This window comes from Spea bombifrons, chromosome 10 (genome assembly GCF_027358695.1).
Source record: "Spea bombifrons isolate aSpeBom1 chromosome 10, aSpeBom1.2.pri, whole genome shotgun sequence".
In the NCBI taxonomy this organism is placed as follows: domain Eukaryota; kingdom Metazoa; phylum Chordata; class Amphibia; order Anura; family Pelobatidae; genus Spea; species Spea bombifrons.
Genome location: NC_071096.1, coordinates 12,122,996 through 12,411,353, shown reverse-complemented (window position 1 = coordinate 12,411,353; position 288,358 = coordinate 12,122,996). Strand labels below are relative to the sequence as shown.

Genomic DNA, 288,358 nt, shown 5'->3' with positions numbered 1-288,358 from the left:
ATGGGACACAAGATATGGCTGAAAATATGAAAAAACTTAGACCGCGGACCTTAAGTTTTTGCCAAAAAATGAAAAATTTTAAAAACACTCAAAACCTTTAGGAAATTATTCCTTTTGCATCCAGCATAACATCCTAGTTAAAAGGAATGGTATTGGAGGACTGCTGCGGAAGCTACATGGAACACCAGATATGGCTGAAAATAGGGAAAAACTTAGACCGCGGACCTTAAGTTTTTGCCAAAAAATGAAAAATTTGAAAAACACTCAAAACCTTTAGGAAATTATTCCTTTAGCATCCAGCATAACATCCTAGTTAAAAGGAATGGTATTGGAGGCCTACTGTGGAAGCTACATGGGACACAAGATATGGCTGAAAATATGAAAAAACTTAGACCGCGGACCATAAGTTTTTGCCAAAAAATGAAAAATTTTAAAAACACTCAAAACCTTTAGGAAATTATTCCTTTAGCATCCAGCATAACATCCTAGTTAAAAGGAATGGTATTGGAGGCCTGCTGTGGAAGCTACATGGGACACTAGATATGGCTGAAAATGTGAAAAAACTTAGACCACAGACCTTAAGTTTTTGCCAAAAAATGAAAAATTTTAAAAACACTCAAAACCTTTAGGAAATTATTCATTTAGCATCCAGCATAACATCCTAGTTAAAAGGAATGGTATTGGAGGCCTGCTGTGGAAGCTACATGGGACACAAGATATGGCTGAAAATATGAAAAAACTTAGACCGCGGACCTTAAGTTTTTGCCAAAAAATGAAAAATTAAAAAAAAACTCAAAACCTTTAGGAAATTATTCCTTTAGCATCCAGCATAACATCCTAGTTAAAAGGAATGGTATTGGGGGCGTGCTGTGGAAGCTACATGGGACACCAGATATGGCTGAAAATGTGAAAAAACTCAGACCGCGGACCTTAAGTTTTTGCCAAAAAATGAAAAATTTTAAAAACACTCAAAACCTTTAGGAAATTATTCCTTTAGCATCCAGCATAACATCCTAGTTAAAAGGAATGGTATTGGAGGCCTGCTGTGGAAGCTACATGGGACACCAGATATGGCTGAAAATATGAAAAAACTTAGACCGCGGACCTTAAGTTTTTGCCAAAAAATGAAAATTTTTAAAAACACTCAAAACCTTTAGGAAATTATTCCTTTAGCATCCAGCATAACATCCTAGTTAAAAGGAATGGTATTGGAGGCTTCCTGTGGAAGCTACATGGGACACAAGATATGGCTGAAAATATGAAAAAACTTAGACCGCGGACCTTAAGTTTTTGCCAAAAAATGAAACATTTTAAAAACACTCAAAACCTTTAGGAAATTATTCCTTTAGCATCCAGCATAACATCCTAGTTAAAAGGAATGGTATTGGAGGCCTGCTGGGGAAGCTACATGGGACACCAGATATGGCTGAAAATATGAAAAAACTTAGACCGCGGACCTTAAGTTTTTGCCAAAAAATGAAAAATTTAAAAAACACTCAAAACCTTTAGGAAAGTATTCCTTTAGCATCCGGCATAACATCCTAGTTAAAAGGAATGGTATTGGAGGCCTGCTGCGGAAGCTACATGGGACACCAGATATGGCTGAAAATATGAAAAAACTTAGACCGCGGACCTTAAGTTTTTGCCAAAAAATGAAAAATTTAAAAAACACTCAAAACCTTTAGGAAATTATTCCTTTAGCATCCAGCATAACATCCTAGTTAAAAGGAATGGTATTGGAGGCTTGCTGCGGAAGCTACATGGGACACCAGATATGGCTGAAAATATGAAAAAACTTAGACCGCGGACCTTAAGTTTTTGCCAAAAAATGAAAAATTTTAAAAACACTCAAAACCTTTAGGAAATTATTCCTTTAGCATCCAGCATAACATCCTAGTTAAAAGGAATGGTATTGGAGGCCTGCTGTGGAAGCTACATGGGACACCAGATATGGCTGAAAATATGAAAAAACTTAGACCGTGGACCTTAAGTTTTTGCCAAAAAATGAAAATTTTTAAAAACACTCAAAACCTTTAGGAAATTATTCCTTTAGCATCCAGCATAACATCCTAGTTAAAAGGAATGGTATTGGGGGCGTGCTGTGGAAGCTACATGGGACACCAGATATGGCTGAAAATGTGAAAAAACTCAGACCGCGGACCTTAAGTTTTTGCTAAAAAATGAAAAATTTTAAAAACACTCAAAACCTTTAGGAAATTATTCCTTTAGCATCCAGCATAACATCCTAGTTAAAAGGAATGGTATTGGAGGCCTGCTGTGGAAGCTACATGGGACACCAGATATGGCTGAAAATATGAAAAAACTTAGACCGCGGACCTTAAGTTTTTGCCAAAAAATGAAAATTTTTAAAAACACTCAAAACCTTTAGGAATTTATTCCTTTAGCATCCAGCATAACATCCTAGTTAAAAGGAATGGTATTGGAGGCTTCCTGTGGAAGCTACATGGGACACAAGATATGGCTGAAAATATGAAAAAACTTAGACCGCGGACCTTAAGTTTTTGCCAAAAAATGAAACAATTTAAAAACACTCAAAACCTTTAGGAAATTATTCCTTTAGCATCCAGCATAACATCCTAGTTAAAAGGAATGGTATTGGAGGCCTGCTGGGGAAGCTACATGGGACACCAGATATGGCTGAAAATATGAAAAAACTTAGACCGCGGACCTTAAGTTTTTGCCAAAAAATGAAAAATTTAAAAAACACTCAAAACCTTTAGGAAAGTATTCCTTTAGCATTCAGCATAACATCCTAGTTAAAAGGAATGGTATTGGAGGCCTGCTGCGGAAGCTACATGGGACACCAGATATGGCTGAAAATATGAAAAAACTTAGACCGCGGACCTTAAGTTTTTGCCAAAAAATGAAAAATTTTAAAAACACTCAAAACCTTTAGGAAATTATTCCTTTAGCATCCAGCATAACATCCTAGTTAAAAGGAATGGTATTGGAGGCCTGCTGTGGAAGCTACATGGGACACCAGATATGGCTGAAAATATGAAAAAACTTAGACCGCGGACCTTAAGTTTTTGCCAAAAAATGAAACATTTTAAAAACACTCAAAACCTTTAGGAAATTATTCCTTTAGCATCCAGCATAACATCCTAGTTAAAAGGAATGGTATTGGAGGCCTGCTGGGGAAGCTACATGGGACACCAGATATGGCTGAAAATATGAAAAAACTTAGACCGCGGACCTTAAGTTTTTGCCAAAAAATGAAAAATTTAAAAAACACTCAAAACCTTTAGGAAAGTATTCCTTTAGCATCCAGCATAACATCCTAGTTAAAAGGAATGGTATTGGAGGCCTGCTGCGGAAGCTACATGGGACACCAGATATGGCTGAAAATATGAAAAAACTTAGACCGCGGACCTTAAGTTTTTGCCAAAAAATGAAAAATTTAAAAAACACTCAAAACCTTTAGGAAATTATTCCTTTAGCATCCAGCATAACATCCTAGTTAAAAGGAATGGTATTGGAGGCCTGCTGTGGAAGCTACATGGGACACCAGATATGGCTGAAAATATGAAAAAACTTAGACCGCGGACCTTAAGTTTTTGCCAAAAAATGAAAAATTTTAAAAACACTCAAAACCTTTAGGAAATTATTCCTTTAGCATCCGGCATAACATCCTAGTTAAGAGGAATGGTATTGGAGGCCTGCTGTGGAAGCTACATGGGACACCAGATATGGCTGAAAATATGAAAAAACTTAGACCGCGGACCTTAAGTTTTTGCCAAAAAATGAAAAATTTTAAAAACACTCAAAACCTTTAGGAAATTATTCCTTTAGCATCCGGCATAACATCCTAGTTAAGAGGAATGGTATTGGAGGCCTGCTGTGGAAGCTACATGGGACACCAGATATGGCTGAAAATATGAAAAAACTTAGACCGCGGACCATAAGTTTTTGCCAAAAAATGAAAATTTTTAAAAACACTCAAAACCTTTGGGAAATTATTCCTTTAGCATCCAGCATAACATCCTAGTTAAAAGGAATGGTATTGGAGGCCTGCTGTGGAAGCTACATGGGACACAAGATATGGCTGAAAATATGAAAAAACTTAGACCGCGGACCTTAAGTTTTTGCCAAAAAATGAAAAATTTTAAAAACACTCAAAACCTTTAGGAAATTATTCATTTAGCATCCAGCATAACATCCTAGTTAAAAGGAATGGTATTGGAGGCCTGCTGTGGAAGCTACATGGGACACAAGATATGGCTGAAAATATGAAAAAACTTAGACCGCGGACCATAAGTTTTTGCCAAAAAATGAAAAATTTTAAAAACACTCAAAACCTTTAGGAAAGTATTCCTTTAGCATCCGGCATAACATCCTAGTTAAAAGGAATGGTATTGGAGGCCTGCTGCGGAAGCTACATGGGACACCAGATATGGCTGAAAATATGAAAAAACTTAGACCGCGGACCTTAAGTTTTTGCCAAAAAATGAAAAATTTAAAAAACACTCAAAACCTTTAGGAAATTATTCCTTTAGCATCCAGCATAACATCCTAGTTAAAATGAATGGTATTGGAGGCCTGCTGTGGAAGCTACATGGGACACCAGATATGGCTGAAAATATGAAAAAACTTAGACCGCGGACCTTAAGTTTTTGCCAAAAAATGAAAATTTTTAAAAACACTCAAAACCTTTGGGAAATTATTCCTTTAGCATCCAGCATAACATCCTAGTTAAAAGGAATGGTATTGGAGGCCTGCTGTGGAAGCTACATGGGACACAAGATATGGCTGAAAATATGAAAAAACTTAGACCGCGGACCTTAAGTTTTTGCCAAAAAATGAAAAATTTAAAAAACACTCAAAACCTTTAGGAAAGTATTCCTTTAGCATCCAGCATAACATCCTAGTTAAAAGGAATGGTATTGGAGGCCTGCTGCGGAAGCTACATGGGACACCAGATATGGCTGAAAATATGAAAAAACTTAGACCGCGGACCTTAAGTTTTTGCCAAAAAATGAAAAATTTAAAAAACACTCAAAACCTTTAGGAAATTATTCCTTTAGCATCCAGCATAACATCCTAGTTAAAAGGAATGGTATTGGAGGCTTGCTGCGGAAACTACATGGGACACAAGATATGGCTGAAAATATGAAAAAACTTAGACCGCGGACCTTAAGTTTTTGCCAAAAAATGAAAAATTTTAAAAACACTCAAAACCTTTAGGAAATTATTCCTTTAGCATCCAGCATAACATCCTAGTTAAAAGGAATGGTATTGGAGGCCTGCTGCGGAAGCTACATGGGACACCAGATATGGCTGAAAATATGAAAAAACTTAGACCGCGGACCTTAAGTTTTTGCCAAAAAATGAAAATTTTTAAAAACACTCAAAACCTTTAGGAAATTATTCCTTTAGCATCCAGCATAACATCCTAGTTAAAAGGAATGGTATTGGAGGCCTGCTGTGGAAGCTACATGGGACACCAGATATGGCTGAAAATATGAAAAAACTTAGACCGCGGACCTTAAGTTTTTGCCAAAAAATGAAAATTTTTAAAAACACTCAAAACCTTTAGGAAAGTATTCCTTTAGCATCCAGCATAACATCCTAGTTAAAAGGAATGATATTGGAGGCCTGCTGCGGAAGCTACATGGGACACCAGATATGGCTGAAAATATGAAAAAACTTAGACCGCGGACCATAAGTTTTTGCCAAAAAATGAAAAATTTAAAAAACACTCAAAACCTTTAGGAAATTATTCCTTTAGCATCCAGCAAAACATCCTAGTTAAAAGGAATGGTATTGGAGGCCTGCTGTGGAAGCTACATGGGACACAAGATATGGCTGAAAATATGAAAAAACTTAGACCGCGGACCTTAAGTTTTTGCCAAAAAATGAAAAATTTTAAAAACACTCAAAACCTTTAGGAAATTATTCCTTTAGCATCCAGCATAACATCCTAGTTAAAAGGAATGGTATTGGAGGCCTGCTGGGGAAGCTACATGGGACACCAGATATGGCTGAAAATATGAAAAAACTTAGACCGCGGACCTTAAGTTTTTGCCAAAAAATGAAAAATTTTAAAAACACTCAAAACCTTTAGGAAATTATTCCTTTAGCATCCAGCATAACATCCTAGTTAAAAGGAATGGTATTGGAGGCCTGCTGTGGAAGCTACATGGGACACCAGATATGGCTGAAAATATGAAAAAACTTAGACCGCGGACCTTAAGTTTTTGCAAAAAATGAAGAATTTAAAAAACACTCAAAACCTTTAGGAAATTATTCCTTTAGCATCCAGCATAACATCCTAGTTAAAAGGAATGGTATTGGAGGCCTGCTGTGGAAGCTACATGGGACACAAGATATGGCTGAAAATATGAAAAAACTTAGACCGCGGACCTTAAGTTTTTGCCAAAAAATGAAAAATTTAAAAAACACTCAAAACCTTTAGGAAATGATTCCTTTAGCATCCAGCATAACATCCTAGTTAAAAGGAATGGTATTGGAGGCCTGCTGCGGAAGCTACATGGGACACCAGATATGGCTGAAAATATGAAAAAACTTAGACCGCGGACCTTAAGTTTTTGCCAAAAAATGAAAAATTTTAAAAACACTCAAAACCTTTAGGAAATTATTCCTTTAGCATCCAGCATAACATCCTAGTTAAAAGAAATGGTATTGGAGGCCTGCTGTGCAAGCTACATGGGACACCAGATATGGCTGAAAATATGAAAAAACTTAGACCGCGGACCTTAAGTTTTTGCCAAAAAATGAAAAATTTTAAAAACACTCAAAACCTTTAGGAAATTATTCCTTTAGCATCCAGCATAACATCCTAGTTAAAAGGAATGGTATTGGAGGCCTGCTGCGGAAGCTACATGGGACACCAGATATGGCTGAAAATATGAAAAAACTTAGACCGCGGACCTTAAGTTTTTGCCAAAAAATGAAAAATTTAAAAAAAACTCAAAACCTTTAGGAAATGATTCCTTTAGCATCCAGCATAACATCCTAGTTAAAAGGAATGGTATTGGAGGCCTGCTGCGGAAGCTACATGGGACACCAGATATGGCTGAAAATATGAAAAAACTTAGACCGCGGACCTTAAGTTTTTGCCAAAAAATGAAAAATTTTAATAACACTCAAAACCTTTAGGAAATTATTCCTTTAGCATCCAGCATAACATCCTAGTTAAAAGGAATGGTATTGGAGGCCTGCTGTGGAAGCTACATGGGACACCAGATATGGCTGAAAATATGAAAAAACTTAGACCGCGGACCTTAAGTTTTTGCCAAAAAATGAAAAATTTTAAAAACACTCAAAACCTTTAGGAAATTATTCCTTTAGCATCCAGCATAACATCCTAGTTAAAAGGAATGGTATTGGAGGCCTGCTGTGGAAGCTACATGGGACACCAGATATGGCTGAAAATATGAAAAAACTTAGACCGCGGACCTTAAGTTTTTGCCAAAAAATGAAAAATTTTAAAAACACTCAAAACCTTTAGGAAATTATTCCTTTAGCATCCAGCATAACATCCTAGTTAAAAGGAATGGTATTGGAGGCCTGCTGCGGAAGCTACATGGGACACCAGATATGGCTGAAAATAGGAAAAAACTTAGACCGCGGACCTTAAGTTTTTGCCAAAAAATGAAAAAATTGAAAAACACTCAAAACCTTTAGGAAATTATTCCTTTAGCATCCAGCATAACATCTTAGTTAAAAGGAATGGTATTGGAGGCCTGCTGTGGAAGCTACATGGGACACCAGATATGGCTGAAAATATGAAAAAACTTAGACCGCGGACCTTAAGTTTTTGCCAAAAAATGAAAAATTTTAAAAACACTCAAAACCTTTAGGAAATTATTCCTTTAGCATCCGGCATAACATCCTAGTTAAGAGGAATGGTATTGGAGGCCTGCTGTGGAAGCTACATGGGACACCAGATATGGCTGAAAATATGAAAAAACTTAGACCGCGGACCTTAAGTTTTTGCCAAAAAATGAAAAATTTTAAAAACACTGAAAACCTTTAGGAAAGTATTCCTTTAGCATCCAGCATAACATCCTAGTTAAAAGGAATGGTATTGGAGGCCTCCTGGGGAAGCTACATGGGACACCAGATATGGCTGAAAATATGAAAAAACCTAGACCGCGGACCATAAGTTTTTGCCAAAAAATGAAAAATGTAAAAAACACTCAAAACCTTTAGGAAATGATTCCTTTAGCATCCAGCATAATATCCTAGTTAAAAGGAATGGTATTGGAGGCCTGCTGCGGAAGCTACATGGGACACCAGATATGGCTGAAAATATGAAAAATCTTAGACCGCTGACCTTAAGTTTTTGCCAAAAAATGAAAAATTTTAAAAACACTCAAAACCTTTAGGAAATTATTCCTTTAGCATCCAGCATAACATCCTAGTTAAAAGGAATGGTATTGGAGGCCTGCTGTGGAAGCTACATGGGACACCAGATATGGCTGAAAATATGAAAAAACTTAGACCGCGGACCTTAAGTTTTTGCCAAAAAATGAAAATTTTTAAAAACACTCAAAACCTTTGGGAAATTATTCCTTTAGCATCCAGCATAACATCCTAGTTAAAAGGAATGGTATTGGAGGCCTGCTGTGGAAGCTACATGGGACACCAGATATGGCTGAAAATATGAAAAAACTTAGACCGCGGACCTTAAGTTTTTGCCAAAAAATGAAAAATTTTAAAAACACTCAAAACCTTTAGGAAATTATTCCTTTAGCATCCAGCATAACATCCTAGTTAAAAGGAATGGTATTGGAGGCCTGCTGTGGAAGCTACATGGGACACCAGATATGGCTGAAAATATGAAAAAACTTAGACCGCGGACCTTAAGTTTTTGCCAAAAAATGAAAAATTTTAAAAACACTCAAAACCTTTAGGAAATTATTCCTTTAGCATCCAGCATAACATCCTAGTTAAAAGGAATGGTATTGGAGGCCTGCTGTGGAAGCTACATGGGACACCAGATATGGCTGAAAATATGAAAAAACTTAGACCGCGGACCTTAAGTTTTTGCCAAAAAATGAAAATTTTTAAAAACACTCAAAACCTTTAGGAAAGTATTCCTTTAGCATCCAGCATAACATCCTAGTTAAAAGGAATGATATTGGAGGCCTGCTGCGGAAGCTACATGGGACACCAGATATGGCTGAAAATATGAAAAAACTTAGACCGCGGACCTTAAGTTTTTGCCAAAAAATGAAAAATTTAAAAAACACTCAAAACCTTTAGGAAATTATTCCTTTAGCATCCAGCAAAACATCCTAGTTAAAAGGAATGGTATTGGAGGCCTGCTGTGGAAGCTACATGGGACACAAGATATGGCTGAAAATATGAAAAAACTTAGACCGCGGACCTTAAGTTTTTGCCAAAAAATGAAAAATTTTAAAAACACTCAAAACCTTTAGGAAATTATTCCTTTAGCATCCAGCATAACATCCTAGTTAAAAGGAATGGTATTGGAGGCCTGCTGCGGAAGCTACATGGGACACCAGATATGGCTGAAAATATGAAAAAACTTAGACCGCGGACCTTAAGTTTTTGCCAAAAAATGAAAATTTTTAAAAACACTCAAAACCTTTAGGAAATTATTCCTTTAGCATCCAGCATAACATCCTAGTTAAAAGGAATGGTATTGGAGGCCTGCTGTGGAAGCTACATGGGACACAAGATATGGCTGAAAATATGAAAAAACTTAGACCGCGGACCTGAAGTTTTTGCCAAAAAATGAAAAATTTAAAAAACACTCAAAACCTTTAGGAAATTATTCCTTTAGCATCCAGCATAACATCCTAGTTAAAAGGAATGGTATTGGAGGCTTGCTGCGGAAGCTACATGGGACACCAGATATGGCTGAAAATATGAAAAAACTTAGACCGCGGACCTTAAGTTTTTGCCAAAAAATGAAAAATTTTAAAAACACTCAAAACCTTTAGGAAATTATTCCTTTAGCATCCAGCATAACATCCTAGTTAAAAGGAATGGTATTGGAGGCCTGCTGTGGAAGCTACATGGGACACCAGATATGGCTGAAAATATGAAAAAACTTAGACCGCGGACCTTAAGTTTTTGCCAAAAAATGAAAATTTTTAAAAACACTCAAAACCTTTGGGAAATTATTCCTTTAGCATCCAGCATAACATCCTAGTTAAAAGGAATGGTATTGGAGGCCTGCTGTGGAAGCTACATGGGACACCAGATATGGCTGAAAATATGAAAAAACTTAGACCGCGGACCTTAAGTTTTTGCCAAAAAATGAAAATTTTTAAAAACACTCAAAACCTTTGGGAAATTATTCCTTTAGCATCCAGCATAACATCCTAGTTAAAAGGAATGGTATTGGAGGCCTGCTGTGGAAGCTACATGGGACACAAGATATGGCTGAAAATATGAAAAAACTTATACCGCGGACCTTAAGTTTTTGCCAAAAAATGAAACATTTTAAAAACACTCAAAACCTTTAGGAAATTATTCCTTTAGCATCCAGCATAACATCCTAGTTAAAAGGAATGGTATTGGAGGCCTGCTGGGGAAGCTACATGGGACACCAGATATGGCTGAAAATATGAAAAAACTTAGACCGCGGACCTTAAGTTTTTGCCAAAAAATGAAAAATTTTAAAAACACTCAAAACCTTTAGGAAAGTATTCCTTTAGCATCCAGCATAACATCCTAGTTAAAAGGAATGGTATTGGAGGCCTGCTGCGGAAGCTACATGGGACACCAGATATGGCTGAAAATATGAAAAAACTTAGACCGCGGACCTTAAGTTTTTGCAAAAAATGAAAAATTTAAAAAACACTCAAAACCTTTAGGAAATTATTCCTTTAGCATCCAGCATAACATCCTAGTTAAAAGGAATGGTATTGGAGGCCTGCTGTGGAAGCTACATGGGACACAAGATATGGCTGAAAATATGAAAAAACTTAGACCGCGGACCTTAAGTTTTTGCCAAAAAATGAAAAATTTAAAAAACACTCAAAACCTTTAGGAAATGATTCCTTTAGCATCCAGCATAACATCCTAGTTAAAAGGAATGGTATTGGAGGCCTGCTGCGGAAGCTACATGGGACACCAGATATGGCTGAAAATATGAAAAAACTTAGACCGCGGACCTTAAGTTTTTGCCAAAAAATGAAAAATTTTAAAAACACTCAAAACCTTTAGGAAATTATTCCTTTAGCATCCAGCATAACATCCTAGTTAAAAGGAATGGTATTGGAGGCCTGCTGCGGAAGCTACATGGGACACCAGATATGGCTGAAGATATGAAAAAACTTAGACCGCGGACCTTAAGTTTTTGCCAAAAAATGAAAAATTTTAAAAACACTCAAAACCTTTAGGAAATTATTCCTTTAGCGTCCAGCATAACATCCTAGTTAAAAGAAATGGTATTGGAGGCCTGCTGTGCAAGCTACATGGGACACCAGATATGGCTGAAAATATGAAAAAACTTAGACCGCGGACCTTAAGTTTTTGCCAAAAAATGAAAAATGTAAAAAACACTCAAAACCTTTAGGAAATGATTCCTTTAGCATCCAGCATAACATCCTAGTTAAAAGGAATGGTATTGGAGGCCTGCTGCGGAAGCTACATGGGACACCAGATATGGCTGAAAATATGAAAAAACTTAGACCGCGGACCTTAAGTTTTTGCCAAAAAATGAAAAATTTAAAAAACACTCAAAACCTTTAGGAAATTATTCCTTTAGCATCCAGCATAACATCCTAGTTAAAAGGAATGGTATTGGAGGCCTGCTGCGGAAGCTACATGGGACACCAGATATGGCTGAAAATATGAAAAAACTTAGACCGCGGACCTTAAGTTTTTGCCAAAAAATGAAAAATTTTAAAAACACTCAAAACCTTTAGGAAATTATTCCTTTAGCATCCAGCATAACATCCTAGTTAAAAGGAATGGTATTGGAGGCCTGCTGTGGAAGCTACATGGGACACCAGATATGGCTGAAAATATGAAAAAACTTAGACCGCGGACCTTAAGTTTTTGCCAAAAAATGAAAAATTTTAAAAACACTCAAAACCTTTAGGAAATTATTCCTTTAGCATCCAGCATAACATCCTAGTTAAAAGGAATGGTATTGGAGGCCTGCTGCGGAAGCTACATGGGACACCAGATATGGCTGAAAATAGGAAAAAACTTAGACCGCGGACCTTAAGTTTTTGCCAAAAAATGAAAAAATTGAAAAACACTCAAAACCTTTAGGAAATTATTCCTTTAGCATCCAGCATAACATCTTAGTTAAAAGGAATGGTATTGGAGGCCTGCTGTGGAAGCTACATGGGACACCAGATATGGCTGAAAATATGAAAAAACTTAGACCGCGGACCTTAAGTTTTTGCCAAAAAATGAAAAATTTTAAAAACACTCAAAACGTTTAGGAAATTATTCCTTTAGCATCCAGCATAACATCCTAGTTAAAAGGAATGGTATTGGAGGCCTGCTGTGGAAGCTACATGGGACACCAGATATGGCTGAAAATATGAAAAAACTTAGACCGCGGACCTTAAGTTTTTGCGAAAAAATTAAAATTTTTAAAAACACTCAAAACCTTTAGGAAATTATTCCTTTAGCATCCAGCATAACATCCTAGTTAAAAGGAATGGTATTGGAGGCCTGCTGCGGAAGCTACATGGGACACCAGATATGGCGGAAAATATGAAAAAACTTAGACCGCGGACCTTAAGTTTTTGCCAAAAAATGAAAAATTTTAAAAACACTCAAAACCTTTAGGAAATTATTCCTTTAGCATCCAGCATAACATCCTAGTTAAAAGGAATGGTATTGGAGGACTGCTGCGGAAGCTACATGGAACACCAGATATGGCTGAAAATAGGGAAAAACTTAGACCGCGGACCTTAAGTTTTTGCCAAAAAATGAAAATTTTTAAAAACACTCAAAACCTTTAGGAAATTATTCCTTTAGCATCCAGCATAACATCCTAGTTAAAAGGAATGGTATTGGAGGCCTGCTGTGGAAGCTACATGGGACACCAGATATGGCTGAAAATATGAAAAAACTTAGACCGCAGACCTTAAGTTTTTGCCAAAAAATGAAAAATTTTAAAAACACTCAAAACCTTTAGGAAATTATTCATTTAGCATCCAGCATAACATCCTAGTTAAAAGGAATGGTATTGGAGGCCTGCTGTGGAAGCTACATGGGACACAAGATATGGCTGAAAATATGAAAAAACTTAGACCGCGGACCTTAAGTTTTTGCCAAAAAATGAAAAATTTAAAAAAAACTCAAAACCTTTAGGAAATTATTCCTTTAGCATCCAGCATAACATCCTTGTTAAAAGGAATAGTATTGGGGGCGTGCTGTGGAAGCTACATGGGACACCAGATATGGCTGAAAATGTGAAAAAACTCAGACCGCAGACCTTAAGTTTTTGGCAAAAAATGAGAAATTTAAAAAACACTCAAAACGTTTAGGAAATTATTCCTTTAGCATCCAGCATAACATCCTAGTTAAAAGGAATGGTATTGGAGGCCTGCTGTGGAAGCTACATGGGACACCAGATATGGCTGAAAATATGAAAAAACTTAGACCGCAGACCTTAAGTTTTTGGCAAAAAATGAGAAATTTAAAAAACACTCAAAACCTTTAGGAAATTATTCCTTTAGCATCCAGCATAACATCCTAGTTAAAAGGAATGGTATTGGAGGCCTGCTGTGGAAGCTACATGGGACACCAGATATGGCTGAAAATATGAAAAAACTTAGACCGCGGACCTTAAGTTTTTGCCAAAAAATGAAAATTTTTAAAAACACTCAAAACCTTTGGGAAATTATTCCTTTAGCATCCAGCATAACATCCTAGTTAAAAGGAATGGTATTGGAGGCCTCCTGGGGAAGCTACATGGGACACCAGATATGGCTGAAAATATGAAAAAACCTAGACCGCGGACCATAAGTTTTTGCCAAAAAATGAAAAATTTTAAAAACACTCAAAACCTTTAGGAAATTATTCCTTTAGCATCCAGCATAACATCCTAGTTAAAAGGAATGGTATTGGAGGCCTGCTGTGGAAGCTACATGGGACACCAGATATGGCTGAAAATATGAAAAAACTTAGACCGCGGACCTTAAGTTTTTGCCAAAAAATGAAAATTTTTAAAAACACTCAAAACCTTTGGGAAATTATTCCTTTAGCATCCAGCATAACATCCTAGTTAAAAGGAATGGTATTGGAGGCCTGCTGTGGAAGCTACATGGGACACCAGATATGGCTGAAAATATGAAAAAACTTAGACCGCGGACCTTAAGTTTTTGCCAAAAAATGAAAAATTTTAAAAACACTCAAAACCTTTAGGAAATTATTCCTTTAGCATCCAGCATAACATCCTAGTTAAAAGGAATGGTATTGGAGGCCTGCTGTGGAAGCTACATGGGACACCAGATATGGCTGAAAATATGAAAAAACTTAGACCGCGGACCTTAAGTTTTTGCCAAAAAATGAAAATTTTTAAAAACACTCAAAACCTTTAGGAAATTATTCCTTTAGCATCCAGCATAACATCCTAGTTAAAAGGAATGGTATTGGAGGCCTGCTGTGGAAGCTACATGGGACACAAGATATGGCTGAAAATATGAAAAAACTTAGACCGCGGACCTTAAGTTTTTGCCAAAAAATGAAAAATTTTAAAAACACTCAAAACCTTTAGGAAATTATTCCTTTAGCATCCAGCATAACATCCTAGTTAAAAGGAATGGTATTGGAGGCCTGCTGTGGAAGCTACATGGGACACCAGATATGGCTGAAAATATGAAAAAACTTAGACCGCGGACCTTAAGTTTTTGCCAAAAAATGAAAAATTTAAAAAACACTCAAAACCTTTAGGAAATGATTCCTTTAGCATCCAGCATAACATCCTATTTAAAAGGAATGGTATTGGAGGCCTGCTGCGGAAGCTACATGGGACACCAGATATGGCTGAAAATATGAAAAAACTTAGACCGCGGACCTTAAGTTTTTACCAAAAAATGAAAAATTTTAAAAACACTCAAAACCTTTAGGAAATTATTCCTTTAGCATCCAGCATAACATCCTAGTTAAAAGGAATGGTATTGGAGGCCTGCTGTGGAAGCTACATGGGACACCAGATATGGCTGAAAATATGAAAAAACTTAGACCGCGGACCTTAAGTTTTTGCCAAAAAATGAAAATTTTTAAAAACACTCAAAACCTTTAGGAAATTATTCCTTTAGCATCCAGCATAACATCCTAGTTAAAAGGAATGGTATTGGAGGCCTGCTGTGGAAGCTACATGGGACACAAGATATGGCTGAAAATATGAAAAAACTTAGACCGCGGACCTTAAGTTTTTGCCAAAAAATGAAAAATTTTAAAAACACTCAAAACGTTTAGGAAATTATTCCTTTAGCATCCAGCATAACATCCTAGTTAAAAGGAATGGTATTGGAGGCCTGCTGTGGAAGCTACATGGGACACCAGATATGGCTGAAAATATGAAAAAACTTAGACCGCGGACCTTAAGTTTTTGCGAAAAAATTAAAATTTTTAAAAACACTCAAAACCTTTAGGAAATTATTCCTTTAGCATCCAGCATAACATCCTAGTTAAAAGGAATGGTATTGGAGGCCTGCTGCGGAAGCTACATGGGACACCAGATATGGCGGAAAATATGAAAAAACTTAGACCGCGGACCTTAAGTTTTTGCCAAAAAATGAAAAATTTTAAAAACACTCAAAACCTTTAGGAAATTATTCATTTAGCATCCAGCATAACATCCTAGTTAAAAGGAATGGTATTGGAGGACTGCTGCGGAAGCTACATGGGACACAAGATATGGCTGAAAATATGAAAAAACTTAGACCGCGGACCTTAAGTTTTTGCCAAAAAATGAAAAATTTAAAAAAAACTCAAAACCTTTAGGAAATTATTCCTTTAGCATCCAGCATAACATCCTTGTTAAAAGGAATAGTATTGGGGGCGTGCTGTGGAAGCTACATGGGACACCAGATATGGCTGAAAATGTGAAAAAACTCAGTCCGCGGACCTTAAGTTTTTGGCAAAAAATGAGAAATTTAAAAAACACTCAAAACCTTTAGGAAATTATTCCTTTAGCATCCAGCATAACATCCTAGTTAAAAGGAATGGTATTGGAGGCCTGCTGTGGAAGCTACATGGGACACCAGATATGGCTGAAAATATGAAAAAACTTAGACCGCGGACCTTAAGTTTTTGCCAAAAAATGAAAATTTTTAAAAACACTCAAAACCTTTGGGAAATTATTCCTTTAGCATCCAGCATAACATCCTAGTTAAAAGGAATGGTATTGGAGGCCTGCTGTGGAAGCTACATGGGACACCAGATATGGCTGAAAATATGAAAAAACTTAGACCGCGGACCTTAAGTTTTTGCCAAAAAATGAAAAATTTAAAAAACACTCAAAACCTTTAGGAAATGATTCCTTTAGCATCCAGCATAACATCCTAGTTAAAAGGAATGGTATTGGAGGCCTGCTGCGGAAGCTACATGGGACACCAGATATGGCTGAAAATATGAAAAAACTTAGACCGCGGACCTTAAGTTTTTGCCAAAAAATTAAAATTTTTAAAAACACTCAAAACCTTTAGGAAATTATTCCTTTAGCATCCAGCATAACATCCTAGTTAAAAGGAATGGTATTGGAGGCCTGCTGTGGAAGCTACATGGGGCACAAGATATGGCTGAAAATATGAAAAAACTTAGACCGCGGACCTTAAGTTTTTGCCAAAAAATGAAAAATTTTAAAAACACTCAAAACCTTTAGGAAATTATTCCTTTAGCATCCAGCATAACATCCTAGTTAAAAGGAATGGTATTGGAGGCCTCCTGGGGAAGCTACATGGGACACCAGATATGGCTGAAAATATGAAAAAACCTAGACCGCGGACCATAAGTTTTTGCCAAAAAATGAAAAATGTAAAAAACACTCAAAACCTTTAGGAAATGATTCCTTTAGCATCCAGCATAACATCCTAGTTAAAAGGAATGGTATTGGAGGCCTGCTGTGGAAGCTACATGGGACACCAGATATGGCTGAAAATATGAAAAAACTTAGACCGCGGACCTTAAGTTTTTGCCAAAAAATGAAAAATTTTAAAAACACTCAAAACCTTTAGGAAATTATTCCTTTAGCATCCAGCATAACATCCTAGTTAAAAGGAATGGTATTGGAGGCCTGCTGTGGAAGCTACATGGGACACCAGATATGGCTGAAAATATGAAAAAACTTAGACCGCGGACCTTAAGTTTTTGCCAAAAAATGAAAATTTTTAAAAACACTCAAAACCTTTAGGAAATTATTCCTTTAGCATCCAGCATAACATCCTAGTTAAAAGGAATGGTATTGGAGGCCTGCTGTGGAAGCTACATGGGACACAAGATATGGCTGAAAATATGAAAAAACTTAGACCGCGGACCTTAAGTTTTTGCCAAAAAATGAAAAATTTTAAAAACACTCAAAACCTTTAGGAAATTATTCCTTTAGCATCCAGCATAACATCCTAGTTAAAAGGAATGGTATTGGAGGCCTCCTGGGGAAGCTACATGGGACACCAGATATGGCTGAAAATATGAAAAAACCTAGACCGCGGACCATAAGTTTTTGCCAAAAAATGAAAAATTTAAAAAACACTCAAAACCTTTAGGAAATGATTCCTTTAGCATCCAGCATAACATCCTAGTTAAAAGGAATGGTATTGGAGGCCTGCTGTGGAAGCTACATGGGACACCAGATATGGCTGAAAATATGAAAAAACTTAGACCGCGGACCTTAAGTTTTTGCCAAAAAATGAAAAATTTTAAAAACACTCAAAACCTTTAGGAAATTATTCCTTTAGCATCCAGCATAACATCCTAGTTAAAAGGAATGGTATTGGAGGCCTGCTGTGGAAGCTACATGGGACACCAGATATGGCTGAAAATATGAAAAAACTTAGACCGCGGACCTTAAGTTTTTGCCAAAAAATGAAAAATTTTAAAAACACTCAAAACCTTTAGGAAATTATTCCTTTAGCATCCAGCATAACATCCTAGTTAAAAGGAATGGTATTGGAGGCCTGCTGCGGAAGCTACATGGGACACCAGATATGGCTGAAAATAGGAAAAAACTTAGACCGCGGACCTTAAGTTTTTGCCAAAAAATGAAAAAATTGAAAAACACTCAAAACCTTTAGGAAATTATTCCTTTAGCATCCAGCATAACATCTTAGTTAAAAGGAATGGTATTGGAGGCCTGCTGTGGAAGCTACATGGGACACCAGATATGGCTGAAAATATGAAAAAACTTAGACCGCGGACCTTAAGTTTTTGCCAAAAAATGAAAAATTTTAAAAACACTCAAAACCTTTAGGAAATTATTCATTTAGCATCCAGCATAACATCCTAGTTAAAAGGAATGGTATTGGAGGACTACTGCGGAAGCTACATGGGACACAAGATATGGCTGAAAATATGAAAAAACTTAGACCGCGGACCTTAAGTTTTTGCCAAAAAATGAAAAATTTAAAAAAAACTCAAAACCTTTAGGAAATTATTCCTTTAGCATCCAGCATAACATCCTTGTTAAAAGGAATAGTATTGGGGGCGTGCTGTGGAAGCTACATGGGACACCAGATATGGCTGAAAATGTGAAAAAACTCAGTCCGCGGACCTTAAGTTTTTGGCAAAAAATGAGAAATTTAAAAAACACTCAAAACCTTTAGGAAATTATTCCTTTAGCATCCAGCATAACATCCTAGTTAAAAGGAATGGTATTGGAGGCCTGCTGTGGAAGCTACATGGGACACCAGATATGGCTGAAAATATGAAAAAACTTAGACCGCGGACCTTAAGTTTTTGCCAAAAAATGAAAAATTTAAAAAACACTCAAAACCTTTAGGAAATGATTCCTTTAGCATCCAGCATAACATCCTAGTTAAAAGGAATGGTATTGGAGGCCTGCTGCGGAAGCTACATGGGACACCAGATATGGCTGAAAATATGAAAAAACTTAGACCGCGGACCTTAAGTTTTTGCCAAAAAATTAAAATTTTTAAAAACACTCAAAACCTTTAGGAAATTATTCCTTTAGCATCCAGCATAACATCCTAGTTAAAAGGAATGGTATTGGAGGCCTGCTGTGGAAGCTACATGGGGCACAAGATATGGCTGAAAATATGAAAAAACTTAGACCGCGGACCTTAAGTTTTTGCCAAAAAATGAAAAATTTTAAAAACACTCAAAACCTTTAGGAAATTATTCCTTTAGCATCCAGCATAACATCCTAGTTAAAAGGAATGGTATTGGAGGCCTCCTGGGGAAGCTACATGGGACACCAGATATGGCTGAAAATATGAAACAACCTAGACCGCGGACCATAAGTTTTTGCCAAAAAATGAAAAATGTAAAAAACACTCAAAACCTTTAGGAAATGATTCCTTTAGCATCCAGCATAACATCCTAGTTAAAAGGAATGGTATTGGAGGCCTGCTGCGGAAGCTACATGGGACACCAGATATGGCTGAAAATATGAAAAAACTTAGACCGCAGACCTTAAGTTTTTGCCAAAAAATGAAAAATTTTAAAAACACTCAAAACCTTTAGGAAATTATTCCTTTAGCATCCAGCATAACATCCTAGTTAAAAGGAATGGTATTGGAGGCCTGCTGTGGAAGCTACATGGGACACCAGATATGGCTGAAAATATGAAAAAACTTAGACCGCGGACCTTAAGTTTTTGCCAAAAAATGAAAATTTTTAAAAACACTCAAAACCTTTGGGAAATTATTCCTTTAGCATCCAGCATAACATCCTAGTTAAAAGGAATGGTATTGGAGGCCTGCTGTGGAAGCTACATGGGACACCAGATATGGCTGAAAATATGAAAAAACTTAGACCGCGGACCTTAAGTTTTTGCCAAAAAATGAAAAATTTTAAAAACACTCAAAACCTTTAGGAAATTATTCCTTTAGCATCCAGCATAACATCCTAGTTAAAAGGAATGGTATTGGAGGCCTGCTGTGGAAGCTACATGGGACACCAGATATGGCTGAAAATATGAAAAAACTTAGACCGCGGACCTTAAGTTTTTGCCAAAAAATGAAAATTTTTAAAAACACTCAAAACCTTTAGGAAATTATTCCTTTAGCATCCAGCATAACATCCTAGTTAAAAGGAATGGTATTGGAGGCCTGCTGTGGAAGCTACATGGGACACAAGATATGGCTGAAAATATGAAAAAACTTAGACCGCGGACCTTAAGTTTTTGCCAAAAAATGAAAAATTTTAAAAACACTCAAAACCTTTAGGAAATTATTCCTTTAGCATCCAGCATAACATCCTAGTTAAAAGGAATGGTATTGGAGGCCTCCTGGGGAAGCTACATGGGACACCAGATATGGCTGAAAATATGAAAAAACCTAGACCGCGGACCATAAGTTTTTGCCAAAAAATGAAAAATTTAAAAAACACTCAAAACCTTTAGGAAATGATTCCTTTAGCATCCAGCATAACATCCTAGTTAAAAGGAATGGTATTGGAGGCCTGCTGTGGAAGCTACATGGGACACCAGATATGGCTGAAAATATGAAAAAACTTAGACCGCGGACCTTAAGTTTTTGCCAAAAAATGAAAAATTTTAAAAACACTCAAAACCTTTAGGAAATTATTCCTTTAGCATCCAGCATAACATCCTAGTTAAAAGGAATGGTATTGGAGGCCTGCTGTGGAAGCTACATGGGACACCAGATATGGCTGAAAATATGAAAAAACTTAGACCGCGGACCTTAAGTTTTTGCCAAAAAATGAAAATTTTTAAAAACACTCAAAACCTTTGGGAAATTATTCCTTTAGCATCCAGCATAACATCCTAGTTAAAAGGAATGGTATTGGAGGCCTGCTGTGGAAGCTACATGGGACACAAGATATGGCTGAAAATATGAAAAAACTTAGACCGCGGACCTTAAGTTTTTGCCAAAAAATGAAAAATTTTAAAAACACTCAAAACCTTTAGGAAATTATTCCTTTAGCATCCAGCATAACATCCTAGTTAAAAGGAATGGTATTGGAGGCCTGCTGTGGAAGCTACATGGGACACAAGATATGGCTGAAAATATGAAAAAACTTAGACCGCGGACCTTAAGTTTTTGCCAAAAAATGAAAAATTTTAAAAACACTCAAAACCTTTAGGAAATTATTCCTTTAGCATCCAGCATAACATCCTAGTTAAAAGGAATGGTATTGGAGGCCTGCTGCGGAAGCTACATGGGACACCAGATATGGCTGAAAATAGGAAAAAACTTAGACCGCGGACCTTAAGTTTTTGCCAAAAAATGAAAAAATTGAAAAACACTCAAAACCTTTAGGAAATTATTCCTTTAGCATCCAGCATAACATCTTAGTTAAAAGGAATGGTATTGGAGGCCTGCTGTGGAAGCTACATGGGACACCAGATATGGCTGAAAATATGAAAAAACTTAGACCGCGGACCTTAAGTTTTTGCCAAAAAATGAAAAATTTTAAAAACACTCAAAACCTTTAGGAAATTATTCATTTAGCATCCAGCATAACATCCTAGTTAAAAGGAATGGTATTGGAGGACTACTGCGGAAGCTACATGGGACACAAGATATGGCTGAAAATATGAAAAAACTTAGACCGCGGACCTTAAGTTTTTGCCAAAAAATGAAAAATTTAAAAAAAACTCAAAACCTTTAGGAAATTATTCCTTTAGCATCCAGCATAACATCCTTGTTAAAAGGAATAGTATTGGGGGCGTGCTGTGGAAGCTACATGGGACACCAGATATGGCTGAAAATGTGAAAAAACTCAGTCCGCGGACCTTAAGTTTTTGGCAAAAAATGAGAAATTTAAAAAACACTCAAAACCTTTAGGAAATTATTCCTTTAGCATCCAGCATAACATCCTAGTTAAAAGGAATGGTATTGGAGGCCTGCTGTGGAAGCTACATGGGACACCAGATATGGCTGAAAATATGAAAAAACTTAGACCGCGGACCTTAAGTTTTTGCCAAAAAATGAAAAATTTAAAAAACACTCAAAACCTTTAGGAAATGATTCCTTTAGCATCCAGCATAACATCCTAGTTAAAAGGAATGGTATTGGAGGCCTGCTGCGGAAGCTACATGGGACACCAGATATGGCTGAAAATATGAAAAAACTTAGACCGCGGACCTTAAGTTTTTGCCAAAAAATTAAAATTTTTAAAAACACTCAAAACCTTTAGGAAATTATTCCTTTAGCATCCAGCATAACATCCTAGTTAAAAGGAATGGTATTGGAGGCCTGCTGTGGAAGCTACATGGGGCACAAGATATGGCTGAAAATATGAAAAAACTTAGACCGCGGACCTTAAGTTTTTGCCAAAAAATGAAAAATTTTAAAAACACTCAAAACCTTTAGGAAATTATTCCTTTAGCATCCAGCATAACATCCTAGTTAAAAGGAATGGTATTGGAGGCCTCCTGGGGAAGCTACATGGGACACCAGATATGGCTGAAAATATGAAAAAACCTAGACCGCGGACCATAAGTTTTTGCCAAAAAATGAAAAATGTAAAAAACACTCAAAACCTTTAGGAAATGATTCCTTTAGCATCCAGCATAACATCCTAGTTAAAAGGAATGGTATTGGAGGCCTGCTGCGGAAGCTACATGGGACACCAGATATGGCTGAAAATATGAAAAAACTTAGACCGCAGACCTTAAGTTTTTGCCAAAAAATGAAAAATTTTAAAAACACTCAAAACCTTTAGGAAATTATTCCTTTAGCATCCAGCATAACATCCTAGTTAAAAGGAATGGTATTGGAGGCCTGCTGTGGAAGCTACATGGGACACCAGATATGGCTGAAAATATGAAAAAACTTAGACCGCGGACCTTAAGTTTTTGCCAAAAAATGAAAATTTTTAAAAACACTCAAAACCTTTGGGAAATTATTCCTTTAGCATCCAGCATAACATCCTAGTTAAAAGGAATGGTATTGGAGGCCTGCTGTGGAAGCTACATGGGACACCAGATATGGCTGAAAATATGAAAAAACTTAGACCGCGGACCTTAAGTTTTTGCCAAAAAATGAAAAATTTTAAAAACACTCAAAACCTTTAGGAAATTATTCCTTTAGCATCCAGCATAACATCCTAGTTAAAAGGAATGGTATTGGAGGCCTGCTGTGGAAGCTACATGGGACACCAGATATGGCTGAAAATATGAAAAAACTTAGACCGCGGACCTTAAGTTTTTGCCAAAAAATGAAAATTTTTAAAAACACTCAAAACCTTTAGGAAATTATTCCTTTAGCATCCAGCATAACATCCTAGTTAAAAGGAATGGTATTGGAGGCCTGCTGTGGAAGCTACATGGGACACAAGATATGGCTGAAAATATGAAAAAACTTAGACCGCGGACCTTAAGTTTTTGCCAAAAAATGAAAAATTTTAAAAACACTCAAAACCTTTAGGAAATTATTCCTTTAGCATCCAGCATAACATCCTAGTTAAAAGGAATGGTATTGGAGGCCTGCTGTGGAAGCTACATGGGACACCAGATATGGCTGAAAATATGAAAAAACTTAGACCGCGGACCTTAAGTTTTTGCCAAAAAATGAAAAATTTAAAAAACACTCAAAACCTTTAGGAAATGATTCCTTTAGCATCCAGCATAACATCCTATTTAAAAGGAATGGTATTGGAGGCCTGCTGCGGAAGCTACATGGGACACCAGATATGGCTGAAAATATGAAAAAACTTAGACCGCGGACCTTAAGTTTTTACCAAAAAATGAAAAATTTTAAAAACACTCAAAACCTTTAGGAAATTATTCCTTTAGCATCCAGCATAACATCCTAGTTAAAAGGAATGGTATTGGAGGCCTGCTGTGGAAGCTACATGGGACACCAGATATGGCTGAAAATATGAAAAAACTTAGACCGCGGACCTTAAGTTTTTGCCAAAAAATGAAAATTTTTAAAAACACTCAAAACCTTTAGGAAATTATTCCTTTAGCATCCAGCATAACATCCTAGTTAAAAGGAATGGTATTGGAGGCCTGCTGTGGAAGCTACATGGGACACAAGATATGGCTGAAAATATGAAAAAACTTAGACCGCGGACCTTAAGTTTTTGCCAAAAAATGAAAAATTTTAAAAACACTCAAAACGTTTAGGAAATTATTCCTTTAGCATCCAGCATAACATCCTAGTTAAATGGAATGGTATTGGAGGCCTGCTGCGGAAGCTACATGGGACACCAGATATGGCTGAAAATAGGAAAAAACTTAGACCGCGGACCTTAAGTTTTTGCCAAAAAAATGAAAAAATTGAAAAACACTCAAAACCTTTAGGAAATTATTCCTTTAGCATCCAGCATAACATCCTAGTTAAAAGGAATGGTATTGGAGGCCTGCTGCGGAAGCTACATGGGACACCAGATATGGCGGAAAATATGAAAAAACTTAGACCGCGGACCTTAAGTTTTTGCCAAAAAATGAAAAATTTAAAAAACACTCAAAACCTTTAGGAAATTATTCCTTTAGCATCCAGCATAACATCCTAGTTAAAATGAATGGTATTGGAGGCCTGCTGCGGAAGCTACATGGGACACCAGATATGGCTGAAGATATGAAAAAACTTAGACCGCGGACCTTAAGTTTTTGCCAAAAAATGAAAAATTTTAAAAACACTCAAAACCTTTAGGAAATTATTCCTTTAGCATCCAGCATAACATCCTAGTTAAAATGAATGGTATTGGAGGCCTGCTGCGGAAGCTACATGGGACACCAGATATGGCTGAAGATATGAAAAAACTTAGACCGCGGACCTTAAGTTTTTCCCAAAAAATGAAAAATTTTAAAAACACTCAAAACCTTTAGGAAATTATTCCTTTAGCATCCAGCATAACATCCTAGTTAAAAGGAATGGTATTGGAGGCCTGCTGTGGAAGCTACATGGGACACCAGATATGGCTGAAAATATGAAAAAACTTAGACCGCGGACCTTAAGTTTTTGCGAAAAAATTAAAATTTTTAAAAACACTCAAAACCTTTAGGAAATTATTCCTTTAGCATCCAGCATAACATCCTAGTTAAAAGGAATGGTATTGGAGGCCTGCTGCGGAAGCTACATGGGACACCAGATATGGCGGAAAATATGAAAAAACTTAGACCGCGGACCTTAAGTTTTTGCCAAAAAATGAAAAATTTTAAAAACACTCAAAACCTTTAGGAAATTATTCCTTTAGCATCCAGCATAACATCCTAGTTAAAAGGAATGGTATTGGAGGCCTGCTGCGGAAGCTACATGGGACACCAGATATGGCTGAAAATATGAAAAAACTTAGACCGCGGACCTTAAGTTTTTGCCAAAAAATGAAAATTTTTAAAAACACTCAAAACCTTTGGGAAATTATTCCTTTAGCATCCAGCATAACATCCTAGTTAAAAGGAATGGTATTGGAGGCCTGCTGTGGAAGCTACATGGGACACCAGATATGGCTGAAAATATGAAAAAACTTAGACCGCGGACCTTAAGTTTTTGCCAAAAAATGAAAAATTTTAAAAACACTCAAAACCTTTAGGAAATTATTCCTTTAGCATCCAGCATAACATCCTAGTTAAAAGGAATGGTATTGGAGGCCTGCTGTGGAAGCTACATGGGACACCAGATATGGCTGAAAATATGAAAAAACTTAGACCGCGGACCTTAAGTTTTTGCCAAAAAATGAAAATTTTTAAAAACACTCAAAACCTTTGGGAAATTATTCCTTTAGCATCCAGCATAACATCCTAGTTAAAAGGAATGGTATTGGAGGCCTGCTGTGGAAGCTACATGGGACACAAGATATGGCTGAAAATATGAAAAAACTTAGACCGCGGACCTTAAGTTTTTGCCAAAAAATGAAAAATTTTAAAAACACTCAAAACCTTTAGGAAATTATTCCTTTAGCATCCAGCATAACATCCTAGTTAAAAGGAATGGTATTGGAGGCCTGCTGGGGAAGCTACATGGGACACCAGATATGGCTGAAAATATGAAAAAACTTAGACCGCGGACCTTAAGTTTTTGCCAAAAAATGAAAAAATTTAAAAACACTCAAAACCTTTAGGAAATTATTCCTTTAGCATCCAGCATAACATCCTAGTTAAAAGGAATGGTATTGGAGGCCTGCTGTGGAAGCTACATGGGACACCAGATATGGCTGAAAATATGAAAAAACTTAGACCGCGGACCTTAAGTTTTTGCCAAAAAATGAAAAATTTAAAAAACACTCAAAACCTTTAGGAAATTATTCCTTTAGCATCCAGCATAACATCCTAGTTAAAAGGAATGGTATTGGAGGCCTGCTGCGGAAGCTACATGGGACACCAGATATGGCTGAAAATATGAAAAAACTTAGACCGCGGACCTTAAGTTTTTGCCAAAAAATGAAACATTTTAAAAACACTCAAAACCTTTAGGAAAGTATTCCTTTAGCATCCAGCATAACATCCTAGTTAAAAGGAATGGTATTGGAGGCCTGCTGTGGAAGCTACATGGGACACCAGATATGGCTGAAAATATGAAAAAACTTAGACCGCGGACCTTAAGTTTTTGCCAAAAAATGAAAAATTTAAAAAACACTCAAAACCTTTAGGAAATTATTCCTTTAGCATCCAGCATAACATCCTAGTTAAAAGGAATGGTATTGGAGGCCTGCTGCGGAAGCTACATGGGACACCAGATATGGCTGAAAATATGAAAAAACTTAGACCGCGGACCTTAAGTTTTTGCCAAAAAATGAAACATTTTAAAAACACTCAAAACCTTTAGGAAATTATTCCTTTAGCATCCAGCATAACATCCTAGTTAAAAGGAATGGTATTGGAGGCCTGCTGTGGAAGCTACATGGGACACCAGATATGGCTGAAAATATGAAAAAACTTAGACCGCGGACCTTAAGTTTTTGCCAAAAAATGAAAATTTTTAAAAACACTCAAAACCTTTAGGAAATTATTCCTTTAGCATCCAGCATAACATCCTAGTTAAAAGGAATGGTATTGGAGGCCTGCTGCGGAAGCTACATGGGACACCAGATATGGCGGAAAATATGAAAAAACTTAGACCGCGGACCTTAAGTTTTTGCCAAAAAATGAAAAATTTTAAAAACACTCAAAACCTTTAGGAAATTATTCCTTTAGCATCCAGCATAACATCCTAGTTAAAAGGAATGGTATTGGAGGCCTGCTGTGGAAGCTACATGGGACACAATATATGGCTGAAAATATGAAAAAAATTAGACCGCGGACCTTAAGTTTTTGCCAAAAAATGAAAAATTTTAAAAACACTCAAAACCTTTAGGAAATTATTCCTTTAGCATCCAGCATAACATCCTAGTTAAAAGGAATGGTATTGGGGGCGTGCTGTGGAAGCTACATGGGACACCAGATATGGCTGAAAATGTGAAAAAACTCAGACCGCGGACCTTAAGTTTTTGCCAAAAAATGAAAATTTTTAAAAACACTCAAAACCTTTAGGAAATTATTCCTTTAGCATCCAGCATAACATCCTAGTTAAAAGGAATGGTATTGGAGGCCTGCTGTGGAAGCTACATGGGACACCAGATATGGCTGAAAATATGAAAAAACTTAGACCGCGGACCTTAAGTTTTTGCCAAAAAATGAAAAATTTTAAAAACACTCAAAACGTTTAGGAAATTATTCCTTTAGCATCCAGCATAACATCCTAGTTAAAAGGAATGGTATTGGAGGACTGCTGCGGAAGCTACATGGAACACCAGATATGGCTGAAAATAGGGAAAAACTTAGACCGCGGACCTTAAGTTTTTGCCAAAAAATGAAAAATTTTAAAAACACTCAAAACCTTTAGGAAATTTTTCCTTTAGCATCCAGCATAACATCCTAGTTAAAAGGAATGGTATTGGAGGCCTGCTGTGGAAGCTACATGGGACACAAGATATGGCTGAAAATATGAAAAAACTTAGACCGCGGACCATAAGTTTTTGCCAAAAAATGAAAAATTTTAAAAACACTCAAAACCTTTAGGAAATTATTCCTTGAGCATCCAGCATAACATCCTAGTTAAAAGGAATGGTATTGGAGGCCTGCTGTGGAAGCTACATGGGACACAAGATATGGCTGAAAATATGAAAAAACTTAGACCGCGGACCTTAAGTTTTTGCCAAAAAATGAAAAATTTTAAAAACACTCAAAACCTTTAGGAAATTATTCCTTTAGCATCCAGCATAACATCCTAGTTAAAAGGAATGGTATTGGAGGCCTGCTGCGGAAGCTACATGGGACACCAGATATGGCTGAAAATATGAAAAAACTTAGACCGCGGACCTTAAGTTTTTGCCAAAAAATGAAAAATTTTAAAAACACTCAAAACCTTTAGGAAATTATTCCTTTAGCATCCAGCATAACATCCTAGTTAAAAGGAATGGTATTGGAGGCCTGCTGTGGAAGCTACATGGGACACCAGATATGGCTGAAAATATGAAAAAACTTAGACCGCGGACCTTAAGTTTTTGCCAAAAAATGAAAATTTTTAAAAACACTCAAAACCTTTAGGAAATTATTCCTTTAGCATCCAGCATAACATCCTAGTTAAAAGGAATGGTATTGGAGGCCTGCTGTGGAAGCTACATGGGACACCAGATATGGCTGAAAATATGAAAAAACTTAGACCGCGGACCTTAAGTTTTTGCCAAAAAATGAAAATTTTTAAAAACACTCAAAACCTTTAGGAAATTATTCCTTTAGCATCCAGCATAACATCCTAGTTAAAAGGAATGGTATTGGAGGCCTGCTGTGGAAGCTACATGGGACACAAGATATGGCTGAAAATATGAAAAAACTTAGACCGCGGACCTTAAGTTTTTGCCAAAAAATGAAAAATTTTAAAAACACTCAAAACGTTTAGGAAATTATTCCTTTAGCATCCAGCATAACATCCTAGTTAAATGGAATGGTATTGGAGGCCTGCTGCGGAAGCTACATGGGACACCAGATATGGCTGAAAATAGGAAAAAACTTAGACCGCGGACCTTAAGTTTTTGCCAAAAAATGAAAATTTTTAAAAACACTCAAAACCTTTAGGAAATTATTCCTTTAGCATCCAGCATAACATCCTAGTTAAAAGGAATGGTATTGGAGGCCTGCTGTGGAAGCTACATGGGACACCAGATATGGCTGAAAATATGAAAAAACTTAGACCGCGGACCTTAAGTTTTTGCCAAAAAATGAAAAATTTTAAAAACACTCAAAACGTTTAGGAAATTATTCCTTTAGCATCCAGCATAACATCCTAGTTAAAAGGAATGGTATTGGAGGACTGCTGCGGAAGCTACATGGAACACCAGATATGGCTGAAAATAGGGAAAAACTTAGACCGCGGACCTTAAGTTTTTGCCAAAAAATGAAAAATTTTAAAAACACTCAAAACCTTTAGGAAATTTTTCCTTTAGCATCCAGCATAACATCCTAGTTAAAAGGAATGGTATTGGAGGCCTGCTGTGGAAGCTACATGGGACACAAGATATGGCTGAAAATATGAAAAAACTTAGACCGCGGACCATAAGTTTTTGCCAAAAAATGAAAAATTTTAAAAACACTCAAAACCTTTAGGAAATTATTCCTTGAGCATCCAGCATAACATCCTAGTTAAAAGGAATGGTATTGGAGGCCTGCTGTGGAAGCTACATGGGACACAAGATATGGCTGAAAATATGAAAAAACTTAGACCGCGGACCTTAAGTTTTTGCCAAAAAATGAAAAATTTTAAAAACACTCAAAACCTTTAGGAAATTATTCCTTTAGCATCCAGCATAACATCCTAGTTAAAAGGAATGGTATTGGAGGCCTGCTGCGGAAGCTACATGGGACACCAGATATGGCTGAAAATATGAAAAAACTTAGACCGCGGACCTTAAGTTTTTGCCAAAAAATGAAAAATTTTAAAAACACTCAAAACCTTTAGGAAATTATTCCTTTAGCATCCAGCATAACATCCTAGTTAAAAGGAATGGTATTGGAGGCCTGCTGTGGAAGCTACATGGGACACCAGATATGGCTGAAAATATGAAAAAACTTAGACCGCGGACCTTAAGTTTTTGCCAAAAAATGAAAATTTTTAAAAACACTCAAAACCTTTAGGAAATTATTCCTTTAGCATCCAGCATAACATCCTAGTTAAAAGGAATGGTATTGGAGGCCTGCTGTGGAAGCTACATGGGACACCAGATATGGCTGAAAATATGAAAAAACTTAGACCGCGGACCTTAAGTTTTTGCCAAAAAATGAAAATTTTTAAAAACACTCAAAACCTTTAGGAAATTATTCCTTTAGCATCCAGCATAACATCCTAGTTAAAAGGAATGGTATTGGAGGCCTGCTGTGGAAGCTACATGGGACACAAGATATGGCTGAAAATATGAAAAAACTTAGACCGCGGACCTTAAGTTTTTGCCAAAAAATGAAAAATTTTAAAAACACTCAAAACGTTTAGGAAATTATTCCTTTAGCATCCAGCATAACATCCTAGTTAAATGGAATGGTATTGGAGGCCTGCTGCGGAAGCTACATGGGACACCAGATATGGCTGAAAATAGGAAAAAACTTAGACCGCGGACCTTAAGTTTTTGCGAAAAAATTAAAATTTTTAAAAACACTCAAAACCTTTAGGAAATTATTCCTTTAGCATCCAGCATAACATCCTAGTTAAAAGGAATGGTATTGGAGGCCTGCTGCGGAAGCTACATGGGACACCAGATATGGCGGAAAATATGAAAAAACTTAGACCGCGGACCTTAAGTTTTTGCCAAAAAATGAAAAATTTTAAAAACACTCAAAACCTTTAGGAAATTATTCCTTTAGCATCCAGCATAACATCCTAGTTAAAAGGAATGGTATTGGAGGCCTGCTGCGGAAGCTACATGGGACACCAGATATGGCTGAAAATATGAAAAAACTTAGACCGCGGACCTTAAGTTTTTGCCAAAAAATGAAAATTTTTAAAAACACTCAAAACCTTTGGGAAATTATTCCTTTAGCATCCAGCATAACATCCTAGTTAAAAGGAATGGTATTGGAGGCCTGCTGTGGAAGCTACATGGGACACCAGATATGGCTGAAAATATGAAAAAACTTAGACCGCGGACCTTAAGTTTTTGCCAAAAAATGAAAATTTTTAAAAACACTCAAAACCTTTGGGAAATTATTCCTTTAGCATCCAGCATAACATCCTAGTTAAAAGGAATGGTATTGGAGGCCTGCTGTGGAAGCTACATGGGACACCAGATATGGCTGAAAATATGAAAAAACTTAGACCGCGGACCTTAAGTTTTTGCCAAAAAATGAAAAATTTTAAAAACACTCAAAACGTTTAGGAAATTATTCCTTTAGCATCCAGCATAACATCCTAGTTAAATGGAATGGTATTGGAGGCCTGCTGCGGAAGCTACATGGGACACCAGATATGGCTGAAAATAGGAAAAAACTTAGACCGCGGACCTTAAGTTTTTGCCAAAAAAATGAAAAAATTGAAAAACACTCAAAACCTTTAGGAAATTATTCCTTTAGCATCCAGCATAACATCCTAGTTAAAAGGAATGGTATTGGAGGCCTGCTGCGGAAGCTACATGGGACACCAGATATGGCGGAAAATATGAAAAAACTTAGACCGCGGACCTTAAGTTTTTGCCAAAAAATGAAAAATTTAAAAAACACTCAAAACCGTTAGGAAATTATTCCTTTAGCATCCAGCATAACATCCTAGTTAAAATGAATGGTATTGGAGGCCTGCTGCGGAAGCTACATGGGACACCAGATATGGCTGAAAATAGGAAAAAACTTAGACCGCGGACCTTAAGTTTTTGCCAAAAAATGAAACATTTTAAAAACACTCAAAACCTTTAGGAAAGTATTCCTTTAGCATCCAGCATAACATCCTAGTTAAAAGGAATGGTATTGGAGGCCTGCTGCGGAAGCTACATGGGACACCAGATATGGCTGAAAATAGGAAAAAACTTAGACCGCGGACCTTAAGTTTTTGCCAAAAAATGAAAAATTTAAAAAACACTCAAAACCTTTAGGAAATTATTCCTTTAGCATCCAGCATAACATCCTAGTTAAAAGGAATGGTATTGGAGGCCTGCTGCGGAAGCTACATGGGACACCAGATATGGCTGAAAATATGAAAAAACTTAGACCGCGGACCTTAAGTTTTTGCCAAAAAATGAAACATTTTAAAAACACTCAAAACCTTTAGGAAAGTATTCCTTTAGCATCCAGCATAACATCCTAGTTAAAAGGAATGGTATTGGAGGCCTGCTGTGGAAGCTACATGGGACACCAGATATGGCTGAAAATATGAAAAAACTTAGACCGCGGACCTTAAGTTTTTGCCAAAAAATGAAAAATTTAAAAAACACTCAAAACCTTTAGGAAATTATTCCTTTAGCATCCAGCATAACATCCTAGTTAAAAGGAATGGTATTGGAGGCCTGCTGCGGAAGCTACATGGGACACCAGATATGGCTGAAAATATGAAAAAACTTAGACCGCGGACCTTAAGTTTTTGCCAAAAAATGAAACATTTTAAAAACACTCAAAACCTTTAGGAAATTATTCCTTTAGCATCCAGCATAACATCCTAGTTAAAAGGAATGGTATTGGAGGCCTGCTGTGGAAGCTACATGGGACACCAGATATGGCTGAAAATATGAAAAAACTTAGACCGCGGACCTTAAGTTTTTGCCAAAAAATGAAAAATTTTAAAAACACTCAAAACGTTTAGGAAATTATTCCTTTAGCATCCAGCATAACATCCTAGTTAAATGGAATGGTATTGGAGGCCTGCTGCGGAAGCTACATGGGACACCAGATATGGCTGAAAATAGGAAAAAACTTAGACCGCGGACCTTAAGTTTTTGCCAAAAAAATGAAAAAATTGAAAAACACTCAAAACCTTTAGGAAATTATTCCTTTAGCATCCAGCATAACATCCTAGTTAAAAGGAATGGTATTGGAGGCCTGCTGCGGAAACTACATGGGACACCAAATATGGCTGAAGATATGAAAAAACTTAGACCGCGGACCTTAAGTTTTTGCCAAAAAATGAAAATTTTTAAAAACACTCAAAACCTTTAGGAAATTATTCCTTTAGCATCCAGCATAACATCCTAGTTAAAAGGAATGGTATTGGAGGCCTGCTGCGGAAGCTACATGGGACACCAGATATGGCGGAAAATATGAAAAAACTTAGACCGCGGACCTTAAGTTTTTGCCAAAAAATGAAAAATTTTAAAAACACTCAAAACCTTTAGGAAATTATTCCTTTAGCATCCAGCATAACATCCTAGTTAAAAGGAATGGTATTGGAGGACTGCTGCGGAAGCTACATGGAACACCAGATATGGCTGAAAATAGGGAAAAACTTAGACCGCGGACCTTAAGTTTTTGCCAAAAAATGAAAAATTTTAAAAACACTCAAAACCTTTAGGAAATTATTCCTTTAGCATCCAGCATAACATCCTAGTTAAAAGGAATGGTATTGGAGGCCTGCTGCGGAAGCTACATGGGACACCAGATATGGCTGAAAATATGAAAAAACTTAGACCGCGGACCTTAAGTTTTTGCCAAAAAATGAAACATTTTAAAAACACTCAAAACCTTTAGGAAATTATTCCTTTAGCATCCAGCATAACATCCTAGTTAAAAGGAATGGTATTGGAGGCCTGCTGCGGAAGCTACATGGGACACCAGATATGGCTGAAAATATGAAAAAACTTAGACCGCGGACCTTAAGTTTTTGCCAAAAAATGAAAAATTTAAAAAACACTCAAAACCTTTAGGAAATTATTCCTTTAGCATCCAGCATAACATCCTAGTTAAAAGGAATGGTATTGGAGGCCTGCTGCGGAAGCTACATGGGACACAAGATATGGCTGAAAATATGAAAAAACTTAGACCGCGGACCTTAAGTTTTTGCCAAAAAATGAAAATTTTTAAAAACACTCAAAACCTTTAGGAAATTATTCCTTTAGCATCCAGCATAACATCCTAGTTAAAAGGAATGGTATTGGAGGCCTGCTGCGGAAGCTACATGGGACACAAGATATGGCTGAAAATATGAAAAAACTTAGACCGCGGACCTTAAGTTTTTGCCAAAAAATGAAAAATTTTAAAAACACTCAAAACCTTTAGGAAATTATTCCTTTAGCATCCAGCATAACATCCTAGTTAAAAGGAATGGTATTGGAGGACTGCTGCGGAAGCTACATGGAACACCAGATATGGCTGAAAATAGGGAAAAACTTAGACCGCGGACCTTAAGTTTTTGCCAAAAAATGAAAAATTTTAAAAACACTCAAAACCTTTAGGAAATTATTCCTTTAGCATCCAGCCTAACATCCTAGTTAAAAGGAATGGTATTGGAGGCCTGCTGTGGAAGCTACATGGGACACAAGATATGGCTGAAAATATGAAAAAACTTAGACCGCGGACCATAAGTTTTTGCCAAAAAATGAAAAATTTTAAAAACACTCAAAACCTTTAGGAAATTATTCCTTTAGCATCCAGCATAACATCCTAGTTAAAAGGAATGGTATTGGAGGCCTGCTGTGGAAGCTACATGGGACACCAGATATGGCTGAAAATATGAAAAAACTTAGACCGCAGACCTTAAGTTTTTGCCAAAAAATGAAAAATTTTAAAAACACTCAAAACCTTTAGGAAATTATTCATTTAGCATCCAGCATAACATCCTAGTTAAAAGGAATGGTATTGGAGGCCTGCTGTGGAAGCTACATGGGACACAAGATATGGCTGAAAATATGAAAAAACTTAGACCGCGGACCTTAAGTTTTTGCCAAAAAATGAAAAATTTAAAAAAAACTCAAAACCTTTAGGAAATTATTCCTTTAGCATCCAGCATAACATCCTAGTTAAAAGGAATGGTATTGGGGGCGTGCTGTGGAAGCTACATGGGACACCAGATATGGCTGAAAATGTGAAAAAACTCAGACCGCGGACCTTAAGTTTTTGCCAAAAAATGAAAAATTTTAAAAACACTCAAAACCTTTAGGAAATTATTCCTTGAGCATCCAGCATAACATCCTAGTTAAAAGGAATGGTATTGGAGGCCTGCTGTGGAAGCTACATGGGACACAAGATATGGCTGAAAATATGAAAAAACTTAGACCGCGGACCTTAAGTTTTTGCCAAAAAATGAAAAATTTTAAAAACACTCAAAACCTTTAGGAAATTATTCCTTTAGCATCCAGCATAACATCCTAGTTAAAAGGAATGGTATTGGAGGCCTGCTGTGGAAGCTACATGGGACACCAGATATGGCTGAAAATATGAAAAAACTTAGACCGCGGACCTTACGTTTTTGCCAAAAAATGAAAATTTTTAAAAACACTCAAAACCTTTAGGAAATTATTCCTTTAGCATCCAGCATAACATCCTAGTTAAAAGGAATGGTATTGGAGGCCTGCTGTGGAAGCTACATGGGACACAAGATATGGCTGAAAATATGAAAAAACTTAGACCGCGGACCTTAAGTTTTTGCCAAAAAATGAAACATTTTAAAAACACTCAAAACCTTTAGGAAATTATTCCTTTAGCATCCAGCATAACATCCTAGTTAAAAGGAATGGTATTGGAGGCCTGCTGCGGAAGCTACATGGGACACCAGATATGGCTGAAAATATGAAAAAACTTAGACCGCGGACCTTAAGTTTTTGCCAAAAAATGAAACATTTTAAAAACACTCAAAACCTTTAGGAAATTATTCCTTTAGCATCCAGCATAACATCCTAGTTAAAAGGAATGGTATTGGAGGCCTGCTGTGGAAGCTACATGGGACACCAGATATGGCTGAAAATATGAAAAAACTTAGACCGCGGACCTTAAGTTTTTGCCAAAAAATGAAAATTTTTAAAAACACTCAAAACCTTTAGGAAATTATTCCTTTAGCATCCAGCATAACATCCTAGTTAAAAGGAATGGTATTGGAGGCCTGCTGCGGAAGCTACATGGGACACCAGATATGGCGGAAAATATGAAAAAACTTAGACCGCGGACCTTAAGTTTTTGCCAAAAAATGAAAAATTTTAAAAACACTCAAAACCTTTAGGAAATTATTCCTTTAGCATCCAGCATAACATCCTAGTTAAAAGGAATGGTATTGGAGGCCTGCTGTGGAAGCTACATGGGACACAATATATGGCTGAAAATATGAAAAAACTTAGACCGCGGACCTTAAGTTTTTGCCAAAAAATGAAAAATTTTAAAAACACTCAAAACCTTTAGGAAATTATTCCTTTAGCATCCAGCATAACATCCTAGTTAAAAGGAATGGTATTGGAGGCCTGCTGTGGAAGCTACATGGGACACCAGATATGGCTGAAAATATGAAAAAACTTAGACCGCGGACCTTAAGTTTTTGCCAAAAAATGAAAAATTTTAAAAACACTCAAAACGTTTAGGAAATTATTCCTTTAGCATCCAGCATAACATCCTAGTTAAATGGAATGGTATTGGAGGCCTGCTGCGGAAGCTACATGGGACACCAGATATGGCTGAAAATAGGAAAAAACTTAGACCGCGGACCTTAAGTTTTTGCCGAAAAAATGAAAAAATTGAAAAACACTCAAAACCTTTAGGAAATTATTCCTTTAGCATCCAGCATAACATCCTAGTTAAAAGGAATGGTATTGGAGGCCTGCTGCGGAAACTACATGGGACACCAAACATGGCTGAAGATATGAAAAAACTTAGACCGCGGACCTTAAGTTTTTGCCAAAAAATGAAAAATTTTAAAAACACTCAAAACCTTTAGGAAATTATTCCTTTAGCATCCAACATAACATCCTAGTTAAAAGGAATGGTATTGGAGGCCTGCTGCGGAAGCTACATGGGACACCAGATATGGCTGAAAATATGAAAAAACTTAGACCGCGGACCTTAAGTTTTTGCCAAAAAATGAAAAATTTAAAAAACACTCAAAACCTTTAGGAAATTATTCCTTTAGCATCCAGCATAACATCCTAGTTAAAAGGAATGGTATTGGAGGCCTGCTGCGGAAGCTACATGGGACACCAGATATGGCTGAAAATATGAAAAAACTTAGACCGCGGACCTTAAGTTTTTGCCAAAAAATGAAACATTTTAAAAACACTCAAAACCTTTAGGAAAGTATTCCTTTAGCATCCAGCATAACATCCTAGTTAAAAGGAATGGTATTGGAGGCCTGCTGCGGAAGCTACATGGGACACAAGATATGGCTGAAAATATGAAAAAACTTAGACCGCGGACCTTAAGTTTTTGCCAAAAAATGAAAATTTTTAAAAACACTCAAAACCTTTAGGAAATTATTCCTTTAGCATCCAGCATAACATCCTAGTTAAAAGGAATGGTATTGGAGGCCTGCTGCGGAAGCTACATGGGACACCAGATATGGCGGAAAATATGAAAAAACTTAGACCGCGGACCTTAAGTTTTTGCCAAAAAATGAAAAATTTTAAAAACACTCAAAACCTTTAGGAAATTATTCCTTTAGCATCCAGCATAACATCCTAGTTAAAAGGAATGGTATTGGAGGACTGCTGCGGAAGCTACATGGAACACCAGATATGGCTGAAAATAGGGAAAAACTTAGACCGCGGACCTTAAGTTTTTGCCAAAAAATGAAAAATTTTAAAAACACTCAAAACCTTTAGGAAATTATTCCTTTAGCATCCAGCATAACATCCTAGTTAAAAGGAATGGTATTGGAGGCCTGCTGTGGAAGCTACATGGGACACAAGATATGGCTGAAAATATGAAAAAACTTAGACCGCGGACCATAAGTTTTTGCCAAAAAATGAAAAATTTTAAAAACACTCAAAACCTTTAGGAAATTATTCCTTTAGCATCCAGCATAACATCCTAGTTAAAAGGAATGGTATTGGAGGCCTGCTGTGGAAGCTACATGGGACACCAGATATGGCTGAAAATATGAAAAAACTTAGACCGCAGACCTTAAGTTTTTGCCAAAAAATGAAAAATTTTAAAAACACTCAAAACCTTTAGGAAATTATTCATTTAGCATCCAGCATAACATCCTAGTTAAAAGGAATGGTATTGGAGGCCTGCTGTGGAAGCTACATGGGACACAAGATATGGCTGAAAATATGAAAAAACTTAGACCGCGGACCTTAAGTTTTTGCCAAAAAATGAAAAATTTTAAAAACACTCAAAACCTTTAGGAAATTATTCCTTTAGCATCCAGCATAACATCCTAGTTAAAAGGAATGGTATTGGAGGCCTGCTGCGGAAGCTACATGGGACACCAGATATGGCTGAAAATATGAAAAAACTTAGACCGCGGACCTTAAGTTTTTGCCAAAAAATGAAAAATTTTAAAAACACTCAAAAACTTTAGGAAATTATTCCTTTAGCATCCAGCATAACATCCTAGTTAAAAGGAATGGTATTGGAGGCCTGCTGTGGAAGCTACATGGGACACCAGATATGGCTGAAAATATGAAAAAACTTAGACCGCGGACCTTACGTTTTTGCCAAAAAATGAAAATTTTTAAAAACACTCAAAACCTTTAGGAAATTATTCCTTTAGCATCCAGCATAACATCCTAGTTAAAAGGAATGGTATTGGAGGCCTGCTGTGGAAGCTACATGGGACACAAGATATGGCTGAAAATATGAAAAAACTTAGACCGCGGACCTTAAGTTTTTGCCAAAAAATGAAACATTTTAAAAACACTCAAAACCTTTAGGAAATTATTCCTTTAGCATCCAGCATAACATCCTAGTTAAAAGGAATGGTATTGGAGGCCTGCTGGGGAAGCTACATGGGACACCAGATATGGCTGAAAATATGAAAAAACTTAGACCGCGGACCTTAAGTTTTTGCCAAAAAATGAAACATTTTAAAAACACTCAAAACCTTTAGGAAATTATTCCTTTAGCATCCAGCATAACATCCTAGTTAAAAGGAATGGTATTGGAGGCCTGCTGCGGAAGCTACATGGGACACCAGATATGGCTGAAGATATGAAAAAACTTAGACCGCGGACCTTAAGTTTTTGCCAAAAATGAAAAATTTTAAAAACACTCAAAACCTTTAGGAAATTATTCCTTTAGCATCCAGCATAACATCCTAGTTAAAAGGAATGGTATTGGAGGCCTGCTGTGGAAGCTACATGGGACACCAGATATGGCTGAAAATATGAAAAAACTTAGACCGCGGACCTTAAGTTTTTGGCAAAAAATGAAAAATTTAAAAAACACTCAAAACCTTTAGGAAATTATTCCTTTAGCATCCAGCATAACATCCTAGTTAAAAGGAATGGTATTGGAGGCCTGCTGTGGAAGCTACATGGGACACCAGATATGGCTGAAAATATGAAAAAACTTAGACCGCGGACCTTAAGTTTTTGCCAAAAAATGAAAATTTTTAAAAACACTCAAAACCTTTGGGAAATTATTCCTTTAGCATCCAGCATAACATCCTAGTTAAAAGGAATGGTATTGGAGGCCTGCTGTGGAAGCTACATGGGACACCAGATATGGCTGAAAATATGAAAAAACTTAGACCACGGACCTTAAGTTTTTGCCAAAAAATGAAAAATTTAAAAAACACTCAAAACCTTTAGGAAATGATTCCTTTAGCATCCAGCATAACATCCTAGTTAAAAGGAATGGTATTGGAGGCCTGCTGCGGAAGCTACATGGGACACCAGATATGGCTGAAAATATGAAAAAACTTAGACCGCGGACCTTAAGTTTTTACCAAAAAATGAAAAATTTTAAAAACACTCAAAACCTTTAGGAAATTATTCCTTTAGCATCCAGCATAACATCCTAGTTAAAAGGAATGGTATTGGAGGCCTGCTGTGGAAGCTACATGGGACACCAGATATGGCTGAAAATATGAAAAAACTTAGACCGCGGACCTTAAGTTTTTGCCAAAAAATGAAAATTTTTAAAAACACTCAAAACCTTTAGGAAATTCTTCCTTTAGCATCCAGCATAACATCCTAGTTAAAAGGAATGGTATTGGAGGCCTGCTGTGGAAGCTACATGGGACACAAGATATGGCTGAAAATATGAAAAAACTTAGACCGCGGACCTTAAGTTTTTGCCAAAAAATGAAAAATTTTAAAAACACTCAAAACGTTTAGGAAATTATTCCTTTAGCATCCAGCATAACATCCTAGTTAAATGGAATGGTATTGGAGGCCTGCTGCGGAAGCTACATGGGACACCAGATATGGCTGAAAATAGGAAAAAACTTAGACCGCGGACCTTAAGTTTTTGCCAAAAAAATGAAAAAATTGAAAAACACTCAAAACCTTTAGGAAATTATTCCTTTAGCATCCAGCATAACATCCTAGTTAAAAGGAATGGTATTGGAGGCCTGCTGCGGAAGCTACATGGGACACCAGATATGGCGGAAAATATGAAAAAACTTAGACCGCAGACCTTAAGTTTTTGCCAAAAAATGAAAAATTTTAAAAACACTCAAAACCTTTAGGAAATTATTCATTTAGCATCCAGCATAACATCCTAGTTAAAAGGAATGGTATTGGAGGCCTGCTGTGGAAGCTACATGGGACACAAGATATGGCTGAAAATATGAAAAAACTTAGACCGCGGACCTTAAGTTTTTGCCAAAAAATGAAAAATTTAAAAAAAACTCAAAACCTTAAGGAAATTATTCCTTTAGCATCCAGCATAACATCCTAGTTAAAAGGAATGGTATTGGGGGCGTGCTGTGGAAGCTACATGGGACACCAGATATGGCTGAAAATGTGAAAAAACTCAGACCGCAGACCTTAAGTTTTTGCCAAAAAATGAAAATTTTTAAAAACACTCAAAACCTTTAGGAAAGTATTCCTATAGCATCCAGCATAACATCCTAGTTAAAAGGAATGGTATTGGAGGCCTGCTGCGGAAGCTACATGGGACACCAGATATGGCTGAAAATATGAAAAAACTTAGACCGCGGACCTTAAGTTTTTGCCAAAAAATGAAAAATTTAAAAAACACTCAAAACCTTTAGGAAATTATTCCTTTAGCATCCAGCATAACATCCTAGTTAAAAGGAATGGTATTGGAGGCCTGCTGTGGAAGCTACATGGGACACCAGATATGGCTGAAAATATGAAAAAACTTAGACCGCGGACCTTAAGTTTTTGCCAAAAAATGAAAAATTTTAAAAACACTCAAAACCTTTAGGAAATTATTCCTTTAGCATCCAGCATAACATCCTAGTTAAAAGGAATGGTATTGGAGGCCTGCTGCGGAAGCTACATGGGACACCAGATATGGCTGAAAATATGAAAAAACTTAGACAGCGGACCTTAAGTTTTTGCCAAAAAATGAAAAATTTAAAAAAAACTCAAAACCTTAAGGAAATTATTCCTTTAGCATCCAGCATAACATCCTAGTTAAAAGGAATGGTATTGGGGGCGTGCTGTGGAAGCTACATGGGACACCAGATATGGCTGAAAATGTGAAAAAACTCAGACCGCAGACCTTAAGTTTTTGCCAAAAAATGAAAATTTTTAAAAACACTCAAAACCTTTAGGAAAGTATTCCTATAGCATCCAGCATAACATCCTAGTTAAAAGGAATGGTATTGGAGGCCTGCTGTGGAAGCTACATGGGACACCAGATATGGCTGAAAATATGAAAAAACTTAGACCGCAGACCTTATGTTTTTGCCAAAAAATGAAAAATTTAAAAAACACTCAAAACCTTTAGGAAATTATTCCTTTAGCATCCAGCATAACATCCTAGTTAAAAGGAATGGTATTGGAGGCCTGCTGTGGAAGCTACATGGGACACCAGATATGGCTGAAAATATGAAAAAACTTAGACCGCGGACCTTAAGTTTTTGCCAAAAAATGAAAAATTTTAAAAACACTCAAAACCTTTAGGAAATTATTCCTTTAGCATCCAGCATAACATCCTAGTTAAAAGGAATGGTATTGGAGGCCTGCTGCGGAAGCTACATGGGACACCAGATATGGCTGAAAATATGAAAAAACTTAGACCGCGGACCTTAAGTTTTTGCCAAAAAATGAAAAATTTAAAAAACACTCAAAACCTTTAGGAAATTATTCCTTTAGCATCCAGCATAACATCCTAGTTAAAAGGAATGGTATTGGAGGCCTGCTGCGGAAGCTACATGGGACACCAGATATGGCTGAAAATATGAAAAAACTTAGACCGCGGACCTTAAGTTTTTGCCAAAAAATGAAAAATTTAAAAAACACTCAAAACCTTTACGAAATGATTCCTTTAGCATCCAGCATAACATCCTAGTTAAAAGGAATGGTATTGGAGGCCTGCTGCGGAAGCTACATGGGACACCAGATATGGCTGAAAATATGAAAAAACTTAGACCGCGGACCTTAAGTTTTTGCCAAAAAATGAAAAATTTTAAAAACACTCAAAACCTTTAGGAAATTATTCCTTTAGCATCCAGCATAACATCCTAGTTAAAAGGAATGGTATTGGAGGCCTGCTGCGGAAGCTACATGGGACACCAGATATGGCGGAAAATATGAAAAAACTTAGACCGCGGACCTTAAGTTTTTGCCAAAAAATGAAAAATTTAAAAAACACTCAAAACCTTTAGGAAATTATTCCTTTAGCATCCAGCATAACATCCTAGTTAAAAGGAATGGTATTGGAGGCCTGCTGCGGAAGCTACATGGGACACCAGATATGGCTGAAGATATGAAAAAACTTAGACCGCGGACCTTAAGTTTTTGCCAAAAAATGAAAAATTTTAAAAACACTCAAAACCTTTAGGAAATTATTCCTTTAGCATCCAGCATAACATCCTAGTTAAAAGGAATGGTATTGGAGGCCTGCTGTGGAAGCTACATGGGACACCAGATATGGCTGAAAATATGAAAAAACTTAGACCGCGGACCTTAAGTTTTTGCCAAAAAATGAAAATTTTTAAAAACACTCAAAACCTTTGGGAAATTATTCCTTTAGCATCCAGCATAACATCCTAGTTAAAAGGAATGGTATTGGAGGCCTGCTGTGGAAGCTACATGGGACACCAGATATGGCTGAAAATATGAAAAAACTTAGACCGCGGACCTTAAGTTTTTGCCAAAAAATGAAAAATTTTAAAAACACTCAAAACCTTTAGGAAATTATTCCTTTAGCATCCAGCATAACATCCTAGTTAAAAGGAATGGTATTGGAGGCCTGCTGTGGAAGCTACATGGGACACCAGATATGGCTGAAAATATGAAAAAACTTAGACCGCGGACCTTAAGTTTTTGCCAAAAAATGAAAATTTTTAAAAACACTCAAAACCTTTAGGAAATTATTCCTTTAGCATCCAGCATAACATCCTAGTTAAAAGGAATGGTATTGGAGGCCTGCTGTGGAAGCTACATGGGACACAAGATATGGCTGAAAATATGAAAAAACTTAGACCGCGGACCTTAAGTTTTTGCCAAAAAATGAAAATTTTTAAAAACACTCAAAACCTTTAGGAAATGATTCCTTTAGCATCCAGCATAACATCCTAGTTAAATGGAATGGTATTGGAGGCCTGCTGCGGAAGCTACATGGGACACCAGATATGGCTGAAAATAGGAAAAAACTTAGACCGCGGACCATAAGTTTTTGCCAAAAAAATGAAAAAATTGAAAAACACTCAAAACCTTTAGGAAATCCTTACGAAAAAATTACTGCAGTTTTTCTGAAGTAATACTGCAGTTTTTTGGACATGAAAAAACTGTAATACTGCACTTTTACTGCAGTATTACTGCACATTTACTGCAGTTTTACTGCATTTGTACTTCACTGTACTGCAGTTTTACTGCAGTTATTTTTGTACGGAAGTACAATTGCAATAAAGCTGCAGTACATTGAAGTACAATGCAGTATAATTGCAGTAAAAAAAAAAGCGCATTAAATACGCAGTAATAATGCAGTACAGTGAAGTACAAATGCAGTAAAACTGCAGTAAACATGCAGTAATACTGCAGTAAAAGTACAGTATTGCAGTTTTTTCATGTCCAAAAAACTGCAGAAAAACTGCAGTAATTTTTTTGTAAGGGAATTATTCCTTTAGCATCCAGCATAACATCCTAGTTAAAAGGAATGGTATTGGAGGCCTGCTGCGGAAGCTACATGGGACACCAGATATGGCGGAAAATATGAAAAAACTTAGACCGCGGACCTTAAGTTTTTGCCAAAAAATGAAAAATCTTAAAAACACTCAAAACCTTTAGGAAATTATTCCTTTAGCATCCAGCATAACATCCTAGTTAAAAGGAATGGTATTGGAGGACTGCTGCGGAAGCTACATGGAACACCAGATATGGCTGAAAATAGGGAAAAACTTAGACCGCGGACCTTAAGTTTTTGCCAAAAAATGAAAATTTTTAAAAACACTCAAAACCTTTAGGAAATTATTCCTTTAGCATCCAGCATAACATCCTAGTTAAAAGGAATGGTATTGGAGGCCTGCTGCGGAAGCTACATGGGACACCAGATATGGCTGAAAATATGAAAAAACTTAGACCGCGGACCTTAAGTTTTTGCCAAAAAATGAAAAATTTAAAAAACACTCAAAACCTTTAGGAAATTATTCCTTTAGCATCCAGCATAACATCCTAGTTAAAATGAATGGTATTGGAGGCCTGCTGCGGAAGCTACATGGGACACCAGATATGGCTGAAGATATGAAAAAACTTAGACCGCGGACCTTAAGTTTTTGCCAAAAAATGAAAAATTTTAAAAACACTCAAAACCTTTAGGAAATTATTCCTTTAGCATCCAGCATAACATCCTAGTTAAATGGAATGGTATTGGAGGCCTGCTGTGGAAGCTACATGGGACACCAGATATGGCTGAAAATAGGAAAAAACTTAGACCGCGGACCTTAAGTTTTTGCCAAAAAAATGAAAAAATTGAAAAACACTCAAAACCTTTAGGAAATTATTCCTTTAGCATCCAGCATAACATCCTAGTTAAAAGGAATGGTATTGGAGGCCTGCTGCGGAAGCTACATGGGACACCAGATATGGCGGAAAATATGAAAAAACTTAGACCGCGGACCTTAAGTTTCTGCCAAAAAATGAAAAATTTAAAAAACACTCAAAACCTTTAGGAAATTATTCCTTTAGCATCCAGCATAACATCCTAGTTAAAAGGAATGGTATTGGAGGCCTGCTGCGGAAGCTACATGGGACACCAGATATGGCGGAAAATATGAAAAAACTTAGACCGCGGACCTTAAGTTTTTGCCAAAAAATGAAAAATTTTAAAAACACTCAAAACCTTTAGGAAATTATTCCTTTAGCATCCAGCATAACATCCTAGTTAAAAGGAATGGTATTGGAGGCCTGCTGTGGAAGCTACATGGGACACAATATATGGCTGAAAATATGAAAAAACTTAGACCGCGGACCTTAAGTTTTTGCCAAAAAATGAAAAATTTTAAAAACACTCAAAACCTTTAGGAAATTATTCCTTTAGCATCCAGCATAACATCCTAGTTAAAAGGAATGGTATTGGAGGCCTGCTGTGGAAGCTACATGGGACACCAGATATGGCTGAAAATATGAAAAAACTTAGACCGCGGACCTTAAGTTTTTGCCAAAAAATGAAAAATTTTAAAAACACTCAAAACGTTTAGGAAATTATTCCTTTAGCATCCAGCATAACATCCTAGTTAAATGGAATGGTATTGGAGGCCTGCTGCGGAAGCTACATGGGACACCAGATATGGCTGAAAATAGGAAAAAACTTAGACCGCGGACCTTAAGTTTTTGCCAAAAAAATGAAAAAATTGAAAAACACTCAAAACCTTTAGGAAATTATTCCTTTAGCATCCAGCATAACATCCTAGTTAAAAGGAATGGTATTGGAGGCCTGCTGCGGAAGCTACATGGGACACCAGATATGGCTGAAAATATGAAAAAACTTAGACCGCGGACCTTAAGTTTTTGCCAAAAAATGAAAATTTTTAAAAACACTCAAAACCTTTAGGAAATTATTCCTTTAGCATCCAGCATAACATCCTAGTTAAAAGGAATGGTATTGGAGGCCTGCTGTGGAAGCTACATGGGACACAAGATATGGCTGAAAATATGAAAAAACTTAGACCGCGGACCTTAAGTTTTTGCCAAAAAATGAAACATTTTTAAAACACTCAAAACCTTTAGGAAAGTATTCCTTTAGCATCCAGCATAACATCCTAGTTAAAAGGAATGGTATTGGAGGCCTGCTGCGGAAGCTACATGGGACACCAGATATGGCTGAAAATATGAAAAAACTTAGACCGCGGACCTTAAGTTTTTGCCAAAAAATGAAAAATTTAAAAAACACTCAAAACCTTTAGGAAATTATTCCTTTAGCATCCAGCATAACATCCTAGTTAAAAGGAATGGTATTGGAGGCCTGCTGCGGAAGCTACATGGGACACCAGATATGGCTGAAAATATGAAAAAACTTAGACCGCGGACCTTAAGTTTTTGCCAAAAAATGAAAAATTTTAAAAACACTCAAAACCTTTAGGAAATTATTCCTTTAGCATCCAGCATAACATCCTAGTTAAAAGGAATGGTATTGGAGGCCTGCTGGAGAAGCTACATGGGACACCAGATATGGCTGAAAATATGAAAAAACTTAGACCGCGGACCTTAAGTTTTTGCCAAAAAATGAAAAATTTAAAAAACACTCAAAACCTTTAGGAAATGATTCCTTTAGCATCCAGCATAACATCCTAGTTAAAAGGAATGGTATTGGAGGCCTGCTGCGGAAGCTACATGGGACACCAGATATGGCTGAAAATATGAAAAAACTTAGACCGCGGACCTTAAGTTTTTGCCAAAAAATGAAAAATTTAAAAAACACTCAAAACCTTTAGGAAATTATTCCTTTAGCATCCAGCATAACATCCTAGTTAAAAGGAATGGTATTGGAGGCCTGCTGTGGAAGCTACATGGGACACCAGATATGGCTGAAAATATGAAAAAACTTAGACCGCGGACCTTAAGTTTTTGCCAAAAAATGAAAAATTTTAAAAACACTCAAAACCTTTAGGAAATTATTCCTTTAGCATCCAGCATAACATCCTAGTTAAAAGGAATGGTATTGGAGGCCTGCTGCGGAAGCTACAGGTGACACCAGATATGGCTGAAAATATGAAAAAACTTAGACCGCGGACCTTAAGTTTTTGCCAAAAAATGAAAAATTTTAAAAACACTCAAAACCTTTAGGAAATTATTCCTTTAGCATCCAGCATAACATCCTAGTTAAAAGGAATGGTATTGGAGGCCTGCTGTGGAAGCTACATGGGACACCAGATATGGCTGAAAATATGAAAAAACTTAGACCGCGGACCTTAAGTTTTTGCCAAAAAATGAACATTTTTAAAAACACTCAAAACCTTTAGGAAATTATTCCTTTAGCATCCAGCATAACATCCTAGTTAAAAGGAATGGTATTGGTGGCCTGCTGTGGAAGCTACATGGGACACAAGATATGGCTGAAAATATGAAAAAACTTAGACCGCGGACCTTAAGTTTTTGCCAAAAAATGAAACATTTTAAAAACACTCAAAACCTTTAGGAAAGTATTCCTTTAGCATCCAGCATAACATCCTAGTTAAAAGGAATGGTATTGGAGGCCTGCTGCGGAAGCTACATGGGACACCAGATATGGCTGAAAATATGAAAAAACTTAGACCGCGGACCTTAAGTTTTTGCCAAAAAATGAAAAATTTTAAAAACACTCAAAACCTTTAGGAAATTATTACAATTAAATGAATAAATACATAAATCTCTTAGCTGCATTTGGGAATCTTAGGGACAGGAAGAACCCCGGATCATCATAAACCAATAGTATATTCCAGTTATCATAGGTGGAATTACAGTCAACAAACCCAAACATTATTGCGTATATTCTTCCAGCCTCTTTAGCCAAACATCCCATTTCTTAGCTTTTATTTCAGACATAAAATAGGATCTATATAGCTGCCTTTCCATTTTAATCTGGTAGTTCAATTGAGAAATAATCATATTCCAAGGGGCTACATTAATTTGTTTCCATGAGCGGGCAATCATAATTTTCACAGATATAAAACAGTGAATAAAAAATTGTTTTTCATTATTACTACAATTAGGCCATTCTAAGTGTAATAAAGCCGTTACAGGAGATCGGACAATCACTTTTGCTGTTAAAGCAAAAATTAAATCGTATATATTGGACCATAGGTTTTTTACACCCGCGCAGTCCCACCAAATATGAAGAAAAGTCCCTCTTTCTGTTCCGCATCTCCAGCACATATCTGAACAATTGCTATACATTTTGTGCATTCTTGATGGTGTCAAATACCATCGGTTTAATATTTTAAATTGGGTTTCAGCCAGTGATAGCGAATGAATAGATTTCGTAACATCATATAAAGATCTATACCAATTGTCCTGATCTATTTTTATATCTAACTCCTGTTCCCATACATCAGTAGCATATGGAATATGATCAAGCATAACATAGTTAATTAAATCCAAACCCTTAGATAACACTTTATTGACATCCTTTCCTGTAAATATTTTCTTTAAACGAATTGACAGCTCTTGATTGGGTTTCCATAGATCTTTCAGCAAGAAATTTTTCATTCTCAGATATTTAAATATATCCGTACCGGATACGCCAAATTCTTGTGTTAGTTGAAAAAAAGGTTTAGGTCCCCCGGGGGTCAGCAATTGATCTAAAGTAAGTATACCCTTAGTTATCCATTCATCAAGATTTATATTTGGAATAAAAAGTTCCACAAATTTAAGTTTAGAAAAGGACGGTATCCCTTTAGTAGGATTTAATTTTTTCTTGATCGACTCCCAAATTGGAAGAATCTGTCCCAAAATTAAATTAGAGCTTTCTATTTTTAAGAGAGATTTTGAAGTTAGGGGATACCATACTATGTTATGTAAGTTATTAATACCATCTGTTCCCGTCTCAATTGCGAACCACCCTTCATTAATGGAATGCTCTAATTGTAATCTGTAAATATGAACCATTATGTTTGCTAGATATATATTTTTTACAATAGGAAAACCCAAACCTCCATACTTCGATTTACGTGCCATAACAGCCAATTTTATTCTTGGTTTCTTAGCTTTCCAGACAAAGCATTCAAAACTCGCTTGTAACATTCTTAACCACGAGTCCGGAACCCTTAATGGAATCATTGAGAACAGATAGGACCATTTTGGAACTATATAAGAATTTAGTATATTGATTCTACCCCACCAGGAGAATTCTTTATTTCTCCATTCTTTTAGCCAGATATTTGTTAATTTCAATAGTCGAATAAAATTGGTCTCAACTAATAATGGCATAGATTTTGTTATGTATATACCAAGATAAATAAAATCAGATTTAGCCCAAACGAAATCGAATTCTTTTTTAATCTGTTCAATTAAAGAGTTTTCTAAGTTAATATCTAATACTGTTGTTTTATTTGTATTTATTTTATAGTTCGAGACCTTACTGTATTCTTTAAATTCCACCACAAGATGTTTTAAGGAGACTCGGGGATTAGTGATGGAAATTAGTATGTCATCTGCATACAGGTTGATTTTTAACTCCGAGTGTCTAGTGGAAAAGCCTTGAATATCATAATTGTCTCTAATGCTAGTAGCCAAAGGTTCTACCGAAAATATATATAGCAATGGAGACAAGGGGCAACCTTGTCTTGTTCCATTTTTTAAAGCAAACCATTGGGAACAAATATTTGGTCCTACTGTCCTAGCAGAGGGATTGGAATAAAGAGCCATAATCGCCTTATGTATCCAGCCAAGAAGTCCATACTTAGATAAAACTTTACTCATAAATTCCCAGTTCACCCGGTCAAAGGCCTTCTCTGCGTCCACTGACATTATAATAATTGGAATTTTTTTCTTCTCTGTTTGATCTAAGATATTTATAATTCTTCTGATATAGTTACAGGATGATCGGCCCGGGATAAAGCCAACTTGGTCCGGATCAATAATAGATTTAAGGATAGATTTTAATCTATTAGCAAGAATAGAGGAATACAATTTCACATCAACATTGATAAGGGAAATTGGCCTGTAGCTGGCGGGATCTGTCGGGTTTTTCCCTTGCTTCAAAATAGGAAGAATATTAGCTCTTGACATTTCAATGGGGAGTTTACCATGATTAGCAATAGAGTTAAAAGTAAGAGTTAAAGGATCTAAAATTTGTAGACTGAATATTTTAAAGAATAGATTTGTAAAGCCGTCTGGCCCAGGGGTTTTATATTTGACTAATTTAGATATTACTTCTCTTAATTCCACTGGGGTTATATCTTCATTTAGAATAGCTCTCTGCTCTACAGATATCTGAGGGAGGTTTATTTTATCCAAGTAGTTATCAATTTCTTCTGGAGAAACTTTATTATTCAAGTTATAGAGTTTCTCATAATATTGGTTAAACTTTTCACCAATTGCTTCTGGTGTTGAGTAGATTTTATTGTCCAGTATTATCTTATGGACTCGATTGCTAGTTTTTAATTTCTTCAGTCTATTAGTCATCATTTTATCTACTCTATTACTACAGCAATAATATGTAGTTTTTAGTTTCTCCATATTAATAACCGTTCTTTCCATCAATTTATCATTGATACGAACTTGGATTTGTTTAATTTTTTCCGATTTATCTATAGTTGGGTTTTTTTTGTTTTCTAAAAGTTCCTGGTTATACAACAGATAAAGCTCCGCCAATGTTCTTCCTTGTTTTCTTATAATTGTATTTTTCAGCTTAATTAAATATCCTCTCATTACTGTTTTAAAGGCACACCAATTGTTTACAATTGAGGTATCATTGGGATTATTTTCCTTAAAAAATAAGTTAATTAGATCAGATAGATATTTCACATTGTCTTTATTAAGGAGAATTGAGTCGTCTAGTTTCCAGGTAGTCCGTACGTTCTTATTAATATTATTTTTAATAACCATAATAATAATGTTATGGTCTGACCAGGTGTTATTTCTAATCTCGATTTTTTGGATCCTATTTATAAGAGATGGAGAACATAATATATAATCAATACGAGAATAGGACAAATGAACATGAGAAAAATGCGTAAAGTCTCTTTCAAGTGGGTGGAAAACTCTCCAGGTGTCCATAAGTTCATGGTTATTTAAAGAATTATTAAAAGCTCTTGCTTGAGACTTTATCTTTTTTTCATTAGCTCTTTTTTTAGAAGTTTTTGTATCTAAATCACTATCTAGGACACAATTGAAATCTCCTGCTATAATACAACAACCGGTCTTAATATTATCTACCTGATCCAATATCTTATTCAAAAGGTGTACTGGGGAGATATTTGGTAAATATACGTTCACCAATGTAAACCACTCTTCATTTAGTTTGCAGACTACAATTAAGAATCTGCCTTCCGGATCATGAAATTCAAACTTAACTTCAATTTGGAGTGCTGCAGAAAACACTATTGCGACTCCTTTTTTTTTTTTTACTTCGTTTGAGGCATGAATCATAATCGGAAATTTCTTTCCTCCCCATTTAATTTTATCTATTCGTCTCCAATGAGTCTCCTGTAGAAAGCCTACATCTATATGCTCTTTACATAAAAAGTTATATACTATAGAGCGTTTATATGGCGAATTTAAACCTTGGGTGTTGACTGAACACACCTTGATCATTCAAAGATTCTTGGGGTCTCCTGTCTCAAATTCCCTATGCAGCCAAACATAGACCAATTAGCAAAAAAACAAAATAATGATATAAAGAACATAACACACACATAAATCCCCTTCATTCTCCATAATATCACAAAGTCTAAAAGCTGGGATATATAAACATACATATATTTTCTTAGCCTTCTGATAAGTAAGGCCAAAGAAAAACATAAAACAATACACATATCTCCAGAGACAATAGGCACACGGCCTATGTCCCCTCGAGTGAGAAATCTCCTAAAGGACATATCTCCTATGTCTAATTTAAGACATACGGTAGAGTAAGCGATACTCGCAGACTATTTAGTCTATTATCTGAGAACAGGAAGGCTTCCTTAATATTAAGTTATTTCAAATGACAAATTTTCTTCTTACTTTCCTCTTCCCTCTCTTCCTTCCTCCTGCCTCTCCCGTTCCTTTAAGTTTTTACATTATCATTATACATGCTATCATTTTGGCAAATAACAAAGAGAGAGAGAAAAAGAGAAGAAAAAAAAAAAAAAAAAAAAAAAAAAACCACATCAAAAACATAAATTAACTTAAGAATTAGGTATTCATTTCATTGTCAATCCAAGTCGGTACTAATAAATTACCTAAAGCTATTTCATTTCCAGTTTTACCATAAGGATTTAATTTCAAGTTCTACTATGAAGCAAGGTATAGTTACTCTCAACTAAAAAATAAAGTGCAAAATAATATAAGCATACTTTAGTTACTATCCTCTTAAGTGGATAAAGTGCAATAAGATTCTTTGTGCATAGTGATAAGGAGTTTAGTCCATAGTTATAATTTAGTAGTTACTCCCAAATTTATAATATCAAAGTAAAGTGTCAAAGTGCAAACCTATATACGATTTAATTCAGATTCCACTATGAGAGAGTAATTTAATTACCATCATCTTAATATGATGGATATAAAGCTCTTTATACAAAAAATTAAAATATATATTAAAATAGTATTATGTATTAGTAAATACTCCAAATTGTATCTTATAAACTAATTTAAAGTGCATGTGATATGAGCAAGCCTATAACTATTTCCGATTTTGCTATGGCGCATTAATTATTTGTTAACCTCTTAATAGAATACAATTATTTCTTTATGCCTACCGGTATAATCTCGTTATTTCCATTTTTTCTTTTTCTTTCTCCTCCCCCCCTTACTGTGGATATGGGCTGATTATAACTACAATCTCCGGAAGCATCTCATTATGAGTCAGTTATCTTTCTAAGAGTAGCTATAATTTCAATATTAATTATCTCTTACTACCCAAAATAATACTGAGTGGTTTACTCCGATTGAACACTGATTTCTATAATTTAAAGATCCACTTAGAAATACACACACACAACAAAAAAAAAAAACAAAAAAAACCAAAGACAAAAAAAAAAAAAAAAAAAACATAGATTAACTTTTGAGATTGAGTGTTCATTTCGTTATCAAGCCAAGTCAGTATTGTTAAATTACCTAAAGCTATTTCATTTTCAGTTTTACCCTAAAGGTTTATTTTCAAATTCTGCTATGAAGCAAGATATAGTTGCTCTCATCTAAAAAGTAAAGTGCAAAATGATATAAGCATACTTTAATTACTATCCTCTCAAGTAGATAAAATGCAATAAAATTATTTGTGCATAAGAATAAGGAGTTTAGTCCATAATTAAATTTTAATAATTTCTCCCAATTTTATAGTATAAGGGTAAAGTGTCAAAGTGCAAACCTATATACAATTTAATTCAGATTCCACTGTGAAAAAATATTTTAATTACCATCAACTTAATATGATGGGTGTAGAATTCATTATACAAAAGATTGAAATATATATTAAGATAGTATTGTGTATTAATAATTGCTCCAAATTTTATCTTATAAACTGATCTAAAGTGCGAGTGATATGAGCAAATCTATAACTATTACCGGTTTTGCTATAGCGCATTAATTATTTGTTGACCTCTTAATAGACTACAATTATTTTCTTTATGCATACAGATATAATCTCATTATTTCCATTTTTTCTTTTTCCTTCTCCTCCCCCCCTTACTATGGATATAGGCTGATTATAACTACAGTTTCCATAAGCATCTCATTATGAGTCAGTTATCTTTCTAAGAGTAGCTATAATTTCAATATTAATTATCTCTTACTGCCCAGAATAGTACTGAGTGGTTTACTCAGATTGAACACGGTTACTATAATTTAAAGATCCACTTAAAAATACACACACAAAAAAAAAAAAAAAAAAAAAAAAAAAAAATTAAGTAATGATTATTAAGCTTTAAAGTTTAGAGATTTGCACCATTCTTCCAATTTAAGCGGCAAGTCAAAAATTCTCATCTGGCCCTCCCACCAAACTCTCACACTAGAGTTATTAGTCCAGTTGTATTTGATGTTATTTTGCCGTAGGTCCTGCAGTGATGCTGCAAATCCTCTTCTCCAGCTTCTCGTTTGGTAAGACAAATCTTGAAAGATTAGAATATTATGATATGGGTCTTCTTTCAAATTGCTGAGTTTCTTAGCTCTCAATACTTGCTCTTTAAATACTACAGAATAGAAGACAACTATAACGTCTCGTGGAACCTTATCTGATAAACCATTCGGTCGTCTCAATCTATGGAATCTTTCCATTATCAGGTCAGGATTTTCTATAACCACTCTCAATATTTTATAAAAACCCAGCAAAAAAGATTTGAGTTGTTCTTGAGATACCGTCTCTGAAATATTGCGAAAACGCAGATTTGTTCTTCTTGCTCTATCCTCCATCTCTCTAATTTTTTGATCGATTATATCCACTCTTTGGGTGACACTTGTGATGGATTCCTTCAGGGCTGAATAATTTATGTCCAGGTTGGATAGTTTACATTCCATGGTTGCAATCTTATTGGTAAGCTCACTTAACTCATGTTTAATTTCTATTGAGCCTTTAGATATTTCTTTTTTTATTTCATCGAAGTGGGTGACCATAAAGTCTTGAGACACAGACGAAGACGGACTTAAACTGTTACGCTGTTGAAGATCTTGGAATTCATCCCACTGAGCTGTTACTGATAAATTTGGGTTTTTTTCCTTGGTTCTTTCTTGTGAGGGAGAAAAAAATTCTGCTACAGATCCAGGTTGTTTGTCTTTTCTTTCTTTTCTGTCTCTTTTAGGTTGTTCCTTAAGAGTGGTTTTTTTAGTTGCCATATTTATATTTTTAGTACACACACAAAAAAAAAAAAAAAAAAAAAGTCTCTTTTCGTTACTTGTAATGTAATTCTAATTTTTTCCTTTTCTTCTCCTTCCCTTTCCCCTTTCTTTTTTTTTTTTATTATTTGTTTGGCAGTGCTCCAATAAGCGATTAGGCGGTTTATGCCTCAGAAGGTACGTTTGCCACTTGTTTTTTTTTTTTCTTTTCTGTTTCTTTTTCTTTCTTCCTTTTCCTTCCTTTTCTTTTCCCTTTTCTCTCCTTTTCTTCCCTTTACTTTCTCTTTTCCCCCCTCACTTTATCCTCCAGTGCTGCAGCCACCTGTCGCCAAAATAGTGCAGCTGCCTGCCGCTATCTCCAAGGTTGGTGCCTGCTACTGGAGTCAATAGTGCGGCCGCCTGCCGCCAACGAATAATGCGGCCTCCTGTCGGCGATGGTACAGCAGCAATGCGGCCGTCTGCCGCCACTATGAATTAAAATATAGACTGTGTGGTCGCCTACCTCCTGGGACACCAGCACCACTACAGTCCTCGTATTACGGCCGCCTGCCGCCGGTAATAAAAACTGCCGCCTGTCACCAGAAATATCGCGGCCGCCTGCCGCTGGTAGTAACGCGGCCGTCTGCCGCCGGTAGTAACGCGGCAAGTTGCCGCTGATGGTAATGCGGCCGTCTGCCGTCTGCCTCCCGCCGCAAGTGATTTTGAGAATGCGGTCTCCTACCGCAGATAGTAGAGCCGCCTGCCTGCCGCCGGTGTTCGTGCGGCTATCTGCCGCTGATGACTACGTCTGCTTCTGCTGCCAGCCGCCGGAGTGTAGCTGCCGCCGGTTTGCTACTGCTGCCACCTTCCCAATCTCGTCTCTTGCGAGCTAACGCTCGCGTTCACCTGCCATGCTGCGAGTACGCTACTCCACCTCCTCCGACGTGCGTAATCACGTCATCACGTGACCCCCAAAATGAAACATTTTAAAAACACTCAAAACCTTTAGGAAATTAATCCTTTAGCATCCAGCATAACATCCTAGTTAAAAGGAATGGTATTGGAGGCCTGCTGCGGAAGCTACATGGGACACCAGATATGGCGGAAAATATGAAAAAACTTAGACCGCGGACCTTAAGTTTTTGCCAAAAAATGAAAAATTTTAAAAACACTCAAAACCTTTAGGAAATTATTCCTTTAGCATCCAGCATAACATCCTAGTTAAAAGGAATGGTATTGGAGGACTGCTGCGGAAGCTACATGGAACACCAGATATGGCTGAAAATAGGGAAAAACTTAGACCGCGGACCTTAAGTTTTTGCCAAAAAACGAAAAATTTAAAAAACACTCAAAACCTTTAGTAAATGATTCCTTTAGCATCCAGCATAACATCCTAGTTAAAAGGAATGGTATTGGAGGCCTGCTGCGGAAGCTACATGGGACACCAGATATGGCTGAAGATATGAAAAAACTTAGACCGCGGACCTTAAGTTTTTGCCAAAAATGAAAAATTTTAAAAACACTCAAAACCTTTAGGAAATTATTCCTTTAGCATCCAGCATAACATCCTAGTTAAAAGGAATGGTATTGGAGGCCTGCTGTGGAAGCTACATGGGACACCAGATATGGCTGAAAATATGAAAAAACTTAGACCGCGGACCTTAAGTTTTTGCCAAAAAATGAAAAATTTTAAAAACACTCAAAACCTTTAGGAAATTATTCCTTTAGCATCCAGCATAACATCCTACTTAAAAGGAATGGTATTGGAGGCCTGCTGCGGAAGCTACATGGGACACCAGATATGGCTGAAAATATGAAAAAACTTAGACCGCGGACCTTAAGTTTTTGCCAAAAAATGAAAAATTTTAAAACACTCAAAACCTTTAGGAAATTATTCCTTTAGCATCCAGCATAACATCCTAGTTAAAAGGAATGGTATTGGAGGCCTGCTGTGGAAGCTACATGGGACACAAGATATGGCTGAAAATATGAAAAAACTTAGACCGCGGACCTTAAGTTTTTGCCAAAAAATGAAAAATTTAAAAAAAACTCAAAACCTTTAGGAAATTATTCCTTTAGCATCCAGCATAACATCCTAGTTAAAAGGAATGGTATTGGGGGCGTGCTGTGGAAGCTACATGGGACACCAGATATGGCTGAAAATATGAAAAAACTTAGACCGCGGACCTTAAGTTTTTGCCAAAAAATGAAAAATTTAAAAAACACTCAAAACCTTTAGTAAATGATTCCTTTAGCATCCAGCATAACATCCTAGTTACAAGGAATGGTATTGGAGGCCTGCTGGGGAAGCTACATGGGACACCAGATATGGCTGAAAATATGAAAAAACTTAGACCGCGGATCTTAAGTTTTTGCCAAAAAATGAAAAATTTAAAAAACACTCAAAACCTTTAGGAAATTATTCCTTTAGCATCCAGCATAACATCCTAGTTAAAAGGAATGGTATTGGAGGCCTGCTGGGGAAGCTACATGGGACACCAGATATGGCTGAAAATATGAAAAAACTTAGACCGCGGATCTTAAGTTTTTGCCAAAAAATGAAAAATTTAAAAAACACTCAAAACCTTTAGGAAAGTATTCCTTTAGCATCCAGCATAACATCCTAGTTAAAAGGAATGGTATTGGAGGCCTGCTGCGGAAGCTACAAGGGACACCAGATATGGCTGAAAATATGAAAAAACTGAGACCGCGGACCTTAAGTTTTTGCCAAAAAATGAAAATTTTTAAAAACACTCAAAACCTTTAGGAAATTATTCCTTTAGCATCCAGCATAACATCCTAGTTAAAAGGAATGGTATCGGAGGCCTGCTGCGGAAGCTACATGGGACACCAGATATGGCTGAAAATATGAAAAAACTTAGACCGCGGACCTTAAGTTTTTGCCAAAAAATGAAAAATTTTAAAAACACTCAAAACCTTTAGGAAATTATTCCTTTAGCATCCAGCATAACATCCTAGTTAAAAGGAATGGTATTGGAGGCCTGCTGTGGAAGCTACATGGGACACCAGATATGGCTGAAAATATGAAAAAACTTAGACCGCGGACCTTAAGTTTTTGCCAAAAAATGAAAATTTTTAAAAACACTCAAAACCTTTAGGAAATTATTCCTTTAGCATCCAGCATAACATCCTAGTTAAAAGGAATGGTATTGGAGGCCTGCTGTGGAAGCTACATGGGACACAAGATATGGCTGAAAATATGAAAAAACTTAGACCGCGGACCTTAAGTTTTTGCCAAAAAATGAAACATTTTAAAAACACTCAAAACCTTTAGGAAATTATTCCTTTAGCATCCAGCATAACATCCTAGTTAAAAGGAATGGTATTGGAGGCCTGCTGGGGAAGCTACATGGGACACCAGATATGGCTGAAAATATGAAAAAACTTAGACTGCGGACCTTAAGTTTTTGCCAAAAAATGAAAAATGTAAAAAACACTCAAAACCTTTAGGAAATGATTCCTTTAGCATCCAGCATAACATCCTAGTTAAAAGGAATGGTATTGGAGGCCTGCTGCGGAAGCTACATGGGACACCAGATATGGCTGAAAATATGAAAAAACTGAGACCGCGGACCTTAAGTTTTTGCCAAAAAATGAAAATTTTTAAAAACACTCAAAACCTTTAGGAAATTATTCCTTTAGCATCCAGCATAACATCCTAGTTAAAAGGAATGGTATTGGAGGCCTGCTGGGGAAGCTACATGGGACACCAGATATGGCTGAAAATATGAAAAAACTTAGACTGCGGACCTTAAGTTTTTGCCAAAAAATGAAAAATTTTAAAAACACTCAAAACCTTTAGGAAATTATTCCTTTAGCATCCAGCATAACATCCTAGTTAAAAGGAATGGTATTGGAGGCCTGCTGTGGAAGCTACATGGGACACCAGATATGGCTGAAAATATGAAAAAACTTAGACCGCGGACCTTAAGTTTTTGCCAAAAAATGAAAATTTTTAAAAACACTCATAAGCTTTAGGAAATTATTCCTTTAGCATCCAGCATAACATCCTAGTTAAAAGGAATGGTATCGGAGGCCTGCTGCGGAAGCTACATGGGACACCAGATATGGCTGAAAATATGAAAAAACTTAGACCGCGGACCTTAAGTTTTTGCCAAAAAATGAAAAATTTTAAAAACACTCAAAACCTTTAGGAAATTATTCCTTTAGCATCCAGCATAACATCCTAGTTAAAAGGAATGGTATTGGAGGCCTGCTGTGGAAGCTACATGGGACACCAGATATGGCTGAAAATATGAAAAAACTTAGACCGCGGACCTTAAGTTTTTGCCAAAAAATGAAAATTTTTAAAAACACTCAAAACCTTTAGGAAATTATTCCTTTAGCATCCAGCATAACATCCTAGTTAAAAGGAATGGTATTGGAGGCCTGCTGTGGAAGCTACATGGGACACAAGATATGGCTGAAAATATGAAAAAACTTAGACCGCGGACCTTAAGTTTTTGCCAAAAAATGAAACATTTTAAAAACACTCAAAACCTTTAGGAAATTATTCCTTTAGCATCCAGCATAACATCCTAGTTAAAAGGAATGGTATTGGAGGCCTGCTGGGGAAGCTACATGGGACACCAGATATGGCTGAAAATATGAAAAAACTTAGACTGCGGACCTTAAGTTTTTGCCAAAAAATGAAAAATGTAAAAAACACTCAAAACCTTTAGGAAATGATTCCTTTAGCATCCAGCATAACATCCTAGTTAAAAGGAATGGTATTGGAGGCCTGCTGCGGAAGCTACATGGGACACCAGATATGGCTGAAAATATGAAAAAACTTAGACCGCGGACCTTAAGTTTTTGCCAAAAAATGAAAATTTTTAAAAACACTCAAAACCTTTAGGAAATTATTCCTTTAGCATCCAGCATAACATCCTAGTTAAAAGGAATGGTATTGGAGGCCTGCTGGGGAAGCTACATGGGACACCAGATATGGCTGAAAATATGAAAAAACTTAGACTGCGGACCTTAAGTTTTTGCCAAAAAATGAAAAATTTTAAAAACACTCAAAACCTTTAGGAAATTATTCCTTTAGCATCCAGCATAACATCCTAGTTAAAAGGAATGGTATTGGAGGCCTGCTGTGGAAGCTACATGGGACACCAGATATGGCTGAAAATATGAAAAAACTTAGACCGCGGACCTTAAGTTTTTGCCAAAAAATGAAAATTTTTAAAAACACTCAAAACCTTTAGGAAATTATTCCTTTAGCATCCAGCATAACATCCTAGTTAAAAGGAATGGTATCGGAGGCCTGCTGCGGAAGCTACATGGGACACCAGATATGGCTGAAAATATGAAAAAACTTAGACCGCGGACCTTAAGTTTTTGCCAAAAAATGAAAAATTTTAAAAACACTCAAAACCTTTAGGAAATTATTCCTTTAGCATCCAGCATAACATCCTAGTTAAAAGGAATGGTATTGGAGGCCTGCTGTGGAAGCTACATGGGACACCAGATATGGCTGAAAATATGAAAAAACTTAGACCGCGGACCTTAAGTTTTTGCCAAAAAATGAAAATTTTTAAAAACACTCAAAACCTTTAGGAAATTATTCCTTTAGCATCCAGCATAACATCCTAGTTAAAAGGAATGGTATTGGAGGCCTGCTGTGGAAGCTACATGGGACACAAGATATGGCTGAAAATATGAAAAAACTTAGACCGCGGACCTTAAGTTTTTGCCAAAAAATGAAACATTTTAAAAACACTCAAAACCTTTAGGAAATTATTCCTTTAGCATCCAGCATAACATCCTAGTTAAAAGGAATGGTATTGGAGGCCTGCTGGGGAAGCTACATGGGACACCAGATATGGCTGAAAATATGAAAAAACTTAGACTGCGGACCTTAAGTTTTTGCCAAAAAATGAAAAATGTAAAAAACACTCAAAACCTTTAGGAAATGATTCCTTTAGCATCCAGCATAACATCCTAGTTAAAAGGAATGGTATTGGAGGCCTGCTGCGGAAGCTACATGGGACACCAGATATGGCTGAAAATATGAAAAAACTTAGACCGCGGACCTTAAGTTTTTGCCAAAAAATGAAAATTTTTAAAAACACTCAAAACCTTTAGGAAATTATTCCTTTAGCATCCAGCATAACATCCTAGTTAAAAGGAATGGTATTGGAGGCCTGCTGGGGAAGCTACATGGGACACCAGATATGGCTGAAAATATGAAAAAACTTAGACTGCGGACCTTAAGTTTTTGCCAAAAAATGAAAAATTTTAAAAACACTCAAAACCTTTAGGAAATTATTCCTTTAGCATCCAGCATAACATCCTAGTTAAAAGGAATGGTATTGGAGGCCTGCTGTGGAAGCTACATGGGACACCAGATATGGCTGAAAATATGAAAAAACTTAGACCGCGGACCTTAAGTTTTTGCCAAAAAATGAAAATTTTTAAAAACACTCAAAACCTTTAGGAAATTATTCCTTTAGCATCCAGCATAACATCCTAGTTAAAAGGAATGGTATCGGAGGCCTGCTGCGGAAGCTACATGGGACACCAGATATGGCTGAAAATATGAAAAAACTTAGACCGCGGACCTTAAGTTTTTGCCAAAAAATGAAAAATTTTAAAAACACTCAAAACCTTTAGGAAATTATTCCTTTAGCATCCAGCATAACATCCTAGTTAAAAGGAATGGTATTGGAGGCCTGCTGTGGAAGCTACATGGGACACCAGATATGGCTGAAAATATGAAAAAACTTAGACCGCGGACCTTAAGTTTTTGCCAAAAAATGAAAATTTTTAAAAACACTCAAAACCTTTAGGAAATTATTCCTTTAGCATCCAGCATAACATCCTAGTTAAAAGGAATGGTATTGGAGGCCTGCTGTGGAAGCTACATGGGACACAAGATATGGCTGAAAATATGAAAAAACTTAGACCGCGGACCTTAAGTTTTTGACAAAAAATGAAACATTTTAAAAACACTCAAAACCTTTAGGAAATTATTCCTTTAGCATCCAGCATAACATCCTAGTTAAAAGGAATGGTATTGGAGGCCTGCTGGGGAAGCTACATGGGACACCAGATATGGCTGAAAATATGATAAAACTTAGACTGCGGACCTTAAGTTTTTGCCAAAAAATGAAAAATGTAAAAAACACTCAAAACCTTTAGGAAATGATTCCTTTAGCATCCAGCATAACATCCTAGTTAAAAGGAATGGTATTGGAGGCCTGCTGCGGAAGCTACATGGGACACCAGATATGGCTGAAAATATGAAAAAACTTAGACCGCAGACCTTAAGTTTTTGCCAAAAAATGAAAAATTTTAAAAACACTCAAAACCTTTAGGAAATGATTCCTTTAGCATCCAGCATAACATCCTAGTTAAAAGGAATGGTATTGGAGGCCTGCTGTGGAAGCTACATGGGACACCAGATATGGCTGAAAATATGAAAAAACTTAGACCGCGGACCTTAAGTTTTTGCCAAAAAATGAAAAAATTGAAAAACACTCAAAAACTTTAGGAAATTATTCCTTTAGCATCCAGCATAACATCCTAGTTAAAAGGAATGGTATTGGAGGCCTGCTGTGGAAGCTACATGGGACACCAGATATGGCTGAAAATAGGAAAAAACTTAGACCGCGGACCTTAAGTTTTTGCCAAAAAATGAAAAATTTTAAAAACACTCAAAACCTTTAGGAAATTATTCCTTTAGCATCCAGCATCACATCCTAGTTAAAAGGAATGGTATTGGAGGCCTGCTGCGGAAGCTACATGCGACACCAGATATGGCTGAAAATATGAAAAAACTTAGACCGCTGACCTTAAGTTTTTGCCAAAAAATGAAAAATTTTAAAAACACTCAAAAACTTTAGGAAATTATTCCTTTAGCATCCAGCATAACATCCTAGTTAAAAGGAATGGTATTGGAGGCCTGCTGTGGAAGCTACATGGGACACCAGATATGGCTGAAAATAGGAAAAAACTTAGACCGCGGACCTTAAGTTTTTGCCAAAAAATGAAAAAATTGAAAAACACTCAAAAACTTTAGGAAATTATTCCTTTAGCATCCAGCATAACATCCTAGTTAAAAGGAATGGTATTGGAGGCCTGCTGTGGAAGCTACATGGGACACCAGATATGGCTGAAAATATGAGAAAACTTAGATCGCGGACCTTAAGTTTTTGCCAAAAAATGAAAAATTTTAAAAACACTCAAAACCTTTAGGAAATTATTCCTTTAGCATCCAGCATAACATCCTAGTTAAAAGGAATGGTATTGGAGGCCTGCTGCGGAAGCTACATGGGACACCAGATATGGCTGAAAATATGAGAAAACTTAGATCGCGGACCTTAAGTTTTTGCCAAAAAATGAAAAATTTTAAAAACACTCAAAACCTTTAGGAAATTATTCCTTTAGCATCCAGCATAACATCCTAGTTAAAAGGAATGGTATTGGAGGCCTGCTCCGGAAGCTACATGGGACACCAGATATGGCTGAAAATATGAAAACACTTAGACCGCGGACCTTAAGTTTTTGCCAAAAAATTAAAAAATTTTAAAACACTCAAAACCTTTAGGAAATTATTCCTTTAGCATCCAGCATAACATCCTAGTTAAATGGAATGGTATTGGAGGCCTGCTGCAGAAGCTACATTGGACACCAGATATGGCTGACAATATGAAAAAACTTAGACCGCAGACCTTAAGTTTTTGCCAAAAAATGAAAAATTTTAAAAACACTCAAAACCTTTAGGAAATTATTCCTTTAGCATCCAGCATAACATCCTAGTTAAAAGGAATGGTATTGGAGGCCTGCTGCGGAAGCTACATGGGACACCTGATATGGCTGAAAATATGAAAAAACTTAGACCGCGGACCTTAAGTTTTTGCCAAAAAATGAAAAATTTTAAAAACAGTCAAAACCTTTAGGAAATTATTCCTTTAGCATCCAGCATAACATCCTACTTAAAAGGAATGGTATTGGAGGAATGCTGCGGAAGCTACATGGGACACCAGATATGGCTGAAAATATGAAAAAACTTAGACCGCAGACCTTAAGTTTTTGCCAAAAAATGAAAAATTTTAAAAACACTCAAAACCTTTAGGAAATTATTCCTTTAGCATCCAGCATAACATCCTAGTTAAAAGGAATGGTATTGGAGGCCTGCTGTGGAAGCTACATGGGACACCAGATATGGCTGAAAATATGAAAAAACTTAGACCGCGGACCTTAAGTTTTTGCCAAAAAATGAAAAATTTTAAAAACAGTCAAAACCTTTAGGAAATTATTCCTTTAGCATCCAGCATAACATCCTAGTTAAAAGGAATGGTATTGGAGGCCTGCTGTGGAAGCTACATGGGACACCAGATATGGCTGAAAATATGAAAAAACTTAGACCGCGGACCTTAAGTTTTTGCCAAAAAATGAAAAATTTTAAAAACACTCAAAACCTTTAGGAAATTATTCCTTTAGCATCCAGCATAACATCCTAGTTAAAAGGAATGGTATTGGAGGCCTGCTGTGGAAGCTACATGGGACACCAGATATGGCTGAAAATATGAAAAAACTTAGACCGCGGACCTTAAGTTTTTGCCAAAAAATGAAAAATTTTAAAAACACTCAAAACCTTTAGGAAATTATTCCTTTAGCATCCAGCATAACATCCTAGTTAAAAGGAATGGTATTGGAGGCCTGCTGCGGAAGCTACATGGGACACCAGATATGGCTGAAAATATGAAAAAACTTAGACCGCGGACCTTAAGTTTTTGCCAAAAAATGAAAAATTTTAAAAACAGTCAAAACCTTTAGGAAATTATTCCTTTAGCATCCAGCATAACATCCTACTTAAAAGGAATGGTATCGGAGGCCTGCTGCGGAAGCTACATGGGACACCAGATATGGCTGAAAATATGAAAAAACTTAGACCGCAGACCTTAAGTTTTTGCCAAAAAATGAAAAATTTTAAAAACACTCAAAACCTTTAGGAAATTATTCCTTTAGCATCCAGCATAACATCCTAGTTAAAAGGAATGGTATTGGAGGCCTGCTGTGGAAGCTACATGGGACACCAGATATGGCTGAAAATATGAAAAAACTGAGACCGCGGACCTTAAGTTTTTGCCAAAAATGAAAAATTTTAAAAACACTCAAAACCTTTAGGAAATTATTCCTTTAGCATCCAGCATAACATCCTAGTTAAAAGGAATGGTATTGGAGGCCTGCTGCGGAAGCTACATGGGACACCAGATATGGCTGAAAATATGAAAAAACTTAGACCGCGGACCTTAAGTTTTTGCCAAAAAATGAAAATATTAAAAACACTCAAAACCTTTAGGAAATTATTCCTTTAGCATCCAGCATAACATCCTAGTTAATAAGAATGGTATTGGAGGCGTGCTGTGGAAGCTACATGGGACACCAGATATGGGTGAAAATATGAAAAAACTTAGACCGCAGACCTTAAGTTTTTGCCAAAAAATTAAAAATTTTAAAAACAGTCAAAACCTTTAGGAAATTATTCCTTTAGCATCCAGCATAACATCCTACTTAAAAGGAATGGTATCGGAGGCCTGCTGCGGAAGCTACATGGGACACCAGATATGGCTGAAAATATGAAAAAACTTAGACCGCAGACCTTAAGTTTTTGCCAAAAAATAAAAAATTTTAAAAACAATCAAAACCTTTAGGAAATTATTCCTTTAGCATCCAGCATAACATCCTAGTTAAAAGGAATGGTATTGGAGGCCTGCTGCGGAAGCTACATGGGACACCAGATATGGCTGAAAATATGAAAAAACTTAGACCGCGGACCTTAAGTTTTTGCCAAAAAATGAAAAATTTTAAAAACACTCAAAACCTTTAGGAAATTATTCCTTTAGCATCCAGCATAACATCCTAGTTAATAAGAATGGTATTGGAGGCGTGCTGTGGAAGCTACATGGGACACCAGATATGGCTGAAAATATGAAAAAACTTAGACCGCGGACCTTAAGTTTTTGCCAAAAAATGAAAAATTTTTAAAACACTCAAAACCTTTAGGAAATTATTCCTTTAGCATCCAGCATAACATCCTAGTTAAAAGGAATGGTATTGGAGGCCTGCTGTGGAAGCTACATGGGACACCAGATATGGCTAAAAATATGAAAAAACTTAGACCGCGGACCTTAAGTTTTTGCCAAAAAATGAAAAATTTTAAAAACAGTCAAAACCTTTAGGAAATTATTCCTTTAGCATCCAGCATAACATCCTACTTAAAAGGAATGGTATCGGAGGCCTGCTGCGGAAGCTACATGGGACACCAGATATGGCTGAAAATATGAAAAAACTTAGACCGCAGACCTTAAGTTTTTGCCAAAAAATGAAAAAATTGAAAAACACTCAAAAACTTTAGGAAATTATTCCTTTAGCATCCAGCATAACATCCTAGTTAAAAGGAATGGTATTGGAGGCCTGCTGTGGAAGCTACATGGGACACCAGATATGGCTGAAAATAGGAAAAAACTTAGACCGCGGACCTTAAGTTTTTGCCAAAAAATGAAAAATTTTAAAAACACTCAAAACCTTTAGGAAATTATTCCTTTAGCATCCAGCATCACATCCTAGTTAAAAGGAATGGTATTGGAGGCCTGCTGCGGAAGCTACATGCGACACCAGATATGGCTGAAAATATGAAAAAACTTAGACCGCTGACCTTAAGTTTTTGCCAAAAAATGAAAAATTTTAAAAACACTCAAAAACTTTAGGAAATTATTCCTTTAGCATCCAGCATAACATCCTAGTTAAAAGGAATGGTATTGGAGGCCTGCTGTGGAAGCTACATGGGACACCAGATATGGCTGAAAATAGGAAAAAACTTAGACCGCGGACCTTAAGTTTTTGCCAAAAAATGAAAAAATTGAAAAACACTCAAAAACTTTAGGAAATTATTCCTTTAGCATCCAGCATAACATCCTAGTTAAAAGGAATGGTATTGGAGGCCTGCTGTGGAAGCTACATGGGACACCAGATATGGCTGAAAATATGAGAAAACTTAGATCGCGGACCTTAAGTTTTTGCCAAAAAATGAAAAATTTTAAAAACACTCAAAACCTTTAGGAAATTATTCCTTTAGCATCCAGCATAACATCCTAGTTAAAAGGAATGGTATTGGAGGCCTGCTGCGGAAGCTACATGGGACACCAGATATGGCTGAAAATATGAGAAAACTTAGATCGCGGACCTTAAGTTTTTGCCAAAAAATGAAAAATTTTAAAAACACTCAAAACCTTTAGGAAATTATTCCTTTAGCATCCAGCATAACATCCTAGTTAAAAGGAATGGTATTGGAGGCCTGCTCCGGAAGCTACATGGGACACCAGATATGGCTGAAAATATGAAAACACTTAGACCGCGGACCTTAAGTTTTTGCCAAAAAATTAAAAAATTTTAAAACACTCAAAACCTTTAGGAAATTATTCCTTTAGCATCCAGCATAACATCCTAGTTAAATGGAATGGTATTGGAGGCCTGCTGCAGAAGCTACATTGGACACCAGATATGGCTGACAATATGAAAAAACTTAGACCGCAGACCTTAAGTTTTTGCCAAAAAATGAAAAATTTTAAAAACACTCAAAACCTTTAGGAAATTATTCCTTTAGCATCCAGCATAACATCCTAGTTAAAAGGAATGGTATTGGAGGCCTGCTGCGGAAGCTACATGGGACACCTGATATGGCTGAAAATATGAAAAAACTTAGACCGCGGACCTTAAGTTTTTGCCAAAAAATGAAAAATTTTAAAAACAGTCAAAACCTTTAGGAAATTATTCCTTTAGCATCCAGCATAACATCCTACTTAAAAGGAATGGTATTGGAGGAATGCTGCGGAAGCTACATGGGACACCAGATATGGCTGAAAATATGAAAAAACTTAGACCGCAGACCTTAAGTTTTTGCCAAAAAATGAAAAATTTTAAAAACACTCAAAACCTTTAGGAAATTATTCCTTTAGCATCCAGCATAACATCCTAGTTAAAAGGAATGGTATTGGAGGCCTGCTGTGGAAGCTACATGGGACACCAGATATGGCTGAAAATATGAAAAAACTTAGACCGCGGACCTTAAGTTTTTGCCAAAAAATGAAAAATTTTAAAAACAGTCAAAACCTTTAGGAAATTATTCCTTTAGCATCCAGCATAACATCCTAGTTAAAAGGAATGGTATTGGAGGCCTGCTGTGGAAGCTACATGGGACACCAGATATGGCTGAAAATATGAAAAAACTTAGACCGCGGACCTTAAGTTTTTGCCAAAAAATGAAAAATTTTAAAAACACTCAAAACCTTTAGGAAATTATTCCTTTAGCATCCAGCATAACATCCTAGTTAAAAGGAATGGTATTGGAGGCCTGCTGTGGAAGCTACATGGGACACCAGATATGGCTGAAAATATGAAAAAACTTAGACCGCGGACCTTAAGTTTTTGCCAAAAAATGAAAAATTTTAAAAACACTCAAAACCTTTAGGAAATTATTCCTTTAGCATCCAGCATAACATCCTAGTTAAAAGGAATGGTATTGGAGGCCTGCTGCGGAAGCTACATGGGACACCAGATATGGCTGAAAATATGAAAAAACTTAGACCGCGGACCTTAAGTTTTTGCCAAAAAATGAAAAATTTTAAAAACAGTCAAAACCTTTAGGAAATTATTCCTTTAGCATCCAGCATAACATCCTACTTAAAAGGAATGGTATCGGAGGCCTGCTGCGGAAGCTACATGGGACACCAGATATGGCTGAAAATATGAAAAAACTTAGACCGCAGACCTTAAGTTTTTGCCAAAAAATGAAAAATTTTAAAAACACTCAAAACCTTTAGGAAATTATTCCTTTAGCATCCAGCATAACATCCTAGTTAAAAGGAATGGTATTGGAGGCCTGCTGTGGAAGCTACATGGGACACCAGATATGGCTGAAAATATGAAAAAACTGAGACCGCGGACCTTAAGTTTTTGCCAAAAATGAAAAATTTTAAAAACACTCAAAACCTTTAGGAAATTATTCCTTTAGCATCCAGCATAACATCCTAGTTAAAAGGAATGGTATTGGAGGCCTGCTGCGGAAGCTACATGGGACACCAGATATGGCTGAAAATATGAAAAAACTTAGACCGCGGACCTTAAGTTTTTGCCAAAAAATGAAAATATTAAAAACACTCAAAACCTTTAGGAAATTATTCCTTTAGCATCCAGCATAACATCCTAGTTAATAAGAATGGTATTGGAGGCGTGCTGTGGAAGCTACATGGGACACCAGATATGGGTGAAAATATGAAAAAACTTAGACCGCAGACCTTAAGTTTTTGCCAAAAAATTAAAAATTTTAAAAACAGTCAAAACCTTTAGGAAATTATTCCTTTAGCATCCAGCATAACATCCTACTTAAAAGGAATGGTATCGGAGGCCTGCTGCGGAAGCTACATGGGACACCAGATATGGCTGAAAATATGAAAAAACTTAGACCGCAGACCTTAAGTTTTTGCCAAAAAATAAAAAATTTTAAAAACAATCAAAACCTTTAGGAAATTATTCCTTTAGCATCCAGCATAACATCCTAGTTAAAAGGAATGGTATTGGAGGCCTGCTGCGGAAGCTACATGGGACACCAGATATGGCTGAAAATATGAAAAAACTTAGACCGCGGACCTTAAGTTTTTGCCAAAAAATGAAAAATTTTAAAAACACTCAAAACCTTTAGGAAATTATTCCTTTAGCATCCAGCATAACATCCTAGTTAATAAGAATGGTATTGGAGGCGTGCTGTGGAAGCTACATGGGACACCAGATATGGCTGAAAATATGAAAAAACTTAGACCGCGGACCTTAAGTTTTTGCCAAAAAATGAAAAATTTTTAAAACACTCAAAACCTTTAGGAAATTATTCCTTTAGCATCCAGCATAACATCCTAGTTAAAAGGAATGGTATTGGAGGCCTGCTGTGGAAGCTACATGGGACACCAGATATGGCTAAAAATATGAAAAAACTTAGACCGCGGACCTTAAGTTTTTGCCAAAAAATGAAAAATTTTAAAAACAGTCAAAACCTTTAGGAAATTATTCCTTTAGCATCCAGCATAACATCCTACTTAAAAGGAATGGTATCGGAGGCCTGCTGCGGAAGCTACATGGGACACCAGATATGGCTGAAAATATGAAAAAACTTAGACCGCAGACCTTAAGTTTTTGCCAAAAAATGAAAAAATTGAAAAACACTCAAAAACTTTAGGAAATTATTCCTTTAGCATCCAGCATAACATCCTAGTTAAAAGGAATGGTATTGGAGGCCTGCTGTGGAAGCTACATGGGACACCAGATATGGCTGAAAATAGGAAAAAACTTAGACCGCGGACCTTAAGTTTTTGCCAAAAAATGAAAAATTTTAAAAACACTCAAAACCTTTAGGAAATTATTCCTTTAGCATCCAGCATCACATCCTAGTTAAAAGGAATGGTATTGGAGGCCTGCTGCGGAAGCTACATGCGACACCAGATATGGCTGAAAATATGAAAAAACTTAGACCGCTGACCTTAAGTTTTTGCCAAAAAATGAAAAATTTTAAAAACACTCAAAAACTTTAGGAAATTATTCCTTTAGCATCCAGCATAACATCCTAGTTAAAAGGAATGGTATTGGAGGCCTGCTGTGGAAGCTACATGGGACACCAGATATGGCTGAAAATAGGAAAAAACTTAGACCGCGGACCTTAAGTTTTTGCCAAAAAATGAAAAAATTGAAAAACACTCAAAAACTTTAGGAAATTATTCCTTTAGCATCCAGCATAACATCCTAGTTAAAAGGAATGGTATTGGAGGCCTGCTGTGGAAGCTACATGGGACACCAGATATGGCTGAAAATATGAGAAAACTTAGATCGCGGACCTTAAGTTTTTGCCAAAAAATGAAAAATTTTAAAAACACTCAAAACCTTTAGGAAATTATTCCTTTAGCATCCAGCATAACATCCTAGTTAAAAGGAATGGTATTGGAGGCCTGCTGCGGAAGCTACATGGGACACCAGATATGGCTGAAAATATGAGAAAACTTAGATCGCGGACCTTAAGTTTTTGCCAAAAAATGAAAAATTTTAAAAACACTCAAAACCTTTAGGAAATTATTCCTTTAGCATCCAGCATAACATCCTAGTTAAAAGGAATGGTATTGGAGGCCTGCTCCGGAAGCTACATGGGACACCAGATATGGCTGAAAATATGAAAACACTTAGACCGCGGACCTTAAGTTTTTGCCAAAAAATTAAAAAATTTTAAAACACTCAAAACCTTTAGGAAATTATTCCTTTAGCATCCAGCATAACATCCTAGTTAAATGGAATGGTATTGGAGGCCTGCTGCAGAAGCTACATTGGACACCAGATATGGCTGACAATATGAAAAAACTTAGACCGCAGACCTTAAGTTTTTGCCAAAAAATGAAAAATTTTAAAAACACTCAAAACCTTTAGGAAATTATTCCTTTAGCATCCAGCATAACATCCTAGTTAAAAGGAATGGTATTGGAGGCCTGCTGCGGAAGCTACATGGGACACCTGATATGGCTGAAAATATGAAAAAACTTAGACCGCGGACCTTAAGTTTTTGCCAAAAAATGAAAAATTTTAAAAACAGTCAAAACCTTTAGGAAATTATTCCTTTAGCATCCAGCATAACATCCTAGTTAAAAGGAATGGTATTGGAGGCCTGCTGTGGAAGCTACATGGGACACCAGATATGGCTGAAAATATGAAAAAACTTAGACCGCGGACCTTAAGTTTTTGCCAAAAAATGAAAAATTTTAAAAACACTCAAAACCTTTAGGAAATTATTCCTTTAGCATCCAGCATAACATCCTAGTTAAAAGGAATGGTATTGGAGGCCTGCTGTGGAAGCTACATGGGACACCAGATATGGCTGAAAATATGAAAAAACTTAGACCGCGGACCTTAAGTTTTTGCCAAAAAATGAAAAATTTTAAAAACACTCAAAACCTTTAGGAAATTATTCCTTTAGCATCCAGCATAACATCCTAGTTAAAAGGAATGGTATTGGAGGCCTGCTGCGGAAGCTACATGGGACACCAGATATGGCTGAAAATATGAAAAAACTTAGACCGCGGACCTTAAGTTTTTGCCAAAAAATGAAAAATTTTAAAAACAGTCAAAACCTTTAGGAAATTATTCCTTTAGCATCCAGCATAACATCCTACTTAAAAGGAATGGTATCGGAGGCCTGCTGCGGAAGCTACATGGGACACCAGATATGGCTGAAAATATGAAAAAACTTAGACCGCAGACCTTAAGTTTTTGCCAAAAAATGAAAAATTTTAAAAACACTCAAAACCTTTAGGAAATTATTCCTTTAGCATCCAGCATAACATCCTAGTTAAAAGGAATGGTATTGGAGGCCTGCTGTGGAAGCTACATGGGACACCAGATATGGCTGAAAATATGAAAAAACTGAGACCGCGGACCTTAAGTTTTTGCCAAAAATGAAAAATTTTAAAAACACTCAAAACCTTTAGGAAATTATTCCTTTAGCATCCAGCATAACATCCTAGTTAAAAGGAATGGTATTGGAGGCCTGCTGCGGAAGCTACATGGGACACCAGATATGGCTGAAAATATGAAAAAACTTAGACCGCGGACCTTAAGTTTTTGCCAAAAAATGAAAATATTAAAAACACTCAAAACCTTTAGGAAATTATTCCTTTAGCATCCAGCATAACATCCTAGTTAATAAGAATGGTATTGGAGGCGTGCTGTGGAAGCTACATGGGACACCAGATATGGCTGAAAATATGAAAAAACTTAGACCGCGGACCTTAAGTTTTTGCCAAAAAATTAAAAATTTTAAAAACAGTCAAAACCTTTAGGAAATTATTCCTTTAGCATCCAGCATAACATCCTACTTAAAAGGAATGGTATCGGAGGCCTGCTGCGGAAGCTACATGGGACACCAGATATGGCTGAAAATATGAAAAAACTTAGACCGCAGACCTTAAGTTTTTGCCAAAAAATAAAAAATTTTAAAAACACTCAAAACCTTTAGGAAATTATTCCTTTAGCATCCAGCATAACATCCTAGTTAAAAGGAATGGTATTGGAGGCCTGCTGCGGAAGCTACATGGGACACCAGATATGGCTGAAAATATGAAAAAACTTAGACCGCGGACCTTAAGTTTTTGCCAAAAAATGAAAAATTTTAAAAACACTCAAAACCTTTAGGAAATTATTCCTTTAGCATCCAGCATAACATCCTAGTTAATAAGAATGGTATTGGAGGCGTGCTGTGGAAGCTACATGGGACACCAGATATGGCTGAAAATATGAAAAAACTTAGACCGCGGACCTTAAGTTTTTGCCAAAAAATGAAAAATTTTTAAAACACTCAAAACCTTTAGGAAATTATTCCTTTAGCATCCAGCATAACATCCTAGTTAAAAGGAATGGTATTGGAGGCCTGCTGCGGAAGCTACATGGGACACCAGATATGGCTAAAAATATGAAAAAACTTAGACCGCGGACCTTAAGTTTTTGCCAAAAAATGAAAAATTTTAAAAACAGTCAAAACCTTTAGGAAATTATTCCTTTAGCATCCAGCATAACATCCTACTTAAAAGGAATGGTATCGGAGGCCTGCTGCGGAAGCTACATGGGACACCAGATATGGCTGAAAATATGAAAAAACTTAGACCGCAGACCTTAAGTTTTTGCCAAAAAATGAAAAATTTTAAAAACACTCAAAACCTTTAGGAAATTATTCCTTTAGCATCCAGCATAACATCCTACTTAAAAGGAATGGTATCGGAGGCCTGCTGCGGAAGCTACATGGGACACCAGATATGGCTGAAAATATGAAAAAAGTTAGACCGCGGACCTTAAGTTTTTGCCAAAAAATGAAAAATTTTAAAAACAGTCAAAACCTTTAGGAAATTATTCCTTTAGCATCCAGCATAACATCCTAGTTAAAAGGAATGGTATTGGAGGCCTGCTGTGGAAGCTACATGGGACACCAGATATGGCTGAAAATATGAAAAAACTTAGACCGCGGACCTTAAGTTTTTGTCAAAAAATGAAAAAATTGAAAAACACTCAAAACCTTTAGGAAATTATTCCTTTAGCATCCAGCATAACATCCTAGTTAAAAGGAATGGTATTGGAGGCCTGCTGTGGAAGCTACATGGGACACCAGATATGGCTGAAAATATGAAAAAACTTAGACCGCAGACCTTAAGTTTTTGCGAAAAAATGAAAAATTTTAAAAACACTCAAAACCTTTAGGAAATTATTCCTTTAGCATCCAGCATAACATCCTAGTTAAAAGGAATGGTATTGGAGGCCTGCTGTGGAAGCTACATGGGACACCAGATATGGCTGAAAATATGAAAAAACTTAGACCGCAGACCTTAAGTTTTTGCCAAAAAATGAAAAATTTTAAAAACAGTCAAAAACTTTAGGAAATTATTCCTTTAGCATCCAGCATAACATCCTAGTTAAAAGGAATGGTATTGGAGGCCTGCTGTGGAAGCTACATGGGACACCAGATATGGCTGAAAATAGGAAAAAACTTAGACCGCGGACCTTAAGTTTTTGCCAAAAAATTAAAAAATTGAAAAACACTCAAAACCTTTAGGAAATTATTCCTTTAGCATCCAGCATAACATCCTAGTTAAAAGGAATGGTATTGGAGGCCTGCTGTGGAAGCTACATGGGACACCAGATATGGCTGAAAATATGAAAAAACTTAGACCGCGGACCTTAAGTTTTTGCCAAAAAATGAAAAAATTGAAAAACACTCAAAAACTTTAGGAAATTATTCCTTTAGCATCCAGCATAACATCCTAGTTAAAAGGAATGGTATTGGAGGCCTGCTGTGGAAGCTACATGGGACACCAGATATGGCTGAAAATATGAGAAAACTTAGACCGCGGACCTTAAGTTTTTGCCAAAAAATGAAAAATTTTAAAAACACTCAAAACCTTTAGGAAATTATTCCTTTAGCATCCAGCATAACATCCTAGTTAAAAGGAATGGTATTGGAGGCCTGCTGCGGAAGCTACATGGGACACCAGATATGGCTGAAAATATGAAAAAACTTAGACCGCGGACCTTATGTTTTTGCCAAAAAATGAAAATATTTAAAAACAGTCAAAACCTTTAGGAAATTATTCCTTTAGCATCCAGCATAACATCCTAGTTAAAAGGAATGGTATTGGAGGCCTGCTGTGGAAGCTACATGGGACACCAGATATGGCTGAAAATATGAAAAAACTTAGACCGCGGACCTTAAGTTTTTGCCAAAAAATGAAAAAATTGAAAAACACTCAAAACCTTTAGGAAATTATTCCTTTAGCATCCAGCATAACATCCTAGTTAAAAGGAATGGTATTGGAGGCCTGCTGTGGAAGCTAAATGGGACACCAGATATGGCTGAAAATATGAAAAAACTTAGACCGCAGACCTTAAGTTTTTGCCAAAAAATGAAAAATTTTAAAAACACTCAAAACCTTTAGGAAATTATTCCTTTAGCATCCAGCATAACATCCTAGTTAAAAGGAATGGTATTGGAGGCCTGCTGTGGAAGCTACATGGGACACCAGATATGGCTGAATATATGAAAAAACTTAGACCGCGGACCTTAAGTTTTTGCCAAAAAATGAAAAAATTTAAAAACACTCAAAACCTTTAGGAAATTATTCCTTTAGCATCCAGCATAACATCCTAGTTAAAAGGAATGGTATTGGAGGCCTGCTGTGGAAGCTACATGGGACACCAGATATGGCTGAAAATATGAGAAAACTTAGACCGCGGACCTTAAGTTTTTGCCAAAAAATGAAAAATTTTAAAAACACTCAAAACCTTTAGGAAATTATTCCTTTAGCATCCAGCATCACATCCTAGTTAAAAGGAATGGTATTGGAGGCCTGCTGCGGAAGCTACATGGGACACCAGATATGGCTGAAAATATGAAAAAACTTAGACCGCTGACCTTAAGTTTTTGCCAAAAAATGAAAAATTTTAAAAACACTCAAAAACTTTAGGAAATTATTCCTTTAGCATCCAGCATAACATCCTAGTTAAAAGGAATGGTATTGGAGGCCTGCTGTGGAAGCTACATGGGACACCAGATATGGCTGAAAATAGGAAAAAACTTAGACCGCGGACCTTAAGTTTTTGCCAAAAAATTAAAAAATTGAAAAACACTCAAAACCTTTAGGAAATTATTCCTTTAGCATCCAGCATAACATCCTAGTTAAAAGGAATGGTATTGGAGGCCTGCTGTGGAAGCTACATGGGACACCAGATATGGCTGAAAATATGAAAAAACTTAGACCGCGGACCTTAAGTTTTTGCCAAAAAATGAAAAAATTGAAAAACACTCAAAAACTTTAGGAAATTATTCCTTTAGCATCCAGCATAACATCCTAGTTAAAAGGAATGGTATTGGAGGCCTGCTGTGGAAGCTACATGGGACACCAGATATGGCTGAAAATATGAGAAAACTTAGACCGCGGACCTTAAGTTTTTGCCAAAAAATGAAAAATTTTAAAAACACTCAAAACCTTTAGGAAATTATTCCTTTAGCATCCAGCATAACATCCTAGTTAAAAGGAATGGTATTGGAGGCCTGCTGCGGAAGCTACATGGGACACCAGATATGGCTGAAAATAGGAAAAAACTTAGACCGCGGACCTTATGTTTTTGCCAAAAAATGAAAATATTTAAAAACAGTCAAAACCTTTAGGAAATTATTCCTTTAGCATCCAGCATAACATCCTAGTTAAAAGGAATGGTATTGGAGGCCTGCTGTGGAAGCTAAATGGGACACCAGATATGGCTGAAAATATGAAAAAACTTAGACCGCAGACCTTAAGTTTTTGCGAAAAAATGAAAAATTTTAAAAACACTCAAAACCTTTAGGAAATTATTCCTTTAGCATCCAGCATAACATCCTAGTTAAAAGGAATGGTATTGGAGGCCTGCTGTGGAAGCTACATGGGACACCAGATATGGCTGAATATATGAAAAAACTTAGACCGCGGACCTTAAGTTTTTGCCAAAAAATGAAAAAATTTAAAAACACTCAAAACCTTTAGGAAATTATTCCTTTAGCATCCAGCATAACATCCTAGTTAAAAGGAATGGTATTGGAGGCCTGCTGTGGAAGCTACATGGGACACCAGATATGGCTGAAAATATGAGAAAACTTAGACCGCGGACCTTATGTTTTTGCCAAAAAATGAAAATATTTAAAAACACTCAAAACCTTTAGGAAATTATTCCTTTAGCATCCAGCATAACATCCTAGTTAAAAGGAATGGTATTGGAGGCCTGCTGTGGAAGCTACATGGGACACCAGATATGGCTGAAAATAGGAAAAAACTTAGACCGCGGACCTTAAGTTTTTGCCAAAAAATGAAAAATTTTAAAAACACTCAAAACCTTTAGGAAATTATTCCTTTAGCATCCAGCATCACATCCTAGTTAAAAGGAATGGTATTGGAGGCCTGCTGCGGAAGCTACATGGGACACCAGATATGGCTGAAAATATGAAAAAACTTAGACTGCTGACCTTAAGTTTTTGCCAAAAAATGAAAAATTTTAAAAACACTCAAAAACTTTAGGAAATTATTCCTTTAGCATCCAGCATAACATCCTAGTTAAAAGGAATGGTATTGGAGGCCTGCTGTGGAAGCTACATGGGACACCAGATATGGCTGAAAATAGGAAAAAACTTAGACCGCGGACCTTAAGTTTTTGCCAAAAAATGAAAAAATTTAAAAACACTCAAAACCTTTAGGAAATTATTCCTTTAGCATCCAGCATAACATCCTAGTTAAAAGGAATGGTATTGGAGGCCTGCTGTGGAAGCTACATGGGACACCAGATATGGCTGAAAATATGAGAAAACTTAGACCGCGGACCTTATGTTTTTGCCAAAAAATGAAAATATTAAAAACACTCAAAACCTTTAGGAAATTATTCCTTTAGCATCCAGCATAACATCCTAGTTAAAAAGAATGGTATTGGAGGCGTGCTGTGGAAGCTACATGGGACACCAGATATGGCTGAAAATATGAAAAAACTTAGACCGCGGACCTTAAGTTTTTGCCAAAAAATGAAAAATGTTAAAAACACTCAAAACCTTTAGGAAATTATTCCTTTAGCATCCAGCATAACATCCTAGTTAAAAGGAATGGTATTGGAGGCCTGCTGCGGAAGCTACATGGGACACCTGATATGGCTGAAAATATGAAAAAACTTAGACCGCGGACCTTACGTTTTTGCCAAAAAATGAAAAATTTTAAAAACACTCAAAACCTTTAGGAAATTATTCCTTTAGCATCCAGCATAACATCCTACTTAAAAGGAATGGTATCGGAGGCCTGCTGCGGAAGCTACATGGGACACCAGATATGGCTGAAAATATGAAAAAACTTAGACCGCAGACCTTAAGTTTTTGCCAAAAAATAAAAATTTTTAAAAACACTCAAAACCTTTAGGAAATTATTCCTTTAGCATCCAGCATAACATCCTAGTTAAAAGGAATGGTATTGGAGGCCTGCTGTGAAAGCTACATGGGACACCAGATATGGCTGAAAATATGAAAAAACTGAGACCGCGGACCTTAAGTTTTTGCCAAAAAATGAAAAATTTTAAAAACACTCAAAACCTTTAGGAAATTATTCCTTTAGCATCCAGCATAACATCCTAGTTAAAAGGAATGGTATTGGAGGCCTGCTGCGGAAGCTACATGGGACACCAGATATGGCTGAAAATATGAAAAAACTTAGACCGCGGACCTTAAGTTTTTGCCAAAAAATGAAAAATTTTAAAAACACTCAAAACCTTTAGGAAATTATTCCTTTAGCATCCAGCATAACATCCTACTTAAAAGGAATGGTATCGGAGGCCTGCTGCGGAAGCTACATGGGACACCAGATATGGCTGAAAATATGAAAAAACTTAGACCGCGGACCTTAAGTTTTTGCCAAAAAATGAAACATTTTAAAAACACTCAAAACCTTTAGGAAATTATTCCTTTAGCATCCAGCATAACATCCTAGTTAAAAGGAATGGTATTGGAGGCCTGCTGTGGAAGCTACATGGGACACCAGATATGGCTGAAAATATGAGAAAACTTAGACCGCGGACCTTATGTTTTTGCCAAAAAATGAAAATATTTAAAAACACTCAAAACCTTTAGGAAATTATTCCTTTAGCATCCAGCATAACATCCTAGTTAAAAGGAATGGTATTGGAGGCCTGCTGTGGAAGCTACATGGGACACCAGATATGGCTGAAAATATGAAAAAACTTAGACCGCGGACCTTATGTTTTTGCCAAAAAATGAAAAATTTTAAAAACACTCAAAACCTTTAGGAAATTATTCCTTTAGCATCCAGCATAACATCCTAGTTAAAAGGAATGGTATTGGAGGCCTGCTGTGGAAGCTACATGGGACACCAGATATGGCTGAAAATATGAAAAAACTTATACCGCGGACCTTAAGTTTTTGCCACAAAATGAAAAATTTTACAAACACTCAAAACCTTTAGGAAATTATTCCTTTAGCATCCAGCATAACATCCTAGTTAAAAGGAATGGTATTGGAGGCCTGCTCCGGAAGCTACATGGGACACCAGATATGGCTGAAAATATGAAAACACTTAGACCGCGGACCTTAAGTTTTTGCCAAAAAATTAAAAAATTTTAAAACACTCAAAACCTTTAGGAAATTATTCCTTTAGCATCCAGCATAACATCCTAGTTAAATGGAATGGTATTGGAGGCCTGCTGCAGAAGCTACATTGGACACCAGATATGGCTGACAATATGAAAAAACTTAGACCGCAGACCTTAAGTTTTTGCCAAAAAATGAAAAATTTTAAAAACACTCAAAACCTTTAGGAAATTATTCCTTTAGCATCCAGCATAACATCCTAGTTAAAAGGAATGGTATTGGAGGCCTGCTGTGGAAGCTACATGGGACACCAGATATGGCTGAAAATATGAAAAAACTGAGACCGCGGACCTTAAGTTTTTGCCAAAAAATGAAAAATTTTAAAAACACTCAAAACCTTTAGGAAATTATTCCTTTAGCATCCAGCATAACACCCTAGTTAAAAGGAATGGTATTGGAGGCCTGCTGCGGAAGCTACATGGGACACCAGATATGGCTGAAAATATGAAAAAACTTAGACCGCGGACCTTAAGTTTTTGCCAAAAAATGAAAATATTAAAAACACTCAAAACCTTTAGGAAATTATTCCTTTAGCATCCAGCATAACATCCTAGTTAATAAGAATGGTATTGGAGGCGTGCTGTGGAAGCTACATGGGACACCAGATATGGCTGAAAATATGAAAAAACTTAGACCGCGGACCTTAAGTTTTTGCCAAAAAATGAAAAATTTTAAAAACAGTCAAAACCTTTAGGAAATTATTCCTTTAGCATCCAGCATAACATCCTAGTTAAAAGGAATGGTATTGGAGGCCTGCTGTGGAAGCTACATGGGACACCAGATATGGCTGAAAATATGAAAAAACTTTGACCGCGGACCTTACGTTTTTGCCAAAAAATGAAAAATTTTAAAAACACTCAAAACCTTTAGGAAATTATTCCTTTAGCATCCAGCATAACATCCTAGTTAAAAGGAATGGTATTGGAGGCCTGCTGTGGAAGCTACATGGGACACCAGATATGGCTGAAAATATGAAAAAACTTAGACCGCGGACCTTAAGTTTTTGCCAAAAAATGAAAAATTTTAAAAACACTCAAAACCTTTAGGAAATTATTCCTTTAGCATCCAGCATAACATCCTAGTTAAAAGGAATGGTATTGGAGGCCTGCTGCGGAAGCTACATGGGACACCAGATATGGCTGAAAATATGAAAAAACTTAGACCGCGGACCTTAAGTTTTTGCCAAAAAATGAAAAATTTTAAAAACAGTCAAAACCTTTAGGAAATTATTCCTTTAGCATCCAGCATAACATCCTACTTAAAAGGAATGGTATCGGAGGCCTGCTGCGGAAGCTACATGGGACACCAGATATGGCTGAAAATATGAAAAAACTTAGACCGCAGACCTTAAGTTTTTGCCAAAAAATGAAAAATTTTAAAAACACTCAAAACCTTTAGGAAATTATTCCTTTAGCATCCAGCATAACATCCTAGTTAAAAGGAATGGTATTGGAGGCCTGCTGTGGAAGCTACATGGGACACCAGATATGGCTGAAAATATGAAAAAACTGAGACCGCGGACCTTAAGTTTTTGCCAAAAATGAAAAATTTAAAAAACACTCAAAACCTTTAGGAAATTATTCCTTTAGCATCCAGCATAACATCCTAGTTAAAAGGAATGGTATTGGAGGCCTGCTGCGGAAGCTACATGGGACACCAGATATGGCTGAAAATATGAAAAAACTTAGACCGCGGACCTTAAGTTTTTGCCAAAAAATGAAAATATTAAAAACACTCAAAACCTTTAGGAAATTATTCCTTTAGCATCCAGCATAACATCCTAGTTAATAAGAATGGTATTGGAGGCGTGCTGTGGAAGCTACATGGGACACCAGATATGGCTGAAAATATGAAAAAACTTAGACCGCGGACCTTAAGTTTTTGCCAAAAAATGAAAAATGTTAAAAACACTCAAAACCTTTAGGAAATTATTCCTTTAGCATCCAGCATAACATCCTAGTTAAAAGGAATGGTATTGGAGGCCTGCTGCGGAAGCTACATGGGACACCTGATATGGCTGAAAATATGAAAAAACTTAGACCGCGGACCTTAAGTTTTTGCCAAAAAATGAAAATTTTTAAAAACACTCAAAACCTTTAGGAAATTATTCCTTTAGCATCCAGCATAACATCCTAATTAAAAGGAATGGTATTGGAGGCCTGCTGTGGAAGCTACATGGGACACAAGATATGGCTGAAAATATGAAAAAACTTAGACCGCGGACCTTAAGTTTTTGCCAAAAAATGAAACATTTTAAAAACACTCAAAACCTTTAGGAAATTATTCCTTTAGCATCCAGCATAACATCCTAGTTAAAAGGAATGGTATTGGAGGCCTGCTGGGGAAGCTACATGGGACACCAGATATGGCTGAAAATATGATAAAACTTAGACTGCGGACCTTAAGTTTTTGCCAAAAAATGAAAAATTTTAAAAACACTCAAAACCTTTAGGAAATTATTCCTTTAGCATCCAGCATAACATCCTAGTTAAAAGGAATGGTATTGGAGGCCTGCTGTGGAAGCTACATGGGACACCAGATATGGCTGAAAATATGAAAAAACTTAGACCGCGGACCTTAAGTTTTTGCCAAAAAATGAAAAAATTGAAAAACACTCAAAACCTTTAGGAAATTATTCCTTTAGCATCCAGCATAACATCCTAGTTAAAAGGAATGGTATTGGAGGCCTGCTGTGGAAGCTACATGGGACACCAGATATGGCTGAAAATATGAAAAAACTTAGACCGCGGACCTTATGTTTTTGCCAAAAAATGAAAAATTTTAAAAACACTCAAAACCTTTAGGAAATTATTCCTTTAGCATCCAGCATAACATCCTAGTTAAAAGGAATGGTATTGGAGGCCTGCTCCGGAAGCTACATGGGACACCAGATATGGCTGAAAATATGAAAACACTTAGACCGCGGACCTTAAGTTTTTGCCAAAAAATTAAAAAATTTTAAAACACTCAAAACCTTTAGGAAATTATTCCTTTAGCATCCAGCATAACATCCTAGTTAAATGGAATGGTATTGGAGGCCTGCTGCAGAAGCTACATTGGACACCAGATATGGCTGACAATATGAAAAAACTTAGACCGCAGACCTTAAGTTTTTGCCAAAAAATGAAAAATTTTAAAAACACTCAAAACCTTTAGGAAATTATTCCTTTAGCATCCAGCATAACATCCTAGTTAAAAGGAATGGTATTGGAGGCCTGCTGCGGAAGCAACATGGGACACCTGATATGGCTGAAAATATGAAAAAACTTAGACCGCAGACCTTAAGTTTTTGCCAAAAAATGAAAAATTTTAAAAACACTCAAAACCTTTAGGAAATTATTCCTTTAGCATCCAGCATAACATCCTAGTTAAAAGGAATGGTATTGGAGGCCTGCTGTGGAAGCTACATGGGACACCAGATATGGCTGAAAATATGAAAAAACTGAGACCGCGGACCTTAAGTTTTTGCCAAAAAATGAAAAATTTTAAAAACACTCAAAACCTTTAGGAAATTATTCCTTTAGCATCCAGCATAACACCCTAGTTAAAAGGAATGGTATTGGAGGCCTGCTGCGGAAGCTACATGGGACACCAGATATGGCTGAAAATATGAAAAAACTTAGACCGCGGACCTTAAGTTTTTGCCAAAAAATGAAAATATTAAAAACACTCAAAACCTTTAGGAAATTATTCCTTTAGCATCCAGCATAACATCCTAGTTAATAAGAATGGTATTGGAGGCGTGCTGTGGAAGCTACATGGGACACCAGATATGGCTGAAAATATGAAAAAACTTAGACCGCGGACCTTAAGTTTTTGCCAAAAAATGAAAAATTTTAAAAACAGTCAAAACCTTTAGGAAATTATTCCTTTAGCATCCAGCATAACATCCTAGTTAAAAGGAATGGTATTGGAGGCCTGCTGTGGAAGCTACATGGGACACCAGATATGGCTGAAAATATGAAAAAACTTTGACCGCGGACCTTACGTTTTTGCCAAAAAATGAAAAATTTTAAAAACACTCAAAACCTTTAGGAAATTATTCCTTTAGCATCCAGCATAACATCCTAGTTAAAAGGAATGGTATTGGAGGCCTGCTGTGGAAGCTACATGGGACACCAGATATGGCTGAAAATATGAAAAAACTTAGACCGCGGACCTTAAGTTTTTGCCAAAAAATGAAAAATTTTAAAAACACTCAAAACCTTTAGGAAATTATTCCTTTAGCATCCAGCATAACATCCTAGTTAAAAGGAATGGTTTTGGAGGCCTGCTGCGGAAGCTACATGGGACACCAGATATGGCTGAAAATATGAAAAAACTTAGACCGCGGACCTTAAGTTTTTGCCAAAAAATGAAAAATTTTAAAAACAGTCAAAACCTTTAGGAAATTATTCCTTTAGCATCCAGCATAACATCCTACTTAAAAGGAATGGTATCGGAGGCCTGCTGCGGAAGCTACATGGGACACCAGATATGGCTGAAAATATGAAAAAACTTAGACCGCAGACCTTAAGTTTTTGCCAAAAAATGAAAAATTTTAAAAACACTCAAAACCTTTAGGAAATTATTCCTTTAGCATCCAGCATAACATCCTAGTTAAAAGGAATGGTATTGGAGGCCTGCTGTGGAAGCTACATGGGACACCAGATATGGCTGAAAATATGAAAAAACTGAGACCGCGGACCTTAAGTTTTTGCCAAAAATGAAAAATTTTAAAAACACTCAAAACCTTTAGGAAATTATTCCTTTAGCATCCAGCATAACATCCTAGTTAAAAGGAATGGTATTGGAGGCCTGCTGCGGAAGCTACATGGGACACCAGATATGGCTGAAAATATGAAAAAACTTAGACCGCGGACCTTAAGTTTTTGCCAAAAAATGAAAATATTAAAAACACTCAAAACCTTTAGGAAATTATTCCTTTAGCATCCAGCATAACATCCTAGTTAATAAGAATGGTATTGGAGGCGTGCTGTGGAAGCTACATGGGACACCAGATATGGCTGAAAATATGAAAAAACTTAGACCGCGGACCTTAAGTTTTTGCCAAAAAATGAAAAATGTTAAAAACACTCAAAACCTTTAGGAAATTATTCCTTTAGCATCCAGCATAACATCCTAGTTAAAAGGAATGGTATTGGAGGCCTGCTGCGGAAGCTACATGGGACACCTGATATGGCTGAAAATATGAAAAAACTTAGACCGCGGACCTTAAGTTTTTGCCAAAAAATGAAAAATTTTAAAAACAGTCAAAACCTTTAGGAAATTATTCCTTTAGCATCCAGCATAACATCCTACTTAAAAGGAATGGTATTGGAGGCCTGCTGCGGAAGCTACATGGGACACCAGATATGGCTGAAAATATGAAAAAACTTAGACCGCGGACCTTATGTTTTTGCCAAAAAATGAAAATATTTAAAAACAGTCAAAACCTTTAGGAAATTATTCCTTTAGCATCCAGCATAACATCCTAGTTAAAAGGAATGGTATTGGAGGCCTGCTGTGGAAGCTACATGGGACACCAGATATGGCTGAAAATATGAAAAAACTTAGACCGCGGACCTTAAGTTTTTGCCAAAAAATGAAAAAATTGAAAAACACTCAAAACCTTTAGGAAATTATTCCTTTAGCATCCAGCATAACATCCTAGTTAAAAGGAATGGTATTGGAGGCCTGCTGTGGAAGCTAAATGGGACACCAGATATGGCTGAAAATATGAAAAAACTTAGACCGCGGACCTTAAGTTTTTGCCAAAAAATGAAAAATTTTAAAAACACTCAAAACCTTTAGGAAATTATTCCTTTAGCATCCAGCATCACATCCTAGTTAAAAGGAATGGTATTGGAGGCCTGCTGCGGAAGCTACATGGGACACCAGATATGGCTGAAAATATGAAAAAACTTAGACCGCTGACCTTAAGTTTTTGCCAAAAAATGAAAAATTTTAAAAACACTCAAAAACTTTAGGAAATTATTCCTTTAGCATCCAGCATAACATCCTAGTTAAAAGGAATGGTATTGGAGGCCTGCTGTGGAAGCTACATGGGACACCAGATATGGCTGAAAATAGGAAAAAACTTAGACCGCAGACCTTAAGTTTTTGCCAAAAAATGAAAAAATTGAAAAACACTCAAAAACTTTAGGAAATTATTCCTTTAGCATCCAGCATAACATCCTAGTTAAAAGGAATGGTATTGGAGGCCTGCTGTGGAAGCTACATGGGACACCAGATATGGCTGAAAATATGAGAAAACTTAGACCGCGGACCTTAAGTTTTTGCCAAAAAATGAAAAATTTTAAAAACACTCAAAACCTTTAGGAAATTATTCCTTTAGCATCCAGCATAACATCCTAGTTAAAAGGAATGGTATTGGAGGCCTGCTGCGGAAGCTACATGGGACACCAGATATGGCTGAAAATATGAAAAAACTTATACCGCGGACCTTAAGTTTTTGCCAAAAAATGAAAAAATTTAAAAACACTCAAAACCTTTAGGAAATTATTCCTTTAGCATCCAGCATAACATCCTAGTTAAAAGGAATGGTATTGGAGGCCTGCTGTGGAAGCTACATGGGACACCAGATATGGCTGAAAATATGAAAAAACTTATACCGCGGACCTTAAGTTTTTGCCACAAAATGAAAAATTTTACAAACACTCAAAACCTTTAGGAAATTATTCCTTTAGCATCCAGCATAACATCCTAGTTAAAAGGAATGGTATTGGAGGCCTGCTCCGGAAGCTACATGGGACACCAGATATGGCTGAAAATATGAAAACACTTAGACCGCGGACCTTAAGTTTTTGCCAAAAAATTAAAAAAATTTAAAACACTCAAAACCTTTAGGAAATTATTCCTTTAGCATCCAGCATAACATCCTAGTTAAAAGGAATGGTATTGGAGGCCTGCTGCGGAAGCTACATGGGACACCTGATATGGCTGAAAATATGAAAAAACTTAGACCGCGGACCTTAAGTTTTTGCCAAAAAATGAAAAATTTTAAAAACAGTCAAAACCTTTAGGAAATTATTCCTTTAGCATCCAGCATAACATCCTACTTAAAAGGAATGGTATTGGAGGAATGCTGCGGAAGCTACATGGGACACCAGATATGGCTGAAAATATGAAAAAACTTAGACCGCAGACCTTAAGTTTTTGCCAAAAAATGAAAAATTTTAAAAACACTCAAAACCTTTAGGAAATTATTCCTTTAGCATCCAGCATAACATCCTAGTTAAAAGGAATGGTATTGGAGGCCTGCTGTGGAAGCTACATGGGACACCAGATATGGCTGAAAATATGAAAAAACTGAGACCGCGGACCTTAAGTTTTTGCCAAAAAATGAAAAATTTTAAAAACACTCAAAACCTTTAGGAAATTATTCCTTTAGCATCCAGCATAACATCCTAGTTAAAAGGAATGGTATTGGAGGCCTGCTGCGGAAGCTACATGGGACACCAGATATGGCTGAAAATATGAAAAAACTTAGACCGCGGACCTTAAGTTTTTGCCAAAAAATGAAAATATTAAAAACACTCAAAACCTTTAGGAAATTATTCCTTTAGCATCCAGCATAACATCCTAGTTAATAAGAATGGTATTGGAGGCGTGCTGTGGAAGCTACATGGGACACCAGATATGGCTGAAAATATGAAAAAACTTAGACCGCGGACCTTAAGTTTTTGCCAAAAAATGAAAAATTTTAAAAACAGTCAAAACCTTTAGGAAATTATTCCTTTAGCATCCAGCATAACATCCTAGTTAAAAGGAATGGTATTGGAGGCCTGCTGTGGAAGCTACATGGGACACCAGATATGGCTGAAAATATGAAAAAACTGAGACCGCGGACCTTAAGTTTTTGCCAAAAAATGAAAAATTTTAAAAACACTCAAAACCTTTAGGAAATTATTCCTTTAGCATCCAGCATAACATCCTAGTTAAAAGGAATGGTATTGGAGGCCTGCTGTGGAAGCTACATGGGACACCAGATATGGCTGAAAATATGAAAAAACTTAGACCGCGGACCTTAAGTTTTTGCCAAAAAATGAAAAATTTTAAAAACACTCAAAACCTTTAGGAAATTATTCCTTTAGCATCCAGCATAACATCCTAGTTAAAAGGAATGGTATTGGAGGCGTGCTGCGGAAGCTACATGGGACACCAGATATGGCTGAAAATATGAAAAAACTTAGACCGCGGACCTTAAGTTTTTGCCAAAAAATGAAAAATTTTAAAAACAGTCAAAACCTTTAGGAAATTATTCCTTTAGCATCCAGCATAACATCCTACTTAAAAGGAATGGTATCGGAGGCCTGCTGCGGAAGCTACATGGGACACCAGATATGGCTGAAAATATGAAAAAACTTAGACCGCAGACCTTAAGTTTTTGCCAAAAAATGAAAAATTTTAAAAACACTCAAAACCTTTAGGAAATTATTCCTTTAGCATCCAGCATAACATCCTAGTTAAAAGGAATGGTATTGGAGGCCTGCTGCGGAAGCTACATGGGACACCAGATATGGCTGAAAATATGAAAAAACTTAGACCGCGGACCTTAAGTTTTTGCCAAAAAATGAAAATATTAAAAACACTCAAAACCTTTAGGAAATTATTCCTTTAGCATCCAGCATAACATCCTAGTTAAAAAGAATGGTATTGGAGGCGTGCTGTGGAAGCTACATGGGACACCAGATATGGCTGAAAATATGAAAAAACTTAGACCGCGGACCTTAAGTTTTTGCCAAAAAATGAAAAATGTTAAAAACACTCAAAACCTTTAGGAAATTATTCCTTTAGCATCCAGCATAACATCCTAGTTAAAAGGAATGGTATTGGAGGCCTGCTGCGGAAGCTACATGGGACACCAGATATGGCTGAAAATATGATAAAACTTAGACTGCGGACCTTAAGTTTTTGCCAAAAAATGAAAAATGTAAAAAACACTCAAAACCTTTAGGAAATGATTCCTTTAGCATCCAGCATAACATCCTAGTTAAAAGGAATGGTATTGGAGGCCTGCTGCGGAAGCTACATGGGACACCAGATATGGCTGAAAATATGAAAAAACTTAGACCGCGGACCTTAAGTTTTTGCCAAAAAATGAAAAATTTTAAAAACACTCAAAACCTTTAGGAAATTATTCCTTTAGCATCCAGCATAACATCCTAGTTAAAAGGAATGGTATTGGAGGCCTGCTGTGGAAGCTACATGGGACACCAGATATGGCTGAAAATATGAAAAAACTTAGACCGCGGACCTTAAGTTTTTGCCAAAAAATGAAAATTTTTAAAAACACTCAAAACCTTTAGGAAATTATTCCTTTAGCATCCAGCATAACATCCTAGTTAAAAGGAATGGTATTGGAGGCCTGCTGTGGAAGCTACATGGGACACCAGATATAGCTGAAAATATGAAAAAACTTAGACCGCGGACCTTAAGTTTTTGCCAAAAAATGAAAAATTTTAAAAACACTCAAAACCTTTAGGAAATTATTCCTTTAGCATCCAGCATAACATCCTAGTTAAAAGGAATGGTATTGGAGGCCTGCTGTGGAAGCTACATGGGACACCAGATATGGCTGAAAATATGAAAAAACTTAGACCGCGGACCTTAAGATTTTGCCAAAAAATGAAAAATTTTAAAAACACTCAAAACCTTTAGGAAATTATTCCTTTAGCATCCAGCATAACATCCTAGTTAAAAGGAATGGTATTGGAGGCCTGCTGCGGAAGCTACATGGGACACCAGATATGGCTGAAAATATGAAAAAACTTAGACCGCTGACCTTAAGTTTTTGCCAAAAAATGAAAAATTTTAAAAACACTCAAAAACTTTAGGAAATTATTCCTTTAGCATCCAGCATAACATCCTAGTTAAAAGGAATGGTATTGGAGGCCTGCTGTGGAAGCTACATGGGACACCAGATATGGCTGAAAATAGGAAAAAACTTAGACCGCGGACCTTAAGTTTTTGCCAAAAAATTAAAAAATTGAAAAACACTCAAAACCTTTAGGAAATTATTCCTTTAGCATCCAGCATAACATCCTAGTTAAAAGGAATGGTATTGGAGGCCTGCTGTGGAAGCTACATGGGACACCAGATATGGCTGAAAATATGAAAAAACTTAGACCGCGGACCTTAAGTTTTTGCCAAAAAATGAAAAAATTGAAAAACACTCAAAAACTTTAGGAAATTATTCCTTTAGCATCCAGCATAACATCCTAGTTAAAAGGAATGGTATTGGAGGCCTGCTGTGGAAGCTACATGGGACACCAGATATGGCTGAAAATATGAGAAAACTTAGACCGCGGACCTTAAGTTTTTGCCAAAAAATGAAATATTTTAAAAACACTCAAAACCTTTAGGAAATTATTCCTTTAGCATCCAGCATAACATCCTAGTTAAAAGGAATGGTATTGGAGGCCTGCTGCGGAAGCTACATGGGACACCAGATATGGCTGAAAATATGAAAAAACTTAGACCGCGGACCTTATGTTTTTGCCAAAAAATGAAAATATTTAAAAACACTCAAAACCTTTAGGAAATTATTCCTTTAGCATCCAGCATAACATCCTAGTTAAAAGGAATGGTATTGGAGGCCTGCTGTGGAAGCTACATGGGACACCAGATATGGCTGAAAATATGAAAAAACTTAGACCGCGGACCTTATGTTTTTGCCAAAAAATGAAAAATTTTAAAAACACTCAAAACCTTTAGGAAATTATTCCTTTAGCATCCAGCATAACATCCTAGTTAAAAGGAATGGTATTGGAGGCCTGCTGTGGAAGCTACATGGGACACCAGATATGGCTGAAAATATGAAAAAACTTATACCGCGGACCTTAAGTTTTTGCCACAAAATGAAAAATTTTACAAACACTCAAAACCTTTAGGAAATTATTCCTTTAGCATCCAGCATAACATCCTAGTTAAAAGGAATGGTATTGGAGGCCTGCTCCGGAAGCTACATGGGACACCAGATATGGCTGAAAATATGAAAACACTTAGACCGCGGACCTTAAGTTTTTGCCAAAAAATTAAAAAATTTTAAAACACTCAAAACCTTTAGGAAATTATTCCTTTAGCATCCAGCATAACATCCTAGTTAAATGGAATGGTATTGGAGGCCTGCTGCAGAAGCTACATTGGACACCAGATATGGCTGACAATATGAAAAAACTTAGACCGCAGACCTTAAGTTTTTGCCAAAAAATGAAAAATTTTAAAAACACTCAAAACCTTTAGGAAATTATTCCTTTAGCATCCAGCATAACATCCTAGTTAAAAGGAATGGTATTGGAGGCCTGCTGTGGAAGCTACATGGGACACCAGATATGGCTGAAAATATGAAAAAACTTAGACCGCGGACCTTAAGTTTTTGCCAAAAAATGAAAAATTTTAAAAACAGTCAAAACCTTTAGGAAATTATTCCTTTAGCATCCAGCATAACATCCTAGTTAAAAGGAATGGTATTGGAGGCCTGCTGTGGAAGCTACATGGGACACCAGATATGGCTGAAAATATGAAAAAACTTTGACCGCGGACCTTACGTTTTTGCCAAAAAATGAAAAATTTTAAAAACACTCAAAACCTTTAGGAAATTATTCCTTTAGCATCCAGCATAACATCCTAGTTAAAAGGAATGGTATTGGAGGCCTGCTGTGGAAGCTACATGGGACACCAGATATGGCTGAAAATATGAAAAAACTTAGACCGCGGACCTTAAGTTTTTGCCAAAAAATGAAAAATTTTAAAAACACTCAAAACCTTTAGGAAATTATTCCTTTAGCATCCAGCATAACATCCTAGTTAAAAGGAATGGTATTGGAGGCCTGCTGCGGAAGCTACATGGGACACCAGATATGGCTGAAAATATGAAAAAACTTAGACCGCGGACCTTAAGTTTTTGCCAAAAAATGAAAAATTTTAAAAACAGTCAAAACCTTTAGGAAATTATTCCTTTAGCATCCAGCATAACATCCTACTTAAAAGGAATGGTATCGGAGGCCTGCTGCGGAAGCTACATGGGACACCAGATATGGCTGAAAATATGAAAAAACTTAGACCGCAGACCTTAAGTTTTTGCCAAAAAATGAAAAATTTTAAAAACACTCAAAACCTTTAGGAAATTATTCCTTTAGCATCCAGCATAACATCCTAGTTAAAAGGAATGGTATTGGAGGCCTGCTGTGGAAGCTACATGGGACACCAGATATGGCTGAAAATATGAAAAAACTGAGACCGCGGACCTTAAGTTTTTGCCAAAAATGAAAAATTTTAAAAACACTCAAAACCTTTAGGAAATTATTCCTTTAGCATCCAGCATAACATCCTAGTTAAAAGGAATGGTATTGGAGGCCTGCTGCGGAAGCTACATGGGACACCAGATATGGCTGAAAATATGAAAAAACTTAGACCGCGGACCTTAAGTTTTTGCCAAAAAATGAAAATATTAAAAACACTCAAAACCTTTAGGAAATTATTCCTTTAGCATCCAGCATAACATCCTAGTTAATAAGAATGGTATTGGAGGCGTGCTGTGGAAGCTACATGGGACACCAGATATGGCTGAAAATATGAAAAAACTTAGACCGCGGACCTTAAGTTTTTGCCAAAAAATGAAAAATTTTAAAAACACTCAAAACCTTTAGGAAATTATTCCTTTAGCATCCAGCATAACATCCTAGTTAAAAGGAATGGTATTGGAGGCCTGCTGTGGAAGCTACATGGGACACCAGATATGGCTGAAAATATGAAAAAACTTATACCGCGGACCTTAAGTTTTTGCCAAAAAATGAAAATTTTTAAAAACACTCAAAACCTTTAGGAAAGTATTCCTTTAGCATCCAGCATAACATCCTAGTTAAAAGGAATGGTATTGGAGGCCTGCTGGGGAAGCTACATGGGACACCAGATATGGCTGAAAATATGATAAAACTTAGATTGCGGACCTTAAGTTTTTGCCAAAAAATGAAAAATTTTAAAAACACTCAAAACCTTTAGGAAATTATTCCTTTAGCATCCAGCATAACATCCTAGTTAAAAGGAATGGTATTGGAGGCCTGCTGTGGAAGCTACATGGGACACCAGATATGGCTGAAAATATGAAAAAACTTAGACCGCGGACCTTAAGTTTTTGCCAAAAAATGAAAATTTTTAAAAACACTCAAAACCTTTAGGAAATTATTCCTTTAGCATCCAGCATAACATCCTAGTTAAAAGGAATGGTATTGGAGGCCTGCTGTGGAAGCTACATGGGACACAAGATATGGCTGAAAATACGAAAAAACTTAGACCGCGGACCTTAAGATTTTGCCAAAAAATGAAAAATTTTAAAAACACTCAAAACCTTTAGGAAATTATTCCTTTAGCATCCAGCATAACATCCTAGTTAAAAGGAATGGTATTGGAGGCCTGCTGCGGAAGCTACATGGGACACCAGATATGGCTGAAAATATGAAAAAACTTAGACCGCTGACCTTAAGTTTTTGCCAAAAAATGAAAAATTTTAAAAACACTCAAAAACTTTAGGAAATTATTCCTTTAGCATCCAGCATAACATCCTAGTTAAAAGGAATGGTATTGGAGGCCTGCTGTGGAAACTACATGGGACACCAGATATGGCTGAAAATATGAGAAAACTTAGACCGCGGACCTTAAGTTTTTGCCAAAAAATGAAAAATTTTAAAAACACTCAAAACCTTTAGGAAATTATTCCTTTAGCATCCAGCATAACATCCTAGTTAAAAGGAATGGTATTGGAGGCCTGCTGTGGAAGCTACATGGGACACCAGATATGGCTGAAAATATGAAAAAACTTAGACCGCGGACCTTAAGTTTTTGCCAAAAAATGAAAAATTTTAAAAACACTCAAAACCTTTAGGAAATTATTCCTTTAGCATCCAGCATAACATCCTAGTTAAAAGGAATGGTATTGGAGGCCTGCTGTGGAAGCTACATGGGACACCAGATATGGCTGAAAATATGAAAAAACTTATACCGCGGACCTTAAGTTTTTGCCACAAAATGAAAAATTTTACAAACACTCAAAACCTTTAGGAAATTATTCCTTTAGCATCCAGCATAACATCCTAGTTAAAAGGAATGGTATTGGAGGCCTGCTGTGGAAGCTACATGGGACACCAGATATGGCTGAAAATATGAAAAAACTTAGACCGCAGACCTTAAGTTTTTGCGAAAAAATGAAAAATTTTAAAAACACTCAAAACCTTTAGGAAATTATTCCTTTAGCATCCAGCATAACATCCTAGTTAAAAGTAATGGTATTGGAGGCCTGCTGTGGAAGCTACATGGGACACCAGATATGGCTGAAAATATGAAAACACTTAGACCGCGGACCTTAAGTTTTTGCCAAAAAATTAAAAAATTTTAAAACACTCAAAACCTTTAGGAAATTATTCCTTTAGCATCCAGCATAACATCCTAGTTAAATGGAATGGTATTGGAGGCCTGCTGCAGAAGCTACATTGGACACCAGATATGGCTGACAATATGAAAAAACTTAGACCGCGGACCTTAAGTTTTTGCCAAAAAATGAAAAATTTTAAAAACACTCAAAACCTTTAGGAAATTATTCCTTTAGCATCCAGCATAACATCCTAGTTAAAAGGAATGGTATTGGAGGCCTGCTGCGGAAGCTACATGGGACACCTGATATGGCTGAAAATATGAAAAAACTTAGACCGCAGACCTTAAGTTTTTGCCAAAAAATGAAAAATTTTAAAAACACTCAAAACCTTTAGGAAATTATTCCTTTAGCATCCAGCATAACATCCTAGTTAAAAGGAATGGTATTGGAGGCCTGCTGTGGAAGCTACATGGGACACCAGATATGGCTGAAAATATGAAAAAACTGAGACCGCGGACCTTAAGTTTTTGCCAAAAAATGAAAAATTTTAAAAACACTCAAAACCTTTAGGAAATTATTCCTTTAGCATCCAGCATAACATCCTAGTTAAAAGGAATGGTATTGGAGGCCTGCTGCGGAAGCTACATGGGACACCAGATATGGCTGAAAATATGAAAAAACTTAGACCGCGGACCTTAAGTTTTTGCCAAAAAATGAAAAATTTTAAAAACAGTCAAAACCTTTAGGAAATTATTCCTTTAGCATCCAGCATAACATCCTACTTAAAAGGAATGGTATCGGAGGCCTGCTGCGGAAGCTACATGGGACACCAGATATGGCTGAAAATATGAAAAAACTTAGACCGCAGACCTTAAGTTTTTGCCAAAAAATGAAAAATTTTAAAAACACTCAAAACCTTTAGGAAATTATTCCTTTAGCATCCAGCATAACATCCTAGTTAAAAGGAATGGTATTGGAGGCCTGCTGTGGAAGCTACATGGGACACCAGATATGGCTGAAAATATGAAAAAACTGAGACCGCGGACCTTAAGTTTTTGCCAAAAATGAAAAATTTTAAAAACACTCAAAACCTTTAGGAAATTATTCCTTTAGCATCCAGCATAACATCCTAGTTAAAAGGAATGGTATTGGAGGCCTGCTGCGGAAGCTACATGGGACACCAGATATGGCTGAAAATATGAAAAAACTTAGACCGCGGACCTTAAGTTTTTGCCAAAAAATGAAAATATTAAAAACACTCAAAACCTTTAGGAAATTATTCCTTTAGCATCCAGCATAACATCCTAGTTAATAAGAATGGTATTGGAGGCGTGCTGTGGAAGCTACATGGGACACCAGATATGGCTGAAAATATGAAAAAACTTAGACCGCGGACCTTAAGTTTTTGCCAAAAAATGAAAAATGTTAAAAACACTCAAAACCTTTAGGAAATTATTCCTTTAGCATCCAGCATAACATCCTAGTTAAAAGGAATGGTATTGGAGGCCTGCTGCGGAAGCTACATGGGACACCTGATATGGCTGAAAATATGAAAAAACTTAGACCGCGGACCTTAAGTTTTTGCCAAAAAATGAAAAATTTTAAAAACAGTCAAAACCTTTAGGAAATTATTCCTTTAGCATCCAGCATAACATCCTACTTAAAAGGAATGGTATCGGAGGCCTGCTGCGGAAGCTACATGGGACACCAGATATGGCTGAAAATATGAAAAAACTTAGACCGCGGACCTTAAGTTTTTGCCAAAAAATGAAAAATTTTAAAAACACTCAAAACCTTTAGGAAATTATTCCTTTAGCATCCAGCATAACATCCTAGTTAAAAGGAATGGTATTGGAGGCCTGCTGTGGAAGCTACATGGGACACCAGATATGGCTGAAAATATGAAAAAACTTATACCGCGGACCTTAAGTTTTTGCCAAAAAATGAAAATTTTTAAAAACACTCAAAACCTTTAGGAAAGTATTCCTTTAGCATCCAGCATAACATCCTAGTTAAAAGGAATGGTATTGGAGGCCTGCTGGGGAAGCTACATGGGACACCAGATATGGCTGAAAATATGATAAAACTTAGATTGCGGACCTTAAGTTTTTGCCAAAAAATGAAAAATTTTAAAAACACTCAAAACCTTTAGGAAATTATTCCTTTAGCATCCAGCATAACATCCTAGTTAAAAGGAATGGTATTGGAGGCCTGCTGTGGAAGCTACATGGGACACCAGATATGGCTGAAAATATGAAAAAACTTAGACCGCGGACCTTAAGTTTTTGCCAAAAAATGAAAATTTTTAAAAACACTCAAAACCTTTAGGAAATTATTCCTTTAGCATCCAGCATAACATCCTAGTTAAAAGGAATGGTATTGGAGGCCTGCTGTGGAAGCTACATGGGACACAAGATATGGCTGAAAATACGAAAAAACTTAGACCGCGGACCTTAAGATTTTGCCAAAAAATGAAAAATTTTAAAAACACTCAAAACCTTTAGGAAATTATTCCTTTAGCATCCAGCATAACATCCTAGTTAAAAGGAATGGTATTGGAGGCCTGCTGCGGAAGCTACATGGGACACCAGATATGGCTGAAAATATGAAAAAACTTAGACCGCTGACCTTAAGTTTTTGCCAAAAAATGAAAAATTTTAAAAACACTCAAAAACTTTAGGAAATTATTCCTTTAGCATCCAGCATAACATCCTAGTTAAAAGGAATGGTATTGGAGGCCTGCTGTGGAAGCTACATGGGACACCAGATATGGCTGAAAATAGGAAAAAACTTAGACCGCGGACCTTAAGTTTTTGCCAAAAAATTAAAAAATTGAAAAACACTCAAAAACTTTAGGAAATTATTCCTTTAGCATCCAGCATAACATCCTAGTTAAAAGGAATGGTATTGGAGGCCTGCTGTGGAAGCTACATGGGACACCAGATATGGCTGAAAATATGAAAAAACTTAGACTGCGGACCTTAAGTTTTTGCCAAAAAATGAAAAATGTAAAAAACACTCAAAACCTTTAGGAAATGATTCCTTTAGCATCCAGCATAACATCCTAGTTAAAAGGAATGGTATTGGAGGCCTGCTGCGGAAGCTACATGGGACACCAGATATGGCTGAAAATATGAAAAAACTTAGACCGCGGACCTTAAGTTTTTGCCAAAAAATGAAAATTTTTAAAAACACTCAAAACCTTTAGGAAATTATTCCTTTAGCATCCAGCATAACATCCTAGTTAAAAGGAATGGTATTGGAGGCCTGCTGTGGAAGCTACATGGGACACAAGATATGGCTGAAAATACGAAAAAACTTAGACCGCGGACCTTAAGATTTTGCCAAAAAATGAAAAATTTTAAAAACACTCAAAACCTTTAGGAAATTATTCCTTTAGCATCCAGCATAACATCCTAGTTAAAAGGAATGGTATTGGAGGCCTGCTGTGGAAGCTACATGGGACACCAGATATGGCTGAAAATATGAAAAAACTTAGACCGCGGACCTTAAGTTTTTGCCAAAAAATGAAAAATTTAAAAAACACTCAAAACCTTTAGGAAATTATTCCTTTAGCATCCAGCATAACATCCTAGTTAAAAGGAATGGTATTGGAGGCCTGCTGGGGAAGCTACATGGGACACCAGATATGGCTGAAAATATGAAAAAACTTAGACCGCGGACCTTAAGTTTTTGCCAAAAAATGAAAAATTTTAGAAACACTCAAAACCTTTAGGAAATTATTCCTTTAGCATCCAGCATAACATCCTAGTTAAAAGGAATGGTATTGGAGGCCTGCTGTGGAAGCTACATGGGACACCAGATATGGCTGAAAATATGAGAAAACTTAGACCGCGGACCTTAAGTTTTTGCCAAAAAATGAAAAAATTTAAAAACACTCAAAACCTTTAGGAAATTATTCCTTTAGCATCCAGCATAACATCCTAGTTAAAAGGAATGGTATTGGAGGCCTGCTGTGGAAGCTACATGGGACACCAGATATGGCTGAAAATATGAAAAAACTTAGACCGCAGACCTTAAGTTTTTGCGAAAAAATGAAAAATTTTAAAAACACTCAAAACCTTTAGGAAATTATTCCTTTAGCATCCAGCATAACATCCTAGTTAAAAGGAATGGTATTGGAGGCCTGCTGTGGAAGCTACATGGGACACCAGATATGGCTGAAAATATGAAAACACTTAGACCGCGGACCTTAAGTTTTTGCCAAAAAATTAAAAATTTTTAAAACACTCAAAACCTTTAGGAAATTATTCCTTTAGCATCCAGCATAACATCCTAGTTAAATGGAATGGTATTGGAGGCCTGCTGCAGAAGCTACATTGGACACCAGATATGGCTGACAATATGAAAAAACTTAGACCGCGGACCTTAAGTTTTTGCCAAAAAATGAAAAATTTTAAAAACACTCAAAACCTTTAGGAAATTATTCCTTTAGCATCCAGCATAACATCCTAGTTAAAAGGAATGGTATTGGAGGCCTGCTGTGGAAGCTACATGGGACACCAGATATGGCTGAAAATATGAAAAAACTGAGACCGCGGACCTTAAGTTTTTGCCAAAAAATGAAAAATTTTAAAAACACTCAAAACCTTTAGGAAATTATTCCTTTAGCATCCAGCATAACATCCTAGTTAAAAGGAATGGTATTGGAGGCCTGCTGCGGAAGCTACATGGGACACCAGATATGGCTGAAAATATGAAAAAACTTAGACCGCGGACCTTAAGTTTTTGCCAAAAAATGAAAATATTAAAAACACTCAAAACCTTTAGGAAATTATTCCTTTAGCATCCAGCATAACATCCTAGTTAAAAGGAATGGTATTGGAGGCCTGCTGTGGAAGCTACATGGGACACCAGATATGGCTGAAAATATGTAAAAACTTAGACCGCGGACCTTAAGTTTTTGCCAAAAAATGAAAAATTTTAAAAACACTCAAAACCTTTAGGAAATTATTCCTTTAGCATCCAGCATAACATCCTAGTTAAAAGGAATGGTATTGGAGGCCTGCTGTGGAAGCTACATGGGACACCAGATATGGCTGAAAATATGAAAAAACTTAGACCGCGGACCTTAAGTTTTTGCCAAAAAATGAAAAATTTTAAAAACACTCAAAACCTTTAGGAAATTATTCCTTTAGCATCCAGCATAACATCCTAGTTAAAAGGAATGGTATTGGAGGCCTGCTGCGGAAGCTACATGGGACACCAGATATGGCTGAAAATATGAAAAAACTTAGACCGCGGACCTTAAGTTTTTGCCAAAAAATGAAAAATTTTAAAAACAGTCAAAACCTTTAGGAAATTATTCCTTTAGCATCCAGCATAACATCCTACTTAAAAGGAATGGTATCGGAGGCCTGCTGCGGAAGCTACATGGGACACCAGATATGGCTGAAAATATGAAAAAACTTAGACCGCAGACCTTAAGTTTTTGCCAAAAAATGAAAAATTTTAAAAACACTCAAAACCTTTAGGAAATTATTCCTTTAGCATCCAGCATAACATCCTAGTTAAAAGGAATGGTATTGGAGGCCTGCTGTGGAAGCTACATGGGACACCAGATATGGCTGAAAATATGAAAAAACTTAGACCGCGGACCTTAAGTTTTTGCCAAAAAATGAAAATATTAAAAACACTCAAAACCTTTAGGAAATTATTCCTTTAGCATCCAGCATAACATCCTAGTTAATAAGAATGGTATTGGAGGCGTGCTGTGGAAGCTACATGGGACACCAGATATGGCTGAAAATATGAAAAAACTTAGACCGCGGACCTTAAGTTTTTGCCAAAAAATGAAAAATGTTAAAAACACTCAAAACCTTTAGGAAATTATTCCTTTAGCATCCAGCATAACATCCTAGTTAAAAGGAATGGTATTGGAGGCCTGCTGCGGAAGCTACATGGGACACCTGATATGGCTGAAAATATGAAAAAACTTAGACCGCGGACCTTAAGTTTTTGCCAAAAAATGAAAAATTTTAAAAACAGTCAAAACCTTTAGGAAATTATTCCTTTAGCATCCAGCATAACATCCTACTTAAAAGGAATGGTATCGGAGGCCTGCTGCGGAAGCTACATGGGACACCAGATATGGCTGAAAATATGAAAAAACTTAGACCGCAGACCTTAAGTTTTTGCCAAAAAATAAAAAATTTTAAAAACACTCAAAACCTTTAGGAAATTATTCCTTTAGCATCCAGCATAACATCCTAGTTAAAAGGAATGGTATTGGAGGCCTGCTGTGGAAGCTACATGGGACACCAGATATGGCTGAAAATATGAAAAAACTGAGACCGCGGACCTTAAGTTTTTGCCAAAAAATGAAAAATTTTAAAAACACTCAAAACCTTTAGGAAATTATTCCTTTAGCATCCAGCATAACATCCTAGTTAAAAGGAATGGTATTGGAGGCCTGCTGCGGAAGCTACATGGGACACCAGATATGGCTGAAAATATGAAAAAACTTAGACCGCGGACCTTAAGTTTTTGCCAAAAAATGAAAAATTTTAAAAACACTCAAAACCTTTAGGAAATTATTCCTTTAGCATCCAGCATAACATCCTAGTTAATAAGAATGGTATTGGAGGCGTGCTGTGGAAGCTACATGGGACACCAGATATGGCTGAAAATATGAAAAAACTTAGACCGTGGACCTTAAGTTTTTGCCAAAAAATGAAAATATTAAAAACACTCAAAACCTTTAGGAAATTATTCCTTTAGCATCCAGCATAACATCCTAGTTAAAAGGAATGGTATTGGAGGCCTGCTGCGGAAGCTACATGGGACACCAGATATGGCTGAAAATATGAAAAAACTTAGACCGCGGACCTTAAGTTTTTGCCAAAAAATGAAAATATTAAAAACACTCAAAACCTTTAGGAAATTATTCCTTTAGCATCCAGCATAACATCCTAGTTAATAAGAATGGTATTGGAGGCGTGCTGTGGAAGCTACATGGGACACCAGATATGGCTGAAAATATGAAAAAACTTAGACCGCGGACCTTAAGTTTTTGCCAAAAAATGAAAAATTTTAAAAACAGTCAAAACCTTTAGGAAATTATTCCTTTAGCATCCAGCATAACATCCTAGTTAAAAGGAATGGTATTGGAGGCCTGCTGTGGAAGCTACATGGGACACCAGATATGGCTGAAAATATGAAAAAACTTAGACCGCGGACCTTATGTTTTTGCCAAAAAATGAAAAATTTTAAAAACACTCAAAACCTTTAGGAAATTATTCCTTTAGCATCCAGCATAACATCCTAGTTAAAAGGAATGGTATTGGAGGCCTTCTGTGGAAGCTACATGGGACACCAGATATGGCTGAAAATATGAAAAAACTTAGACCGCGGACCTTAAGTTTTTGCCAAAAAATGAAAAATTTTAAAAACACTCAAAACCTTTAGGAAATTATTCCTTTAGCATCCAGCATAACATCCTACTTAAAAGGAATGGTATTGGAGGCCTGCTGCGGAAGCTACATGGGACACCTGATATGGCTGAAAATATGAAAAAACTTAGACCGCGGACCTTAAGTTTTTGCCAAAAAATGAAAAATTTTAAAAACAGTCAAAACCTTTAGGAAATTATTCCTTTAGCATCCAGCATAACATCCTACTTAAAAGGAATGGTATCGGAGGCCTGCTGCGGAAGCTACATGGGACACCAGATATGGCTGAAAATATGAAAAAACTTAGACCGCGGACCTTAAGTTTTTGCCAAAAAATGAAAATATTAAAAACACTCAAAACCTTTAGGAAATTATTCCTTTAGCATCCAGCATAACATCCTAGTTAAAAGGAATGGTATTGGAGGCCTGCTGCGGAAGCTACATGGGACACCAGATATGGCTGAAAATATGAAAAAACTTAGACCGCGGACCTTAAGTTTTTGCCAAAAAATGAAAAATGTTAAAAACACTCAAAACCTTTAGGAAATTATTCCTTTAGCATCCAGCATAACATCCTAGTTAAAAGGAATGGTATTGGAGGCCTGCTGCGGAAGCTACATGGGACACCTGATATGGCTGAAAATATGAAAAAACTTAGACCGCGGACCTTAAGTTTTTGCCAAAAAATGAAAAATTTTAAAAACAGTCAAAACCTTTAGGAAATTATTCCTTTAGCATCCAGCATAACATCCTACTTAAAAGGAATGGTATCGGAGGCCTGCTGCGGAAGCTACATGGGACACCAGATATGGCTGAAAATATGAAAAAACTTAGACCGCAGACCTTAAGTTTTTGCCAAAAAATAAAAAATTTTAAAAACACTCAAAACCTTTAGGAAATTATTCCTTTAGCATCCAGCATAACATCCTAGTTAAAAGGAATGGTATTGGAGGCCTGCTGTGGAAGCTACATGGGACACCAGATATGGCTGAAAATATGAAAAAACTGAGACCGCGGACCTTAAGTTTTTGCCAAAAAATGAAAAATTTTAAAAACACTCAAAACCTTTAGGAAATTATTCCTTTAGCATCCAGCATAACATCCTAGTTAATAAGAATGGTATTGGAGGCGTGCTGTGGAAGCTACATGGGACACCAGATATGGCTGAAAATATGAAAAAACTTAGACCGCGGACCTTAAGTTTTTGCCAAAAAATGAAAAATTTTTAAAACACTCAAAACCTTTAGGAAATTATTCCTTTAGCATCCAGCATAACATCCTAGTTAAAAGGAATGGTATTGGAGGCCTGCTGCGGAAGCTACATGGGACACCAGATATGGCTGAAAATATGAAAAAACTTAGACCGCGGACCTTAAGTTTTTGCCAAAAAATGAAAAATTTTAAAAACAGTCAAAACCTTTAGGAAATTATTCCTTTAGCATCCAGCATAACATCCTACTTAAAAGGAATGGTATCGGAGGCCTGCTGCGGAAGCTACATGGGACACCAGATATGGCTGAAAATATGAAAAAACTTAGACCGCAGACCTTAAGTTTTTGCCAAAAAATGAAAAATTTTAAAAACACTCAAAACCTTTAGGAAATTATTCCTTTAGCATCCAGCATAACATCCTACTTAAAAGGAATGGTATCGGAGGCCTGCTGCGGAAGCTACATGGGACACCAGATATGGCTGAAAATATGAAAAAACTTAGACCGCGGACCTTAAGTTTTTGCCAAAAATGAAAAATTTTAAAAACACTCAAAACCTTTAGGAAATTATTCCTTTAGCATCCAGCATAACATCCTAGTTAAAAGGAATGGTATTGGAGGCCTGCTGCGGAAGCTACATGGGACACCAGATATGGCTGAAAATATGAAAAAACTTAGACCGCGGACCTTAAGTTTTTGCCAAAAAATGAAAATATTAAAAACACTCAAAACCTTTAGGAAATTATTCCTTTAGCATCCAGCATAACATCCTAGTTAATAAGAATGGTATTGGAGGCGTGCTGTGGAAGCTACATGGGACACCAGATATGGCTGAAAATATGAAAAAACTTAGACCGCGGACCTTAAGTTTTTGCCAAAAAATGAAAAATTTTAAAAACACTCAAAACCTTTAGGAAATTATTCCTTTAGCATCCAGCATAACATCCTAGTTAAAAGGAATGGTATTGGAGGCCTGCTGTGGAAGCTACATGGGACACCAGATATGGCTGAAAATATGAAAAAACTTAGACCGCGGACCTTAAGTTTTTGCCAAAAAATGAAAAATTTTAAAAACACTCAAAACCTTTAGGAAATTATTCCTTTAGCATCCAGCATAACATCCTACTTAAAAGGAATGGTATCGGAGGCCTGCTGCGGAAGCTACATGGGACACCAGATATGGCTGAAAATATGAAAAAACTTAGACCGCAGACCTTAAGTTTTTGCCGAAAAATGAAAAATTTTAAAAACACTCAAAACCTTTAGGAAATTATTCCTTTAGCATCCAGCATAACATCCTACTTAAAAGGAATGGTATCGGAGGCCTGCTGCGGAAGCTACATGGGACACCAGATATGGCTGAAAATATGAAAAAACTTAGACCGCAGACCTTAAGTTTTTGCCAAAAAATGAAAAATTTTAAAAACACTCAAAACCTTTAGGAAATTATTCCTTTAGCATCCAGCATAACATCCTAGTTAAAAGGAATGGTATTGGAGGCCTGCTGTGGAAGCTACATGGGACACCAGATATGGCTGAAAATATGAAAAAACTGAGACCGCGGACCTTAAGTTTTTGCCAAAAAATGAAAAATTTTAAAAACACTCAAAACCTTTAGGAAATTATTCCTTTAGCATCCAGCATAACATCCTAGTTAAAAGGAATGGTATTGGAGGCCTGCTGCGGAAGCTACATGGGACACCAGATATGGCTGAAAATATGAAAAAACTTAGACCGCGGACCTTAAGTTTTTGCCAAAAAATGAAAATATTAAAAACACTCAAAACCTTTAGGAAATTATTCCTTTAGCATCCAGCATAACATCCTAGTTAATAAGAATGGTATTGGAGGCCTGCTGTGGAAGCTACATGGGACACCAGATATGGCTGAAAATATGAAAAAACTTAGACCGCGGACCTTAAGTTTTTGCCAAAAAATGAAAAATTTTAAAAACACTCAAAACCTTTAGGAAATGATACCTTTAGCATCCAGCATAACATCCTAGTTAAAAGGAATGGTATTGGAGGCCTGCTGCGGAAGCTACATGGGACACCTGATATGGCTGAAAATATGAAAAAACTTATACCGCGGACCTTAAGTTTTTGCCAAAAAATGAAAAATTTTAAAAACAGTCAAAACCTTTAGGAAATTATTCCTTTAGCATCCAGCATAACATCCTACTTAAAAGGAATGGTATCGGAGGCCTGCTGCGGAAGCTACATGGGACACCAGATATGGCTGAAAATATGAAAAAACTTAGACCGCGGACCTTAAGTTTTTGCCAAAAATGAAAAATTTTAAAAACACTCAAAACCTTTAGGAAATTATTCCTTTAGCATCCAGCATAACATCCTAGTTAATAAGAATGGTATTGGAGGCGTGCTGTGGAAGCTACATGGGACACCAGATATGGCTGAAAATATGAAAAAACTTAGACCGCGGACCTTAAGTTTTTGCCAAAAAATGAAAAATTTTAAAAACAGTCAAAACCTTTAGGAAATTATTCCTTTAGCATCCAGCATAACATCCTAGTTAAAAGGAATGGTATTGGAGGCCTGCTGGGGAAGCTACATGGGACACCAGATATGGCTGAAAATATGAAAAAACTTAGACTGCGGACCTTAAGTTTTTGCCAAAAAATGAAAAATGTAAAAAACACTCAAAACCTTTAGGAAATGATTCCTTTAGCATCCAGCATAACATCCTAGTTAAAAGGAATGGTATTGGAGGCCTGCTGCGGAAGCTACATGGGACACCAGATATGGCTGAAAATATGAAAAAACTTAGACCGCGGACCTTAAGTTTTTGCCAAAAAATGAAAAATGTAAAAAACACTCAAAACCTTTAGGAAATGATTCCTTTAGCATCCAGCATAACATCCTAGTTAAAAGGAATGGTATTGGAGGCCTGCTGCGGAAGCTACATGGGACACCAGATATGGCTGAAAATATGAAAAAACTTAGACCGCGGACCTTAAGTTTTTGCCAAAAAATGAAAAATTTTAAAAACAGTCAAAACCTTTAGGAAATTATTCCTTTAGCATCCAGCATAACATCCTAGTTAAAAGGAATGGTATTGGAGGCCTGCTGGGGAAGCTACATGGGACACCAGATATGGCTGAAAATATGAAAAAACTTAGACCGCGGACCTTAAGTTTTTGCCAAAAAATGAAACATTTTAAAAACACTCAAAACCTTTAGGAAATTATTCCTTTAGCATCCAGCATAACATCCTAGTTAAAAGGAATGGTATTGGAGGCCTGCTGCGGAAGCTACATGGGACACCAGATATGGCTGAAAATATGAAAAAACTTAGACCGCGGACCTTAAGTTTTTTCCAAAAAATGAAAAATTTTAAAAACACTCAAAACCTTTAGGAAATTATTCCTTTAGCATCCAGCATAACATCCTAGTTAAAAGGAATGGTATTGGAGGCCTGCTGTGGAAGCTACATGGGACACCAGATATGGCTGAAAATATGAAAAAACTTAGACCGCGGACCTTAAGTTTTTGCCAAAAAATGAAAATTTTTAAAAACACTCAAAACCTTTAGGAAATTATTCCATTTGCATCCAGCATAACATCCTAGTTAAAAGGAATGGTATTGGAGGCCTGCTGTGGAAGCTACATGGGACACAAGATATGGCTGAAAATACGAAAAAACTTAGACCGCGGACCTTAAGATTTTGCCAAAAAATGAAAAATTTTAAAAACACTCAAAACCTTTAGGAAATTATTCCTTTAGCATCCAGCATAACATCCTAGTTAAAAGGAATGGTATTGGAGGCCTGCTGCGGAAGCTACATGGGACACCAGATATGGCTGAAAATATGAAAAAACTTAGACCGCGGACCTTAAGAATTTGCCAAAAAATGAAAAATTTTAGAAACACTCAAAACCTTTAGGAAATTATTCCTTTAGCATCCAGCATAACATCCTAGTTAAAAGGAATGGTATTGGAGGCCTGCTGTGGAAGCTACATGGGACACCAGATATGGCTGAAAATATGAAAAAACTTAGACCGCGGACCTTAAGATTTTGATGTCCCCAGCTGTCACAATCCTCACAATAACTCCATGACAAATATCCTGGCACTTGTAAGCCTACTCTCCTTCCAAGACGTTTATAGGAGAAGGTAACGTGCACACGTTTCCAGAGGTGCCTCGGGAATTATCTCCAATTAACAGATACCCAACATAATCCACAGGGACATCAAATGGGACGAGTCGATAGTCGGCTCTTTGGGTTTACGTGTACAGCAGGGAGGGTAAAAAGCATTTTTACTTTTCACTTGGGAGTTGTAATCTTTGACCCTTTTTCATTATATTTTCCCAAACTTCTGCAATGCCACAAACTAGCGGTTTATGACCTGTCTGCAATCCCTGTCTGCCTGTCCCATGATATCTCTAAATCTGTGAGTGTTTTATTAGCGTTTGACTCGAAGTGGGTTATAATCTCCACTTCCTCCCGCTGTATACCAAAAAGAACGAGATCCCTCCTAGCGTTCTCCATTCCGTCCTAGCATTCCCCATCCCTGTGAGCCTTCGCCATCCCAACATTCTCCATCATCCATGACCACATCAGTCATGGTTCTTAAAACCCAGATAGAAATGCTGTCCTGTAGAATGGGGGATGTATAAGCGACTAATGGGTTACCTTCCATAAGTCTATACATCCCACATACTGCAGGGCAGGAATGTATCTGGGCTGGTCAGCAATATGAAAAACTTATACTTGTCCTGATGTGGCCGATGTGGTCCCTATACCAAGTAAGCATTCTCCATCCTACTATTCTCCATCCCATCCAAGCATCTTTTATCCCCTCCAAGTCTCCATCGCTCCGAGCATTCCCCATCCCCAACATTCCACATTCCACATCCCCTCCCAGCATTCTCCAGTCCCTTGTCATGCATATTGCCGCTCTTATGGAGACTCTTACTAGGGATGGAGAACCTGCATCTAGGCCGGCCACATGACTTATTTCTACTCTTACTCAGACTCCATAGCGTGAAGCCCATTAACTACACGGTTGCTTTTGTGAGGATTTAAACATATATACCTGTATATATGTACCTGTGTCAGAGACAACCGAGTCTTCTAACCAGAGGTTGCGTTGTCTTTTGCGTTTTCAGACTGTCTCTATAGATACATAACATTCTGTCCACTAATAAACAGCATTTCTCGGTAATCAGGGCTTGACTCATTGTGGGATACTTTTTCAATGAGCCATTATTATCTACACAACGAAATATCTTGGTGGGTGCATTGTTGAAACCACAGCAGTCTCCCCTTCAGTTGCTATAAAATGAATTGCAGGATTAGAATTTGATAAAATCCATCTGGCCACTATGGTCAAGACCTTTTGCTGCAACGCATTTAAATGTGATTTTTGGCTTTTTACACAGCTGGTAACCAATGCCTATCCAATATCATTGGGGTTTATGAACAATTACTTCTGTATTTCTTTTGAATTGTGCTTTTGACCCTTACAGCTGCCCGTAGTACCGGTAGTATCTCATGCACACCAGTGACTGGTCTCCAGCGTAGAGACAGGAGCTGCCTCGAACGTTAAGCACCCGACGCACCCTCTGTTTCACCGGTGACACGCACACTCACTCACACACCCTGCCACCTAGCCCTGGGAAGTGCGGCTTCCTTCCTGTAGGAAGACCGGGTTAGACGGGGGATTATCCTATTGTGTTGTGATCTCAGCCTTACTGTCAGCATCCCTGACAGAATGGGGACACTAGACGTTTATCGATGACCGCAAATTCAGACCATTCAGGCCTTGAGCGACCCGGTGCACAGGGATCACACAGGACTTCAATCTCGCCCCATGCTTGAAATCACGCAAGCGCTTCCCTGACTGTCACACTCGTCGGCTAACCCAGAAATAACACAATGGTTTTCCTCGTCCCAGTCACAAATTTAACACCCAATATACACCATCACCTTAAAGAAAAGACCCCTTGAGTTTATTTGTACCACCAGAACTCGCCTCATCGGTACATACCCTAATAAACCCTTAGGTGGTTTCGGGGGTAGTTTATGCCTGTGACGTTAAAGGTTGCCCAAGCATTAGCATTTCAGGTTTTACCCCTGAAGTCCCTGGACATTAGTAATTACATTACAGATCTTGTCCTTCTGAAGAATCATGTATAGTCTTGTGAATGGGCCAAGAGAGGCTAAGGGGTCAGACCAGGGGTTCTCGGTGTACCCAAACACTCTGATTGCTTTCTCTGCGTTATCACAAACCAGATACGTCACGCAGTATCGGTGCCCAATACACAGGGGCCTGCTGAGATTGATTTGTTCACCATGTTCCCGTTTGTCCCCTCTCATCTTTTACATCTCTTTAAAAGGGGACTCGTCGAGCTGTATTCTGTTATTTTTGGAAGAGCCGCCGCGAGTCTGACTCTAATTAAATAGGCATGTTCGCTCCAGAGCGAAGCAGAATTGGGTTACTGGGACAGAAGGCATACCCAGCCAAACCAGAGGAACGTACAGATCTGCTTTCAGTTACTCGGCTGAGCCAGAGCTGCCAGGCGTGGAACATTATCCCGGGAGCTCGTGCATGTACCGCCAACTCGTTAACCCCTTCTGGCATCTTATATTCATACTCAAATGTTTGAAATTTGAAGTTACTGTACTAAAGGTCTTAACACGTAGTGGTGTATTAGAAAAGTTACGTTCTAGTGGTATAATGAGAGACTCCATACCAAGGAGCTTGCCGTCTAGAAACCCTGGAGTCATAGGCGTAAGGGGAACATGACCCTGCCAGCACTACAGGACGGTGCACATGGTATTAGGGCAGGAAAGGGTTAACTCAGCAAGGGTTAGCACGAGGTTAGAATGCACAGGGAACGAGGGGGAAGTCACAAGGAACGTGACTGTAGGGGGAAGGGGACAGGGCTATAAAGCCCCTCTAAGCACACGTGCAAGGGGCAATTACTGAACACCACAGGAGCAGTTTCCCGCCCGCCCTCCCTCTTTTTGTCTTTTGCTTTGTGTTTTTGTTTTGGCTTTGTGTGTTTTTTCTTTCCCCCTTTCCCTCTTTCTTTTTGCAGGATCCGTTTCTTTGCTGTGGCGGAGGAGTTCCCTGGAGAAGTTTGAATGATAATGGGAGTGGCAAGTTGATGGTTTTGGTTAGAGGTTAGAGTTAATGCCCTCCCTGTACAGGATTAACCAAAGCGTTAAGGTGGAGCTCCCCTATCCGACCCGCGGTCGCTTGGGCGATTGTGGTATCCGGCGGAAGGGGTAGTGTGAAGCCATTGTTTTGTGTTTAGGTTGGGAACCCTCAGCTGTTTGTACACAGGTGTACAGAAGACTGTATAGTATTTATACAGAAGTTATTATTAAAGTGTTTTTACAATAATTTATAAGATGTTAAATAAAGTTATGTCGAGACATTTGTTAAATAAATGTCTCGGCCTTTTCTAAATCCAATCCTGCTGGTGTCTGTCTCTTATTTCGGGTTTGAGAATGGGGAACCTCCTGGGTATGGGCAGTGCAAGGGTCAAGTGGTTTCAAGGCAGATCCTTTCCCAATGGAGCTTACAGTCTAGCGGTATAATGGCCGACCCTTTCTCAAGGAGCTTACAGTCTAGCGGTGTAATGGCAGACCCTGTCCCAAGGAGCTTACAGTCTAGCGGTATAATGGGAGCCCTTGTCCCAAAAAGGTGGATATCGGGCAAGACTGTAGTCTCCTTACTATTGTTGAGTATCCCAGAATGCAGTCGGAACGGACAAACGGACCAACAATCCACAGCTGGCAGAGAGGTAATTACTACCCAGCTCACAAACATCTTGTACGCAAAGTGCAGGGGCCTGCATGTGCATTACAGGTAGGAAACGGTGTGTGTGGTACTGGGATCCAATACACATAGCTTTGCGTGTTATACAAAGAGAAGGGGCAGCCTTATCACTTCTGTGCTATACGGAGGTAGCACACATTGATCTATATGTAATACACAGACATAAGGTTACAGAAGTTCAGGTGGGAAAGGCAGAGCACTGGCGGTCCGACTCGGAGGAGGAAGAGAAGAGTATAAGGTGTGGGGGTGGCATCTACGTCTTGTGGGAGTTAATGGGGGGGTCACAAATAGTGTTGGCTCAGGCTCTTATAAAGAATTCCATTCAGGGTGGGAAGAACGTGCTTCGAATGAGAAGAAATATGTGTATAGGGCCAGACACCCCATACCCACCCAGAAGGACACCCACTGACTCATAGCCCCCTCAGCCCTTACTATCTACCTTTAAATGGTGCAGGAAGAGGATGTGTATCCAGTGGCCATGGCACCCCTCCTAATATTACACATCTGAGGAAGAAGCCGTGCCCTCCCTGGATTCCCACTTCTCAGGGAAGAAGACGGGAAATGGCTTTACCCGACGCAGTTTCCTGAATTGGTCACAATGCGGACGGAAGGGAGGGAGGGGACACCTCAGCACCGGGGTGGAATCAGCCTTGTCACCTTCAGAACCAGTTTTGCCGTCTCCGTTACCAACGTTGTCGGGAAGAAAATCTATGAATACACCTCCGGTCACATAAAAAGCACACTGTACTTTAGTTGTCTATTGAACTCTCGCTCGCTACTCTATTACCTTTCTTTCCTACACGCCCTGTAGAATCATGCTTCCGTCCTGGCATTTGTCCAACTCCACAGACTGTAAGCTCTTGGGATTAGGGGCATTCTGCTATTCTGTTCCAAAAATATGTAACATCACTACAGACCTTGGTGACAGATAGGAACCTGATATAGTGCGAGACTGCAGCCTCTATACTACGGCATCTCAGAAGGCAGCAGGAGCCTGTCCGCTTTACTGCACTATGGCTTTCTTAAGCGGATTGTAGTGGGAATTCACCCTACGCGTGCCCCGGTGACATCATGGTGTCACTATGATCACTTTATTAATGTTGCCACGTTTTGCCTTACCTATAGTTTAAGGCGTGATTAAGAAGAGCCTAGGGAATTCTATTGTGCATGAAACCTCGAATTTAGAATGATTCTGGGATATTTTTACCCTTAAATTACAGGGAAATAATAAAAAATAAAGGTTTATTTTTTTTATTTATTTTTTTTGTCCAAGCGTCTCCAGGCATAGTCTACCCTAGTCAGTCCAGGTGCGCTGTATATTTGTAGGGTAGTTGGCATGCGTGACGCTCAACCAGCGGGGTGTATGTAACATAATGCAGCATCTTCTGTTTAACGGATGAAACTGACGGTTGTGAAACTTTATTGCCCCTGTGATCGCCTAAGATTATGGATACAACAGAAGGACTTCCTGAAAGAATACTTTTGTTATTCGGCTGCAGAAATGAGTTTTGACATACAGGGCGGATTACACGCATCAATGTTACTGTGCCCTAACACCAGTATTTATACAATTGCTTTTAAATAGCGACAAGATACTTCAAGTAACCCAATTAGTATTTTTGTACTCCTTCCACCAGCTGCGGACTACAACCCCCATCATATCAGCCAACCGTTGTCTGGCTAATAAATCAGATGTCAGGCTTTGTATTGCCTCCCTGGCACTCTTGGAGTGTAAGCTTCTAGGTTTTGTCCAGGCTTTGTTCACTCTTCTTTTGAATATTACTATTACCCCACTCTGCAGGTAATGATAGCCTGAGGCGGTGATACAGCTGGGGACATGTATCCAAGGAGGGGCAGGAAGCTCTTTGCTGTTTGTCAAGAAGGCAGATGTGTACACACCTGCTCCATGTCCTGATTTACCCCACTGTCAACGTACTGAGCGGCCTCAAGTCTGTAGTCAGGGCCCGACTGGGAATGAAAACTGCCCTGGAAATAAATGAATACCAGCCCCATATTTCATGGCGCCATTTTGGGGCGTGTTTGTGTTAGAGTGACTGTAGTGCAACATTTTAGAGTGGGTTCTTATGAGGAGCAAACAGGCATCATGTATCCATGATGAGGTAGCGTGTCCATCTGCCTGTTGGCCTAAAGACATGATGTCTTAAGAGTGCACCATATTTGGTTCAAATCCCTGTGGCTCATGTGTGTCGTATAAATATCTAGTGGCGTATTTGCTTTGTGTATACCTATCCTATTAGAGCAGCTGAACGTATTGTTTTAGAGTGGATACATAGAAGTTTATGTGAATCAGGAGAAAGCAGGCTCATATATCAGAAGCAGCATCTGTCTACTTGGTGGTATAGCGGTAAGGTAACCTGTGTATCTTACAAAGTACTGCTGGTTCTAGTCTTACCGGCTCTCTTATGACGTTTAAGTATATATGTGTTTGTATTCATCTCTATAGTGTTAGATTGGCTGTATGTAATGTTTTAGAGTGAGTCAGGAGAAAGCAGAGTCATATATCCACCCCGAGAAAGCCCCACCGACTGCCTGTTGGTGTAAGGGTAAAGTGACCTGGATGCCATACCAAGGATTGCTGGTTTGAATCCCAGAGTCTCCTCTGTGGTGTTAATGCATATAAAGTGTATATATTGTTTTAGAGTAGGGGCGTTTATATAAGTATATGTGAGTCAGGAGAAAGCAGGGTGGTATTTCCACGGCGAGAGAGTAGAACCAGCTGCCTGGTGGTGTAAAGGTAAAGTAACCTGCATACTGTACTAAGGATCAATGGTTCGAATCTTGATGGCTCCTCTTTTGTGTTAATGTACCTAGAGTGTATCGATTGTTTTAGAGTAGGGGCGTACATATAATGACAGGGGGTAGCCTCGACTCTCGGGCTATGTCATCCTGGTTAACCCCCCCAATAAAAACACGGACACCAGATGTGGGATGAATAAAGGCCACAGACGATTTATTAACGTCAATGCCACGCAACCTGTAAACATTTACGAAGGTGCATTAACACGGCAATGACCCAAATACAATAAAACACCCGAAAGCTTGCCAGGACCAACCGGGGCCAAACTGTAAGCATCACCTTATGGGAGGGCATACCATGATGCCCCTCCCCCACCTGAGGTTCCAGCAACTGCCCAGCCAGGAACCTCCCACCGACACTTTAACACCAGTGGCAATAACCACATAACACCCCCCGGCAACCTGGCAAGCTACCGCCCCCCGGCTGTGACAGAATCCTGAAACGAAACACAGAACCGGGTAGGCTGGCACAACAAAAAGCCCAGAACATTCTTACGCACCAACCTTATATACCCCCTTCACTTCCTCCCCCTCACCGTTGAACTTTCTTTGACCCCCTGACCTAGCCCTGCTCTGCACCCCTGTCAGGGCCCCCTCCGTTCCATGCAGACTACGTGGGCATCAGTATATGTGAGTCAGGAGAAAGCAGGGTCATATATCCATGCAGAGAGGCTCACGTTGATGTGAAGACCACAGATGGCTACCTTCTTTGCCTATTCTGTGTTGGATTCACCAAAAAGCGTAACAACCAGATTAGAAAGACTTCTTATGCCCAGCATCAGCAAGTGCGTCAGATCCGCAAGAAGATGATGGAAATCATGACTCGTGAAGTGCAGACAAATGACTTGAAAGAAGTTGTTAACAAGCTAATTCCAGACAGTATCGGCAAAGACATTGAAAAGGCCTGCCAGTCCATCTATCCTCTACATGATGTGTATGTACGCAAAGTGAAGATGCTGAAAAAGCCAAAGTTTGAGCTGGGCAAACTTATGAAACTACATGGTGAAGGCGGTGGTGCTGGGAAGCCTGCAGGAGATGAGACAGGCGCCAAAGTAGAGCGGGCTGATGGATATGAACCCCCATTTCAGGAATCTGTCTGAGATGCATAATCTGAATTAGAGCCTGTAAAGAAAGAAAATATATATTTTTATATATATATATATATATATATATATATATATATATATATATATATATATATATATATAAAATGTATATATATATATATCCACGCCGAGAATGCAAAACCAACTGCCTGGTGGTGTAAAGGTAAAGTAACTTGCCTACCATACCAAGGGTTGCTGGTTCGACTCTTGCTGGCTCCTCTGTGGTGTTAATGTTTACAGAGTGTCTATGTTATTTTAGACTAGGGGCGTATATATAAGTATATGTGAGTCAGGAGAAAGCAGTGACATATTTCCACGCCGAGAGCACAAAACCAACTGCCTGGGGGTGTAAAGGAAAAGTAACCTGCCTTCCCTACTAATGATTGATGGTTCGAATCCTGATGGATCTTCTGTGGTGTATATATTGTTTTAGAATAGGGGCGTATATATAAGTATATGTGAGTCGGGAGAAAGCAGGGTCATATATCCACGGCGAGAACGCAAAGCCAACTACCTGGTGGTGTAAAGGTTAAGTAAACTGGCTTCCGTACCAAGGATCGCTGGTTCGAATCCTGATGAATATATTGTTTTAGAATAGGGGCGTGTATATATAAGTATATGTGAGTCGGGAGAAAGCAGGGTCATATATCCACGGCGAGAAAGCACAGTCGGCTGCTCGGTGGCGTGAAGGTATAGTTGCCTGCCTGACATACAATGGATCGCTGGTTCGAATCCTCATGATGAATTCTGTGCGTAAGTATGCAGTGTGGCTCTGCTTGTGTGTGCTAGTGGATGGTGTTAAAGTGGCTCTGTGGCACTCTAACGTTGGACACTTACATATACATCTACGGCCTCACCTGCATACGCATAGCTGGTTGCGGACAAGGTTGTGGGTAACACTTGAAGGTTGCACTAAGCCGTGTGTCCTCACACGCAGTGGCCGAAAACACTGGTTGCGGAAAAGGTTTCGGAATGTGTGCGCATCCGCTTGACCCGTTCATGTGCATGCACAGTAGCCCACACAGTGACTTACATGTAGAATCATCATGGCGGATACGATACCGGAGATCTGGAGTATGACGGGTCATCACCGGCAGCCACCCCTTTCCTTCTTTCGCGACAGAAATAAACACAATATACTCTTTGTATATTGTGAGACAAAGACCCCCTTCAGGGGGTTTTACTCACTTCAGGGGGTGTGGTCATGGGCGCAGGTCCCCCACCATCCATGCAACATGTATAAAGTATAGCAACATGTATAAAGTATAACTAAAGTAACATGAATAGAGTATAAAGAAAAACAATAACAATAATTGAAACACTTAAAATTGAAACACTTTTAAAATTGAAACACTTTTAAAATTGAAACACTTTTAAAATTGAAACACTTATTTAATTAAAACACTTAGTAATAATATATCTTAGTAATAATATATCTAAGTGGTTTACTATACTTTGTTAATTAAGTGTTTTAATTAATTAAGTGTTTCAATTATTGTTTTTCTTTATACTCTTATTGCATGTTACCTTTATACTCTATTCATGTTACCATGTTACTTTAGTTATACTTTATACATGTTTTAGTTATACTTTATACATGTTGCATGGATGGTGGGGGACATGCGCCCATGACCACACCCCCTGAAGTGAGTAAAACCCCCTGAAGGGGGTCTTTGTCTCACAATATACAAAGAGTATATTGTGTTTATTTCTGTCCCGAAAGAAGCAGAGAGAAGGCAAAGGGGTGGCTGCCGGTGATGCCCCGTCATACTCCGGATCTCCGGTATCGTATCCGCCATGATGATTCTCCATGTAAGTCGCTGTGTGGGCTACTGTGCACGCACATGAACGGGTCAAGCTGATGCGCACACATTCCGAAACCTTTTCCGCAACCAGTGTTTTTGGTCACTGCGTGCAAGGACACACGGCTTAGTGCAACCTTCAAGTGTTATCTGCAACCGGCTATGTGTATGCAGGTGAGGCTGTAGATGTGTAAGTGTCTGATGTTAGAGTGCCACAGAGCCACTTTAACACCATCCACTAGCGCACACAAGCAGAGCCACGCTGCGTACTTACGTGCAGAAGTCATCATGAGGATTCGAACCAACGATCCATTGTATATCAGGCAGGTAACTATACCTTCACGCCACCGAGCAGCCGATTGTGCTTTCTCGCCGTGGATATATGACCCTGCTTTCTCCCAACTCACATATACTTACATATATGCCCCTATTCTAAAACAATATATTCATCAGGATTCGAACCAGCGATCCTTGGTATAGTATGCAGGTTACCTTACCTTTACACCACCAGGCAGTTGGCTTTGCTTTCTCGCCGTGGATATATGACCCTGTTTTCTCCTGACTCACATATACTTATATATATGCCCCTACTCTAAAATAATATATACACCACAGAGGATCCATCAGGATTCAAACCATCGATCCTTGGTATGGTAGGCAGGTTACTTTACCTTTACACCACCAGGTAGATTGCTTTGCTTTGTTGGCGTGGAAATATGTCGCTGTTTTCTCCTGTCTCACATATCCTTACATATACTCCCCTACTCTAAAATAATATATACATTCAACAATTATTCACTAACACCACCTTGTAGCTATCTGGATTCAAACCATCGACCCTTTGAATGTTGGGCTGTTCACCTTACCTTACCTTTACGCCACCACGTGTGCAACCGGCTCTGTTGTTTCCTCTCCTAAGGAATATGATGCCTATCATCTCCTGACTCACAAATACTTACATGCACCTACGCTAACACGATACATGCCCTTTAAAATTATGCATTTCTAACACTATATGTATATATATATATACACACACAAAGTAACTATAACAATACATACTTACACTTTAACACTAAAACATGTAACGCGATATGAACCGGCAACCCCTTTGCACATCAAGCGAGGCATATTACCATTACCAGGGAATAGGAAGCGATGTGCCGCCATGACCCTGTGTTCTCCTCACTTACATTTACTGACATATACCCTCTCTAAAACATTACATACACCCTACATATATACACAGCAACTGTAACAATATATACTCACACTAACACAATAAAGGAGCCTCGAAAACACTAGATACAGAAATACCAAATATAAATAAATATATACACTGCAAAATACTTACATGCAATAAAGAGCCCATCGGGGTCCGAACCAAAGACTCCTAACTTGACAGGTAGGGCACATTACCTCTACGCCATCAAACAACTGAGGCTTTGCCATGGATATATGACCCTGTTATCTCCTCACTGACATTATACTATTATATACCCTCTCTAAAACATTACATACACCCTACATATATACACACAACAACTGTAACAATATATACTCACACTAACACAATAAAGGAACCTCGAAAACACTAGATACAGCAATACCAAATATAAATAAATATATACACTGTTAAAGGCGATAAAGAAGTCAGTGGGGTCCAAATCACGAACCCCTTACACAACAGGAAAGGCACATTGGCACATTACCTCTACGCGATCAGAGAACTGAGGATTTGCTGTAGATATATGACCCTGTTGTCTCCTCACTGACATATACCCTCTCTAAAACATTACATACACCCTACATATATACACACAGCAACTGTAACAATATATACTCACACTAACACAATAAAGGAGCCTTGAAAACACTAGATACAGCAATACCAAATATAAATAAATATATACACTGCAAAATACTTACACGCAATAAAGAAGCCATTGAAGTTCGCACCAAGAACGCCTTATGTAACAAGTAGGTCACATTACCGTTACACCATCAAACAACCAGGTTCTTTTGGATATCACCATAGATATATGACCCTGTTTTCTCCTCATTGACATAAATTATTATATAACCTCTCTAAAACATTACTCACACTTTAACACGATAAAGAGCTTCTAAAACACTAGATACAGCATTACCATATATAAATAAATATATACACTGCAACATACTTACTCACAACATAGAGGCCCTCGGGGAACAAACCCGTTATATGCCGGGCAGGTCGCATTACCGTTATGCCACCAGTCAACTGGGGTTTGGATTTTTCAATACCATATATTAAAAAATATATATATATAAACAGATTATAAAACTTTTCCACGATACAGGTCCCAACAAGGTTTGAACTAATGATCATCTGTCTGTTAGGTAGGTCAACTTACCATTAAACCACCACGTAGCTGGAGCCAGTCCTCAAATGTGGAAATATGATGCCTGATATATTTATATGCACCCTAAAACAATACATACGGCCACTCTAACACCATAGGTATCTATACACGCATGGCAATTATAACAATAATTGCTAACACAATACAGAAGTCTGCAGGATTCAAAACACAGAGTGTATGGCACCTAGGTGGTACACTTTACCAAGCAGCTGGACTCTGGTTCTGTCCATGGAAATATGATCCCTGCCTGCTCCTGACTCATACATAACCATGACTGAGGTAGCGCCAATGCGACGCCCTCTTTACCCCCCTTGCCACAATAAATACACAAACACAAAGTAAATAATATAATGCTTTGGAAAAATAAGGCCACGGTGCAGTCCGCTTTACGCCTTCCACACCGTGACACAGATATAAATAACTTTATTCATAGTAAAATGAACTTTATTTGTAAACACATATAACATAGTTTATAATATAGCAATGCACGTGCCGCACCACCCGACTTACTTATGACACGTGCAAGCCTTAAAACTAACAATTGTAGGGGCGTGGTCTGCATGGAGTTCTGAGCAGACGTGTTTGGTGCGAGCTCCGCCGCTCGAGAGATTTTCTACCCGCAATCTGCATCCATCCGCAGCGCCTTCTACCTCCTTTTCACCGCGGATAGCCTCCTGATATATGGCTGGTTCTCGCTCTCGTAAATCTATGGCGATGCCGTAATTTTTTTAACCTAAAGCCCGAAAGAAGCATCCCTCTAAGGCCTTGGGCCTACCACGTGCTCCTGATGAGGATGACGATGCCTCCACGGGCCTACACTCTCCCTCGCGGTCTGATTCTCCGTCTCCATCTGCATCTAACACACGGCTTGTGCCGGACGACTCAGATGACCAGGGTCTTACCTCACGCGTCCTCAAAACCCTCCTGCAAGAGATGCGCGAACAACTCAAGCAGGACCTACAGGACATCGCCTCCTCTCTCCGCCGCGATGTGGACGACCTGGGTGAGCGCACTGACCATATCGAACGAAAAATGGATGAATTTTCAGATGCCCACAATGCCCTTGCAGATGGTCATATCTCCTTGCAAGCCGATCTTGAGATGCTTCGCACTAAGGTCATGGACTTAGAGGATCGTTCCCGCCGCAATAACATCCGCCTTCGGGGCATCCCAGAAGAAGTCACCGCAGCAGACCTACCTTTATTTGTTTGTGACCTTTTCCAGGCCCTGCTTCAGGAGGACCCAGCACCTGACATCAGGTTAGACCGTCTCCATCGTGTGGCCCGTCCGAAATCTGTGCAGTCCAACCTGCCTAGGGACGTACTCACCAGGGTCCACTTTTTTGATCTTAAAGATCGCATCATGCAGGCCGCCCGCCGCAAACCGACCTTACCTGATCGCTTCCGTGATATCCTCCTACTCACCGATCTCTCACAATTGACGCTCCAGCGCCGACGTCTGTTCGCCCCGATCACCTCTCTTCTCCGCACCCATCAGATTTCCTATCGCTGGGGATACCCGGTCCGTCTCATTGTGTCCCGGAGCGGCTCTACGTACACCATCGCCTCACCTGAGGAGGGTTTCGCACTACTTCACTCCTGGGATCTTTCTCCAGAGCAAGTCCTTGACTCCACTTCATCCTCCACCCCGCACAAGCACACTTCTCCTCCAAGGAAGCTACATAAAGTTTGGACACCTGTCGTGAAGCCTTGAATCTCCACTATCGTTACCTGTGAGGTTATTCCTCACCTACGCTCTCAGCCCCATTGTCCAGTTACGGGGTGTCCTTTCCCTTTTTTTTTTTTTTTATTGTTATTTTTGTTGTTTTCCTGTTCTTTTTTCTTACAGTCCGCCGAGCTGCAAACCGTCTGCCATTCCCGAATCTGCACGTCACGAATTGCCCACGGTCCACCTTACTCTGCTGATCCGGTCTCCCTCATGACTGGGCTCTCTGTCTCCAAGGGTCAGTTTGGACTCTCGTTCCGCTGAACTGCTCACTGGACCATTTGCCTTCGGCTTACCGAGTGCCTTCTCGGCGACTCCCCCTTGTCTGGCTAAGTTGGACTTTTTATTTATTTATGTTCTTATATTATTTATTTATGTTTTTCTTTATTATTATTTATTTCCCCCTGGCCTGTAACCGGCTGTTTAATATACTATTGTAGGGTGCTGTTAATAGTAATTTTCCTTGCGTTGCTGCGGCTCCGCATTACTCCCGAGTATGGCGTTAGCACCTTGTTCCGCCCCCACAGTGTCACCTGACCAGGGCTGACCAATCAGAGAGGGGGGAACCTGAGCCGACTGCTGATTGGTTGCTGGAGTCAGCTGACTAGGCTCAGCCAATCAGGGGCTGCCCCTCAGCCTTAGCCTCCTGATTGGTGGGTGGCGTCACTTGACCTGGGCTGACCAATCAGAGAGAGGGAAACCTGAGCCGGCTGCTGATTGGTTGCTGGAGTCAGATGACTAGGCACAGCCAATCAGGGGCTGCCCCTCAGCCCTAGCCTCCTGATTGGTGGGTGGCGTCACCTGACCAGGGCTGACCAATCAGAGAGAGGGGAACCTGGGCCGACTGCTGATTGGTTGCTGGAGTCAGCTGACTAGGCTCATCCAATCAGGGGCTGCCCCTCAGCCCTAGCCTCCTGATTGGTGGGTGGCGTCACCTGACCAGGGCTGACCAATCAGAGAGGGGGGAACCTGAGCCTTCTGCTGATTGGTTGCTGGAGTCAGCTGACTAGGCTCATCCAATCAGGGGCTGCCCCTCAGCCCTAGCCTCCTGATTGGTGGGTGGCGTCACCTGACCAGGGCTGACCAATCAGAGAGGGGGGGACCTGAGCCGACTGCTGATTGGTTGCTGGAGTCAGCTGACTAGGTTCAGCCAATCAGGGGCTGCCCCTCAGCCCTAGCCTCCTGATTGGTGGGAGGTATCATATTATTTTATTATTATTTATGAATTATTAAAGGAATCATTAATAATGAGATTACTGGCGTGGAAATGAGCCGGCAGTAGCCGGATTTGAACTCACGAGCACCGGGGGGGGGGTTTGGGGGGTTGGATGGGAGTCCAACACCTTAACCACAACTCCAAGTCAGAGATACCGGGATGCGCTTGTCTCTGTAGCGTATTGGTTTTGGTGTTAGCGTGATTTTAGTTTAGCTTTAGGTGATTCCCTGAGGCTTATTTTTTATGTGGTTCACCACGTAGACCAAAATTTAAGCCATATTGTCTCTGCCCCTACAAGCCACCATTCTTTAGTTTATTTAGTGTGTTTGTTTGGAAGTCAGGCCAGCCAGAGGACTGTATTGTATAAAGGAATGTTTTTCTGACCTTTGCCGTACAATCCCTGTAGCCTAATGGCTAAGGTGTTTGACTTGGTGCCTCGATGTCCTGAGTTCAATTCCCCTAGGCTTCCGCTGCGCCTGTTCTGTTTTTTTTTTGGTTTTTAGTAAGCACATAGACCAAAACATAAGCTATTTTGTCTTTGCCCTTACAAGCCACCCTTCCTTAATTTGTTTAGTGCATTTGTTTGGGAGTCAGGCTAGCTAAAGGGCTGTAAAAACTAAAGGATTGTTTCTGTAGGGCCCTGTTCTCTGTGGTGCAATGGTTGAGATGTTGGATTTAGTTTTTGAGGTTCTGGGTTTAATTCACTCCAATTGATTTATTTGGTGTGTTTGTTTGGGAGGAAGGCACGCTACAAGATTGCAATGAGGTCAAAAACCAATGGATTGTTTGCAGGATACAGGTTTGCTAGTGTCTGTAGTGTACATGCTACCCTTCTTTCATTTATTAATTGTGTTTGTGTGGGAGGCAAGCTAAGTGGTGCTCCCATATGGCTATGTAGCGTAATGGTTAAGTAGCTGAGCCAGGTTTTTTTTTTGTTGTTGGGTGAGGGAGAAAAAGAATCTATTGTTAGCAACCAGGTAGACCAAAACACAAGCCACCCAGTTAATGCATTTAAATTGAATATTTTACTCAAAGGGATTTGGGTCACTCTGTCAGCATTAGCCATTTTCCCCACATTTGGCTATTTATATCATCATTCACATGCCATACAAAATCATCAACTTAAAAATTACCCCTGCATTGTATATTTATCCCACCATACATCCCCACATTGTGTATTGATTTATGTGATGACCCTCAGCCAGCCCTACATGTAAATGAATGCCCCATTGCCCCCCACACCCTTGTGTATTGTCCTCATCCATTTTCTTTGAGAAATCCAGGTGCTGTGATTGCAATGGAATGTGACTGATTGGCTGAACCTGGTCAAGTGACTCCACCAGCCAACCAGGCATTGGGATTGGGACCCGGGGGAGGATATAAGCTTCACTTGCAGCCCTTGGTTCTTTTGATGTTCATTTTCTTTGAGAAATCCAGGTGCTGTGGTTGCAGTGGGATGTGTCCAGGCCAGGGCTTATCTTTGTACAGTATTTCCCCTGTCTCTGTTTTTGCATTGCCATTGGCACTATTCTTTTGTGTTTAGTTGTTTTTTCCTGCTTCCACCTTTGCTGTTACTGAAGGCACAAGGCGTCTCAGACCCTATCGTCTCCAATAATACTAATGTCTTTTTCCTTCACTTATCATGAGTAGTTCTTCTTCTTTCCATAGCTTTAACGTGTCCTGTTAAATCCCTTTTCTGTTCTGGTTTGCAATTCACTTTTTACCCTTTTTTTTGGCGACCCCTGCGACCCCGGTAGTTCCGCCACTGAGAGTCGGCCTGCAAATTAGAAAAGCACACACTTATAACACTTTAGAAGTAACATACGAGCCCTGATGCAAAGTGCAATTAGTGGGGCAATCAGCATGCGAATACTGGTAATGTTCTAACTACATAACCCTTTTGTCTTAGTAAATACCCTCACTGGACTTTTAGATTTGCTTTACTAGGTTAAACACAGACTTAACACTAAACACTGTGCAACTTACCTTTTTACATTGTAATATATGAAGTTAGATGTTCTTCAAAGACTTATCAATTAAGATGCTAATGAATTTTGTTCTTTTCATCAACCAAGGATGATTGTAACCTTTTTAGGCACATATTCTGTTGCAAACATTGAATTGTAGCCATATTACCATAGCAACCAATGCAATGAATCAATCAGAAGGACATTCTATTGATTTCTGTCTTCAGGACTGGTCCCAGACCAAAGGACATCCCAGGCAGGGATTCTATTTTCTGACCCCCAGCCCAAATTTTTAGATAGAATTACATTTTTTGCACAATTATTGTGGCTAAGCCCTGTAGCCCTGTAATGTTTGAGCCACTTTTTATGCAATACGCCTTGTCTACAGGACATCATCACTTTGCATAAATTCTCATTTATTCTTCTACGTTATTTTGCAGTTCCGACCACATCATCTTGCTGAAAGCCCTGTAACTGGACAGACTGGTTTAATGTCGACAGACCAACCAATGAGACAACCAGCGGTGACTTTGAAACGCTGGATAATATCAGGGGTATTGGGTATAAGGTGTGTCAGAAGCCAAGAGATATCGAATGCCGTTCTGTCAATTACTCCTACGTTCCTGAGCCCATTCTTTATGGCAATGCTTATAAAGTGTCTTCCTCCACAGACTTTCATTAGCAGAGCGTCCGACTTATTCTGGCAAGGCAGGTGATAAGCAGTCAGGGTGTGTATTTAGTAGATGGAGCTGATAGCGAGCTAGAATACATACAAAAAGACTGTTTATTGGCATCTTTATTTAATAAGCCCTCTCTTCTTTTGTTTTTTTGCAGATGATCCACCCTGCAACAATCCAACTTGCGTTTGGTCAGTCTGGTTCAATTTTCACAGAACCACCTTTGGTCCAGACGGTGGAGACTTTGAATCTTTAGAAGTGGTCCGGGCCAATGGCAATTCTGTATGTCGTTCCCCCAAAGCAGTGAATTGTAGACTGGCCAGATTTCCATATGTCCCATTTGAGCGGTTATATTACAAACATGAATGTGGGGCGAACAACAGCCTACTCTGCATCAACAAACACAATAATGAAACCTGCTTGGACTATGAAATTCAGTTTTTATGCTGTGCTTGTATTTCTACTCAGATCTCCAATACTGCAGCAACAACAGGATTTAACCATGGGAATTATCAGGAAATAGGACACGGTAAAGGAGGTCTTACTACAAGCGCCAAACATCTCACCGTCAAAACACCGTCCTTATGGCAAGCAGCAGTTATAGAAAGCCATGAAATTACTGAAGACGACGTGAGTTCATCTGGTATGGAATCGGAAAACCTATGAAATGACAGATCTCCAAGAAAGAAAAGGGGGGGACATTTTGGGTTATCCTTAATTAGGGATTTTTTTAAAAACATTAAATTTTAAAAAAAAATAGATAAAAGAAAAAAATAATAACTTTTATATTGTGCATGTGGCGCGAAGTGTTATTAAAACCAATTGTCTCATTAAACTTTTTTTTAAACTAAGCCCCAGAACTGTTCTTTACAAGTATGACCTTATGTATGTCCCACGAATGGAGACAGCTCACCAGGTGACTATTTGTTCCATGGTACAAGAAAGTAGACCTGCCAGCTTCCCAAACGTGTAACGCTAAATAAACCACTGGAACAATACATTACTCTATTAGATTATTAGATTTTAGATTTCTATTACAAATTAGATTTTTCTACTTCTCCCCCTTTTTTTTTAAAGGAAATCTTATATGTTCCCAGACAATATTGTCATAAACAGCTGGAGACCTGGGTCTATCCAAGTTATATCACCTAGGGCAGTCCGCTAAATACCGGTAATTAAATCAACCCTTTTAGAGATCTGTTCAATGAAGCCTGGGTTTAGCTTGCTAACAGATATGTAAGTAACAAAACCCATAAGCAAAAATATGTAACACATATGTAAAAAGTCTTTTGTAATGATTGGGATAACCTGAATTATCCTGAAGCCACGTGACTAGACATGGTAGAGTCATAATCATGTTGGGTGCCTTGTTGCTTTAAAGGCCCGGTTTTGTAATGGCGATGTTAAAGACTCATGGGAAATGACGAACGTTATAATTGTTTGGGAAAAAAGATAATCCACACACCTCCACTCCCAGCTTCTTTACAATAATTACATTTGATGATTGTGTTCTCTAAACATTAGATTAAAATGAGCACCTATTACACATTACATTGTATCTTACTTTGGCAGGTATAGTAATGTGCACCTGTAACACAATCTGATACTGTCTCTATAACACGAACATTAATGTGCACCTGTAACAGTGTGATTCTGTCTCTATAACACACACATTAATGTGCACCTGTAACAGTGTGATACTGTCTCTATAACACACACAGTAATGTGGACCTGTAACACAATCTGATACTGTCTCTATAACACACACATTAATGTGCACCTGTTACAGCGTGATACTGTCACTATAACACACATTAATGTGCACCTGTAACAGTGTGATACTGTCTCTATAACACACACATTAATGTCCACCTGTAACAGTGTGATACTGTCTCTATAACACACATTAATGTGCACCTGTAACAGCGTGATACTGTCTCTATAACACACACATTAATGTGCACCTGTAACAGCATGATAGTGTCACTATAACACACACATTAATGTGCACCTGTAACAGTGTGATAGTGTCACTATAACACACACATTAATGTGCACCTGTAACAGCATGATAGTGTCACTATAACACACACATTAATGTGCACCTGTAACAGCATGATAGTGTCACTATAACACACACATTAATGTGCACCTGTAACAGCATGATAGTGTCACTATAACACACACATTAATGTGCACCTGTAACAGTGTGATACTGTCTCTATAACACACACAGTAATGCGCATCTTTAATAGCGTAATACTGTATCTATAACACACACAGTAACGTGCACATGTAACATGGTGATACTGTGTATATAACACACAGAGTAGTGTCTTATAGTTAAGTATTTCATATATGGTAGTTATATAACAATACAAAAATCTTGTACTGTATCATCTCCATGCTCAGAAAAAGCATAGCACACCTTTTACCCATCTTCCATCACAGGTAAGGCCAGATTAAGCTGGGTGACATAGTGATACCCTACATTTGTACCGTAGTACAGTATTTACAACATATGAAACTGTAATGTAGCCCAAAGAGGAATGATTGCTTTGGAATAGTCAATTTCTATAGTATGGGTGCCAGCCAAGAGTAGGTGCAGGACTTTTTATTAAACAGTTATGTATAGAGGACAGTATACAGAGATAAATATTTTTGCCATGGAGTAGTGCAGAGTGACACTGTATCCTGAATGGTGAATCCTATAATGGACACGATACCCTCAAAAATACAGGCTACAGTACAGGGATCAGTGTAATCCCAGCTAATCACAGTTTAGTACTATCATGAAATTAAGGGTTTGAAGTTTGGCCTTTGGTGTAATTAGTAGGATCAGCCTTAAGACCCCGCTGACCACTCCTGTGGGAAGGTAAGGACAGCTGCCCTATATATATCCAGGCTGCACACAGGAGACCATATCCACTTGCTGAGTTTTCTTTGAGTCCCCAGTGTCACCGAGCATCATGGGGACGATGGGTCCAGTGCTCTGGATCCTATCAGCAGCTACTCTTACTTATTCCTATGAAGCACATACTCGAGGTAAGTGATATCGCCTCTTAAGAGCACATATGTGGGGCACCTCAAAAAGACAATGCTGCTAGAAATCATCTATTCAATCTTGGTCAAATAATAGTCATTTCAAACTGTGTATATTTCAACCTATCTGTTCTGACTAAAGGGCAAAAGTTAGATAGTAAAATAACATAATTTTTTTTCACTTTTTAAGTAAACCCCACCTTACCGAGTGTCTTTCTGTGGTAGATGCACAATTATTAGCCAATATAACCCAGGTGGTGGGGCCATTTATACAATTTAAATAGCTACATTGAGCCACCATTGTTCTGTAAGGCCTTCATCAAAGGATGAATGGTGAAGACCTGTAGAAATTTCCTCTTTTCAGCGCCCCTAAATCGCTAGACTCACTACTCAAAATGTATACATGTTCTAATTCTCTTTTCTAACCTAAAACATGCACATTCATTCTCAACTAGCTGCTTTAAAAGTTGATATTTTAGCACATTTATTGGTCCCAAGACCACAACAAAAGTTACACGTTAAGTTACTTTTTTATACTATTGTTCATTAATCAAGAGATTATCGGCCTCTCTGTATTCAACTTTTCATGGAGAAAGCTGAAATTAATATTGTTATTGTTTTGATCTCTTTCCCCTTAGTCTATTTTAGATAATGCCTGTTCTCTATGGTCAGAAGCATAATCAGTCATTCTCTATTTATTGTGAAAATGATGAGATTGATTGTGTTGTACTCATGTTCACCGGTTGTACGCTCAAGTCATTAACTAATAATTTAATATCTGATATATTTTTAATTCTAGTATTCAACCCTGCACATAATGAACAAGTCTGCAGTACGTGGGGAAACTTCCATTACAAGACATTTGATGGAGACATCTTCCAGTTCCCAGGAACGTGTAACTATGTCTTTGCCTCCCACTGTAAAAGCAACTACGAAGATTTTAATATCCAGATACGACGTTCAGTTGGTTCAGGGAAGACAACCCTGTCCTATGTAGTGATGAAGGTCGAGGGTCTGGTGATTGAGATGAAAAAAGGAGAGGTTAAGGTTGAAGGTAAAAGGTGAGTTTCCAAGAGCAGAAAGCACCAACAAGATTATTGTTGGTAACTTTTGAAACCATTCACAAATTTCTACATGAGGTCCCAAAAAGTTAATGCTATAAGGGTTGGGTATTTCTAGTTTTGGTGCTTCTTATTATAGCAATCATAGGGTTTTATAATCAGAATACTGTATTTTCTTTCAATAGTATCTGAGTTTTTGACACAAAGTCTCTACAATATCCATATATATTAACTGACCCTCCATAAAATTTAATAAATATCAGATATTTAGAATGCAAAGGTGCTATTAGGAACTGGAGTGAGTGGTTATGTTAAATAACAACTGTCTGTTTTTTTCACAGAGTTACTCTGCCGTACAGCCAGTTTGGGGTACAAATACAAACCAGCAGCATTTATGTGAAAGTTTCTGCCAAGCTCGGACTGGTCCTTATGTGGAATGAGGACGATGCTCTTATGGTGAGGCACAGAGGGTTTGAGCTTCATATTAGAAGATTTTGTTTTGGGTAACATCAAATATACAGCCTTCCGGTCAGTGTGTTCAATAAAAAAATGCACTACTCCAAAACGTAATCCTTGCAGGAACCCCTAAATACACGCTTAAATGCATTAATTAGTACTACTACCAACCTATTGCATGTTTGAAGGATGAGGAAGCCATTTTTGCTTTGAGATCAGATGCTAATTCTCACTAACTGAAAAAATGCTTTTAAAGAGTTGTGTGTTGGAGAAATATTTAAAATATAGGAGCAAAAGTGCTTACAGCTGAAAACTGTGCTATTAACTAGAGATGGGTGAAAACTTTCATCCATATTCTAAAATGTAAAAAAAATAACAAGGAATCCCAAAACCTGTTTTAAAAATTAGATGTGTGTTATTGTATCTGGCAAGGGTGTAGGAACCTAAATATATATATATATATATATATATATATATATATATATATATATATATATATATATATATATATAATTTACTTGATGGTTACATTACTAGTTCTCTATGGCATAGGGACTGGTCTTTCTCCCCACTTCTAGCTCCTGCATCGATGATATATTTTTTGTTTGTTTTTTATTTATTAATGAGAATTTATTTCTCGGGCGATAGGTCTATTTTATGGTTTTTTGATTGCTTTTTCAATGTTTTGTATGTTTTGTGTGTATTTCCAGCTGAAACTACAGTCCAAATACATTAACAGTACATGTGGGCTGTGCGGAAACATGAATGGAGTGAAGCAAGATGAGTTCAAAGCTAATGGTGAGTCTCCACTTTTTTAAGTGTTCTTTTATTTGTTCTTAAGTAGATAAAATAGCCTTACAGCAATACCACTGCTATATACTGAAGACATATAACATGATGGTTGTGTGTGTACAGATATCCCACTGACCCCTCTGCAATTTGGAAACCTGCAAAAGTTGGATGGACCAACGGAACAATGTGAAGATCCTGTGCCATCTGTCCCCAGTAACTGTAGTGACCTGGTAAGACACCTAAAACTTTTGGCCTATCCAGTTATCCCATTTTACCATTTGCTTTAAAACCCAAATGCTGTTTGGTCATTGGGCCCTGTCTCGTGTTTAATATAACTTGAGACATATCCCATAACTTTACAATCCATTAAATCATAGCCTATTGTAATTGTAAAAAATATACTTTAAAAAGTAAATATTTAAGGTATACCAATGCTAACTGGTATTCATGAAGTCCTCTTGTGCCTAGTGAGTAATAAATTCATGTGTGTGGCTACGCGGTAGGTTGTCCCTTCTTCTGAATTTCAAAGTGGTCTTTTTCACCTAAGATTCTACTTAATTCTATAACAAAAGGAGCCACCTTTTCTTATTCCAACAGAAGGAGACGTGCTTACGGATGCTCTCCACTTCAGCCTTCAGAGACTGTGACCTCCGTCTCCCTATAGCACCATATGTGCAGTCTTGCATGTTGGATCTTTGCAGCTGCCAGTCTTCTTCCGATGTTTCCTGTTTCTGTGACACTCTGGCCGAGTACTCCCGTCAATGCGCTCATGCTGGTGGCAGGCCCAGTGATTGGAGAACACATAAGATTTGTGGTAAAGACCTTAACAAAGTAGATCCTACAGTGATCTGTGAGATGTAGTGGCTGCAGTTAATTTCCCAACCAGACAAGCATATTAGTGTTTGAAACATGTCTATTTTCATTCATGTCACCATTTGTGAGGAGCAATGACAATAAAACAGATATGAAAAACATGAACTTACCCATGAGAAAAGTGTGCACATGTTTGCTATTCTTGTCTGGTGTTATCTGCACAATAGCTAACAATAGCTAACAATAGCTAGCAGCTACTATAACTAGTCTCAAGTATCAAAGCAAACCTAACTAATTCCAGACCAATAATCCTAGTGATGGAAGACCTGGCCTTACTGAGAGTCATTTTTTATTTTGGTAGAGAGAAGCTGTCCAATGAATATGAAATATGAAGAATGTGGTTCACCCTGCGTGGATACCTGCTCCAATTCAGAAAGGGCACTGGTTTGTGAAGAACATTGTATAGATGGCTGCTTCTGTCCTCCAGGTCAGTTTCTGATAAGTAACCTGATAATGAGAAGGGCCTGTCTATCCTTCATTGATCTTTTATGAGCTTCATCATAGTGGTTTGATTAAAGAGTTCATATCCAAAGTTAAGTCAAAATGAACACAGAGGGTGATGGGGTATAGTGCTGGGAGGATACCATGAAACATACAGAATTCACATATTTGAATCTTTCATACATTTCATACATACGTAACATACATTTGTATAACTATAACAAATTCCTTCTATCTATATACACCATCTGATCTCATTTTGTTTGACTCGCATGCCATTCCAGCACCTGCACAGGAGGCCAATGGAGTTGCCATTCTCTGCCCTGTCCTGGGCGCTGTTCTCTAGAAGGAGGTTCTCACATTAACACTTATGATGGAGGACACTACACTTTCCATGGGGACTGTAGCTACATATTCACTAAGGTAACTCACCTGTGCTACAAAGCATAATTCTAAAATACCGTAAATGCATAGGAGATTATATCATCAAAGCACTCATAATATAAACCTTACAATAAAAGAAGTATTGTATCTTCTGCACAATATGATTGACATTGTTGTATTTTCTACTTAGGACTGCGGCAAGAACACGTTCACTATTCTGGCTGAGCTGCGGAGATGTGGTGTCACTGATACGGAGACCTGTCTGAAGAGTATTACTTTATCACTAGACAAAGGGGCAACTGTAAGCCAAACACTTTTCTTTATTACCATGTACAATCAGAGGGTATAATGATAATTGTCATTTTCATATGCAAACAAGTAGTCAGACCTAAGATGGGTAAACCTGCAGATATCTGATGCCTATTGTAATTTTCTACTCATTGTTCACTATACCCATGTGCAGTAAATGCTTGTTTAATCATATAACTTTTAAAATCAATATTATTCACTCATTCAAATTCTGTAATGTAGCATAAGTTATACCAGACATTGTCAACAGGTAGCAGTTTCCATGAACTATTATACCTTGGGGACAAAGGGAAGTTCTATGCTGACCGTCTCTCTCTCAACAGGTTATCATGGTGAAATCTTCTGGTACAATCCTCCTTAATGGCATCTATGCTCAGATACCTCTAGCCACAGGTAGAGTATCATGCAACGGCAGAATATGGTAGATCCCACACCATATAACAAGAACAGACCAATTATTACAAAAGCACAGATGCAGACACCCCTACCAGTTATATGTGAAAACAATACAGCCCTGCAGCTATGACAATATGAGTGGAAAAATACACAGTATAATTTATTTTATGCATTTACGTGATGATTTATGTATTTTGTAATTCTCCTGCTTTTTAGGTGATAAACTACTCACACAAGTATACACAAAAATATTTAATGGATGTACTTAAAAACAGTCAACATTTCATTGTTTTTGTCTGTACTAGATAAAAAAAAAAGAACTAAAAATGGCAAGAAGCATAAACTCTCAACCAACTAGAGTAAATCCATGTTTGTACACTACTCCCAGGGTGACCAGTTCTGTGTTGACTTGTTAAAGCTCATGGTCCCTTTAGTGCTGAATCTTTGCTAACTATAACATTGTTCTGTTTTGTTGTAGAAAGCATTGTTGTGTTCCAGCCATCCTCTTTCTACGTGATCATTCAGAGTTTTAGTGGGCTGCAGATTCAGGTTCAGCTTAGCCCGGTCATGCAGATATTTGTGACCCTGGATCCCGAGTACCAGGGAGAAACTTGCGGTAAGTGTAGAGCTATGTTCCTAGGCTAGGCTGAAACATGGGCCGTAGCATTTATCATAATAATTTAGCCGGTTCCCCATGTTAGCAGCAGTTAGTAGAGAAACATCTTTTGTGAAAGCAATCCACTTTCTGTGTTCAGCGTTTCCCTCAACATATTGGTAACAAACACAGGTCATATTTCTATATCTATATAGCAAAGGATCACCGGAGCTGCTTATAAATGTGAACTCCAACAATGAATATACAATGAATATGTCTCTCTCATTGAGAGCTTTTTGCATGTTTCTATATTTCATATAAATCTCTTAAAGAAAATGGGTCTTTGACTATAAATTTTAGACTACTGTGGGGTTTTGCTTTGCCATCTCTAGGTAGGTAGGAATAAAATTGCTGAGCCCCCCCATTTCACTATGGGCAATTGTGCTTGTCTAAGGGTGATTAAATAGGAAAATCAAAGCTCTTCTGTTCTTGTGGTAGGTCTCTGTGGAGATTTTAACAACATCCGTACAGATGATTACCAATCTCTGAGTGGTGCTTTAGAGGGGACAGCTGCTGCATTTGCCAACACCTGGAAGAGTCAAGCAGATTGCCATGATGTGAAGGACAGCTATGAAAACCCATGCATGCTCAGTGTGGAAAATGGTACGAGAGCTTTATAAATGATTGCCACATGGCGAGAAGAACTACCATGTTTAACATGTTATTCACAATGTGATAAACCTATGCCATTTCCCCATAATTTTCACAGAGAGATATGCCCAGCACTGGTGTTCTCTGCTCTCGGACACCAAAGGACCTTTTGCTCCCTGCCATGATGTAGTGCATCCAATGATCTACCAAAAGGTGAGTGCCTTGAGAAGCAAAACATTCATACAGAGATTTTTCTCTGTATGAATACTAACTTGATACTAACTTGAAGACTAACTTTTAGAACATGAACAGCTTAACTACCTCCAGTGAGGAACCTCTCAGCAACTTCTTACCAAGGTTCTCGCTTTAAATGAATATTAAGTAACAGGAGCTTCTGCATAACCCCAACGTGGCTCATTAACTGCAGGTACCTCTGTAGGATGTATCAGTGGAGACATTCCATAATATCTAATGCAGGGCATAATTATTTGTAATGAAAATTGAGCTTCAGAAAGCTGAATATTAGTGATCAGGATACTTAAGCGCACATTAGGTTCAACAACAGAACTGCCATTGCTGCTGCAAGTGCAAACACCAAAGCTGGATCTACAAGTAATGCAACACTTACTGAATAGTTATGCCTAACACCAAGTGTCACAAGCTAAATATTTCCTCTTTATTTTCCCCACAGAACTGTATATATGACAGTTGCAACTACGAGAAGAGTGAAGACAGTGTGTGCGCTGCGTTTTCTTCCTACGCACGCATGTGTGCTGCTCAGGGTGTCACTCTACATGGGTGGAGAGGTACCATTTGTGGTAAGTGGTACGGCCTCTTATGCTCAACTTAGCTAAGAGTTTCATTCTCTTTCTTTTCAATGAAATTACATTTTAACTTTGTACAGGGAGAGTATTAATGGCAGGAGATGTTCATTCACCATTTATTTTCTCTCCCAGACAAATATACCAAGAACTGTCCCAGGAATATGTCCTATCAATACACCATAAATACTTGTCAGCAAACCTGTCGCTCTTTGAGTGAACCAGATCCAAGCTGCAGTGTGCGATTCTCACCTCTGGATGGTTGTGGGTGCAGCAAAGGAACCTTCCTCGATGAAAGTGGATCCTGTGTTCCAGCCAAGAAATGCCCCTGTTACTACAAGGGATCAGCAATGCCTGCAGGAGAAGTCATCTATGATAACGGAGCCATGTGGTACGTAGCTAATGTCAATATATATATATATATATATATATATATTGGCCACAAGGTGACACCATTGCAATACTATATACTATCAAGTCTGTATCATAAGAATTGTATAGTTCATGAACAGTTAGAAAGTTGTCTATTACTTCAACATCATATATATATAATAACCATAGATTAATCATATGATAACTCATATGTAACATCCACTGTATGTACAGTATATTTATAACACAACGTTTCCATTTCAAATTCACAAAAAATGCCTAGCATTATTAAATGTTGAACATATTCATTTTATTTTTTACCAAAAAACACCATTCAAACTTTGCACCAAAATCACTATTTATATTAATAAAAATCCATTGTGTCTTTTATCAATATCTGGCCAGAAAGTGTCAAAGCTGGCACTCTGATACTTGAGCTCCTTCTCTGCCATGATGTTTAGGTATCAAATAAGTTGGTTGTGCATTATGGAAGATGTTGTCTAAGGGTGCCAGAGGTTGTGTTATGTCTAGACCAGACAGGAAGAGGAAGTGTAAAGGTTCCTTAATCCTTGCAAATAACTCTATTCATGTCAGGTTTGAGGAATGTAAATTGTATGGCTTATTTATCTCACGCGGGAACATTGAATGACAGTAAACTATATGCAACATATTCAGCCTATTAAATATATCTATCATTACATTCTAGTACGTGTCAAAGTGGAAGACTACACTGTGTTGGAAAAACACCAAGTTTTGCAGGTAAGGAAGTAAAACACAAGGAACGCATATTAAAATCAAATTTAGAGTAACAGCGCTGGGGTTGTGGATCAGAAAGGATGTAGTCTTAGACCATACACTTGCAAACAATCATGGGAGCTGAGCTACATTAATACATGCTGGACCTCTGATGGCCCTTTTATTTTCTAGGGTAGTGCATCTTTAAAGGTTTATGTGCTGTAGACCTATATCTTTAATACTGGCTTACACCTGTATTTCATACTTCTACATGTACCTGTTGAGAAGAGCCAGGCTTCCCACCCCTGTTTCCTCACCTATTATTTAGGAGCTCAGAACATTTGCTGAGTATGAGTGTATCACTCCGTTTTACAGACCTAAATGTGACATTAGGACACTCTTTGTGAAGTCCTGCTCCCTAGCAATGCCTTCTAACAACACCCTCTAAAACAAAAGTGACCTTCTTTGAAATATTTAATTTTAATCTGTTATGTTATTTACATAATATAATATTGCAACTAGACTCAATTCTGAATATCTCTGCAATCTAGAATACAGCATTATTGTGCTTAGGGTGTTAATAGCTTTGCTTTGACTAGCAATCTCCCCAGAAACATTAAAGTACCTGCTGTTAAGCCTAGCCAAGAGGCTTCAAGGAGGGGAAAGGAGCTTAAGCCTGCATGGGATAGGCATAAGGCTATTGTAGATATAAAATAAGGCCAGGGACTAAGGAAAGTTTTCAGAAAATGGGTAGACTGGATGGGCCAAATGGCTCTTATCTGCCAACAAATTCTATATTTCTATTTGTCTGGCCCTGTCATCCTCTACTATTACACTTGTAGGCTCTTTTTCTGGTACAGGGTGAGGGGAATTATGCTGAAACCAGTGCTTCCATGCATGCGTCTATATAAAACCAACATTTTATTTTGCAGAGTGCCCAAATAACATGGTATATTTTGATTGCGCTAATGCTTCTATGGGAGCTAAAGGAGCTGAATGCCAGAAGACATGCCAGACACTGGATATGGAGTGTGTAAGTCAACATACAGTACACTAGCCTTATGTATTATGCTTAACAAGGCTCTTGTTAGCCACTCTTACCAGCAGATGTCACTCACAGTACTGTCCCAATCTACTAAATGCATACAAAATATATACAAGGAAGCATCTACTTTGATTAATAAACCTAACGAACTATAATTTTGTCTGCAGTTCAGCATTCAGTGTGCCTCGGGCTGTGTCTGCCCTGCTGGGCTTGTGCTCAATAACAATGGCAGCTGTGTGTCAGAGGAGCAGTGTCCTTGCGTACACAATGGACAAATTTACCACAGTGGGGAGAGTATCCAACAGGACTGTAACACGTGGTAAGTGATAACAGATTGCTCATCCCTTATGGAACTTAACATGCAATATTCATAAGACCCACTTGATGTCACTGTTTTCCCATGACTCAATGTTTCCTATGATTATAAGTCACCAATGTCATTTTGACTAAGCAATTCCTATAAACATATATAGTTATACATAGTTATATAGGCTGAAAAAAGACATGTGTCCATCAAGTTCAGCCTTTCCCATATCTGTTAATTGCTGTTGATCCAAAAGAAGGCAAAAAACCCTGTTTGTGGCTTTTTCCAGTTTTGCTTCTTGACCCTAAAATGGCAGATAGATCTCTCCTTGGATCAAGAAGCTGTTTCCCCATAATTTAAAAATTATATCCCTGAATATTATGTTTTTCCAAGTATTCATCCAGTTGCTGCTTAAACGTCTGTACAGAGTCTGATAAAACTACCTCTGCAGGCAGATAATTCCACATCTCCTTTCTTCCAGTCTAAACGCATGACCACGTGTCCTATCCATAGTGCTGTTTATGAATAGGTTTCCACACAATGGTTTTTATTGGCCCCGAATATATTTATTTAATGCTATCATATCCCCTCTGAGGCGCCGTTTTTCTAAACTAAACAGATTTAAATGCGTTAACCTTTGTTCATAACAAAGTATATTGCCACTCTTAAGGTGTTTATAAATTTTATTTTTCAGTATCTGTAAAGAGCGTAAGTGGCAGTGTACAAAGAAGGAATGCCACAGGACCTGTGCGGTGTATGGAGAGGGGCACTATATTACTTTTGATGGAAAACGTTTTGACTTCAGTGGTAACTGCGAATATACATTAGCTCAGGTACTTAATATACTACTATCTAACCGGATGTGTCTCATATGGGCCTTTCTAATATTAAGGTGGGTTGGCCAGCATAAGCTTACACTTACTAGGCCAATAATGGGACCCATTGCAACATTCTCAACTCCGGGTGCCTATTGGCCATGAAACCTATTTCCACACTTTGGCACCATTTATAGTACCACCATATTGTGTTTTTATAATTTGCAAATGAACGTTTTCCACATTTCATCAATTTTAATTCATTTTTCAGGATTATTGTGCATCCAGCTCAGGGAATGGATCATTTCGAGTGATCACTGAGAATATCCCATGTGGGACAACTGGGGCAACTTGTTCAAAGGCTATCAAACTATTTTTGGGGGTGAGTAAGATGAAATTTCTCCGGAAAAGTAAAAAAATATGGTTTGTCAACATGTTATATAAATATATATAGTAATTCCATCCTCAATGTCTGAACCTCTCAGTAACAAACATGGCCAAAAATGAATCCTCTGACTGACTATAATCATATGTACAGAACTTTGAACTGAAGCTGAGTGAAGGAGCATTTGAAGTTGTGGAGAGAGAAATAGGAGGCGATGTTCCTTACCAGGTCAGGCAGATGGGTGTCTACCTTGTAATCGAGGCCAAGAATGGATTGATCCTCATGTGGGACAAAAAAACAAGCATCTTAATTAAACTGAGCCCAGACTTTAAGGTGAGATATTTATTATTCTGTATTTTGATCCCTCTCTAAATATGTTTTTGTTTCTATGGTTTATTCAAATAAGAATCACTTTGAGAAAAGTTTATGCTGAAATAATTTTGTTTATTGTCTTCCATTATCCATTTGAATATTAAAAAAATGTCTTGAAACACCAAAAGTACAAAGCCATTCCCCTTAGGGACAATGGGTTGTCCATAAACCCATCAATGACAATGCATTGTGAGCCTGTACATGTATGGACTTTGAAGGGGTTAAAAAATGCAAGCGTGCAACAACAGATGGGTTCAGTGGGATCTTAATAACTAACAGAGGAAGTTACTGTATCTATATAGGCAATATCTCCAGTATGTAAGTGGCTGTTTTGTTTTATGAAGGCTGTTTTGTTTCAGAAAGTATGAGGCTTCTAGTTAGAACCCTCCATTGCTGCCCGCTGCCTTAATGTTTTAAGGCCTTAGGCCTGCTGGTATCTTAGTCCAACTTTGTATCAATAGACTGATATGGTATGATGACAACAACTTGAGTTATCTGAAGCATTAGGCCCATACAAGTGAATAACACATTCACAGAAGGCTGAAAGGAAATCTGTGGTAACCTTTGAAAGTAAAACTGGGTGTTTGAAAAAGGCTTATGATTATGTTTATAAAAACATAAAAATATAGAAAAGTCTCCTGCGCTTGAGGACACAGTGTTCTACCCGTGTGTATCGTGTATTTTGCAACTGCTGGATGCAACCCAGAAAAGGATTTCTTCTCTACAGAATTGTAGTCAGCTAAATTGCTGTGCTATGTGAACTGTTGTACTTGAAGATAGACATTCACCACCTTGTGTTTTTTTTTTAATTTCTAAAAGGGAAACTTATGTGGTCTCTGTGGCAATTATGATGGCAGTGTCTCCAATGATTTCACCACAAGAAGTTTATCGGTTGTCGTCAACGTACAAGAATTTGGTAACAGCTGGAAAGCCTCTCCCTCCTGTCCTGATGCGCAGCCCCTTAGAGATCCTTGTCTTTCAAACCCATACCGTCAGACCTGGTCCCAGAAACACTGCAGCATTGTCATGGGTGCCGCCTTCTCCAAATGCCATGCAAAGGTTGGTCACCAAAACAACTACAAAACATGTAATAAGAATTATAAGAATTCTTTGGGGGGGGGTAAATCAATAATAAAACTGGGGTGATACGTTTTGGATATTTTGCATTTAGCAGGTCTAACAAGCCATTTGCCAGAATTTGTTTCTAATCATATTCAATTGTCAGGTTGACCCCACCCCTTTCCATGAAGCATGTGTCCGGGACACTTGCGCTTGTGATTCGGGAGGAGATTGTGAGTGTTACTGTACGGCTGTGGCCGCTTATGCTGCAGCCTGTAATGAAGCTGGAATCTGTGTATCATGGAGAAGCCCTGACATTTGCCGTAAGTTACCCGCCTCTAAAATTAGATTAAACAAATAGAATGTTAACAGTCAACAACACTCAATCATAATTGGAACCTTCAGCTCAATAAACAACTTCAGTTTTAATGACACTGTAACACTAGCAAAATACTACTATGATCCTTAAATAAGAATATCATAGGAATAACAAAAACACACTTTGTGGAACAAGCATAAATATTAACAATAAACATTAAACACCTATTAGTCAACCATGGCCAATGAGTTATTCTCACTTAGAAAATCAGCTTCATAGTCGTAGTCATGGCATAGCAACCCAATTGGCAGTTTATTGCCTAATTTATCTCCTAACTTGCCCCTGCAACCATTATCTACAGTGAAAATATATTGTTCCCTAAGAATTCTTTTATCTGTCTGAAAAGTAAACTGTTTATGATTCTTTCTTCAATGCTGAAATAGTAGACATATAATACACTTTTCATCTCCAAGTTCATATCAGATCTACCTCCTCAATACAGACTTCTTATTTTTTTTTTTATTCCAGCACTTTTCTGTGATTACTACAATCCGGAAGGAGAATGTGAGTGGCACTATAAGCCATGTGGAGCTCCATGTATGAAGACTTGCAGAAATCCTAGTGGAAAGTGCATGAATGAGCTGCCAGGATTGGAAGGCAAGTATTAAGCAGTAGTTAGCGGGATTAGTTATTGAATTAATATCTAATTTAATATTTCAATGGAAAACCGATCATTGTTATTTGTTTATCACATATGACATCTGTGGAAACATGGCTCGGTGGCTTTGAAGTGTTATTTTTTAGCAGAAATATTAAATTAGAATGAAAGACAATTGGTTAATAATAATTCTATTTTTCATACTGACTTGTTACTTATATAGGATGTTATCCCAAATGCCCCAAGGATCGACCTTTCTTTGATGAAGATATCATGAAGTGTGTGGCCCAAGCAAACTGTGGATGTTATGATGATGATGGCAAACGCTACACTGTTGGGGATATGGTGCCATCCTTCAAAAACTGCGAATCCTGGTACATCCTCTTTGCTGCAAAATAGGGCTTTTTTCCTAATATTCATAGCATTATAATACTCAACCTTACTAATAATGTTCTACAAGGGGAAAAGTTATGGAAGATTCACAAAACATAACACTGTTCCAAACATACTTTAGCCTCTAGAAATAGTGCCAGTAATTAACACTGTAAAACAATCAGGGGTTATTATTAGCAAACACCCAAAGCCACTATTCCTCCAAATCACAGCTTTAAAAATAATTGATTAGGTAGTATTTTGTAAACTCAAGGACCAACAAGGATCAACAATACTTATACTTACACAATTTTGTATTTTTTTTGCTCTCCAGTATATGCACCAAAAAGGGTCGTCGTTGCCAGTTGGATCTGCGAGGTAACTTTGCCACTCTTTTAAAACAAAATAAACCCATCTTATTTAAAACAATCTCTCATGTTTAGACTGCTTAGCACTGCAGTGGAAATTTTTTCAACATGTGGAACTGAAACTGGTTAATTAGCTCTATATATTGTAAATATTGAAAGGTACAGTTTCAGTCATATTTAAGAATAATCTCCAAATGATACAGAAATGTTTCTGGACTATTATGAAAATAATTATGATCAATAAAAAGAAATCAATTTTTTTTTCAATCAACCCTGTTGGTTTTGTATCTTGTTTTTCTTTTGTAACTTATAGCTTGCTACTGCTATTATGGGAACATGAAGTATAACTACGGAGAAGTCATCTATAACACCACAGATGGAATTGGAGGATGTATAACAGCCAAGTGTTCATCTAATGGAACTATTGAGAGAAAGGTCTATCCATGCACAGCAACTACTGAGGCGCCAACCACAACTTTGTATTTCGACACAACAACTTCACCTGCCATGAACCTGACCACTTCAGGTAGGTTAATTGTGGTTTTGGTTTTGAAGGTTGGTTAGATTTTCAAAACATATATATCCTTAATGCATCTCATCCTGAACCTTTAAACTTTCCTTGATTTTCTAATGTATTTTCTTTAATTACAATGCTGTCTTGAGTAGTCCTACATATAGTATTGTCAACCAAATTTTGAAATAACAAACTAATTTGCCATGCAGGGCCAGCATCACCAACGTCTGTGTCGTGTCTGGAAGAAGTCTGCAAGTGGTCCATGTGGTATGATGTGACCTGTCCCAAGTATGGAGAAAATGAAGGGGATTTTGAAACATTTGAGAAGATCAGAGATAGCGGTCACTCTGTTTGTAAAGTCCCATCTAAGGTGGAGTGTCGAGCACAGAAATTCCCCAAAATACCTGTTAAAGACTTAGGTCAGATCATTCAGTGCAATACTTCAGTTGGTCTTGTGTGTTACAATCGAGACCAATTTTCTCAGCTCTGTTTCAACTATGAGATTCGAATCCTATGTTGTAGCTATGTTCCTTGTGGAAATTCTACTAAACCTCCAAGTTCAACAGCTCAAACCTCTCCAAAAGTCACCTCTTTAACAACTAAATCTCCTAAATCCCCAACAATCTCAACCCTGCTGCCTGTTGATATTTCCACCTTAAAAACCTTACAGACAAGTTCTACCATAACTAGAAAAACACCTAGAACAACAGCTGAAAGTTCAGTCACAGAACATGTACAGCCATCTTCACCCTTACCTACCCTTGAGTCTCATTCCGCTCCACACAGTACACCGTGCAAACTTCAGAAATGCACCTGGACCCAATGGTATGATGTACACTTTCCTACCATTGTAACCTCTGATGGAGACTTTGAGACACTAGAAAATATTGCGGCTGCTGGAAATGATATATGTAAAAAGCCAGACAATATTGAGTGCAGAGCTGAGCGTTTCCCAAATACAAACATAGCGGATATTGGGCAGGTTGTTACATGCAATGCTTCCTATGGTCTCATCTGCCAGAACAAAGATCAGGACTGGAATTTCCCCCTTTGTTACAATTATCAAGTAAGAGTACTATGCTGCTCCATGGAAGACTGTGAAAAATCTACTGTTCCCCCTTATACAATAGACACTATCCATACAACCACTATGGTTCCTGAAGAAACAAAAACTTCAATCACAATTACTGAAAGAACAGTCACATCTGGTGTTATAACAGAAAGGAAAAGTACTACATCAAAAGTTCCTGAGGAAGGTCATACAAGTGTCGTTGCTGGAACACAGTTCAAAACTGCTTCCTCTGCATCAGGATCCACCTCTGCTGACACGCCCTGTGAACCTGTTTGTCAGTGGTCACAGTGGTTTGATGTAAGTTTCCCAGATGAAGAGACCAATGGAGACTTTGAAACCTTTGAGGAGATCAAAAAATCTGGATTCATGATTTGTAATGAGCCATCAGATATCCAATGCAGATCAGCAGACCTTCCAGACATTTCTTTAGATGAACTTCAACAAAATGTGGAGTGCAATGCCAGTGTAGGTCTAATCTGCATGAATGAGGAACAGAACGGCCCGTTTCCGTATTGTTACAATTATGAGATCCGTGTCCTCTGTTGCACTGGGTGTACCTCCACAAAACTTATACCAACAACACCTTTGTATCCAACTAGTACAATTTCTGTGTCACCAGGAACATCAACACCTGAAAATACAAGTTTTCATAAGTCTACCACAGGGAGGACAGATGAAGAGACCACATCTAATAAGCCAATTTCTATGAAAAATACTCAACAGTCTACTACAAGTGCAGTAGTGAAATCTACCAAGACAGCAACATCCACCGCTGGTTTATCGTCTCCTAAATCATCTTCAACTTCCCAAAAGACAACCACCATTAAACAAACATCTGCTAAGTATACCTCTGAAAAGTCAACCACTAAACATTCAAATGAAAAAACCCCTAGCAGCTCCAGTTCTATGGAAGAATCTCATGAATCCAATGAAGAAACATCAACTAGAGCAAGTAAGACAACTAGACCAACTCTAGGCACTGCTTCTTCTAAGACTACAGCTGCAAAAAGCACAAAAGTAACTTCAACCATGCAAACCACAATATCTGAACATGGAGTCACCTCGTCTCAAAAACCAGTATCACTAAAACCAACTAAAGCAACCACAGCATCTGGTGAAGTGACAACTACCAAAGTGCAAACTACTGCTTCTGGTGAAGTGACATCTGCTTTTAGAACCTCTAAGCCAACAACTTCCAGAGTGACTGCAGCTTTTGGTAAATCAACCACTGCTTCTTCCAGTGAAGAACTGCACTCCTACACACCGTTATCATCAAAAACTACAAAGGTACATACGGCAGCAAATGAATTTACAACTACCGGGGCAACAACCCAAGGTAAAATTAGTACCATTAAACAAACATCTGCTAAATTCACCTCTGAAAAGTCAACCACTAAACATTCAAATGAAAACACCCCTAGCAGCTCAAGTTCTATGGAAGAATCTCATGAATCCAATGAAGAAACATCAACTAGAGCAAGTAAGACAACTAGACCAACTCTAGGCACTGCTTCTTCTAAGACTACAGCTGCAAAAAGCACAAAAGTAACTTCAACCATGCAAACCACAATATCTGAACATGGAGTCACCTCGTCTCAAAAACCAGTATCACTAAAACCAACTAAAGCAACCACAGCATCTGGTGAAGTGACAACTACCAAAGTGCAAACTACTGCTTCTGGTGAAGTGACATCTGCTTTTAGAACCTCTAAGCCAACAACTTCCAGAGTGACTGCAGCTTTTGGTAAATCAACCACTGCTTCTTCCAGTGAAGAACTGCACTCCTACACACCGTTATCATCAAAAACTACAAAGGTACATACGGCAGCAAATGAATTTACAACTACCGGGGCAACAACCCAAGGTAAAATTAGTACCATTAAACAAACATCTGCTAAATTCACCTCTGAAAAGTCAACCACTAAACATTCAAATGAAAACACCCCTAGCAGCTCAAGTTCTATGGAAGAATCTCATGAATCCAATGAAGAAACATCAACTAGAGCAAGTAAGACAACTAGACCAACTCTAGGCACTGCTTCCTCTAAGACTACAGCTGCAAAAAGCACAAAAGTAACTTCAACGATGCAAACCACAAGGTCTGAACATGGAGACACTTCGTCTCAAAAACCAGTATCGCTAAAACCAACTAAAGCAGCCACAGCATCTGGTGAAGTGACAACTACCAAAGTGCAAACTACTGCTTCTGGTGAAGCGACATCTGCTTTTAGAACCTCTAAGCCAACAACTTCCAGAGCGACTGCAACTTTTGGTAAATCAACCACTGCTTCTTCCAGTGAAGAACTGCACTCCTACACACCGTTATCATCAAAAACGACAAAGGTGCATACTGCAGAAAATGAATTGACATCCACCAGGGCAACAACCCATGGTAAAATGAGTACCATTAAACAAACATCTGCTAAATTCACCTCTGAAAAGTCAACCGCTAAACATTCAAATGAAAACACACCAAGCAGCTCCAGTTCTATGGAAGAATCTCATGAATCCAATGAAGAAACTTCAACTAGAGCAAGTAAGACAACTAGACCAACTCTAGGCACTGCTTCTTCTAAGACTACAGCTGCAAAAAGCACAAAAGTATCTTCAACCATGCAAACCACAAGGTCTGAACATGGAGAAACTTTGTCTCAAAAACCAGTATCACTAAAACCAACTAAAGCAGCCACAGCATCTGGTGAAGTGACAACTACCAAAGTGCAAACTACTGCTTCTGGTGAAGTGACATCTGCTTTTAGAACCTCTAAGCCAACAACTTCCAGAGTGACTGCAGCTTTTGGTAAATCAACCACTGCTTCTTCCAGTGAAGAACTACACACCTACACACCGTTATCATCAAAAACTACAAAGGTACATACTGCAGCAAATGAATTTACAACTACCGGGGCAACAACCCAAGGTAAAATTAGTACCATTAAACAAACATCTGCTAAATTCACCTCTGAAAAGTCAACCACTAAACATTCAAATGAAAACACCCCTAGCAGCTCAAGTTCTATGGAAGAATCTCATGAATCAAATGAAGAAACTTCAACTAGAGCAAGTAAGACAACTAGACCAACTCTAGGCACTGCTTCTTCTAAGACTACAGCTGCAAAAAGCACAAAAGTAACTTCAACCATGCAAACCACAAGGTCTGAACATGGAGACGCTTCGTCTCAAAAACCAGTATCACAAAAACCAACTAAAGCAGCCACAGCATCTGGTGAAGTGACAACTACCAAAGTGCAAACTACTGCTTCTGGTGAAGTGACATCTGCTTTTAGAACCTCTAAGCCAACAACTTCCAGAGTGACTGCATCTTTTGGTAAATCAACCACTGCTTCTTCCAGTGAAGAACTACACTCCTACACACCGTTATCATCAAAAACAACAAAGGTGCATACTGCAGAAAATGAATTGACATCCACCAGGTCAACAACCCATGGTAAATTAAGTACCATTAAACAAACATCTGTTAAATTCATCTCTGAAAAGTCAACCACTAAACATTCAAATGAAAACACCCCTAGCAGCTCAAGTTCTATGGAAGAATCTCATGAATCCAATGAAGAAACATCAACTAGAGCAAGTAAGACAACTAGACCAACTCTAGGCACTGCTTCCTCTAAGACTACAGCTGCAAAAAGCACAAAAGTAACTTCAACCATGCAAACCACAAGGTCTGAACATGGAGACGCTTCGTCTCAAAAACCAGTATCACAAAAACCAACTAAAGCAGACACAGCATCTGGTGAAGTGACAACTACCAAAGTGCAAACTACTGCTTCTGGTGAAGCGACATCTGCTTTTAGAACCTCTAAGCCAACAACTTCCAGAGCGACTGCAACTTTTGGTAAATCAACCACTGCTTCTTCCAGTGAAGAACTGCACTCCTACACACCGTTATCATCAAAAACGACAAAGGTGCATACTGCAGAAAATGAATTGACATCCACCAGGGCAACAACCCATGGTAAAATGAGTACTTTTAAACAAACATCTGCTAAATTCACCTCTGAAAAGTCAACCGCTAAACATTCAAATGAAAACACACCAAGCAGCTCCAGTTCTATGGAAGAATCTCATGAATCCAATGAAGAAACTTCAACTAGAGCAAGTAAGACAACTAGACCAACTCTAGGCACTACTTCTTCTAAGACTACAGCTGCAAAAAGCACAAAAGTAACTTCAACGATGCAAACCACAAGGTCTGAACATGGAGACACTTTGTCTCAAAAACCAGTATCACTAAAACCAACTAAAGCAGCCACAGCATCTGGTGAAGTGACAACTACCAAAGTGCAAACTACTGCTTCTGGTGAAGCGACATCTGCTTTTAGAACCTCTAAGCCAACAACTTCCAGAGCGACTGCAACTTTTGGTAAATCAACCACTGCTTCTTCCAGTGAAGAACTGCACTCCTACACACCGTTATCATCAAAAACTACAAAGGTACATACTGCAGAAAATGAATTGACATCCACCAGGGCAACAACCCATGGTAAAATGAGTACTTTTAAACAAACATCTGCTAAATTCACCTCTGAAAAGTCAACCGCTAAACATTCAAATGAAAACACACCAAGCAGCTCCAGTTCTATGGAAGAATCTCATGAATCCAATGAAGAAACTTCAACTAGAGCAAGTAAGACAACTAGACCAACTCTAGCCACTGCTTCTTCTAAGACTACAGCTGCAAAAAGCACAAAAGTAACTTCAACCATGCAAACCACAAGGTCTGAACATGAAGACATCTCGTCTCAAAAACCAGTATCACTAAAACCAACTAAAGCAGCCACAGCATCTGGTGAAGTGACAACTACCAAAGTGCAAACTACTGCTTCTGGTGAAGCGACATCTGCTTTTAGAACCTCTAAGCCAACAACTTCCAGAGCGACTGCAACTTTTGGTAAATCCACCACTGCTTCTTCCAGTCAAGAACTGCACTCCTACACACCGTTATCATCAAAAACGACGAAGGTGCATACTGCAGAAAATGAATTGACATCCACCAGGGCAACAACCCATGGTAAAATGAGTACCATTAAACAAACATCTGCTAAATTCACATCTGAAAAGTCAACCGCTAAACATTCAAATGAAAACACCCCTAGCAGCTCAAGTTCTATGGAAGAATCTCATGAATCCAATGAAGAAACATCAACTAGAGCAAGTAAGACAACTAGACCAGCTCTAGGCACTGCTTCATCTAAGACTACAGCTGCAAAAAGCACAAAAGTAACTTCAACCATGCAAACCACAAGGGCTGAACATGAAGACACTTCGTCTCAAAAACCAGTATCACAAAAACCAACTAAAGCAGCCACAGCATCTGGTGAAGTGACAACTACCAAAGTGAAAACTACTGCTTCTGGTGAAGCGACATCTGCTTTTAGAACCTCTAAGCCAACAACTTCCAGAGCGACTGCAACTTTTGGTAAATCCACCACTGCTTCTTCCAGTGAAGAACTGCACTCCTACACACCATTATCATCAAAAACGACAAAGGTGCATACTGCAGAAAATGAATTGACATCCACCAGGGCAACAACCCATGGTAAAATGAGTACCATTAAACAAACATCTGCTAAATTCACCTCTGAAAAGTCAACCACTAAACATTCAAATGAAAACACCCCTAGCAGCTCAAGTTCTATGGAAGAATCTCATGAATCCAATGAAGAAACATCAACTAGAGCAAGTAAGACAACTAGACCAGCTCTAGGCACTACTTCTTCTAAGACTACAGCTCCAAAAAGCACAAAAGTAACTTCAACCATGCAAACTACAAGGGCTGAACATGAAGACACTTCATCTCAAAAACCAGTATCACAAAAACCAACTAAAGCAGCCACAGCATCTGGTGAAGTGACAACTACCAAAGTGCAAACTACTGCTTCTGGTGAAGTGACATCTGCTTTTAGAACCTCTAAGCTAACAACTTCCAGAGTGACTGCAGCTTTTGGTAAATCAACCACTGCTCCTTCCAGTGAAGAACTGCACTCCTACACACCGTTATCATCAAAAACTACAAAGGTACATACTGCAGCAAATGAATTTACATCTACCGGGGCAACAACTCATGGTAAAATGAGTACCATTAAACAAACATCTGCTAAATTCACCTCTGAAAAGTCAACCGCTAAACATTCAAATGAAAACACACCTAGCAGCTCAAGTTCTATGGAGGAATCTCACGAATCCAATGAAGAAACATCAACTAGAGCAAGTAAGACAACTAGACCAACTCTAGGCACTGCTTCTTCTAAGTCTACAGCTGCAAAAAGCACAAAAGTAACTTCAACCATGCAAACCACAAGGTCTGAACATGGAGACACTTCATCTCAAAAACCAGTATCACTAAAACCAACTAAAGCAGCCACAGCATCTGGTGAAGTGACAGCTACCAGAGTGCCTTCTACTGCTTCTGGTGAAGTGACATCTGCTTTTAGAACCTCTAAGCCAACAACTTCCAGAGTGACTGCAGCTTTTGGTAAATCAACCACTGCTTCTTCCAGTGAAGAACTGCACTCCTACACACCGTTATCATCAAAAACTACAAAGGTACATACTGCAGAAAATGAGTTTACATCTACCGGGGCAACAACCCATGGTAAAATGAGTACCATTAAACAAACATCTGCTAAATTCACCTCTGAAAAGTCAACCACTAAACATTCAAATGAAAACACACCTAGCAGCTCAAGTTCTATGGAAGAATCTCACGAATCCATTGAAGAAACATCAACTAGAGCAAGTAAGACAACTAGACCAACTCTAGGCACTGCTTCTTCTAAGTCTACAGCTGCAAAAAGCACAAAAGTAACTTCAACCATGCAAACCACAGGGTCTGTACATGGAGACACTTCATCTCAAAAACCAGTATCACTAAAACCAACTAAAGCAGCCACAGCATCTGGTGAAGTGACAGCTACCAAAGTGCCTTCTACTGCTTCTGGTGAAGTGACATCTGCTTTTAGAACCTCTAAGCCAACAACTTCCAGAGTGACTGCAGCTTTTGGTAAATCAACCACTGCTCCTTCCAGTGAAGAACTGCACTCCTACACACCGTTATCATCAAAAACTACAAAGGTACATACTGCAGCAAATGAATTTACATCTACCGGGGCAACAAGCCATGGTAAAATGAGTACCATTAAACAAACATCTGCTAAATTCACCTCTGAAAAGTCAACCACTAAACATTCAAATGAAAACACACCTAGCAGCTCAAGTTCTATGGAAGAATCTCACGAATCCAATGAAGAAACATCAACTAGAGCAAGTAAGACAACTAGACCAACTCTAGGCACTGCTTCCTATAAGACTACAGCTGCAAAAAGCACAAAAGTAACTTCAACCATGCAAACCACAAGGTCTGAACATGGAAACACTTCGTCTCAAAAACCAGTATCGCTAAAACCAACTAAAGCAGCCACAGCATCTGGTGAAGTGACAACTACCAAAGTGCTAACTACTGCTTCTGGTGAAGCGACATCTGCTTTTAGGACCTCTAAGCCAACAACTTCCAGAGTGACTGCAGCTTTTGGTAAATCAACCACTGCTCCTTCCAGTGAAGAACTGCACTCCTACACACCGTTATCATCAAAAACTACAAAGGTACATACTGCAGAAAATGAGTTTACATCTACCGGGGCAACAACCCATGGTAAAATGAGCACCATTAAACAAACATCTGCTAAATTCACCTCTGAAAAGTCAACCACTAAACATTCAAATGAAAACACCCCTAGCAGCTCAAGTTCTATGGAAGAATCTCATGAATCCAATGAAGAAACTTCAACTAGAGCAAGTAAGACAACTAGACCAACTCTAGGCACTGCTTCTTCTAAGTCTACAGCTGCAAGAAGCACAAAAGTAACTTCAATCACACCAACATCATCTCAGAAACCAATGTCACTAAAAACTACTAAAGTATCAACTGCATCTGATGAAGTATCTTCTGCCAAAGTACCATTTTCTAAATTTAGCACATTTTTCTATAAATCAACATCTGAATCATCCCAAGAAGATAAAACCACAACTTATATACCCTCAAAAACATTTGCAGAAATGTCATCTACAGTTAGTAAGCTAAGCACATCAATTAAGCCCATGTCAATAAAAACTACTAAAGTGTCTACTCATTCTGGAGAGGACACAGCAACATCAAAGTCATCCTCTGTAAGATATTCTACTGTTTCTCAGAAGTCAACCAGTATAGCTTCTAGTGAAACATTTAGTTCTAAACCACCCACAAAAAGCACCAAAAGTTCCACGTTCTCAACACATGCCACCAGAGACAATGAAAGTGTGATTACTAAAACTTTGAAACCGATCACAACAGCGCAACAAACTTTTTCTACGACCAAATGTATGTGCAACGTAAATGGAGTTTTGGTTTTACCCGGTAAGTAGAAGCACAGAAACTAAATGTTTGCGTATATCTTATAGCATTGTGTATGTTTTTGATTGGATTTACTTTCATGTCATAAAACAAACTCCAGTTTTTGAAAAATTACTATGGAGTTTTTTTATGTTGTAGAAATCATACAGATTAGCAGAACTTTTTAACAGATTAAATTAGGTGCATCATATACATGTATGTTTCCACTTCTTATAGCAGTAAATCTCAAGCTTAAACAATATGTGTTACTGAGTCAAGTAAAACATGGTCAAGTGTTCTAAAATACTGTTTAAATATTATGAAAATCACTCTTTTTCATGTATATATTCTACTGTTAAAATTAAAAATATATTTTGTTGTATTTCACAGGCCACATTTTGTATAACACCTCTGATAACGCTGGCTGGTGTTTCTATGCTCGGTGCAATGAGACTTGCCAAGTGGAAAGGTACAGTGAACAATGTCATAGATCTACAATAGCAACCACCATAAGCAGTACCAAAACAGCAAAAACTGTCACTGCAAGCACAGTGACTGCAACTTCCACAAAGGCAAGCAACACAGAATCAGCTAGATGGAGCACAAAGACACCCCAGACAAAGACCTCTACATCGGCTCCTATTTCAGCCAGCACTTCCCCATATGATTGCGGTGCACTAAAGCCACCCAGAAAGGTATGTGTATTCAATTATTATTTTTAACTTTCTTTGTGCTTTTGAGTCTCTGCAATTTATATTGAATATTTTATGATAGATAAACATTTTATTCAAGCACTAAAAATTAAATGAATATACTACTGCTTACCTGTCTGGGATGTGTTTGTACATTGTTTGTTTTCTACTCTCACATATTGTTTTTAAACCTTATTCATAACCAGGTATAGATGAGGAGAAAGTATTAAAGTTTTTGAAGGATTTTTGGATGAAATGTATTAATGCTGATGTCCTAAAAAATGTATATATAGATAGCAGTTTCGTTTCACTGCTATTTGGGGGACCTTATTTTAATATTACTGTATATATCATATAAACATAGAAGTTTGCTAAAGGAGTGACCTGTTTGTCTTCATCCTGATCTATGTCCACATAAGTGTAAATTCTCTTTTCGTTACCACAGATGAATGAAACCTGGTCTATTGACAAGTGCACCAAGGCGACCTGTGTTGGACAGAATAACATAGCTATAAAGCAGAAGGAATGTCCACCTGTTAACAATGTGGTTTGTGCCAATCGCTTACAACCACGAAAGATATATGATGAAAGTGGCTGCTGTTATCAGAATGAGTGTGAATGTGAGTCCAAGATGTCAAGCTTAAAAGTGCACAAACGCTATGCCAGAGAGAAAAGCAATACATTGCCTGCCTCTCCCTGGATCAAAGTCGTAAACAACATTACTCCTGCCATGTTTACACATGATGATTTGTGTTTTTTTAGGTGTCTGCGGTGGCTGGGGTACCTCCCATTACATAACATTTGATGGTACCTATTATTCCTTTAATGGCAAGTGCACCTATGTCCTCGTCCAACAAATTACACCACGCTTTGACCACTTCCGAGTTTACATAGACAACTTCTCCTGTGACCCAGATGACCCAACGTGCATTAAGACACTTCGTATCATGTACAAGAGTGATAGTATTGTCCTGACCTCCCAGGAGATAAACAATAGGCCAGAAAACAAGGTAAAAAATAAACTGGCCTACCATATTCAATGATGTCAAGGGAATGGGTGGTGGGCATACATATTTTTTACATATTATTATTAAACATTTGTTTATAGGTTTAGATAATATAATTGTAAAACAAATAAAGAAAAAACTTTCATGTCAGTGAAAAACAAAGAGAGAAGAAAAAGCAGAAGGGGAGAAAATAAAAGAAAGAACAGGGAATGCAAAGGATAGGCAAAACAACTGGTCCATTGGTGGGGAGTCTTGGACAAGCGAAAGTCTTAACAAGCCGCAAAAGCTGCTTGTTTGGTTTGGTGGTGTCATGATAGATTTTAAATAAATTCATAAATATTGAAGTAAAAAATAAAAAATATTTTATGATTTTGTGCATGTAAAACAATGCTGAAGTGTGCATTCCTCTCTGCTTTAAAAAAGGGACACTTTATCTACAAATGTTTGTTTTATCTACAAATGATGGGGGTTGTAATGGGATAGATTGGTATCCAGCAAACATTCTGAGGTTTTCAAAAATAAATCTGGAACAAAGAGGTAGAGACATTTTGGTTCCCTCGGCTACATTGTATGTTATTGCATTTTCTATTGCATTATTCTTAAATTAGATGAAGGCAAACTCTAGAAAGCAGCGGTCACACATTTAACTTTACATAGACTCCAGGCAGTATACACTCGCACTAAGAATATGGTTCTTGAAGTAGCCTAATAGATGTGTTGTATGTCCTCTGTTTACATTCCTTCAGGTATACTTAAATGAAGAGAGGATATATCCAGCCATAATGAGAAATGGCATAACAATCACTTCATCTGGCATATTTATGATAGTGGAGATACCAGAGTTGGGAGCATATATCTCCTTTAATGTTCTCAGCTTCACTGTCAAGTTGCCGTTCAGCAAGTTTTCAAGCAACACTGAAGGACATTGCGGTGAGGAATCTATACAACTAGCCACTGTAGTTTAACTATCTCTCATTAGTATAACTAAATGGCATGTACTACATCCTTATTTCTAATTTACTTTATCTCTGTCTTCTAAAGGCAAGTGTTCTAATACTCGTACTGATGACTGCATCCTGCCCAATGGAAAATTGGCTCCATCTTGTGCCCAAATGGCAGGATATTGGGGTGCTCCAGATCAGGACATGTCTACTTGCAACTCTATTCCTACCAGTGCCCCCACCACAATCATCCAATCTGCATTCCCATTTTCTTCCAAGTCATCTGCCTATTTCTCCACTCCATTATCCAGCTTACCACAAACATTCTCATCAAGTGCCCCATCTACTGAATTTCCCACTCAAACACCAAGGGCTCCATCTACTGAACTTCTCATTCAGTCATCTACATATCCCTCAACCATGTCCCAAACGGAACCAGATGAGCCCTGCAACCCTCCTGACATCTGCAAGATTATCATCAGCAGGTATATATAATAATTAAGTATTGAGGCCATTATAAACATGCTATTAAAAGTAATGCTTGTGAAGTAGAACTTACATAAGGAGATAACGATTACAGAGTAATGTTAAATATCTCCCAAAATAGGGCACATCCAAAAAATACATAGCTTTTCATAACCCACCTTTTTGTTTTTTCAACAGTGTTTTCGAGAGCTGTCACAGTGTTGTGCCCCCTGAGCCATTCTACCAATCCTGTGTCAGGGATGGATGCATTAAGTCTGTAGGTGAAGTTCTCTGCTCCAACTTGCAGAGCTATGCCAGCTTCTGCGCCATGGAGGGAGCCTGCATAGACTGGAGAAACAGTACCAATGGAGCTTGTCGTAAGTTTGGCATCGCATGCTCTTTATCATCATAGCTAATATTGCGTTATTGGATTCCTTAAATCTTTGGATGCATTTTGGGTCCTTCTACAGATAATTTGCGTCCTAGTTAGTTGTCATAACATTTGACCATTCAAGCTACCGTGTGTCTTAAGCTCACAATTGTTAACATATGAATAATCGTTTCAGACCGCTTTTCTATATATTGATAAGGGTGTATATGCTATGAATATCCTCACTGTATTTATTGTTTGTATTATTTTCTCACTTTTCCCGTACACAGCCATGAACTGCACGACAGATAAAGTATACAAGGCATGTGGACCTCGAGTTGAACCTACCTGTAATTTCAAGTGAGTGTTCAAATACAGAGTTCCCTTGCTTCTTCTCCCCAATAAGTTCAGGTAATATATATTGTCTATATTATTCCAGGTACAATGAAATGTTTGCTGAAAAGAAAGAGAATGAATTTGTAGAAGGATGTTATTGCCCTGAGGGTACCACCTTGTTCAACACTATCTCAGGACAATGCGTGTCCTCCTGTGGTATGTTATCCTACATTTACGGGGTCTGAAAAGTGTTCCCTTCTCACCAAACACATCAAAAGAAAATAATATATGGCATCCTATGTGCCATATGTGACATTTACCACTATTGCATTACTTCTATTTTATGAAGCAATGGCGTCCTTACGTAAGATTTCATACACAGCCATCTGACATGGGCGTCAAGCATGAATTGTATTCACAGGTTCTCCTCCCCTGAGTATATTTTCACCCCTGCTAATCACTTTCCAAGATTAAATCACCAGATAAGTTTTACTGTGCTGCTCAGAAAGTCCTATTTTTATGGCGAAACCCAATGTCTACTTAACTTGTTTTATCTGATTCAAATAATAAATAAGAATTCATCACTGAATATCTTTCCCACTGAAGCATTTTCCATAGGCGCTGGCTGGTGGTTTGCATGCATACTACTAATAAATAGCAGAATCAGGAATCTGCACACTAATAAATAGCAGAATCTTTATAACCAAATTACGTTTCTTTATCTGGACACAAAATCAAATAACGTAAATTATGTGTTAAACAATAAGGGTATTTGGTAAACGACCTTGACATGTTTTTCCCTTCTTAAAGGTTGTACTGGTCCTGATGGAATGCCCAAACAGGTAATGTTCATTCTTATATATAACAAAAACTGAATTATATCATAATATGCATTATGTTGTACTTTAAGACATAGTGTACAAATATATTTTCCTTTAATTGAAGTTTAAAATGTATTGCCTTGATAATATCCCAATAGGCTGCTGGCAAATAATGTCGTGGATATTCCTTATTTTAGTATTTAGGATAAAAATATATATAGACATATTATTACATAGATTTTGAAGTATATTCGCCTTATTCGGTGCACTGACATTGACATTGCTTCCTTGAACTCTTTCTTTTGTAGCCTGGAGAGACATGGGACAGTAACTGCCAGACTTGTATATGCGATAACGTCACAATGAGTGTGCAGTGTGCCGCAAAATCTTGCCTTTCCCCCACCACCGCGTCCTGCGCCGAGGAGGGATACATGGCAGTATCAGTAATGGATCCTGCCAACCCCTGTTGTCAAGTTACCGAATGCAGTGAGTGTCTGGAAATATGTCTATGTGCTTACGGATATGGGACTTCCCATTTACCAACATGATTAGGGAAACATAGACAATAAATCATCGACATGTACTCAGTTTGGGAATTGTCAACCCCACATGGCCCTTTTTGTTATGTAATGGAAACAGCAATTGACACAAGACAGTATTGTTCAACACACACCCTACCTCACTAAAATTTACTAAATAAAAGTAAATAGAACAGAAATTATTTAAAAGTCTAAACACTTGGTAATGGCTCGTTAATCCATGAGCTCTTGGTGCAAATGGAATTTCGGTTACCCATTTCCCTAACATCCCCCATTAAAACCACGTGCATCTGCTATGCCAGCTCATGAAATGTGTCCCCTGCAGGATATCTCCTTCTGAGGCCTATATCTGTAACCATGGAGAATTTGCTGATTAAAACATACGTGTCTTTGCTTCCTTCAACACACCATGAGTTGCAGTTTTAAGTCTGCAGAAGAGAACCAAGTTCTATTATCTGTTGCACAGGATAGATCGTTCAGAGACAAAGTCATCCTCAACTATTGTTTTTGAATAACTAGGTGAATTTTGTTGATTTATATTGATACTTATTATCTTTTTGTCCTTGAACAGGATGCAACGTCAGCTTGTGTTCCAGTTTAAAACCACTTTGTGAGCCTGGTTTTGAAGCCGTGCCAGTCATGGCAGGAGGAAGCTGCTGCCCTACATATACATGCGGTAGGAGTCTCAGAGAAGATACATGATAACTCATAAAAAAATGTCTAGGGAGAGTGTTGCTTTATTATATCTGTTAATTTCTCTCTCTCTTTTGCAGAGCCCAAAAAAGTGTGTGTGCATAACAATACAGAGTACCAGGTAATGAACATTTATCTTATCATTATGTCTAGTCTATAGTATTTAGTCTATAGTATTTTAGTATTTTTTTGTTGGTGAAGGTCACCCTGCATGAAGAAGAACTAGGACAATTGTATACCCTGTCCGGTTTTTTGTTAAATATAGATGACAATATCTGCTTGAATGTGAATGTTAAATAATGACACATTTTATTAATGATTGACATTATTTGTTTTGCTTCTGTCTCCTTAGCCCGGGGTCATCGTTCCTTCATCCAACCTTTGTGAGAAATGTGTGTGTGACAGCACCATGGACCATGAATCAAGCCTCTACAACATTTCCTGCACGCCAATTACATGTGACAAGAAATGTTCACAGGTAGAAGTCCAAGAGAGTCCATAGAATGTGGACAATTCATATAAATGACACTATATTTATTGGGCAGTCTGGATGGAACGGTTTTTATCGGCCAACACATTCTATATAGTAGGATGGAGGATCAGTGAGGATGCCTGCTTAAAATCCTAATGGTTGGTTTTTTCCAGGGGTACGTGTATCAAACGGTTCCAGGACAATGCTGTGGGAAGTGTGTGCAAACACAATGTGTCATGGATCTGCCCGATAACTCCACTTTTGTGCTCCAGGTACGTACTAATGGGAACATAAGAAAAAAACACTGCAAAATAAGCCATTCAGATATTGTAAAAAAGGAAGAAGACAAAGAAAGAGACATATATAAAGAGGAGAAACCTGAGTGACATTGAATAGAGTAAGAACATGTGGAGAAGACAAAAGGGACAGTGGCATTAGATCAACTACACAGATTAAAATTAAGAAAGCATCCCCAGTATTTTAGCAAACCAGAGATGTAGCAAATGCTTTAATAGGGTATATTAATCATAATCAAATGTAGTAATACTGTATATCTAAGGGTGACATGTCTAGTTTAGAATGTTGGAGACTGTGTTATTCAGTGACCTATATCTTCAGTAAGCAGTGGTGTGTTTGATCCAGAGTGAGTACGTGATATGTCTGTGTTTGTTACTCGTAGCCTGGGCAGAGCTGGTCACCTCCGGGAGATAACTGTACTCATTATGAGTGTATCAAGAAGAAGGACAAGCTGATGCCTGTGGCATCCAAGATATCCTGCCCAAGAATTAACCTTGATGACTGCATCCCTGTGAGTAGCTGACCAATCACACGAAACAATTTACCATTCTGATATACATTGCGTCATACCTTTTTAACCCAGTTATAAAAAAAGTATTAAACAGTTGCTTGGTCATTTTGCTACTTTGCTACAATATGCTACCTCTATATTGGTGTAATTAAATGTATTTTCTTTTTCCTAAATATTAATATATCCCCAGCCTGCCTGTGTTTCTCAGTGAAACACTCTGCACCGCTCTTTGCCTTGATCAGGCACTTGAGTCTGTTCCCCTAGGGTCTACGCATTGGAAGCATTTAAATACCTTATTGAGCTGCAGAAAACTATGTATTAAAAACTGATTAAGCTTACCATCACTAAAATATTTATAGGTTCTGAAATTATTTTGCTCCTCTGTTTTAGGAAACAATTCAAAAGGATGCCACTGGGTGCTGTCAAACCTGTAAGTATTTTATCATTCTGTTCACCCAGAACAGCAAAGAAAATACAAGTTTCCAACTCCGTTCCCATTAGTACATCTGGACATTCATCCCTTACATATTAAATACCTTCCTCATGAGCCCATACTGTCATACGACATAGTACTGTGTGTTTGTTATTCTTCATCTAGAATTTATTTCGCTATGACTAACGTAGAGTTATATCAAAATATTGTTCTGAACAAAATGGCACCGTTTACAAAACCTGCTATTCTTATGTCCTTAAAGGTGTCCAAGAACCGAAAAAGTGTCAGGTGGCAAAGACAGAAAACATCATTCTTCAGAATGGCTGCAAATCCCTTACTCCGGTCTTGATGTCATACTGCAGAGGCAATTGTGACAGTTCCTCCATGTAAGTGCCACAAATAAGTATTATATAACGACATAAATGTTAATTTTTTATTATTTAATACATTTGTTCTGAAATATTTATTCTGCTTTTTTTACTTCACTAATAACCATGCAAGAAGAGATATACTCTTAATATTAAATGGACTACTTTCTGAATACTTTGAAGATTTTAATACACTTGATTTTGACTTGAAAAAGAAGCTAAAATAGGAAAACACAAGGATTTAGGAGATCCCTGGCTGTCACTGATGCACCTAGGCCTGTGTATTTTTGCTGAATATTTATTAGTGCATATTCTCACTCTGTTGCCTTTTCTTCTTGAAGGTATTCTGCAGAAGCACAGGCCATGAAGCGCAAGTGTAAATGTTGCCAGGAAACAAAAACTGAAGAGGTCACCATTGACTTAAGTTGTCCCTCTGGTAAACTGATGAAATACACCTATATCAATGTCCAGAGTTGTGCCTGTGTTAACACCCACTGTAAGGAAGACAAGAAAGCAGATGAAAAGCAGAATGGAAATTCTCACTCTGAAGAGGATTCTTCAGAAAACAGAAGCAAAGAGATCCAAAAAGGTGTAAAATTAGGAAAAGAGCCTAAATCAGAAAATATGTCTTCAGAAGAACTTCAAAACTCCAAGAAGCCAGCGCCCAAGACCACAGAACAATCTGCAAAGACGAAAAAATCTGATGAAAAAGATAAATCTGAAGAAACATCTAGAGAAAATGGAGGCAACATAATTCAGAAAGTTCTAAAAGGTCTAGAAGTATGAAATGAAAAGGAACACGAAAAGAACAAGATCAAGCGTCCAGATCCCCAAAAGAAGATAGCTAGAAGATAGAAATAAATAACTAAGAACATCTTAAGTCATATTGAAGGAAAGGACAACAGAGTAAAATATACCAAACACAAATTCTAGTGATCAAAACCATGACAAACAGCACAAGAAAAAATAATTCAGCAGAATCCAGACGTTGAGGTTAACCTTTGTCTTCATTCCCAACTATTTATCTCTGTTGTGAACCTTTACCTTTCTGTGTAAGTGACCTTGTTCTGTGTCCAAAGTGTTTATTATCTATGACATATATTTAAAATATTATCATTAAACTAATATTAAGCAAGTTACATATGCGTGTTTTGGTGTCTGAATTATAAAAGGCATTTTGCCAGCAACATTCTAAATAACCTCTTGTACCTAAGATAGATGTGGGTGAAAGTATACCAACAGCAGGTCGCATTATTATTATTTATTGTTTTATATAGCGCCATCAAATTCCGCTGTACAATGGGTAGACAGGAGATAACAAGTAGTATGTAACATAACAAATTGACTAACAGAGACAACAGGTGAGGAGGGCCCTGCTCCAGATAACTTCAAGTTAACAACACAACACAATTAACTTAAGGAAAACTTGTTGCTTCTGGATTCACACAGTCTTGCAAGGAATTTTGTGAAAACCTGACTATAATAGTTCTGTGTGGGTTTATACTAATAACACAGATGCATGTTGCATTTACATCTAACCTCTAAATCTAACAAATTATGTAATTACACACTCGTCTGCACATCATGTTGTTACAACGTGTGGCCAGGCACTCCAGTCAGCAGCCCAGCGTATCCAGCCAGCGGCCTAGTGTATCCAGCTAGGGGCCTGGCCTATCTAACCAGTGGCCCAGCGTATAGTGTCCCGACATATCCAGCGGCGCGGCGCATCCAACCAGCAGTGTGGCGTATCCAACCAGTGGCCCAGCACATCCAGTGGCCCTGCATATCTAGCCATCGGCTGTACGCTGCAGCACCCGATCTGCAGCTGGAGCAGCAGGTGTGGAAGGGGAGCTGTTGGCCAGAAGTCCTCTGTGAATAGGCCAGTCCAGCCCTGCCTTCATGACAAATGTGTGAAGAAAGGAAATTAATTTTAATAATTCATTATGATTTTCAACCAAACTTTCAGGCTTCTGATTAACAAGCCTCCATCCAATCACAAGGCACTCTGACTAACAAGCCTCCATCCAATCACAGGCCGTCAGATAGTCCTGTGGCTGCAACAAAGCCTCTGACTGGCTGGAGAAACATAGTTTCATAGTCTCTCTGCCCTGTTATGTTCTGCAACCTGAACTGCACTCCTCACACAGCTCTCCCCTGTCATGGAGTCTGATCCACCACAAACATATCAACATTCCTAGGTACTCCTGGGAACCGGCTACCAGGAGCTCTCACTCTTCTGAGGAAGTGGCTTAATAAAGAGGGCAGGGCAAATCACACAAAATCTCAGGCCTAGCTGCTTGGGGGGCATTGCTAGTCATTAGAGGGGTGAGGCTAAATCCAAGTATCAACTAGTTTGCGAGTGGTAGGAGGATTAGGCATGGAGTGGGTGAGGCTAAACATCTTCCCCCTCCCCCAGACACCTGGAGATGCAGAGCTTCACACAGAGACCATTTTATTTCAAAGGAGGAGAAATCTTAGAACAAGAGGTTATAATGTAAAAGGCTAAGACGTGAAGTAAGGAGGTTTTACTTTACTGAGAGAGAGTTAGATAAATGGAAGAGTCTTCGAGGAGAAATGGTAGATGTTAATAAAATGAGGGAATTTAAACATTCATAGGATAGGCATGTGGCAATCCGGAAATCAAAGACGGGACCAAGTACTGATTAAGGTCTGAGTCCTTACATCATAAGGATACCTGGCAGGGGTGTAAATAGAAGCCAGGGGCACTAGTGCAAAAAATTGCTCCAAGCCCCCCAACTTCGACAGCTAGACTGTGTCATCACTGCCCCACATAACTGGTTTGTGCCTTCTTTGCCCCTTGCCCCTCCCTTCCAACATACAACATATATATACACAAATTACATAAATTACACACACTTGCTCATAGTAACTACTGCACTCCATCTCACCACACTTACACAATTACACACCCATGCTCACACACACAAAGTCCACATTCATGCTCACACACATAAAGTCCACATCCATGCTGACACACACAAAGTCCACATTCATGCTCTCACACACACAAGTACACATGCATGCTCACACACACTATATATGCAAACACATATCCCACCCTGCTTACCTTTTCCTGCTCCTGCAGCTTTCTCTTTGGCTGCTCACACACACTTTGCAGGCAGCCTGGGTTACAATGCAGGGTCACGTGATGTCACCCTGATATGCTTCTGTCTTCCTGTGGTGCAGTTTAGAAAGGGTGCATGTCGGAAGGGCCTTTTCTAAACTATTTTGAACTGGTACGAAGAGACAGGAAGAGAGGGCCCCCTAGAGGCACGGGCCCGGTCACAAGTGCGACCGATGTGACCCATGTAGTTATGCCAGTGATACCTGGAAACTCTCCAGGTATGACCTGGAGAACTCCAGGTGAATCGTCAGTTCTCCTGGTCAACAACTAAATCATCACGGGAGCGGGGTCTTCACACACCCCACTCCCCGCCAATTTCCCCTTGAAATGGGGGTGTTACTAATAATACAGACAGAGCACAGAGTGAGAGAAGAGGCAATGAGACACAATAATTAACACATTAAAAGAGTTCAAATTAGTTTGGCCGATTAGTTTTATCGGCTTTCTTGCACCATCAGTTGAGGTAATTTTGCAAAGCGTCGCATAAATACTAAATTCATAATTTCTAATGTTCTAAGTGACTAGAGCGGCTTTTTTTGAAGTTTGAATTATGTTATTTTTTATTTGAATAGTCTTGGAGGATGTTAGCATGGAGTAGTTGGTGAAGTAACTGGACAGGACTGTAGATTCTGATGATAAGAGCTGGTGCTGCAATCCCCTTAAGGGCAGTCCTCATGCTCTTTGGTCAAAAGATCCAGAATTTGCAGCAATGGTGGAGCAACCCTGCCAGCTTCAAGTTCATCCCAGTCGATTGACTTGAAGAATGGATGGGATGTGATGTTGTTGCCAACTTGAGCTGAAGAGATGGTGTCCTAGGCAGGAGTTGATTTAATAAGTCTTTCTCCTCCAACCTGAGCCATAATGGGAGTAATGGATTATAGTACAGAACTGATTTGTTTACTGCACATTTATCCGGCCCATAATGAAATGGGTACTCTCCTGACCATTTGATACAATATAACCCCAAATGCCCACCAGTCCACTGCAGAGTCATATCGCTCTCCACGTATCATCTCAGGAGCCATGTACCCCACTTTTCCAACACGTCCAGTTGCTGTCTTGTTCCCAAACATGTTTAAGAAGGCAAGTCCAAAATCAGCAATTTTGATGTGACCTTCTCCATCGATAAGAAGATTTTCTGGTTTGAGGTCACGGTGGACGATGCCATTGCAGTGGAGATATGGTCTCAACGGACCATAGGACATGGTTCCAGTAATCCATGTCCTTAGTCTGCTTGTCTTTAGCAGATTATTTGCGGGCTTTCTTGCGCATCATCTTTAGAAGAGGCTTCTGGGATGACAGCCATGCAGGCCAATTTGATGCAGTGTGCGGTGTATGGTCTGAGCACTGACAGGCTGACCCCCCACCCCTTCAACCACCGCAGCAATGCTGGCAGCACTCATACATCTATTTCCCACAGACAACCTCTGGATATGACGCTGAGCACCTGCACTCAACTTCTTTTGTCGACCAGGGCGAGGCCTGTTCTGAATGGAACCAGTCCTGTGAAACCGCTGTATGGTCTTGCCCACCGTGCTGCAGGTCAGTTTCAGGGTCCTGGCAATCTTCTTATAGCCAAGGCCATTTATATCTAGAGCAACAATTCTTTTTTTCAGATCCTCAGAGAGTTCTTTGCAATGAGGTGCCATGTTGAACTTCCAGTGACCAATATGAGAGAATTAACACACCTGCTCCCCATTCACACCTGAGACCTTGTAACACTAACGAGTCATATGACATCGGGGAGGGGAAATGGCTAATTGGGCCCAATTTGGACATTTCCACTTAAGGGTGTACTCACTTTTGTTGCCAATGTTTAGACATTATTGCCTGTGTGTTGAGTTATTTTTAGGGAGCAGCAAATTTACACTGTTATACAGGCTGTACATTCATTACTTTACATTGTAGCCGAGTGTCATTTCTTCAGTGATGTCACATAAAAAGATATAATAAAATATTTACAAAAATGTGAAGGGTGAGACTGTACGTATGTAGGATCGTCCAAACCTAGTGTGATTTGCATGTATGTACAAACAACACAACTTATTGTATACCCACCACTCTTTTCTTTGTTTATAATGACTATGGCCCTCGTTCATTTTTGTTTTTAATATATTTTTACCTTTCTTCCAATGAAAGATATGCTTGTGAACATAGTTCTTTATCAGAAACCTCATTAGGGACATTTCTTTTCCCATGAAGGAAATATCTCACACAGCAAAGAGGATGATGGTTTGTATATGTGGGATGCACCCATGCATAGAAATGGCAGACATGGGCAGGTTACCAAAGGTGAGGGTTCAGCACATTTAGGCTACATTTAAGTACTGTTTAGCAAACAAAATTTCAGTTGCCTCGAAAGAAGCAGCAATTACCGGTCAATAGGCCGGAATCACAGGATCAATGTATAAAAAACTTCTATTTGGTCAATAAAATCCACTGTATGACAACGATCACATGATCTGGCTTTAGTTGGGGCAGACAAAGCTACCCCAGTCAAAGCCAGACACACATGCGTAACATAATTAGTAAATTAATAAATATAAAAAAACAAACTTTATATAATTCCGAAAAAAATTAAGAACGCTTAATACGTGTTAGTATGACCACATGTACCTACTTTGTACACAAGGAACGTAGGAGTAGGTATAAATTAATACATTACCTTATCAGTGGAATGTATTTAAGACAAATTTATCACTACCAATGAAGAAATTACACTCGGCTACAATGTAAAGTAGTGAGTGTACAGCCTGTATAACAGTGTGCATTTGCTGTTCCCGTAAAAATAACTCAACACACAGCCATTAACGTCTAAACCTTGGCAACAATAGTGAGAACACACCTAAGAGGAAAGTCCAAATTGGGCCCAAAGTGTCAATATTTTCCAGCACTGCCTTAACCCTTTTTGGCATGGAGTTCACCAGAGCTTCACAGTTTGCCACTGGAGTCCTCTTTCACTCCTCCATGAGGACATCACGGAGCTGGTGGATGTTAGAGACCTTGCACTCCCCCACCTTCCATTTGAGGATGCCCCACAGATGCTCCATAGGGTTTAGGTCTGCAGACATGATTGGCCAGTCCATCACCTTTACCCTCAGCTTCTTTAGCAAGGCAGTGGTCGTCTTGGAGGTGTGTTTAGGGTCGTTATCATGTTGGAATACTGCCCTGTGGCCAGGTCTCCAAAGGGAGGGGACCATGCTCTGCTTCAGTATGTCACAGTACATGTTGGCATTCATGGTTCCCTCAATGAACTGTAGCTCCCCAGAGCTGGCAGCGCTCATGCAGGCCCAGACCATGACACTCCCACCACCATGCTTGACTGTAGGCAAGTCAAACTTGTCTTTGTACTCCTCCCCTGGTTGCTGCCACACACGCTTGACACCATCTGAACCAAATAAGTTTATCTTGACCTCATTGGGCTACAGGACATGGTTCCAGTAATCCATGTCCTTAGTCTGTTGTCTTCAGCAAACTGTTTGCGGGCTTTCTTGTGCATCATCTTTAGAAGAGGCTTCCTTCTGGGACAACAATTTAATGCAGTGTGCAGCGTTTGGTCTGAGCACTGACAGGCTGACCCCCCACCCCTTCAAACTCTGCAGCAATGCTGACAGCACTCATAAGTCTATTTCCCAAAGACAACCTCTGGATATGACGCTGAGAACGTGCACTCAACTTCTTTGGTCGACCATGGCTAGGCCTGTTTTGAGTGGAACCACAGCTGTGACGTAATGGCAAGGGTCACACTTACTGTTACTTACTGTACTGTCTCACCTTTTTGTTAATTCAAAAATGTTTGTATTGGCAGAACAGCTTTATCTAAAGTCTTTATTGAAAATATGGTTTAGGTTCAAAATTGAAACCTTGGCAGTGCTCACATTGTTAGATAAAGAATATTCAAGAATAGCAAGCATTAGCAATTCTTTAAGTAGTTTCAAGTAGCTTTTTCACTAAAGATTTAGGGCACACAGGGCTATAATTTCCAGCATTATATAGTATATATTTTTTTTTTAACAATGAGTTTTAATTTCATCTGAACCTGTGTGATATCTCCCGCTGATATAGGATCCTTGAAAATTAATAACAATGGTCTGACCATTGCAAAATTAAGCTCCTGCAAATGTCTTGTGTCAGCCAAGGACAAATCTAATGGCAAGTTAAAAAAACACCATGTCAATTTTTTTATGATTGCTTTATAGTGTAGAGAAAAATGAAGCACCCCGCCTCAGCCCCCCGGTGGCCGGCAATGTTTCTTTCCTCACCCTTTTGTCCTGGCCTCTCTAGTGAGTTAGTGTGCCTGTGACCTTATGGGGCACCACTGGGTTCAATCATGAACCCGGGTAATAGAAGAGAATATAATGGGAACTCATACATATAGCGAGATGTAAGCAGGCATACACTGAGTAAGTAATGTTTCCAAGCTAAATGCAACTCTGGTTTCACCAAAATAAGCATCAAAGAATAAACTCAGTTTTTTTCACTTCTCCTCTAAATATACAAGTACCCGTTTAAGGCTGTTGGTGGGACTTCAGCTGTTGGGTTCTTTTTCAATTACAAAGAATGAAATAATGTATTAATGTTAAATAGGTAGTTTGTTAGCATTGCTTTACCAACCAAAGGTAGTAGTCCATCCTTTTGGAGCTGAAAGAGCAGTGTTAAGTAATTGGGAGGTTAAACAGGATAATAAGAAATGTTCATACAGTTCCCAAGTCTAGGCTAAATCATGTTAAAAATACAGAACAAAAATATCTGAAAGTGGTTTCCCCATTCCAATAGATATACCAGGTCCCGCTGAAGACGGAATCACCTTAGAAGACATATTGGTGACAGATCCGTGGGAATCCACCGTTTAGGGCAGTGCAGGCCAAATCTTCTAAATTTCTCCTGGGCTTTTATGCATTTAAAAAGCTATTTTCTGCAACATTAGGAACTGCATTCCAAGAGCACAAATTACCATAATTTTTGTTCTGTAGCCAAAAGAAGCGCCCCACAAGAAGTATTATTGAGGATGTTGGCACTTCTTCCAAATTAAGACAACCATGGTGAATCTGGATCACTTGGTAAGTAGGAGGCTAAATAATGTACTATATACATATATTACAATACTTTTCAAGCAGTCTATGTCCCCAGTGTTTAATTATTTAATCCAATTATAAATATCCCACTAAAAAATCTATGGTATGTTTGAAGATCATAAAACATTACCTTCTCTGAACCAACTAATGTTGATTCAGTGATTTAGAATTACAGTGATGTCTATAAAATCACACACGTGATATAATTCTATTTGTATATGACTCGCAATGTTTACATGGATAAAAACATGGCATACATACACAAAAAGGATGTATATAATTAGGTAGCAGACTACTAAATATTGGCATACCTACGGGTAATCACAATTTCTTTTAGTTTAAACTGTTCAATTTGACTCCACAATGGAAAAACACATTTGCTTATTTAAATGCCATGTTGGGGAAAGTGATTTTTCTCTTACTAATGATTCTTCATATTTGTTGACGGTATCTGTGTTCACCTTTGCTAAATCTGCTGTTAGAGCTGATGAGTTTTTGACAGTTTCATTAAGTATCATAATACTAATATACACATTTTTATGGCTGAAATGGCTGTGGTGGACTTGGAACCAAAAAATGAGCAGCAAACCACAGGTACGAGAGGAACCTCAGCCCAGCATCCTCAGAACCTCGATGCATCTCCCTGGGGTAACCCAGTTTCTTCAGGAAGGTTTTCTTTTATAGTTTGGAATCCATATGTATAAGTGCATCAATGTTTTAATTTTCTAATAAGCTAAATTAACTTTTTTTTTCCCCCGGTAGGTGTCACTGAACCGAGCCCCAGGCGTCATGTCAGACTGCTATGTACACCCGGCTGCCACCCCCCACCAGGCCTGGTCCTGTTTCCATACATTTACATGAACTAGCCTATTGTTAAACAAATGCCCACACATTCCACTGGTACCTGCTGCAGGCTGAGAAGTTAGTGCTTTATATTTATAGGGTTACCATTATAAAAACAGTACTAGTCCAAAAACAAAGGGAATATATGCTAAGAAGCATCCTGCAAACCACATGTTGGGCTTTCTCATTTTTAAGGAACAGTATTCCTGTGCCTTTAGTATAATTAAATATTCTACTGCGTAGCTACAAGTCTCATCTTGACACCCCACGCCACCACCTCTGCAGCCGCCATTCTCACAACGAAGCGCCAGAATATGATGCTCAGTGATTTAAAGACAGCGTCTTTTAATGAGACCTGTGGTGGTTCTGGACAGTCCTTCATGGTGTAAATGAGTTGGTGGAGGAGAGGAGCGATCTGCCAGGACAGTGACTATCAATGTGATCAGATCAGTGTGATCAGCAGGCACAGAGACCAGAATGAAAATTGAGAAAAAAAAAAAAAACTGAAATAATAATAATAATAAAAATATATATATATATATATATATATATATATATATATATATAAACTAGCCCACCAAAACGCTGGCCCTCTAAAACCTATGTGGGATATTGCTTTACTAATGTCTTTGTAGTGGCACCTGTTCTGTCCTAAGTCCTAAATAAATCGGTGATTTTTGTTTAAATGTTGACCACATTTAATATTTTAGTCCTAATAAATTAGACTGTGAGCTCTATGGGGCAGAGACTTCCTTTGCTAATTTATTCATATCTATTATATCCACTTAAAATGTCTATAGACTACCATACTTTGTATATAATAGCATTTATTATACCTTCCCCTTTTATTATACTGTAAACTGTAAAGCTTTTTGTAAATCTTTGTAAACACTTAATAGACATACCTGTGAATATTATGTTATGTGTATGAATATGGTTTAAAACAAAAGACCTCGTTTGGCCGATAAAGAAAAAATATACAATTTCTAATTTGTGTGGGTCAAATAAACGTGAAAAGGGGGATCATGGTTGAAATAAAGAAGTCATGTAATATTAAACATCTCAAACCTGTCTCACCAGTCTGCCCAGATACCCAGCAATACAAAAACCCCAGATTAGCAATTTAACGACAAGAAAGCAAGGTGTATGTGTAGTAATGTAACTAGATTCCCCCAGGCCGCTGTCCGGGATGCCTGAAGCAAAGAATGATTGCTCAAATGGCTGGCGATCATGAATATTCAAACTGTGTTTGAAACTGAACCTATTGCTATAGAAAATCTACAAGCTGTGCCAACTAAAACCAACAAGTGGAACTTCTGCTTTAACAAAATACAATTTTAAGGGTTTTTTTCCCCTTAAAAATGAGCATGGGATAAAGAAGAGTTCAAAAATGAGCTCTGGGAACTCCCAGAACCCTTTTCCCTAAAATAATAATAAAATAACACAATGCCAAACAATATAATATTTTATTATTATCTTTTATTTATATAGCACCAGTAAATGTATGCAGCACATTTTACAACCCAAATCTATGACCTAAATATTACAGCTTCACATGCATGATTACGAACAAATTGTGTTCAGTGAAGAGTACAGCCCTGGAAGGAATATTTCATGGTTATCGCTTAACTGTTAAGACCAGGGATACATATCGTTTATAATAAATAATTATAATAATTAGGTAACAAATATAGGTAATAAATATAACAGGGGTCCTATCAAATTGCTCCACTGATCTAGGCCTAATCTAGGGCAGCATACCAGCCGCCGATGAACATGTCTTATATGACATCTTAACTATGAGCCCCCTTATAATTTGAGGGGGCTCCTCCAGGAAGGCTGCCTGCTTCAGCACTGATCTTTGTCTCTTGCACCCTCTAGTGGCTGCCCTAGATGCTTTCGGCCCAAATAACCACTTTCTCGTAATATAGGAAAATGTCTGTTTTTAGGCGTTGCTGTTAAACATTTTCACTGCACATTTGCACTGGCATTACGTGTACAAGTTTGCACGTTCCGGTGTGTAGAGTCCTGCTGTGGCCCATCCAGTGAGGTACCATTTAAATCGCGGCCATCATCTATAGATATCTTCATAGCAGCTCCCATACTGACCTTTCCTCTCTTATTTCCAACCTACCCATCCCTCTGCACATCTCTCTCTCTATTGTTGATTGTCAGAGCTCCATCACCATAGAAATGTCGACATGTAACGCAAATAAATATAAAATAGATCCACTTTTTTTGCATTTTGTTGGAAATTCGACGTGGCTTCCACATGAGGTTCTCATAATCAAAGATCTAAACTCTACTGCAAACATCACGGTGGGGGACAGAAGGTACCGAGCAGCCTAGCCCCCCCCCACACCCAATGTGGCTCTTACAGTTACCCATTTATGTACCATCTAGACCGGCTCCTGTTGGCAAAGCTAGCTCTCAGTCAGAAGTGGGGCACCCCGCAACATGTGTAAATTACTGCTTTAACGGCTTTCCACCCATCATTAATCTGTTTGCCTCTTTTTACATTACGCCACCTTTTATCTATACATCTATATAGTAGATTCCGTAGTGCTATTACAACATGAAAGAGTTAAAATTACCAATAACATTCAAAGTGCCAATAATGTTAATCCACGTCAAGGCCTACTGGTACAGGAGGAAAAAAAGCTTACGATTTATTAGCGGCTTTGAACCATATGGCTTTTGACCCCATCTTGTTACCAATTATGTTCGGTGCAGTTACATTACCAACTGGAAAAATTATTACCACCAGCGCTGAAATTTGGATCATTAAGAGACTGGGCTGAGCGGAGTGTTTTGGTTTCACTGCCTTTCAAAGAGGTTTTTTTGTGGCCAAAGGGCTTCATCGAGATAAACAATACCGTCACCCTACACCCAATCTGAAATGCACATTTCTTTTCTTGGCTGTCTATTGTCTGATACCTATCAATGAGAATGACACAATAGATAAGAAGGTTCTGCCTAATTCATGCATACATAATATATATATCTACTACTTTATAACATACATAACTTAAACGAGAGGGTCAGGGGCTTAAATGTAATATATGAAAGTAATAATTTACTGAGACGATGATAGATAAGTGGTACTTTCTCCCAGTAGAAGTGGTAGAGGTTAACACAGTATGTTATTTTTAAACATCGATTATGGCTATTCTAAATCTAAGACGAGACCAAGGGCTGATCAAGGGTTAAGTCTCTAAAGCAGGAAAAAATAGGCAGACTTGACGGATCCAATTATTCTTACCTTATTTCTTTATGTTTCTATATATATGGCTTAACGGAGAGGTTTGTGTGTGAATTCTTCTTCTCCTTCCGCACCAACATGTTTCAATGTGTGTTTATGTTATTACCAATTTCAATTAAATTATCTTTGTTAAATATTTTCACTCCTCTACAGACTCTGCTGGCACTACATAAATAATTTCATGTAATGAATGAATAAATGAATGAATGAATATAATCTATTTGTTGGGAGGGTTTATTGCTGTTTGTAGGTTGGCTGACATGTATCTTTTGATCTCATTCTTATCTCGTTTGATCACTGGGGATCTGCAGACAGAAAATGCAAATACATCATTTTCCATTACAACTGGCACAGACTGAAAGATGTGGAGATGGAGCTCTTAGGTACGGAGACGGTACCTGCCCTGCTATTCATAAGCAAAACTCCATTGTATTGTCACCCCTGGGGGCAGGGAGGGCAGATCATGCACTGCATGCACCTATCCAGAGAGTTAGGGGGTCTATATAAAGTCATCACTTGGCTGAGCTCCATACAGTGCCCATTAAGCGCAGACATGGCCAGCACCGCACAGCTCACGTTTCTACTCACCTGCGCCTTCTTTGGCGGCATCACATGTTCTCCAGGTATGTGCTGCTCTGCATCATCCTCTCTATCTCTTGGTTAGCATTATTATTTTTTGGGTCTTGCGGAAAGCCCTCTGTAATTATTATCAGTTGTATATAGGTGAATTTCCTAATAGTGATATTTTACAGAACATTGGATGCATGTGGGTTTTGTTACTTACATTTATAAATTTTTGTTATATACGTATATATGTGTGTGTATATGTATATTTATGTGTGTATATTATATTTAGGGGTTTTGCTATATACTTGTGTGTGTGTGTGTAATGAAATGCAAGGGTTTAAATACAATATCTTAAAATTATCACACCGTAAGGATTTGAAAAACAGTGAATATTTATAAATTCATGATAAACAAAAAAGAAAACTTTCCTTTACTATTATTATCTATAGGCGATCATCTTAATAGTGTTTGTTTTTTTTACTGAATATGGGTTACATGTGTGTTTTGTTATTATATATTATTATTTTATATACAATATATTATTTTGTTATATACTTATGTGGGTTCTCGGTCTATCCTTTTTCTCCTTCAGTCTCTGGGGGTATATTACTGAGATCCAATGCTTTGCACACCCCACTAGGACTCAATGTGTTAATAATTGAAGCTTAGAAGAGACTATAATGAAAAGGTTTATAATAATACAGTAGAGAAAATGTATAAAGGATAATAATAATAATTGTGCCTTCTACTCGGATGTTAAGATAATATCTATTTACACAGTACCATTATACATTGTATTTAGAGTCTGCCGGCAAATTAGAAAAGCACACACTTATAACACTTTAGAAGTAACGTAAGAGCCCTGATGCAAAGTGCAATTAGTGGGGCAATCAGCATGCAAATACTGGTAATGTTCTAACTACATAACCCTTTTGTCTTAGTAATTACCCTCACTGGACTTTTAGATTTGCTTTACCAGGTTAAACACAGACTTAACACTAAACACTGTGCGACTTACCTTTTTACATTGTAATATATGAAGGTAGATGTTCTTCAAAGACTTATCAATTAAGATGCTAATGAATTAAGTCCTTTTCATCAACCAAGGATGATTGTAACCTTTTTAGGCACATATTCTGGTGCAAACATTGAATTGTAGCCATATTACCATAGCAACCAATGCAATGAATCAATCAGAAGGACATTCTATTGATTTCTGTCTTCAGGACTGGTCCCCGACCAAAGGACATCCCAGGCAGGGATTCTTTTTACTGACTCCCATTTTTAGATAGAATTACATTTTTGCACAATTATCGTGGCCTTTAAATCTCTAGAACACCGTGCTAAGCCCTGTAGCCCTGTAATCTTTGAGCCGCTTTTTATGCAATACGCCTTGTCTACACGACATCATCACTTTACATACATTCTCATCTATTCTTCTACGTTCTTTTGCAGTTCCGACCACATCATCTTGCTCAAAGCCCTGTAACTGGACAGACTGGTTCAACGTCTACAGACCAACCAATGAGACAACCAGCGGTGACTTTGAGACGCTGGATAATATCAGGGGTATCGGGTATAAGGTGTGTCAGAAGCCAAGAGATATCGAATGCCGTTCTGTCAGCTACCCCTACGTTCCTTTCGGGCAGCTTTACCATAACGCTCAGTGCGATGTTAACAAGGGGCTAACCTGTTACAACACAGAAAATTCAACGTGTTTGGATTACGAGGTCCGGCTGTTCTGCTGTCCCTGTGAAGAGGTGGCTGTGCCTCCTACTAAACTTCCAGGTAAGATCACTAAATGGTCAAGGTCAGGCAGGGTTCATTTCTAGAATTGAAATCTTATCGTAACTTTAACGGGGAGGTTCCAGGTAAAATCTATTTTCTATAAGCATTAAATATAGTATATAGTAATTAGTTTAGCTTAATTGTTTTGTTCAATTCAACCTCATGTGGAGGCTGTCGCTGTTGTCAGTCATGATATTTCGGGTGACTTTCTTTCTCAAACAGCACACTGAGCCCATTCTTTATGGCAATGCTTATCAAGTGTTCCTCCACAGACTTTCATTAGCAGAGTGTCCAGCTGGGCCATTCTGGCAAGGCAGGTGATAAGCAGTCAGTGTGTGTGTTTAGTAGATGGAGCTGATAGCGAGCTAGAATACATACAAAAAAAAGACTGTTTATTGAGCGCTGTGCAATCTTTTCTTTTGTTTTTTTTTTGCAGATGATCCACCCTGCAACAATCCAACTTGCGTTTGGTCAGTCTGGTTCAATTTTCACAGACCCACCTTTGGTCCAGACGGTGGAGACTTTGAATCTTTAGAAGTGGTCCGGGCCAATGGCAATTCTGTATGTCGTTCCCCCAAAGCAGTGAATTGTAGACTGGCCAGCTTTCCATATGTCCCATTTGAGCGGTTATATTACAAACATGAATGTGGGGCGAACAACAGCCTACTCTGCATCAACAAAGACAACAATGAAACCTGCTTGGACTATGAAATTCAGTTTTTATGCTGTGCTTGTAATTCTGCTCAGATCTCCAATACTGCAGCAACAACAGGATTTAACCATGGGAATTATCAGGAAATAGGACACGGTAAAGGAGGTCTTACTACAAGCGCCAAACATCTCACCGTCAAAAACTCGCTGGTCACTGTCCTTATGGCAAGCAGCAGTTATAGTAAGCCAACCCCCACTATCTCCGCTAACTACTTTCAACATGAAATTACTGAAGACGACGTGAGTTCATCTGGTATGGAATCGGAAAACCTATGAAATTACAGATCTCCGGCATCAAGGAAGAAAGGGGGGATGTTTTGGGTTATCCTTCATTAGGGTAACAAGCAAAACCTTGAAACAAGTAGTTAAGGAGAGTTACATTTTTTTTAAAAAAAGATATAAAAAAGAAAAAAAAAAACTTTTATATTGTGCATGTGGCGCGAAGTGTTATTAAAACCAATTGTCTCATTAAACTTCTTTTTTTTTTTTTAAACTAAGCCCCAGAACTGTTCTTTACAAGTATGACCTTATGTATGTCCCACGAATGGAGACAGCTCACCAGGTGACTATTTGTTCCATGGTACAAGGAAGTAGACCTGCCAGCTTCTCAAACATGTAACGCTAAATAAACCACTGAAACAATACATTACTCTATTAGATTATTAGATTTTAGATTTCTATTAGAAATTAGATTTCTCTACTTCTCCCTTTTTTTCTTTTTTTTTTTTTTTTTAAAAGGAAATCTTACTTGTTCCCAGACAATATTGTCATAAACAGCCGGAGACCTGGGTCTGTCCAAGTTATGTCACCTAGGGCAGGGGCATCCAACCTGCGGCCCTCCAGCTTCTGCAGGACTACACCTCCCATAATGCTCTTTCAGCTAAGGGGCTGGCTGAGGAGGATGGGAGATGTAGTCATGCAGCAGCTGGAGGGCCGCAGGTTGGACGCCCCTGACCTAGGGGAACAGTTTTGCGCTGTGTAAAGAGGATCTACCTTCCACTAGAGGATCTCGGTGTACAAGCTTTACCACAAGTTAGAAACTGCTAAAACAAGGCCGGTCATCCATACATTGAAAATATGTATACATACGTGGTGGTCGCACAATATCCAGCAAATGTAGTACAGTATTAAATGTAGTACAGATTATATATATATATATATATATATATATATATTTAATGTATAGATAGATCATTTGTATTATACATTTACTGTCACAATACATAGACATACTCTTCCCTTATACAATTTGCCACAAATTCACTTACTAATAAAAGGGAAGAATTAGATTTAAATAACGATAATAGAAACACAAAATTAGTGTTAATTTAAAGGTAATAATGTGATATACATGAAGTCTTCAACCATGTAAAATGTTGCCTCATTCATACTTTTTCCTGGGAACATTGTGTCATGTGGCACAGAATTTCGTGTAGGTGGAACAGCACCTTTAAATGAATGATCCGGCAGAGAATTCAGTAGCGTTCAATAAAGAGTGTACTGCAAACGGTAATCGCACATAGGGAACGCCTGTACAGGAGTATAATTATCTATTTATTCAGTTCGGCAGCAAATCAGAAAAAGTTAACAGTATAATAAGTATTAATTTACATTTAGAGCCACGAGTGGGCAGATGGCAGGTGCGAGAGCGTCACGTAATGAACATAGGTACCGCCTTACAGCATAGAGCGACATTGAACAGAGAGAGCAGAGGCTGGCTACTGGTATACCGGGAGATGATTATTATTATTGTTTATTGTTTTATAATAGCGCCATCAAATTCCGTAGCGCTGTACAATGGGTAGACAGGCCATAACAAGTAGTATGTAACATAACAAATTGACAAACAGAGACAACAGGTGAGGGGGGCCCTGCTCAAAGTGCTTACAATCTAGAGGTCAATATAGTACACACTTTCTTAACAAACAGAAGAAAGAAGCTCAACGTGAAACCAGATGCGATAGCCCCGGATCTGACACGAACCATCAGGATCCTCGCCTCTAAATAGAAGCCGCGGAAATCTTCAGCCTTTGAGTCTACATCTAAAGGAGACCGGTAGCACTAAGACTAAGTGACGAGAAATGGATTAGCATCTGAAGAGTTAATGAGATATTACAGCAATGCTGGAGTAGGAATATAAAAAAAAACAGCAATCCCCCCCTCAATCTCCAGTGTTTAATGCTTAGTAACAAAACAGGAATAAAAGTGATAACACATTGAAAAGGATTACAAGTCTTACAGACATGCTATTTCCCCACAAACGGTTAATACGTGGAGTGAATTCTGCAATGGGCAAAAGGAAAAGCCATTCTCTAGTTACCGGGTCTTACCTGCCCCCCCCCCATGTAGTCGCAGAATTCCCACTGTACATATCTGTAAGCTATAGAATTTAAGAGGAATACCTCTGCTTTACCCGCTCAAACCCAAAATTCTCTTCCATGAGAAGAAGGATTTCTTTACAGGATATAAAGGATACATAAATTGTCTTTTTTTTTTTTTTTTTTAAGTTCTAGACCCACCATACCAACAAAGCAGGAGTCACAAATACTGCGAAGACCTGTCTCAAAAAATGGTTGATAGAAATTCTGCACCCCCCTCCCCTCCACTGTTCTAGGTAAGGTTCTTCTATTTCTTGGATTTGATTATTGATTGCTATGGCAATAAGAGCATTTCCAAAAATGTGCACTGGAATCGCTTCATCAGCACGACACACTATTTTGATAGATTGGTCTCAAGGCAAAAGCCATCATGACATCAAAGCACAGGGGCAACTCGCCACTTTGCACTGGGCATCACCGACCCGGAAAAACAAAAACAGTGTAGGATGGGTAATGAGCTGGTAGATCATGCAAAACACTTAAGGGAGTCACAGTCACACACAGGTACACAGTAAGAATATATTCATCTTTATATACACTAAAGAATCACACCACCTTCCATGAATGGCAATAAACCAGCTTGAAGAAAAAACATGACGACATGTCAATAGAGAGAATACCTACATTCACAATAATACAATTAGGAGAGAGCTCCCTACCTTCTTTTGAAGGCTTCTCTTAACCCACAACCTGTTGACATGCATGGGAATGATGGTCAAATTTCTATTTAACAGGGGTGGGAATACATGTTTGGCCACACCCACTCCCCTCCCACTCCATGCCCACTTAAGGAATTCTCTCTGGAGTTCTCTCCACCTTATGCAGATCCCCCCCCCTTGCTGTTAACTTGTGCTGGCCATAAAGTGGCAAATTACCACAGGATTTTCATCTCACCGAAAATGTGAAGAACAACCCAAATATTGTCTGAAAATAGGAAAGAATTGAGTCCATTACACTGATCTTCGCTATTAAAACAAAAAAAATAAAATAAAGATATATAGAAAAATAAAATGTAACCGATATACAATTTTCTTTGAGTGGTTTCTGTACAATAAAACATTAAACTAAAATTAAACCATTAAACAAGTAAATCATTATTCTGATAATGCATGTTTTCAAAGAAGAATGGAGATGGTCATTGGCCTATCCAAATTTCTGTACTAGGATATACATATACGAAGCTCCAGGAATATTCCACATTATTTTTTTCTATTTTCAAGGCATTGAATGCACAGCCGGGCCAAATGTTCTTCGGAGGGGCCAGATGTAGCTGGAGGGCATAGACTGCTGCAACACAAGCGAGGAAGCTGGAAAATTCATTATTAGTCAAAGCAGCTCTTATTTCCCCAAACTTGGGTCTCGAGGGACATTCTACTGGGACTTGGCCCTCAACTTGGCAGGTGTCACTTAGTTTAGCCCTTTGGGTCGGCCTGAGGAAACCTCGCGTTAGAAGCCTTGTTTTTTCACCTATTAACGATAACACATTGGGTCTACCTAAACCAGCTCAGGGCTTTTAGATATATACCATGCTAGGTTGAATTTACCAAGTTAGAACTCTGCAGGACTTTTTAACATCACAACCATCCGACTTGGCAATGCATTATGAATGACCAACCCCAAAGACCTTCTCCAGCAAAAAAAAAAAAAAAGCGCTGAGTTGGCTATTCATTATATACAGTGTAACCGGTGAAATGACTTTCCATATAAATATATGCATCATGCAGAGTTTCCTGGAATTAGTACTTTGTAACGCATAATGAGATGAGGAGGCAGAAATATTTGACACTTGTTCGAACCAAAGGTTTGGTGAATGTACTTGGGTTGGGCTTTGGGATTAATATGAGTTCTTAATAGATTTGCCATGTGGCAAATCCCCCCCCCCCCAAAAAAAAATACAGTTTTAGTTTAGGAGACTGATTATATATATATATATTCTTTTTTTTTTTTTTTTGAAGATCCATTCCTATTCAAAGGTACCCTTTTTAAACCATCTTACCTATCCCTGATTTTAGACCCATCTCATTTAGGTTGACCACATAGGCCATGTTTTCCAGGACACGCATAATTTTTACATATTGATGACCAGCCCAGTTAAAGTGTGTGGGATGAATAGACTTATGGAAGGGAACCAATTAGTCAGCTATACATTCTCCATACTGCAGGGCAGCATTTTATCTGGGCTGGTCAGCAATATGTAAAAAATGTGAGTGTCCTGGAAAACATGTAGATGTGGTCACCCCAATCTCAACGAAGTACAATTGCTGGCTACTTCATACATTGCACTTGTACGACCCTCTCTGTAGTTAAGCTAGCTCCCTTTGTAATTTGGTAACGCAATTATAATTAAGAGTGCCATACTTGGTCACAGCTTATATAAAAACAAATCCTGAGTTTGCATCGCTATAACTCTTCACACTTTTGTTAGCAGTATGATACGAGAAAGTTTTCAAGGCGGGTAAAATAGGTAGACGACCATTCTTAGATTTAAAAATGCCTGTCAGATTAGCACAAGCGTCGTACAAAATTGTACCTTATCACCTCCTTGGAAAGCAGCTTCACCTATAGATGTGGCTAAACATCCCACCAACTGAGTAGGCCTATGAGTGACCAAAAACGTTTAGCATTACAATGTAAAAGATTACATGTTACGTTGGAATGGTATCGGCTAGGGTTATGGAGTTTATGTATTCGAAGAGTAACCTTCATGCAGCATTAACTTAGTAAGGTGGTAGGAGCAGATGCCTTATGGATTTAAACTTGAGGACATATGAACAGAAGAAACCAGGTATCACAAGCAGAATGAATCGTACTTGTGAATCAATACTCTATATGTCATTACACAGCACAGGTACATGTACAATGAGCTTATAACAATGTCAGAAGCATGTATTTCCACTGATGAAGGGCCCACGAGGGCAGGAGAAATAAGAGGCAATTTCTGTCGTCAACCACTTAAAAAAAAAAAGCTGAGAATATCGCAATCAACAGTCAACATAACGGAGCAGTCACAACTGCACATAATGGGTCGGAACAGCGCAGATGGATAAATCCACCATGGCAAGTCAAACGAAAGAACGGCACGGGGCGGGAATCGGCCAGGAGGAACAGGACACTATGAATCTTCTGCGATCTGGAGCAGGGAGTTGATTGCGGCGTCTCTATTTCCGTTTTGGGCGTCCAGGACGATTCGGATAGCTTCGGGGTCCATGCTGGGGAACATATCTTGGAGAGCTTTAAGGTCTGCTTCTTTGGTTTGATGCTGGGGATTAACTGCGGGTGGGGGGACATTCACTGGCGTTCCAGAGTTGTAGACAGTTGGCATGCCTACAGAAGAGAAGAAAAGGGCTTAAATATCATTTAATGGCGCACTATAGTCATTAGATGCTTAAGTCTTTTCAGAGAACAGATCCCCAGCACATACACGAGCCAAGCATGCACCACCCATGGCTTCTGAACATATTGTTGACGACGGAAAACTTCGCTTTCCATGTGTGATGTTTGGTTTTGTTGATTTATTGAGGCGTTTCTACGCCGAGAAGTCATAAGTCTACAAGGGCAAGTTTACTTGCAAAGGGCATCGGTCGGGGGCATCAAATCATAACCCAACACATGTCCGCTCCCGTCACAGAAAAATTGGGGCGGTCAGAAAGGCAGATGATGGACCACGGGTTCTACAACAAAAATAGTAAGATTGTTTATCAGAACATTGCCGCCCTCCCCCAAACAGCAATGGTCCGTAAAGATAACACTATACATTTTGATGACGGCTGGCATTTGTGTTTAGAGTCCAACATTCCCATAAAAATGGGGGCTTTCATTAGAAAATGTGCTAGCCTCATATAATAGTGATTCACTACATATACCATTTAGATCTAACATAAAATGTATATATAAAGAGAAAATGCACCTTTTTTCTTGTTTTCGAATTGTAACACTTGCAAAGTAATATGAAGGGTTTTTGGTGTGTATTGTTTATTGCTAAAAAACCCTACTGATTTTGCAGAAATTTCCTCTTTTTTGTCTCCATTGAGGACATAATACTTACATTTAACACAAGTCAATTTTAAGTACTGATTGTATAAATAACCAGATCCTGATCACCCCAGGGACATAGGAAGGTATTTTCTTAATGGATGGAATGAGCGATAGACCCCCTGATCCTTTCCAGCAGGGCCATCTTCACATTTACAGAAAAAAGGGCTTTTTATTAAACTGGCTTGGTTTTAGAGGAGAATAAAAGGAGTCTTGGGGGTTCTACTCTGCATGAGGTCACCCAGCATTATGCTTATGTTGGGGAAGAAAAATACAGTATTTTAAAATAAATTTTTGTGTCTTATAATGCATGGCCAAGATTGCCCTTCCACATATATTATCAATTTGTGTACCAGTCTATCAAATAGTACACAGCGTGCATTCTTACCCCTTCCAATGAGATTTACTGAACATGGAAGAAAGACACAAATGTAGTATAATGGAAATTTGGGTCACTTCTGCTTAGCAAAAGTGTATCTCTAAGAACCCCCACTTTATTAACTTTATTTTAAGCTGCAGTCCCACTATCATGGCAAAAACCATTCTCATTCTAAAGCAGGCAAAGAGCACCACTTTTATGATGGTGTATTGTTTATATAAAGAAAGCCATCATTTTTAGACATATTAAAACCACGGCCCTAAATACAGTTTAAATACATTGACTTATACAGGGACGTGCTCGGAGTGTTTGGTATAAGGGTAGGCCTTGTAGTCAGTTACGGTAATTTAAGCTATAAAACGATAACATATGGTAGTTCTTTGGACAAAAGCGAGCTGTGTAGACTTACCCAGAGAAAAATAATCAAAACCTGGGTGATCAGTGTAAGCAAAAGAGACAGACACAGATAGAAGAGAAAATGGAATAGAGAAGACAGAATGTTAATGGGTTGCATACAAAGATTTTTCTACGGACAGAATAATAACAATTAAGGAGAAAGGGGTAATCATCTACTCAAAGTACTAATGTTCCTGTATTAAAATATTTTATCCTCCACACACCTGTACACGGCACAAGGTTTTGCGCTAGCTTCAGGAAGCCAGGGGTTAAATGTTGCACTGGAGGCAGAAATATACAATGTGATGTTCTAGTGTATACATGTGTCAGGGCTTCTCACTGGAATTGGTAGCAGAGAAGTAAAATGACTCTTATGGTCTGCAGTGGTCCCCATAATGTTGGCGGGCACCGATGATTTAGTGACCCAAGGAATAAGATATTTCATGGCATGCAGGAAGATGAGGGCAAAGAAAAAAAATGCATTATGTGGTCGAAAGCAAAACTTCGGTAATTCACAAAGGCAGATGTTTCAAACGGCTAGCAAATGTATAGTTAAAATGAAACATTTGTACAAAGTCTTCGTGTTATATCGGTATGTTATCAGCACATAGACCGTGATCAGATCTGTATTCCACGTAGCCATTGGCATTCCAAGCCAACCAATTGGGAAAAAAACTTTCTAGGTATAGACCTAAAATGGGTACGGCCTGGGCAAAATGGGACAAGGGTAACAGGGACTTTGAAAGCAGGCAGGGATTGGTAAAAGAGGTGTAAGCGTGTGTAGGTGTACCATTCACTTACGCAAACTTCAGCCCTGCACAAGCTACCGCTACTTAACTACACTGTATGGACACGGAAAGCATGTTCTTCTGGTTATAAGATAATACTGTTCATTTTACAGAGCAGCGTATTCTGCGACACATGCGCAGCAAAATAAAATGTCAGGTGGGTATATCAACGTTTTACGTATAGGTTTCTTAGCCACTCCAATAGCACAGGTTTGTTTTAGAAATGTATTTCCCTACCTGAAAAAAATGTCATCCACATAGATGAAAAGTTTTTCATCAATGGATGACTTATAGACCATAAAAACAACATGACCCATCCATCATTTGTTGATCCAGTTTAAAGGGATTGTTAGGTCTCAGATGCTCCTTGCACACGGACACCAAAGCAACAAATTAGAGTTCATGTCTAATAGTCCTCAATCCGTTTCCCACCCATCAACAATGCATAGAAAAGCTGCGGTGCCCACCTTCTAATACATACGCTTGCATACCTTTTTAGAGCGACTGAATATGTATTTCAGCTACCAAACGCATGCAAGAAGTCAATAGATCTCCCAACCGCCTAACAAAATCTGCCATCAGAAATCCAGAGAAACCATAAGTAAGGCAGCTATCAGAATGGCAGCTTTAAGGCACACTATTCCCATGAATCGGACCATTTGGTTGGCATGCTGGGTTTCTAACGGTAGCCCTGAATGAAGGTGCTTATGGCTCCTAAACAAGGTGCTGGAAGAGAATCATCGGAATTCAATGCACACAAATTCAACAAAAATATAGTATAATCGAAGCCACTCAAATGTCATGCTGATATAATGCAATAAAAGCACGCTTGTTTACCCTACTGCATTTAGGAGAAGAAAAACTACCACAAAAAGAGGACACAGTAAGAGGGGCAAAGGTTTAAAAGTAATAACAGGAAATATTTTTTTACTGAGAGGGTAGTGGATGCATGGAATAGCCTTCCAGCAGAAGTGGTAGGGGTAAGTGCAGTGAAGGAGTTTAAACATGCATGAGGTAGGTATAAGGTATAGGGAAAGTATTCCCTAGTTGGGCAGACTATATGGGCCACATACTACATTTCTTTTAAAGGACTGGTTTCTTTTACCTTTTCCAGAATGCTGTCATTTTCCACTAATAAAAAAATGTATCAGGTGACATTGTTGTCATCTTGGCATTTGCTACAAATACATCTAGCACAATGCACAGACACAACCGCATTCCATACAATACCCAAATCTGGCTTTATGTCTATGCCATGGATGCTTAAATTCACTGTACTACGTTCTACTACTGAGAGACTGTTCCATTTATCTACCACCATCAAGTCTAATGAACGCTCCTCAACAGCAGCAGAGTTCAAGTCACCCGGAGCTGTGAGACATCAGTACATTTCTCCCGTGCAATTAACCCAGCCCTATGGATTTAGACATTGATCATTCACCTGCAATGGGTACATAGCCGACTCCTTGCTGATAGACCGTAGGCATCAAAACCACTGGCTGAGGCTGCATCATCATTGGCGCTGCAAGAGACTAAACACAAGAAATACACTAATTCAATAATTTTAATATAGAATAGATTTACAGACAAACCAAGAGGGTTGTGAGAGATCAGAATATTCCATTGAGAGGTAAGACCCTCATCAAGTAAGAAGTCAGGTTTTGCATAATGCATAGTTCAAGGCTTCTTCTACCTCATCTCACGACTTAACTATGCATTATGCAGGGCCAGCAGGAGAAGCTGATGCGGGTTAGAGCCTAGTAAAGTTGGGTTAGGTGCAGATGCATGGGAGAGGGTGAGAGAGAAGGAGAGAGGGTGAGAGAGAAGGAGAGAGGGTGAGAGAAAAGGAGAGAGGGTGAGAGAAAAGGAGAGAGGGTGAGAGAAAAGGAGAGAGGGTGAGAGAAAAGGAGAGAGGGTGAGAGAAAAGGAGAGAGGGTGAGAGAAAAGGAGAGAGGGTGAGAGAGGAGTGATTTTAAACTGATAAACAGAATATCAGTTATTGGATATTAAAACTCAATCTGATACTAACAAAGGTCTTCAAACTACTGGAGTGAGAATAAAGGGACAACAATTAAATAGATTATTCAGTTCATATAAGGTACTAATTAACTCTTTGTGATATCAATCACACATTCAGCTAATTCTTCTTAGTAGCATTGTTTTCTCATTCATGCTCCCCAACCAAACATGCTCTCACCGTGTAGGACATGACCAGGTTAATCATGCCTTCTTTGTCATCCCCCTGCCTCCCACTCAGACTGAACCACTCGTCCACCACCTTTCCTTCTTTAAGCGTCTCTGGGATAGTGATGTGCGTCCAAGCAATGCGGTCATCCATGGAGAAAGCTCGCTGCCAGCACAGAAAAAAAAAAAGGTTGTTTAACACGCAATGGTGGTCAACGGTTTCCTTAAATAACTGAACTCCTCAAATAAAAACCATTATATATTTATTACATCTAATTTTTATTGAGGAGTTCAAATTCTACTGTTTATAGGGGTGAGGAAATTTTTACATTTTTAAAAAATGGAAATAAAATGTAAACATTTAGTAACGGGGTCCTTTGCAGGAAATAGAAAATTGTGAAGAATGCTGAAGGTGACTTCGAGCTTGAGGCGCATGCGCTGCCAGCTGCTGATTAGCAGGTAGCAGGCGACGGTGCCTCTGTTCACACTTTGATGTTCATTGGTATCTCCAATACAGAATAAATGTGGAAGCGTACAGTGCTATGTATATGGCGGAAGAGCACAAAACATACACATGAATAACAAAGTCTTCTGCGCTAATGTAATACTTTGAGGTCTATTGTATGTACAGTAGTTGGGATTGTGCAGGGGCGGCCGGGTTAAGGTAGACACAGTCTGGTTCTTGACATGTTTGTGTAGACTGCATTGATATATTCTTGTACAGAATTCAAAAGGACTTCCAAATACCGTATTTGCTCAATTATAAGACGACCCCCCCCAAATTTGAATATTAATTTAGGAAAAAAAGAAGCCTGAATATAAGACTACCCTATAGGAAAAAAAGTTTTACTAGTAAATATTAATTCACATTAATTCATATTAAATAAAAACTATGATTGAGAAAAATGATTGTCTTGTTTTTATTTCCTTTTACTTGCCAACCTGCCCCGCAGTTATGCGCATCTGCCCTATGGCTTGCCACTATGCCCCCAGATATGCCTTATACCTGCCAATATGTCACTCTGCCTCAATGATATGGTGTTTAACCCCCATTATGCCACTCTGCCCCCCATAAATGCCTTTTAACCCCCTATATGCCACTCTGCCCCCCCCACACTTAACAATGCTTCCCCAGACTCGTTCCTCATACTTCATACTCCCTGGTGTCTAGTGGGGGGGGGCAGCGGGTAGACGTCTCCACAATGCACGTAGACAACCTCTGCTGCCCGTTACTTCCGCCAGGGCTTCTATGACTGAGCACCTGCGTGACGTGACCTTCCGGTGCTCAGTCATAGAAACCCCGTCAACAGCGGAGGTTGTCTGTGCGTATCCTGTAGACAACCTCCGCTGCTGCCGGCACTTCCGCCGGGGCTTCTATGATGGAGCACCGAAGGTCATGTCATAGAAGCCCCCAGAGGAAGTGCCGGCAGCAGCGGAGGTTACCAGAGAAGAGGATCCCCGCAGCGCTGCGGGGGATCTGCATCTTAGTCTTATAGTCAGACCTCTATTTGAGGTCTAAATATAAGACGAGGGGTATTTTTCAGAGCTTAATCGAGCAAATACGGTACTCTTCAAAATTAACACTTTTTGAAAACTGGTTCAGCTCAATATCCATTGAAATAAGGCAGGCATTGGTGATACTCATTCAATGGAACAACAAGAAGTTTTTGGTAGGCAACCTAAAATGGTTATATTTTGGTAAATATTTAATGGAATTATTGTAAGGAAAGGAAAACAAAATGAAAAAGTATAACTTTAATGAGCAGCTACAGCTCCTGTGCTACCTCTAGTCAAGAGAGTTTTAAAAACTGAGCGTACTGTGTACCGTATGCAGTCAAAATTAAATCTATCATGGGGTAAAATAAGCTGCAATCAGCAGAAGGGCCAAGGTTTAACCTGTGCAGCTTCCACTGCTGAATATATACACTCAGAAAAGGCATTTAGTTGGAGGCTATTTGATCATAAAGGTGAAAGCGACATTTAATTTGCATTTTCATCCCAACCTCATCAAAGATTTCCAAGTAGAACGAGTCCACTCCAGGAGGAATAGTGCACTGGATGACTTTGTTCCACCTGGGGTTCTTGGCCCCATTATGGGCAGTGGGCGTCTCGTACACCGCATATCCCAGACGTATCCTGCAGTACGGATCCATCCTAGTCATGCCGTAGTTCTTTGCAAGCTTAGCCTGGGAAGATAAGGAAAGTAAAAGCGTAAAACAATAGATAATAAGAATCTCATCGCGACAACAAACGGGGGCAATGTTTTCCAGCCAATGTCACAGTTTTCTGCAGCTCCTGTGATGGCATCAAAATGTAGTAATTTGAACTTCCCACCTTAAAAGACGCTTGGTGACTCTACTTTATGAAGTCCTAAGGTAGTTAAAGGGAACATGATTTACAACGTACCTGTACCACTGTGATACTCAGCCTGCCCATAGTGCCCATTGCTCCAGAGTACTGTAGTTGATGTGCAGCCTGGGCGTCCAATTGAATCTGTTGTTGTTGCTGGGTGGGAGTGATACGCAGGAAATCCTGAGGCAACTCCCCAATAAATACCTGCAGAAAAAAAAAAAAAGACATTTTCAATCAAACAGCCAGAAGCACTGCCATTATCCCAACCTACATACCGACATCATATGTACAGAAAATAAATTTATATTCTTCAACGATCTTCTAAAACAACGAAGGATCTAATAGCACATCCTCAAGCCATGATCTTTCAAAATCTACCTCAAGAGGCTAAGAAGACAGTAACGCCAGCATTTTTCCCCTCAGGGATCAATAAAGAAAATTGTGTTTACTTCCGTGATCCTGGTCCTAATTCTAATCAAGCAGTGTTTGCCAGGCAGCGTCATTGGGTCTATTAAACATGCGCATGCACGGGCATTGAGAGTCAGCTTCCTTCAGACAGGGTTTAGCCTCCTGCTGGTATAATGGCATGCCTGCTATCTGACCATTAAACAGAAAGTGATGGGGGTCTGGCTGCATACAGCGTGCATCACATACAATATATCGGTACATCATTAAACTGCTGGTAGTTGTCCTCCCCGGGGGGGCAGTAACGTCATCTGGAGAGAAGAAAGTACGCCGCGAGACCCCGCTCCGCAATCCCTTGGTCTAAAAACTTTAATGGGGAGGTCCCACTGGAAATTATTTTTGGGCTTGAGCATAAAATAACCCGATTACAGAGTAATGTATGCTAGTATCAAGAAAAAAGTGGATGCCATTGTAGTCAGCCACGTGATTTTCTCTGCTCAAACACCACACCGAGCCAATTCTTTATGGCAATGCTAATGAAGTCTGTTCCTCTATAGAATACTGTTAGCCAGACTGTCCAGCTGGGTGACTGAGACCCAGACATTCTATTGTGGATCTTCAATGTATGACAAGGAGTCAGGATATTTGTACGGTAGAATGGGCTACAAAAAACAGTGCAAGAACACATACAAATGGCGTATATGCAGATTATATGCGCAAGAAAAACAGAACAGGGCATGAAGTTGAAGATCTGAAGTTGGATAATGAAGGACCAAGTCAAAACGTGCAATGACACTACTTTGCAGCAAGGATAGTAGTCGAAACTATATCAGACATACATACATTGTTATACAATTGAACAGCGCTGCAAAATATGATGGCGCTATATACATAAATATCAAACCAGGCAGACTAGTTGATGCACTCCTTTTCTCCAATGACGCTGAGAATTTCTGGTTTCTGTCACATAAGGTGTGGCACGTAAAGCTGGATTCCACTTTAGGTGTCTCAGAGAAGGTTCTTATTGAGAAACTTTAAACAAGTGCATCGTTCCTGCATTCCTACGCAACGAGAAGAAGGGATGGGTACATACCAAGGCTTGGGACAGGCACTTCAGGAGGCAGAACCATCCCGAAAACCTACTGCCACCTGAAGCAAAACCACCCCACCGACCTAAAGGGGAGAGCCCTCGTTACAGCTGTCAGCACGGCGCAGTTTATTTAAACTATCTATATGCTGTACATTTTGACTTAAAATCTGACATTTTTAGGTATTAGGTATTGAAAAGGGGGCTATTTTGCCTCATGGTAGCCGAGAGCTATTAAAAAATAAAATAGAATAAAAGTTCCTGTTGTGAGGACCGCTAGATCTCCACCCCCCAACACAAACAGTAAGAGCAACTTAATAGGGAGGGACAATCAAGCAACCAAGATGGCGGTTCTCATCGGTATCCTCACGCATGATGGTTTCCTGATGGTTTTCTGTCCCATGCCACCAGTTTGAAGCTGTCCACACACCTGGAAGAGAGTTTATGTATGTGTATCAGGGGTGGACAGCCATTTCTACTGCCCTGGAGCTCCACACAACCACCGGCAGAGCCATACTGACCAAGACTAGTGACAGTGTTACAACTTCTCAGGAGAAGGCACCCTGCCAAAACCTCTCAAAGCCAAGGCGTGAAAACGCAGTGAACGGTACAAAGCCCTACTGCTCTGTAATAACACCATTTTAAAAGCACATTTCTAATCCTCAAAGGTTCTGATACAAGATTCTATCGGCCTTGTGAGCCAAAGTCAGAAATCTTTACGCAAAAGGGCTCCCATTTAATACTATATTGCAATTTAAGAATCCCATAACAGTCAGATGCGGTGGCATCAGTGTCAGGGAATGCACGAACCATGAATTTCACAGACAGTTCTAAAAGAGAGTTTCTGGATATTCACCTGCGGCAAAAGCAGAACAAGAAGTAAAGTTAGTTTGGGAACGGCCCACCCAAGTCCAGACCTACAACTCATAGAGATGGGCAGGACCTGAAATGGAGCTATGAAACGTCAGCTTCGTTAATCTATCTAGAAAGAGAAATGTTTTAGATTTTGCTAAGCATGCAGTGTGTAAGAATCCAGATCCATGTGGTTTAAAAATATCACAGCCCCTAAGACACAAAGCCTTAAATTGTGAAGAAACAAATTCCAATCAAGCCACTGCAATATCATTAAAGGGCTCAGCCATGCAAACCCGGTGCCATCATTAAACGTCCCGAGTCCCAGGCGGCAAAGCAAGAAAGAACTTCATTAGATCTCTCTGCAGCGTCGCCTCACAACCAAAGCATTCTGCCAAAAATTCAAAACCAGTCTCCTTTCGGACGTCCAGATGTGTCATCGTACCTTCGTCAAGTACACAGGTGGAGGTCCTAAGTGTTAAATCCCTGGATTAGAGAAGGTGTGATCGCCCGCTGCAAAACTGTGCTTATTCTCCCAGCGGTGAAATAAGAGGCACTCTCCTCTGTCAGACTGAATAAGAATGCGGTGCTTCCAGGTTATAGCCGAAAGGTGTGTGATATGACATCACTGGACACGACCTTTGGATTTGCTGAATTTTTCATGTTCACAAAGGCTGAACGAAACAATATGTTTCTTAAAGTTTCAAGGAGTGTGCGATACAATTAATGCGCAAAATAAGACATTGCTGGGAAATAAGCTTATTGAAAGCTTGTGTTATTAAAGTCATTAAACCTTTGGGCGCGGGGGGGAGGTGAAACGACAAAAATGTTAAGATGTATTTATTGGTGTGTTGGTTACTCCGGTATCGCTCACAAACCTCACAGGCCTAACTGCTCTACGGCAGAGGTGGCCAAAAGGTGGAAAAATCTTTAATATTCTACATTTTACACAAAAAAGTCAAATTAAATTAAAATAATGTTATAATTTAATATGATAATATACAAGGGTTCAGGCAAAAAGGAGGGGGACCAATTGGTCTTATTAAATCCTCAACGTTCATAAAAGCATATTTTGCCAAAAGATTAGGGGTTTCAGAAGCCAAGGTGGTCTCCCTCTATGTAAACATATTTTTTAAATGAATTACTGTAGAATCTTTTAGATTTCCTAAATTTGTGATTTCTTGAGCGCTCGTTTCTGTCTTGTAATTTTTTTTTTTTTTATTAGTAGGGATAATCCATTTGGATCTTACATGGCTACAGTGAGATAAACAATATGATGCATGGGAAAAGCAACAATATATCTAAAGAGATATTATGTTCTCTTGTCATCAGTTCATTGACCTAAAAATAAAAAAACCCCTCTACCGAGCTGTAAAATTAGATCAAAATGCTTTTTAGCAAAGAAAGTCAGAAGCAGGTCACATGATTAAGCGTGCAAGAAACACTACAATCTAAAAGTAAAACAAAAAAACAAAATAACGATTCCAATGTTATGCTTCATTAAGACCGACATCTCAATTAGTAAAATCATTCTTATGGAGGACTAAGGAAGCAGCAATATTTTAAGCCCACTCCCTATTTTTTTTTTTTTTAAGTGATTAAAAACTAAATCCACTGCAGTCTCCATAGGCTAGCCAGAGCATTTGGAGGCTGGAAAGATTTTATTTGAAACAAATAAATAAAAATAAAACAGAAAAAAAAGGGGGATCAGCATCTATTTTTTTAATAATTGAAGAAATTTGTGGCCAGCTTTTTTTTGGCTTCTATAAAAAAACGCCATTAATGTTTTGTATGAGACCAGTGTCCGAGTCTGCCAGGTTCACTACAAGACCAAGATTTAAAAAGAAAATGCGTCAGGGCTTGAATACAATTAGACCGGCGGTGCCTGTAAAATCATTGGCACCCAGCGCTCCAGACGAGGCGGTCAGTAATTATTGAACGGTTTTATATTAAAATATTAATTGAACCGCATTACTGTCACTGTAAGAAAAAAATCATCCTTTCGATCCTAAACCTTTAGTTTATGTACAAAACTGATTCAAATGTCATTTCACCTGTATAGAACGACATTAACCTATCTTTGCAAAATAAAATGAAAAATCACTATACTAATTATAAAGATTATTAAAGATGTTCTTTTACAGTGAATCTTAGCGGCAACAAGTTCATTTTAGTCTTGCACTTGATATTCGCAATAGAACAAATATAACCATTACCATTTAATCTTAGGTATTTGCCAAATTGGGACATACATTAGCCCCTATGTATACACAGAAATCTACGGCGAGGTTCTGAAAGAGACGCAATCGCCACGGGACTTTGAGGATTGATCCACATCCCCCTCCCAAACAGCCTAATGGGTTATAAGCAGGTCCTCTGTCTTCTCAATCAGAATGTCTTAACATGTTAATACTATGATCAATTGTAATGAAGTTATTGTCCTTCTCCCCGTACTATAATAACCCTACAGAATGTGCTGGCATTCTCTAAATGCAATATGATCTCGAATAAAGACCATTGCATCAACACCTTGTATGAACATACATATGGGTCTGATCATGACAACTTGCCTCAAGTATGCAAGCAGCTGCCTCACCTAGATTCTGGAATATATATATATATATATATATATATACACACACACATATATACCACTTGTCTGATCCGGTCTGCCATATAATGAACGGTGTGTGCATTAAATCACATACGGTAGGTTAATTAATATCTTGTATTAGGCACTTATATTCTATATTCTTGGTTACCATAGCCCAGCCAATATCAGACTAAATCCACCCAATAGGAAGCTCTGTCGTCCTCTTCTTTCGTCCTTTGTGTTGCCGCTTAAAAACCCCTCTTGTTACTCTGTATCAAGTTCTGACAGGCATCAACAACCTGAACTTCAGTCAGTGACACAGTCACCATTTCTATCCCTCCCCTCATGCCCAGGCTGCACCTGGGGGTTTCCACCCTCCTCGCTCCTCCAGCACCCTAAGAGTATCGTTACGATTATTTACCGGGCCCCGTTGGGTGCTAACACTTGTCGCCATGGTCTCCGGGCTGTTGCAGCGTTCTGTTTCCTTTGGACCCAAGCACTTCCTGTTCTGAGTGTACCGTCTGACACTTAGTCAGCTGACCCGCACACTAGGCGCACGCGCTTGCTCAACCCACATCAACAACTTTATTACAACTCACAGACAGAGCAAGCGCGTTCACGTGCGCTGGGCGCGTGCGCGTCAGTATTCAGCGCGGGCTGCTCAGGGAATCTCAGAGCCCTTCGCCAGGTGATAGTTTTGAATGTCTGCTGGTTCCCACACTCCAAGGAGGGCAAGCGAGATAGGCCGTGGTCTCTTTGCATATCTCCCTTATGTCCCTAGTTAGGAGAGACAGTCCCACTTTGGGACCTAAACCTAACCCTTTTTCCTCCCCTGATGTATGTCCTTTGTAGGGTTTGGAATGTTTGGTGGGTGTGAGAGTATGACAGTGTTCGGCAGACAATGTGTTTATAACTTGAATCTGGTTTTAGATGGAATTGCCGCCTCATGGCTGATTGTTAGCAGTCCAATAAGAGCTATAGTCGTACCCGGGTACTGATGCCAGCAGGAATTAATCCTCAATGCACTGGAGGCATAGGCACTGTGATTTCTTAAAGGGATATTCCAGCCATCATATGCAGTTTAATCCATATGAGAGCTTAGAGGTCTTTATATTTTCTTGGTGACCCCATGATTGGGGGGGGGAATCTGCAGGATGCCACCCGTATGCATTTGCCACTTTCCGTACCCCACAGCGTGTTCAGCCGAACACACGTCCCTCCCTGTGATATACGATCCATGTGATATACTCTGTAAGTGCTTTAAAACGCATGCGTCATTAGTGGGGGGACAATGAGATCCCCCGTTAACTGATCTCCCGCGGTAAAGTTTTTGGGCGACTGGCATTTTCGTGCCCGAGACCTAAACAGAAAATACGGGCCGCCTCTGTGGCAACAAACAATGTGAAGTAAACAAACATAATTTAGCATTTTAGACGCTCTGCGTCTACAGTGTAACGTGTGACACTGGTTGCTTAAACACCACACTGAGCTGACTCTTTATGGCAATGCTAATAAAGTCCTCTCCTCCATAGACTTTAATTAATCAGCGTGTCCAATTGGTTTATTAAGACTGAGGCATTCTATTGTTTACCAGGAATCAAAGTGTTTGTCTAGAGCTAGAACACATACAGATGGACCATATGCAGGTCTCTGAAACCATTATATTATATAAAAACTGTTTTAAGACAGCACAATATATTTGGCTATGACATAAAATCTGATACTATTGGTATAAAATGGTTTATATAATATGTAAAGGCCATTACATAGGCTCATTTAGTGTATCTGTTCCTAGTGAAATAATTTTTTTATGGCTGAGTTTGACCGGTATTAGGAATGCCAGAATCAAAGCAGTATTAAATAGTGATAATAATGTTGTATTCCAAACTGTTGGAACAGCATCCTAACGTACCGTTGTGTCTTTGCCAGCAATGATGGAGCCTAGCGGTTTATTTAGGCTGGGCAGTCCTTTTCTTCTTGATCCAGGTGAAGGTAACTATAAATCATCCTATACTATTGTCGGTTTAGCCTAAAAGGAAGGGAATCGTTATAAGAAATTGAGCAACTACTTCATGGGAGAAAGAATCAATGTCCGTTGTTGCCGCAAATGTATACAATCTACTCTCAAAGCCATCTACAATTACTGCATCTTTAGACTGTTAATTCCAGAGCTTTACATCCCTTACTGTAAGGATAATTTCCTATGTTTAAGGTGAAATCAGTCTTCATCTAATAATAAACTGCACCTGTTTTCTAGAATCCTTAAACCCAGTTTAGCGAGATGATTCCCTCTATTGAAATCTTGCATTATTGACTTTGGGTCAGTCCTGAACATTAAGGAGGTAAATCATGAATTCAATCATTCCGAGCAAACCATTGATACCTTTGCAGATATGTTTTCTGCTATATCAGGTACATAAGAGATCCCCATGGGTGCTTGAGAATGTGGAATCCAAAAGACCCCCAAGGTACCAGCACCGATCTGAGGCTAAGAGCGTCAGAATAATACATATGGGGTTTGAAAGCATCAAAAGTTTCCAAGGTGATTTAATCCCTAAGAGATGGTTGCTTGCTTGGTTGTTTGCGTGTTTTCCGTGTTCGGAGAATTTTGACTATTTGCTCCACACATGCTACACCACACCAAAAATCATTAAGAAGACTCCTGTCTGTGTATTGCCCTCCAAAAGTATTTTAAGTGTGGCCCCTAATACCTGGCCCAGTTTAAAATGAATTTCCACATATTAAAATGATTAGAACAAAGGGGTGCTCTGTGGAATTTCTACTTTAAACTTTAGAAGTGAGAACTTTCTATAGTGACGCTGCATGAAAAGTATGGACGCATACATGTGATGATAGAGTTTCTTGGAGTGCCATTTAGTTATTAATGGGGGCCGTAAAGCAGGTGAATAGTCCACGAAGCATCCAAGAAACCAGGGCGGCACGTGATCATGCGGTGGAGGAAGTCAACGGCCTGTACATGAATCAGGATTCATCAGGTCAGTGTTGTGTATTTATAAGCAAGAGGTATTCAGCATGTGTCGCTTTAGCTTTTGTTAAACATCAAATTCCAGAATTATTTACCAATCCTGTCTGGGAGTTGCAGTTTTAGAACAGCCATCTCGCAGCCACAATTTACTACCTTATTTAAACGCTGTAGGTAATGCTTTTGTTTTATAATAAAGTGTAATAACAATTCTTCTTCATGGCCACTAATTTAGCTGCCAAGGCTCTAAATGGCTGGCATGTATATTTTGGAGATACGTCATTAATGTCTTGTTGGGCACATTGCTAATGAATTTCAGTATCGACGTGCAAGTAATTTCTTAATTTAAGATGTTTCATAAACCGCTTTATCCAGAAAGAACAAAGATGTCTCCAGACCCGGGAAGTCTGAAACTCTGGGTAAAATAAATATATTTATGATAATAAATATAAACAATAATACCGGTATATATAAAGCAATAAAACAATTTATTATAATAAATATAAATAATAACATATATGTAAAACAATAAAACTAATTATTATAATAAATATAAATAATAATATAAATGTAAAACAATAAAACAATTTATTATAATATAAATTATATATATATATATATATATATATAAAACAATATTTACTTATTGTTACTTGGGAAAGCATCATATGTTAATATTTCTTGTTACTTTTTTCCTTCTTTAAATCCATATGAGAAAGAAAAAAAAAATTGTGAAGAATTGCTTTTGCTCTCGAAGGATCCATGTCTCTCCATAGAAAAGAGGTAAGCGAGTATATTTTACATTTTCTGCTCATTCATTTTTAGAATATGGATATGGGATTAGTTTTATTTTTAGGGTAGAATTTCCTGAGAAGCAAAAGGATTTGGCATTATAACACCATCTTGTTTTTCATTCCTTTTGGTAGGTTTCTTCTCTTTTTCTACTATAAACAGTATTTAATATTTGTGATTAAAACAAAGCAATTCTAGGACAAGATAATTGGGAATCAGAGTAAGCTTTCATAGGCACCGAGGTTCATATGCTGCTACCGTAGGATTGTAAGTGCTTTACTACTGTATGGTATACTTTGGATGGGCTTTTTTGTTAAAAAGAATTCTAATAGCAAATCTAAATTTGTATGATCCATCACAGAGACCACGAAATTAGATGATGAGCAACAATATATCTTTCAGAAAAAGTACTATGGCTGAATGTGAGTTTTGGCAAAATCTTATCCTTGGATAGTAAATAGACCATACAAACTTGGTATCACAGGGACCACAGAATTAGATGACGGTCAGCATGTTTTAGGAAAATAGTGTGGGGTTTAGGTAAATGCTTGTCCTTTAGATAGCAAACATAATTCCGAATTTGATCGGAGTACAAATGTAAGACAAGGAAGGAAGGCTTTGTTGCAGCGTATAATACTGGGTATTATTACTGTATGGGTTAGCGTTCTATTAGTTGGAACAGAGAGAATTGTCGATAGTTTTGTGTTGGAAGGAGAAGCGAAATTTAGTTGCAGTATTAATACATTGGGAAACTAAGGGAGGAATGTAATTTGCCCCGGGGCAATGCACTTGCAAGCCGGGATAAATAGCAGTGCAGTTGACTGTAATTTATCAATAAGCCTTCACTGAAGTCTATAGGACACTAATGCTAATAATCCGTGGTATGGCCTCAAAACCATTTGAATGATAAATGTGTTAGATACACAGCAGGACAAATGAGTGTAGAAAACATATCACTTAGATCCCCTACTCCTGGGGCAAATATTACCAGCCAAGGATTGGGGTAATCCGTTTTAAGTCTAGATTTAACCCTTTTCAGTGTCAGAGGATCTCGACATTTTTCAACCAAGAAGACCAATTTTGTCTTCCTATGAAAAGAAAATGTTAAAAATAGAATAAAAAAATCCATCTTTTAATAAACTGCAATTAATTGTAAGTGAAGTGCTCTGACTCCCTTAGAAAAAAATGCACAAACAATGCAAAGTCTGCTTTCTTTTCGTTAGAAATATGCATATATATATATATATATATATATATATATATATATATATATATATATATATATATATATAACCATGCAGGGCTGTTAACAGGTTAAAGTGTGTATCACGGGAGCAGCCATCTTTCTGTCCAAGTGAATTCAATACATCTTTCCACAATAGTTACAAACCAGTGGAAATTAGTAGACGATAGACAATTGTAAACAGTTACCCACATATTTACACTGTTATATGACCCATCTGGGGCATAAGGCGAGTTTGGGGCAAGTTTGTATTTGTTTGAAACCATTTCTGTATAAGGTGGTCACCAGCATTTTCGCACTCAATATTTACTGAGCACGGAGGGATTTTTTAACTCCAGGGAAGGGCTTCCCATTTCTTAAGCAGGCTGGTATGTGGGGTATCCTCATCTGGTTGATGTCCTCGGAAATCTATGCCGCCATTAGCGCAAACCAACAGGAGGCGATGGGATATGGCTTCGCAAAGAAGTGCGTGCCAGTGGTATGAGAGCTTTGTGCTGCAGAAGCCACGCTTTGGGGACCTTGTGTTACCCAGCACAATGTTTGCTTCTCCGATTTCCCCAACTGGCCCATAGATGAGAACCCGTAGTCCCGTGGACGCCTGTAGTCATGGCATTCTCGCCTCGTAAGGCAGTGACGCCATCAAGTTTGCTGAAGTTTTCAGTCTTTCACATGACATCCCAGCATTGTGCATGCGCAAACTCAATGGTTTGGTAGGGTGTTTGTGGACATTTTCAGTCAGCAGTAAACATACAACAAAGATAAGGCAGCCTTGTAGGAGAGACGTCTGCCAAGAAAACTGCTTGTCAGTGGCAACTTTCTGTAATTAATTAATAATAAGGTCTATCGGTTTTTGGGGTATTGTGTCCAAAATCGTTTTTTGGTCTAGTGTGATAGACTCAATGTTTGAGAAATCCGCATTATGCCAAAGGTGGATCTATTAGTTAATACTTCTGTCTGTGAACTATGTGTGGCACGCATGGGCCAGTCGTTACAGAAGCCATAAAACTAGATGCTGAACGAATGGATACTGAATTCTGTGTGTATTTAGATAACAAAGGCAGGGACTTTATTTCCCAGACACAGCACATAACCTACTGGAGGGGATGCAGATACACGTTACATGGAGCCATACGAGAATTCCTAAATGCGTTGCCAAATTAAATTATGAGAGCAGTGACTAATATGGAGTAATAAGGAGGTATAGAAATCTGTTATATGGAGTAAAAAGGGGAGTACGGCTATTTTATGGAGCAATGTGAGGGTTAAAGTGATCTGTTGTGTGGAGGAATAGGAGGCATTATATGGATCTGTTATATGGAGGAATAGGGGGAGTCATATGGATCTGTTATATGGAGTAATAAAGGGGGTTAAAGTTATTATGTGGAGCAGTAAGAAGAGTAATAGGGAATATTTCTATAAAATAAATGCACTTAAATGCAACATACATAATGGATTAAAGTAATTTTTGTGAAAAGCCTGAAAAAGTGGTCTTATTGCCATAGCAACCAACAGGCTAATGCTGCTGGTCGACCATTCCAGTGGTTGCCACGGTGATTAGGCAACATTTCGGACTTCACACTTTTAAAATATAGCCCTCAACAAGTCGCGTCTGAGAGATTCTGAGATCAGGAAAGCGTGTTCGCTGGAAGGTCGTGTAATCGTCTCTGGGACTGATGACAATAATTGTTCTTGAATAATAATAAAAAAGGATGACAAATTCAACAATCAATTTAAGTGGCATGATTTAAGGATTATTTTGGTGAAATGATGGATTTGATGGTAATGCCCGCCCTGCTGAAAAAACTAAATATGTAAAAATATATAAATGAGCCAGTGATAAAACAGTTACTTATACATAGTCATTCCGGTTCTAGATAATAAGTAACGATGTATAAAAATGCAACAAATATGCATTTGCGTAATATTATTTTCTGCTGACGAACAAAATCAACGTTTCACAGTTTAGAAATATTTTCACACAAAACCAAATAATGTATCAGCCATTTTCCGCAACCCATTTTACATATAATGTTCCATCTACACGCTGCCACACATCCCTACACACAAGGTAACCCCCCTCCATAGTCCAATTAAAATGCAACCTTCTGCCACCAACCAGAAAGGAGCCTTGCATCTACCAATCACACGCAGACTAACATCCCTGCTCCAGAGGGCTGCATGCTCCCCCCTCCTTCACTCCCCACCTCTAGCAGTGAGCGTGATCAGCAGGTCCCTGCTGGGCTGCTTGTATGTAACACGGCAGCATCCACACCATGCTCCCGTCACCCTGACACCATCCTGCTTTTACAATCCACCGTGATCAATACTGCATTATTTATTTATTTTCTTCAGAAGCAGGAGGGTGCTTCTTCCATTAGGGTGTGCTCTCTCTTTTTTTTTTGTTTCATTCATCACATTGAGACTTCAGAGATCTGCATTAAAGGCAGAACATATGAAAGGGTCCAGCAGACAAGCAAGTCCTTATTGATGGTGGAGGACCAAAAGGATCTTGGTTGGGCGTCACAAGAACGGACAGGTTTATCCAGCAAGAGAGGGGGGGAGAAGAAGCGAAGACAGCCACCCCCCCCCTCCATCCCCAGTCCTCCTCCCCCTTTCCTCTTGAGGATTTTCCTTGCATCTGGATCCCCGTGGAAAGAGAGAGGAGAAGATGACCACAGTGGGAAAAGATGGTGGTGGAACACCACACATGCAATATGTGGGTCCATACCGGCTGGAGAAGACGCTTGGGAAGGGTCAGACAGGTGGGTACAGGCGGAAACAATAAAGATGTAGGAGGGAGGACTGGGTGGTTGCAATCCATTATTCTGTGGGAGGACCTGTACTTGGCAATGGTCTCCTCCTGGGGTAAAGATGCTTCCTTACATGTATCAAGACAATCTGAGGGTTGGGTTCACAAAGCATCTGGTTGGAGGCTGTATGGGCCTGGTTCCACCAAGGCTGGAATGGGGTGGAGACAGTCATTATTTGATCAGGAGAAGAAAGGTATATAGGAACTTCCTTGAGGTCATTAGGAGACGTACAGAAATTGCGTTGACGTTGGTAGATGCAAAACTAGAAATGGAGGTAGAAGCTTTGGGATTTACCTGGCAGGCTAAACGTGGGAAAATCACCTCCACTGATCATTTATTATGGTTCAGCGGCTACATAACATTACAAAATCCCATCTTCTGATGGTGTGGGACCGAGTGATTTGCTTGAAACAATCTGCTTAGCCATAAGAAGTAGCTCTAAGAATGCCTTGTCATTGTGCACGCTTAGCTTCTTCCATTTGTACCATATTGTAGTTACTGCACTTCCTCGTGAGCCGGGGCCAGCTTGTCGTATAAACTTTTCCATTGCGGGAAAATCACACTGCAAAACATACGGTTATTGCAGAGTATAAAGGAATAATGCAAAAAAAAACCCTTCTAGATAATGCATTAGACTCAGGCCTTCTGCAATATAATTGAAGTTAATTCACAACTATTCTTGTTCGGTACCAAACATCATAGTCCAGTAGCTGTCATGAAGACCGGGTGCCTGCTTTATAGGACAGGTACCGGCCGCACTGTGTTGCGGACATAGAATTATCACTAAGAAAAGTGTATTGTGTGGGAAGAGCTCTTGGCTGGCCCGGTAGCCTGTGTGACAGAAGTGACAGTCCTTGGGTCATTGTTTCATTCTCAGTGTTTGTGGGCCAAGGATTAGAATATGGACCCGACTATTCCACGTTCTTTTCCCTGGCAACAGATGCAGGCAGTGACTTGATGGTGAGGTCACGGGAGCCTTTTCGCTTTCCACCAGTTGGTGCAGTACTTCGATTATTCGTTTTTATGTTTTTGATGACATAAAATGTGATAGTTTGTAGTGCTTTCCTTCTAACACAACCAATCAGAATGTAATCCACCTTTTGGTCACCGTTCTTATCTTTAAGGATATGGTGGTCCACTCTTGAGCGATACTGGATTTCATATCTAGCACGAGGTGACCTCCTGGATGCAGGTTATTAGGACAGGGTGCGAGTGTCCCGGTTTAAATCTGATATAAAGTAACCGCCTGGCTACAGACTATCAGGAGAGGCTTAGACAGTCCTGTTTAATATCTCATCTGGAGTGACCACCTGCTGACAGATTTTTCGACACAGGCTCAGACGGCGTGGAATTATATCTAATATTGGGTGATCTGATGAAAAAGAGATTATGGGCTGCATCTGATAATTATGCCTGTATGGCCGGATCAAGTCTATGCTAAGCCTAAGACCAAGGCAGCAGTGCAAGGGTAAATTTTCATTGTGTGACAGCACTGGAAGCGTGGATGCTTGCGTGCACCATCCGTCATACAGGGGAACAATAGCCACAGCTCACATCTTCAAGGGCTTGGTGAGGCGGGGGATGTGTCGTGTCCCAGGAAAAGAGAAGATTTAGGAGGGGGGTAGATCTTCTTTTTTTGGGGGAAAGGGAAGCAGGTGTTAGAACCAACCGGTATGTAATTAGCCAGAGGGGATTCAGCTGGGGCACCCGGGCAATGTGAAAATGATCACATATGCCCCCCCTTCTGTCAGTTCACAGACACACAAAGACCAATTACCCAATCCCACACACACACAAAAGACACAAGTACACACACTGCTTACACTTTAAAGACAAATCCCTTCCTAAACCGGAGCCAAAATACATCTTCGCTCTGCTTAAAAGACACAGTAGCGACATTAAGGTTTACCATAAATACAGTATATCTTCCTTACAGAGATACATCTCATCCATCCCAAGTCGACACAAGCCAAGAATCCATGGCTCCTACCCCATTTCCTATGTATGAGTATCAGGGAATTGCATAATATCCGTAACAATCAGTTATTGCATACTGAGCAACTGTCCTGAATTGGAACCTGAGTCACTCCGTAGTGGATTGTCCCTTTGTTGTCCCTTTTCTTCTAGGACACGGTGGGATATTGTCTATGTGGAGATGCTTCTTGTTTGCAGGGATGGCTGACAGTCTGTGGGTCGCCTCATTACAAAAGGTGGCTTGGATGACTATTATTTTATCCGTTTGTTAAAGTTTGTTTAAATACACCAAGCTCATGCTGTATTCTCTGGTCTTTCTGGAGAGATCAGGAGGCAAACGTCTCATCTTCCCAACAAGCAGTTGTCAGAGCTCTCCTGGCTGCCTTAGGGACAGACATGAAGATCTAGACTTCTAACCCCCTTAACAAACAGGATTCGAAAAGCTTATAAAATCCATATCTCGCGAACCCGTATCTGCCTTCCCCAACCGATACACCGACATCAAGGACTCGCTGCTCAAAGTCTTCCTACTAATACACAGACATTGTGCAGGAATACCAAAAAATCCTCTTTATAGACAGATCTCAGTCCTGAACGCTTCCATTCAAAAGTTTGGGGTCACTTTGAAATGTCCTTGTTTTTTAAAGAAAAGCATTTTTTCCCCACAAAAAAAATAACTTCAAATAGATGAAAAAAACATGGCAGGTGCTGTAAATGTTGTAAATTACTATGGTATCTGATTTCTAATGGAATCTCTTCATAGGCATACAAAGGCCCTTTATCACTCCCATCACTCCTTTATCACCCCCATTACTCCTGTGCTCCAATGGCACGTTGTGTTTGCTGATCCCAGTTTAAGTTTAAAAGATCCTTTTTTGCAATTATGTTACAGCAAGAAAATGCCATGTTTTCCAAGTGTCCCCAAACTTTTGAACGGTATATCCAAAAATCACTTCATACACAAACACATATTTTAAATCAAGGCTGGACAAGCCCCGGCAGCAGGTGTATGTTCTGTTCCATTTCGGATTGATTTCTATGGTTACATCTACTCCAGAACAAAAATGTAACTTTTCAGCATGCTCCGAATCATGTATCACTGTTTTAACTTCTACTACCACTTCTACTGAAAGGCTGTTCCACTTAACTACCACCCTTTCACCCTCTAGTTTTAGTCCATGACATTTTGTCCTTTGTTGAAATGGACTTATCTTTTGCATTCTCTTATGCATTTAAATGTATCTATCATATTCTCTCTCGTCATCCACTGACTATTCGATGCAACGTGTTCTATTCATTTTTCCCTTGGCGCTGCTGCTTCAGGAAGGTAGTTTAAGTAGATTTTTGCACTTGGTTTTAAGAGATCTCCTGGTAAATACTATATACATGTGCCCCACAACACAAATGGTAGAGAGTACACACTATAACTTACAGAAATAGACTGTATAAAACACTAATGTGTGATCACAGAAAGGATCCAGTCAGGGCATAACTGATGCATTGTCCTTGTTGTTCCAAGAATCCCAGTGATATATGTGGAACAGCAATGAAAACTGTCATAATGGCCCAAATTGGCAAATCAGAGCTGCCCAGGGAGAAATTGCCCATCTGCCCCTCTTCAGTACTCTTCTCCCTCTATTGAATCTGCAGCTTCTCTCTTATATACAGAATTCACCCTCTAATCCTGGGGCAGCCAACAAGAAGCTCTCCAGTTGCTGTGGAACTACAACTCCCATGGTGCATCTCACTAAGCCTTGCTAGGGACAGTACCCTAATCTTTACCGAACAGGAACACCTTGCAGACAATGACAAACTGACACATCGGGGGCGTTGAGGTCCCTGGGCGTTAGAATCTCATGCATCTCGTATAAAATACACCGAGTGGTCTATTCACCAACTCCCTTATATCATTATGCATTATGTAGGGTGAACCCCATTAAGCTGCCAAGAATAGCTAATCTGGCCCTGTGTAATGTATAATCAGCGAGGTGAGTTTTAATAAATCTTTCCCGTTACTTATGCATTATGAAAGGTCGATTCAGACTTTCTTGCAGGAGCAGAGGCTTACCCTTCAGAATGCATAGTGATATTAGGGAATCGAAACCCCTCTTTAGTGAATATACCACTAAAGACTAACCACTCATCTCTCCCTACGACAAAGGTATTAGACATAAAGCGTTGGGGGCACATCATATAAGAGTCAGTTATAAAGGACCCATACAAAACACTTGCCTGCCACGCCTGCATCGCAAATCAAGACCTTTTAATCGTCGTACTTTTAAGTCACAGAACCTCATTCTGTCCTTAAGCACAGGTGCCAAAGGTGCGTTTGAGCTCTTTAATAATTTCTGTAGTCCTAATGACTTTAGCTTAGAAGGAATCCAGCCATATTCTGCTTTGTTAGTGAGCCTGGGGGGGGGGGTTGGAGGTCAAGAAAGTACATTGTTAAGTAAGCCATGAGGAATTTTGCCTCTTTTTATAGAAAAACAACCCCAGGATATCTACAAATTACCTACTATGGCCCAGCAGCTGCCGCACAAACCCCTATGCATTAGTTTAATATGATGGACATTATAGAGCTGTCACTTGGCTAATGCAAAGGCATGATGGGCTCGCACCTGATGGTCATATATCATGTAATGCACCGTGTGCCGAAGGACTGATTATGTCCTGGAAACGGTAACAGCTGTGTACATATGTCATCGATCGCCAAGCACCTATGAGGTCACAATCTCAAAGAGGTCCTCGGGTCTCCCACCTCCATATCGCGGCACACTAGATTTTTAGGTCCGTGTGCCGCTTTTCACTTGATTAATCGCTGGGCAATTCATGATGTATTCTGTACTCGTTCCAATAATACAGGGCTGGATGCACTTTGATCTCCGCTTATTAACATATGTTGACTCCCATGGAAAGAAGATATATTAAATAGGCAAAATGTGAGTTGCGGTGTCTAGTATGTGAACCAAAGGAACCTTAGCCATTCGGGTGATCTTTAGTTATTATTTTAATCCCATAAAACAACACAGAAGCTGAACACGCTATCAGTGCCGGCTTTTGTGTCACATGACCATTAAGTGCTCCCGGCCAAAATTCTGAATGGTGTAAAATTTGACACCGTTAAAGAATTACATCTGGGAAGGATCTGGGCAGTGAAAGCACAACTGGGGTTTCTACCTCATTTAGTTACAAAAGTGTTCAGTTTAGCGAGGTAGGCGGAATCAGAGCTTTCAGGCAGACCCGCTAAGCAAATTTTGACACTGGCTCATGGCGTGTGGCGACAAATGTAATATGCACACAGGAGGGATTCATTTCGGCAGGGACGACTCCATCATAAAGCAGTAATATAGTAATCTAAGAATGGATGTCTTCCATGAGAGGGTGGCGGATAAGTGGAATGCTGTTCCAGCAGAAGTGGTAGAGGTTATTACGGTGAGCGAAGTTAAACATGCGTGGGATTGGTAGAAGGCCGTCCTGTATGTTATTATTAATTGCGTTGTATAGCACCATCATGTTCCGCAGCGTTGTACAATGGAAACAGTGATGGCATCAAAGACGTAATAAGGTCTGAGGTCTTACAGCAGGTAGAAAAACGGCTTTCATCCGCTGTCAGATTCTGTGTTTGGATCATATGCTCCGGCGGGTAATGCATGTGGCTTGCAGCGGCTGGGGGCCGCCTGTGATTGATCAGTGAGAATGCGCCAACGGTGTAGAGGAACAGTAGGGGAACCTGCTCAGAGGAGTCAGCCAAGGTACACATAGATCGGAAATTGTGTAGGAATAAAATGCGCAGCACATACAATACTTGGTTCTTCATTAGTGACTGAGACCAGTGGAATCTCCATCACGGCCAGCATAGACACAGTCCCTCCAGCACCATGCATCAAAGCCTACGTCATGCCCTGCACGGTTATATAAATATAAAAGTGCCTCCGGACTGACGTCCAAACTGTGCGTTTAGCAGTGGATGACCTTCACGTCGCATTGTTTAACCCACAGATTAACTGCTTGAGGTCTGGAATGGTGAGAAATCCCATACATTGCATACCTGTTATCCAACCAATGAAAATACAACAAATACATTGGGTTCAGTACCCGGCACGGAAGCAGTTAAAATAAATGACACATTAGAAACCCGTATAGAAGGCCTGTTGTGTTGCAAGGCGGCATTTAGTCCCATCACACGTTATGGTAACAGAAGAAGAAGGGCCATGGTTTTCACATTCTGGGATATAGCGGAGACCTGGCCACAAACAGGAAGTTATTAAAGAAGCCATTGGCCTTTTGGGACCTGGGCTGCCCTTTAAACTTCAATTCACTTGGTTGTCGTCGCGTTTCTTCTCGAGCGTATGGCTTCCCGACTGGAACACAGGCATCTATTGCTGTTGCCCTCACAATGGCTGCCATTGTTTTGGTCAAGAGGCTGGACATGTTCTTACGCACCCCTTGTACATAACACTGGCAGCCCCCAGAAATGACACATATGTGCTGGAATCTCGCCCTACGCGTCTCTGGCACGTTAGAAATCCTCAGTGCCGTCTGAATATTTTTCTTTCTGGTTTTTGTTTTTAAGCTGTTAAGTAATGGACAGTCTGAAATAGTTTTACTTTATTCCAAAATGGAAAGCTGACTTCTGAAAAGTAAGGGTAGGCTCAGAAAATAGCATTTTATGTAATGTAATGACATATTATCTGTGACAGACCCTGACATGCTGAAGGCCCATGTCTACTAAGGTCTGAGGGGCACATATGAATCTCTATCTGAGCCGCAGAGCAAGACTGTAACCCTTGCCAGGTTTTCTCTAAAAGAAACCAGTTCGTCATCCTGGTTTTGATGCTGCTGAGGACAGGCTAGAAAAACACCATTCGTTTATAGAAAATTGTGTTCTGACCCCGAGAGTGCTGATTATCAGGATCAGTCTTGCTTTTATTTGTAATACAGTGTTATCCGCCGATTATCGTGTAAATCTGAGATGGTATTAGTTATAGTTCATATAGGGTGACGTCCTGACTCCAGATTATAAAGTCGTATAACGAGTGTATACATCACCCCCCTACAGGCTACAGGAGAAAGGATCTAGTGGATCAGGTGGGATTTACATATCTTTTTGCTGAAGTTGAAGGAATTCTACACCATTCAGGATCTTTTTAGGTCTTGTAGGACTTTAGTCAGTAAACATTCTGAACAGAGGATTTTGTAAACCATGGGTTTGTAGGTGAGTTGAAAGATTTAAGACTTCTCTAGTCCTGCAGGAATGGTATTCAGGTCCTTCCTAAGGTACATTTTAGTTGGTGAGATCACACGCATTAAGGAGAAACTCAGTGGGACTGCCCCTTCATAATGCATAGTCAAGTCTATCGCTTAAAATGCTTCATCTAAACTAAAAGTGTTTTGGTGAGTAAACTGTCACGTGGCCTACACTGATAATACATATAAGACTTGGTTGCTGCTTATCCTACTTAGATTTTAGAGATCACACACCTGCTTGCATGCAGGACACTGATGTATGTTAATTTGTAGTATGGTAGGATTTCCACAAGGACTGCTGGATAATTTGGGGTTAGCCAGTACATCACAAATGTTGGCTTGGAACAGGTTTTGGTGTTATGGTTAATGTTCTTAGGGTTTTCTTGATCATTTGATGCTTTGAGTTCCTTTATGGCAGTCTCACTAAGTAAGTATGACTCTGAATCAGGTTAATGACAGAGTTGTCTGTAACAAGATTGGGTTACCTGCAATTTCCATCTGTTACCGGATATGATTACATCTTTCGCTAAATCCAGAACTTCCCGGAGACTGGTGGGAATAGTTCTGCAGGAAGAGCAGGACTTCTCCTGGTTTGAATATGCCTTTTCCATAGATACTCCAGTGGACATTAATGTGCAAACACATTTGGGACGGCTTACAGTAAACACTTTCCCAATATCGGCTTTCAACCAGGCTTTATGTGAACTCGCAAACCAGGTCTTATCAAACAAACCTTTCCCAACTTTGGAATAATTAAGGGCTGTTCACCTACCAAACAGGTTAGAATTCTGGAGTCTATGGCTGAATAGCTTGGACAGTTCCTCCGGCCCAGGTGGCTACGGACTGTGATTCTCATGCTGCCATTCGAAATTATGTGAGCCGTAGTCCTCAACCGCTGGAATTTAAAAGCTTGTAGTTTGAATAATATGCGCGCCTTAGTTTTGAGAGAGAGTGATGGATGTATTGAAAAGCTGTATGGCAAAAGGTTGGAAGGCTAGTACTTTAAGCGGGTGACCATTACTGCAACTTTAGTATAATTCTTTGTAAAGAATAAAGCGTTATGGCTGCATCGTTAGAAGCGAGAATAGGTAGAGAAGATTTGCCAACAACAATATCTGTGTAGAGTATACCATTTGCATTTGCTATCCAAAATTACCTGTCTGAGGTTGTATCCTCACCAATACTGGGGTATTCTTACTCGCCACTGAATTTTAGATACTTGCACACAGTTGGCTTGTGCTCAGCTCGGAAGTCTCTATTTGGTGGGTTGCCCACACAACTGCCGTGCTCTGCATCGTTAACAGCTGATAGACCCATGTTTGGCTCGCTTCTCCAGCTAGCCCTGACGGAACTCACTGGAGCTCGGCACAGAGGTCCCAAGTTTAGCTGCTTATTTGAGCTTCCTGTAGTCTTGGGTGAGCCCGATAAGCCCTGCCGAATTAAGCCAACAAATTTGGGCAGTTTAAGCTTGGATTTTCCAGTATGAGTACAAGCGGTTGGTTTGTAATGGAGACCGGTGACCTTGGAGTTTCATTGAGGACTTTATGGAATAGACTCCATGAGGTTGTTGGCCAGATCTGGTTTGGCTTTTGCCTTAACTGTTTATCATTATTACATTTTATTGAACATAATACATTTACAAGACATTTCCACAGCAATCACTAACCCTCGTGTACAAAAATGTTGCCATGTTGCCATTCAGGTGAAAGCATTCTGAACGTTACCTGTGGAAGCTCAGATGAATGTAGAGAGAAAGCATACAATGTATATGTTTTTTAACCCAAAATAACACTGTGGGATTTGTAACGTGTGCATCCCGCATTCTCATTCTAATGATATAGATTGTTTTTGTTGTGAACGCATCCAATGTGTAAATAGTGTGGGTGTCTGCACTGCAATGGCTGAGAGGGTCCTTGTCGCCACCGTACCGCAGAGTTATATATAGAGCTTCTATCTGCAGTCTCTGTGCTGCTTCTTTGCACTAGGATTGCAGAGACCAATGGAGGTCAGGCACATGCAAATCAGGATTAACTCATTCATTGCCACCAGCGTGCACATTTCCCACTAACCCTTCCCCAGTGCATACACTGTCTGTCGAGGGTTAATTGCTTCTCTCCCAAGCAGATCTCAAAACAGTAGAAAATACTGCGGAAAAGGTTTCCGAGACATTCCATTAACCCTTAACTGCTGTCAATCAGAGCTCAAGTTCATCTTTTCACGAGGCTGAGATTGTCAGCACTATCATTTTTACTATTTTTTTATGCCAAACGTGACTTTGTTTAACCCCTTCCTTGTGAGTGATATGTGGCACACGAACCCATTTCATGCCAAAAATAAAAATAAACAAGTCTGCTTCTTAATGTGAGTGATAGGTTCAGTACTTAGGACAGCAGCAAGGGATGAGGAATAGGTGATGATGGGAGAAATATGACATAGCCATACAATGAATTAACTCATTAATGTTCAACATGCACCACCAGAAGCTGCATCTTTTGTAAATGGTCGTCATTACCTACAGAGAAATTATAAAAAATCTTCTATTATATTGATATCCAGAAATGGGTTACACTGTAACAGATGACAATATAATACGCCCGGTGAATTATTCCCAGTCCCATATGTTATTTGATCTTATTTTCCTTGGGGTGCTGGGCTATGAGTCTGCAATTTCTTAACCGAGATGAATTCATCCTATGCTATTCTACATATAGTGCCGTGGATCTAATCAATCTCCGGTTGCATTCTGGGTAATCTCGCCACCGGCGATCATAGAATAATCACGACCAGAGAAACTTTTTGCGTGACACACAGGAGAAGCAGCATGTCAATGCCCCAGGTCCCTTTCCGCGGATCACTTACAATCCCCAGAAATCACAAAAGCAGATGGATACTGAGCAGATCTGGGCTAAGCCGGGCTGGGAGATTACAGGGGGTGGTGTTTGTGTAGCACGGAGCGGTAGGCAGATGGTGCTGCACCAAACTTCATCTCCATCCCTTTCTCTTTTGCGCTCCCCCCTTTGTCTGCCTTTCATTCTGCCCTTTATTTAAAGCCCCCTTTCACCCCTCTTCATATATCTCCTATATCCATCAACATATAAACTTGCCTTGTTATGTACTTTTTTCTTCAAATTAAAATAACAAAGAAAAATGCTTTATTATATACCCGTGAATCAAGTATTATTAAATATACTAATATATTAGAGGATATTATTTATTACCCCCTTCTAACATTCTCGGGCCATTGGTCATCTGATGGGCTCGGTTATTTAACCCCTTAATGACAAAGCCCGTATATGTACGTGCTCAAAATCCATTGTTTTCAATGGGTTTAGGGACCGCCCATAGTCCTTAAGGGGTTAAATCTGATTTGTACATGATTTAATGGTTTCATTGGGATTCACCAATTGTGGACATTCTTGGCGTTCTTTGACAAGCCAAACAATTGCTTAAAAAAAATCATCTCACAACAAGATCAGCCTAGCACAGCGGCGTACATGATCGTTACCGTAATAATAAACCGCATAACACAGTTCTCCTTATTTCTTTTTAAGTATACAAGATTGTTTTCGCCATAAAAATGTTGCACAAAAATAGCGATATGTGAGCCTATTCCTTGGCACGGTAGATTTGATTGCTTGGGAAATCAGATGTTCCTACAGTTTACTTTGCAAAGTGGATGCGCTGCACATTTTTTAGGCACTAATTGTATTTTTAGCATCCTTTCTTGCATGTTTAATCTTCCATAAATAGGACAGATCCAACAACACAAGCTAATATGAAAATAATCCAAATTCTGCCTGCGATAGATCCCGGCCTATGTATAAAATGGCTTTCAAAGGCGCTCCGTTTTTTTTCCCCCTACGATTCTCTTGCATCCGCTGTCTGTTTATTCCTTTTTCGTCCAACTTTTCTCCCATCTTTATATCCTCCATCTTTTACATTCTCTCTCTTCCTCAAAGCTTTCTCTCATGTTTTCTCTTTCATGTTGTTCTTTTTTCTCCCATCTCGTTCTCTCATTCCCTGTCTCCCTCTTCCATCTGTTTTAATCTTCCCCGCCTGGATTGTTATTTTTTTCTATTACTCTCCCAGTATTTATTATCCGTAAAGTGGGCCTGTGTGGTGCACTGTGGCCCCTGAGACCCATGATTCAAAGAGAGAGCCTTCCTAATGCTCACAATATTCCAGTCTAATGCATTTAGTATATAGTACACCTGTAAAATAATTGTATGGGGTTTGTGTGTGTCGCATCACTGAATTGCATGCATGAATGCCAAATGTCTTTATGCACGGTGACTTGGAGGAGCGCACATGGGCAAGACTTTTCACTACGTTGTATCTTCACCAATCTGACATATTCACGTTAGTCCTACATATTGACTCGTGAAGGGCACCCCCAGTAAAGTTCCTCTGTCTAATGTAATATACAGGAGGAATTCTGAAATGGTATCAGACACTATTATGCATTCTGCAAGGCCAGTCTTCCCTGTAGGAGACGCTCACTAGGGATGGCGTTTCATAGTGAAGTCAGGGAGTTGACATGTTTTTTTCTCACCTACAAAGTCCCGGTTAGTGAATACACCTCTTAGGAGATGCTATACAGCATTTTCCTTATCCCGCTATATCCATAGAACATCGTTCTGATATATCATCCTACCCTTGTCTATCCGTTCTCTCTATCGTCAGTCCAAAGATGTCCTTTATCTTGCCGTCTTCCACTTCATTTATTGTTTTCGTTCTTGCTCTCTATTTTCTCGCTGCTTTCCTCTTTTTTTTTGTCCGGTCCCACCATGGCCCACTTTTTTAAAAGAAGCTGTACTGTGCACGTGGTGCTTTAGTGTTCTCGCTGTTGTGAAGGCGAGGACTTTTCACAAATGTGTGAGTTTCTTGAGGAAAGTCTAGCCCAAGTCTACAGTTTGGTCAGTTATACATGTTCTGTATATGCCCAGCTGGAGAAAGGATTTTGATCTCATCTAGTCTCTGCGTTCCAGGTCCAACCGAGTCAGATCTGGAGAATGCGTCCGTGTATCTTGTTTTGTAAAAGGCATTAATATGGAATCCCTCTTTTACCTCTATTTTATAATAATGTGACCGGGGACAGACTGCCGTCCCACGTTCTTCTAGGTGCCTCTAGCTGATTCTGTTTGATATCTGTGATATATTCCTACACTCCTTGTTTGTTCTTATTGATGTGTTTTTATTATACGGACCTTCTTAGAATTTTTCCAGGGTTATTAATATTATTTTTACAATAAGCGCTTTTGATGTAGACCCACTATCTGTCCTTTACCATTCTCATGGCTTGATACATTTGCACATAAATGTTTCTTAACTTCTTATTCCTCTGACTTTCTTCACTCCATATGTTTTTTTTTAAATCTCTTTTCATGTTCCACTGTTAATTACATCTTTTTAGTCTCCTTAGACCGGTTGGTTTCTCTCAAGTAATCCGGATTGTGATTTCCTTCCAGTGACATTTTGTGACATCGTAATACACGGGGTTTATCTTTTAATGATTTTCTGGTCAGTATCACGAACGGCAAGGTTTTTGACATTTCTCTTGAGATACGATATAAGTGAAATACCCCATAAGGCATGAAGGTGGATGCTCACGAACCAAGGGCATTTCTAGAATTCAGCTATGGCCCAACAAGCCTCCCCAAACATATAAACCAACCCTGTTGGCATGCCTTGCTGGTACAGCACTAGGCTTAGATCTCCTTCCTCACGTTCAACGTCTTCTTCTGCTTTTAAATAGAAAAAAAAACAGCAGAAAGAGAAGGTTTAGGATGGGGACCAAAACTTTTAGGTTAATAAAGAAGTGGGAGGAGTGTGATGATTCACCTTGGGGTTTATTCGCTAAGCAGCATGCTGTCGTTAACCTACTGTGAGGTGCATTCTAAATCATTACACAGGGGCAAGAAGGCGAGTAAGACTCACTGGGTTTGGACTTCGTGCATAGTGAACGAGATATGATTACCGCTAACTGCTTAGTAAATATAAACTTGGCTTTAGAAAATGTATTCACTGCTCCATGACTTTCACGGCTTCTGCAATAACAGCTGCATTAGTCCTGCATAATGTACTCAGATTCAAATATTTGTACGCAGGGCCGATAGACCTACTGTGGTGTATTCACTAAAGAGCGCGCTGTCACTAGTTTGTTGGGGAGTTGTAGTTTTACCCCTCTCATTTCACTATTTATTATGCACATGAAGGGCTAAGCTGGCCATGCGTAATTCAGTGAGCAAGCAGAGATCTTGCTGACAAACCTAAAGAAATCTTGCTGATTTAGCCAGGTCTCGGGGTACCCCCAGCCATGTTGGTGCTCAAATGGGCTCTTTGAAGCTGACCCCAGTTGACATAGTTTCCTTACGACTTGTGTTTGGAATCCTTCCTGAACCTCTTTGGTGCAAATTGAGTTTGTTTGCTCCACGATATAACTACACAGGAGTGTTAGACAAACAAAATAATATTCTGAGACGCAGCATTTAGATCCAAACAGAATAGGAACATGAACAGCCGGCCCGTCAGCGTGTCTTTCATGGAGCTCCAGCACTTGGTGTGATGCCTACATTACTACAGGACACTATCGTGAACACTGCCGTAATATTACAGAAAGCTCTTGACCTACATTGACTGCTGGGACTTCAGTGTCCACCAGTCTACTGAAGGCCACACATTTTGGATCAATCTCCATATTTCGTCATTGCATTTAAACCCGCTGCCTTCCTTTACAGCATTCACATCCGGAACCGTATGCAATAACTGGTAGTACGTGGGAATTTTCTGAATTAGCTGATCATGAGTGTTTCCAAACATTAACCCTTTAATAGCCTGTCACAAAGGTAATGGCTCACTGCTGACAGCAGCCAAATGGTTCTAATGACTGTCCTTGTGAATATCATAACTTGTCACAAAATAAGGCTATTCAGAACCTGTATTTAAGCAGGGATTTCAACTGTGATATTATTATTGATTCATACAGCCTCATTATATTCCGGGTAGACTGGCACTGAAATCCCATCATGCTCTCCATTTGCCCAATGTGAAATGAAGTAGTCAAGGCTGGTGAAAGGTGTGCCCACGGACTCATTACTCAGATGCGCTGCTCAGTGGGCCAGATACAAGGCAGATCTCTGATCCCCCAACTGGACCATTCACACCATGCACACCACAGTATGAAGTAGCCAGCGCCATGCACCTGAGACAACGTTTCGGGAAATGACATCATATCGTGCTAGGTGAGGGCTAGAGCAGCCAAGGTAAATACATCCCTTTCTAGGGCGTCTGGAGTAACAAGAACATCAGGCAGCATTTACACGCTTACTGGATCCGCCCAGTGCTCTTCTTATGTGGATCTGTCTTGAGTTGGACTGGATAGAAATTATCATGATGTCTACCAAATAGGTTTTAGCCAATATATTACAGCGCCAGCGGATGAGGCTTGCCTTCCCCGAATCATCTGGACTCGAGGACTGAGTGTAGGATCAGAATCTAAGAACAGATAAGATTCTGTTAAACGACAATAAAACCAGTGATATGTTAATTTGAGATAAGGGACAGAAGGGAGAAGAGGGAAAAGATATTTTTAACTTGTCAAATAACTGGGTGATGATGAAGTTGGGGGAAAGATGGATTGTAACCTAGCAAGCAATTTGCTGTTATACAAGCTGCTTGATCAAATGTACCATATGTGATTATTTGTAAATCCTACATATGTTCCGCTGTGTGGTATGCTAACCAGGATTCAGAATGTTTTGTATCCAAGCACTTTTACCTTATTGCAAATTGAATAAGTACAGCGGAGAAAGCTGCAGGATATGGAAACCGTTTGCAGATATCTGATCCCAAGAGCTTGCAGTCTTTTTCCTTAAATATCACCTTTAGTATTCTGACTCTGCAAGCATTTCACTCGGCTTCTTATGTTAAATTGTCCAGGACTAATCACTCTTTCTATCATAACTACCAGCGCTCAGAGCTAGAACTGAGTCAGCAGGAACCTTAAGGGGGTTGGATGGGGAGAGAGACCAAACCGTGGAGGGAGGGCTCCGATGAGAAGATGTAGAAGAGGAAGGAGGAATGCTGGTAGGGGGTGGGGTGGGGTAAGCTGACAATGCAGGAGTAGAGCGCTTATGAGAGAGTGTAGGGTGTGTTGCAGAGGATTATTCGGTAACTCTGTCCAGGGTGCTGAAACACACGATAAGGCAAATCCTCAGCAACACATACAGCGTTCTCTCTGGTGGATTCTATCAAGACAATGGAGCTGGTTCGGTTTCCTAAGGAAGCAGCACATCTCCATTTAGTTACACAGTTCCCTTATCTGTTAGCGCAGGAGAACTGCATTAGTGTTTCACAAAGTGCCCAAGAACCATTTGCACACTAATACTAAAGCCATCAGTAACATTGCTGATTGTCTGTTGTATTTATGGATGTGCAAGGCAGGATCCACGCTCAATTACTAATTGTTATAACCCCACCTTATCTCAGCAGTTAATAGAAACATAGAAAACAGATAAGGCCCATCAAGTCTGTCTGTTTTAAGCCTTAAAAAGTCCTTGATCTCACCTTAGATTCAGGAGCCATATGCCTAAAGTAACATCAAAATCCCATCATGCAGCGGGTTGCAAATTATGTATTAATGAGTATGAAACAAGATCTAGACACTCGATAGAGTAGAGCTTGAGTGTAACCTGATCTCCATTCTTATTTGGGGGTTGATGTTCCTTTGGCAATCACCCGGCTTGTTGATGAGGTGAGATAACGTATATTGTGAGAGGGCTCTTGTCCTGGGGATGCTATGAGCCCTGTTAAATATGTCATAGTAAAGGCAATTCAGACCTGTGCCTTAATCATACTGGCTTTGATGGCTGCTATCGCATTGGCTTGGTAGCCTGGTTCCCCCTACACTTTGTTAACCCTTCATCACTTGCAGACACGCTTTCTGGGAGCTAAAATGGCACAGGCAAGCTGGGGACAAAGATGGCTCACAAGGCTGGGACAAAGATGGCATAGACAGGCTGTTTGCGGGCTAAGATGGCACAGAGAAGCTGTTTGCGGGCTAACATGGCACAGAGAAGCTGTTTGCGGGCTAAGATGGCACAGAGAAGCTGTTTGGGGGCTAAGATGGCACAGTCAAGCTGTTTAGGAGCTAAGATGGCACAGGCAAGCTTGAGACAAAGATGGATCAGACAAGGTGGGGACAAAGATATCACAGACAGGCTGTTTGGTGGATAAGATGGAAGCTGTTTGTGGGTACAATGAGAAGCTGTTTGGGGGTAAAATGACACAGAGAAGCTGTTTGGGAAATACTTGGCAATGACTAGCTTTTTTGGGACAAAGCTGGCACTGCGGGACATGTTTACTGTTAAGGGGGCCCAGGCAGTTTTTGCACTGAGGCCCTGTTCATCTAGTTTTGCCCCTGTTCTGCTGCCTGTGTAACCCTTCATCATGTTTGTTCCTTACCCTGCTCTCGAGTAAACGTATTCTCCACTAGAATGGGGAAATTTAATATTATGAAGGGCTTTTAATTATCCCCCGATATAAAATATTACAAGCGTTTTATGGCAACATGTCTTTTTATTAGGAAAATGTACAGAGACTTAAAAGGTTACATGTATTGGCAAATGATTTTAAGCCGCAGATACACTAAAGCTGGCATAAGAGTAAATGCACTCTTTCTAAGCCAGATCCATGTGACCCCCCGGCACAGAAAGGGTTACCAGTTAAGTACTAATTATTACAATACAGTAAAACCTCCGTTATTCATTTGTTCTGTTAGAGGGTAAACGATGGGCTAATTTGATCATCGGCGACATCTTTATTTCAATCAGGGATTGCCGTTTGGTGCTGCTCAGATAGGAGCGGCGCGTTCTGAAGATTATAATGGGATTCCACGTGCCGTGTCTGGCTGCGAGGTTATGTTCTTGTAACATGATGGGCAGGTAGGCAGTGTTTTGTCTTTCGCTTTTCCACTCAGTAGGAGGCCTGGCTCGTCTTTGGTTCCCGCGTTGTACGATGTCACCTCAGTTGCTCTCTTTCGAGCGCGTGCTGCTACTTCTAACGCTGTGTAAGTAGTGACAAGTAGGACAGTTGTAGGGTATATTAACAAGTCATCCGATAACGATCCCCTGTACCTGACTTTTCTATATCTTCTAAATGAGAGCAGAAATAAAATCCATCGCCCTGCAACTTATATATATATATAATATAAAATATTAACCTACGTGCAAACAATTAAGTGGAGACATGACCATTTTGCCACACAAGACTCCTTTTTCCAGAGGGCAAGAAAGTCAGCTCCCCGGCGTAATGCCGGTCTCAGTACTGAATTCCGGCAGGGTCACGCCGGGCGACCAACCCTGTTCCTTTCAAGAGCTACATGGAAAGCAGACAATAAAACAGACTTCTGCAAATATGGATACATCTAAGACTGTGATAGTCCTGATGCTGGCCATCGGTTTGGGATTCCAGCACCCCTCGCCCGCTTGGAAGATACACCATGGAGTTTGTGTGCTTTATTATACAACATGATATTCCCAACACTTTATTGCACCCTCGCATCTTGTTATTTTTATTAATATTTTCAGATTGTTTTTCACTCCAACTTTTTCTCTGCATCCCCGTCATTATCTCGAATTCCCTCTTTTTCTCTCTCCTTTTGCTTCATTTTCTGTGCCCCACTTTTTAAAACATCGTCCGTTCCCAGAAGCGTTTTATTTTTTGTGTCCTGCCTCCTGTGACTAACTTCAAAGAGCGTGAGACGCAGCGAGATGGGACCCCCGTCCACCCACCCCAATCAGCTTCCGCCACCCCCTCCAGCCCACAACCCACACCATCCCCTGAGTCTTCATTACCAGAATTCTTGCTAATTAGCGCTAGTGTGTGTATGTATGTATGTGTGTGTGTACATATATATAGTTATTTAGATATGTATGCTGTATATATACTCATTATATCTCCTTGTAACCCCCCCCCCCAGCACTGCGAGATAAACTCAATTAACAACTTTGATTATCCTTTACCGATAAAGTGCTGACATTCGCTTGTGATGTACAATATAGCATTATCATAAAAATATATTGTATAATGGCGGACAGAAGTGAAAGGGGAACTCCCACCAAAAGGAGAACTTTTATATCTTTTAGTTATTGCCCTAAACTTGTAAGGAATATAGAGTATGTGTAAATTCTATGGGCAAGAAACTAGTAAATAGTACATTTTTCATTTATTTTATGTTCCACACAAGTACTGATATTTGTGAAGCCGTTTGGACATTGGAGCACGGATTGCATCACACGGATGTAAATGCGTAAAATTAACGTCACAAATGGCGTCAAAAGTCCTTACGGCAGACACATCGCAAGCACGGCTATAGTCTGGCGTCACACACTTCAGCGCAGACTAATACCGCCGCTTAGTAAACCTGGGAAAGGTGCCGTTGGACTGTTGTTAAGGCTGGATACGCAGCGTGGTAGGTGTATATTAGAGTTGCGAGCACGTGGCGGTCCAGCCACGGGCCAAATAGGAAGCAGACATCGGCGAGTGTTATCGGGTGATCTGTGACCCGCCGTCTGGCAGCATTCTGCAGAATGGCAAATTTTGCCCAGAATTCTGTCACATATTAAATGTTTTTTTTCTTTTTCTCCCCCGACAGGTCTGGTGAAACTTGGTGTTCATTGCGTCACGTGTCAAAAGGTTGCCATCAAAATCGTCAACAGAGAAAAGCTCAGCGAGTCCGTGTTAATGAAGGTAATGGTCCAGCATACGTTTCTGTATGAAATATGATTATTATATGATTTCTTAACCCTTTGCATGTCAGAGGGCTGCAAACTGTTGGTGGGAAATTGTGGAGCTCACAATTCGGCAGAAAGGGAAAACTGAAAGATGTGGTTTGTGTCCATAGTAACTAGGGTTAAAACTAGTATTAAAATTGTTTAAATTAAGTAAATTATCATGACATATAGCCACATATAACCACATATTAAAATATTTTAAAATATGTCTTCTCATGTTTGTGATGTCAGACAATATATTGTGAGTTTTGTGAGCTAAAAAAAGATGCACTTTAGTCCACAACTCTCAAGTTGAAACATCATTTTTGCATTTCTCTCTCTCTCTCTCTCTCTCTCTCTCTCTCTCTCTCTCTCTCTCTCTCATATATATATATATATATATATATATATATATATATATATATATATATATATATATATATATAATATATAAACATAGAAAAGTATAAAAATATATATATATATATATTTTATATATATATAGGGCATGGATGCAGGGATGGAAAAGCAAAATAAATTGGACACTGGCCTCAGTTTCTCTTGTTTAACCCATCTGTATTTGTTTAAGGAGGAAATCTGTGTCCTTATCCATATGTAGGTACCTATTGTCCTTAACATACACAATGAGCATCCTATTGAATAAGCCTATTCTATAGCAGAGAAGGCTCTGACTTTGCTGCCTGTTTTTGCCCTCACTGGCAGCAAAAAAAATCTATATTTTCTGTATAACGTATTTGCGAGGCTTTGTTCTGACAGGGGAGAGGTGAAGGTGACAGGCTGGCTTTGCATGTGCAGAAGATGGGGGAGGCAGCAGATGTTCCATACATGTTAGTGGGGTGGAGAGCAGATGGTACCAATCGGTGTGAAAAGCTGAGAAGAGGCAGGTGTTGCTACATTAAACATACAGTATCATGCCGTTAACTCATAAGAGACATGCCTTTGCTCCCACTGATTTAAAAAATGCTTGTTTGTTCCCAATGCATACCTATCAATTTTTTATGTGCTTCTTCATTGTCGAAGATTTCATGGCCGTATATGACTCAAAGAGCTTCGCTAATAGATAGCAAGCACAGTTCATTTAAAAGAAAGTGGATATTTCATCAGACCTACATCTCCACTCCATCATAAGTGGTTACCCATGTTAGTGGTAGTTCAAGTTATTCATGTATATATCTACAATATCTATAGCTGAATGTCCCGTAATTGTAGGGTCTGCAACTCTTCGTATTTTGGGGGATGATAAAAGAAAAGAAAGGTTCACAAGACATTTCCCACATTCATATACTCTATAAGTTCATGTCATGTACACGAATATGCAATGATCACGGGCCACTGCCAATAAATATGACAGAACACCCGGGGTTTTCTATTTGACAACACCAATAGCAGTTAGAGGCAGGTATTTATGGACGCCATCTGGTCTTCTGTACCACTAGGAGGGACATTTAAATTTCTCAGTGGCTCTGATTTTTTCCCCTCTGGATGGGTGTTAATGAGATGTTTAGACCATTGTCTCCCATTGTCTTGCATAATGTGGTTAAAGCATGTCAGAGAGAGCAGTCACATTTGTGATGGATGTTCCAGCCTTTACTTATTTCAATAGGGTACCTTGAGAAAGCAGTGCATTTAGTACGCTTCTCCATTAATTTAGTATTTATATTTGTATATAAATCGTAGTGTCGTAGTGTACCAATTAATTTGTGGAGTAGCTTTCCAGCTGCCATTAAACTTCATGTCCCATGGTCTTTTGCCAGTTTGTAACCAGCCAGAGGTTGGCTGAGTTGGCTCCAGTTTGACAACAGCTCGAGTAGGAGATGGTGGCAAAGGGGGACGTGTGTCTCCCCCTGCATGGATTTTAAGAATTTGGGGAATCAGGAATATTTCCAGTTAGCACTTCTTTTTGTGACCACATAAATATATAGCCAGGTTTCCTTCCTCCCCTGATGTCCTTCTTTTCTAGGCGCTCGGAGCCTCTGTGTTAAAGGCACAACAATGAATATAGAAACAAGAGTACATGGTTTATAAATGAAATAGAGAAAACATATAATTATACATATAAAAGCCTTAATTACACAAATAGCTATAAATACATAATCTAAGAAGCCCCAAAACTAAAACCTTGCCCCTTAAAACAACAGTCTTTTCTAGGCCATGTCAGATGTTGGATATATTCAGATGTATTCGTTTTTCTTTGTCGACTTTTTACAAAACCATTGATATTTTACTCTTTTTGCCCATAAAACTGCTCAGAGATGCGACTATTTTACGGAGTGGGATTCGGCCAAACACAGAATTTTTTTTAATATAATTTGTTGTTTTTTTCCCCCGTTTCCTTCCAGAATTGACTGCCAGGTTTAGCTGGGATCTGCCCCAAATCTATAAAGAAAAAATAGTGAAATCTCTACATTCTGCAAACACAGAAGGACGGCAAATCTAAAATAGAAATGGAATATTCTCAATGTAACTCTGCATTTAAAGTGACAGTAAAGTCCTGTAACACTTAGCAAGCTCCCTATTTTGTAGCAAAGAGGTCATTTCTGTTAAATTGATCTTCGAGATTGCAAAGCAGAATAAACACACAAAAGCCATCATTTATTGTAGAAGTGGCAATAAACTGTCGTAATCAATGTTAGCTCGTGATTATATATTTCTAATACACAAGATCTTAAACACTTGAAGGAAAAACAGCATGATATTGCAGGCTGATGTAAAACCCACAGCGAATATCCATGGTAATGATCAAAGTACCTTCAAAGTGTTGTATTTGAACTGTGTGCAGCTGATGACACAGTCCACGCGAAGATGAATAACCGCATATCGAACGGGGTCTTGGGTGTTTTAGCGACTGATGTGACTTCTTCCTGGGTACTAAGCATTGATCAGACATGTATCTACGTTTTTAAAGCCCTGAGGCATGAGCCGTTCTCCCCAAAAATAATGAATAGAAACTGGCCTACTGACTACTAACAGGACTCCACCGCAATCCCCAAATCTAGAAGGTTATGGTGGTCATAGATATGGAGAGAACAGAGCAACTTCATGGATGATGATATTTTGATGAGGAGATGTCATAATTTTTTAACAAAATATGAGAATTAATTAAAAGGGTGAGACACAGAGAGCTCAAATGAAGACAGGAAACTGAAATAAGTGGAGAAAGGTATGGGGCATATGAACACAGAATTTGACGACAGGAAGGAACAATTTGGCCAATCTAGTCTGCTGTAAACCTTTTTTGGTCCTCGGTCTGCTCTCAAATTAAGGAGAGAGGAGACTGACGCTGGGATGACTGAGATTCTTGGGCAGGAGTGTCTAACGTGTGGCCCGCATGAGATCTGCAGTGGTGACTACCTCCAACCATTGGGGGATCCAGATGGGGCATCTGCCCCTCCTCGAGATAGACGGAGGCATCCTCCGTGAGTATGACTTTAGTGTATGTGTCCGTGTATGTTAGTGCATATCTGTGTGTCTTGATATGTTGAGTGTGTGAGGATAAGTCAGTGTGTGACCATGTGTCTTGGTGGCGAATGTTGGCATTTCAGTTTGTAAAGGTCTGGATATGTTAGAATGTGTGTCTGGGTATGTTTGTGAGTGTATGAGGGGTATTTTGGGGGTATTTTGATGTGTGAACATGTGTCTTTGCCGAGGTATGTTACTGTATGTGTGTCTGGGTATATGTGTGAGTGTTTGTGGGAGGTATGTTAGTGTGTGTCTGGGTATGTTAGTATGTGTATGTGTGTGGGTATTGTGAGTAGGGAGTATGTTAGTGTGTATATGGATATTTTTGTGAATGGGGGTATGTGAATGTGTGTCTGGGTATGTTAGTATGTGTGTGCATATTTGTGTGAGTAGGGGGTATGTTGGTGTGTGTATGTGTATTTTTGTGAGAGAGGGGATATGTTAGTGTGTGTATGTGTATTTTTGTGAGTGGCAGGTATGTTAGTGTGTGTCTGGGAATGTTAGTATGTGTATGTGTGTGTATTTCTGTGAGTAGGGGGGTATGTTAGTGTGTGTATGTGTATTTTTGTGAGTGGCAGGTATGTTAGTGTGTGTCTGGGAATGTTAGTATGTGTATGTGTGTGTATTTCTGTGAGTAGGGGGGTATGTTAGTGCGTGTCTGTGTATGTTAGTATGTGTGTGTGTCTGTGTATGCTCGCCATTCACACATACATTTCTAATGAAGTGGCCCACTGCAGAATAAACTTGGAACACCCCTGTTCTAGGGGGTAGAAGAGAAGTTGAAGTGAGTAAGATGGAACTAGAATAGAGTTAAGAGGAGAGAGGGATCTGGAAAGGAGAGGGGGTTGATACATTGTTGTAGGCATCACTTGCCATCACAAGTATTGGGCATTGAAATATCCTCTTACAGTGGATTGCATTACAGGATTTATGATGGTGACTCCACAAAGATAGACGGGTAAGATGGGCTGACATGCAGACGCCTGTCATAGAGTCTGTAAAACAGTCTACAGAACACACCAAAGAGGCTGCGTGTGTGACAGGATCACTTAGCCCTGGTTCACCTCTTGTATCCCTGCAGCTAGCTTTGGCAGCCTGACAAAAAGAGGACGACAGAATGATAGACTAGGACACGCAGGCCTCGAGCTGCTGGGCGGACCGTAAAACACACCATTTACACTAGCCCAGAATGGCATCACCGGCACATTTATAAAGTCCCTTCCTGGTGGAACTTCCAACCTCTGGCACTGAAATAGTTACTGCGTGTATCCACAAATACGTGTAAACGTTCCTATTTATGAGCTCTGGCCAGACAGACCCTTGACTTGTTTCCTTGGTAACAGGAAATCAGTGGATTAATACAAATGTATTTACTCCACTGGCATACATCATTGGGGCAATGTGTGTAAGGAGGCCAAGTGCAGGGACGGGGTAAGTGGATAAAGGCCATGAAAATGCCGCTTTCCAATCACCTCACCATTTGCCTCCTAAACACAAAAGTAATCTTGCCCTTTGTCTTTACACCGTGTCCGTCTCCCCGTATGCATTCATTCTCCCTTGTATTACGTTCTGGTTGTCTCTTCTCCGAATCATCTCCCTCGCTTCTCCCATTTTTGCTTCTCGTCTTCTCCCTCTCTGTCTTTCTTTTTCTCGGTAGCTTTCCTCCCCCTCTTCTCTTACCAGTAGCTCTCCTTTTAGTTCTCTCTATTTCTATCCTCAATGCTGTCTGCATCTCCCTCCCCCACCCTCCAGCCCCTTTTCTTTGATGTGTCTGTACATTAGAAAGTGGATAATTAAAGATTAGGAAGTAATCATCCCCCCTTCTGTACGATCCCCTCCCGAGGCCAGACTGATAATGATGCTAATCAGGCTGGGGTGTCTGAGGCTCGTCTTGTTACAGTAGGCTGCGTAGGAATGTGGCATGGGATTCTCTATAGACTTACACAATGTGACCTAATGACTGAAACACGCTTAATGTGTTAAGAAATCAGTCCGTCGTAGACTCAAACTGACCTAATTATTGTTAACGTCTGTGTTAAAAGTACAGGTATTCAGGAAGGTCCATGGATTCACCCTTTGATCAAACATCATACACGAGTGAACCATTTTTAGGGATCCTCTAAGGTCTTGAAAGCTTATGTGTATCTTACTCTGTGATTATCTTGGTCATCTTGGTATCCTAATAAGATTATACTGACATCCATCCATGCATATGACTGTAGGTATGCACAAAAGCATGGAGGGCATGCATACAATTCCAGTGCAAAGGTTGAGAGGTCTTATTACCATAGCAACTGCAGCAGTGTTTTCCAGCAGTGTTGAGCATACAGGGGCTAGTTAGGAGTGATGATAGTCAATGGCACTCTGGATTGTCGTCAAAGTGGTGTCAAAGAGGAGTCAAAAGATGATGGGCTGAACAGGAATCGACCCTGGCACTTTAAGGCCAGGGGGTGGATAAATGGCATACGCAGCCTCCTGCTAGATATACTTGGTATCACTCAGAAGGACCAACTCTGATGCATGAACAGCCATTTTCCCCGACGGACTGGCGATGATGGGATGCCTTGGCCTTTTAAGGGCAGCAGCAGCCTGATGATGTAAGTGGGGCCGATGGCTGGATATGATCGGCCGCACATTACGTTCTTCTGTAGCGCTTGACCAGACATTTCCAGCCACGTACTGGAGCGGCAGATCGGCCAGTCCAGACCTGAACATTTAATTATTACATATTATTTAAAGAGCGCCATCAGATTCTATAGCGCTAGTGGGAACTAAAAACTAATAGAAACATTCAAATTGGACAAGACAATTAACACACATTAAGACATCCTGGTGCAGGTGGAGAAGAGGGCCATGTTCCTGAGATGTAACAAGGGATTGCGATGGTTACAAGGGAACCGTCTACTTGACTTGATTTACCAGAATAAATAGTTTTTATATCCCTGATGAAGTGCAGTTGTGGCTTCTTATTACAGCTTCCCTCTGCATGTCAGGAGAGGCTCATCACCTTTAGTTGGACAGAAGAGGAGTAAATAGTTATCGTGTAACTACCCAAATTAAACCATTGACAACGTCCTATAGGTTCTTTTATACTTTGTGGTATCTTATGGATTGTTGCATGGGTGGAATGGGCTATCTCTGATTAATCCTGCGAATGCCGGACCATCTCTCATATGTAAGTAGCACAGACACTGCAAGCGAATGAGATGGCATTGATTCACGCTCCTAGTGGATGAATGTGGAACCAAAAGTGATGACATTTTCTTCACTTAACAATGTGTTACACATCTGTCTGGCAGTCAGAGGCTTAAAGGCGAATTATCTTTTTTTTGTTTGATAATTCTTCTTAAAAAGCACTGGGTATTAGTATAATTGGATAATATAGAAAAGAGTCGTTAAAGATTATGTTCTGGTAATCTTACTCATTCCAAAGAGGATATGTAAGATTTGTTTTTATGAAATAATAATTAAGATCTATTAAATGTACACCAAAAATAGCTTGATGTATTTGTCATTCAATATACTTTGTCAATATATATGCTTTTTCAACTCCGGTTCTCTATGTTAACACAACAGGATTACAGGATGGTAAACTAAACACAAATGATTTCATGTCATCATAGCAACATAGAATATTCTATGGCTAAAAGATGTTTAAGTTACTACATTTACCCTTAAACATTTTCATGGGGAAAAACGCAGTCCAGATGACCCTGAAAAGCCTAAACATGGTAGCCACGGATGGGCATAACAATGGTTATAACACATAGTGCCAGTATGTTATTGTGCAGCATTGTATGTTTGTATATATTATGCGAAATAAATATATCTTGTAACCATATGGTTGTTGACAGGTGGAGCGGGAGATCGCTATCCTCAAGTTAATTGAACATCCGCACGTCTTAAAATTACATGATGTCTATGAGAACAAGAAATACCTGTGAGTATACATGGATTCCACGGCCCGGCTTAGGAGCAGCGTCGGTTCTGTACAGCAGAATTATGTGCTTTCTAATCCTTGTTTAAAAAAAAAAAAAAAAACAACAAACCACGCAGAGTAGAATACAAGGATTTTCAAGGGCTTTTTCACAGTTTTAATTCCAATTTTTGTTTTTATTGCATACACCTTTGGCCTTCTAGTTCCCATTTTGACGTACCGATATGACAATTTGCGAGACTTTGTACCATGTCTGTGATGTGTACATATAGGTTCGATTTATATTTCCCTCTCCCTGTCTGGCTGTCAGCTGTAATCTTTTAAATTGTGCCATTTTCCCACCTTAGCAGTTTGACTCCATTTAGCTTTTTGCCTCGTTCCTTCCTTCCGTTCCCATGATAAGCCATACTTTCTTCTCATCCGCAAACCCTTGTGATTGCGCAGGTACCTTGTTTTGGAGCACGTGTCTGGGGGAGAACTCTTCGACTACCTGGTAAAGAAAGGGAGACTTACTCCTAAGGAAGCTCGCAAATTCTTCCGGCAGATCATCTCGGCGCTGGACTTTTGCCACAGTCATTCCATCTGGTAAGCTTTAATGTGAAAAGTGTTAGCTATAGTTATATGGTTCATAATTTCAAAAATCAAGAAGTAAGTTGGTCAACTTTTTCCAGAATATCTCTCAGAAACAACAGACCTTACTTACTTACTTCACGTACAAAACATGAGTCTGTGAGTACTTTAATATGTATTCTTCCAAACGAAAACAATATAAAAAGAAAGCACGAACCTGACACTGCCTTCTCCTAGATGGTCTGAATATTCTTGACACCGATTGGCTGCTTCAAGCAGACTTTTCAATTTCCTCAAAAAGGTGGAATAGGATTTTAGTGGTATTTACTGGGGTCTGAAGGAGCAAGAACCCCTGTCCATTCTACTTTCAAAAAGGGCCGGGTTTACCAAGAGAAAAAACATGCCAGGGTTATTCTCTGCCAATTAAGCCTTTGGTGGCCAGACCCTATGGTGAAATCATTACGATATACATCCTGCGTGCCTTCTCATGCTTTCTTTGATATCACCAATAACTTATTTCTTCTGTGGATTTTTTCCTCCTCTGTATCTTACCCTTAGCCACAGGGATCTGAAGCCTGAAAACCTCCTTCTTGATGAGAAGAATAACATCCGCATCGCTGATTTTGGGATGGCCTCTCTGCAGGTCGGAGACAGCCTGCTGGAGACCAGCTGCGGGTGGGTATATTTGGCATTACAAGATCTTCTAAAGAGGTTTAAAGAAGACCCAGAGTGTTTGTGGTTGGCGTGGGCTGGGCTGGTGGAAATGCTAATGTTTTTTAGATTGCTGATGTGTTTTTTGGAATATAGGGATAATTTGGAGACTTTCATTAGAACAGTGTTGGTGGTTTAAAGGTGCTGTTCCACTTAGACAAAATCTTGATTACATTCTCTAATGTAATGTCTAAAATAAACTTTTGCAGATCTGTCATTTTATTATTTCCTCTGAAGGTTTAATCACATAAGAGCAACACAGGAAAGTTTAGCCTTTCCAGTTTCTATAGCAACAACCTAATACTTTTTATTATTACCAATGCAGGTCACCACATTATGCCTGTCCAGAGGTGATCAGGGTAAGTCCTGTTTATGTCCCTTGCTTTGTACTAATCTACTATGTAGGGTGCAAAAAAACCAACAACTACTATCGTGTGTCTCTTGTGCAGGGTGAGAAATATGATGGAAGGAAAGCAGATATCTGGAGCTGTGGGGTCATCCTGTTTGCTCTGCTTGTGGTAAGAATATCCATGATTAAAACGTCCTCTAACACATCAAAAAGATTAGTGCCGTTTGATCACTTTGATCTAATCTTTAAAGCACCGAAACATCATAAACGCACTAAAACATCACAGCCATCATGTCACTAACTCCCCAGGACAACGGGGATCATGCTTCTATACTATAAGCACTTATTCCTATATCCCATAATAAGACCTTAGAATGCAAAGCGATTATTCGCATTACTTTTGTACAAACAGCAACAGCTAGAGGTCTGTGCCATTTTTATATATATATATATATATATATAGAGAGAGAGAGAGAGAGAGAGAGAGAGAGAGTAGTTGTAGGCAACCAGCTCTCAATAAGCTTCAACTCCCATAATCCTCTGCAGCTGAAGGCTAAGACTAACCTGTATTTTATAGAACACACTGACACTCAAAATTTTATTATATTTATTATATATATATATTTATTATATTCATTAAACGTGACTAGTAACTATTCACTGCATCAGATTACATATGTAATTCATTCATTTATATTGACAAAAAATGGATTTAGAAAGGCTTTTTTATTATGTACTCCAAATAAATACACATTTTTTTTTCACAGGGCGCTCTGCCATTTGATGATGATAACTTGAGGCAGCTTCTAGAGAAAGTGAAGCGAGGGGTCTTCCACATGCCACACTTCATTCCCCCCGACTGTCAGAACCTGCTGTGCGGGATGATTGAGGTGGAACCCATAAAGAGGTTGACGGTGAGATACAGGCGTGGGAGAGCAGGCTCTCGTTTTTCATTTTGCTACAACTTACAGCAGCTATAAACGTTAAAGACAAGCCTGAAGAAGAGCCAATCGCTGACAACACTGACAGCAGCAGCATCCATAGCACGCTGTCTGATCCTCACTTAATTGTGATGATCTAACAGTCTCTTATACACTCTGTCGGTGGCCAGATAGATTTTTTTTTTTATTGAATCTTTTTAACTAATGATTGTGCAGCCCTTACTTTGGATGTATAATAAGTCTCTTTAAATTGGAACATATTGACAAAGGGGATTAATCAATAATTAAACAACAGTTCCAAATGTTCTAGGTATGGACATGCGGGATTGGATTGAAGTTGTAGAGACAATGAAGTGATGTAGAGCTGTAATGAGGGCTCTACACGATCTAAATAGTGTTATTTCTCTCTTGCAGTTAGAAGCCATACAGAAGCACACCTGGTACATGTAAGTATAAACTATACAACATAATCAAGAGTAAGTCATTCATTTTACTTTAAACTCTGCTACAAAAAATAAAAGGCATATATATATGATGGAGCTGGACCAATATACATACTAGGCTGGAAACCAAAAAACATGATGCTATTAAAAGGAAATACGTGGTTAAATAAGGTCCCAACGCACGCTTTAAGTTTGCAGATTTTAGACACATTTTGGTAGATAGATCTGCGATCAGATAAGTGCCCCGTATTTTCAAGCCTCCAAGCTCCACAGTACATATAACCTGCATAAATGGACCAGGCTATTTTATCACTAAGGCCCCATTGCATCACTCAGTTGCATTATATATGGCAAAGCCCCAATTAACCAGCCCTGTAACGCATTTCTCTGGAAAGTCAACAATGTTTGAAGTCCAGAATCAAGAAATTTTGATATAGATCATAGTTCCTCTTCTCAGAATTGTCCTTCTGGAAATCTGATCTCCAGAACAGCACAAGGTATCCCAGTTGAGTCTTAAGCTAATGTTCATACATTAGACTGTGTAAGCCTGCCGGAGCAGGGCGCTCTTCTCTACCACTCTGTGCTAACCTGATTTCATGTTATTCTAGATTTATTCTTTAATTTTCAATCTCCCCTCTTGTAACATAACTACGCGAGTCTGCTGGCGTTCATTACTTGTAATATAATGCAATATGTTTTTATATGAAGCATGATGATAAATCTCTACTGTCCTGCAGCGGTGGGAAGAATGAGCCAGAACCGGAACAAGCAGTCCCAAGAAAGGTGCAGATGGGGTCTCTGCCATCGCTGGAGGATGTGGACCCGGATGTGCTAGACAGTATGCACTCCCTAGGCTGCTTCAGGGATCGCAACAAGTTACTGCAGGACCTGCTGTCTGAAGAGTAAGTGCCGTGGACATGGGGAAGGGTGAGGAAAGGTAGAACAAAGACAGTAGAATGTATTTACGTGAGGGACGGTCGGCAGGATGATGACAAGTTAGGTGCAGCAAATCGAGGAAATAGAGGAATATGTATGTACTGTGAATGTCTAACTTCCCTGCTTACATTCAGGGAAAACCAAGAGAAGATGATTTATTTCCTATTACTGGATCGGAAGGAAAGATACCCCAGCCAGGAAGATGAAGATCTACCACCAAGGGCAGATATTGGTGAGAACCAAATGCCAGGCCCTGAAGCCAGGTTATTTTTTTTAATAAGATGCACAAGCCAGGGCAACCGATCTTACGCGGGCCGCACCTCGAGCTCTGCTACTTACCTGTGGGAGGGTCTTCTGTACTGCATAGAGGAAGCGGAACCTAGCAGAGTTCACGTGACATCACATGACTCTGCTCCAGTCCCGCTTCCTCTGCGCAGTACCAGAGAACGCAGAGGGAGGCCGCGCCCTCTGCTGAAGTCTGTGAGCGGCATCGAGGAGCTGTAGTGCAGGTAAGGGGGTGGGGAGGGTGTTTGAATGAGTATACGTGATTGAGGGAATTAATCTGTGAATGAATGAGTATATGAATGAATGAGTGTGTGTGTGTCTGATAGCATGGATGTGTAAGTGCTGCAACCTAGGCATGATGGGACTGTGATTGCTGTTAGCAATCACACTCCTATCATGCCAAGTCAGCCAGTACATGCTGAAACCTAGCTAGCTGCCCCCCTTGTGTATTGATGCTTGCCAGCATTATGGGGTCTGCACATCACTTACAGCCACCCTGTACCAGCATGTACTGGCTGACTTGGCATGATAGGAGTGTGATTGCTAACAGCAATCACAGTCCCATCATGCCTAGGACCAGCATTTACTGGTTGCCTGGGTATGATAGGAGTGTGATTGCTGTTAGCAATCACACTCCTATCATGCCAAGTCATATTGCTAATTTTTTATCCAATTGTGGTGTGTTACCTACTTTTATAAAAAATTTGAGTTTTTATTATTATTTATAAAGGGGGGGGGGTCATTTTTGGTTTTGGCTAAGTGAAATGTGAATGTTTTGGTCCAGAATTTTCATTTTGGTGCATCCCTAGAATAAATAGAACTATTTCATTTTTAATTATCCTGAATTTGTAGTCACAAACCTTTCTAAGCCCAGAAATAAGTGAGAGGAAAAGTAAAGGTTTTGTGTCATTTACTTTATTTTAATCTGCATATTTTATTAAAGGCCATATTTTCTCACAGTGAAAAATTAGTGCGGCCCGCGCATGTATACAATTCTGATGAAGTGGCCCACTGCAGAAAAAACTTTCACCCCTGCACTATTGTTTTGGCAAAATAAAGTCTTTATAAAGAAAAATGTCAAGCCCTTCTTTCAGATTTAGAGTTTAATAATAAAGTGTCTTCCTCTAAATATGTAGACCCTCCGAGGAAAAGAGTGGACTCTCCTATGCTGACTCGTCATGGAAAGAGAAGGCCGGAGCGAAAGTCTATGGAGGTTCTTAGCGGAACAGATGGAGGGTCACCAGTACCAGCTCGCAGAGCTATTGAGATGGCACAGCATGGTCAGAGGTAAGTAATGAAAAAGGAAGAATAGAACATAAATAAGTATGTTTCATTATTATAATACCTCTTGCATCCTGTAGCAAGTGCATGCAGCGGGTGTCCTGTATGTTCTCCATTCTCAGTACTGCAAGTTAGCCATGATTCAGAAGCAAACTCATGAAGAAGTGGGAGTTTTTCTTACTTGTGCTCGTAGCTACCTGTTTCATTATCCCTTTTTTTTTGCCAATACACCCAGAGCTCACTTGCTCACAGAGCTCATCAATCTAGAATACGCAATGGCGGTAATTTGGCCTTTAGTGAATAGAACCTATGTTGTAAAATATTAACTTCTCTTCATATGAATAATTGATGAATGAAAATATTATAAACTTCTGTAAATAAGGTCATTGGCATACCAGGATGGTTATAACCCCATTTGTATCTCTCCCTTACAGGTCACGCTCTATCAGCGGTGCTTCTTCAGGACTCTCGATCAGTCCAGTGAGCAGCCCAAGGGTGAGTGCAGATTGTCAGCATACACTAACCATCCTGTGCTCACTCCACTCTTCCTATCCTGTTAGTAACCGAACAAAGTGTGTACATATATTGACATTTCTTCTATACTGGCTCCGTTGGCTGACTATACCGATGAGAAGAAACGTCGTTTGTGTTTCTTTATGTCATTGTGTGTGTATGTCGCTCGCACATCCGTGATTACGCACATATATATAAATATATATGAAATATGTAAAGCGCAGGGACCTATTACACCCACATAAACTCAGCAATCCTTCCTGCTTCTTGTATGGTTTTGTCACAGAATCCCCACGCACAAAAAGCCCCTAGAGCTAAAATAGTCTATTTATAGCTCCGGAGACCAGAACCATTTAACGATTTCTTGCCGTTTTTAAAGAAAGCTGCCACGTTTTCTCAATAGAAAGCTGCAGTACATCATCGCCACGCAGAGCTGTCCTATTTCCCTGCTTGAAAAAGTTTATGTTTGATGGCCACATTGTTTCTGTGAATGGGAACAGAAGTGTTATTTTCTCAGAAACAAGGGGAGGGGGTAGAGAAACATGATTTTCAGTGGCTCCAACAATAAGAGTGAAACAAATCTAGAAGGATTGCTGATTTAACCCATGTTTTAGCATTGACAGGTTACACGGCGGATTGCTTTTCATGAGCTGCTCTGTGCTTTTTGCTGATTTTGTTGGTGCTAATGCTAACATGCATGTCTTTTTTTCTTTTTTCCATTCTTTTTTGTCCACTTTGCTGGCTGCTCCTGTCCTCTCATCCGACCTTATCCTATGCACCCCTAAATGAGCGCATCCTCACCCCTTATCTCGGTCATTTCTCCTCCCTTGGCTGCTTCGCTAAAACATGTTTTTTTATTCTGGATCTTTTCCAACACATTTGTGCGTTCGTGTTTTCCTTTTCTTCTTCCTCTTCTTTCCTGTTGCTTTGGTACTGTATCTGTGTTTGTGATCCATTTGGTCTCTGACTTTTTCTGTCTCCATCGTCTTTTTTACGCTTGTCTTATTCGCCATACACTCTGGTTTCTCCCTTTTCTCTCTTTGCCCTGCGTCTCTGAATGAATGTCTTTATTCTTTGTTCAATGACTGTATTTCCTTCTTTCACTGTTTATATCTACTGTTATTGTATGCTACTTTACCTTATTCCTCTGTATACTCCTCTCTACTGTGTATCTCTGCTTTCCTCTTTTTTAAAATATCACAGCCAATAAGGAGGTTTTTTGCCCTGCCCCAACCCCCCACGCCACCCAACTCTAATCATACAACTTTGAACTCCAATCCCTCTGTTCCAAAAGATTGCCCATTGTCTCACCCAAACAAAACCCATACCTTCCCTCCCAAACCACGAGCATCTGAGAAACCGCTCCAGACTACCCGATCCAACCCCCTTCCTTCCACTAACTCGTGTAGCACCGCTCCATGTGCCACGAATTCTCCCGCAGGGAATACCGCTTGCAGAACCCCAACCAGGCCTCCTCTCTCTGACCTGGCCCCCAAATCTGTGCCCCTTATACAGGTCACCCCTCATCCGTCACCTCGTGGCAGCCCCCTCCCTACTCCCAAGGGGACACCTGTCCATACACCCAAGGAAAGTCCAGCGGGGACTCCTTCACCTACTCCACCCTCCAGCCCGAGCATCGGGGGAATGCCCTGGAGGACCAGGCTGAATTCTATCAAGAATAACTTCCTGGGGTCACCAAGATTCCATCGCCGTAAACTGCAAGGTAAGAAATGGTAAACAAAACAGAGGCTGGGGAATATGTTCCTTTGCTTCCCTTGGCACTTGTGAATGACCAGGGAAGTGTAGCCCACTTGCATGTATGAGTAGGTTTTGTTCTTTTTGAAATGTTTCTTAAAAAACCCATGAGTGGAAACTGTATGGTTGATTTTTTTTGTCCCTTTGACAAGGAGAGCGCAGCAGTAAAGAGTAATCTACCAAACAAGAACTATTTAAAGTGACCCCTATCAGCTAGTACTTGGAGTTCTAGATTTAGATTTAGAGAATATATGCCCATGGTTGGCTAGTTCATTAGGGTTACGGCATAGAGGTAAATGATGTAGTTATCATGTGAACTAATAGCGCTAAAATAAACATACCACGTGCAAAACACATTACTGTATCCATGAAGACGGTCGCTGGTAGACTGTAAACCTTCTTCATTATCAAAATGGCAAGGTTTCTTTTATGCCTGCTCTTCCTGACAGCGCTTACCGTAGCTGTTAAGCAGATAAAACCTTGTCTGAGATGCCTTTTTAATAAATTATGGATAATCAAAGGTCCTGCGGAAAGCTCCATAGAGAAACCATCGAGATGCCGCGTCTGCTTCAGTAATGTGTGATCTTTTCACGGGCTTAGCTCATCAGCAACCTGCAGCTGTCTCCATCACTCGAAGACGCAATAAAATACCACAAACTAATGTAAAGGACCTGTCATGATGACGGTGCTCATGTATTGTATGTTGAGTTGATTTGTATGATCAAATAAACATAGGCGGTGTAGGCTACTGCTTGGATCTGAAATTAAAAGTGCTGTGCATGCTGACAGCTGCCCCGTATAGTTAAGGATGTAAAGGGGACCTTTAAATTATCCCGGTGGAATCTTTGCCCAGCTCTGTAAATGAACCAATACTGAAAATCACACTAAAGTCACCCATTATCTTACACGCTTCATAACGTTGAATTCAATATCGTATGATATAAAGAAACGTAACGAGACCAGGGTACATCTACCCTTTTTTTTAGGAATGATTTTGCCCCAAGATTTGGTAGCATCATTCGCCCCTGAATTCCACAGCTCTTATAATCTGCTAGGACCACTTTCTGTCCTGGAGGAGTCCGGCTGAGCTGATGAATTAACTTCACAGATCAGCATAACGTGTCCATGGACAGACTCTCCGGAAAGCCTTTAGGCTTAGACTTATTTCCCTGTGGTGATTACGTAAGAGACCAGAACTCATTAGAGCGTCTCCAGAATGAATTATCTCATAACCATAAATGGTGATAAAGCCTCACCAGCCACGCACCGCCGAGACTTTAGATTTCCCTAATGGGTCTCTAACCCCGTCCCCAGTTTTAATGTATATTGTGCAAGCTCATCAATTTCCATGTTAATGATCCTGCCCGGTTTAGCCTGGAGAAAGTAAGCACAACCCTTTTAGGTTGTAGGCACCATTAATTAGTGTCTTCTCAGCAGGGCATAGCTCTCAACTATCCCTGGTTTGTTAGTTTTTTCTTCCTTGCCAATCATCAGGGCAGTAAGATCAATATGTTACACCTTGCAATAGGCAACACCATCCAGTCTTCTCCTTCACCTTTTAAAATGTAAGTCCCTAACCTGATCACGCATGTAGGAACGAGGTAGGTGGAGATGGAAGCAACCCCTCCACACACAGATTACCCCAAGAGAGGACCACCTATTAACACCAACAAAAAGCTCCCAAAAGAGGTTGATTTATGAAGGCACAGTACAGGTACACTCTGGGGTAGTGTATAGACAGAACTACCAGCTTATATATGTATATATATATATATTTCTGACATATATGCAGTTCTGCCAGTTTTGAAGGGGTTAATAATTTGCATTTTTATTTTGGCACAAAAACCCATGAAATGTTTATACATGAGGTGCGCCACTTTATATGGCGTGAATTTACTCGATTTCATTCACACATCTATCATAAGCCTGCCTGTTGCATTCTGGAAAATGTTATCGTCATAAAATTGCCTCAATCAGAGTTTACACAATTTATCCTTATTTTTGCACCTACAACACCGCAATTAATCACTCCATTGCATTGAAGGATATGGGCCAATTTACCCCCAATTTGTTAGTAACATATTTGGCAATGTGGTTAGAAGGCTCTCTAACCGCAAAATTAAGAAAATCTATATTTATATCACCGTGTTCTATGATAGATATGTCAGGAGATTAGAATGGGTAAAGATCACGCCAAGCGAAGAATACAGAGAAGGTCCCAACAGAAGTAACCTTTTCTTTATGCTTAGTTCCTACAGCTGATGAAATGACCAACCTGACTCCAGAATCATCACCAGAGTGAGTAGATTGCCATATCCGACACCATTCTGTAGACACCCGTCCTGATTACACGTACTTCTATTCGAGGGAAAGTCTGACGTCCATTTGTAGCTCTTTACCAGATGTCTAACCACAATTCCTGTTGTGTATGATTCCAATCTCAGGGATTTTATATTGTTATTGATTGCGTTATATTGACCGCTGTGGGGGAGTTTTTTTTTTCTTGTTTGTTTGACTTTGCTCTTTCTTTTCTAACTGTTCTGGTTAGTGTAACCTACATTGAAAGACGGTTTTAAATGAGTGGCTTTACCAGAATGTGAAACATTTTGGAATTTACATGTATGTTCTTTGTTCATTTTGTACATCCTCACATTACATCCTCTATCTATTTTATGTTGAAATTGTATATAACCATCGTCTCATTTGTTAAGCCTCTCTCTCTGCACCACTCACTTATCCATTACTAATTGCATTTCTTATTTCATCAGATTGGCCAAAAAGTCTTGGTTTGGTAACTTCCTCACCCTGGAAAAGGAGGATCAGATCTTCGTGGTCATTAAAGATAAACCTTTAAGTTCCATCAAAGCTGATATTGTACAAGCGTTCCTCTCGGTGAGACAATCGTCCTGGCTGAATACACTCTTTTAGACTCCATGTAGACCCTTCATGTGACCCTGTCATACAAATGCCTTTTCTTGGGTTTTCACAGATCCCAAGTCTCAGTCACAGTGTGATCTCACAAACCAGTTTCCGAGCGGAGTACAAATCCACAGGGGGTCCATCCGTCTTCCAGAAGCCAGTGAAGTTCCAGGTGGATATCACATATACGGAAAGTGGAGAAAAGCAGAAGGACTGCGGGATATATTCAGTCACTTTCACTCTGTTATCAGGTATCTGCCAGCGTGTGGGGGAGACATTCAGGTTTGGACATCATTTTGTCATGTGTCATTAAGAGAATGGTAAATATCATCACACAAAAGTTAATACAGTAAGGAAATGTAAGCATGTACGGGTTAGGCACAAGGATATCCTGAACAGAAGACAAGGTCTGCGGAAAGAAGAAGTAAGGGAGTCTAACAGAGAGCTTAGATAAGATTTGGGAACCTTTTTAGTGAAGCGCAAGGGAACACAGATCCATGTCTTTGATTCTGTATTGCACATCCCATCCTTGGCCCTAGTCACTGAATATAATGGGATATAACATTACACCCTCAGTCACTGTTGTGATGGAGGTTGGTGTCAGAGAATCCACCAAAGGGGTTAGGCCCCCATCTGGACATGGCAGAGGGTCATCACAACTTTATTTTTCTGGATGGGGAGTTGACGGAGATCAAAATTGGTGGAAACGCATTATGAACATCCCTTCATCTCACACGGTTCTCCTAATAACATAGAGCTGTAGGTAGACACCTAGTCTTCCAAGGAGATAATCCAGTCCTGACTGTGGCGGTTTCATCAGATGATGTCTGGTACTCCTTTCTGCTGACCTTTATGTCATCCTTGTTGCTTTAGGTCCCAGCCGGCGGTTTAAACGGGTTGTCGAGACAATTCAAACCCAGCTTTTGAGCTCACATGAACAACCGTCTGTACTGCAGCTTTCAGGTGAGAGTCGGGTGGGTGGAAAGACTGAATGTTGTCACACTCTATTACTATCAATTACTATTATCTATCAGTTTGTATGCAGTGATCAGTTGCTTGTCTTATGATGCAGCCAGTGCCAGGGAAATGCATGCACTGTTTTTTATTATGCCTGGACAGGGTTGATTTTAATCAGAAGTAGCAGTCAGTTACAGTCAGTTACAAAGTAATGTGTTTGTTAAAAAAGAAAATCTCAAATGTATATCAAGTGGAAATTTATTTGAACTTCCTATTGCTTGGATCAGTATGGTTGTTCATCCCCATTAAGTTATCTCTTGCTTATTGAAAAGTCGCTGAGGAGAAGGAACGGGAACTTCAGGACAGGAAATTGATTTGAACTGATATTTTTTTTGAAAAAAAAAAAAAAAAAATATTGAAAAAAAAAAAAAAAAAAAAACCATACTTCGGCTTCCCTGAAGTAAAATAATCCCTATATCAAATATACCAGAAACAGCTAAATGGCAAAGCTAACCATTTTCATAAATTAATTTAGTTATTATTACAAATGAGCAAATGGGACAAAAGCGTTTCTTTTTCGGCCCATTTTTTCCCTGCACATGCGGTTCGGCCAAAGATTCAGGGGCATTTTTAATTCGGGACCAAAATTTGTTGCTGGTGCCCACATTCACTCTCACTCTCACTCTCATTCTCGTTCACTCTCTCTCACGCTCTCTAAATGTTTCCCTGCCTTCTCTGCCGACCACTTCCACAGCATCTTTAATCTGCTGTCTTCCATCTTCTGTCTTCGCCAGCATCTCTGCAGACATAACACAGCGGGAACTTCCACAAAAATGGCGACACTTGTGGTGACATCCACTCCCCGATCCTCCAACCAGACGCACTGCCATGTTGCCCTATGTTCAAGTTAGGGCAAAATGACAGCACTTTCTGTGACGTCCTCTCCCCCCATTGGAGGAACAGGGATAGGATATAACCCCAAGAGCCACCATTTTTGACGAAAGTTCCTGCCGGGTTATGTCCGTGGAGATGTGGACGAAGATAGAAGATTGAAGATATCAGACTGAATAGAGAAGAGAAAAGATAAAAAAGAAGATGTGAAAGCGGAAGTGGTCGGCGCAACCAGTCGGCAGAGAAGGTAGGCAAACATTTTGAGAGTGGGAGAAAGAGACTGAACCAAAATGAGTGTGAGAGAATGAGAGTGTGTAACAGTGTGAATGAATGTAGGCCTGCGTATTTTGGACGAAAATTCAAAACGTTTTGCTTTGTTTTCGTCCGGGTCTGGCCTTATTTCTGTGGCTTCGTTTAGTGACCAAAATTGGCCATATTTGCAATTCATACGATTCTGAATACACAAGTTCAATTATTAGTAAAAGCTGCAAGGATGGCAACTCTTCTTAAGTGGTGTAATCCCACCAGAAAAAAAATCACTTTGCACCCTTATAATGCCTGATAAACGCAAGAGAGCGATCAGTATCCACAACAGACACAAACACCCAACAAACCTCGCTGCAATTCACCTACAGAAACATCACCCAACATTTACACCAATGAATGAGCAGGGCAGTGCAGCGTGTGGGGTGGTTGCATTTGTTTTGTGTGGGAATGTTTGGTTCATATGCCCCACCCTGTTTTTCCCCCTGTGCTGTTCAGACCCCAATAACTGTATGGAGTATCTCAGTGGAAAGCTCTCAAAATGTGGTAAGGACCCTCCAGCTGTGTGCTCATGCCTCCGCTGCTGTTGCTATTGCTCCACTCCCCGTCCTTCCCTCCTTGCTAACCACGCAGACTCTGGCTTGTAGAGACTACTCATTTGGGTTCTACCCTCTCATTATTATTTAAAATATTAATTACATAGTTACCTAGAGTGCCCAACTTACAAACGCCAGCTAGGGTTGAGCAACCTGCAGCCCTAATGTTATTGAAGGATTGACATTCTCAGTGCCCTGACTGCTGAGAGTTGAAGTCCAACAACAGCTGGAGGGTCGCAGTTGCCCAACCTTCCTGTCCAGACCCTTTTCTATAGTTGATACAACATTCCCTCACCCACGCACATATAGGCCATTTAGTACTAAAGCTTCCCAGGGACACACAATATTTTGGCTTTTCCACTGTTGACTTCACTTCACTTTATCCACAAAGAACAAGCTCATTTTAACATATTTCAAACATGAAGGATGCTCCAAAAACAACCGATTAGTTTTTTTACTTCCTATTCAAAACTTTCCAGCCAGAAGTTGGCTGATTTGAATCCAAATCCCTAAATACTTCTTCTAAAATGTGTGGCTTCCTGGTCCCTAGCTCTGCCTCTTCTTTTCTCTCTCTCTGAACTGATCTTTTATCTCCTCTTTTCCATTTTAATTTTCACCTGACCTTCTCCTATAGTGTCACAACCCCACATTTTGATCATGTTCATAATTAAAGTCATACCTATTAGAGCTAATCTCGCTAATCCTTGCCATGCACCATGACCCACATTTTTATCTTCTTCATTCTGTGATTTTAATCCATCTCAGCCAATTAGGTGTTGTCTTACATCCATCTTTTAATGGTTATCCACTGCTTTTTGCTCCTTCCACATGCTCCATTTTTCTATATCAACATTGTGAGTGGTTAAGTAAAGTTATACAGAGATGTTATAAATCTATATATATATATATAGATATATATATAGATATATAGATAGATATATAAAGTACTGAGTTTACAGTGTTTACATGACAGTACAGAGATATGGTAGATCAAACAGCCTAGGACATGTGGAAGTTAAAGTTGTGAAGCTGTCCCTAGTAACAAATACAAGACTTATAGATAAAACCAGTAATTTAACTGGTTTATCATAAACTGGTGTGTCTTACGTCAGACACTAAAGCAGACCCAAACCCAAACTAATCGATTGCTCTCTAGTAACTCCCTCGCTTCACTATTCATTAAGAAGGACCAACATGGGGAGGTTTTTCCAGGAAGAAGGGTTAAGATGACCCTGCAAAAAGTATAATTTAATGGACAAAGAGACTTTCACTTGACTTAACTCTGCATTATACGAGACCATCAAAGATTTCCTCTTCCACTAGCTCAATAGACTTGGACCTTCATAACATATAGTGAAGTCATAGCTCTCCCGTCAACTCCCCCTTTAGTGAATACATCCTGAGATTATAGTCTCTGCTGATTCAATACAAAAACTTTCATAACGTTTCTGACTGCAACACAATCTTCCCAGTACAACATCTTATGAATAAAAAGATTTTGGATCCCTTAAGAGTAAGCAGCCCCAAGATATGAGTTCTTATATCCTCAGAAGTTTCTTGTCAATTGCAACTCATAGGCTATACTGCGCCTAAGGAAGGCCCAACTTGCGAGAAGGGTTAAACTGTGCCCATGCATAATGGATTGTTAACTTGATGGTATCTCTGGAATATCTTCTCACCAATTAAAGTATGCAGGGCCAGCTCAGCCCATGTTTTCTTTCCTATAAGGATCAGGAGAGCTGGGGAGCCCAGCACTAGGAAGGTCCCAGATTTGGTGATATGAGGGGTAGGTAACGATAGGCTATGCGGTCGACATTTTAGTAAAATTCAGCTCTGTCTTTGTGCCTCTGAGTGATTGTATTATACCACCATAGCAGGTAGATGGAAGTCACTTAGAGGCACAAATTCAGAGTTGTAGAGTTATTTAGGGGATTTGCGCATGCAGCACCCAACGCCTTGTTGCATGATTACACTATAACCCCATGGGCACTCGTGGCATCCAAAAGTCTTGTCAGAGGTATGATCACAAGTAATATTTAGTATGCTACAAGAGCCCGACACACGCCAGGAAACAAGTAACCTAAAAGTTTTGCGCCCATCTATATTGTTGCCTCTAGGCATACACATCCTAAAAGAATATGGTGCCGTCTACTATAATTTATTGCCTGGCCTCTAAGTTTCTCCATACGTTTTCCACCCTGTATGCTGCCATTTGCAATACACCCACGCTGTTTCTTCACCTACTTCAATCATCCCTTTTTAGCTCCTCTGATTATTTTGTTTAAGCACCGGTCCCGCTCCTTCCAGATCCTGACCCACACTTTCCAGTGCAGGGGAAACCCCATACACCTACTCAGTATTTAGGAAGTTACAGACGAATCCCACAATCCTTTGCTGGGTAGAAGATGGTGGTAGTGGCATCACCTGCATACGATAATCGGCACGTGCACCGCTTTCTCACCCCATGTCAAACCTCCCCCATGGTGTCCTCATCCTCTCCATCTGATCCACCCGCACCCATGCATCTGGAGTCTTTCCATCAGAACCATTTGGCTGCATTGGGCTCAGCGGCGTTCACCGTTCTGTATCTCTCAGCTGTAGGCTGGGGCTGCTGCATCATCCATGTAAAATGTGATATATTCTCTGCATTCTTTCAATGATTAGTCTTCATCTAGAAATGTCATTTTGTCTGTGACTGCATATCAGCTCTGTGTGCAACACCAGCTTGTCTTTCAAAATTCACAACCTCTTCCTGATTTTACTGCTGGTTTTATTTTACCTTCTTCATAACCCTTCCTCCACCTCTCCCACGTTCTAATGCAGCGCTATTGTCCGTCCACTGGTGCTTTAATTCACTATAAGAGGGCTATTCACTAACCGCTGATGTGATTTGGTTGCTGACATGACTGCTTTCCCCCCTACGAAGCCGGAATGATATCCCCATCATGTGCGATACGTTCAGTAGGAGAGATGGCCACGGCTCTTGAGATGTAATCTTCCACCGGAGCTGTCCACGAAGCATCATTATGCCTGTAGATTCTATGTAGAAAGATAAATTCTGAGGCAAAAATGGAGTGGAGGAATCTGTTTTCCAGCAGACCAGTATGACCACTACTGAAACTAGATTGCAATATGTAACATATGCCATATGTTACAGCACATGTAATATTATGAATAGATGCGTATACCCGGCATTAAAGCTTTAGCATATCACAAATATACAGCGAGGGTTTGGTACATATCGTTCTTGCTATGTGATCCTGGACTCTGAGAATGGTTCCACTTTCCAGTCACATCCAACCCCCTAAAATGGAAATATATACTAGCGGAAAAGCCTTCAGATAATAACGCTGCCTTAGGATTGCCAGAATTCTCTCATTCTCTCCCCTTTTTCTGCAGTTTAACCCACAGTTGGACACCTGCCGTCTTACAGCTTTTGTTCCATGTGCGGCTCCCATCACTGTCGTTCTGTACTATCCTAATTTCCCCCTTAACCAAGGATACTTCTAGCAATAACTTTTGGCAGGGATGCACTAAAAGTCACTGGTATCCTAAAACAAATAGTTTTAACAAATAATTACAAGCACCCCTGCTTGACGGGGACATATGTGAACCAGTTCTAGATTATTATCGGTTACTGGGACTGGAAAGGAAACGCAACAGCTGTCGGACAGTCGTGCAACCCTGGGTTGGACCCTTATTTCTACTTGTTTTGTATTATCCCCATTCACACATTCACCCTAATTGCACTGCTTGACTCACACCATCTCATACTCCCCACTTTGTTTCCCCCTGCACTCTATTCTGTCTCCCTCTCTCTTACCCTCCCTCCCTCTCTCCCTTCCCTGTTTTTCTCTCTCTATCTCTAGGCCGCCCAATCAGTAACTTCTTTGACGTACTTAAACAACTTTTTTCAGACGAGAAGAATGGTCACGCCTCTCCCCCCCCTGGGCCCCTCAGCAAGCAGCGTCCGGCTGATAACAAGGAGCAGGGGCCCTTGGGAGCCAGCGGGAAAGAGAAAGCCAGGAAAACCAGCAATGCCATCACTCAGGATCCCCCTGTCCCTGCTTCCCCCAGCAAACAGGGCACATAACACTGGAAATTCCCACAGTGACCACAGGGTGGCACTAGAGGTCAATGACCATATAGGGAACATACCCTGCAATACTCTCAGTGAACACACAGTGGCTGCAACTACAGGGGTTAATGTTGGCTAGACATACCCAGCATTCCCTAATGAAAATAATAATGGTTGTGTCTGTCACTAGAAACAGGGAAACATGTCATTGTCGTGATATGCAGTGTAATCCGTTTGTCACACTTTTGTACCAATATAGTGACCACTAGCCAAGTGTTTCCCTTAGGAATTGGTGTCCTGCAATATACACAATGGCCACAAGATGTCACTATCACATTCACTCCATGGTTTGTGTCTGGAATGTACGAAACAAATAATGATTTCTCATCAATGTGCACCTCTGTGTTACACCACTGGTTGTATATAAATACAGAGTTATTCAGTTTACCTTATATATACATATATATTCTGCTATGTAAATACATATACGTATATTAGTGTGTATATATATTCTTGCACACAACCTTAACTACAGTATTACTTAGGAGCTAGAAGTGCATCATTTTGTAGTGAGAACACTAATGTTCATGTATATAATATACCAAGTATAAATATGTATATAGAGAGCTCAGAGCACAATCTTTACACGCTGCATTCTGCTTAAGGCTGTATATTTATTTATTAATGATTTTTCTTTCCTTTCTGTATGTTTGTTCTCCATTCCACCTCTTTGGGACATCTTTCCTCTTTTAATTTTGCCCACCTTGGTTCCTTTGTCTTCACAACCTGCCCTGTTTAATTTCTATTTTTGCTTTTCTTTTGTACACATCTCTATATTGCAATCTCTCTCTATCGCCTGTCTGTTCCCATTCATTTTGCTTCCCCCCAGGTATTATCACAAAAAGCTAACCAGCCGCCCTACCTACCCTCTTTTCTCCGTCTGCCTGGCCAGAAGGTGACCTTGACTCTACCCTGCGTCAATACCCACATCGGAGGCTGAAGCAGGGGGCATCTCCTTTTAATAGAGGGACAATAAGGCACTCCGCAGTTGGGTTATCTTCAAGCTGTAACAAACCAGAGATAAAAGTTGCTGCACAGGGCATATACATGTTACCTTAATGATAACCCTACTACTAGCCCCCTGCATTACAAAGGGGGTATCTCAGGGCTAGGTAACAGCAGGCCTCTAGCTGTTGTTACGGATTACAACTCCCATTATTGCTACTCATCCACTTGCTGAGAATAACATAACATGACATGAGTTGTAGTTCAACAGCAGCTGGACAGGAGCAGGCACCCAGCCCTGGACGAGCTGCACCGTCTACACCATTTGAAATCTTTCGGTAGGGGCAGCTTTTTAGGCAGGGAAATGATTGATAAACTACAGTATGGGGTTTTTAATGCTGAATGTATTCAAGGGATTAAATATGTTTACACACATATGTATATTCAAAAGACACATGCAATCATCGTCCGCTGGAGCAGGGATAGCCAACAGAAAGCACTACAGCTCCCGTGGTGCCTGGTATGATAAACAATGCGCATGCTTCATGGGAGTTGTATTTCCCGTTGACAACCACTGCATTATAGACATCACAGTGGGACAGAAGCTGTGGTCCGTACTGACTCCCATTTAGGGCAGTGCCCTACTATTTGGCTGATCATCTAGTGGGGGCAGGGAATGTTTTGGGGGTATGTATAAAGGGAGGTGGGGCATGTCCTATTGCATAATGTGAAATATCGGGGCTATTTTTATAAGGTTTGTAAGTTTAGGGGTGGGCTGTTAATCCTTTGTGTTTAAATTATTGACTGCTAACTGCAAGAATGGCCTGCAGAACAGTGCTCTGTAGGGTGTGTGTAGTTGTGCGATGTTCTGCAGCACACAGGCATTGCATCTTCAGTGTTTACATAATGCTCTAATGTATGTCTATAAGCACAGAGTGCTCTGCAAGCTGCTTTTTGTATACAGGTCCTCCCGATATCGAGAGGTACACGGGACCGGCCAATCACAACCACGACCAGGCAAAACATTTCATAGGCAAGTCTTTATGGGTGGGGCACTGGCAGAAATGGGTGGGACTTGGTCCAAAAAGTTTTGTGGGTGGGGCTGGCAAATCCCACAGTGCTCTAGGCATTAAATTCTGCTGAGCACCAAATCTGGCCCTGGCTGGGCATTTAAATTTGGGCACCTGGGAAAAATGGCATTCATTATCATCTGTGGCTGAGGAACGTGGAATCCCAGATAATAATATCCAGTAGAATAGTGTAATCCCTGATTAGGGCATAATAAAGAGCTACCTCACTCTCTTTTACATGCTTACCCTAAGGAGACATATACAGCTAAGGAGCGGTAGTCAAAATACACCTTAACCTTCATCTTTACACTTTTGAGTTAACTAGACCCTATTTTATCAGCTATTATTACTCTTCAATATTCACTAGGTGACTAAAAGAAAACGAATCTATAGACTTGGGTATATTTTACACATATATATTTCGGCCCTGAAGGACTAGCACACAGGTTGGATTTACTTCACCTAAAAGGAGGACAGAAAGGCTGAGAACGCGCTAGCAGTAAAACAACATACAGTGGTTGTAATTTACCTTGTTTTCATTACCTATACGGGTATCCAGGTAAAGCAGGAATAAGGTCCCTATATTTAACCCACATGCTGCCAACAAAGTTTAAAAAGCCCACCTAGTGCTATGCAACAGCTGCATATTCCCAACGTGTCGCGGCGTTCAGTGGGTAGAGTATACAAAAGGCAAGCTCCAGCACTGATTGTATACACGCAACGCGCTGCTCTGCTTTCTCTATGCATCTACATGCAGCACCGTGCTCTGCAGGCCTTTCGCGCAGTCTGCGGTGGTCTCTGTTATTTATAAATACAATATAAATATATATATTTAAGCGACTAGCTGTACAAGGATCGACTTTGCGATGAATGATTCCGTTGCTATGTAAATATTCTGATTTTTCTGAGAATACGTCCTGTGAATGAGAGAGACAGCACAATATACAGGTCATTGCGGACATGCAGCCAGCTGCAGGCTGGGCAGGTTCTCGTGATACATTCGAAGAACACCGTCAACCATCATCTAATCCTGACACCCCCTCCCCAAATCCGAGACAAGAGACATACAACTTCAGCATCTTCCCCTCGCCGTTCTCATGCATTCCCATTTTAGAACGTACCCTTTTGTTGTAAATAGATTTCAAATAAGTGTTTGACAGGAGGGTATTCCATGTTAAAGAGGTGCTGAATCCTTGGGGTGAGAGTGAAACGGAGGGCCGGGTACATGATTCCTGTTGACACATTTAATGGTGCCGTGTAGACGAAAGGGTTAATGCCAATGTTTTGTTGATCTCCTGCCTTTTTACACTCGTGTGATTTCAGTGTTACAACCCCACGTCCTCGCCAATGGGTCTCAGCTCCATGGTAGGAGTGGTGGCGATAGGCATCTGGACAGCAATATTTCCCTTGTGTATTTTGAAAGGCCAGCGGGCGCTCACTGCGGCATGTTACCCACCCGTGTTGGCATTCAAAATGAAAACTGAACGACAGGAAAAAAAAAAATGCCAATAAAATTGTTCAGTATGTAGAATCTGTTGTGGTGTCATCATTTCATGAACAGTGAGGTCATCCGTGAAATCAAAAGGTGCCAATGAACCAAAGTGCAAAAGTTTGTGTCGTTACACATTGTTGCACTATTTTGCAACAACACAAACACACACACATCATCGCTTCCCTGGACTTCAAAACCAACTTGATGTGTTCCATGGATCAACAGCTCATGTATAGTATAGGTAAGTGTTACTTTATACACAGCTCAAAATAATAAAGGGAACACTAAGATTACACATCCTAGATCTGAATGAATGAACTAATCGTACAACATACTTCCGTCTTTACATAGTTGAATGTGCTGACAACAAAATCACACAAAAATTCTCAATGGAAATCAAATGCATCAACCCATGGAAGTCTGGATATGGAGTCACACTCAAAATCAAAATGGAAAACCACACTACAGGCTGATCCAACTTTGATGTAATGTCCTTACAACAATGAGGCTCAGTAGTGTGTGTGGCCTCCACGTGCCCATATGACCTCCCTACAATGCCTGGGCATGCTCCTGATGAGGTTGCGGATGGTCTCCTGAGGGATGTCCTCCCAGACCTGGACTAAAGCATCCGCCAACTCCTGGACAGTCTGTTGGTGGATGGAGTGAGACATGATGTCCTAGATGTGCTCAATCGGATTCAGCTCTGGGGAACGGGCGGGCCAATCCATAGCATCAATGCCTTCCTCTTGCAGACACACTCCAGCCACATGAGGTCTAGCATTGTCTTGCATTAGGAGGAACCCAGGGCCAAGGACATCGTCTCACAAGGGGTCTGAGGATCTCATCTTGGTACCTAATGGCAGTCAGGCTACCTCTGGCAAGCGAATGGAGGGCTGTGCGGCCCCCCAAAGAAATGCCACCCCACACCATTACTGACCCACCGCCAAACCGGTCACGCTGGAGGATGTTGCAGGCAGCAGAACATTCTCCACGGCGTCTTCAGACTCTGTCACATGTGCTCAGTGTGAACCTGCTTTCATCTGTGAAGAGCACAGGGCGCCAGTGGCGAATATGCCAATCCTGGTGTTGGGCTGTAAGCACAACCCCCACCTGTGGACGTCAGGCCCTCATACCACCCTCATGGAGTCTGTTTCTGACCGTTTGAGTGGACAAATGCACATTTGTGGCCTGCTGGAGGTCATTTCACAGGGCTCTGGCAGTGCTCCTCCTTGCACAAAGGCGGAGGTAGCGGTCCTGCTGCTGGGTTGTTGCCCTCCTACAACCTCCTCCACATCTCCTGATGTACTGGTCTGTCTCCTGGTAGTGCCTCCATGCTCCGGACACTACGCTGACAGACACAGCAAACCTTCTTGCCACAGCTCGCATTGATGTGCCATCCTGGATGAGCTGCACTACCTGAGCCACTTGTGTGGGTTGTAGACTCCGTCTCATGCTACCACTAGAGTGAAAGCACGACCAGCATTCAAAAGTGACCAAAACATCAGCCAGGAAGCATAGGAGCTGAGAAGTGGTCTGTGGTCACCACCTGCAGAACCACTCCTTTATTGGGGGTGTCTTGCTAATTGCCTATAATATCCACCTGTTGTCTGTTCCATTTGCACAACAGCATGTGAAATTGATTGTCCATCAGTGTTGCTTCCTGAGTGGACAGTGTGATTTCACAGATGTGTGATTGACTTCGAGTTACATTGTGTTGTTTAAGTGTTCCCTTTATTATTTTGAGCAGTGTATTTGGACCCCCATCTCCCTTGAAACAGCAAGGAGAGATTCTGTCCCAAACCCAATACACTAGCCTCATTCCCCCACCATCAGCAGGAGCTCGCCAAAGAGCTTGCATTCTATAGTCCCCATTAGCCTGCTACAGCAGTAGTTCACAGGAGATTTCCAGGGTGTCCAAAAACAGGACAATGGAGAGCGCTGCACAATCTCTTTACGGTAAGCGACCGCACACAAACACATATACACACACACACACAGGTGAGCGCTCTATTATGCATTAATCATTGGCTGGACGGGACACGAGACTATGCCTCCGATATCATGGAATTAACTACACACAATGAATAGCCGACCCTGTAAAAACACACAGTTTAGTGCATAAAACCCACTGTCCAGAGTCACTTGTCAGCCTCAAAACACATGCAAGAGTATGGTTTGTTTCATCATGTTCTGTTCTCCTAAAGGCACAAATTGGCCAAAACATGGTCCAAGTATTACCTGAAATAGCCAACACATTATAACTTTAGCCTTTTACATCTTAGTTATGTTACCTAAATTAATTTTCTTTTACAACTACACCTGAAGCCCATACAGGCTTCCTTACTGCCGATACTTTTCTGCTGATTCAACTTTTAAACGTCATCACATTTAACATCAAGAAAGAAAAGCCCTATGGATATAATTCCCATTATAGCAACGGCCAATCTCCATATGTGAGGCAATCCCACTTCCAGTGATCTCCCAGTGGGACCAGAATAGACGGGACATAAAAATGAACCAAGAACCGCGCAACCCTTTCCACCCATCATGTATTCACAGCTAGCGCATGAGCTATGAGAATAGAACGGCACCACAGAGCTCGTCTCAAACCTTTCACGTTTCTGGGTTTTAGGCTACGGCTGGAAAATTGTCACATACGGACGGATTTTAGCATCTAGTCAGTGGTGAAAATTATATATTTGTCAACAAATCAGAAGAGGGTTCAGAATCCAGACTCCAGCATATTTTTGTAGATTCAATAATTATCTCAGATTTGATGGTTTAGCTTTTCCGTAAATTGCGTCACTTTTTACTACCACTGATCTATTCTACATATTGGGGTTTATTCACTAAAGGGAGAGTCTGGGCTTTAGTCTCTGGCTTCATTATGAAGAGCCGGCACCGGTAGTCAAGTAGGGCTGAGGTCACTCAGTATAATGTAAAGTTCAATGGATGAGAAGGCCATCCTAGATCATCCTAGTGAGGCCAGACACCCTCACCACTCACTGTAGAGCTGCTCAGCTCCAACACCTTTTGACAAGCCTTCGGCCTGTAGCTGCTGGGGAGGAAAAGCACTGGATAATGATAATGTTCACCGCCGTCTGAGGCATCATGTATTTGGTGTCACTCGTGTACGGGCATAAATTTTATAACAAATTCTACCTTGAAAACGAGCTCTAGAATTTAACTATACATTGCTTGAATGGATGTCGGAGTCTTTGTACGACGTCCAATGCATTTTACCGCAAGCAAAATGGAGCATGGCTTCTTTAGAAAATAACACTTCTCGGTGTACTGAACCCAGCAAGCACTGGTATGTACACGTCCCGCACGTGCTCAGTAGCAATAAAGAAATTGGAAATCCAATCACGTGTATCGTAGCAAAACCTCAGTGTTCAGATGGTATGTGTGATTGGCTGCCGCTACTGAGCATATGTGAGACGCATACAGAGGAATGCACTATGCATCAAATGCCCTTTCAAACTAGACTGTACCAAGCACTTTTACTAACGCTGTCCGAGTCTTCTTAGTAGGAACACACCAATCCACCATGAACCATATTGCTGATCTCCGAAGGTCAATCTATCAACTGCTGTAATAGAGCCACACAGGCTGATAGAATCTTTTTTATTATTATCATTATTATTTAACAGATAAACTAAAAGAAGCCAACCGCATGGTTTCACCCCAACCAGGGATGAGCGCCCTGCACCCCCCCTCTCCAAGGGAGGGGAGAGGAAAAGTTGATGTCCGAGGGTCAGAGGGAGGAGACTGGATGAGATCCAGACCAAAGAGATTTCAGGCAGCAGAAAGATGATTCTTCTCGGCTCTGGCAGCCCATTCTCTCCGAATCTCACTTCCCACTTAGAAGCCTCTACCATTCTTCCAAAGCCACGGCAAAATAAAATAGAAAACCCAAAATATGTTCTCTTAATAGAATAATAGAATTAAGCCAGAAATGGCAGTGCCACCCCGTAAGAAGGGGGGGAGAAACACGAAAGAAAAGGGAAGAAAGGAAGAAAAACATGGGAAGGGCCAGAAAGACAAACTTAACAAAAATAAAGGAAGGAGGAAAAACTCAAGACATAAAATAAAAATAAGGTGATACTCGGTGCAAGTTCCTGCTAAAGATAAGAGCGAGGTTTTCTCCCCTTCAGGCTGGGGTATAACAGGCAGAGCCTTCCCCACCGTGAGACTGGCAACGCGGTTCCTGCACCCGCCTGTCCCCTGTGCTTGTAGCTGGGAGGTAATCCAGCTCTCTGTAGGGGTGTGGGGCACGCCAGGAGTGGAAGGAGAGGAAGCAGGACAGTAGGGGGGACTCATCTCTCCTTCACATGATTCTGTGCCCCTCCTGTGGCCCCTGCTGCTTCCCTGCTGTCCTCAGAGAAGAGGATGTCAGACAGGTCGTCCAGGATGGCTGTCTCCTTGGGGTCCAGTAAGTTGAACTCTCGTACAAAGAGAAGAAAGTGAATAAAGAGCGTGTTTAAATGTCCGTGTAGCTCCAGGGCTGCGATTTCCTTGAAATGAGCAGAATAGATGTGAGCCATGACGTGGAATAGATATCGGGAGATCTTCTTCACCAACGATTCAAACGAGCTGGGGAATTCCCTGCCTGGAAGAGAGGAAACAGATTTAAAACGTACAGCTCTAGCACCGGAGTAACTACAGGGGTCCGTGTTCACGTCCCTTCGCACCGGTTAAATTTTTTTAGAAAGCCCCTCCAAACCATTTTGAACCAGCATAGGGAGACAGGGACGTATCCGGGTGACGTTAGGTCACGTGACCCCAAAGATGGCACAGACCAGCTTATGAAGTTGGGGGCCCCCAGGGCAATTTTCACACCAAGGCTCCATGGTCTCTAGTTACACCCCTGAGCTCTAGTCCAATCACAACATGGCAAATACTTGAAACATGCAGAATAACCAAGGAAAGCCACCCAAATAAATACAAGTGACAAACACCTCCCAAAAGAAAACAGCTCACACACTTTCTAAACTCACCGTATTTGGTGGGGAAGACATCCTCATCTGTTACAAGTTTCTGTACAGAGCTCATGACGAAGTCAATGTACTGAGGAGCCGTGCATTTTATTTTTTTCCCCCGCTCATCATACCAGTAGTATTGTCTGCAACAGAAAGGTGGAAATATTAACGCAAAAATCCTCTGATCTTGTACACCTTAGAAGGAACATCTTCCAATGCAAAGCCAATGGCAGAAGAACATAACCAACACACGTTAATAGAGGTATTGTTGGTACATGTACTTAAGGTGGAGCCACCAAGCCTGTCTGGGGAAGACGGTGGAAAGAGAGGACCTGCATGTATGTAACATTTTCCGCTTACAGCACACTTACGTGTTACAGGCGGCCATCGTCTGGCAGGTCTCTGCTGTGCAGAACTCGGAGATGGTGCTGTACTGAAGGTTAATATGGTTGAAGAAAGTAGTGACTGAAAGAATAGGGAAACGAAACGTCAGGGGAGCCTTCAAATATCAAGCACACATTGTTGGCCTTTTGAATCCATTTAATAAATGTGTTTTCCTTTGCAAATCAGATATTGCTCAGTAGTTCTAAGGCAGAACCACGGCTGGAAGCTCCCAGACCTTTGGCCATATAGCCTATAGGGAGCGGATTACTCACATATATCGCCGGTTTAAAAATAAAGAAAAAGCAAACAAGGAAATAAGAATAAAAAAGGAGCTCAAAACTGCTGGCTCATTAAAGTTTAATCTGGACAAACTTTGCCAGCCTCAATGGGAACGAGCCGCTGACGCGCCATGTGCCTTCCAGAGTAACGAGTGCTCAGGGAACTCACTGTTGCTCGCCAACCACTCGTTGAGGTCTATCTCCTGCGGTAATGTCACCAACTGCTTGAATTCGAAATCCGATACGCGTACACGCGTGTATTCTGGCTCCAGGTATAACTTCTTCTCTTCTGATGCTGGTTTCTTACCATTTGGCTTTGTCTTCGATTTTCTGTTGAGAGATAGATTCCATTTTTAAAAAATACATTTTAAATATTATATATATATAAATCCAGATGGATTTTCCCTTACTAGAGCTGTTTTTAGGACATCTCATGTTGCACCATTTCAGGAACAGAACGCTGCGTAAACCATTTTTTGTGTTCATTGGAGGACAACAAGGCAACTGCTTAGGACCTTTGGGGATGGAGGTGACACCAAACTGTATACGTTGTATTTATGTTGTCCTTATTTTCATGACGTAGCATACAATCTATTCCTTGCCGTGCTGGACTAAAGGAGTTGTGGGCCTGGAGCTGAAAATGTTGCTGATGCTATAAAGGTAGGCAGGTGCACCATACAAGGTGGCCAGGAGGAACATTATAAGGTTCTGCCCTAACTCCACTCCAAGAGCACCTGACATCCCCAACCGAGTCCTAAAACAGTTTATTACTATGAAGTATTGCTAATAGTTTCATCCCAGGAAAAATGTTTGTTATGTCAAAGAGACGAGACCAAGGACTGATTAAGGTTTCTGCATCAGGAGAAACAGGCAGACTAGATGAGCAAAATGAGTCTTAGCTGTTAAAGTCTGTGTTACTAAGTTACCCCAACCCCTGTGTTAACCCGGCAGAGATCCCAAGCAATAAAGACAATGGCTGATGTGCTTACAATCCCTTAAACTAAGTAGCGTTCACACACACACACACGCAGAAGTGTAACACAAATCACCGACGACTATCTTAGTTAAAAGAGGAGGGTTCGGATCTAGTGCTGCATGGCTCTGCTCTCTTCCTATTCTCTGAATGAGTTAAACGACTGTACACGCGGGCAGACGGAGGAATTCCCGCGTCCTGCGTAATACCGGTGGTGACGGGGTTAAGAGAGCAGGTCGCTTGCCAGTCTGGATTCCCCGCGCTCGCTTTCTCACGAGGAGTCTTTGCCTTAAATGGAATCCCAGATCTTCGGTGAATCGCGGAGACGGGGAAAGGGTGGGGAGGGGGCACTGCCCAGGCATGTTATACATACCATAATCTTAACAAAAACACACAGCGGAAGCAGGCGGGCATCAGCCGACACCGCCAACGAGGTGGGAAGCACAGGCGGGGGGGGCACTGGCTGCCACCGCGGCTCTTATGTCATCAATATTATTGGGAAAGGAAACAATGGAGCAACAAAACTGGGCAGGAGTGAAGGGGGAGGCGCCGGCCACCAAACAGAAGGAAATGGAAGACTTTCCCATAAAAGACAATCCTTAACATTCCCAAATCTGGGAGCTGGAGAACACCCCAGAGAGATCAATATGAAATGGCACAAAAAAAGTGAAATATAAAGATCTGCAGGTTGTGGCTCCCGGTATTTGTCAAGCCCTGCCATACAGTAGCGCTGCAAACACAGACATGGTATGGCAGCGACCAATCAAGGGATACAAGGAGCAAGTACTTAACTTAAAAAAGCAGCAGAAAGGGGGCAGATAAGAAGTATACAGACCATCTAGTTTGTCCATTTTAATCAACCCTTGATCTCATCTTACATTCAAATAGCCATACCTATATTTTAATTCCCTTACGTTATCAGCCACTGACACCTCTGCTGGGAGGTGGTTCCACTTACCTACTACACTCGTACCACATCTGTTATATTAGCCCCCCCCCGATCACTAATATATGTTTTATGCTACATTCTAGGCTTCTGATACAAGGTTATCAGGTTACCAGTAACACAGTGGGGTAACAATGTGTCCATTTAATCAATTCAAATACACGGCATCCATCAAAATAACTTTCAAGAACATGTGACTGTTAAATACATCGGTAGGAGACAAACTGCGCACACCCTGGTTTGCCTGTTATTAGCCTTTTTTTTTGGGGGGGGGCAGGTTTTGCCCTCTGTTTGCAGGGTCTCCAGCTGCTCCAATGACTTAAACGTTCACATCACAATATCACACACCTATAGAAACACGAGGCTATAAATACACGCTATAAACATGCGGCGATGGATGCAAATGGCGTTTCCAGAGGACAATTAAGGGGGAATAAAAAGAAAATGGCTAAAAACAAAAAAAATGGTGATTCTTCAATTGCGACTAAAATATACAGTGAGTTTGAGTGAACTGTATAGGTGCGTGTATTATATATAACACACACACACACACACTAGATTAGCTAAATAGTTGTCATCTGTAGTCAAAGTCTGCTTTTCTCTGCATTTCCCCCAAACCGTACGGCCCTCCTTGCTGCAGACAGGTCCAGACAGAGCACCGGAAGCCGGGTTAGCCTGCAGCGAGGATCCTTCCATAGCCCGATGCCTTCTCCACCCGCACTGGAACACGACGGAGATTTCATCTGGGACACGCTACATTACCTTCAGAGAGGAGACGTCTCCACGCATTCCCAGAGGATTCACATTACAGGATCCGTCATCCAGTACCGCTGGAGAAACCGGCCAATACCCAGCGTGTGCAGATCCCGGCTAACATGATCGCCAGCTATAGAAAGTTCTAACCCGTACGAACCCACACGACAGACAGCTTCGCCAATCATTCAGTTATCTGCCTACCGGTCCCTGTCTTTATACACCGTGCTTGTTCTACACGTCAAAGCTCTAACATGCAGAAGTAACAAGGAGATGTGGGGCCAGAGGACAATCATTCGATGGAGAAACCCTTTATGGTGTTTCCACCTCCGTAGAACCTTCACACACGGACTTTTAAATAGTATTCGTTATATCGTTATCTTTTGTAACATCATGAAGAGGCTTCTTTATGTGATCATTTTTCTCCAGATTTAATAATGAAATCACTCAAGGACCCCCCCCACACACACACTGCACGGATAATCCCTCGTTAACAGGACACGCATCACAGCTCCGTGACCAGACCCCACATGCAATACGCGTCCTGGAATGATCAAAGCCCTCATCTTTACGTGTGGTTTTAGAGAACCCATTCATATTAATTGCCCCACAAATACCTGATTATTGAGGAGCTCCTTTAAATAAATGTCCTACACATACGGTTATCTACCACCAGAGACCACCCCAAAAACCTGCCTCGCTCCAATATTACTAGAGGGCAGGAGTCCTCATTTGCCCCTCTGTAGAGTATAAGCACACCAACCTGCCCATGTAACCATGTTTATTTATATATATTACAGTGAAAGCATATAAATTGGCCCATGTTTGAGACTAAATTCCCTGTCCCTCTTCCTATTATAGCAGCTCATGGTTTTCGCCGGCCGAGAAAGTAACAATAATTTGTATTTAAGCAGAAGATGTTCAGAAATTAAGTTGCGGAAATAAATGACATGAATACCATTCGATAGGCGCATAAAAGGTTGAGCTAAATCCCTTCCCTCAGCCCGTAAAAAGCGTCGTGAGGTTTAGTATAAAGCACTGAGGGGGTGCCGGTCACCTGGGCAAACTAATCAGGGGATGAGATAAAGGGGGCTTTGCTGGCATAGAGGGGGACGCAGGGTGTGCACAGATCGCGTGTAATTATTAAATATCACCTTCCGGCAGGGTATGGAAAATTTTTCCTGTAACTCTCCAACGTTACAAAAAGCTTATTCATGCAAAAATGCGTTTAATAGCACTTCTCATTCCAGCCCCGCGCGGTCTCCATTCGCTCGGCACCAACCCAGCGCTTAGAAACCTCAGGCTTCAGGTATTTTACGTGCCCTAAGGGGAGCCCAGCTGGGCTCACTGCCACGGGAGCCAAGCCCTACTGCAACTCCCATGATTCTCATCCAACGGTTCCAGGTAGACGGGGAAACTGCTTAAAGTGATCCCTTGAGCCTTCGGATCCACCTGACCGCCGGGGACGTTATATTGCAGAGCGATTAGTAAGACTATCCTTAACCTCTTAAAGCCCAGACGTCACCGTGCAGTATAGGGGGGTCTCCAACAGCGACCCTCTCCTCGTATAAAGCACAATTCAAACGGAAAGACTTCTCAAATGGCATCTCTATAACCCGGCGTTACACAGATCTAACTCAGCAATCCATGTAGGCAATGGTAAGTAAACTCGCAGTTTAGTGAATAAACCCCTAGAACACAGACTCCCAATCAGCAGGCACTCGTGTTTACTCTTTACACCAGCCTCAGGGAAGCACAAAAGAGCAGAATTTAAGGAAACGGCCGACCAGGTTTGCATATGAACAGATGGGCTCATAGAAGAACTACGAGCAAATATAACACCCGGCGGCCACCGGCTCTCAGAGACGTCTACAGAGAGTTATTCTGCAGTCCAGCTCACTTTCTCCCCATTACTACACAATCCGCCCTCCGCTCAAAGCCATTCTGCACCTATTACTGTCTGTGACGAGAGGTCCTACCTACGGTTTATCTCACTGAGCCCTCAGAGAGCGGAACGTCACCTCTGTCTGATGCACGTTCACGTCTGTGAGCCGCTCATGGCTGACTCTTCTTGTGGTCTTTTAAACGACGTCCAGCCGGTAGTTTATCGGAAAATGAAGGAATACGTTCTAGAACATCCGCCAAACAGAACTATCTCCACGTCGGTTATAGCAATGGAAGCGGTGACACTGCCACACCGGTGGGAACCTGGAACCTGTGCTAACCCAGAAGCAGCCTAACAACAACAGAAGCACAACTCCCATGACCCTCTGTGAGCGATACAGAGACACAGGTGAGACCAAAAGTTATGGACTACCTGTCCTCAAACATTTAGGGCTAAAAAACCCCGGTAGCCTCAGAGTCGGAGAGTCCATTCTCCAAGAAACTCATCTGCCCAAAGTAGTCATTACCGGAAGATCTCCCCGCACTCGTTAAAGGAATCTACACCTTACTGCATCCGCTTAATACCTTGAGCCACAATTAAGCGCCACGAATACCCTCCGGCTCGTAACTAACATTCTCAGAACGCGCCTCAGACGAGACAGCCGGGGCAGAAAAAGCTGTACAGGAGCGGCCGGCATACCTCAGCACTCTGCCCACCGCCTGCAGGACCATCTTGCAGCTGAATCCAGGTTTGGGGCCGCCGCCGAGGGACAGGGCTCTGTCTGGGGACAGTGGAGCGAGGTCCCCAAGCATTCTCACACCAGAGGGCTCCCCAGCCCTCCAACTCACAGCAGACAGCTCTGTGACGGAGCCCACTCCAAAACTTCCCAGCAAATAAGCAAGGGGGGACCGAGCGAGACCTCCCTCCCGAGCCCTCCTCCAATGATGGGGAGAGGAGGAGGAAGGGAGGGAGCCTCGGAGCAAAACAAACAGAATGAAAAGCTTCTATTCATAGAGAAGAGAAACATTCTGAATTAAGGGACCCCCCGCAACCGCAGCCCAGAGACAGAAGAGGACTCATCTGCACCGGAGTCTATCAGCATTAAGATACATGGATAGACCACAACCCAGAACACATAAACTACACAAATACAAGCAGCGTGCACACGCCGGCAGGAAAACACAGCACTTTTATACCCGTGTGCCTTAAAAAATGCAGCGTAATAATAAACACACAGAGTCGAGCGGACAAAGGGTGGTAGGTGCGCATGCACACACGCTAACACCGGGCAGAAACAGACGTCAATGTGCATACAACACACACACACAATGACTGCTCAGCCCGGGACAAACCACTAGGCAACCCAGCACGGCCCATTACACTGCCGGTGTATCAGAGGAGACGTGGAACATGGCCTGCATTAACCGCTTCCTTCCCATAAACTTTTAGCGCAGCAAAGCAACCCGTCCTGCCAGCCACTTCCCTGCTCGAGGCCTGTGATCCCGCTTCAGTGAGTGCATCCTCGCCACAGACGAGCGCAGCATCTGCCGCTTAACCTTCCACACAATTAACCCCTTCACTCCTGAAACATCACGTCCACTCCATGGAACCCATGGTCACCCCATTCACCTTCTGCCTTTCCAGAGAAACGCAAGCATACCGTCCCATTCAGCACGTCCTTGGCCAGAGATTGGGAATGTCACAGATAACCGTGTCAGAAACCTGCGCGGTTTCACCTTACACACATCCGTCTCGAGGCACGCAGACACCGGCGCTCGCTCGCCCCTTCTCCTGCCTGATGCCGACTCGCACCTCCAGCCCCCCAGCTTTAACAAGAGGCCAATCAAAACGTAAGAAAAGTAATAGTCCAACTTTTAAGACCACTTTAAAAGGTGTGTTGCACGTCATTCTTACACACGATAGGTTAACGTGGTTAAACACCATTAAGATCCGAGTCCCTCCGGTTAACCATAAGGGCGCACAGCCCAGAGGATCATCTCAAGGAGTAATTTCATCTATTATCCAATGAGCCGTATGGATTAATATTCAATATACCGAGATTTAAAGGAAAAGCGGACCCCGTCCCGCATGGGGCGCTTCACACCTTCTAGCAAAAATACATTCATTTACTGAAACCGGGAAGCTTAGATCTGCGGCTAAAGTAGCATGTTAATTGGCTTACGATTCTGTAGCCCACTCTCTTCACCGTTAAACAGCAACGTAACAAATGAATCGTTTATTGGGGAGGAATAATCATATACATCCCAAGAACAGGCTGCTCCTAAGGCATATATCGTATGTAAAGATCATTCTTTAGGTTTATGAATTGCACAAAACTGTAAGATATAGGATTTGGGAAAAGACTCACGTTAAAGGGGACATCTAGTCACATCCACGGGGGGGCCAAGCCTCTTATTGGAAGTAAATAACCGAGTTCCCCCCAACATGCAGTCAGTTAACCCCTTCGGGGGACCTCGGAATTGCATTTTCAGTGATATATCAGCCCCTCCACAAGGCGTAATGTAAAGGATGTCAGCAATGCAGCTCGGATCACGTAAAGATTGACAGCGCTACCGATAGCGTAACAGAAGTAACATGCGCGGAGGGTGTGTAACGGGGTCATAACGACAGAAACAACAACTTATAAAGGATTTTGTGGCACTCGCTCCATGTATACAGCCCGTTACGGCACCACGCGCGCGATTTTGGGCACCTTCACGCGGAACCCCCTCCCGAGTTGTTTAATAAGCATTTCAGATCTTCTCAGGTGGACCAACCCAGAGTCCAGCAGGGGGCAACTAATTCAATCTGCCCTGCTGGGTGTACTTCAAGGGGCATAACTGGGATTCACATACGGCTGAGATCCCTGAGCTACATGCCATAAACATACAGAAGTACAAGCGTCATGTTCCATAGGACACCGTAACCACGCCATAAAGACACAATCGCCACGCTGGCCATTACTCAACGTACGAATCGGGGCTCCTGCTCGGCCTTTCCTGTTAAAGCAATCGTAACGCTTCGACTGCCATAGTGAAGATCAGTTCTTAACACTCTGTTTAAGGCTCATTTCGCGCAGGTATATTTCTCCCGGATAGTGCATGTTTATATGTGTTGTTAACCCCTTAGCGCCACGTCGGAAGCCACAAACTCGTCTTACTTCTGTACATTATAAGAGCCTTTACGCCTGATGCTCATAAGAAAAGAAAGCAGCTTGGCAAACAGCTCCAGAGTAAAAGCTTTTCCGGGGCCCCGCTGATCCAGCCACGCTATCACACACCGGCCTGGCCCGTGCTAATCAATACTAATCTGCTCCTGTTGCGCTAATCAGTCATTTTATTCCGGGTGGGAGCCAAAGGCAGTTTGTTAGGACGCATGCGCCGTATCGCACAGAGGGATCCAAGCCATTGCTAAGGATGCAGGCAGAACGTGTACGGCTGGAAGTTCTAGTCCAACAAAAGCCGGACCGCCGCAACTGTAGTGCAGAGGGTACAACACAAATGGCATTTGGCAGGGCTGGAAGGGTTAAACTGGAGAGGCAGGAAGCAAGAAGGGAGGGGAGGCGATGCCAGCCGGGGAGGGACACTCCCCACCTGCTATAAATACCGCGCGGCAAAATATAGACACGCAGTGCTAGCCCAGCGAGCAGGAGAGCGCGGAGTCCTCTCGTACGGTACAGCGCAGAGTACCACTCCTTTAATCTCATTCTTCATTAACCCTTCAGAGCCCCATGCATGCAGGGCATTGCTCTGTTACTACTGCCCACACGCCTGCAGAGCGTGGTTTAAGAAACGGCTCGTGCGTGGATATACCTGAACACTCAGAGCCCGCCATATATCATTCTCTTAACGTATCTGCAGAGCATCGCGCCTTTCCATCAGGAGCCGTCCGCTCGTTCATCCAGGGATACTCTGCAACGCAATAACGCGGCCCTAGAGTTTAGATGTTTCACGTGTCTAATATATTATTCCCTTCAACGCGCTCCTCGAGGAGATCTCCCATCACAGCTCGTTCATAAGCTACAAAGTATCCGATCGAAGCATTTTCTGCTGTAACATCAGTTTCCACAAAACGAAATGCTTTTAACATACGTATAGGAGACTTTTGTATTCATTTAGGAGGTTTGTTTCCTTGGTCCAAGTCAACAGTAAGTTCCTGTTCATACAGCCTTACGGTAAACAGAATGCATGGGTCTGAATCACCAGACAGACCTTCTCACCAATTAACCAATTCACACCCACATTGATTACTACCTTTTTTATGAAATGGATAGAACGAGCACTAGAACAAAATCTGACGTTCTATCAAAAAGGTTGTGATGCGCTACAGCGGAAGCAGTCCCACGGCAATCAATACCAGCCACGACCGCTGCGGGCACAGCGATCGCATGCACGTTCTGCATTTCCCCTAATTTTCATCCAAAACACGAGTGGTGAAACGGATTGATCCACAGCGATGATTCTAATCAAATATTCCTTCAAAAGGTCCTTGAGTCCCCCACCAGTCCCTTCCCTTTATAATTACCTGCCACATTTCTACAGCTGAGAAGTAGCTTATACATGGCATTGAAATCGGGAGCAGTGTCTGGTATGGATCACATTTTAATATCTCCCTTCAGGAAACGCTGTTTAACTCCTTCCACTCTGTGAAAGAAGGGCCACTAAACCTGTGACTGTTGCTCATGATAGTTGGGTACCCCAATGGACCACTTCCAAGTTAGCACACCTAAACCACCTCACGTTCAGCATGCGCACAGCGTCTCTATAAAGAGGATATCTCAACTTTATACTTAAAAGTATGAGACCAATAGATCAAAGTATATTCAGTAAATACGCCCAGAGGTCACCTCAAAGAAGACTTAAAGAACAATAGTTTAATGGCTACAATATAACAAGGACATGGCAACTATCAGAAACAGGCATACATCATTCATTGTAGAGGGGTCCGGTCAGAGTGGGCACTGATGGAGTCCCTTTGAGGATTATTCTATAGACATGCTATTGTATTTTGGCATACATGGTCCAGGGCAGTCATTTTCCATACGCTACCAATACTTTGGTTTAAAATGTCGTGCCGAGGAATCGCTCCTTCCCTTTTCCAGTTCCTAGCGACACGTGACTGCCACGAGACTCTAAACCAACAGGTTCTCTGAATTCTGTTACAGGCAGGTAGGTCAATATAAAAAAAGGAATATCTGGGGAGTCAGGAGAACGTTAGAAGGAAATCTAAATGCTTAAGTGAATTAAGATTTGCACAATTCTACCACGAGTGAAGCATCGAGCCCCCTGAAGAGGGACGCCTCCAACCACGAGCACGGTGGGATCTTCTTATCTTGCGTGGTCTGGTAGGAACCAGATCCCAGAGATATATCATTCTGTAGCAGAGTCAGCTTTATACTCCAACAGCCTCCAATCATCAAGAGGGACGGAGTATTTCATTCGGCCTCATTGGCACCTCAGCAGTGGAGACTCTCCGCCAAGATGTACGCCTCGCAGCAAATGGAAAGTTAGTATGATTTGTTTGTTTTTTCATAAATGTTGAAAGGGTCATCTAGAACATGGTGGTTTTCTAATTTTAAAAAAGCCTGGCATCCCTAGCACTACATGTAAAAATTACACCCCCTTCCCCGTTCTCTACCCCCAAATCCCTTCAGCCAGAAGTATTAAAATACTAATCTATATGGTACTATGTAAGGGGTGGATGTGGCCCTCTAGAACATAGAAACGGGTATGTGGGGTATGTCAGTAATCAGGGGATATTGCGCAACATTAATTGGGTTATTGTCCATCAGTGGCGCCTACTATGTAGAAGAAGTTTTAAAAATTGCTTTATTTTAGTATAGGATTTTTTTTTTTTTACATAATAGCACAATTAGTTTTTCTGTTTCTATGGCTTCAAACGAAAATCATATTTATCTTGAAAAAAAGATTTATACATTGTGTGGGTACAGGGAGAAGGGGAATCTCGATTCAACCAACATATGGTAGAAATGGCAACACGAAAAGAAAAAAACATGCGGCAAATAAGATACTAAAAGCCCTTGGTACGCAAAGGGTTATCCAGGAAATCAGGGGGCAAGAAGTTTTGGATCATGGAGAACCAAGGAAGATTTTGCGGCACGGCTTTGATGTCTCTATTAGGTAAGGGTGTCAGGGACATCGATCTGTCCCTTTATCTCTGGAGACTAGAATGGAAATTGTATTCACGACAAGGTATTTATACTGCTGAACGCGTTCCGATGGAGCTCTCCGCAGTCGCGTGTAACTTGAGCAAAATATCCTACGCGGCGTAGACAGAAACACAGAGGTTTTCTGCCCCGGCAAACGATGGCAGAGATTGGCGGTGAAACGGCTACAACCAGCGTCCAAACGCTCCCGGAAATATACGGGTTTGTCTGCTATTCAGAAATATCCTTTTGTTGGTTATTCAGGAGTTCTTTGTTTGCTATTAAAGTAGCCTCTTGGTTAAAAAGGGGTTAATGTCTATCTGGGAAAGACTTCATTAGCATCGCCGTGATTCGTCATCGCCTCAATGCAGCGTTTGGATGTTTTGGTAAAGGTAAGGTCTGTGTGCATATAAAACCATGAGCGATGCTAAAGTACTTTAACCCCTTAAGGACCATGGGTTGTCCTTAAACTCATTAAAAACAATGCATTGTGAGCCCGTACATGTACGGGCTTTATCATTAAGGGGTTAAATATCCTTGTGCTGCAGGGCATCAGACCGCGGCACCCTTACATGTCCCACAGTCATTATATCAATAACCCCTGCAACACCCTTCTAAGACATCGGTGCTACAGACCCCTATTAACTCATTCATGCCGCGTATGTGTACAGGACTGCTCTGCTAGCATTTCTCCCAGAAAACCGCCATCCTAAAGAACTGCAAAGAATTTCTGCCCTCCCTTGGACTGCTTTATTTGCCCTTCCATCTCGTTAACCATTTCATGCTCATAGAATTCTTCTGTTAACCCCGTCAGTCTACGCTATGGACAGATCAGTGCTATGCACCTGCTTCACGTTGTTGGATGTACTGTGCTGACACTATGCAATCCATGCGTACATCCCACCCATCAATCTCTCTCCCACCCGGCCAACTGCTTTCACACAGACACACGGACGGCTATTGTGGCCGAAACAAAAGGCGGGAGGAGAACTTCCTCCCAGCAGGTACAAGACAGGATGCTGCCGTCTGCTGCGAGCGCCAGATCACGCCATCAACAGGTCTCCACGCTGGCCTCTAACATCTTGTGTTTGTTGTTTTAGAAGCAAGTAACCTGCATTACAGGAAGCGTTCTGACGGAGAATGAAACTCCTAGAGCGCTGCGGCTGGAACTCTGCTGCACGGGACAAAACGTTCAGAAACTCGATAGATCCGGATCAGCGCCGATTCTCCTGGGGTTTGGGCTGAAGCCTCTCGTCTCTGGTCTGCAGCCCTGTCCGATCCCCAAGCCGTGCAGGCGCCACAAGGCACATAGCATGGGTGGACCAAGCATGATGGAGAAACTCGCTGCTGCCTGGCAGTGTACAGCCTGCTTCACCGAAGTTTATTCTACTTACTGGACATCCCGTCCATGTAACACAGTTATGGCTCACTGCGGGCCAAAAGGCATGGAGGGCTTTGTTATATTTGGGCTTCACCTCTCATTAAGTCATCAGCTAGTAGCGGAGTTAAAAGCAAAATGACAAACGATCAGCCGCTGTATTGCTGATCACATAAAGACGAACGGTTCCAAGTAGCAGCAACAGGCAAGATTCAGGTAATACGAGGGGTCTGACCAAAACTGGCCAAATATACATTTTTATTGTCAGTTGGTCTATTTTAGGGTAGCCGTCTAGACTGAACTGGAAACGTCCATCCACAGAGATAAAAGAAATTGCTATAACATAATAGGTGACTTAACACCCGCAATATGCTCGTCATTTAAGAAAAGCTGAGCCAGCCCTGGATAATGCATATTTAAACCAGTGATGCAACGTACGAGAACTCTCATCTGATTAGCTATGCATTATGTAGGGGCAGCTCAGCAGTTCTCGCCGGACAGGTCTGGCCTTTTAAAATACATACAGAAGTCACTTGAAACATTGAAAAAAAGTGAATAACGTCAATCATGGATCCCTTCTCCCAAGTGAAAAAGGAAGGACTTTCTTTCATATCCCCTTTAAAATGTTTTAGAATTCCACCGACAGACGTACAATTCTCTGGCTTAACGATCAGCTAGACAAGCACATTACGGACTTGTCCCCCTCGCTCACACCCATCTAGCGACTCTTTGCCTCGAAACTCTATCGTACCTACTTTCTAGCTGTTTGCTTGCTACATGCAAGCAATTTGTGGTGCAAAGATAATAACCAGACAAATGTTTTATCCTTTGGATTTGCGTTCGCTTTAAAATCCAACAATTGTGCCCATTTCGGAAATCTGCATTATAACTATATATTACAAACTAAACTTAGTTTCACAAGTAACAGTATCTGGTTTGACAAATATTTCACTTTCAGGTGTAATTGTAGCGTGTTACAACAGTATGCTCCACTTTTGGGTTAATAATTATATAATTTATTTATATTTTTCCCCTATATAGTTCTATTTTTAGATCTATCTCCTACATTTCTCTAAAATACTTCCATGACTATAGTATAGAACTATGATAGCTCCACCATGTGGTTGGGAACAGACAGAATAAGTCATTTGACAGCTGCCCTCCCATGCCAGAAACTATAAAAAGATCCAACGGCCATGATGAGACCACACTAAAGAGCTATATTTAAAATTATGACTATTAATTAATCAAGGAATTGAACGCTGATTTATACCCAATCTAATATTATTTTTTTCCCCCAGGATCCGGTTGAGGGACACATACATGCTGTCCTAGAGAACATACAAGTAGTACAAATGCAGTAGCGTGTTTAGGAACCAGGGAGTCCGATCACAAATGACTCCAATCAATGATTGATCGTGACAGCTTAAAACAGGGAAGGATAATATACCCCCCCCCCAAGAAGTGATACAGTAACGTGAATGTACAGGGGGACTTGATGGCAGGATAGCTACATATATATAATTCAGAATAAGTTATTCATACAGCTAGCACTTGGCTGATGGAGGATACCCAGTATTCAGCACATTCCCAATTAATACTTGGAAAAAAGATGGAGGGAATGACTAAAGGATTCTGGGAAATACAGTAAGTACATAAAAGCAATGTAAATCTAAGCAAGCCCCCCTCCAATGGCATTAAGTATGGATGACAGATCATGTGACAGCTTTAAATTGACACAGAGAGACATTTATTCTCACAGCTGAATAACAGATTGACCCAGATCCAATACATGGATCATAACCCCCCGTTACCGGCCTAGCCCTTTCCTATTACGTCATCATGTTACTTGCTGCACCTGCCAAAACCTGGGGTATCACTTCCTTCCTGCTCATCTCTCCACTTCCCCTACACACTCCGGGGCAGTTTACTCCAGTAACAGCACCCCGGGCTCTCTGACTGACCTGTAAATGGATACTTGATCGCAGGTCCATTTTACCCCGTGTTAACTGTTGCTACCTGCCTCTGCCCCAGACTACTTTACACCAGGATCTTCTCACACGTATCCATGATGTCACTTCCATTCGCACCAATGTCACCCCAGCTGTCACATGCCGCCTTCTCCTCATGCCTCCTGCACCCTACCCTTACTTCACGGGAACTCCTTCTTACGAATCAGTGTCACTCGTGCAATCACCCCACCCTTTGCCCTTCACATTCCCCCACTCCACCTGCACCAGCCCTTCATTTAAACCTGTCAGTGGCATTTCTCCCACAGGCTTCGCGGAAGTTGCCCCATGTCTTACCCCATAAGCCACTCCATGTCGGATGCCTACTCCGGCTCAGCTCATCCTCGATGTCTCCCCGGCTTCGGCTTCAGTCCCAGCTCTAGCTCCGGCGGAAGTAAACACAGCACCGCCCGCAGCACGCACACTTCCGGGTTTGACGTCACGAAGCGGCGCAGCAAGGCCGAAAGAGCTGTCATTACACACGGCATTCTGGGAAATGGAGTCCTGGGATATGGATGGCTTTGCTGCCCATGGGCAATATTTTTTCAAAGAACTTTTGAGGGGCAAAGTATAGAAATCACCATGGAAACCAATAGAATGGACCTGCTGTTTGCTTCGTACTTGCTGCCGATATATATTAATATTAGCCCCTGCTGACAATATATAAATATTAGACCCTGTTGCCAACACATTGTATATTGAGAAAAATTCGACCCTACGCAACCATTTAATTGGGCCACGCTCCTTAGCATGCAATCACTCCCACACCAAAAAAAATATTTGCCACATTGCCTGCAGATTAGGGGAAGACTGAGAGTCAGTACAGTCTTCCCTCCTTCTGACCCTACCGTGAGATTGAGAGGTCCTCTCCCTCTTAATCATCCCAGTGTCCCCTCATTCACTAAGCCATACCTCCCTTTTACTTACTCCCTGTAGTTCAGGTATAGATCAAATAAACTACACTTGCATGTATAGATCAACTGAATAAGACATACAAACCATGTATTTGCAGGTCCAATAATAATGTATGGAAACATAGCATTGCAGGTATAGAGCAACAGAGTAACACACAAACCCAAAATTACAGGTATAGATCAACTGGAAATCACATGTAAACTCACTGCTCTGCCGCGGTGCGCGCTGCTTCCAAGCTAGAGGCTTTGAGAGCGAGGGGCGCCGAGCAATTGCTGAAAACTTCATGAGCGACCTCTCGGTGCCTCTCTCTCCTCCAACAACTGGGTTTCGATTCCGGGGCATGAGGCTGCCCAATCTGGGACATGTGGTCACCCTACTCCCTGGTCTCCCTCTTTGGGAGGCACTGTCCCTCTTTCCTCCCTTGATGGCAGTCCTTCCATTTATCTCAGAATGTTTGCTGGCTATGATGGCATCCCAGTTCTCTACAGCCGTTGTACAAAAACAGTATACAATGTTTTATAAATTAAGCTGTGTGAATAAAATGGATTATTCTTCTGGATGCCTCACTCAGTTACATAACTAGCATAAGAAGTCTTAGTAAAGCCCCGCCCCCTGGTCACACCTCTTAGAACACCTTCAAAAACAGAAGTGCCCTCTTTGGCCATTTGAAATGTTGGGAGGTACCTGGGAGCATCCAGGTACCCATAGCCCTTTCTTTTCAGGGGAGGAGCTAGTTGTATGAGGGCGGGGCTAGCCCCAGACAGCTTGCTTTTGTATAGGGAGGGGAGTGGGTATGCCTTTATCCAGTGTTTTCCTTAGGTTTTGTGTTGCCCTAAGCCTGACTAAGCTCACCCCCCATTTATGATCCACCTCTTCCTCTGTAAACTCCACCCCAGCACCCATATTGGCTACCTGCCAACATGCGCAGTAAGGCTTACCGCTTAACCTCTGGCCCACTGCATTTTGTTTCGCCAGGGAGAAGTTTACTGCGCATGCGCACAATCATGCAGGGATCATAATGCTATCACGCCGGTGGGATTGCAATCTTGATTCCCACTGTCCTGCCCAACACTACCTCAGTGAGGGAGGGGAAAAATCAGGATGTCCCCTGCAATGTGGGACAATTGAGAGGCTTGAATAGGACTTGCCACAGCAACCAGATTACACACAGTCACGGGATTTACCCTGCACCCAGATTGCTCCCACAGTGGCCTCCAGGCTCCTCTCTGGCTCATGTGCACCCTTTATTCATTCTGTACCCTTTACGCCCAAAACAGAAACAGTAATGGATAGACTATCACAATACGCACATACACACAACTCTTGCAAATGCCTGCTCATAAACATATGCACATTCATGCTTGCCCCAACACATAAACATCCTGGCTTACACTTGCCTTGCATCCACACACTTGCTTGTCCTTAGACACACTTGCCCAGTACACTCGCTTTGCCCTTTCTCATAATTTCCCCTCTGTCTCATTATCTAACCCCTCTCTCATTACCCTCCCTTTCTTATAATGTCTCCCCTCTATTTGTTACTTCCCTTCTCTTTATCTTTCCTCCTTTTTTATGTATCTCTCTATTTTCCCTATCTCTTCCCTTTCTCTTTATCTCTCCCCTCCTATTTCTCCCATTATTGCTCCCCTTTTTTATCTCTCTTTGTTCTCTTTATCTCCCCACCCTTTCTCCTTATCTCTGCTGAGACAGTGTAGTGTTGGAGAAGTAAATCACTATGGCACAAGCTGCATTGTGCAATGATGTCTGTGTTGGTGCATAAGGGGACCTCTGTTACAGAGACTTGTCCCGTTTACTATATATGCTAATTTATAGGACATTTAAGGGAAAGAATATTCTGAAAAAACAACCTCGTCTTTTATTGAAAACTCATATCCGTGGAGCAATCCTCTGATATAGCGTTTCCGCCAATCCGCCAAATCAGCACTTCCGCCACCTGTTATAGCCCCCTGAAACATGATATGCACGCTTGTGCGCATTTAATGACTTACTGGACTCTAAACTGTAAGCCAATATGCAGACACAGCATTTTACACGTGACCCGGCCACTAAGGAACGATCTTCATGAAGTGTATGCTGCATAATGCACATGATCTCCCAAGGTCTTGCCTATTAGTCTCTGCTCCTCTTCGCACGTTGTGTAGAGTTGCTGGTTCAAATAGGGGAAATCTTCTTAGGCTGCCTTAAGGTTGAGTGAGCGTCATGGGAAAACTAGAACGGACAGACAAAGACGGACTGATACATTAAGAAAAGAAGTCTGACATGTTATATGCAAACCTGTTTTGTATTTAGAACATCATGGTGGATAGCAACATATTCTGGCCTAGGGTATTAGGCTACTCAGTGTCCTGGTTACACTATGGAGGCCTGTACTGCATGGGCATAGCCTCAATAGGATGCATTACATCATATGGAGCAACAGGAAATGATGTCATTACCAGATGCTCCGCAATCAGGATGGTAGCTGTCGGGGGAGATTCCCTGGGTCAAGCCTAGAGCAGCGCCCAAAGTAACACATCTCTGGTGGTGGATACACTTAACATGAATTCCCTGACAGAAAGGTCAGCTCAGGTAATTGAAGAGATATATATGTGACACGTAAATGACAATACTACAAGTAACAAAAGTTCTATATCTAATTGTGTACTTAATACAATGCTGGGTCCATTCTATATGTCACAAATATCAAGTATTTTTGTAGATGTTGAAAGGCTCACGTTCCACCTACTCTGCTGAATTTAATGCATATGACTGCTGGGTGGGTCCCTTTAGGTTTTTGTGAGGTTCCTTTTGCAAATGCAGACTCCCCCAATATGCATTTGCCACTATCCCCCACCACCCAGTTACTTTGTGTGCCGGAGATGTGTTCAGCAGAAAGGACTATGGAGGTAGCTCATTAAGGAAAAAGTCTAAATAATGGGACCAGCTAATTTTCAAAACTGTACAGCGTATGTTGCGACAGATGGGAGATATTGCGAGGTATGCATTACCAGCTCCGGAGCATTTCCACTTGTGGCTAATTTAGGGGGCGGGTAATGCTAGCACCAATAGCCTGTAAATGGGCAGAACTTGGGTGGAGATGGGGCAGAACTCAGGTGGGGAGTGGGCAGGGCCTAGCACAACTCCCCCACCCCAAAATTAAACACTGACCCAAAGACCTTGTAATTAGCTTCAAAGTGAAATCCCCAGTTCTCAGGTTCGCCAATCATTTTTAGTGGAAGTGACAACCTGTGACATGTTCTCATGACATAATAACAAAAGATTCCAATAAATGTTTAGATCCGTATTCAGTGTTCAGCCATGCGCTCGATCAAGACAATAACCTATGGAATCAACTGTTTAATCTCAGACCACAAACACACTGAAAAAAGTAAGTCCTTTATTTGATGAGATGTATTCAATTGCCCAGAGTGATGACACTCTAATTCACAGGCTTGGTCACTTATGATGAGGCACAGGAGGGGAGGGGCTCAGAGAACAACCCAGTCACGTGCAAAGAACCTCCTCCCCCTGCGGTGCTGAGAAGGTTAACTCGCCCGCTGTTGCTGTTTTGCATATAAGCTGCCATCAGCCAATCTGGAGGCTGCCTTTCGGCAAGGCATGATGACATCACAGTGAGGTCCGGAGAAATTTGAATGATGGAATAATTGAGAGAAAGGGAGACGTAAGGGCAATATTTAACTGTATTGGGCAGGGCTACCATTCACTCAGCTCCTGTCTCAGTATGGGATGAAAGGCTATGCAAGACTACAGTTCACTCTTTGGGTAGAGATGCACCACTGCTAATAGTGAGACGGAGGGGAGCGCAGGTAAAGAAGCAAGATGATGATGCAGAGTGTCGCAAGAGCTGAGCTCGTTATATTGAAAGCCCGTGCAGTTTTTGCATCTTCTACGGCACCTGTGAGATCATTCAGGAGCTTTTTGTCACGGACCTAAAGAAGTATAAAAAAACAGAGTAAATCATCTAGGAGGTGGACAAATCTATGACCCAGCACCCACATATGTGCGCACTGCAGTATGGTACAATACTACATTTTTAATTAGGTGTCTAAGCCTTATAACCACCTTGCCCACATGTAACTTTCAAGATAAGGACTAACATTTCACCTGTGTCTTTACAGCATATATAATAACCGTGCAAACAATCTGGGCTTGCGTTTCACGTGGTTGACTCCATGCATGTTCTATCAAAGAACTTTCCCACCCCACATAGGTTCTCCTGAATATACAGTATATACAATATATAATAAACCAAACCCAAATGAATCAATCAGCACACATGTGACTTTTGCTAAGGAATGATCGAAATGCGCTTATCTAAGAGCTTTTGAAATTTGCATTGGTGGCGGCCTTCAAGGACACCCCATCTAGCAGTGCAGATATTTGCAATATTGTAACGTGAGATCAATGAGATCATCGAGCATCTCAGTCACCTGAATGCATCCGGTGATAATGGAGAAGCCTCTCAGTGTGAGTAGATGCTGAAAGTCTGCTGTGCTGGGTACAGTGAAGTCTCAATTTCATAATATATGGGCTCCTACTCTCTCCTACTACCATGTAATTTATCCTCAGACTATTCTATTCTGCGCGTTGGCGGTGGTCATCATGGACACTCCGTGTAGCAGTGCAGATGTTTGATTTATTGTAACATGAGAACAATGAGATCATTGAGCATCTCAGTCACTTGAATACATTCTGTGGTTATGGGGACACTTACGAGTAGATCTGGATTGATCCTAAAAGACCAGAGTGCTGGGGTATCTTGCAATCTGAAATTCATAATGGATGGACTATCTTCTAGTATGAAGTATAATTCATACTCAGACTACCCACGACCATCTTCTTCTTCCTGCGCTCAGGTTACTGTACACCTGCAGGACATCCTGGTTTGCTCACCCAGCATTGTCAGTGGTATTTCATAGACCTACTTAAAATGTTGTGCTGCTTTCTTTTTTAAAAAACACTCTAGTTTCCTTATAATATAGTATTTTCAGGCAGAAACACATTAGTCATGTGTATGTTATATACAAATGTGTTATGAGTTATCATAGCCCAGTCTACTATACAAACACCTACTACTCAACATACTGGCTCGGTCTCAGTCAGCTAGCCGGAGACTCTGGCTAATGAATGTTTATGGAGGAAGAGATTTCATTAGCATTGCCATAAAGAATCATCTCGTTGTGGTGCTGGATCATTGTTGTTGCCTGACAACAATGACAGCCTCCAATATTTAACTTTGTTTTACATGCCTTTTTATAGGGCCTGATGTAAACATATTTGGGCTACCAGAAAACATTATATGCAAAACACTAATAAACAATATTTTTGGGAACTTACTTTAAATCTAATACTAGCAATAAAAAAGACGTAGGAGTTCCCAACAGAAGTTGTAGACTCAACGTGTGTCAAATTTTATATACAAGAACATTACACTAAGCAGTATTGGTTATTCATCTTCCGCCATAACAATGACTCACCTTGAGTGAATAGGCCAGTGCAATGAAGCCCAAGCAGCAGAAATTCAGGTAGACAAAGTTGAAGATGGACCACAAGTAATAATCGTTTACCTCAGTTGTCTCAGGTGAAATCTCTATGACTGTGGCCGGAGGCCCACTTTTTCCTGTTGTCACAGACACCGTGCCTGGTGGTGGCTTAATCTTCTTTTTGTCCCGTTCCAGAGTATGTTTGCAATGTGTTGGTGGCCATGTGCCCTCACACTTATATGCTTTGTTTTCCATAATGCTGACAAGAAGTGAGCAAAGTTACTGTATTTTAAACCCCACCCACAAGGAGCCAGACCCTGCCCACGATGAGCAACCACAGCTATACATGGGAAGAAAAGAGAAAACAAATAAAATCTGAGGATGATATTAGGGCCATTTGAGACATCACAGAGACATTTAACAAACATATATGAATGTAAATTGGGTCTAACACAGGAAAAAATATCCATACCAGAAAATCTAATAAAGTAATCCAGAGTTAGAGAGCAGAGTAACCGTGTGAATTACGCTAAATGACTACCTGAAAACCAGTTACATTAAAAATACGTCGATAGGACAAGATTTGCCGTTGCTCCAGGGGATTACATTAAAAGCAAGGTGCTAGACCATGCAACAGCGAAATTGGTTTTCTCTCCATCTAATTACTTCCTATTATTTCTGTTCTAGTCGACGATTTCTCTGTTCTGCAGTGGGATTCCGCAGCACACACAGCCATTGCTCTGCAACGAGAACTGCAGGCAGAGAATCTATAGCTGTCAATAAGCCTGCAGAGCACCGCATCCAACATAAAACACGTAGACCTTTCAGAGCATGCTAGACACATCTGAGCAGTCCACCCGACGATTGTGAGCGTCCCACTGCACTAACTCCAGCCTATCTGCATTCAACAACTCACAACACATAAATAACTTCCGAGCATCACAACACACATTACTGAAAGAGCACCGTACAGGCAATCCAACCAAAACCCACCGTATGCTCTTGGCTGCCAAGAACATAAAATGCATTATTTGCACAGCTTCATTCATTGGAGATGTGCAGAGTATATTTGCGAATCCATCGTCCCTATGACCCCTGCAGAGCATCACACTGCATCTAGTCTTTTTGTGAATGTCCGCAGAGTATCGTCTTACTCATCCCAGGTCAGCAGCGCACCCACAGCCTCGGTTCAACCTCCATCTGTGCTTAACCACTCACCTCAGGGGGCTCGTACGTTTGTTAGGATGCTTCTGTCCTCCTGTCTGTGACCAATGGGTATCCCCAAGGAGAGAGAGCAGAGAGGAACAGCTGCATGTCTTAAAACAAGAGACTGTCTGTATCAGTCAGACAGAACACAGAAAAACAGGAGGGAGGAGAGACGGGGAGAAAGGAGGAGGTAAGGAGTGAAGGAATGAAAGAGGGAAAGAATGGTAGGAGGAGCGGATAGGGAGGAGACTGGGCAAAGGAACACAAAAATATTGGAAAAGAGCGTAGGTGCACATAAACCCATATACACGGAGCTTGATGGAGTATAGAGAGAGAGGAGATATAATAGAAACATCTAAATACATAAAATGATTCAAAAATGTGCAGGAGGGAAGTATGTATCGTAGGAGCAGAAATGTCAAAACAGCAGATCTTGGTTTCAAACTGGAGGCTCAAGGCTTAGATGTAAGGAAGTTTTACTTTATTGGGAGGGTGTTAGATAAGTGGAACAGCATTCCAGTGTAAGTGGTAGAGGCTAAAACAGTTAGGGAATGGGCTGAATGGCTTCTTGTTTTGATATTTGGGTATAACAATTTTATGTGGGATATCGGATTAGAGACTCTGCCTAGCGCAATGAATGTACTTATTTGCACAACTGGACCAGTTGGCCCCAGCAAAGTATTAGAAGTACCGGACAGTCTAGGAATGGTCTAGGAGTCTAACGGACGGTTCATTTAAAAACAAATCTTTGTCTGCTGTGTGTCATTGTTGATAATTGTGATATTTGGGAGCTACCCATGAAAGATAAGCTGTTCTGTGCAAATTACGGTAGAACTTTATTAATTTGCTTGGTGTGCCCTTGTTTCCATATACACATAAATAAACAGGTTGAAACACGAACACTCTTATTGTGGATACAACAATCTCCAGTTGTCATTGTGAAGGGACAGATTGTCACGATTGTCTCAATACACCTGTATAATTCAGACTGTTGAAGGGGTCCCAGAGAGGGACCTCCGTTATAACCCACACTAGGAAGACCGCGTCCTTGTTGTCACTGGACATTCCATTGATTAAGGTCTCTGATCTCAGCATCGATCCAATGAACTTCTTAAGACTTAAGATTTTCTAACTTGATCTCAAACACCATGAAAGATATTTATCGCAGTAAATGCATTTATAAAACCAACCAGAAGCCAATCTGGATCAGACATGGAGAGCTCTCCGTCATAATGATGTGATATCACACGGCCCTAACACAATGTCAGACAAACGGGGACACAACGCTGGGGACTGTTCATGTGGGTCTCTGCATCAAACATGTCCATTCAATTCATTTTAAGGGCATTTGGTCAGTTTAAGCTAAACTGCAGCGATAACAGGTAATTATATGTCCCCACTCTCTCCCACTGACAGTTTATAATGCAGCCATTAAAGTGAGAGACTTCACCAAGTATTTCTATTGTTTTAAAATATATATTACATTATATACAGCCAAAACATTATGATCATCTGCCTAATATTCTGTAGGTACCCATTTTGCCTCCACTAGACCTCTGAAGGTGTGCTGAGGTATCTGGCACCAAGACGGTAGCAGCAGATCCTTATTCTAGATAAAGAATAAAGATAGAACGAGAAAAAGCAAAAAATGTGCGCATTGTTTTAATCATGGGCAGATAAGCTAGTAATTCTTCTATTTGACTGAGAAAAGACACGAATACATCACTATCGGTGCGCATACTTATTGGTTTTTTCGGGGGTTTTTAACCTCGAAGTATACACATATGCGTAAACTATTGTTTAACGGATGTACAGTTAGCGTGACTGTCTGTGACCACAAAGCAGTTTGTCTTTTTACCCCGCGGCGTGGGTGTATAGTATTTCCTCAGGTACCAGAGGCGGAACAACTGGGACCTGAAAAAAAGGAATTTCCACTAAAAGCAACAGAAATGGTTCTTTACAGAAGGAACAATCACTATCCGCAGAGGGGCTGTGGTCAAATTTAATGTACACAGATAAACATATTATACCGATATAATTTACTATGGTTTGTTGATCCGGGTCCTTCTGCAAGGAAGGAATTTTCTCATCTTTGAGGCACAATTTGAAATGGCTTTCAAACATGGTGGTTTTGACTTCTGGATCTACATCGGTGTTGAACTTGATGGACTCGCGTCCGTTTTCAACCCATCGGTCTGTCAGTTCTAATTTTGTTCTACCCATGGAAAGTAGGGACCGTAAAAAGCGCTGTGTAAGTAAATGGCATATAGAAAGATAAACAAAGATATGTATATGTTAATCGCTCCTATGGAAGCGTGTGGGCTTTTTTTGGCCTGCTTCCGCAATGCAATATTTAATGTTTTTAATAGAAATTGTGTGTGTCGATATTTTTCCTCCCATTGGTACCTGCAAGTCACACAATGACGTATTTTAAAAAGGCCAGGTTGTTTGCTCAGCACTTCTGATGTACTGTAAAAAATAGAATAAATAAAAAGAGATAATTAACTTGGCCGATCCTGTTAAAAAAAGGCCACCATGTACTGCCGAGATGTGGTTTCGGTTTTAAAAACTGAGTGTCACACAAACAAAAACACAACAGGAAGCAAGTTGAATGGAAGAATTGTCCTTTAATATCATCTAACACAAAATATTCATTTTTTTTATTCAATCCCTGAACGTTTTCCACTGATTTCCATTGAGACAGTTTTTTCTTTAAGAAAGAAAGACATCACCAGCTTGTCAAGAGTTAAAACGTGTAGAAAAGCAAAGGCTTCAGATTATTCTCCAACCTGTACTGTGCATGTAAAATGCCGGGGGGGGGGGGGTGTTGTGGGGTAATAAGGAATATTTACACTCATACCAGATCTCTTCTCTGCTCTCTCCGTCGACTTGCCACACAGTCAACTTTGTAGGGCGCTCCATAAGCTCACGGCCAAGTTGTCTTGGTTCTGTACTACCGGACCTCTGTGCTTACTAGCCCTATCCTTCTGTACTCCACATAGATGCTGAAATATCCTTTGGCCGCCATGATCCTTCTTTATGGGGTCATATCTTCACATTTAATCTTATAAATCACAATTCTCTTCGCTTAAATCTTTTTCAACTCTGAATAGAATTCCTGTAGACCATGGCCAGCCTCACCTCGCAGGTGTTGCCGACTATCCAGCAGAAATGGCTTGCATGCGCAGCTAACCAGGTAACCACAAATCCAAACCATGTTAAGGTTACAGCGAGTAACGTGCTACAGCTATTGAAGTTGAAGGCATGCAGCTTCATCCTGATACACAAAGCTCATATTTGCCGGGACCGGTTAGGAATAAGTATACCGGTCAAGAACACTGGATGAAATTCTGACCAATCCCCCCCCCCCATGCATCTGCAATGGGAAAATGTTGATTTAAAGGGCATAGCAGGGGAGCATCCTTATTTTAGGTTATGTTCTAAATATAAGATCAGGATTGAGATCAGTGTTTTCTGTAGAGATTAATGAAGCATCATAAAGACGCCACTTATTGTTTCAGTAGTTACAAAACGCTAGTATTACTAATGCAACGGTTAAGTGCTTTTTTTTTTTTTTAAAGAAACAATATACAAAAAGCAAAGCTGGTTTAAATTTGCTGTAGTGTAGTTAAACATTAAACCTGCAGCAAACCACATCACGCATGATGGGAGTCTGTCAAGAAGCGGCAAGTGGGCTACCTCTAAGCCAGACTCTGCAAAAAAAATCCTAAACACATTCAACATAATTTAATAAAGGAAAGAACACTTCTTTATAAACATCTCCATTCTCTCGGCCAGTTTTCTACTATGATGTCAAGTTCCAGGATAGCAGATCAAAAACAAACAGAGGGCTGTCTAACAGACCATAAATTATTAATTCACTAAGACAAGTTTTTACCCCCTACACAAAATCTGGGAAGTTTAGCATCTATTGTGTCACTGTGGGCACTAGTGAGATTTAAGATAACCTCACTAAGAATGGGATATACAGTGGGGTAGAATTCATTGCAATTGATTACTATAGCAAAAGGGCTACAGCATTGCACAGGTTAACAGCTAACAAGCTCTGCCCTTGTTAACCCATTCTCTGTCAGAGGAAAAAAAAAAAAAAAAAAGTTTACAAGCCTACCTGGCAGCGAAGAGGTTAATAGAGCTAGTAGCCGTGAACATGCACGTTAGACCCTTCCGGTGGAGTGTGATGCACAACTCAATGGTTCATCCTCAATTAGAGGAGCTCTAATTGAGGATGAACGGGTCTAATAGGGTGAAATATAAAAACAGCTCTGGTACACTGCTTAGTAAAGGGGTGTCCAACCTGCGGCCCTCCAGCTGCTGCAGGACTACATCTCCCATACTCCTCAGCCAGCCCCTTAGCTGAAATGGGAGATGTAGTCCTGCAGCAGCTAGAGGGCCGCAGGCTGGACACCCTTGGCTTAGTAGATCTCCCTCTAAGCTAAACCACTTTGAATTATCAGTGTGCGGTGCAATTTGACTTTGTGGGGACCTTTGTGGAGTGTCGGGCTACCAATTGGAGGGGTGAAGTAGACGTGGTTGGGATAGTCCATTCCTGCAGCCTGTGAAGTGGCGTTCACTTAGCTTTAGCAAACCCTACACGGTCATTCGCCCGATCAAAAACTGTGTAATACTGCCCAATGAACACATCTCCGATTATCCACAGGGGGCCAGCCGGAGGAGGGATATCAAGACCCATGAAACCACTCAGACAAACGGTGCGGCCAGCCTGGGTTACCTGCAGGAGAGACGGCAAATGTTATTATCAGCATTATCTAGAGAACGCAGTCAGAAGTATCTCCCCTCCATCTGTACATCAGCGTTCCCCTTAAATATAGCCAAAAGGCATAAGGGGGCCAATAACAGCTCGGGCTGCACAGTGGGTTGACTATGGTTCCACTTCAAGCAAAGACTCTTAAAAGCAGCATGAATGCACGTTATTGGTGTGCCATAGGCTCGCGTGTGTGCAGACAATTATTTTAAGGAACAGTCATGTCAAAAACTATTGTCTGCCTGTTCCTAAGGCAGATACAGTTTATCCAGTTTCCTTGTTCACTTAAAGCAGGGGTTCTCAAACTGCTGCCCTCCAGCTGCTGCAGGACTACATCTCCCATACGCCTCAGCCAGCCCCTTAGCTGAAGGAGCATTATGGGAGATGTAGTCCTGCAGCAGCTGGAGGGCCGCAGTTTGAGAACCCCTGACTTAAAGGTTATCTTGCATCTGCCATCCCCATTTTAATAACAACAGTACAGGTTGAGGTCGCCCAACTTAGTTTCCGAAGGCCATTATACTGTCACAGTTATGCGATTTCTCTTAAATAGAATATAAACATCGTGCTAAAACCTGCTATTTGTCCGTAAGGGGAACAGAAACAGAATAAGTCGCTGTCATCTTTTGTTCTCACCTTTAGAACATATTGCTCGCCAGTTAAAGTGTACTTTTGGCCACCGAAAGTGAAAGTCACGACGGGTAAAGATGGGATTTTATCACACAGGATCATGTACTGTACAGAAAAGAAAGTCAACATTTTATTTATATGTTTCCGGTTACTAAACATTTCAACATTGATTTTGGTAAGTTGGAAAGACCACCACATGAAACCAAGAATGAAGGGTAATCAAGATGTAGAATTAAATACCTTTTCAAGTTTATCACTTAACATGGGACATCACAAGACTACTCAAAAATGACGTCCAATAAGGATTTCCACTGACCAAGTAGAACAAAATTAATTGTTGCGAATTAACTGGGGGTCTAATATTGTATTTTTTGTGTGTGCAAGATATGCAGCCATTAGTCTAGAATGTTATAAACTCAAGACGATTTACAGGAAAGACATGCAAGAATCTCTCACCTCTCCGTGGATTAGAGGAATGGCCCCAATAGCTTTTTGCAGAGCTGTGATTTCTTTTTCTGGACCAGTTATAAGTGAAGTTCCGGTATCTATGATCGCTTCACAGCCACCATTGCAAAGAGTGAGCTGATCACCGACTGCCACCCTGTAGAGAAAGGCAATCATGCAATAAACAGGCAGGCAGCAAGATAGCAGGAGAGATGGCACCATTCATGGCCAGTACGGCAGCTTCCATTATTATATCAGGAATAATAAAAAAAAAAAAGTATTGGGGGTGGGGGACACCTAGATTTTGTGTGAAATCTCGATGTACAGAAGCTGAAGTGTGGTACCACTTAGTGGAAAGTGGATCCGTTTTAGGCACCTCATTCTATCACCTTCTAGTTTTCTATTGAGTACGGTACATGGTTTCTTTGAGGGCATACACACCTAGTATCACTTTGCTTTCCTGCAGGGTCACTAAGCCAAGATGTTCTTGGGAGACAGCTAAGCTGCATACAAACATCCTCCTGCCAACTATATGCGTCCTTATTCCGATATCATGAACCTCAGGAGGAAGCGGGGTATATATGCAAGCATGAATGTCTATGTGAAAGTGTATGTATGAGCGTGTGTGTGGATGCATGTGTTGTGTGCGAGCATGAAGATTGTATGAAAAGGTCATTATTTGTGACTTGCAGCCTAATGGTTTTTGCATAATGCATCGGTCTAGGGAAAGAAATCTCTCAAGGTCTGAAGACTAAGCCCAACAATAACACAGCTTGTGATCCACAGACACACTACAGATTTACAGCGTCACTTACTGGTCCATATGAACCTGCCAGTAAGCCTTTCGGGTCACATTCAAGTAGTTGAAGTCTCCTGTGAAATACTTTGGGTCTGTGCCTCCTAGTAAGAGTTCTCCACCAGGCTGAGAGGCAGGATCTCTGAAAAAGAAAAAAATATATATATAAAATTATAGGATGTGAGAAATGGGTAGCTTGTGTCCAATTGCCGGTTTGTTTTCGAAAGTTACCTTCAATGGTTATTTGAATCAAACAGATTACAGTTATTTTAAAAGATGGTGCAATTAGTGAATTGCATTTAAGGAGGCCCTTTGGTACGCTTAATGGTGACTCACTAGATGAAAGAAACTGTTTTACTTCTACTCTACTTTGAAGAAATTGGTTATTTGGAAGAGATTATCCTGGCTGCCAAGACAAAAATGAAGTTAACAAGACAGAGACTGGATTCAGGGTAAGTCATACTTGGGCATGGAGAAAACCTACCCACCCAGGGGCCCACCAAGTTGGTCATACTTGCTGGCGACATTAGAGGTCTAAGCATCTACACAGTTGATTCCTCATTTATCATTTTCTGTAACTCTGGGCCCAGGGTTATGATGTCATAGCCCAGCACTCAGTAACATCAGGCAGTTAAACAGGGCAGAGGTCTGTGTCGGCACAGACTTCTTACCGTGCTCTGAAGACCACAGTGTCTGGCAGCAGAACAGACCAGGGAAGAGCTAGCGTGGTTCCTAAAAGCATAGCCACCAAGAAAGCCAGAATGGTTGTCTGATTCTCTACTTTCTCTATACAGACTGAAGATCGTTTTACCTCAAATACTGTACCAAGAGCACACAAAAAAAAAACCCTACACCACAACAAGTGTCCATTTACCGATTTAGATAGAAAGAGAAAACGTTTTCATCCACCAGCTTTTGTTCCATGATGTCATCAAACACAGGGGGGACACCATCCACAGAGATTCTGGGGTACGCCATGCCAAGGATTCCATCAAATTTGGCTGCCACAAAGGTGATGCCAGGCTGCTTGATGGCCTCGCCAAAAATCTGTCCCTTTATACCCAGGCTGCCAATCTTTGGAAGAAACAAACCATATGAATTTACTAGAATAATTTGTGACCGTAAATATACTATCCCGTATTTATACACGGTCAATAAAAACAAATGCATTGGAGGGCAGGTGAAGCTATAGTTCACCTACAGTTCAGGTGGTAGCAGGGGCTAAAGTTTTCCCATCCGCATCACTTAAATATTCTATAGAACAGACAGAATAAAGTTAAGAAAATGTAAATCTACCAAGCCTTACATGGTTTATCAGACGTACTAAAGGCAACATAAAATACAGAAAGCCTGGAATTTTATCGTCACTTCAATTCACTGGGCATTTCTCATTAATATGCGAATATGAAATATCCAGCATGACACAGAACATGTTTCTAGCTACCAAACCGGTTCTAGATGAGTAACACAGTGTATATGGTATACGGAGGAGGTTCTACATTTGGAGTGTAGATTGACCTTTATATAGGGTGAAGGAAATAAATGTCGGATTACTGAATGTTTGGCTGTGAACCAAGAGGACAGCGGCACCAGACGTGTCCTTCAGTGACGCAATAAGACCGAGCGCTAAACCAGAAGCGGATATCGAGGGCACTCGACACTAAGTGTTTGGAAATTCTGGAGCCAAGGTACAGCATAGAAAGAAGTGATGGCGTGAATGAAGTTATATTTGTTTTCACTTCAGCAAATTAAGCACTTAAGTTGTATACAGACTGAATCATTCAGAGCTGGCCAGAACATACCACAAGCTGATTTTATTGTAAAAGATTAGAATACAAAGTTATGCCAATATTGAAGTTCTACTCCATGTGTCGTGAACGCAATCCTCAAGATTTAGGTCCTCGCTAATTAACAAGTAGCCGAACAATTACTATTGAGTAGCATTGTGGCAAGAATTACCCTGACCTCCTAGACCCAAGTCTTAGCTCTTCTGCTTACCATCACAGTGTCCTGGCTCAGGTACCCCGAGAGGCTCCCGCTACCATACTGTATGGAGAATGCGGTGCCATTCTTCACATAGGTGGAGGATTTGGAGGAGTCATATTTGTGATGGATCCCTAGAAGAAAAGGTGAAAAGGTTTTGTAACAATATCAAGTATTTTGATTCAATGTTGCAACATAACCGGGACTGAATGATGGATCAATTCACTAAACAATAGGCTGTAGGAGTAAAATCTTGTAGTTGTATTAATGAGGTCTTAGTTTGTATAGCAGGAGAAGAGGTTGGCCCACCCCACCAACCACACAAATCCAGAATCTCCAAGCCACCAAATACAAGGTCTGGTGAATAACAGATATCACCCATTTTTAAATGGAGACTTATCCCCTCTGTTGTTTAAAAAGGAATTTTGTCTGAACCAGGTGACTTCTCTAGTAAAATCTAAAAATCAAGAAAGCTTCATAACTGGACTGATGGCTAAGTGAAACAACACAACTCAAAATTATAAGATTTGCCCGATATTAGCCCAAGCTAAACCCACTAACGTCGAATTGAATCTCGTGACCCGATGGTTAATGCAGAATCAAAGCTGTTTTTATTCTCGGTGCTCTTAACAGGCAGATGAGAACTTGCACTATCCATAAAGAATATACAACACAGAGATCGCCATGAAAATACCAGAACCCAGACAACACGCACTCGTTCAATATTACATCTACTAAATGTCTGGCTCAAGAACCTTTAATTACAAAAAGTTTTATAAGAGATCACTTAATGTGAATGCACCGTCAGCGATAACACAAGAGGATTAGTTAATGGAGAGCGGCCGACACCCAAAACATTGCCTAATTCTCAGAGAACCAGCCTCCGACAAGGTGTTTCAGGACAAACAGGTATGACCGTGTCCAAGGCGCACGCAGGAAATCAGTTCTTCCCCGCGTAAGATCCCTTTTAAAATACTTGTTACAGGGCTGTATGTCAGCCAGCTGGGTTCTTCTTTGCGAGGTGGGGGTATAGCCTTCGAATATAAATAGCGTGTTGTGGGCGTCTTACATCATTATCCGGGAAAACATGGCGCAAGACAGATATCAAAGCAAAATCTATCATTTTTCTAGTAAATAATCGAGTGTTTTATCATCTGGCAGGTCTAATACCCAGTGGTTAAAGCTACAGAAAACTTCAGCTATTGAAGTAATGATATATGATGAGCCCACGTGTATTATACAGAACATATTTACTATTTCATCAGGTATCTGTTACAAATATAACCCCATCCACACATTCATTGCTTATAATTGCTGCTTTCAGTTTAAAGCTGAAGTTATGCAGGATTCACTACCATTCTTTAAAGAATAATACAATGGGGTCATCAGAAAAAGACTTCTGCAGACTATCTCCACCCTTGGCTCGTTCCTTTTCTCACATTACTCACAGCAGGCAAAATCCAGCCAGGAGCAGTGGATGGATGGCACCCAAAGATTAGAAGATCCCGTGTCAAAGACCACCATGAAGGTCTGAGGAGGGGTCCCAATGCTGATCTCGCCATAGTACTGAGCCTGTCGCGGTCAAGACAGAAGAAAGCAGGCCGATTAGTTTAAAAGGATGATGAATAAATGTTAGATAATGAGGTCCAGCCAAGTGGATAAAACACCAGAGGGAATACGCTACAGACATTACCCTAACTGCTGAACTACAACTCCCATGATCCTTCAGTAACAGCCAAGCAAGAGAAGGCTGTAAGAGGGGGTTCAGGTTACCCTAGCCCCTCTTGCATGTATCATATGGTGGCCCATAAGCAAGTGCTTATTGCCAGACATGCACTAGGCAGGTGTCCATGCGATCCCCGCAGTGCTTCAGGGGTATGCCTCAAATTTCTAATATGAATTGATCTTTTTTTCTGTGACATTTAAAAATAACTATTATTCATTAATGACCCGAGCAACCATCCTCATTTTTCTGTATTGTCCACTAACTGGCTGCGTAGATCACGAAATCCGCCCAAAGCATACACCCACCGACACTTACATCCAGGTAGTTGAGTAAGGTTTCTGGTGTGGGACTCCCACTCTGAGGGAAACCAGAAATATATTTTTGATTGGTGCCATCAGCAATCATCTTTTGAAGATCCCCAGAAGCTTCAGACATCGTTCGGCGTATTGACTGGAACTTCTTCAGTGGGATTCTGCAGACAGATAGGGGATAACTGTGACCAAGGGGCCGCCCTTGTTGTCAGTCATGTGATATTTTGGGTGACTTTCCAAACTCAAACACCACGGAGGGCTGAGTAATTACAGCAACGTTAATGAAGCCCACTCCTCCGTAGACTTTCATTAGTCAGAGTGTCGGTGTCTGGGTGATTAAGACTGAGCCATTCCATTGTTTAGCACAGGCAGCAAGACAGAAAGCCAGATTGTTTAGTATATTGGGCCGAGGTAACAGGACTAGAATGCATACAGGTGGCTTATGTGCATCATTATGCTCTTTAGCACTCCTTGCACCAATAAGGTTATCATACTGTAGATTATTCTGTACACCTGCCTGGGTTTACTTTATACTGCTTTCTGGTGATAACAGTTATGTTTTCAATTCAAATCGCGTGCAACAATGTATGTATGCGGCATATGAACTCATGACGATATACGCTATTGGTACCAAGAAAAACAAACAAACAAGCAGATGATTCAAAACTATTCGGATAAACATAATCTCCTGTACTTGGCAGAAGCCGCAACACGTTAACAGACTTCAGCAAACAACCCGCCGGGTAACGTATAGGACTGTATTCATATGGATAGTCCCAAAATAGCCCCCTATCAGGAGCAACGCTCTTTCCTTAGGGGTCTGAATGTTTGTCGGGTTCTACTAAAATATTCGTACACTAAACTATTCTAAAAGCCCTACTAGATCTCATAAATACAATCACTAGGACAAGCGCCCATTAACTGCAGTCAGGTAAGCATATGGCATGCTCACTTCTGCGAGACTTCACACACCAGAACGCCTGTGTAGACTTGCTCAGCACATATAGCACATTACACCACTTTCTTAATGAGAAAAAAAGTCAGATTATAAAAAGGTTCCAACACCCACCTGCACCTGTAGCTCCTACACTAACAAACCCAATAGCACCACCTGCTGGCCGACACCTGTACTGCACATTACAAGCCCGACCCTTTCACTGCCAGTACAACCAAGCACTGCTTTCCAGACCTTACTTGGGGTCTGAAGTTGCAAGAAGCTCATTACGTTATAACACATGCAGAATAATACATACGCAGAATAAGCCACCCTGATGTGTGATAGTGTAGCAATGCGCTTGTTAGAGCAACCATGATTATTGCAGCCCATTCCCTCTCCGTTTACCTACACAAATACCCAGCATTAGACAAGCGCATGAAGACATTGGCGGCATCGATAAAGCCTAGTAATAGCTCAATAGGGCCGGCTTGTATCAACGCGCACACGTAACGCGTCAGACTCTCACCTTATTAAAGCCGAATCCGGCTGGATGAGGGTTAAAACCAAGAGACCCCATAATAGCAGCGAATGCATTGCAGTATCTGTATCGGTACGCAGCCTTCACCGACTGACTTCCTGCGTCCTCCGTAGTCCGTACCTGACTCTACAGTACAAACAACGCAGACACATGTGATGTATCAGCTGACCTGCAGTCACATGACGGGGGCGGGGTCTGCCCTGACACAGCTGTTTGTTTGTGGCGCAATACTCGCTAGCTCATTGTTATTATAACTCTCTCTCCGATGAATGATTAACCTGCTTTTAATGTGCAAATAAATGGGATACTTAAAACAAAAAAGGAATTCTGTGTTAAATTTAAAAAGTGGTGCCCTCGCCACAGCAATCTGGTTGCTATGGTGACAAGACCACTTTGCGCTTGGATCAGTTTTTAAACAGCGAAGGAACTCAAGGAACACGAACCTGCGTGTTGTGATAGAACACAATTATTACAATGTTAGGAAGGGCAGTAGATAAGGGGTGCAGCTTTCCAGCAGAAGTGGTAGAGGTTAATACATGACCGCATGTAAGCATACATTGGCGCTCCTTAATTCATAAAGTTGTCACCGGTGCAGAAAGTGGGTTGGTATGTAAGGCCCGTCACTATGGATTTGTTGTTAGGGGGTTAATAGGCTGTGATGCTCTTGCTTCAGGTTGTTACATGTCACTGTTTGGGTGCGATGATGGCGTCAATCCTACCACAAGCTGCCGCCGTTTCATTTTATGAAAGTTTTTGTCCCACGCTGTGTGGGAGGCACCAAGGTAAATCAGAGAAACGGACGGCGACCCATGAGCAGGACCCGGTCCTTCCATGTTCTCGTTTGTGTTTGTAGATTTCACTCTGTCATATCTCATGATTGCTAAAAGTCACAAACACTAACACACACACTTACACAGTCTACACAGCACAGCCTCCATACACTGCATTAAAACAGACCTTTAAGACACGAGACGTAGGGATACGACAAGATATTCCGGCACCCTCTAGTGAATATAGCGGCTGCCGAGGGGGTGGCTGGGTGTGCTGCAAACTTAATACACTGCTGACTATGGCCCTCTTTTATTTATTTATATATATCTATATATATGTTCTTTATTTGTATGTCTTCTAGATTGTAAGCAGGGCTCTCCTTACCTTTTGTTTCTGGAGATTAAATTTTTTATGTGATGCACTACTTGTTATGTCCTGTTTATTGTACAGCGCTGTGGCGTATGATGGTGCTATATAACTCAATAAATAATAATAAGGCATTCCGCGATAGTAGAGTCAAGGCCTGCAAATCATTTCTTAAATGAAACGCCTACAGTAACAGAAGAACCTTTTCTAATGATAATGAAGACAAGGAGACCACAGGAAGCGGGGAGAATTGTATTTAATTCCTGCCACAGAACATCACACAAAACATTGAAACTGTAAGAGTTTAAAGCATTTCCCCGATCTCATTACAAACATGTTACCGCATGCTCATTTACACAGAGTTTACACGTCTGGCCGTCAAACTGAATGTTTCTCACCAGGAACTCCTTATTTACAACTAATTCCTATAAAATACCATTACGTTCCGACGCTGAACCAAAGCCGGAATTCTCTTTAGTGCTGGAAGGACGTAACAAAGCCACACTCCACATGCCTCAAAGAATTAATATGTCAAAGCGTGATGTAGGATTACTGTACATGGCCTTTTCACAGGCAGGGCTGAAGTATTGCTCCATACTTTGTTACAGATTAACCTCTGCAGTGCGCACCACTAGAGGACATACACCACATACACAGCGATGGTGAAAAGATACCTCTAGTGATCCTGTGCATTGTATTTTATAGTAATGTACACCATAATGGCTTGTTCCACTACAGCAGGGTTGTCCAACCTTTGGCCCTCCGGCTGCTGCAGGAC

The 288,358-nt window shown here is 39.9% G+C and overlaps 7 protein-coding genes across 12 annotated transcripts; 3 read left to right on the top strand and 4 right to left on the bottom strand.

Moving 5' to 3' along the window:
* Positions 1-111,127: 111,127 nt before the first annotated feature.
* On the top strand, positions 111,128-114,484 carry LOC128467626 (40S ribosomal protein S3a-like). Its single transcript, XM_053449301.1, has 2 exons — positions 111,128-111,273; positions 114,014-114,484. The coding sequence occupies exons 1-2, from the start codon at positions 111,128-111,130 to the stop codon at positions 114,444-114,446; spliced, it is 579 nt and encodes a 192-aa protein (XP_053305276.1). The 3' UTR covers positions 114,447-114,484.
* A 12,729-nt stretch (positions 114,485-127,213) lies between these two features.
* On the top strand, positions 127,214-159,575 carry LOC128467625 (mucin-5AC-like). The gene is given in 46 exon segments (XM_053449299.1): positions 127,214-127,289; positions 128,086-128,347; positions 128,689-128,803; positions 129,514-129,601; positions 129,719-129,825; positions 130,193-130,409; positions 130,770-130,959; positions 131,122-131,332; positions 131,484-131,594; positions 131,926-131,995; positions 132,477-132,614; positions 133,092-133,256; positions 133,363-133,457; positions 133,936-134,062; positions 134,201-134,456; positions 135,144-135,196; positions 136,105-136,205; positions 136,385-136,536; positions 137,216-137,354; positions 137,608-137,718; positions 137,875-138,054; positions 138,913-139,152; positions 139,319-139,475; positions 140,000-140,128; positions 140,353-140,503; positions 140,836-140,879; positions 141,183-141,395; positions 141,593-150,868; positions 151,235-151,539; positions 151,982-152,156; positions 152,299-152,546; positions 153,290-153,473; positions 153,585-153,969; positions 154,148-154,326; positions 154,610-154,679; positions 154,759-154,871; positions 155,466-155,497; positions 155,785-155,962; positions 156,587-156,691; positions 156,789-156,829; positions 157,061-157,202; positions 157,316-157,452; positions 157,860-157,988; positions 158,379-158,418; positions 158,684-158,807; positions 159,131-159,575. Coding segments are annotated over 46 exon segments (16,206 nt in total).
* Positions 159,576-179,330: 19,755 nt separating this feature from the next.
* TOLLIP (toll interacting protein) lies at positions 179,331-192,171 on the bottom strand. 2 transcript variants are annotated; one of them, XM_053449348.1, is made up of 6 exons: positions 192,048-192,171; positions 186,744-186,893; positions 186,341-186,523; positions 184,351-184,503; positions 183,595-183,685; positions 179,331-179,882 (listed from the first exon to the last, which is right to left on the bottom strand). In XM_053449348.1, exons 1-6 carry the CDS (start codon positions 192,078-192,080, stop codon positions 179,671-179,673), a joined length of 822 nt encoding a protein of 273 aa, XP_053305323.1. In that variant the 5' UTR covers positions 192,081-192,171; the 3' UTR covers positions 179,331-179,670. The 2 variants fall into 2 exon arrangements, with proteins under 2 accessions (XP_053305323.1, XP_053305324.1); XM_053449349.1 differs by lacking the exon at positions 192,048-192,171 and adding an exon at positions 189,492-189,591.
* Positions 192,172-198,910: 6,739 nt separating this feature from the next.
* On the top strand, positions 198,911-244,722 carry BRSK2 (BR serine/threonine kinase 2). 3 transcript variants are annotated; one of them, XM_053449391.1, is made up of 20 exons: positions 198,911-199,406; positions 218,329-218,423; positions 225,781-225,866; positions 226,308-226,448; positions 226,992-227,108; positions 227,470-227,503; positions 227,594-227,662; positions 228,261-228,407; positions 228,849-228,880; positions 229,615-229,779; positions 229,948-230,045; positions 231,235-231,385; positions 231,814-231,874; positions 233,408-233,615; positions 235,897-235,945; positions 236,416-236,539; positions 236,637-236,817; positions 237,440-237,529; positions 239,177-239,224; positions 243,144-244,157. In XM_053449391.1, exons 1-20 carry the CDS (start codon positions 199,313-199,315, stop codon positions 243,365-243,367), a joined length of 2,214 nt encoding a protein of 737 aa, XP_053305366.1. In that variant the 5' UTR covers positions 198,911-199,312; the 3' UTR covers positions 243,368-244,157. The 3 variants fall into 3 exon arrangements, with proteins under 3 accessions (XP_053305366.1, XP_053305365.1, XP_053305364.1); XM_053449390.1 differs by lacking the exons at positions 239,177-239,224; positions 243,144-244,157 and adding an exon at positions 244,242-244,722 and having other exon boundaries at positions 233,096-233,615; XM_053449389.1 differs by lacking the exons at positions 239,177-239,224; positions 243,144-244,157 and having other exon boundaries at positions 233,096-233,615; positions 237,440-237,674.
* Positions 244,723-250,532: 5,810 nt separating this feature from the next.
* On the bottom strand, positions 250,533-267,093 carry MOB2 (MOB kinase activator 2). Of its 2 annotated transcripts, none has more exons than XM_053449397.1 (5): positions 266,971-267,093; positions 252,733-252,893; positions 252,273-252,366; positions 251,920-252,044; positions 250,533-251,531 (listed from the first exon to the last, which is right to left on the bottom strand). In XM_053449397.1, exons 1-5 carry the CDS (start codon positions 266,985-266,987, stop codon positions 251,239-251,241), a joined length of 690 nt encoding a protein of 229 aa, XP_053305372.1. In that variant the 5' UTR covers positions 266,988-267,093; the 3' UTR covers positions 250,533-251,238. The 2 variants fall into 2 exon arrangements, with proteins under 2 accessions (XP_053305372.1, XP_053305371.1); XM_053449396.1 differs by lacking the exon at positions 266,971-267,093 and adding an exon at positions 257,820-258,016.
* Positions 267,094-270,968: 3,875 nt separating this feature from the next.
* On the bottom strand, positions 270,969-274,481 carry IFITM10 (interferon induced transmembrane protein 10). 2 transcript variants are annotated; one of them, XM_053449399.1, is made up of 3 exons: positions 274,311-274,481; positions 273,087-273,432; positions 270,969-271,538 (listed from the first exon to the last, which is right to left on the bottom strand). In XM_053449399.1, exons 2-3 carry the CDS (start codon positions 273,345-273,347, stop codon positions 271,389-271,391), a joined length of 411 nt encoding a protein of 136 aa, XP_053305374.1. In that variant the 5' UTR covers positions 273,348-273,432; positions 274,311-274,481; the 3' UTR covers positions 270,969-271,388. The 2 variants fall into 2 exon arrangements, with proteins under 2 accessions (XP_053305374.1, XP_053305375.1); XM_053449400.1 differs by having other exon boundaries at positions 274,327-274,474.
* Positions 274,482-278,585: 4,104 nt separating this feature from the next.
* LOC128467708 (cathepsin D-like) lies at positions 278,586-286,598 on the bottom strand. Its single transcript, XM_053449392.1, has 9 exons — positions 286,432-286,598; positions 284,973-285,129; positions 284,380-284,503; positions 282,947-283,065; positions 281,823-282,022; positions 280,968-281,090; positions 280,165-280,309; positions 279,715-279,813; positions 278,586-279,048 (listed from the first exon to the last, which is right to left on the bottom strand). Exons 1-9 carry the CDS (start codon positions 286,497-286,499, stop codon positions 278,887-278,889), a joined length of 1,197 nt encoding a protein of 398 aa, XP_053305367.1. The 5' UTR covers positions 286,500-286,598; the 3' UTR covers positions 278,586-278,886.
* Positions 286,599-288,358: the final 1,760 nt, after the last annotated feature.

Coding starts and splice junctions, on each gene's coding strand:
- LOC128467626 (XM_053449301.1), top strand. CDS start 111,128: ATGCGGACGGAAGGGAGGGAGGGGACACCTCAGCACCGGGGTGGAATC. Junction 111,274..114,013: donor GGTCACATAAAAAGCACACT/GTACTTTAGTTG, acceptor ATATCCATGCAG/AGAGGCTCACGTTGATGTGA.
- LOC128467708 (XM_053449392.1), bottom strand. CDS start 286,499: ATGCATTCGCTGCTATTATGGGGTCTCTTGGTTTTAACCCTCATCCAG. Junction 285,130..286,431: donor CCGGATTCGGCTTTAATAAG/GTGAGAGTCTGA, acceptor ATCTGTCTGCAG/AATCCCACTGAAGAAGTTCC. Junction 279,049..279,714: donor GCGAGCAATATGTTCTAAAG/GTGAGAACAAAA, acceptor TCTCTCCTGCAG/GTAACCCAGGCTGGCCGCAC.
- TOLLIP (XM_053449348.1), bottom strand. CDS start 192,080: ATGGCGACAAGTGTTAGCACCCAACGGGGCCCG. Junction 186,524..186,743: donor TGAGTATCACAGTGGTACAG/GTACGTTGTAAA, acceptor TTATCTTCCCAG/GCTAAGCTTGCAAAGAACTA. Junction 184,504..186,340: donor ACTTGGAAATCTTTGATGAG/GTTGGGATGAAA, acceptor CTGTGCTGGCAG/CGAGCTTTCTCCATGGATGA.
- MOB2 (XM_053449396.1), bottom strand. CDS start 257,932: ATGCTTGGGGACCTCGCTCCACTGTCCCCAGACAGAGCCCTGTCCCTC. Junction 252,894..257,819: donor GCGGTGGGCAGAGTGCTGAG/GTATGCCGGCCG, acceptor ATCTCTCAACAG/AAAATCGAAGACAAAGCCAA. Junction 252,045..252,272: donor ACGATGGCCGCCTGTAACAC/GTAAGTGTGCTG, acceptor TTTCTGTTGCAG/ACAATACTACTGGTATGATG.
- BRSK2 (XM_053449389.1), top strand. CDS start 199,313: ATGACCACAGTGGGAAAAGATGGTGGTGGAACACCACACATGCAATAT. Junction 225,867..226,307: donor TATGAGAACAAGAAATACCT/GTGAGTATACAT, acceptor GTGATTGCGCAG/GTACCTTGTTTTGGAGCACG. Junction 236,818..237,439: donor CACTTTCACTCTGTTATCAG/GTATCTGCCAGC, acceptor TTGTTGCTTTAG/GTCCCAGCCGGCGGTTTAAA.
- IFITM10 (XM_053449399.1), bottom strand. CDS start 273,347: ATGGAAAACAAAGCATATAAGTGTGAGGGCACATGGCCACCAACACAT. Junction 271,539..273,086: donor CACTGGCCTATTCACTCAAG/GTGAGTCATTGT, acceptor ATACTTCTTTAG/GTCCGTGACAAAAAGCTCCT.